This window comes from Orcinus orca, chromosome 9 (assembly GCF_937001465.1).
Source record: "Orcinus orca chromosome 9, mOrcOrc1.1, whole genome shotgun sequence".
In the NCBI taxonomy this organism is placed as follows: Eukaryota; Metazoa; Chordata; class Mammalia; order Artiodactyla; family Delphinidae; genus Orcinus; species Orcinus orca.
This window is the reverse complement of record NC_064567.1, coordinates 14,536,999-14,752,222: the sequence shown is the minus strand read 5'-3', so window position 1 is coordinate 14,752,222 and position 215,224 is coordinate 14,536,999. Positions and strand designations below refer to the sequence as shown.

Here is a 215,224-nt window from a genome sequence, read left to right as displayed (position 1 = left end):
AGAGATCAGATTTGTGGTTACCAGAGGTGGGGGGTGAGGGAATGGAGAAATTGGATGAAGATAGCCAAAAGGTACAAACTTCCAACTATAAGATAAACAAGTACTAGGGATGTAATGTACAACATGGTAAATTATAACTAACACTGCTGTATGTTATGTATGAAAGTTAAGAGAGCAAATCCTGAGTTCTCATCACAAGGGAAAAAAATTTTTTTCTATTTAATTTCGTATCTACAGGAGATAATGGATGTTCACTAAACTTACTGTGGTCGTCATTTCATGACGTATGAAAGTCAAATCATTATGCCGTACACCTTAAACTTACACAGTGTTATAGGTCAATTATATCTCAATAAAACTGGAAGAAAAAAAAAAAAAGAAACAGTCTAGCCCAAGAATGTCACTGCAGAGACTGTGGACTCCAGGATACTTTTTCCTCAGACTAACTAGTCAGGAAGAATTGGTTTCTGCCCTGAGAAAAAGGTTGGTAATCCATGTGCCCATTGGATATATCAAATGTTCTGAAGATGGTACATCAGAAAATAAAATACAGTGCCATCTTTGTGATTAGAGTTTCAAAACATTCCTAGAGAGGAGACACATAGGGAGGAAGGGAGAACATGTTTGCAAGTCACTTGCCCAGTGTTATCGCAAATCCTAGCCAGAAGAACTAGAAACACCGAATTCCATCTATTCCAGCCCAGGGCTCTTCTCCCTGAACTTTGTTCACTACCAAGAAGTGGAAACTCCACCTTCTTCTGGTCTCCAAAGAATGCAGTACTTACATCTTTGAACTGAACCAATCCAAGCTCTCCAAGCTCAGCTACACAGCAATATGCAGCCTCAACCTGGAGGAAGAGCTGTGACAAACACATCTCCTCACTTCGGAATATGGACGCCATCTTGACCCAGCCTTGGTCTGCAGGAGACAAAGGTATTTGAGGTAACAAATGGGTGAAAACCTTAGGACGAAAACTGGTTTTAGTTGCATCAAATTAAAATCCAACAGAACTAAAAAATGCAACAGGAATCACTCCTGATTTTAAAAGTATTAACAAAAACAAGGTAGCAATTTTCACCACCTATCAGATTGGCAAAAGATTAAAAGATATGATTAAAAACTCACGTTTGTGGAGAGTATGGGGAAGCAGGCATTTTCATACACTTAATACTTGAAGTGTTACATTTGTACAGCTTTTTAGAGAGCAATTTGTCAATATCTACCAAACTTTATATTACTCATATCCTTGACCCAAGATTTCCACTGCTCTTCACCCAGCTAAACTTGGAGATGTATGGGGAAATAGACTCACAAGGATGTTTCTGATAACACTGTGTATACTAATTATAATAAATAGACCTAACCTAGATATCCATCAACAGGGGGAATGATTCAGTGGATACAACAGAACCCTGTGCAGTCAGCAGGAATTTTAAAAATATCTGTATGTCCTCTATAAGGAAAAAGGATATTCACCTAGAATCCATTCTCATCCAAGACCCAAGAGACTGCCCTATTGCTGCCAAACCAAATTGTCTTCCTCAAAGTCCAACCTTTTGGAAGAACTGTCACACCTCCCAGAGGGAGTCCCTTTTCCTTATCATTTTATAATATATAATCTACTATTTGCCAGACACTGGGTTTATCCTTCCTGTTTTAATCCTTCCATTGTCCCATTTTCCCACAGGATAAAGTCTAAAACCCTTGACGTAGCCAGCAAAGGGCTGCGTGCGTCGTCCGGCCTCGGCCTTCCCCTCCAGCTTCACAGAATTTCTCCTTCTTACCCTAGATTTAGAACCCCAACTGCTTCCTCCCCACCCTGCTTTCCCCACACCGCACATACTCCTGTCATTCCTCCCTCTGGGTGTCAGGATCCTCTTCCTCCATAAGCTTTCCAATCCCCAGCACTCCCAGTGAACTTAGCCCCCTCCTATATATTCCTCCCAGAATATAATCATATGCAATTACTTGCTTAGTGTCTGTTTTGCCCACTAACCAGAAAAATCCATGAGGTCAGAACTCTGTGTTTTTCACTCCATCACCAGTCTAGCTCAATGCCAAAGAAGGTGCTCAAAAAACGCTTCCCGATTTATGGACTAGAGGCTAACCCTCATCCCTCCCTCCAGAATGCAGAGTCTGCTTTTCCATTTTTGCCTTTTGACACCGAGATGAAGGAATTTTTCATCCTGCCAATTCTGGTAACTACGGCGATGTTTTCATAGCAACGAGACGGAAGACATTAGCTTCTTGCAGACCAAAGAGCACAAGGTAGAGACCCTTCCTTCCTACCCAGCCTTCTCCGAGCAGGTCCTGGGCGCGGGTCTCCCGCGACTTCCTTCGCCGGACCCCGAGCAGGCAGCACGGGCCGCAGCGGCAGGGCCGGGTGTGTCGGGCTGGCGAGCGGCGGGCCGGATGGGACCAGCCCGGCCGGGGACTCCGCAGGCGACCTCCCTGCGGCGACGGCCGAGCCCCTCCTGCGGCTTCTCCTCCCCGGGCGCCCGCAGAGGCCGGGAGGCGGCTCTGTTGTACCAACACCGACCTGTCCGGAGCGAGGACAAACCTGCTCCGCCGGCCGGCCCTGCTCAAACCCCCTCCCTCTCCCCGCCCCACCTGTGCCCTCGGCCATGACCTTGGGGCCCCACCAGGAAGCAGTGACTTTCTTCCCTGAGGAAGAAACCTACCCCCCAGTGAGCGGAGGGTTTGGGAAGTGGTTGCTCGAGGCCTCAGAAGGGCCCCAGAGACAACTTCCTGCGTATCTACTGCGCACATTAAAACACTCCTTTTCGGTGGAGAAATGAAATAACATTTAAAAATGGTTTTGGAAAAACAAACAAACACACACTCACTACCCTACCAACAATTTCAAAAACACTTAACTTTCAAAGGAAAATAGACAAACAAATCCATCTATATAGCCTATGGCTAAAATTCAGCTTCCAGGTGGCCCAGGTAAAGAGACGGAGCCAGTTGAGAGATTTATTCTCTTCTTACTGAGGTTTGCTGTCTTTCCCATTTATCTGGTGGAGGGGTGAGGGGCAGAAGAGTGAGCCAATTAGATGTGTTTCTCTGCAGGGGCCACCTGAGTTCACTTTGTGAGGTGAGCAGATCCCTCACCGAGGCCCTGGGTGCCTGTAAAAGGTACCCTAGAATGAGGAGCGTGCTTTTTGGTTTTTTACACTTTGTTATGGAAAAATTCAAGCATCTGCACAAGTACAGAGGATAGTATAAGAACCCCCCACGTACACACCAGTCAGCAGCAACAGTTGTTGAATTTTGTATCATCTAATTCCCACCCACTTCTCCTACCCACTCTGGGCTATTTTGAAGCAAATCTCATACATCACATTTTTCTTTCAAAATATTTGAATATCAAAATATTCAAAAGATAAGGATTCTTCCGTGTATATGTTACACACACACAATACTATGGTCACACCTAAAATTCAACAATAATTCCTTAATATCAAGTATCCCATCAGTGTTCACATTTCCCAGGTTGTCTGGGATTTGCCTTTTTAGTCAGCCCCTCAGGTGATTTTTGTGTATGATCAAATTAGAACCATTGCTTTTGAGAACACAGGGTGAAAAATCTAACTTCAGCCTTGGAGGAAGCAGAGAGAAGCAGGGTGTAGGCAGTTTGGAAACAATCAGCTAAGAAGCAGCAGCAATTTTGCCCCTGGGGCAGTGGAGGACCTGTATTGAGCCAAACTTGACCACACCCACCCATCTCAACAGGGCAGATCCACTCAACATTCCAGACTCACCTGGGCAAAGTTTCAAAGACTGAACTCAGCATTCGCAAAGCAGAGCAGGAAGATTAGGACTGAAAACTTCACAAGGCATCATCAGTGTTGACTCTTCCTCTCCCATCAGATAAGCTCCGGAGGCAAGACGAGCCCCTGCCCCAATTAGTGCCTCCCTCTTCTTGCCCCTCCCCCTGCCCACCTCCCTTCTGCTCTTCACCCCAGCTGGGAGTGCTGTGTCTTCCGGTCAGTGGGTGGAACAGTAGCTCCCAAAGGTCCTGGTGCCCAGGAGTCACTGAGAAGCATATAGAGAAAAAAGTACATCCTGGGCTTCCCTGTGGCGCAGTGGTTGAGAGTCCGCCTGCCGATGCAGGGGACACTGGTTCGTGCCCCGGTCCGGGAGGATCCCACATGCCGCGGAGCGGCTGGGCCCGTGAGTCATGGCTGCTGAGCCTGCGCGTCCGGAGCCTGTGCTACACAACGGGAGAGGCCACAACAGTGACAGGCCCGCGTACCGCAAAAAAAAAAAAAAGTACATCTTGATGGTTAAGAGCAGAGTCAACCTCCAAACTGCCTGGGTCAGGAGCCCATCTCTGCCTTTTAACATGTGTGACCTTGGGGAAGCTATTTAGCCCCAGGCCCTCAGTGTCCTTATCTGTAAAATACAATTGGATCTTAGATATTTATTTAGCATGTGGAAATATAGGAGGGAGAGGTTATTTTCAGGTTTGCTATTTTTTCTCCTAGAGCCCCAAATCAAAGGTGCAGAAGGCCAACATGCTCATATGACACTGGCAGGACTTTAAATTAGTACAACCTGGGGAACTCCCTGGCTGTCCAGTGGTTAGGACTCCGAGCTTCCACTGCTAGGGACGTGGGTTCGATCCCTGGTCGGGGAACTAAGATCCCATGTGCCACGCAGCAAGACTAAAAAATATAAATAAATAAGTACAATCTGTCTGAAAGTCAATTTGCTTGTCCTTTGACCCAATAATCCCACTTTTGGAAGTTCATCCTAAAAAAAAAAAAGTAAGGATGTAAACCAAAATTTAACTACAATCATATTGTCTGTAATAAGCATGTAATTGTAAAAGACCTGAATTCTTTCATCCATTCAATAAATATTTATTGAGAGTCTATTATGTGCCACTCTGTTCTGGGCTCTGAGGATAGGGTGGTAGATAAGAGACAAGGTCTTCCCCTCATGAAGCTTACGTCCAGATGGAGGGAGACAAACAGTAAACAAGTAATAAGTTAGCAAGATATTGAGGATTATGAAAAGTGTAATCAAAGGAAGATAGGCTTTAGAGAAATGAAGAGAGATCATTTTAGACAAATGGTCAGGGAAGAGCTCTCTCATTTGAGAGGAGGTGGCATTTGAGCTGAGGTGTGGAAAATTTTTAAATGAGCCAGTTTTGCAAAAAGAAGCTGCTAGAAGGGTATTCTAGGCAGCAGGAACCCCAAGGCAAGAGCAGGGGTGTGACATCATCGCAATAGCTAATATATCTATTGAGTGCTTGCCATGTGCTGGGCATTGTTCTCATGGCTGTAGAACACAATTAAATACTTTACATGTGGACTTTCCTGGTGGCAGTGGTTAAGAATCCGCCTGCCAATGCAGGGGACACAGGTTCGAGCCCTGGTCCGGGAAGATCCCACATGCCACGAAGCAACTAAGCCTGTGCACCACAACTACTGAGCCTGCGCTCTAGAGCCCACGAGCCACAACTACTGAAGCCGACAGACCTAGAGCGCGTGCTCAGCAACAAGAGAAGCCACCGCAACGAGAAGCCCGCGCACCACAACAAAGAGTAGCCCCTGCTCGCCGCAACTGGAGAAAGCCTGCATGCAGCAACGAAGACCCAACACAGTCAAAAATCAATCAATTAAAAAAAAAAAACTTTACGTGTATTAGCCCATTTAACTTTCTTAATAACTCTATGAGGTTGGCAGTGTTCTTATTCTCATGCTACACATGAGGAAATAGAGGCACAAAGAAGCTAAGTCATTTGCCCAAGGTCACACAGTCACTTATGACAGGTCATCTGACACCAGAGTCCTTGTTTACAACCACTGCATGGTATTGTCTCACACCTTCTAAAAAAATTAACTCAAAATGGTCTAGAGATAAGTTGAAAACATAAAACTCTACAACTTTTAGAAGAAACACGGTAGAACACTTCTAGAACTGAGGGTTTGGTGAAGAGTTATTAGATGGGACACCTAAGTACAAGCCATAAAAAGGATAAAATGGATTTAAATTTTTTTCTTTTTGCTGAACAAAAAGACCCTGTTAAAAGGATGAAAAGACCAGAGAAAGGCTGGAAGAAAATATCTGCAACCCAGATATCTGATAAAGAACCCATATCTAGCATTTATAGAGTTTTCATTCTTCAACAGGAAAAAAATTGAACAATCCAACTAGAAAATGGGCCAAAGACATGAAAAGACATTTCACCAAAGAGGATATACAGGTTGCAAATAAGCGCTTGAAAAGATGTTCAACATCACTAGCCATTAGGGAAATTCAAATTTAAACCATAATGAAATATCAGTATATATCTATTGAAAGAGCCAAAATAATAAATACTGACAATTCCAAATGATGGCAAAAAGGAACAGAAGTTGGATCTCTCATGCATTGCTGGTGGGAATGTAAAAAGGTACAATCGCTCTGGAAAATAGTTTGACAGTTTTTTTGAAGACTAAACATGCATTTTCTTTATAACCCAGCAATCACACTCATGGACGTTTATCCAAAGAAATGAAAACTTATGTTCCCAAAAAAATCTGTACATCAATCATAGCGGCTTTGTTTATAATATGCCAAAACCTGGAAACAAACAAAATTTCCTACTTATGATACATCCACACAATAGGCTACTACTCAGCACTAAAAGCAATAAACTATTGATAAACACAACTCCGGTAGATCTCAAGGTCATTATGTTAGTGAAAAAAGGTCACATACTGGACGATTCCCTTTTTTTTTTTTTTTTGTACTCACCGTGTGTCATGTGAGATCTTAATTCCCCGACCAGGGATCGAACCCGTGCCCCATGTAATGGAAGCACAGAGTCTTAATGACTAGACCACCAGGGCAGTCCCCGGATGATTCCATTTATATAACATTCTTTAAATGACACAAATTACAGACATGAAGGATAGATTAATAGTTGCAAGGGATTAGGGATGGTGACATGTATGTATGAGGATGAAGGGGTAAAACATGAAGGAGAACTGTGTGGTGATGGGATAGTTTAATATCTTGATTGTGGCGCTGGTTACATGAATCTATACATGTGATAAAATGACATAGAACCACATACACTCTTTATATTATTGTCAATTTCCTGGTTTTGACATTGTTCTATAGTTATGTAAGATGTAACCAATGGGGAAATTGTGTGATGGAAACAGGAGACCTCCCTGTACTATGTTTGCAACTTTCAGTGAAATCTACAGTTATTTCAAAATAGAAGTGTTTTTTTTTTTTAAGATTTCAATAAGAGCCAAGATGACTTGTACTTAGGTGGCATCCTAAGAGAGAGAGCAGAGAAAAATTCTGGAGATGTGTGTTCTAGATCAAGCTAGCCCAAGAGATTTGAGCAACCTTCAAACGATAAGTCCCCACAATGAGACTCAGTTCCCCCATTGCAAAATGAAGATGTTGAGCCAGGTGAGTGGTTTTTAAACTGGGGCACAGAACCCTAGGGATTTTGCACAGCCCTCTTCAGGCCCCATTTTGGGGAAGTGGAAAGGAAGAGTCAAGATGCCCTGCTTCATCCTGAGCAACAACTTTATCTATGGTGTTGCTGTATAATTTTTTTTGTTTGAACAGAGAATTTCCTCATTAATAAGAAGTATGAAAACTAGAGGCGGGGGAAGAAATAAAATAAAAAACAAATTACTCTGAAAGCTGCATGAAGAAAGGATTAGTAATGGACAAGAGAGGAAGCTAGTTTGTCAGGAAGAACTGTAAAATGATTTCAGTGAGAACAAGTGGTTTGTCCTCACACTGTAATTGGTAAAAAAGAATGATGCAGGGACTTCCCTGGTGGCACAGTGGTTGGGAATCCGCCTGCCAATGCAGGGGACACGGGTTCAAGCCCTGGTCCGGGAAGATCCCACATGCTGTGGAGCAGCTAAGCCCAGGCGCCACAGCTATGGAGCCTGTGCTCTGCAGCCCACAAGCTCACAGCTACTGAGCCCACATGCCACAACTAAAGCCCGCGTGCGCCTAGAGCCTGTGCTCTGCAACAAGAGGAGCCCCCACTCTCTGCAACTAGAGAAAGCCTGCACGCAGCAACGAAGACCCAACGCAGCCAAAGTTAAAAATAAATAAATAAATAAAGTTATTAAAAAAAAAAAAAAAGAATGATGCAGCCTTTATAGCTGTCATGTTATGAATTTTTGATTATTTAATCTTTTTGTGATAGGCATACATAATTTTATAAAAACAAATTGCAAAACTTTGGGAAAAAGATCTTAAGAAGTTAGAAACAATATAAATGTTCAACATTACAGAACTGGTTAAATAAATCATGATGCAGCTGTGTGACAGAACACAGTGCAGCTATGCAAATAGCACCAAAAGCATTCTACTGACAAGGAAATCTCTTCTTGGTACACTGTTGATGAAAAAGTATTTTATGAGAGTGTATATATAGTACTGATGACAAACTGAAATTATAATGGAGTGATCACAGCTCAGGCAGACAAAAATGGAGCCAGGTAGCCATCGAGGATCTGGTCTCAGACATGTCTCTGTACCACTGAGAACCTGAACTTGCTTTGAACTATACCAGATCCAAGGACACTACCAGCTATATTCCAAACAACACCTGCCGGCTGCAGCCTTATGGTCTCAAGGTCTCCCCTTGTAACTATGCGACCATTTTGGACTCCAACCAATCTTCAGTCAACAAGCACCTTTACTTCTTGCCAGCTCCGATTGTAATTCTTGATAAACCACTGTAACCTTGCCATTTTTGCCTAAGTCTCCCCCATTTTGTAGTCCAGCAGAACACAATTCACGTGCTTCTTGAATTTGTGTCTCCCAAGCTGCAGTCCTAACAAACCCCAAATCAACACCTTTTGATTTCAATCAGGTCTCTGTTTCCAAAATTTTCTGTTTCTAAAATGAATATACTTGGTGTAGCCGGCAAGATTCAGTGGCAATCGGCACTTCCTCAGGTTTGGTGTAAGGACCTACACAGACCCATTGTGTCCAGCCGTCTCTTCAGCTGCATCAGGTCTCCTGGCCAGGGTCCTTCCAGTTGAGCTTCAGGCCTTTATTTGGGGGTTTTATTGGTGTAGACACTAGCCCCCCTCCCTTTCTGAGAGTGGGGTTTTCTTGTTTATTTTTCTGTCTTGAGATGTGGGTTTCATGCTTCCACGAGTATTCGGAATAATGGGACGCTCTTACAGAGAGAAATTCAAAGAAAGATGACACACCCACCCCCAGAAACCCCTGCTGGCCTTATGTTTAACATCTATGGACCCTCATCCTGTAACTACTTATCAAAATGGGTCCATTTAAGCTGGGATGATTTACATTGCATTGGCCGAAATGGCGAACTTTCAAAATTCCCAAATTAGTCTATCTTCATGCGTGACTAAACATGTTTCAGAAACAGACAAATAATAGGAAGCATATTTTAATTAGTGTCTGGAGGCCTGTAAATGTAATATCAAGAAAACTGCTTCCCTCCAAGCTGTAAATGCAAAGTTGACTCAGACGGTCTCTAAACTTGAAAAATCAGTTGAATGAACTCTCTTGCCCCCCTCCTACCCCCTCACAAAGTCTGCATCTTCTCTATCCTTTTATGCACCTTTTTCCAAACTCCTTTTTTTTTAATCTGCAAGACCCCCCCCTCCCTTCTCCTTCTCCACCGGATCTCCTTCCTCCTCCTTTCCTCCCCTCTAACCTCCCTCCTGGCAGGCCCTTTTAAAACTAAGCCCTCTGGACAAGAGAAAAGACCTGCCCTGGCGCCTCAGCAATTCCCCAGGCCTTCCTACAAGTAATCAGAAAATAAATCAGCTGCAAGCCAATATTCAAGGGCTACTAGAAGCAACTGTTTTTGTTTTGCAAATCTCTGCAACTCCTACAAACTACTACTACCCACCTACCTTCACCAGCCCCAAGGCCTCACCTATTCCTCTCAAAATGATTATAGATATTATAAAAGATCAGGATATCAGAAAAGAAAATGTCCTGTACTTTAAAAATTTTTTAAATAATCATCATCCTAAGACTTATAATAATAGATACATTTTCTTTCTCTGTCCAATAAAGTTATAAATCTTATCATTTCAATGAAATATAAACACAGCCACATCACCTGAGACTGCAGCTTTGGCTCAATCAGTAGAACCCAAAACTAAAAAGAAAAAAAGAGGGAGAGAGGGCTTCCCTGGTGGCGCAGTGGTTGAGAGTCTGACTGCTGAGGCAGGGGACACGGGTTCGTGCACCAGTCCGGGAAGATCCCACATGCCGCAGAGCGGCTGGGCCCGTGAGCCATGGCCGCTGAGCCTGCGTGTCCGGAGCCTGTGCTCCACAACGGGAGAGGCCACAACAGTGAGAGGTCTGCGTACCGCAAAAAAAAAAAAAAAAAAAAAAAAAAAGAGGGAGAGAGACCGTTTTAAACACAAACTTCTAAAAGGACCCTCTTGCCCAAAGAGCCCCCTTAAAATTGCTTGTCAAAGGCAAAGACAGATCTTAAAAGTCTTCTCCATAAACTATAAAAGACTTTAGCCAACTGAGCAAGTAATCTAATTATCCAATTTATTCCAACTTTTATAACTAGTGAGTTTTGTAGTGCACCAATTCATGACTAAAGTTTTATTTATTTTTTAAAATTTATTTATTTATTTTTGGCTGCATTGGGTCTTTGTTGCTGTGCGCAGGCTTTCTCTAGTTGCAGCAAGCTGGGTACTCCTCATTGTGATGCGTGGGCTTCTCATTGCGGTGGCTTCTCTTGTTATGGAGCATGGGCTCTAGGCACATGGGCTTCAGTAGTTGTGGCTCGTGGGCTCAGTAGTTGTGGTTTGTGGGCTCTAGAGCACAGGCTCAGTAGTTGTGGCACATGGGCTTAGTTGCTCCACAGCATGTGGGATCTTCCTGGACCAGGGATCAAACCCATGTCCCCCTGCATTGGCAGGAGGGTTCTAAATCACTGCGCCACCAGGGAAATCCCAAATGACTAAAGTTTTTTTTGTTTTTGTTTTTGTTTTGGCTGCATTGGGTCTTCGTTGCTGCACGCGGGCTTTCTCTAGGTGCAGCGAACAGGGGCTACTCTTCGTTGCGGTGTGCGGGCTTCTCATTGCAGTGGCTTCTCTTGTTGCGGAGCACCAGCTCTAGGTGCACAGGCTTCAGTAGTTGTGGCACACGGGCTCAGTAGTTATGGCTCACGGGCTCTAGAGCGCAGGCTCCGTAATTGTGGCACATGGGCTTAGTTGCTCCACAGCACGTGGGATCTTCCTGGACCAGGGATCAAACCCATGTCCCCTGCATTGGCAGGTGGATTCTTAACCACTGCACCACTAGGGAAGTCCACCAATGACTACAGTTTTAAAATGAAAACTATGAGATCTCTAGTTGTGTCTGTCTATATCCAGATGGTATGGCCAAAATTAATTTGTAAAAGAGCTCTATTTAATTGGCTTAAACAAATAAGTGCTTACAGAAACTCTCAGAAATATAATAGAAACTAACCCAAATGAATTTCAGGTTCTCACGACCTGGGGAAATATTCGGTATTAAAGCTAATTTAAGGGACTTCCTTGGTGGTGTAGTGGTTAAGACTCCGTGCTCCCAACGCAGGGGGCCTGGGTTCGATCCCTGGCCAGGGAACTAGATCCACATGCATGCCACAACTAAGGAACCCACATGCCACAACTAAGGAGCCCACGAGCCACAACTAAGGAGCTCTCGAGCTGCAACTAAAGGAGCCTGCCTGCTGCAACTAAGGCCCGGCACAACCAAATAAATAAATAGATAAATAAATTTTTAAAAAATCAATTTATTTATTTTTGGCTGCATTGGGTCTTCGTTGCTGCATGCGGGCTTTCTCTAGTTGTGGTGAGCGGGGGATACTCTTCATTGCAGTGCGCAGGCTCCTCATTGCGGTGGCTTCTCTTGTTGAGGAGCATGGGCTCTAGGTGCTCGGGCTTCAGTAGTTGTGGCTCGCGGGCTCTAGAGCGCAGGCTCAGTAGTTGTGGCACACAGGCTTAGTTGCTCCGCAGCATGTGGGATCTTCCCGGCCCAGGGGCCCATGTCCCCTGCATTGGCAGGTGGATTCTTAACCACTGTGCCATCAGGGAAGCCCAATAAATAAATATTGTTTAAAAAGAAAATAAAAATAAAAATTACTACTTGTTAAGTTTTGGTGTAGTATTAAAGAAAAATATTCACAACTATCTGAAAAAGCTGGTAAAACATTTTCCCCCTTTTTGAAACTACATATCTATGTGAGGCCAGACTTTCTGTATATACTCAAACAAAAATAACAAATAGCAACAGATTGAATGCAAAAATAGATACAAAAGACAAAAGCTGTCTTCTATTGTCAGACATTAAAGAGATTTGCAAAATAAAACAATTGTCACTCTTCTCACTAAATTGTTGTTTGTTTTGGAAAATCGAGTTATTTTCATTAACCTATATATGATATCAACATACAACAGGTTTCATATTATTTTAGATGAGCTAATATCTAAGTATTTTTAGAATTTCTCCGTTTTAATCTCTAGTGTGATAAATATCAGTGGATAGAATCCACATAAGCCACAGCTCTTTGGGGTTCTCAATAATTTTTAAGGGTATAAAGGGCCACCTAGACCAAAACATTGGAACTGGCCTGGGGAGAGAACAGAGGGGTATATTAGCTTGCTAGGGCTGCCTGAACAAAGTACCACAAATTGCGTAGCATAAACAACAGAATTTATCATTTAGGAGTTCTGGAAGCTAGAGTCCAAGGTGTCAGCAAGGTTAAATCAGCCCTTCTAATGGCTGTGAGAGATAATCTGGTCCATGCCTCTCCCCTAGCTTCTGGTGGTTTCCTGGCAATCTTTAGGGTTCCTAGGCTTGTAGAAGCATCATCTGATCTCTGTCTTCATTTTCACATGCATGTGTCTGTGTCCAAATCTCCCCTTTTTACATGGACACCACACATACTGGAGTAGGGGCCCAGCCTACCTGAGTATGAGTGTGACCTCATCTTAACAAATGACCTCTGCAAAGACCCTATTTCCAAATAAGGTCACATTCTGAGGGACTGGAGTTAGGACCGCAACATATGATTTTGGGGGTGCACACAACTCAGCCCATAAGAAGGCGGAAGCAATAAAGTCAGGCCTGAGCATGGGAGAACTCAAGGTTTCAAGATAGGACAGAGTAGATGGACAAGAAACAGAGAGGGAGAAGGATAATCCGAAGAAGGAGAATTCGAAAGAAGAAAGTGTCTCAGGAACCATGGATTGGGCATGCCAGAGGAGGCCTGAGAAGCACCTGGAGGTTACTGCTGACCCCGATGGACTTACTTCAGTGGAATGAAAGGTGCAGAATTCAAAGTAGACTATGGACTTGGGAAGTCAGCGGCTGGTGAAGAGAAGGTAGATAACAACAATTCTTTCAAAATATCAGACTAATGAAAGGGAATGAGGAACCAGGGCAGTAGCTGATGAGAAAATAAAGCATCATGGGAGGTTTCATTTATTTTTTTAAGGGCAGAGACAGTTGACAATCCAAGAGAACTCTGTGAGCTCTAGTTGCACTCTAGAAAATAGCAGCTTCTACTTTTTCTCACCCGCTAAGCACCTTTGAGACAATCACTTTGAACCATACAAGGATACCACTTAAATTTCTCTGGAAGTTTCCTGATTGAGCTCAATATTTTATAGGCAACGTTTCATAGCACTGCTGACTCATGGGAGGTTGAGAGAGAAGGGGTTAGCAACCACAGCCCAGTTAGTCTAAAACCAGAGTAAACTTCCTGAATTCTCTAGCCATACTGTAAATCTCCACGGTGAAGGGAGGAGAGAGAGAGTGAGAGAAGAACCAAGCCCAGCTCCGGCCCTAAAAGGGTTTTGCAGTGACTGGTAGAAAAGAGACTGAGATTTACTCCAATCCACTCACTGGAGTGGAGGCCTGTGAGGCTAAAAGATTTACCAAAGCCACATAGGACACTCGCATTTCTTTAATTATTTGTGTCACTGACTTTTTTAAAAATGCAAGTCATTCTCCTATTAATCATTAAATACTATATATTTTTAATATACTCTCAGAATCCCCAATAACACTTAAATTTGGCATTAGGTCTTGAGAGAAACTACGTTCTTAGAGCAGAATCAATCCCCTCTATTATCCAAATGAACATTGTTTTTGATATCGAGTGTTTAATACCACAGTCCCCATTCTCTAGACAAGTTTGGGGCACAATGCCAGCTGCGGCCACTATACACTTGTCTGTGCAGGTTTCTGGCAAGACACTTCCGTGCCCTGAGGACTGTCTATAAAATGTCTCTTGAGGAGCTGAAGAGGGAACACTTGATTTACAGCACTTCAAAGTGGACATTCCTTTTAACAAAGGGCCTCCTTTGTTCTCATAGCCCTGGACCCGGGATTAGGACGATACTGGGAACAACCACATGTTCAGCTGTACAAGATCAATTTACAGGAGATCGTCACATAATTTAAAAAATGAAAAGGGGTAAGTGGAAAGCAAGGCAAAATCCTTGCAAGAAATTTACGTCAGCGATTCCAAAAAAGGTAAGCTGCAACACTAACAACCTGATTTTTCTAAAACAGCGTCTAATTTTTCTAAACTGAATCCCAGCCAGATGACCTTCATTCAAAGAACTGATTTTCCCATCCACTTACCTAGCACTTGTCCACCACAGGCCAGGCACTGAGCTCACCATCCACGAGCCTTCACAACAGGCTCTAACAGAGAAAGTGCTGGAGACAGAAAGAGAATGATTTGAGGTTGCTCAAAAGAGAGAGAATGACATCCAGCTTCACACACACACACACACACACACACACACACACACACGATTAGGTGCCGTTTGTTGACAGTAACATTCATGAGTTCACGAGTCTATGCTGTCAGCACACTGAGGATGGTATGCTGGAGCCAGGACCGTCCCCTGCCGTGAGCATCCCCACTCCCTCCTAGCCTCGGACCTTCTCCAGTGATGGGTCTCAGGGTGCGCTGGTACCATCCAATGTCCATTTGGCCCTCACTGTGGTTCTACAGCTTTCCATACTCTAGATCACACCCGGAGAGAAAGAGCCCTCCCAGGGACAGCCACGTTCTCCTCCACCCTCCATCCCATCCCACCTCCCTGCCTCAGCACACGGCCACCTCGTTCCCGAGGAAAAGACCCTCCATCATGGCACCCTCGGCTCCCTTTTCTCCACCTCAACACGCCTTGGTCTTGTCTCTGTTTCCTTTCTCTCCAGAGCAGAACTACTTTACATCCCTTTCACTCCTGTCTTCACTTCAAGTCACAGGCTGACTGGGAGTGAGATTTAGGGAAATAAAATTTCATCATGAAGAGAACAGAACGCCTCTAAGTTTGCCACTGGCCAACTTTACCCATCACCTCTTCAAGTTTTTCACTGGGGAGCATTTCCCCAGTTATTCACCTTTTCTGTAATAATATTTACACTAAATTCTATTAGGGAGTTTCTTTTCAGCATGATTCTACCTCTACTTTCTTAAAAAAAAAAAAAGACTTTACTAGCTCATTTCTCTTCTTTCTCCATTTAATATATAATACTGAGCACAGAGTCATAGAATCATGCCACTGGAAGAAAACTTAGAGGTCTAATCCAGTCCCTTTACTTCAGAGGTAAGGAAACAAGCCCAGGGAGGTGAAGGAATTTGCCTAAGGTCACACAGCTCATCAGTGACCAAGCTGGATGCAGAGCCCAGGGCTCCGGACAAAGGGTTTGCGCTTCATCCCTGTAGCTTCCCAGTTTGTTTCTCACAGGAGTTAACATCCCTTTGTGTAGGCACCATATGGAGCAAAACCCCTTCTGGGGATAATTTATCCCCTCTGGGGAGTCCGGAGGACCCCAGACAAAGGTCTTCCCACACAGGATTGAAGGCAGCATTTCCCTAGATTTTCCCCCCTGTATCCCCCTCCCAGACAGACGAGCACCATCTTTCTTGGGTAACATCATCAGCAAGGTGATGTGACTCCCCCAGGGTCTCACGGGAAGTGACTACATGAAAAGTGGAATCCAGGACTCCTGACTCAGGGTTGGTTTTGCTGATCCCAAGGGGCTCTGGGCAGCCTGGACAGGAGAGATGAGAAAATGAGAGAGAGAGTGAAGGAAAGTCACAGAAGAGACTGGAAGGCCAGGGAGGAGAGAAGTTAGATGTTGGGAAGAGAGGACCAACAATCTCTCACTTGGCTACCTGGTCCTTTTGAGTTTCACGTGGACAGAACTGGAGAAGAAAAATTGGCCGAGTGTTTATTGCAAACATGCAGCTTATTTCCCAAAAACCTTAGCTTAAAATTACTTTTGGGGAACACACATCTCTGTTTATTAAACAAAAGATGAATCTGACCACAAACACTGTTGTACCAACAGAAACATTTTGCACAAATGGTCAGACGGGGAACTGAAGGGAGCCAGAAACTGCCAATCACAGAGGCCAGGAGCTGAACAGGATCTCCCCTCCGTTGCTGATTAACTTCACCTGAAAATGCCCCTCCCTGCTTCATGCTAGTAACTCACTAACATTCCCACAGCTGGAGCTATCCCACAGTGGACATGGCTGCCTTAAAAGTTAGTAATAAACCTGTCACTTAAGGCATTTTAGCAAAGTCCAAGGAACAACCTTGAGAAGTCAAATGCAGCAATACCAAACTCTAACCTACTACGTTGTTTGTAGGAGAGAATTCTTACGGCTTAAGGATTGGGCCAGGCGGTCTCTAGGTGCCTTGCCAACACTGAGATTCCATGTTGTCATTGTTGTTGTTTTTCCTGTGTCTTATTTCTAGTCTTCTTCTTGTCCTGACATTCTTGGGTTTGTCTGCACTTTCTGTTATACACCTTGGGCACCTCAAGAGCAGAGGCTGTCAATAAGCAGTTCTCTGTACCATATGCAACTTGAAACTTCATTAAGATTTTTTTTAATGGAGATTTCCTGACATTGAAATTTTCCCCAAGCAGTCAGACATTGTAAACTGTAGTCTATCTGCTCCATTGTGACTACATTGCTTTCCTGTGAACTACTCTTTTAAAAAATGTATTAACTTGATTTTATTTCCTGACTATAAGAGTAATACACATTCCTTGTAGAGGATTTGAAAGACATAAAAAAGTATAAAAAAGAAAATAAAAATCATCAAAGTGTAATTTTAGATATGACCACTGCTAACATCTTGGTAAGATGCTTTCCAAACTTTTTTCTTTATATATGTGTGTGCTTACAAAACTGCAGTGATACTGAATATATAGTTTTATATCCAGCTTTTTCTGCTTTGTATTACATAGCAAGTGTTTTCCCAAATAATAAATGTTATTCCAAACATAATATTAATTTAAAAAATTGTTTAACATTTTATTCCATTATAATTTGCTTCTAAGCTTTTATTTTTACAAATATTGTAATGTTGAAATAGAGAACCTTGGATATACATTTTGGGCTTGTGGGTGCTCATCTCTGACTATTTCCTTGGGGAAAAATATTCCCAAGAGCTGCTCTATAGAAGGAAAGGTGACCAAACTAAGCTGACCCTAACAAAGTCTACAACTATAAATCATCTCAACTACTGAGCCTGGACTGACATGATGGCACATTGTTATTGCCCCAAGCACCTGATTAAAGCAACCAACAAAAAAAAATCATGTCTCATCCTAGGTCATCCTAGGTCACAAGTTATTTCTACAAACAATTGTATGTAATTACAATTTTTCACACAATAAAAAATAACCAGGTACACAGGGAAACACAACAACATGAATGGAAACCAACAGAAGTAATAGACAATAGAAACAGACCAATGGGGGTGGGCAAATATTGAAGTTGTCACACAAAGATTTTTTTTTTTAATCATGTTCACTCTGTTCATGAAGATGAAAAACACGACTGAATAACAGAAAGCTATTTTTTAAAGTACAAAATGAAAATTTAAGAACTAAAACTGAAATAATTGAAATTAAGAACCCAATGGGTAGTTATAAAAGTGGATTAGACATAGATGACAAGAGATTTAATAAAAGATAGGGCAGAAGAAAATATCTAGAATAAAGCACATGAAAACAATAGGATGGAGAATAGAAAAGAGGGTAGAGAATTAGAAGATTCTATGGGAAAGCCTAACTTATGTGTAATTGGAGTCCTGGAAGGAGAGAAAAGAATGGGAGAGAAGTAGTGTTTGATGACTGAGAACTTTTCAAAACTGATGAAAGACATCAAACTCCATATTCAATTGCCTACAAACCTCAAGCAAGACAAATAAAAGGAAATCAATACCTGAGCGCATCAGAATAAAACTGCTGAAAACCAAAGACAGAGCAAAATGCCTAGAAACAATCAAAGAAAAAGGAGACAAATTACCTACAAGGACACACCAATTAGATGGACAGCTCTCAACAAAAACAACAAAAGTCAAAAGAAATAGAATATCTTCAAAGCACTGAAAGCAAATATCTGTCAACCTAGAATTCTACACGCAATGAAAATATCTTTCAAGGATACCTTCAAGAATAAAAACATATTCAGATAAACAAACACTGAGAGCATTAACCACTACATTGAGGGAATACTAAAAGCTGTTCTTCAAGGAGAAGGGAAATGATCGCAGACAGAAGAACAGACATGCAGAAAGGAGTCAAGAGCAATAAACTGGCTAATATGGGGATAGCTTTAATTTATTTTATAAAATAGTAGTAATGACTTAGAGTTAAAATGTATGTATAGAGTTAAAAATACATGACCATAATGGTATAAAAATCAGGAGTTGATAAGTAAAGCTCCAAAGTCTTTGCATTATCTATGAAGAAGTTTAAAGTATCAATTAATAGTGACTCTGATAAGATCAGAATGCATGCTGTAACCTCTAAAAAACTGAATAATAAAAAACTCAATCCAGGGCTTCCCTGGTGGCGCAGTGGTTGGGAGTCCGCCTGCCGATGCAGGGGACGCGGGTTCGTGCCCCGGTCCGGGAAGATCCCACATGCCGCGGAGCGGCTGGGCCCGTGAGCCATGGCTGCTGAGCCTGCGCATCCAGAGCCTGTGCTCCGCAACGGGAGAGGCCACAACAGTGAGAGGCCCGCGTACCGTAAAATAAAAATAAAAAAAAAAAAAAAAAAAAAAAAAAAAAACTCAATCCAAACTTAGTAAAAAAAAAGAAAAAAAGGAACATAAGACAGATGGGAAAACCAGACAGCACTTGGTAAGATGGTAGATTAAAACCTAAACCAATCAGTAAATACAGTCCATGGGAATAGAGCCAGTGGCCAAATTAAAGACAAAGATGGTTAGAAATGGTTTTTTAAAATCCTACACTATGTTTTTATAAGGTACCTATCTAAAAACATAATAAAAATTTAGGAAAGTTGAAAGAAATGATGGAAAAAGATATAGTATGCAAAACTAAGCAAAAGCAGAGGGTAAAATGAATTGGGAGACTGGGATTGATATATACAAATTAATATGTATAAAACAGGTAACCTGCTATATAGCTCAGGGAAGTCTACTTCATTTTGCTGTACAGTAGAAACTAACACAACATTGTAAAACAACTATATCCCAATTAAAAAAAAAAACTAAGCAAAAGAAAAGTGGGATAGCTATAGTAATAGCAGACAAAGTAAACTTTATGGCAAAAAGCATTACTAGAGATGAAAAGGGATGTTACAAAATTATTTTTTAAAGGAGGTTCAATTCACTGGGAAGGTGTCATAATTCTGTGTTTGTACAAAGCCTAATTACAACCTCAAATGTTTCATGCAAAAATAGACAAGACTACAAGGAAAAACAGAAATCCACAATCATCTGTCTCAGTAGTCAATAGAATTAAAAAAAACAGGAAAAATATAGAAGATATGAACCACACAATTAGTACTCTAATAGACCTACGTAGAATACTGAACCCCACAACTACGATACAGTCTTTACAAGCACCATTAACCATTTACAAAATTGGACCATATGATGGTTCTTAAAGAATACACAAAATAAGTCATTCAAGTGTGTTTGCAGATCACGATGCAATTAAGCTAGAAATCAATAACAAAACGATAACTAGAAAACCTCCATATGTTTGAAAATTCAGAAATATACTCTTGAGAAGATGTGAAATAATGAGATCCAGGGCGGAGGCAGAATACGGCCTTAGCCAAGCGGAAGTTCCATTCTTTTTTATTAAACCCACCTCTGTCCCGGCCACCGTATCACCGCCCTCTAGTGCAACTGTGGATTAAGGGCAAGCTGAGTCGCCCTGGAACCGCTCAGAAATGTTCCAAATGGTGGGCTCCAGGCCTTGGTCACTTTGTTCCTTCTATCAGCTCTATGGTATGATCTCAAATTGGGCGCTACGTAGTTCTCCATTTTTCTTACAAGGGTACTCCTCATTCTCTCCAAATCCTACGCCTATAACTGAGTGGCAGTGGGTGAGGTTAAGCTCCTCCACAAACTAAGTGCTGCTCAGGGGAAGGTCTAGATGTTCCAGTCGCATGAGCAACTAGAGACTGACATTATTTTGTGAAAACGGATCCTGACAAAGCTGCATGCAGGAAGAGCCGCAGACCCCATCTCTGCTCAGGAATTAGGGAATAGCAGGCACAGGCGTGGTCAGGGCCGTGATTCTCAGAGCGGATGAACCGGAAATGAAAGCCCCAAGTTCAAAGCCAGTGGTCTCTTCCCAGAGATGGAGGGGCGGTTAGAGGAGGCGATCAGAATCACAAGGGGGGTTAGGGAGGGATTCATTGGGAGTATGGGATTAGCAGATGCGAACTATTATATACAGGATGGATAAACAAGGTCCTACTGTACAGCACAGGGAACTATATTCAATATCCTGTGATAAACCATAATGGAAAAGAATATAAAAAAGATTGTGTGTGTGTGTATATATATATATATATATATATATATATATATATATATATATATCTGAATCACTTTGCTGTAGAACAGAAATTAATTATACTTTAATAAAATAAATATAAAAAAATAAATAAAAAGAATCACAGAGGAAGTTCCCTCAACATAAAATATCCTTCCGGAAGGCAAAGGCCATTCCAGGCCACAGAATGCTGGTTTTCAATCATTTAGCACAGGAAACCCTCTGCCCCCCTCCTTCTCTTTTTCACATGAAATTATATCAGGGAAAACAGATAAAATTGGAGGCAGTGAGGGCCCTGGAACCCCGTGCTCTAGGCCACCCCAATCTCAACATGGAGCCTGGTCACAGACATTTTAACTTGGACTTTAAAGTATGTGTAACCAAACACCTGTCTCAACCATTAAAAAAAAAAAAAAAAAAATCTTCAGAAAGTTCCTGCAGAACATCTAGCTTTGAGCAATGCAACTTCCTGGTATACTTTCCAAAGGAAATCTGATGTAAAATGAAAGACTTACCAGGTGAGGTAACGACCTGCATGGAGTTGCTAGTTATAGACGTGTTAAAATGAAAGAGAGCTAATAATGGTGACACCTGTAAAACAGTTGCCACGCGGCCCTTCCTTTGGGAATTAATGAGTGATCAGACCCCAGTCAAGTCCATCCTATTTTAGAATAATAAAATCCTTTCATCTGTCAATAAGAGAATATGTGTCTTTTAAACTGACTTGCAAACACCTAATCTAAAACAGTCCCCAATCAACTAACAATGTGTTGAGAGAGAGAGAGAGAGAGAGAGAGAGAGAGAGAGAGAGAGAGAGAACAGATCATTGCTTCCCAGAATTACTTTCCATTGTATGACTTGATAGGATGCTGTCAGTTTAGACAGGTGCATGCTCTTTAAACCCCCCTTACAACAACCCCACACAGGGCTGTTTCGAATCTATGTCCCAGGCTCTCACTATTTTGGAGGGACATGCTCTGCTCACATCAAACCTATTAAACTACACCCAACATCCTACATTAAATTGTTTCTGTTTAAATGTTTGAATTGTATAACTTTGCTTTTGAAATACATTTTTTTCTTTTTTTTTTTCCGGCTATGCCACAGCTTATGTTATCTTAGTTCCCGACCAGGGATCGAACCCACGCCCCCTGCAGTGGAAGCGCCAAGTCCTAACCACTGGACTGCCAGGGAAGTCCCGAAATAAATTTTTTGGACTGCACAGGTTTTGTTGCTGTTGTTGTTCATATTTTGGACCTGAGAACATTTTTCAGGTCTCAAACATTTGGGGGGCCCTTGAAAATCCCGTGGACCACACACACTGCTGTTATCTCCACTGCCCTTTGGATAAATCAGCCCTAATCTGTGAAGCTCACTGAGGGGTATACTGTGAGGAGAATGTCGAAAACAGAGATCAAAAGATCGGAGAGGGACTTCCCTGGTGGTGCAGTGGTTAAGAATCCGCCTGCCAATGCAGGGGACACGGGTTCAATCTCTGGTCTGGGAAGATCCCACATGCCACGGAGCAACTAAGCCCGTGTGCCACAACTACTGAGCTGGTGCTCTAGAGCCCACAAGCCACAACTACTGAGCCCGCATGTCACAACTACTGAAGCCCGTGTGCCTAGAGCCCATGCTCCACAACAAGACACCGCAATGAGAAGCCTGCACACTGTAACAAAGTGTAGCCCCTGCTCGCCACAAATAGAGAAAGCCCGCACGCAGCAACAAAGACCTAATGCAGCCAAAAATAAATTAATTAATTAATCTTTTTTTAAAAAGATAGGAGAAAAAAAATCAAAGAAAGTGTTCATCGTATTAAGTAATGTCATCTCTGTGGGCACCCAAGGGGAAATGGTATCAAGAGCATTTATCTGGTTTTGGTATCAAGAGCAGTTGTGCTTTTAACAGATACACACTACTGTATATAAAATAGATAAACAACAAGGACCTACTATATCACAAGGAACTATATTCAATATCTTGTAATAACCTGTAATGGAAAAGAATCTGAAAAAATATATATATATATATATGTGTGTAACTGAATCACTGTGCTGTACACCTGAAACACTGAACATCAACTACACTTCAATAATGAATTAATGAATAGCAGTTGTACTTCCCCTGTTGTTTCCGTCTTGTGAGGTCATGAATCATATGTGATCATGTGACCCTCTTGGCACTGGCTACCAGAAAGCTTAGAAAACATGCATGCCATGTTTGTGCTCTCAACTCACTCATGGACCATCTTATATTTACTATCCTGACTTTCTCTTTGCCTCACTTCTTCTTGTTTCTTTTATTTTACCTAGCTCAATTAATGTATGTAAGCTTCCTTAAATCCTTTTTGGACCAAGGCAGGATATAAATAAATGAATACATAAATAGCATTATTTTTCCTTAAAACTGCCTTTCTCCCATACTTGCTACTTACGACGACCCTTCTATTATAATGATGTTTACCACGGGCTGAGTACTTGCTGTCAGCCGGCACTGGGCAATGCGCTTCACGTAGAGTACTTCATTAAGTCATGACTACAACTCCTGAGATAGGAGCGCCTCCTATTATTCTTCAGATGAGGAACCTGAGGCTTGGATGTATAAAGTAATCTGCCCAGGGCCCCTCAGCCAATAAAACGCAAGGCTGTGATTCTAGCCCAGACTGGCCTCACGGCCACCCCAGCCGGAAACCTTGCCTCCATCCTGGACGCTTTCTTCCTGGATTCCTTTCTGTTGATTCGGCCTGCTAAATACCTCTTGATTCTGTCCCCCCTTCCTCTATCCTCAGTCCAGCTGCTTAGTTCAGGGCTCTTTTGATGTCTGTCTGGGATTTCTGCAACAGCTTCTTCGATAATCTCTCTGAATACAGACCTGCCCTCTCTCCTCCATTTTTCTGAAATACAAAGGTGGCCACATCTACAATTTCCTTATAGGGTGCCCCAATCATAAGATGAGAGTCCAGTTTCCTTAGTCTGGCATGTAGGTCCATTTGCAACCTCTTAGTCTAACCAGACACACCACGACCCAGCCCATGCCCCGAGGACAGTAATTCCTCCCCAAGCAAGGGGCACACGGTCATGCCTCAGAGACCAGGCACACACTGGTCCCTTCTCCCGTGCCTGGCGAACTACACATCTCTCAAGTTTCAGGTCAAGATGCCACTTCCATTGTGAAATGTTCTCAGGATCCACTAGTCCTCAACCCTCCTCGCCACACTTATTTCACTGTGTTGTCATTACTCATTTGTCCATCTTCCTCACTGGACCCTGAGCTCCTTGAGGACAGGGGCTTTGCGGCCTTACCCATGTCAAAGCCCCTCCCTCATACCAAGGGCCTGGATACACCAGCTACTTGGTAATCATTGAATATTCAACCAAGTGGTAGGCCTAAACTGGACTTTTGTACACTGCCTGAAGATCAGCCTTCTTAAAGCTCTTCTGCCCCCAATCCCCAAATCCAAGAGTATAGGGCCACCATTAATTAGTACGTTTGGGCGGATTAGAAAAAAGTGCCCCTCCAGGCTGATGTATAACAATGAGACATCCTTATTCTGGGCTTACACATGGCTTATACGTCCTTCTGTTAGGGAACTGTGGACCGAAACCATCCCTGAAACTAACCCTGAAGAATTCAGGAGGGGCCAGGAGGAGGGAGGAGAAAATCTGTCCTGCCACCCTCCCAGAAGCCCTCACGCTGGAATCCGTCTTGCCTGAGAGATGCACGCCACCAGGAAGGACCCTGAGTCAGACCAACTATGGGCAAAGCAAGATGATTGGCCAGAAACAACCCGGAAACTAACCCCCTTAACATCAAAGCTGAGACTGTGAGTCACGTGGCAGAGCAGTCCTCCTGGGTTCCCTTGCCCTCCTGCTTTCCCCCCAGGCGCCCTTCCCAATAAAGTCTCTTGCTTTGTCAACACGTGTGTCTCCTCGGACAATTCATTTCTGAGTGTTAGACAAGAGCCCACTCTCGGGCCCTGGAAGGGGTCCCCCTTCCTGCAACACTTCCACTGAGCTTTGAATGAGTTTCAAAGCTCATCCCTCACTCTCTTAGCCAGACCCAAGCTTATTTAGGAACATAATACACGTATCCACACGTGGTAGCCGGCCAGCATGCACACATGCTGCTATTCCTTGTACTCAAAAGGCCCATCACCTCCCACCTGCATACGCAAACTTCAATACCCAGCCCAAAGGTCACTTCCTCTGTGAATCTCTCCTCCACTGCTCTCGGGCAGACTTCCCCCTCCCTCTTTTATATCCCCATCACCGGGGAAGATACCCATACTGAGTCCTACCATACTGCCTCCCAGTTCTTTCTTCACTGCCTGGTCTCACTGCTGTACTGAGTAGGAATCAAGAGGAGGCGTCACATCTTAATCATCTCTGAGTCTCGAATGCCTGGGACGGTGCCTTTACAATACATGGTTGGCATTCAGCAAGTGTCTTAGACTGGAGGCAGAGCTTCAATCAAGTTACTACTCAATTCAAAATCTTCACAAAGCCTCCCTCTGGCCTCCTGACTGTTTCAAACCCTCCACGCCCAGCCCGGCACATCGGATGCTCAGGCTCTTGGTCACAGTGCATTTCTGAGCACCTCTTACCTCCGGGCCTTTGCTCACCTGTCCCTCCCGCATACGATGCCTTTTTCTCCTCTTTGCCTGTCAAAGCCCTATCCATCCTTCAAGGCCCAACCCAAATGCCATGTTCCTCATGAAGCAGCCATCAGGAGGTGAGGCCTCTTACTGCTGAGAAGCAAAGTGCTTTGTCCTTCACTCCTGAAACACTGCTCTGTGCTTTAATGATGTGTGTTTGTAATAAAGCACTTGGAGGGCAGGTATTTCCAGACTTGAGCAGAGGGTAGTGCACGCAGTAGGTGCTCGGTAAATACTGGATAGGATGACTATGCCTGAAGGTGGAAGAGGCAGTAAACTCATCTTCAAGGAACCAGCACGACACAGATCTCCCGCCCTGTCCTCTTTTTTCTCAGCAGGGACAAAACGTGAGCTAAGGAAGAACCAACTGAGTCACCGTCCATTCCTCCCCCAGCCAACGTAGCTCGGCTTCCCTCCTGGAGAGGTGAGAGCCAGGTGTGACAGCCCGAGTTCCCTTTGCTCCACCCCCTCTCTTTCCCCCAAACACAGAGCAGAAATTCACCTCTGCCAGCGTTGTTTTCAAGTTCCTGCCAGACGGGCCACACACAGGACGCATGGCAGGCGGCCCTCAGCTCGCCTCTGCGGGGACCGTGATCACAGAAGCCTCCCTCCTCAGCATGAAGCACCTCAACTCTGCGCCCTGGGCCGCCCTGGTCCTCAGCCTGGCCTTTGCCTCTTTCCACCCGGCTTGCTTGGCAGGTAGAACTGTGAGCTTTATTCTCGCCACGCTGGGAAGAGGAAGGGAGGGGAGGGGGGGAAGAAGGAGGTGGGAGAAGGATTCCTTGGCTAGGGTTGGTCCCGCACAAAGGAAAGAGGAAACAGGACTTTCTCATCTGAAGGATTAGGCAAGAGAGGGTAGGGTGGGATGGGAGTTACCTTAAGACCAGCGTCAGCCAGTATGGGAGCAGCCAGCTCTGCTGGCCTTTGCCACAAAGAGTCTCTCCCATCAGGGGACCAAACTGGCCTAAAATGATATCTTTGGGTTGCTGTTTCTCAACGGCTCCTTGTCAGCATAATTGTGTTGCAAACCCATATTTTGTGGCTGTCATCCTGCTTTTGCGTGCCCTCCTCTCACCTAAGGACCTCTGTCCCTCCCTTGACCCTGTGCGCCCTTTGCAACTTTCACAAAACCTCAACACACAAAGCTGTCGTACGCTGTTTAACCTTCTCCCACCTTGCCCGGCTCAGGAGATGTTGGGTCACGTCCCGATTTTCTTGTGGAGGCTGAAGGGGGATGTTAGGTGGCCTCCCCTGGCTTGCTCTCCCAGGCTGGGCTCTGCACGTCAGGGACCTCGGTCACATTCTCATGCTCCTGGTTTCTGCCTCTGGCTTTGATCTTGCTCCTCAGAACAGTCTGCCCTCCTCTCTGACAGACAGATTCTCCCTCTCTTGAAACCAATCCTCGCCGTCCCCCCTCCAGGCTGTATCTATCTCTCCCATCCTCATGGTCTCTCCTATGGAGGTTCAGAGCATGGGCTCTCAAGCCACTGAGCCTCAACTCAACTCTGGCTTCCACAACTTACCAGCTGTGTGACCTTGAGCAAATTACTTACCCTCTCTGTGCTCCAGTTTCCTCATTTCTAACATGGAGATAATCATAGTGCTTATATATAGGTTTGTTGTAAAGATGAAATAAGTTACTGAATGTAAACAACTTCTAATAAAATAGCACATGGTAAACCCTCAACGAATGTTAACACATTCCTTTTATTTTCCAAATCACCCCTCCCCAGATAAGAGTGGTTTCTGTTTACCTGGCCATGCTTAAGAGAGGGCCTCAAACACTTGACAAATTTAACTGCACTGAATGGTTGGGTCTTGCCAGCAGCCTTTACTTTGGAAGTGACTCCAAGTGGGACCAGTCCCTGGCTGGCTTTGCTTATGAGGGAGGTGGGTGATATTTAAATTCTTAAGAATTTGTAACAGGGTATTTAGTTTGAACCATATAAAATTTCTGATACTGAATAATTTTTGACCTACAGAAATGCCAATTTCATACGGTTGAACCTAATATTAGTATTCCATTAACTAGGTTTTTTTCCATTCACTAGCTCTAGACTGGGACCACTTCCATTCTAGGGTAGAGGGGAGATGAAAGTCAGGGTCAAGGAAGTTATTTGGGTAACAAGGGAAATTAAAACATTGAGGAATCAATTTTTCCAAAGCAAATAAAGACCAAGCTCTAAGGCATTTAGCTGTAAATTATTTACAGTAACCATCAGATTGCATCAAGGTAATTACTATACTTAAGCAGGACATTGGAGTGGCCGGGGGTGTGTGGCATAAAATTAGTCTGAGCAGCAATTTCATGGCTTTGGCTAAATCAGAAGTTTCCTCCTGACTCGTCCTGCTATGTGACAACAAGCAATTTTGAAGGACATGTTAACCTAGAGTCAGTGGGGCCTGGAGATTTCCAAACTTTTTTTATTTCATTCCCAAAGAAGTAGATTGAACAACAACATAATTTCCAGAAAGATTCTTCTAAATGGCCTCTTGGTTTTGCTCTACCTAGATCAGCATTGTCTAACAGAACTTTTTTTTTTTTTTTTGCGGTACGCGGGCCTCTCACTGTTGTGGCCTCTCCCGTTGCGGACCACAGGCTCCGGACGCGCAGGCTCAGCGGCCATGGCTCACGGGCCCAGCCGCTCCGCGGCATGTGGGATCCTCCCGGACCGGGGCACGAATCCGTGTCCCCTGCATCGGCAGGCGGACTCCCAACCACTGCGCCACCAGGGAAGCCCATAACAGAACTCTTTTGATGATGGAAATGTTCCGTTATCTATGCTGTGCTTCCAATATGGTGGCCACTAGTCACATGCGGTGATTGAGCACTTGGCATGTGGCTGATATGACCAAGTAGCTGCATTTTTCATTTAATTTTAATAAACTTAAACAGCCACAATGGTTAGTGGTCACCATGTTGAACAGAGACCGAGACCATCTACCTTCTGTTTTTTGCTTTTGTTTTTAATTTTTGGCCACACCCCATGGCATGTGGGATCTTAGTTCCCTGACCAGGGATCAAACCCGCACCCCCTGCATTGGAAGGCAGAGTCTTAACCACTGGACCACCAGGGAAGTCCAATCATCTACCTTCTTATCCTCAGGGATGAGAGGGAACGTGGGCCATGGTTTTTCTCCCTTGGGGATCCTTATGTTCCTCTCCATAACCCCTCCCCACCCCCCAAACTCTGATATTTCTGCTAAAGTGCTTTTGATCATTGTGCTCCTTGCTTATTAATCAAGGGACAATTCTAAGTGCTGCATGTTCTAGAAACTCTCAACTTGCTTGTAGCGTGTTTAATTAATTTTTTATTAAACCCTCTCTCTGAGTAATAACATCATACTCATCATAAATAAAGAATCAAGGTCAGACTTCAATGTTTACTAGTTTAAGTTTTTGAAGGAAACTGAAGCTAGTTACTAAAAGACATTCCAGATTTTTAAGTGATTGTGTTTATACTAGAAAAAAAGTTTATAGATGCACCTATCTGCATGGAAAGCAGCTAAAAGAAAGTGTTTAGAGGCCTTGGTAATGGAAGGGACATGAGATATGAAGATACAGCATCTCTGAATGGGACTCGGGAGTGATAGGAAAAGGGGAGTGTGTGAGTTTGCTAGCCAACAAAATACCACAGCCTGGGTGGCTGAAACAACAGAAGCTTCTTTTCGCACCGTTCTGGCGGCTCCGGGTATCACCGGGTTTGTTTTCTCCTGAGGCCCCTCTCCTTGGCTTATAGATGGTCCCCTCTGTGCTGGGTCTTCATGTGGTCTTTGCTCTATGAGTTCACATACCTGGTGTCTCTTCCCCTTCTTACAAGGACACCAGTCATATTGGATTCATTTAGCCATTTAACCTTAATTGCCTTTTTAAAGCCCTATTTCCATAAAATGGGTTAGGACTCCAACCTACGAACCTGGGGGACATAGTGCAGGCTATGACAGAGGGTTAGCTTTGTTGCATGAAATTTCAATGTACCTCTACTGGAACTTCTATAACACTTTCATAATACTCACTACTGATTCAAAAAAAGATTGCAAACTCTATGCCTGAGAATGGCTTCTCCTAGTGCCTGAGACGATCTTCTGTCTTTTCTTCCAGAAGCCAGCGGCAGCAGCAACTCAACCTTGACTGTCCACCATCCAGGCCTTGAGACCCTGGAGCAGTGCCCCAGTAAGCCTCTCCTGGCAACCTCCCTAACCCCAGGGCTCACCCTGGAGCGGGGAGGGACACTTAAGCCTCCTTGCTTTCTGCCCATTGGCATCGGGTGGCTGAGCGCCTGCCTGGCCCTCCTGTGCACCGGTGTGGTTTGCTCACAGCCCCAGAACTGTCTGCAGAGCACGTCTAAAAAGCTCTCCTGGGCTTGGTCCCCATCTAAGCTCACACTCTCTGGTGCAGGTGGCTTTAATGGCCCATCCCCAGGACAGCAGTCAAAACCCCGCTGACTGCAAATGCTTATAGAAATTTGGAAGTGGAAAGACCCTAGACATCAGCCAGTCCAACTTATGCCCAAGGCAGGAGCTTCACTTTGGTACCGTTTGCATATTTGTGTTCATCCTCTATTTGAAGACTTCCAGTGGCAAGGAGCCTACTGCTTCATAAAGCAACCACTGCTATGCGTGTCTAATTAACAGGAAGTTTGCCTTATTCGAAGTTTGCCTCCTTGATTCTGCCTTCATTGGATGACCAGATGTGTTTACTTCTGGGCACTTACAAAGGAGGGTAATAGGCAATAACATGTAGAGGTTATGAACATGACTTTGGACTCCTACAGGCTTGGGTTTGAATTCTAGTTCTGCCATCTCGTGACCTTGCGCAGGTGACAGCCTCAGTTTCTTCATGTCAAACAGCAGGAATAACTGTGCCTATCACTCTGTGAGGAATAAATAAGGTAATGTGTGTGGAGCACTTAGCCTAGTACATGGCGTGCTTTAGTAAATGGTGGCTATTCTATTATTACTGGTCTCAATGTTATGAATATTAGAGAAGAGCTCGGGGGAGGGGAGGCTGGTGTGACGCTGTCATTCCCGCTCTCTCTTCCCACCAGATGTCGACTTCTGCCCACAAGCAGCCCGGTGTTGCCACACCGGAGTGGATGAATACGGCTGGATCGCGGCTGCTGTTGGTTGGAGTCTCTTGTTTCTCACCCTCATCCTGCTCTGTGTGGACAAACTGATGAAGCTGACTCCAGATGAGCCCAAGGACTTGCAAGCATGAGACTTAGAATCTCTGTCCCAAGAATGTCAATCACCACCAAGTTGTAGGTCATAGCAGGCAGGGATAGCGCTAATGTGATTTCCATTACTTTAAAGTCTTTTAATCCTTTTTTGTTTGTTTTTGCTTTTGTTTCTGTTTTTGTTTTGGCCGTGCAGTGCGGCTTATGGGATCTTAGTTCCCCAACGAAGGATCAAACTCAGGCCCTTGGCAGTGAAATTCGGAGGCCTAACCACTGGACCTCCAAAGGTCCAGCAAATTCCTCCAAAGGAATTCCCAAAGTCTTTTCACCCTTAAACTTCAGTTAATTTTAAAAGGGAAAGAAGAAGGAAATGGGGGCCCAAGGAAGACAAGATCAGTGTTGCTGCCGTCACACCTAATTTCAAAAAGCACTTGGGCCCTTTATAATCTGATATCTCCCTGATCACCTCCTTTCTCAAGATGGCCCCCATGAAAATTGCTTGCGGTTTAACCATCGCCTTCTTCTGGCTTCCAAGGGTGTGGTACACGAGAAACATAAGCTTCAGTCTTTTAGTCAACACATTCAAAACAGAACTCAGAACCTTCTCACCAAAAACAAGGTGTTGTCCTTTGTCCCATACTTCAGTCAAGGGCGTCACTGTCGTTTCAAAATGTGAAATTCACCTTGGACACCCCGGCTTCCTCACGCCCACGTCCGATGCTTCTCCAGCTCTTGTTCTTTCTGTGACGCATCTCCCATGGCTGTCCTAGCCATTCTCCCTGCCGGCACCCTAGTCCTGGCCTTCACTACACCATCTGACCATCGTGTCAGGAATATTTCATTTCATTCTCACTGCTTCAGGATCTGCACCCCCAGCTTGTCACTCCCCTCATCCCAATGTCTTCCACTTCTCTGCTGTCATTCCCTCTTCCACCTCCACCTCCAGAAGGAAGGCCGTTCCTCCAAGTCCAGCTCTAATGCTTGCTCTGCCTGCAGCCTTCTCTGCTCGTCTCTGGGAGACCAGAAGCTGGTGGTCTTAGGGCATTTCCGTGCTGCCCTGAGCACAGCCATTGTGAATGGGCCTCTTCACACTCTGGGGCATAATGTTTTCCAGTGAACGGATGAATGAGCCAATGAATAAGTTCTTGCCCTAGATGAATTTAAGATCATCGCTCTGCATTCAGAACCACTGTTTTTCTATAGATGGTTAACACAACTGACCTCTACTTAGTTCCTGCTGGCTCAGGGAATCCCTCAGGACCAGGGTGTCCCCCATCACTGTGCACTCTTCCAGTGGGAGTCAGGAGGAAAGGAGGGTGGGTTCATGAGAAGGAAGAAAGGACAGTGACTCTTTCTTTATGAAAACATGTCTGCCCTTTGAGAGCAAATATGTGTTTCGAATGGATAAACTCTAAATAATCATAATACAGGAAAAAAAGAAAAGTCAGAGGCCTCTGAAATAGGAAGAAACATTTTCTAGAGGTGGCAAATGACCCAAAGCCGACCGACTGCTCTTTCAGAAAGTCTGAATAAATTTCCCTGCCAATGGGAACTAAAGGATCGCCTGGCACATTTTGCTATCTTCTGAAGAGCCAGGTGGTTTCAGAATCTCAGTTGTTTAATCAGTGAAACGGGATGGATTTATTGTTCCTAAGGGTTAATCATGTGGACACAAGTGCCTATGTAAGCCCCGAGCGATGTCATGGACATACACGTGGATGTGTGTTCCACTTTTTTAGAAATTGAAGGAAAGAGTTTCCAAAATACATGAATGGTTTAATTCCTTCGAGATGAAAAGATTCAGTGTGGAGCTCACTTGGATTTAATATCTGTGAACATTTTTGAAATAAATCAGTGGGCAATAGTGATAAGAGCACAGGCTCACAAAAGCAAAAAAAAAAAAAAAAAAGAAAGGAAATTAAGATTTATTTCTAACGAATGTGAATAGAATTGACTCATGTTGCCTTGGTGAGCTTCAATTTTCTAAGTGGAAAATGTAAGAACTGGACCGAATACACGGTTGCAAACTAGGTTCCAAAAGCTCAGGGAGCTATTCAAGGTGCTTCATGAAAGTGGGTGTGCATGAGGCCCTTCCTTGCAACCAGAGCAGCAGGGCTCTCATCTGTTTTACACGTTTGTGGACCTCTGTGGCAAGACTGCATTTGCTGCCTTAAGGAACGCACAGTCAGAGCACCAGTTGGCACCTGGGACAACGTGTAGATTCTCTGACTACACTGAAATGAATTGTGTGTAGTTGCTGCCACTGTCACAATAAAATTTAGGCATTTTGTGAATTGCTTTTCTTTCACAATAGGAAGGATAGATCAAATCCAAACAATCACTTTTTTCTTTGAGACTGGAAAGAAAGATGGTTATATAATTTGATGGTTATGTTACCCAGATGCTGTCTCTCAGATCCACCCTCAACATGGAATCTCTTTATTCTAGCAAAGCAAAGATGTGTCAGTAAATTAAAAAGGAAAACCTGAGGGGGAAAACTGAGGATCAACATCCATCTAAGAGCTTCCTGGGATAAGGCAGCAGGACCTGCCTAACAGTAGATGCACTTTTCATTTAAAAACTTTGCCCTCAGTAACCAAGGCTGTCCTCGGCACCATTACAGACTGTGTGACACAGGGCACATCCAGTTTGGGACATTTCTAAATATCTCAAAATGCCCTACACAGAAATAGAATATTTAAACATTAAGGTGTGACACAACTATCTAGCTTTTAAAATCATCATCTTTAAATCTATTCATTTTTAGATGCATGATACCCAAGGACAAATAAACCAAATATATAATTTTCTTTTATGTATAGAAACGTTATGCCATGCAAAATTAATTAAAAACAAGTCTTAGGGTAACTTGGGCCTCTTTTCCACAAAAATACATGTAGGCATATTTTTAAACTTAGAGAAAGAACAATCTAGAATTTTTTTTTTTTTTTGCGGTATGCGGGCCTCTCACTGTTGTGGCCTCTCCCGTTGCGGAGCACAGGCTCCGGATGCGCAGGCTCAGCGGCCATGGCTCACGGGCCTAGCCGCTCCGTGGCATGTGGGATCTTCCCGGACCGGGGCATGAACTCGTGTCCCCTGCATCGGCAGGTGGACCCTCAACCACTGCACCACCAGGGAAGCCCTAGAAATTTTTTTGATGAAGAACATTTCTTTCTGTTGGAGGCCTGGCTTCTGTTTTGAAGTCACATACACATACAGTGACATTCCATGGGTCTTCATCGCTGTGTGGGAGGAGTGCCTTGTAGACAACCTCTACCCGATGTCTACAACCAGCCTTACCTGGCTCAGCCCATCCTCCACACTTCCTTCCAGAGTGATCTTTCTAATCCATAAATAAGGGATCGAGTCACTCTTCCCTGCCTGAAATCCTCCAGTGACTCCTCACATTTGACAGAGGAAACTCCATACTCTTACCTGACCCATAAGCCCCTCACTAGCTTTATCTGTTCTATATTCTTCACACACACCCAGTTCTGAATTATTTCAGCTCTCTCACTATCCTCCAAACCTTCGTTCTTGCTGTTCACACAGCCTGGAACATATGCTTCCCAAGAGGCAGATTTGCCATGAACCAAGAGAAGCTAAAAATTCTGGTCCCCTTTCTTGCATGCCCCCCACCCCAAGGTCCTCTACCTAATTTTGTATTCCGAATTTTGTATGTTTTTGGTTTTGTTTTTTTTAAAGCAGGAACTCTAATTGCATATGTTTTAGGTCGTAAAACTGGACCTGCCCTTGCTCTTCCCTCCCATCTCCCTCTGCTGATTGAATTCATTTGGTTTACTGGGATTGGTCCTCCAAGTCAAATTATCCCTCCTCCCTGGATGGACACACACACACACACACGTGCAAGCACGCACGCATGCACACCCTACCTCAATGGCCTGTGCTCACCTCCAGGGCAGCACTGTGAAAAAGACTCTCTCCTTAAGGGAGTGGAGAAAAAAGAAACCCTCCTACACTGTTGGTGGGAATGTAAATTGGTGCAGCCACTATGGAGAACAGTATGCAGGTTCCTTAAAAAACTAAAAATAGAGCTGCCATATGACCCAGCAATGCCACTCCTGGGCCTATATCTGCAGAAAAACATACTGTGAAAAGATACTTGCACCCCAATGTTCATAGCACCACTATTTACAATAGCCAAGACATGGATTCAACCTAAATGTCCATCGACAGATGACTGGATAAAGAAGATGCGGTACATATATACAATGGAATACTACTCAGTCATAAAAAAGAATGAAATAATGCCACTGCAGCAACATAGATGGACCTAGAGATTATCATACTAAGTGAAGTAAGTCAGAAAGAGAAAGACAAATACCATATAATATTACTTATATGTAGACTCTAAAAAATAATACAAATGAACTTATTTACAAAACAGAAACAGACTCACATAGAAAACAAACTTATGATTACTAAAACGGGAAGGGGGAGGAGGGATAAATTAGGAGTTTGGGATGAACAGATACACACTACTATATATAAAATAGATAAACAACAAAGACCTACTGTATAGCACAGGGAATTATATTCAGTATCTTATAAGAGCATATAATGGAAAAGAATTTTTAAAAAGGATATATATATATATATATCAGAATCACTTCGCTGTATGTCTTTAACACAATATTGTAAATCAACTACACTTCAATTTTTTTAAAAAAACACACAAAGACTCTCTCCTTGACCAAACTCCTTTGTGCCTTCTTGTCAACTAGACCTCAACCTAGCCTATAAAAACCACAGACTCTCAACACAAATGATTTCATCCCCCCCGTTAAAGGCTTGAATCAACACTAACATATTTTCTAACAGCTCAAGTCTGCATCCCTAGGATGACCCTAGCCTCTCTTTTCTCAAGGCTGCCAAAAGAATTTGCTGTGTGTTCTAATCAATGCCTGACAATAGGCCCCTGAGCATATTTTCTTAGAACATTTACTAAAAAGGGCTTAGTTGTGAGTCCTTCCACTGTCCCTTCGAGATACCGCTCTCTCCATCTATCTACCTATCCATCCATCCATCCATATCTCCTACAACTCAGGACCTGAAACCTGTTCCTTTAAAATTTATTCATCCAGCAGGATAGGCCCTCTGTCCCCCGGTCTCTGTGGGAGGACAGAATCCTAGCTTCAGGGTCTTCAGGTAGCAGGTAGAGCTGGCCTGATCCGCATTTACACTGACCAACTCTGTAATTTCTCAATTCCCTGACTCTCCTGAGCCCCCCTCACCTCTCCCTTCTCCCTCATCCTCCCTGTAAAATGCCCAGCCACCTCTGTACAGTTGACTTCAGGTCATAGTGGACTCTCTTATCTATGGCAATAGTTATAGTTCTTATTCAGATCTGTCCTCACCACCTTAGTGTCCAGCTTTGTTTATCTTTGACAACTGAGCACTTTGGACTATAGTACCTACATGCTTGCCTTTCCCACTGGTCTCTCTGAAGGCAGAGACTGTGTCTTTCACCTCTGATCCCTTCTGCCTAACCAGTGTGAAGCAAAAACTCAATAAACATCTGATGAGTTAGTGAATCAGAGGAGACCCACGAATGTGGCCTGTGAAAACAACCACAGTGAAGCAGAAGAGTTGTGAGGACAAAGAAAGAGGCTCTTGGGAAAATCTGAGGTTTCAAGGTTGGGAAACATTTAAATTATTGTTTTCATAAGTTCATAAGTATACATAATTAAGTTACTTGTGGAAACAAGTATCTGGCAGACCTACCCCGAAAGTTGATTCCGTGATAAGAGACTAAATATACAAATGGACAAGGGCCAGACCACATATAAAAATAGAACTTTAACCGAGAGTCTGCAGCAACCAGTCCAAGAAGCCAACCCACTACCCTCAGCAACTAGTCCAGGAAGTCAAACGACCTCCATAGCAATCGGCCCAGACAGCCAGGATTTGGTTAATAATGGACAGCTTCAGACAGTTTAATTAATTAATCAATTCTTTTTTTTTTTTGTGGCCGCTCCCGTCGTGGAGCACAGGCTCAGCGGCCATGGCTCACGGACACAGCCGCTCCACGGCATGTGGGATCTTCCCGGACCGGGGCACGAACCCGAGTTCCCTGCATCGGCAGGCGGACTCTCAACCACTGTGCCACCAGGGAAGCCCTAATTAATCAATTCTTGCCCCAACTTCCAACTTGGGACCAACCACAGAAAGCCAAATAAGTACCCCTGACCAATCACATAGGATGCCCTGCTCCTACTTAGCCCATCTACAGCCATCCCATGCCAACAGCCTCCGACGGGGCACACCTGAAGACCTGAAGTCTTCCTCCTTTCACCATCAAGCTCTCCCACCCCACTGCCTACCTTCGAGTCTCTGCCAAATGTAAATGATGGTGGCCGACTCCCCGAATAAATAGCGTTTGCTTGTTTTCAGTTGGGTGGTCTTGTTTATTTCCACAGTGACTATTTGTTGAACTCTTTGTTGAAACATTTGTCCTGTGCTTTGTACCCTGCAGGAGATCTTTTTACCTCGGAGATTCCTGTTACCAGGTCAAAATGAGAGAAGCTATTGAGAGGGAGTGTTAGGCTGAGTTGCGTGACCCCCAAAATTCATATGTTGGAATTCTAACCCCCAGTACCTCAGAATGTGACCTTAGTTGGAAATAGAGTCATTGCAATTATAATTAATTAAGATGAGGTTACCCTGGAACAGACCTCTATTGGGCCTTTAATCTGATCTGTCCTTATATAAAAAAGATTTTTTGGCACACACACACACACACACACACACACACACACACACACGGAGGACAACGTGTGATGAAGGTAGAGATCGGGATGATGCCCACAGGCCAAGGCCCAAAGGTCGTCAGCAACCACCAGAAGTTGGGGGGATGGCGAGAGGCCTGGAACAGATGCTCCCCATGGCCCTCAGAGGGAACCAACCCTGCCGACACCTTGATCTCAGGCTTCCAGCCTCCAGAACAGTGAGACAGTACATTTCTATTGGTCTTAGCCACCCAGTTTGTGGTATTTTATCAGAGCAACCATAGCAAATTAATACAAGGAGTATGGTTTTTTGAAAAAAGAGCAGTTTCAACTTGAAACCAAGGGGAGTCTTGTGCCCAGGGTTTGCAATGCCTGGACCACAGACATGAAGTGATTGAACATGAACAGATAGGCAGGATGGTTTCCCATGGAGCTTCAAGCTGTGGTCATGTGGAGTGAGTGAGGGAGTCACACTTGGGGACCAGAGACGCAGGCCGTCTTCCTGCACCTCCCCATGGCCTGGGATGGCTCTCCTCTCCCACACCACACACTACCTATTCAAGAACAGGTCAGGAGGGTGGAGATGCTGCCTTGGATGACGGGATGACTAGAGGTGCCAGATGCCAGCCCCAGGGTCACACACATCCTGTGCACGGCACAAAAACACCATTCCATCCAGACTTACCTGCGTGAGGGCTGGGAGTGGCCAGGTGTGGAGAATGCAGGACTTCAGGGCTCTCATGTAAGTCCTGGGGTAGCAGGAAGCCCCCTTCTAGAAAACCCTATAATAAACCCACACTGCACCCATGGCTGTGCACACTGTCGCCTTGTTCTGGCCACACCTGGGGCCCCTGAGCTCGCTTCCCTCACTGGCGCACTCCCTACTTACTGCCTCACACTGCCACGCTTCGTCCCCTCCTGCCCCACTGCCCCCGTCTGACTCTGAATGGTCCTGGGCAGAGGAACACGGAGTGTTTGAGAAGCCAACGCAGGGCGCCTTGGGAGCACATGAGCGGGAGAGCCGAGGCTGCTGCCAGCTGGGATCTGGAAAGCTCTTCTAGAGCAGCTCAGGTTGTTCATACGCACTTACTCAGGTTTTCTTGAGGAATGGGCACCTTTTAAAAGTTGCAAAGAGGTGGCCTAAGGGCTGCCAAAACCTAAGAAAAAAGAAATGACACATAAGATGTAACATGTGGCTTCGACTACAGGCTTGTCTGGTACAAAACACACTTGCTATATAGCATATTTGTAAATGCATTGTTTAAACTGTACTGAAATGGGAATTTCCTGGCAGTCTAGTGGTTAGGACTCTGCACTTCCACTGCAGGGGGCAAGGGTTCAATCCCTGGTGGGGGAACTAAGATCCCAGGTGCCGCATGGCGCGGCCAAAAACAACAACAAGAACAAAAACAAAACCAAACTGTACTGAAAAGAAAAGGCTAAAGTTAAAAAAAAAACAAAAACTTGATTACAAACAATACTCCATAATGGCCAGACTGGTAAAGCGCCGTTGATAAAAAAGGCCACAGCACAGATGCGACACTGTCGGTAGACTACAAACATGCAGTTATGCAATTTGCACGGGCAAAGAAGCCATTCCTATTCCCCACTAAAGCAGCCAGGCCCACAAATGCAATTATCATATTTCTTCTGTGACATGTTCGTTTCTCTCAAGAAGGAATAAGAGTTAACTGGCTCTATAAAGGTAAGCAACTATTTCTCTGTTTTCACTGGTTGAGCAAGTAGCTTATTTCTCAAATTTTGTATTGTTATAAGCAGTATATGAAATACAGAGAAAAATCATACTTTGAAGATGCTGAGATCAAATATTCTTTTTAAAAACTGAATTATAAGTTATCAAGCCATGCAAAGACATAGAGGAACCTTAAACGTATATTACCAAGTGAAGGAATCCAATCTGAAATGGCTACTTATTAAATGATTCCAGCTATATGACATTCTGGAAAAGGCAAAACTATGGAGACAGTAAAAAAGATCAGTGATTGGGGGTGAGAAGGGATGAATAGGCTGGCTGGTCACAGAGGATTTTTAGAGCAGAAAAGTATTCTGTATGGTGCAATAATGTAGGATACATGTCATTACACATTTGTCCAAAACCATAGAATGTACGCCAAGAGTGAACACTTATGTAAACCATGGACTTCGGGTAATAATGATGTGTCAGTGTAGGTTCATCAATCGTAACAAATGTACTGCTCTGGTGGGAGATGCTGAGAGCCGGGGAGGCTATGCATGTGTGGGCAGGGCGTATGTGGGAAATCTCTGCATCTTCTGCTCAATTTTGCTGTGAACCTAAAGACCTAACCTAAAAAATAAAGTCTCTTTTTAAAAGTGGATTTACAAGTATCTGGGAGAATCTTAGTACTCACTCCAGAGAAGGGTGATTTTTTTATGCATCAAATTAAATAACCTTGAGTTTAAAATCTTGAATAGGGCTTCCCTGGTGGCGCAGTGGTTGAGAGTCCGCCTGCCGATGCAGGGGACACGGGTTCGTGCCCCGGTCCGGGAAGATCCCACATGCCGCAGAGCGGCTGGGCCCATGAGCCATGGCCGCTGAGCCTGCACGTCCAGAGCCTGTGCTCCGCAACGGGAGAGGCCACAACAGTGTGAGGCCTGCGTACAGAAAAAAAAAAAATAATAAATCTTGAATAAAAGACTACTTATACAAGGATAACTTCCGTATCGTATGCACTAGCACCAAACTTTAATGCCTAAATTAGTTTATCAAGTCCATTCTTAGGATCACTGAATAAATCAAAAGTGTAAGTACTTGTTTACTCTTAAGATAGCTGTACTCATTTATTTACTTATTTATTTGGGGGAAAATGTCTGATATACAGCCAATGGTCAACCCAGCCTTTCTTCATTTTACTCTTTATTCACTTTTACCCCCATTTCTCTCTCTCTCATTCTCCTGCACCCACCCTCTAAGGCAACCATATTGGTCCTTATATGGACTCCTATAAAATATGAAGTATTATTATAAGTTTAGGTACTTTGAATTCACGTAAGCTAGATTTCATCCTGCCTCTTACTTTGTTCACTTGCTAGTAATGTTTAGAAGATCTGTTTACACTTCTATGTCCATAAGTCCAGAGTTTCGCTAGTAATGTTTTGAAGATCTGTTTATACTTCTATGTCCATAAGTCCAGAGCTTCTAGCTGCTACACAGGATTCTACCATATGAGCAACCACAGCTCACTTCACCATTTCCAGGGAGATGGACACCCAGGTTGGCTCCAAGCCCACCTCCACATCACACTGCCACGAAAATCCTCAGAGGCTCCCATTATGGGCTTGGGAATGTATTCCCCAGGGCAATACTGCCAGCTGCAGTAACACACGGTCACAGGAGAAACACATTCTTAATTAAACTAAGTGTTACAGGATAACTTTCTTTTTAAATCAACACACAGATATTTCATTTTGTCCCAGAAACTGAAACTGACTTTTCATTGTTTCTTTCTATCTCCCTGTTCCAGGATAGACATTAATCATATCCACGCCTCATCCAAGAATAATACACATAACATTCCCACTGTTAGATATTGAACTCGATTTATTGAATTCAATTTTATCTTGAATATGAAGACAGCACTGCTAATCAATTTGTATCAGAGTTATCATTTTTCTTTTAAATGTGATTTTTTTAAAGCTTAGCTATAACAGAAATTCTATGCAAGTGTGCATTTTAGCTGAATTGAAAAATAAAATTTACTGCCCTGTAACTCTATTCCTGGCTCCGGGGCAGATTCCTCACCTTCAGATATACCAGGTTTGTGCCAGGATTGGGGAAATGTGGAGAAGCGGTTTTGTTCAAGAGAGCAATTCTGAAGGACCATTTTAGAACTATGATGAGACCTCAGTGAGTTCTTCCCAGAAATGAACCAAAACGTAGCTTCAACTGGTCAGTTCTGAAAGTCTGTCCCAGAAGTGAGAACAAACAGCAGAGTGGGCTATGAAGCTGGATGACACCTGTGTTCCATGCTAAGATGGTGAAGAAACCTCAGACATCGTGACTTACAAGGCTTATACTGAGGGTATTTCAGATTCTATAAAACACTAGAATGTAAATGCCAGAGAGGCAGGGGTTTTAATAATTTTAAATCATTTTTAAAAACATCTTTATTGGAGTATAATTGCTTTACAATGTTGTGTTAGTTTCTGCTGTATAACAAGTGAATCAGGTATATGCATACGCATATCCTCTTGCGTCTCCTTCCCAGCATCTTTATCCCACCCCTCTAGGTGGTCGCAAAGCACCGAACTGATCTCCCTGTGCTATGTGGTGGCTTCCCACTAGCTATCTATTTTACATTTAGTAGTGTATATATGTCAATGTTACTCCCTCACTTTGTACCAGCTTACCCTTCCCCCTCCCTGCGTCCTAAAGTCCATTCTCTACGTCTGTGTCTTTATTCCTATCCTGCCCCTAGGTTAATCAGAACCATGGGGTTTTTTTTAGATTCCATATATATGTGTTAGCATACATTATTTTTCACTTTCTGACTTACTTCACCCTGTATGACAGATTCTAGGTCCATCCACCTCACAACAAATAGTTCAATTTCATTTCTTTTTATGGCTGAGTAATACTCCATTGTATATATGTGTCACATTTTTATCCAATCATCTGTCGATGGACATTTAGGTTGCTTCCATGTCCTGGCTACTGTAAATAGTGCTGCAATGAACACTGTGGTACATGACTCTTTTTGAATTATGGTTTTCTCAGGGTATATGCCCAGTAGTGGGATTGCTGGGTCATATGGTAGTCCTATTTTTAATTTTTTAGGGAAACTCCATACTGTTCTCCATAGTGGCTGTATCACTTTATATTCCCACCAACAGTGCAAGAGGGTTCCCTTTTCTCCACACCCTCTCCAGCATTTATTGTTTGTAGATTTTTTAAATGATGACCATTCTGACTGGTGTGAGGTGATACCTCACTGTAGCTTTTATTTGCATTTCTCTAATGATTACGGATGTTGAGCATCCTTTCATGTGTTTGTTGGCAATCTGTATATCTTCTCTGGAGAAATGCTGGTTTAGGTCTTCTGCCCATCTTTGGATTGGGTTGTTTGTTTTTCTGATATTGAACTTCATGAGCTGCCTGTATATTTTGGAGATTAATCCTTTGTCTGTTGTTTCATTTGCAAATATTTTCTCCCATTCTGAGAGTTGTCTTTTCATCTTGTTTATGGTTTCCTTTGCTGTGCAAAAGCTTTTAAGTTTCATTAGCTCCCATTTGTTTATTTTTGTTTTTATTTCCATTTCTCTAAGAGGTGGGTCAAAAAGAATCTTGCTGTGATTTATGTCATAGAGTGTTCTGCCTATGTTTTCCTCTAAGAGTTTTACAGTGTCTGGCCTTACATTTAGGTCTTTAACCCATTTTGCGTTTATTTTTGTGTATGGTGTTAGGGAGTATTCTAGTTTCATTCTTTTACATGTAGCTATCCAGTTCTCCCAGCACGACTTATTGAAGAGGCTGTCTTTTCTCCATTGTATATTCTTGCCTCCTTTATCAAAGATAAGGTGACCACGTATGTGTGGGTTTATCTCTGGGCCTTCTATCCTGTTCCATTGATGTATATTTCTGTTTTTGTGCCAGTACCATACTGTCTTGATTACTGTAGCTCTGTAGTATAGTCTGAAGTCAGGGAGCCTGATTCCTCCAGTTCTGTTATGCTTTCTCAAGATTGCTTTGGCTATTTGGGGTCTTTTGTGTTTCCATACAAACTGTGCAACTTTTTGTTCTAGTTTTGGGAAAAATGCCATTGGTAGTTTGATAGGAATTGCACTGAATCTGTAGATTACTTTGGGTAGTATGGTCATTTTCACAATGTTGATTCTTCCAATCCAACAACACGGTATATCTCTCCATCTGTTTGTATCATCTTTCATCAGTGTCTGACAGTTTTCTGCATACAGGTCTTTGTCTCCTTAGGTAGGTTTATTCCTAGGTATTTTATTCTTTTTGTTGCAATGGTAAATGGGAGTGTTTCCTTAATTTCTCTTTCAGATTTTTCATCATCTGTGTGTATAGGAATGCAAAAGATTTCTGTGCATTAATTTTGTATCCTGCTACTTTACCAAATTCATTGATTAGCTCTAGTAGTTTTCTGGTAGCATCTTTAGGATTCTCTATGTATAGTATCATGTCATCTGCAAACAGTGACAGTTTTACTTCTTCTTTTCCGATTTGGATGTCTTTTATTTCTTTTTCTTCTCTGATTGCTGTAGCTAAAACTTCCAAAACTATGCTGAATAATAGTGGTGAGAGTAGGCAACCTAGTTTTATTCCTGAACTTAGAGGAAATGGTTTCAGTTTTTCACCATTGAGAATGATGTTGGCTGTGGGTTTGTCATATATGGCCTTTATTATGTTGAGGTAAGTTCCCTCTGTGCCTACTTTCTGGAGAGTTGTTATCATAAATGGGTGTTGAATTTTGTCAAAAGCTTTTTCTGCATCTATTGAGATTATCATATGGTTTTTCTACTTCAATTTGTTAATATGGTGTATCACATTGATTTATTTGCATATATTGAAGAATCTTTGCATTCCTGGCATAAACCCCACTTGATCATGGCGTATGATCCTTTTAACGTGCTGTTGGATTCTGTTTGCTAGTATTTTGTTGAGGATTTTTGCATCTACATTCATCGGAGATATTGGCCTGTAGTTTTCTTTTTTTGTGACATCTTTCTCTGGTTTTGGTATCAGGGTGATGGTGGCCTTGTAGAATGAGTTTGGGAGCGTTCCTCCCTCTGCTATATTTTGGAAGAGTTTGAGAAGGATAGGTGTTAGCTCTTCTCTAAATGTTTGATAGAATTTGCCTGTGAAGCCATCTGGTCCTGGGCTTTGGTTTGCTGGAAGATTTTTAATCACAGTCTCAATTTCAGTGCCTGTGATTGGTCTGTTTATATTTTCTATTTCTTCCTGGTTCAGTCTTGGAAGGTTGTGCTTTTCTAAGAATTTGTTCATTTCTTCCAGGTTGTCCATTTTATTGGCATATAGTTGCTTGTAGTAATCTCTAATGATCCTTTGTTTTTCTGCAGTGTCAGTTGTTACTTCTTCTTTTTCATTTTTAATTCTGTTGATTTGAGTCTTCTCCCTTTTTTTCTTGATGAGTCTGGCTAATGGTTTATCAATTTTGTTTATCTTCTCAAAGAACCAGCTTTTAGTTTTATTGATCTTTGCTACTGTTTCCTTCGTTTCTTTTTCATTTTCTTCTGATCTGATCTTTATGATTTCTGTCCTTTTGCTAACTTTGGGTTTTTTTTTGTTCTTCTTTCTCTAATTGCTTTAGGTGTAAGGTAAGGTTGTTTATTTGAGATTTTTCTTGTTTCTTGAGGTAGAATTGTATTGCTATAAACTTCCCTCTTAGAACTGCTTTTGCTACATTCCATAGGTTTTGGGTTATTGCGTTTTCATTGTCCTTGTTTCTAGGTATTTTTTCATTTTCTCTTTGATTTCTTCAGTGATCTCTTGGTTATTTAGTAGCGTAATGTTTAGTGTTTGTATTTTTTAGTTTTTTTTCTGTAATTGATATCTAGTCTCATAGTGTTATAGTCAGAAAAGATATTTGATATGATTTCAATTTTCTAAAATTTACCAAGGTTTGATATGTGAACCCAAGATATGGTCTATCCTGGAGAATGTTCCATGAGCACTTGAGAAGAACGTGTATACTGTTGTTTCCGGATGGAATGTCCTATAAATATCAATTAAGTCCATCTTATCTAATGTATCATTTAAAGCTTGTGTTTCCTTATTTATTTTCATTTTGGATGATCTGTCCATTGGTGAAAGTGGGGTGTTGAAGTTCCCTACTATTACTGTGTTACTGTTGATTTCCCCTTTTACGGCTGTTAGCATTTGCCTTATGTATTGAGGTGCTCCTATGTTGCGTGCATAAATATTTACAATTATTATATCTTCTTCTTGGATTGATCCCTTGATCATTATGTAGTGTCCTTGTCTCTTGTAATAGTCTTTATTTTAAAGTCTATTTTGTTTGATATGAGAACTGCTACTCCTGCTTTCTTCTGATTTCCATTTGCATGGAATATCTTTTTCCATCCCCTCACTTTCAGTCTGTATGTGTCCCTAGGTCTGAAGTGGGTCTCTTGTAGACAGCATGTATACAGGTCTTGTTATTGTATCCATTCAGCCAGTCTGTGTCTTTTGGTTGGAGCGTTTAATCCATTTACATTTAAGGTAATTATAGATATGTATGTTCTATTACCATTTTCTTAGTTGCTTGGGGTTTGTTTTTGTAGGTCTTTTCCTTCTCTTGTGTTTCCTGCCTAGAGAAGTTCCTTTAGCATTTGTTGTAAAGCTGGTTTGGTGGTGCTGAATTCTCTTAACTTTTGCTTGTCTGTAAAGGTTTTAATTTCTCCATTGAATCTGAGTGAGAACCTTGCTGGGTAGAATAATCTTGGTTGTAGGTTTTTCCCTTTCATCACTTTAAATATGTCCTGCCACTCCCTTCTGGCTTGCAGAGCTTCTGCTGAAAGATCAGCTGTTAACCTTATGGGGATTCCCTTGTGTGTTATTTGTTGCTTTTCCCTTGCTGCTTTTAATAGTTTTTCTTTGTATTTAATTTTTGATAGTTTGGTTACTATGTGTCTTGGTGTATTTCTCTTTGGGTTTATCCTGTATGGGACTCTCTGTGCTTCCTGGACTTGATTGACTATTTCCTTTCCCATATTAGGGCAGTTTTCTATTATAATCTCTTCAGATATTTTCTCAGACCCTTTCTTTTTCTCTTCTTCTTCTGGGACCTCTAGAATTTAAATGTTGGTGCACTTAATGTTATCCCAGAGGTCTCTGAGACTGTCCTCAATTCTTTTCATTCTTTTTTCTTTATTCTGCTCCCTGGCCGTTATTTCCACCATTTTATTTTCCAGCTCACTTATCTGTTCTTCTGCTATTGATTTCTTCTAGAGTACTGTTAATTTCAGTAATTGTGTTGGTCATCACTGTTTGTTTGCTCTTTAGTTCTTCTAGATCCTTGTTAAAGGTTTCTTGTATTTTCTCCATGCTGTTTCCGAGATTTTGGATCATCTTTACTATCATTACTCTGAATTCTTTTTCAGGAAGGTTGCCTATTTTGCCTTCATTTATTTGCTCTTTTTACCTTGCTACTTCATCTGCAACATATTTTTTTGTCGTTTCTTTCTTTCTTTCTTTCTTTTTTTTTTTTTTTGATGTGTGGTGCTGTATTCCTATCCTACTGGTTGTCTGGCCAGAGAAGTCCAGCACTGGAGTTTGCAGGCAGCTGGATAGAGCTGGGTCTTGGTGCTGAGATGAGGACCTCTGGGAGGCCTCACTCTAATTAATATCCCCTGGAGTCTGAGGTTCTCTCTTAGTCCAGCAGTTTGGACTCGGAGCTCCCACCACAGGAGCTCAGGCCCGACTTCCAGCCAGGGGACAAAGATCCCGCAAGCTTTGTGGCACGGTAAAAAAAAAAAAAAAAAAAAAAAGAAAGAAAGAAAGAAAAAAGGAGCAGTGAAATATCCAAGAAAAAAAACAAAATAACATTAGAAAGATAAAAAATATATTAGGAAAATAAAACTATAATTGAAACAACTGCAACAAGGTAAAATAAAACCACAACAGAAAAAAGAAAAAAAAATGGTGGGGGGGAGCAAGCCAAAAGGAGAGATAACTAACAAAGTATAAAGAATAAAGTAAAATTAGAAAAATAAAAGATTAGGAAAACTAAAAATATAAAAGAATCAACAACAGTGAATCAACAAGGTAAAACAGAACCCCAATGTAAAAGAGGAAAAAAGAAAAGGAAAAAAAAGCGCCTTGGCTATGGGGGCGGAGTTTAGGCAGGGGTGGAACTTAGGCAGGGGCAGGGTTTAGGGTGGGGTGGGACCTAGGCAGGTGCAGGGAGTGACATTTCAGCAGCATGGGGCAGGGCCTAGGCTCAGGATCTGTGCAGGAGAGAGGCAGCAGGTGGAAAGGAGGGCCTCTGGAGTGTGGAGTTCTGGAGTTTGGAGGTAGGGCCCTGAGTGAGGGTGTGTGGGTGGGCTTTAGGCCCAGCAGGTTGGAGGGGGTCTCCGAGTATAGAGGTAGGGCCCTAGGTGGGGTGTAGGGGCAGGGCTTGGGCTCTATGTGGCAGGAGGGAGCTCCGAGGGCAGAGGATTAGGCCCCAGAGCCCAATAGGCTTCCCCGGTGCCGAAGTGGACAGGGAAAGGCTGGTCCCGTTCCCTTCTGTTCCTTTGCACCCCTCCCCCACCATCTCCCCCAGGGTCTCCCTGGTCGCTACTGGACCCCTAACCTTGGGTGGGTCCTGCTGGGTGTAGGAACTCCTCCCCTACCCCAGTCGCCCCTCAGGGGTGCTGTCCCAGAGGTCCGGCCTTTACTTTTGCTCCCCTCTTCCCTCTCTCCCACTCCCTCAGGACCTGCACGGCTGGAGAGGGCCTCAGTGGGCAGAGGATCAGGCCCGGGATCTCAGTAGGTTCCTGGGGGCCCCAGTGGGCAAGGGAAACCTGGCCATGCTCCTGTTTGATCCCCTGCCCTCCCAATGGTTCCCCAATTTCCTCCTTCGGGTGTGGGATCCCTTCCCTTCCCCCAGCCACCCCTCAGGGGCGCCAGTCTCAGCCCACCTCCACTGCTCCTCCCCCTTCACTCCCCCCATGCCCCACGTCCTACCTGGTCGCTGGGGGTTCCTCCCATCCCCTTAGGTGTCCGTGGTCCCCCACTGGTGCCTGCTAGGTGCCCTAATTGTGAGGAGACGTGAATTCTGGGTCCTCCTAGTACACCATCTTGACTCTGCCCCTTAAGAATCATTTTTAATATATTAAAATAATTTCCACAGACTTGATATACCACTGCAAGAGTTAAATTTTCCAGGGGACAGACAGAACCTCCCAGGGTACCCCAACATCTCCAATTTGCATTCAGAGTTGTCAGCCTTCCAGCCCATCTCTGGATAAAGCCACGTGGAAGGCAGCCAGCTCAATAGGCACAAACAAACCTCTCACTTCCAGCTTCCCAAGGGCAATTCCCTTTGAAGAACTCTGGGGGTGAGAGGTTAGGGTGGGGTTGGCAGGGAGCCAGGTGGATAAGATCTGCGCATGTAAGGCAAATCAGACTTCCATGATGGTCTGAGGATGGTAACATTTTTTTCAGCTTCCTTGAGGTATAATTGACAAAAATTGTATATATTTAAGGTGTACAATGTGACAATATTTAAAACATTTTTGCCCAGAGATGTTTAGCTTACCATTTAATGTTATCTACATAAATTATTTTTACGGGCATCTGTGGGTTTCAGTGAAACTCAAGGAGACAATGTAAGCGGACCAAAGTCACATCACTCTAAGTAGCTCAGCTTGGATTAAAAATATTAATAATAATAAATCTGATCTTCTCCAGGCTTGGAATTCTCTGCTTTAAGTCCTCATCAGCAAGACTGCCTGGGATACTGGGACAATGTAATGAGTCGCAGAATCGGAGTTGGAAGGGACCTTAGAGGCCAACAGATTTTATCTCCTCTCTCTCTCTCACACACACATGCATTTAACCATACCTCAAGAAAGATGACCTGTCTGCTTGGTGACCTCCAGGAAATGATGTTCATTGCACTACGAAAGAGCCCCTTAGGACTCCCCTGGTGGCACAGTGGTTAAGAATCGCCTGCCAATGCAGGGGACACGTGTTCAATCCCTGGCCTGGGAAGATCCCACATGTCACGAAGCAACTAAGCCCATGCGCCACAACTACGGAGCCTGTGCTCTAGAGCCCACGAGCCACAACAACTGAGCCCTGTGCTGCAACTACTGAAGCCCACGCACCTAAAGCCCGTGCTCCCCAACAAGAGAAGCCACCACAATGAGAAGCCCACGCACCGAAACGAAGAGTAGCCCCCGCTCACCACAACTAGAGAAAGCCTGCACACAGCAACAAAGACCCAACGCAGTCAAACATAAATAAAATTTTTTTAAAAAAGAAAGAAAGAGCCCCTTAAAATCCACGTATATTGAAAACATAATAATTCAAAGGAAAAGAAAGCTTAGGAAATAATCTGGGAAAGTAGTAGTTGTTTCCAGTAATTTGCTATTTTAGATAATGGAACCTACTGAGAAAAGAATACTAAATATCAAAGAACAAGGTCAAGGAAAGATAATACGACTATGGAATATTATATAGATGTAACATGATAACTATGAAAAGTATGCAGAAATTTTTTATTGGTCAAATTATAAAATATTAAGTATATATAAAAATACTCTATGACTCAATGCTGGTGAGGATACAATGAAATGTATTCTCAAAGTGGACCTTGGGGATATAAATTGGTCCAGGATTTCTGAAAAATAATTGATAATATGGAATAAGACCCTTTAAATCTATTCAGACCATTCACCTCAGTGATTTCACCTCTAGGAATTTATTCTAAGGAAAGGATCTGAAAATTAGACAGTTTATACACAAAGATATTTAGCACACCATTATGTACAAGAGCAAAACATTAGAAAAAACCAAGTGTTAAACACTGGGGGAATGGTTAAATTATGGTAGATGCACAGAGAGGAATATTATGCAAAAAAAATAAATAAATATAAATATATATATAGCCCCTTTCGCCATGTGAGGATACAATGAGAAGTCTGCAACCCAGAAGGGGTGCCTCACCCCAGTAGGCTGACACACTGATCTCTATGAGTTCCACCTCCATAACTAATTACACTTTTCATATTTAAGTGAGAATGGTGAAGGAACCAGGAATTCTTCTGTTGAAGAGTTAAAGGGAATGCAAGTGCCGACCACAAAACTTTACAAAGGAACAAATACAATCAAGTTGCTAAAGGAAAAAATGTTTTTAGTAAAGAAATTAACTCAGATACATGGAAGCTATAAGACAATGAATTATACAAGAATTGGGGGGAAAATGTCGATTTAGACATAAAAGGATGGGTAAAAATAGGTCTTCAGTGACATGGGAAAATGTTTATGACAATGCTTAAGAAAGAAAACAGAATAAAAAATTGTATATAGAGTATATCCCTCAACTAGGTAAAATAGGAGGCATATGGAAAAGTCTGGAAGGAATTTCACCCAAATGTTGAGAGCTGCTTGAATAAGCTGCATAGTAACCTCAGGCAACAAAATACAGGGGACTATGTATGTCTGGGTAGCACGTGCATATGTGTTTAATTGTGAATTAAATACCACCATGTCTTCCAGCTTCAGTAAAACTTGTAAAGAGCTGAAACTCTGTTATAAGGTACTTGTATCACCTGTGAAGCAGTATAGTGTTATTTGCAAGTGGACTTAGATGAGTCATAAATATGTATTGCAAACTCTAGGGCAACTGCTTAAAAGAATTAAAAGAGAAGAAAACTTGAAATGTTAAGAGAGGAGAGAAATGGAATGATATAAAATGTTCATAAAACTAGAGAAGGCAGAAAAAGACAAAGAATACAGAAACAACACAATCAATGAATGAAAACAGTAACAAATATGGCAAACATGTCCACAATCACTTTAAATGTGAATGGCCTTGACATGTATACACTGATGCGTATAAAATTGATGACTAATAAGAACCTGCTGTATAAAAAAATAAATAAAATAAAATTCAAAAATTCAAAAAAAAATGTGAATGGCCTAAATAAACCAATTAAAAGAATATCAAAATAGATAGGAAAAAAAACAAGACCCAACTATACATTGTCTACAAGAAACCCACTTTAAATATAAAGACATAGATAGATTAAATGTAAAGGGATGGAGAAAGATATACCATGCTAGCACTAATCAAAAGAAAGTTGGCATAGTTATGTTCATTTTAGAGCAGAATTCAGAGAAGGAAATTTATCAGGGATAAAGAGAAGCATTATAAAATGATAAAGGGGCCAATTTTCCAAGAAGATATAACAACCCTTAATGTGTATACTCCTAACAACAGAGCAACAAAATATGTGAGGCAAAAACTGATAGAACAGCAGGGAGAAACAGATGAATCTACTATTATAGCTGGAGACTTCAACACCCCTCTATCAGTAACTGACAAACCCATCAGGCAGAAAATCAGTAAGGACATAGTTAAACAGAACAGCCCCATCAATCAACTGAATTTAATTGACATTTATAGACTACTCCATCCAACCACAGCAGATTACACATTCTTCTCAAACTCACATGGAATATTCACCAAGATAGACTATATTCTGGGCCATGACAAATTAAAGAGAAGAAATAGCTCCGTGTCACTCAGTCATTATGTTACCCCAAATAACAGACACTATTAATTTGAATGTATCTTTCTAGCCATGGAAAATGAAGCAGAGTTCGTCTTTTAAAAAGCACAAAATTAGACAATCTACCGTGAAATAATATTTTTGCTGCCTATTAAAAAAAACCCTAAGCTAATAAGTCTAAAGAAATGATAACATATTCACTTGAAATCAATTTTTCTCAGAAGCAGAAAGGTTGTCAGTTTTCGCATCTCTACAGACTGACACAAATCTGGGCTGTGTTCTGTTTTCCCTCCTTGCACAATGGGAAATATCCCTGCTCCTCCGAACACCAATTCCCCCATTATCCTCTGAATCCCAGCCCTTCTCACTCTCCTCTCTGTCTTCACTCCATGGGCCACCCCCATCAGTGCACAACATGTCTGGTATCCATAATTTTAAGGTTGCCATATTTAGCAAATAAAAATAGACATGTAGGTAAATTTAGTAGGAATAAATGAAACTTTGTTGATGTTCTTTGCCTGTGTTTTAGCTTATCAATATCATTTGTAATTCTGACTGCCACCCATCACAATACCATTCTTCTACATTTTGAGGCATTATCAAATTCAGTAAGTCACTCTGAACTCATTGCTGTGAAGAGCATACAAACCCTAACTTCTGAGGTCCAGGGGACAGTAACCTCAGAAGACAGAAACCTTAATTATCCAGAAAGGGGTTGAGACACGGAGGACTTTGTCATAGGCCAAAGCAGACTTTTGACCCTGCAGAAATACTTGAGATGTTACTCCTGGTGCGGGAGAAAGAGGTAGGCAGCCTGGGCAGGAAATGCGTTATGGAAAGTTGATGTGTGTGCCAGTAAAGGGAAAGACATCGAGGCAAACACTTTTCACAATGGTCCCCCCCAAGGCAGTGTGCAGAAGCTTTTAAGTTACCTGTGTTAAAGCCGAGGCTAGAAATGGAATATGGCTTTCTGGACCCAGCCTCCCTGTCCATGAAGTCCTCTATCTCAGCTACAAGCACTGGGAAGTCCCTGCAAAATGCCATGAAATATGTCAGGAGGTCAATCGGCCAGTGCCCCCCAGTGGAGCACAGAATTAGCCACAAAGGGGTGGGGTTCTCAAGGTCATGGTGCCATTTCCCTCCAGCAGCTGAAGAATCCCAGACACATTCCCCCATCCTTCTTCCCAGATTACATCCTGCACCAGTTCTAGTCCTTTTGCCCTCTTCCTGACCTAATCTATTTAATTAGAAGATCAATTAGAAAGCAAATCATCGTGATCAGTCCCAATCAACAAACAAGATTAAATTGGCTGTCTGGATGGGAGGGCAGTTTGGGGGAGAAAGGATACCTGTATACGTATGGCTGAGTCACTTTGCGGTGCACATGAAACTATCACAACATTGTTAATTGGCTATACGTCTATATAAAATAAAAAGTTTTTTAAAAAAGATTAAATTGGCTGAGATTTAAATTTTTTAATTAAAATTTGGATTGCAATATCTCTGATGGTGGAGTTATAGTGGTTTTTATTTCCTTTTTTGCTAATCTGAATTTTTCCAGAAAAGGTAAAATTAAATAGATTAGGTTTAATGGGCTACCTATAGTATTGGGTTGACCAAAAGGTTCGTTCGCTTTTTTCCATAAGATGGCTCTAGTAGCACTTAGTTGTCTTTTTCATTCAAAACAATTTTGTTAGAGTGTGACAGCTGTCATATGAACATGCATTTAAAAAAAGACTTATTAAAATTGGTGAATATTTGTGTAGCCATTTTAATATTGAAGATGAAAGAAAAAAAGCAACATTTTCGACATATTATGCTTTATTATTTCAAGAAAGGTAAAAATGCAACTGAAACACACAAAAAGATTTGTGCAGTGTATGGGAAGGTGCTGTGACTGATCGAACATGTCAAAAGTGGTTTGCAAAGTTTCGTGCTGGAGATTTCTCGCTGGATGATGTTCCAAGGTCGGGCAGACCAGTTGAAGTTGAGAGCCATCAAATCAAGACTTAACTGAGAACAATCAACGTTATACCACGCGGGAGACAGCCGACAGACTCAGAATATCCAAATCAAGCATTGAAAATCTTTTGCACCAGCTTGGTTATGTTCATCGCTTTGATGTTTGGGTTCCACATAAGTTAAGCGAAAAATACCTTCTTGACTCTATTTCCACATGTGATTCTCCTTAAATGTGATGAAAACGTTCCATTTTTAAAATAAATTGTGACGGACGATGAAAAGTGGATACTGTACAACAACGTGGAATGGAAGTGATTGTGGGGCAAGTGAAATGAACTACCACCAACCACACCAAAGGCCGGTCTTCATCCAAAGAAAGTGATATTGTGTATACGGTGGGATTGGAACGGAGTCCTCTATTACGAGCTTCTTCCAGAAAACCAAATGATTAATTCCAATAAGCACTACTCCCAGACCAACTGAAAGCGGCACTCGACGAAAAGCGTCCAGAATTAGTCAACAGAAAACACATAATCTTCCATCAGAATAACACAAGACTGCACGTTTCTTTGATGACCAGGCAAAAACTGTTACACCTTGGCTGGGAAGTTCTGATTCATCTGCCGTATTCACCAGACATTTCACCTTCGGATTTCCATTTATTTAGGTCTTTACAAAATTCTCTTAATGGAAAAAATTTCAATTCCCTGGAAGACTGTAAAGGCACCTGGAACAGTTCTCTGCTCAAAAAGATAAAAAGTTTTGGGAAGATGGAATTATGAAGTTGCTTGGAAAATGGCAGAAGGTAGTGGAACAAAAGGGTGAATACGTTGTTCAATAAAGTTCTTGGTGAAAATGAAAAATGTGTTTTATTTTTACTTAAAAACCGAAGGCACTTTTTGGCCAACCCAAAAATATGATGTTCTTATTTAAATTTGGTTAATTACATCTTTTTTCAAGAACTTTACTCCTAAACTTGTCTTGGAAGGAATCCAGAAAGAACAGTAGCAGGGAAATGTAAAACAGCATTCTAAACACATACCGGCTCCTTTGTACTGTTTTCTTTAGAACAATCTCAGAATTGTAAAATGCTGAATGAAAGACACCACTGATTTGAGGCGTATCATCACATCACAGAATCAAAGTCTAAATACTTACACTAATGCGTAGTTTCAGGGTACTGATGTAACCACCTAGGAACCAGTCACTCTAAAACAACTTTACAATAGCTTTCCAGATACGTTGTTTCATGCTTCTGTAATGCTATCCTTTGGCACAAATATGACACACAGTAGTTTAACTACATGAATATGGGTTACCTAGAATTGTGACTACAATTTTTGCAGTCTCCCAACACCAGAGAGATCAAACACACACCACCTCTAATTATTCCCCCAGGTGGGTGTAGCAAGGAAGGTGTCGGAGATCTTCAGAGGAAGAAAGTTACTGCATAAATAGTGCACGGTCCAACAACAATAAAAACATTTCATTAATTATCTAACCCAGGCACTGGACCAAAGGATCTCTCTTGTTATTGTTCCTTGTTTGCTTTTTCCTTAAACCGTGCTTGGCAGGTGCAATGTGGAAGAGAAAGAGGGACAAGAAATGCCAACTGTGATTTAAGTTAACATTCACGTCAACCTAGTGGTCAGGCTCTGGGTGTGGGACCAGCCTGACCTTCCTCCTAAGCCTTAGCTGCTCCTCCTAACTCCTTGTTCTTCCACCATTTTGAACCTTTTTACATTTCGAGCATATAAAATCTCTTAGGGGAACGAGGTGTACCAAGTAGTCCACAGTGTTTTTGGTTTTAATCTGAAGTATACTTATTAAAACATAATATAAAGATATATTAAAACTATTATATTTCTTAAGCTATGTCTAAAATATCGGAGTATCTGACACCACTGTGTGAATATATGTATGTTTTTAAATCCCTTTATTTTTCTTTCAAGGATTAAATTTTGGTTTTCTCAAATGTGCTTAAACTTTCCTGTTATCCTGTCCTTCTGTGTTTTTTTTTGTTTTTTTTTTTTAACCTCTGTAAGCAGCCGAAACACACATTCGTTTCTTCATAGTGGTCTTTCTCTAATTTTTAGATTCAAATTCTCCTTTGGGTTGATCCTGTGAACTTTCCTTCATGAAGGCTTATTTTCTGCCAAGACTTGCAACTGTTAACTGTGGTTTCCACTTCAGCAGGAGCCGACTGCCTTGAGAAGCAAGGCAAGTTCTGGGTCATGGATGCCCACAGCAGGCTCTTATTAGCCTCTGCAGGGGCCTATGGGCTTTATCTGTACCAGACTAGTTTTTAAATTTTCAATTAATTTTAGATTTAGAGAAAAATTGCAAAAATAGAGTGTTTTTGTATACCTTTTACATAGCTTCCCCTAATATTAAAGTTAGCAGAATCAGTAAATGAACCTCTGTACGATACTGCTAACTACACTATAGACTGTATGTTGGATGTCACCATTTTTTCCACTGATAACTTTTGTTGTTCTAGAATCCTATCCAGGTTTCCACATTTCATTCCTTTGTTGTGTTCCACTGTGTTTTGTAGTTCCTCTTGTTTTTCTCAGTTTCAAGGGGTTTTTATTTTCTTGAGTTTCATAAACAACTCCAGGTTTACCCTATTACCTTTCAAGATTATACAAACGTCGATCTTCTCAGTTATCTTTCTAGACTGTAGTCCTAATCTTTTAATTCCAAAATGAATCTGCTCTTAATGGAAGCATCAATTTGATTAGTGGGGAGCCGTAAAGCAAAACAGTTGAGTAGTAAGGAGTGGCACCAACCAACGTGAGTGACAATTCTGCAAATTCCACACACTGAATAGACTGCTTTCAACTTAATTCTTCAGAAGATGAAAGTACTAGGTGTTCTCATGAGGGACACGAAAATTAGAGAAAAACATCTCACACAACTTTCACATTTTGCAAATGAGAGAATTATCATGTTGCAAAGGAAATAAACAGAAAATCGCACTTGACACCAATTCATAGCATTTATTGACATTTCCATTTAAAATGCTAGGAAAGCTGTATAAATTGTAAACATGGAAACCAAACACTTGCATAAATTATCTCAAAAACTCTACAGCACATTAGAAAACAGTGCAGCTAACTGAAGGGTAGAAACATAACCAGCAAGGAGAAGGGAGGGTTCGATTACTAAATCATATACCCATACTGAAATTTAAGGGCCCGTTTGAGACCAGCAAACCATGATTGTCAAGTTCAAACTGCAGTATTGAGCCCACGAGTGCCCTCAATTTACTCTGCATATTTTCGTACATTAATACTCATAATCTAGGAATGAGGGTGCAGGAAGAGTCATAAGGACATGGGCATTGACAACGTCGGAGGAGACAAGTGGGCACCTCAGAACGGCTCGGCTAAGCAGCCTTTCCCGTAAGGGCGAGCCTCGCCCAATCCCCATGCTCCCTAGACTGTGGTCCGGAGGAGGGCAAAGTGGAGAGTTTCTACTCCCCTTTTCTGAAATTAACCCTCTGTTGCTTAGAGCAACCGAGCCCATTGGTGGAGCCTCTGTTCCCCCTAGTGCCCCCTCCTCCTTCCCCACATCTGCAGGAGGAACAGTACAGGGAGCCTAGCTAGACGCTGGCCCTGTACTCTTCCGACCTTGCACACTTAGGGGGTCAAGTTATGAATGCTGGGAATCTGCTGGACATGAGAAGGGGCTATTCATGACGTTCCAAATTGTCCAGAAAGATTCCGTGGAATCAGGGACCTCGAGACCCAAATCCCTTCTACTTATCCACTCTTTCTTTAAATGTGAAGTGGCCCCAGAGCAGAAAAACCTAGAGGAAGAAGGAAAAGCAAAGAGCCTGCATGAGTATCTACCCTGTGGGAAAGGAATCTGGGCCGAGTGCCTCAGAGGGAGGCATTCCTCCCTTCTTTCACTTGCTCGCTGGTTCCCAACTTGGTTTCATGTTTCCAAGGCATCTGATATTCTTTTCCTAAATGTCAATGCTGCTGCGTGGTAAGATAAATTGTCAAGTGTTCTGTTACACACACAGCATGGAATGAGGATCGTACCGTGAGGTTTCGGTTTTCAAGTCCTTTTCATAAAATTAGAGAAAGGAGTCCTAGTTTAAACAATGAACATCACCAAGGATATCAAAAGAAACCTGAAATGCACACACTCCTTGTACGCTAGGTAACAAGTGTAAGCCTAATACAGTTTATAAGTGTGTTACAGCAGTTGCTCAGAGAAACGCCTCTCACCTGTTACGAGAATATCCATGACGGTGCTGGATTAAACGTAAAAATGAAGTTCAAGTTACCATCCCATAAAAACGTGCTTTGAAAAAAAAAACCCCAAAAAACGTGGTTTGTGTTCAAATGGTCTACGTGCAGGTGCAGAAGTAGACTTCTTCACGCTCCTGCCTGGAACAAAGGTGGGCTCTGGAGACTGGCTTTGGGGACTTGCTCTGGAGGTAGAAATGAAATGGCTAAAACATCTACAGTGAAAGCGGGCGTGGTACTTAACACTGGAGCCCCCTGCCCACCCACCCAGAACCTTAACCAGCTCTCCTTCCAACCAACAGATTCATTCATGTCTAGGAATCTCGTATGAAAGGGATAGAGAAGTGTATTTAATGATTAACTCCTGAAGTGCTGCAAATGCAAATCAGTGTCCAAGCGACTGGTTTGGTCACTGGAGCACTAAGTTGTGCAAACGCAGTAAACGCTGACCCTGTACACAGTTCAACAGGAGGCCCATGAAGCACAGAATTACCTGTTTCAGCCCGAAGCCTCCAGGTGTCCCTTCACCTGTGCCCTGCGTCACAGGCCTCATGCCCTGAAAAATCTGGTTGGCAAAAAACAGCTCAAGTCTGCTGCTCAAAAGCCACGTACCACCAAAAAGAAAACACGCTCTGAAATTAAGTATAATCTGGAGGAAAATGTGTAGGCAGCTGTAAAGAAGTCAAATATATTTATTTATAACCCACCTATGCTCCACAAAGGATTAAATGTGGCCGAATGGCTGACCCTTGAGATCTGCTCTAAGCAGTAGACCTCGGTGGAAGTCTCACTATTTTCACACTTGACACTGGTCATCCAGCAGTTCCTGGGACTCTCCCCTCCCCTTCAGAACGGGCCTCTTCCTCCGCCGACCTTCTTCCCAAGCCCGGTCATCTTCTCGCTGTGTTCCTGCAAATGTATCCTCATAGCATCACTTCCTCCTCTTATAAAACTCCCTCGACCGTGCAGTTAGGGATTTCGTCCCCATATCGGAGCAGATCAGGATCAAGGTTATTTTCAACGGCAGCTTCACCCACTTTCTCCATCTGGCTCTTCCCACACCATCTCACCATGCGCCTGGGAAGCTCCTGTCTTCCTTAAAGTAGCTTCTGACATTGAGTTCTCCCCAAGGTCCCACTGTTTCCCCATGTGCAACTTCCATTCCTCCTTCTGAGTGCATAATGCACTTGTGTCCTTTCGGTGAATCTTACTGATGTTTAAACCACGTTATTTTTCCTTTTCTTCCATCTTCTATAGCCATGGGTATTGTCTGATTCAGATTCTAAGATCTCAGAAGGCAGGGCTCCTATTGACTTATTTGGTGCCAGGAGCAGGAAGATGCATGATAATTGAGAGTTTAACGGTGAAGGAAGTGAATTTAAAGCAAAGCAGGAGAGAGGAAGCGGAGTCACACGGGGCCTCTAGTTTTCCTCTGGTTCCCTCCACGGGAACTCGCTCACTGGGAGGCCACAGCAGATCAGATCACCCCTCCCACCGCAATCACACAGATAGTCTACATGCTCACAGTGCTTTGTGCTCCCTCCTCAAGGGACGTGTGCACGTGTGACCACATCTGATTCTCTCAATGAGAATTTTCCTGGGAGGCGGGCAGGGGAGGCCTGTTCTCGTTTGGCTGATGGGGAAAATGAGGCTTAGAGAAGGGACCTGACACAGCTAGTTAGTGATTGTGTAGATTCTGAAAATGATCATTTCTCCAAACAATCGTCTCTAAAACTCTGACTCAAATTTATAGCTCTTGTTATATAGCACTAGAACTTTGCAAAGAGGAAAAAAGAACAGACGTAAAATTTAACTTTTCATTTTGTGGTGTTTCAATAAATGGAACTCCAGAGCCACGCGTGACTGCCACGAGGACCTTTCGTTACGTAGATCCCGTTCACTGAGTGGTGCTCCCCATGACAGCTAGTCTGTTCTGAGTCTCGTGATGGTCAAACTGAGTGCAAACTGAGTATGCTTTATGGCCAACACAAGAGTGCCGGGGATCCCACCGGCCTGCTCACACCCACCACACATCAGCGGTTGTTTATTCCACGTCATCTTTGGTCTTGACGTCGGTTTAAAAGTGTATCGGTTCTAAGAAGAAAAATACAGGTAGAATCTCCTTATGCTAGTTTGAAAGGCATCAAAACTGCTACTGCAGCCCCATTTAAAACAGAGGCCCGTTCCTGCCATGTACTAAGGAGGTAATCATGTTCGTACAATCTGCGTGTGAACACTGAGGACAAAGAGCAGAATGGGAGGAGAGGGGCCAGCATTTACCCCATCAGCTGGCACTCAATCTGAATTCACCGTAAGGTGTCCATGATAAAATGCTGCTTGGATCTCTGAAATTCTTAATTACACATTCAAGAAACCTGGTATTTTTCAATGACATGCAAGGAGAATCTCCACTCTGGGCAAGTCTGGTATTTAACCAAGACCAAGAGGTAAGAATCAAGCCCAGATCAGGGTCTTCTCTCCCCCGTTCTTTGGAGCCTGTGAGGGTCGCCTAAAAAGGAGTTCGCATTCCTTTATTTAGCATCCTCAAGAGACTTGTCCTCCTGCACTCCCCCTTTTTCAGAGGTGCAAAGATGAACAATGGCTACATTTTAACTTCCCAGAACCAACTTCCCCTGGATCGTGAGACTCTGGGTCTATACAACAGGCTTAATTAAGGAAGGGCTGAAACATGACTCTGAAAACCCAATGATTACACTTTAGGAACCCGTTTTAGCTGCTTCAGGGTTCTTAAAATTTGACACAGATACACAGATTTTGACCAGTCACAACCCCGTGTTCTGCCTGTGTATCTGTTATTTAGTTAAAGATATTAGTTGATCTACTAAAAAAGGGTTCATGGAAATTCTAAGTCTGTTTTTCTTCTTCATTTCACTCAGGTCCCAGAAAACAGAACAGCCCTTATTACTCTATTCCTTACTCCACTTTGGGAAGGGGAGACATGTTTCCTTCAGGGGTCAATCTCAAGTGGGAGGACCCCTCTGTTGGGCCCAAAGACGGTTTTAACAGTCACTAGACGGAGTCAGGGACAACAGAATCAGAAATTAGAAGGAACATTTTTTCTCCCTCGTGGTCTCAAAGCTCTTCTTTCCTTTCTTGACTCATTACGAAGAGGCTGAACGGAACTCAGTTTCATTTCCAGGTCTCGAACACAGGGAATGTGATTACCATGAAGGCATCCATAGATAACCAACCATTCAGTGGTCCTAGGAATTCTGACAGATCATTTTCGCTTATGTAAGATTTCTCATTCAAACATAATTTGGGAGCAACTCATCAGCAAAGTGCAAGGATCCATTAGGACCTCCTGAAAGCCTCTTTCTTTAGGCCTGGCCTGGATGAAGACATGTACTCAAATGAGATGCAATGAGCAGTTGCATGTGTCCGATTCACAAACCACAAATACAATTAAGAATGTAAATCTAAACTTTGATATGTATTTTGAAAAACCAAATAAATATTAAGCTTTTTCCATTTTGGGAGGCTTTTTTTTCCCCCTTTCTAGAACAAAATGAAACCTTCCACATATCCTTCCACTGAGAAAGCCAAAGTTGCATTTCACAGACGACGTGAAGGGCTCTTGGAGCTGTAGCACCAGAAGTAGAAGGAAAATGCAGTCGATGGCTTCATTTGGAATCATCAGGCTCTACAATCTAGCATTTGGTTTCTCGCTAGTAGCTCTTTAAATTCCCAGTCTTACTATTCATGTTGTTAATATTACTATTAAAATAAGTTCCTATGGAGGAAAAGAGGGAAATTAAGTTGTGAATGTCTTCAACTCTCTTTTCTCAGAAAACAAAGCAGCAGGTTCATTGTACAAACCAGTCTGAATCACATCTTCCCACGGAAATACTAGATTCCTTTAATCCCTACACCATCTACACATTTTCATCTTTCACCTTTAAAAAAGAGACTAACTTAGTCACTTCATTAGCTTAGAATCGTGGTTCGTCTTTCGTGAAGTGCTGCTGGCTTTTAGCCAAAAGTACATACATTTCAACTGAACCCAGGTGGTCACAAAATTGCCAACGTATTAAAAGCATCATGAGCTGTCACGTGACTTATGGCATCTTTTACAATTGCAACTCGTTCCCTTACTTGGGCCCTCAGCCCAGGAGATGCTTGTCCTCTTCCAGACACCTGCTCAGTTGATTTCCTTTTAGTCTTGCTTCCACGGGAAGCGGATACTTGGCAAATCTGCAAGGTGGGGCCGATCAGCTGTGGAAGTTCTGCACGGTGGTCTGCTTCTGGGAGAGCCGGAGCAGCTCCTCGCGGATAGCTTTGATGAGAGAGGCTGAGGAGTGGCTGGGCTGGAGGTCTTCCGTGGAGCTGGCAGGGTAGGCCAGCCCGGCGCCCAGCAGCCCCCTGTGCGCGAGGTTCCCAGGAGGAGCCGAGGGCTCCCGACCTGAAGTCCTTGGCACCTGGAACAGCGGTGACGAATACTCCTGATGTCCGAGCACATGTGTCTGAAAAACATGGCAAACGTTACTGTACTTCCCACGTGAAACCAGAAGGGAAGATCAGATGCAAACTGGCATTGGACGTGCTCTGCCCATCTCCCACCCAACAACTCAGCCTCCCAGGACAGGGATGGAGAGAAGTAACTGCAGACAAATTGCTCGAGGGAGAGCAGTACAATAAAGAAGCCCATGAAACAAGGGCCTAGGGACTTCCCTGGTGGTCCAGTGGGTAAGACTCCGTGCTCCCAATGCAGGGGGCCCTGGTTCGATCCCTGGCTGGGGAACAAGATCCTGCATGCATGTCGCAAATAAGAGTTCACATGGCGCAACTAAGAAGTCCACATGCCACAACTAAGAGTCCACATGCCACAACTAAGAGTCCACATGCCACAACTAAGACCCAGCCCAGCCTAAATAAATATTTTTTTAAAAAACAGAAAACAAGGGCCTATAAGCACTTGCTTAAAGACAGACAGAAAGAATGAATGTGCAGTCGGCCCCACTGGCTAATCCCTGTGCTGCCGTGTGTGGAAGTGAGTGGGCTGCTGGGGAACCAGGAAGGGCCCTAAAGAGCTGGACAGAGAGGGAGGCCAGAGCAGCCCACGGATGGGAAGGTCGGATGAAGATGTCTGCTCAAAGGGATAAGCACATATTGGCAGACCGACCGACGGGAACAGCAACTGCCTTTGCTCAGAGTCCAGAGCCCAAGGAAGGTGTGATGAGAACACAGACTGGGCCCACGGGACAGCGACGAGATCACAAAGTCATCTTCCGTCCTGTCTGTCCGTGTGTCTGTGTATCAGTGCTCTGTAGAGCCTTTTCTTTAAAAAGCTATCTGCGCTAAAACATACAATAGTTTTGCTGACGTTGGCAAAATACAGATCAAGCATTCCTTTGAAAGAATTATACTTTTCAGTGATTTTTTTCCATATTTTTTCAATGAAAAATCTCTTTACATACACACACACACACTACGTCTGTGGTTTCACTTGTGCGAAGAGCAACCTGATAGCCTGGTAAACATGACAGTCAAGCCCTAGAAAAACTTCTACATTTCACTTCTCCACATCATGACCGAGAGGCCCTCTAAAAGTGCATGTCGGATTTGACGGGAAAACCCAGAACACCTCAGGAAACTAAGCTGGGCACAGAAAAAGCAAACTGTCAGCAAATGGAAAGCAGAGACCTGAGACTATAAGGATAGCCATGTGTCTTTCAGGGGAACATTATATCCTAAAGTGAATTTCTTTCCACTGAGTAAAAGCAACCAGTCACAAAGGGAATGTACTGTATCTGCTGGAAAAGCATGTAAGCGCAACGAAAGCTGAGGCAGAGTGATGAGGATAAAACAAAAAATATTATTTTGGTTTGTGTTTTCAAATTCATTAATTTAATCCCCTTCGGTATAAAATTCTTGAGAAAAATGAAAGCATTTGTAGAAATTACCGGTGCCCGTATTGATTCCATTCCTTTCAAGGAGTGACCACAGTGATAAGAAGCCTCCGAAAGATGACTTATGTATTGCGATGTCCCAAACAGTTTGCTTACGGCAAAGGCACCTACTCACAGTGGTTATAATGGAAATGACATTAACAAACCAACAATAAAGCTCAAATGGAGAGCAAGGAGGTATGTGAGATCAAGAATATTTATATAGTGATCACACCAAAGATCAAGTCCAGATTTTAGAGGTTCAAACACACTCCTTAAAGGTCAAAATTATAGAGGCAGAAAGTAGGATGGTGCTTGCCTGGAGTTGGGGGGAGCGGCGAATGGGGAGTTTGGGTTTAATGGGTATAGAATTTCAGTTTTTCAGACGAAATGAGCTATGGAGATGGATGGTGGGATCGTTGCATAATATTACAAACGCATTTAAAACCACTGAGGTGTACACTTAAAAATGGTTCAAACGGTAAATTTTATGTTGACCATAATTGAAAAAAATGGTAGGAAAAAGTAACTGTTTCTTAGGCCTCTTGCAGATTTTTCATAATGAATATTGCTTTTATTATTTTTAAGTTTTTTTAATGGATCTTTATTGGAGTATAATTGCTTCACAATACTGTTAGTTTCTGTTGTACAACAAAGTGAATCAGCCATACACATACATATGTCCCCATATCCCCTCTCTCTTGAGCCTCCCTTCCATCCTCCCTATCTCATCCCTCTAGGTCATCGCAAAGCACCGAGCTGATCTCCCTGTGCTATGCTGCTGCTTCCCACTAGCTAACTATTTTACATTCGGTAGTGTATATATGTCAATGCCACTCTCACTTTGCCCCAGCTTTGCCCTCCCACCCTGTGTCCTCAAGTCCATTCTCTATGACTACATCTTTATTCCTGTCCTGCAACTAGGTTCATCAGCATCATTTTTTTTCATTCTATATATATGTGTTAGCATACAGTATTTGTTTTTCTCTTTTTGACATACTTCACTCTGTATGACAGACTCTAGGTCCATCCACCTCACTACAAATAACCCAATTTCGTTTCTTTTTATGGCCGAGTAATATTCCATTGTATATATGCACCACATCTTCTTTATCCATTCATCTGTTGATGGACACTTAGGTTGCTTCCATGTCCTGGCTACTGTAAATAGAGCTGCAATGGACACTGTGGTACATGTCTCTTTTTGAATTATGGTTTTCTCAGGGTATATGCCCAGTAGTGGGGTTGCTGGGTCATATGGTAGCTTTATTTTTAGTTTTTTAAGGAACCTCCATACTGTTCTCCATAGTGGTTGTATCAATTTACATTCCCAACAGTGCAGGAGGGTTCCCTTTTCACCACACCCTTTCCAGCATTTATTGTTTGTAGATTTTTTGATGATGGCCATTCTGACTGCTGTGAGGTGATACCTCATTGTAGTTTTGATTTGCATTTCTCTAATGATTAGTGATGTTGAGCATCTTTTCACACGCCTGTTGGCCATCTGTATGTCTTCCTTGGTGAAATGTCTATTTAGGTCTTCCACCCATTTTTTTAATTGGATTGTTTGTATTTTGATATTGAGCTCCATGAACTGTTTGTATATTTTGGAGATTAATCCTTGGTCTATTGTTTCATTTGCAAATATTTTCTCCCATTCTGAGGGTTGTCTTTTTGTCTTGTTTATGGTTTCCTTTGCTGTGCAAAAGCTTTTACATTTAATTAAGTCCCATTTGTTTATTTCTGTTTTTATTTCCATTTCTCTAAGAGGTGGGTCAAAAAAGATCTTGCTGTGGTTTATGTCAAAGAGTGTTTTTCCTATGTTTTCCTCTAAGAGTTTTATAGTGTCTGGTCTTACATTTAGGTCTTTAATCCATTTGGAGTTTATTTTTGTGTATGGTGTCAGGTGATGTTCTAATTTCATTCTTTTACATGTAGCTGTCCAGTTTTCCCAACACCACTTATTGAAGAGGCTGTACTTTCTCCACTGTTATGTTCTTGCCTCCCTTGTCGTAAATTAGGTGCCCATATGTGCGTGGGTTTAACTCTGGGCATTCTATCCTGTACTGTTGATCTATATTTCTGTTTTTGTGCGAGTACCACACTGTCTTGATTACTGTAGCTTTGTGGTATTGTTTGAAGTCAAGGAGCCTGATTTCTCCAACTCCATTTTTCTTTCTCAAGATTGCTTTGGCTATTCGGGGTCTTTTATGTTTCCATACGAATTGCAAAATTTTTTGTTCTAATTCTGTGAAGAATGCCATTGGTAGTTTGATAGGGATTAAACTGAATCTGTAGATTGGTTTGGGTAGTATAGTCATTTTCACAATATTGATTCTTCCAATGCAAGCACATGGTATATTTCTCCATCTGTTTATGTCATCTTTGATTTCTTTCATCAGTGTTTTATAGTTTTATGAGTACAAGTCTTTTGCCTCCTTAGGGAGGTTTATTCCTAAGTATTTTGTTGTTGTTGTTGCGATGGTAAATGGGATTGTTTCCTTAATATCTCTTTCTGATTTTTCATTGTTGATGTACAGGAATGCCAGAGATTTATATGCATTAATTTTGTATCCTGCAACCTTACCAAATTCATTGATTAGTTCTAGTAGTCTTCTGCTGGCATCTTTAGGATTCTCTATGTATAGTATCATGTCATCGGCAAACAGTGACAGTTTTACTTCTTCTTTTCCAATTTGTATTCCTTTTATTTCTTTTTCTTCTCTGATGGCCGTGGCTAGGACTTCCAAAACTATGTTGAATAAGAGTGGCAAGAGTGGTCATCCTTGTCTTGTTCCTGATCTTAGTGGAAATGCTTTCAGTTTTTCACCACTGAGTATGATGCTTGTTGTGGGTTTGTCATATATGACCTTTATTATGTTGAGGTAGGTTCCCTCTATGCCCATTTTCTGGAGAGTTTTTTATCATAAATGAATTTTGAACTGAATTTTGTCAAAAGCTTTTTCTGCATCTATTGAGAGGATCATGTGGTTTTAATTCCTTAATTTGTTAATGTGGTGTATCACATTGATTGATCTACGTATATACTGAAGAATCCTTGCATCCCTGGGATAAATCCTACTTGATCATGGTGCATGAATCTTTTAATGTGTTGTTGCATTCTGTTTGCTAGTATTTTGTTCAGGATTTTTGCATCTATCTTCATCAGTGATATTGGTCTATAATTTTTTTGTGTGACATCTTTTGCTGGTTTTGGTATCCGGGTGATTGTGGATTCATAGAATGAATTTGGGAGTGTTTCTCCCTCTGCAATTTTTTGGAAGAGTTTGAGAAGGATCAGTGTTAGCTCTTCTCTAAATGTTTGATAGAATTTGCCTGTGAAGCCATCTGGTCCTGGACTTTTGTTTGTTGGAAGATTTTTAATTACGGTTTCAATTTCATTATTTGTGATAGGTTTGTTTATATTTTCTAATTCTTCCTGGTTCAGTCTTGGAAAATTGTATCTTTCCAAGAATTTGTCCATTTCTTCGTGGTTGTCCATTTTACTGGCATATAGTTGTTTGTAGTAGTCTCTTATAATCCTTTGTATTTCTACAGTGTCAGTTGTGATTTCTCCTTTTTCATTTCTAAGTTTATTGATTTGCATCCTCTCCCTTTTTTTCTTGATAAGTATCTTCTCAAAGAACCAGCTTTTAGTTTTATTGATCTTAGCTGCTGTTTTCTTTGTTTCTATTTCATTTATTTCTGCTCTGATTTTTATGATTTCTTTCTTCTACTGACTTTGGGTTTTCTTTGTTCTTCCTCTAGTTGTTTTAAGTGTAGGGGTGGATTGTTTGAGATTTTTATTTTCCTTGAGGTGAGACTGAATTGCTATAAACTTCCCTCTTAGAACTGCTTTTGCTACATCCCATAGGTTTTGGGTCATTGTGTTTTCGTTATCATTTGTTTCTATGTATTTTTTTATTTCTTCTTTGATTTCTTCAGTGATCTCTTGGTAACTTAGTAGAGCACTGTTTAGCCTCCATGTATTTGTGTTTTTTACAGATTTTTCCCTGTAACTGATTTCCAATCTCATAGCATTGTGGTCAGAAAAGATGCTTGATATGATTTCAATTTTCTTAAATTTTCTGAGGCTTGATTTGTGACCCAAGATGTGATCTATCCTGAGAATGTTCCATGTGCACTTGAGAAGAAAGTGTATTCTGCCACTTTGGGGTGGAATGTTCTATAAATATCAATTAAATCTATCTGGTCTATTGTGTCATTTAAAGCTTGTGTTTCCTTATTTTCTGTTTGGATGATCTGTCCATTGGTGTTAAGTGGAATGTTAAAGTCCCCTACTATTATTGTGCTACGGTTGGTTTCTCCTTTCATGGTTGTTAGCATTTGCCTTATGTATTGAGGTGCTCCTATATTGGGTGCATAAACATTTATAATTGTCATATCTTCTTCTTGGATTGATCCTTTGATCATTATGTAGTGTCCTTCTCTGTATTGTAATAGTCTTTATTTTAAACTCTATTTTATCAGATACGAGTATTGCTACTCTAGCTTTCTTTTGATTTCCATTTGCATGGAATATCTTTTTCCATCCCTTCACCTTCAGTCTGTACGTGTCCCTAGGTCTGAAGTGGATCTCTTGTAGACAGCATATATATAGGTCTTGTTTTTGTATCCATTCAGACCCATTTTATATGGGTATTGTTTTTGTATCTGTGTCTTTTGGTTGGGGCATTTAATCCAATTACTTTCAAGGTTATTATTATGTATATTCTTATTACCATTTTCTTAATTGTTTTGGGTTTGGTTTTGTAGGTCCTTTTCTCCTCTTGTGTTTCCCGCCTAGAGAAGTTTCTTTAGCATCTGTTGTAAAGCTGGTTTGGTGGTGCTGAAGTCTCTTAGCTTTTGCTTGTCTGAAAAGCTTTTGATTTCTCCATCGAATCTGAATGAGATCCTTGCTGGGTAGAGTCATCTTGATTGTAGGTTTTTCTCTTTCATCACTTTAAGTATACCCAGCCACTCCCTTCTGGCCTGCAGAGTTTCTGCTGAAAAATCAGCTGATAACCTTATGGGGGTTCCTTTGTATGTTATTTTTTGTTTTCCCTTGCTGCTTTTAATATTTTTTCTTTGAATTTAATTTTTGTTACTTTGATTAATATGTGTCTTGGTGCGTTTTTCCTAGGGTTTATCCTATATGGGACTCTGTGCTTCCTGGACTTGGGTGACTATTTCCTTCCCCATGTTAGGGAAGTTTCGACTATAATCTCTTCAAATATTTTCTCAGACCCTTTCTTTTTCTCTTCTTCTTCTGGGACCCCTATAATTCGAATGTTGGTGCGTTTACTGTTGTCCCAGAGGTCTCTGAGAATGTCTTCTTTCCATTCTTTTTTCCTTATTCTGTTCCTCAGCAATTATTTCCACCATTTTGTCTTCCAGCTCACTTATCCGTTCTTCTGCCTCAGTTATTGTTATTGATTCCTTCTAATGTATTTTTCGTTTCAGTTATTGTGTTGTTCATCTGTTTGTTCTTTAGTTCTTCTAGATCTTTGTTAAACATTTCTTCTATTTTCTCAATCCGTGCCTCCATTCTATTTCTGAGATTCTGGATCATCTTTACTATCATTACTGTGAATTCTTTTTCAGGTAGATTGCCTATTTCCTCTTCATTTATTTGGTCTCGTAGGTTTTTACCTTGTTCCTTCATCTGTGACATATTTTTTGGCTGTCTCATTTTTTTTTTTTTTAATGAATGGGATTGTGATCCTGTTTTACTGGTTGTTTGGCCTGAGGCTTCCAACGCTGGAGTTTGTAGGCTATCGGGTAGCGCTGGGTCTTGGTGCTGAGATGAGAGACCCCGTGAGACCTCACTCCAATGGTTCTTCCCTGGGGTCTGAGGTTATTTGCTATCCAGTGGTTCTGACATGGAGCTCCCACCGCAGGAGCTTCGGCCTGGTTCCCAGCTCATGAACCAAGATCCCGCAAGCCACGTGGGGTGGCAAAAAAAAAAGAGAGAGAGAGAACAATAACAAAGTAAAAAATAAAATTAGACTAGGAAACTAACATATGTTAGAAAGAATATAAAAATAAAAATATAGATGAATCAACAACCGGAAGGTACAATGGAACCACAACAGTAAAAAAAGAGGAGGAGGGAGAAGAGAGAAAAAAAAAGAAAGAAAGAAAGAAAAAAAAAGAAAAAACAGGGAAAAGGCCTTGGCTGTGGAGGGTGGGGCCTAAGCAAGGGCTAGGTTTGGGCAAGTGGGCAGGGCCTATGTTGAGGACCCACAGGGCTGGAAAAGGCCCTGGGGGCTGTGGGGGGCAGGGCTTAGGCTCAAGGAACAGAAGGGGCCCAGGCATGCCCCCCAACCCTGTTCTCAGAGGGCAGGGAACCTCATCTGGTAGTCCAGCAGGCTCCCCATGCCCGAGTGGGCGGGGCAATCGCCCTCCGCTCCTCTCCCGCACCTCCTGGAGGGCCCCTCCCGCCTGCCCCTCCTGATCTCCCCAGCCTCAGGGACACCAATCCTGCCTGGCCTCCATTTCTCCTTCCCCCTCTGTCCCCCCACATCCTACCGGTTCACTTGGGGGTTCCTCCCATCTCCTTGGACATCAGGGTCCCCACCAGCAGCCAGCAGGTGCCCTAGTTGTGAGGAGACGCTAACTTGGTGTCTTCCCACACCACCATGTTGACTCCGCCCTCTTAAGTTATTTTTTAAAACTCACTACTTCAAGCCTGAAAGCTACCTGAAGAAAAATTATATACTTTCCCAAATTTCATTGCCAATACTCTCCCACTCTGGTCAGAGGGAATTTCCCATCTACAAACTGCAAGAAAAAAACACACTCAAGGGGGAAAAAAGTGAGGGGAGTTAAAACTTTATGTAGGTTTTAAAAAGAGATCCCCCGAGCAGAAGCAGCAGCAGCTACACTAAGTTATGATGTCTGAATTCTCAATGACGATCCCAACACAAGGTACTCACAGCCTCTCTCCGGCCAGCTTCATCCTCCCCGTACGAAGGCCAGCCTGGTCCCCCATACTGGCTGCCTCTGCCTGGTTGGATTTCCACTGGCTGAGCTCCAATTCTGCTGGCAATTCCCACCTGTGTCAGGTGCTGGATCTGGGAGCCTGGAGGAACACAATGAGTGGCCCAGTGAACACTGGTAGGGGGGTGAGGCTGCCCAGTAAGACACTTCGGTTCTGACCACAGCACGCCCTGGGGATACGAGCATTGCTCAAACGTGGCACCAATTCTACCTCCAGAGAAGACATTTCCTAAGAAAAACAGACCATGAGTTTCTGGGTTTGCAGGCTTTTACTTTCTTTCAATACAGTGGCTAATAGTGATGTTCATATTTTCCCAGCCAGACATCAAAGGACTGGGAATAAAGGGCATAACAGAGGGCCCTTCCATTCATTTCTGTAGAGGCTACAAATAAGGATGACCTTATCGATTCAGAAAAAAGGAGTGAAAGCTGTTGGAGCCACGAAGAAGCTGAAACCTGGTTCTTGCTTATGGCTTTCAGACTAACAAGGGGCTGAAAATACAATATGCTTTTGTTTCCTTAACGGGCAGAGTGTGAATTCAGAATGTTAAAGTACATTTTTGTTACACTCACATTGTTTTCATAACTTAGTCATATCATAATTAAAAATTTAACGCCACCCACCCAGCCTTCTCATTGAGGTATACTTGATAGCAAAGACAGATGATCTCTAGCACTCATTCTACACTCAGACTCACTATGGCCTTGTGTGGCTGTGAAAGCCAGGCTTTAAACAACATATTTTTCTCCCCCATCAACTTCGGCATACGGAAATATCTCTTTTCAACAGATGGAGGGAGGAAAAACAGATCTTTAAACACTGTGAAATAAAATACCAATTTACAAATGCTCCTAGGATCATCTAATTCATCTGTGATGCTCAGACTGGTCCCACAAAGGTTCAGGGTTTTCACAGAGATAAGGGAGGTGGCCCCCTCCATCTTCAAGTCTACTCCTACTCTAGTTGCCTAATTAACAGCCTCTGTTAATCAAATACATTTTTAAAAACGTACTCTGCAGGAGTGCTTGTCAGTTACTGAAGATTCATAACAGTATTAAAACTATTAGAACTATCAGTACTGTTTGCCCAACAGACATTGTTTGAGCAAATGTTGCAAAGAACAGAAATGCAGCACAGTGTTCCCCATCACTTATAAATGTTCAGACAGCTGCATAGGGAGAAAAGCATACCTTTGTGTTAAAATTGTAACAGTAGTTGAGGTCACAGTTCAGGCAGGATTCTGTATCTTGCTTTGTTCACTTAACGAGACAGCACAAGCTCCCCCATGATTCAAGTGGCCCATCACCCCGAGCAAGCCTGGGTTTGCATTGCAGCTCAGCCACTGACAAGTCCTGTGACCTCGGACACCCAGTAATCACTCCAGCTGAGCCTCAACGCCTCACTTTTCAAATGAAGTTAAAAAGTCTACCTCACAGTGTTATTTCAAGGATTAAAAGAGATAAAATAGGTCAAGTACCAAATGCACAGGAGGCAACCAGGAAATCGTAAATTCCCTTTTTCTGGCTCTATCTGAGCTCTTCATTTTCAATAGCTGTACAGTTTACTACTGATGCCCTTATAACTGGGCATTGAGGGAGCTCACAGTTGTTTGCTATTCTGAATAAGGCTCCAATAAACATCTTTGTACATGTAGTTTTTCTCCAGTATTTTGCATTTCTTCAGTGAGGGGAGCCTATATTCCCAAACTTATCAAATCAAAGGCTCATGAAGTTATACTGCCAAGCTGCTTTCCGAAAGTTTAACGATTTACACCATCACCGGAAATAATACAATAGTAATAATAATGGCCGCTAATATTTATTAAAATTTGTTGTATGCCACGCACTATTTTAAGCACTTTACATTTGTTATCTTCTTCAATCATCAAATAACCATAAGAGGTAAGTACTAAAGTTATCCCCATTGTACAGATAAAGAAACCGAACGCTAATTTCGCCACATCACATTATCATAAAAACAATTTCATGATTGAAATGGTGGCTCATCATGGTTTTAATTTGCATTTCTTTAATCATTTTCAAAACTGGACATTTTTCATGTTTACTTTCATATGATACACACGCATTTCTTTTGTGCATTCCTTCTTTCTGTCCTTTGCCTGTTTATCTTTTGCAGTATGCCCATTTATCAATTTATGAGCCATTCTCTATAATAAGCTTACCTCTTGGTCATATCTGCTATAAATCTTCCTAGGTACTACTTTCCTTTTGCTTTTGGTAAGTTTTAGACATATACATATTTGATAATTTTACATAGTCAGAAAAGTAACTTTTCTAGTATATCTTAGTATTTTTTCCATTTCAAATTTTTATACAATTTAATCTCTTATGGCAAATTTTTAGAAAATAACTTCCTCTTCAAATATTTCATACATATAATTTCTATATTCCTTCAGATTAAAATTGAATATGCCTGAATATTGTTTGGTATAAGTGCTATGCAACAAGGTTCAAATACAAAACAATTAATAAGGGAAACAAGACCCACTGCAAAGCACAGCACCTGCAAGGTATGGGAAATCATGTAGGCTATCAGGATACATTCTTTGTTTTGTTGACTGACTGACAGACAATGCAAAATACAAGAACTGCCAAAAAGACCATACTGGATAATTATCCATCAATTATCGCAAATTTGGAATTGGCCTAAACTAGTTATTTGATGACATTATAAAACTGTATATTCTCCAGAAAATGAGAAAATAGCAAAAGAAATTATTTAACATGTAATGGCTCCTCTTATTAAAGCATCAGACTCCCAAAGGAAGGAAATGAACTAGGAAAATAAAAGATGGGCTCTGAGCCCTGGTAATAAAATGCAGTAAGACAGAGTAATAATGAACTCTGAGGACTTTTTAGAGTAGCTGTACAAGAAACAGAAAGAAAAAAAAAAAAGAAAGAAATGGAAAGAGCTCGGGGAACACTGAGTGATATGCACAAATCAGCGTTCATAGTATCAACTATTCATGAGATGAAGTTTCATGACATGCAACAGTGATTTGTAATCTGGGGCACAAGATTGGGTCTCATGCAACCTGGTGGAGGCTGACCGGCCAACTGCTTTGTCAGAATATCAGCTCAGCCATGCTGGGTGCTGTGTGTCAACAACCAGCAGTGTCTCTCATTATGGGTCTGGAAAGGGTCTCTTAGCTGGTCCACTTACACTTCTGTTGGACTGATGAGGGAAATCAACTATGAGGTCTAGCAGTGTTTGAAAATTTGGGGATTTACAAAGATCTCAGAATGAATCCCTCATAAACGTCAAGCATCTACTGAACTTGATGAGGATTTGTTGTGGGTTCAACTAGTATCACAAAATTCCCAGGAGACTCTGAGACAAATGTATTTTTTTTCTTTTCTTCTCATTTTCTGAAAATAAATTTATTCCTAATCTGGATATAATTATTGAGGATACTCAATTCAGAAACCATTATACCTTTTTTGCTTTACCAAAATTCTAAGGGCTCTTCCTTTCCTCAAATTTCTACATGTATCTCAAAAACTGACAAAAAAGATTGTTAAAATATTAGTATTTATAGCTCTTTTTCTAAAAAAGCAAAACTGAATATATGAAAAATTTTAATTTTGGTCTGAAAAAAAATTCCCTGTATCTTTACACTGAATATACTAAATATTGTAGTTTTACAAGTAAACCACATTATGTGTAACGTTTCCCAAACAACTAGTTAAAATATATTTTAGAATCCTTTAAAAATAAAACATATTTTCTCTCCGGCTTCAAGAGCTCCAGGAATTGGGCACTTCATGTTCTTTCAAGAACATAAACTGAGAACTTTTATTTCCTCTGTGGAGATAATCTGGTATAGATTTTATTTGACTTCCCACAGGTAATTAAAGCAAACCTAAATACTAAAAGTAAAGAAAAGCAGTGTGCCAAGACTTAAAAGTTTAGTAATGAATCAGAAGACAACTTCAGAAAATGTGACCTTTCACTGTTGAACTGCCAAGTAAAGGACTGCACTGGTTACTCACAAATGGCACTAAGATTGTTCTTTTAATGATGACATGAAAGAGGAGGTGGAAAAAAACCTAGAACAGTTCCATGTGGCCACCAGCTTCCCCAGGCCCTCCACTGCCGACTCTGCCCATGCGTGACAGCAGGGAAGGGACAGGCATAGAGGCATGGGATAATGACAAGGACACTTTAGAACGAGAAAAAGATGATTATTAATAAAGGTAGAAGGGAAAAAATGAGGGAGGTAAGGCTCAAGGAGAAAACAGTGGTTATACCCTCCCAGAAATGACCAAATAAAACACAAATCTCCCTCTGGTCACTTTCCATCAACTTTCAGGTTGCTTATTACAAACTGGACAAGTGCCTCTTTAAAATAAACGCCTGTTTTCGTGCCACTGCAAGCACTCAGAAAGAGGTCTTTCAGTTCACTGTAAGACTTCAGAAACGTTTTCCCTGGAAGAGGTGTGGGTGTGAATTCCATGTGAAGGGACTGTTTTCGAGACACTTACTCAGGAACAAACCAGAGGCCATCAGTCTTGGGATCTCAGCCACTCTCTCCTTTCCTACCTCCCTAGCCCTACATCTTTACCGGGATCCGAGGGGACGCGGCTCTTACCGGCGGAAGAGGCCAGTAACGGGATGCTGATGCTCTGGGAAGTCGAAAATGATCTCTGCAGAAGTTAGCTAAAAAGAAACGCAAGGTAAATAGCCACGTGTACCTGTGGTGCCCCCGACAGGCCGAGGCCGGGCCACCGATGACACCTCGTCAGGGTAGATCCCTCGGGCAGCACACGAGGTGGCTTCAGACGAGGCCTGGGGCTGCTGGGGCTCAGCAGGCAGCAGCTCCGCAGACTGCAGCAAACCGGGGCCGAAACCTGGTCTGAAAGCGAAGCGCACCCAAGCGTCAGGACCACACTTGCCCGACTCCGGCACTTTATTAGGTCCACCCTCAGCCCTTAAGGAAAAATAAGACCTATTTGTCTGTTGGCTCATTATCCATCTCCTCTCCCAGAACGCAGGCTCCAGATTAAAAATGAATATGTCTGAATATTGTTTGGTATAAGTGCTATGCAACAAGGTTCAAATACAAAACAATTAATAAGGGAGACAAGACCCACTGCAAAGCACAGCACCTGCAAGGTATGGGAAATCATGTAGGCTATCAGGATACATTCTTTGTTTTGTTGATTGACTGACAGACAATGCAAAATACAAGAACTGCCAAAAAGACCATACTGGATAATTATCCACCAATTATCGCAAATTTGGAATTGGCCTAAACTAGTTATTTGATGACATTATAAAACTGTATATTCTCCAGAAAATGAGAAAATAGCAAAAGAAATTATCTAACATGTAATGGCTCCTCTTATTAAAGCATCAGACTCCCAAAGGAAGGAAATGAACTAGGAAAATAAAAGATGGGCTCTGAGCCCTCTGAGGGCAGGGACTCTATTTGCTCACTGACAAATCTCCAGTGCTATGAAAAGTACATATGCCATCCAGTATACATGCTGGAACACAGCTGACGCTTGTCCAATCTGCTGGATGACTGAAGAAGTAATGCTCTAGTTTACAGACCCAAAGAGGGTGTGGCTCAAGCCCCAGGGCCCGTTCACCTCCAGCGCCCAACTAAAGGGGTGGTTCTCAACCTTGGCCGCATGGTAGCGTTACCTGGGGAGCCCATGCTGCACCCGAGACCAATGAAAACAGACTCTTTAGACGTGAGACCCAGACACTGGTAGTTTTTAAAGCTCCACTGATGATCCTGAGCTTCATCAAGGCTAAAAACCAGTGCTCTAAAGCAGGGGTTCTCAAACTATTTAGTTCATAAAAATGAGGACTCCCGAGAGCTTTTGTTTATGCGTACCGTACCTATAGATAGTTTTCATGTTCAAAATTAAAACTGAAAAAATTAAAAATTCATTTAAAAATAACATTATTAAACCTATTACATGTCAACATTTTTTATAAAATTAACTATATTTTCCACCCCCCTCAAAAAAAATTAAATGAGAAGAATTCTACATTTAAAAAAAATGTCCTTAAGAGAAGACATCTAGATTCTCATAAACTTTGTATTCAATCAGTTGCCATCAGTTATTTTAAGAAGAAAAGCTCACCTCACATAAATATGTAGTTGGGAAAAGGAGGAAGATTTTAATAGCCTTTCCAGATAATATTCAAATAGTATTTCCGTTAAATATTCTTCTTTGAAACCACATCAGAACTCAACAATATTTCCTTAAGGTGAGTGGCAATACAGACTCTGAAACAGTATCAATGAACTTTTCATCTCTGTTACATTAAAACCACTGGTCTTTCTTGCACTTTGAATAGACCTATGCACGGTTTTACGACATTGGTCATTTGGAAAATATTGGTTCAATGAGTTATGCAGACTTTTATTTTATTGACACATTTTATTTTACAGTAACCCCAAATCACATTCATTAATAATCACTGTTGAGCTCATCAGAGAAGGCTTTAAGTATTAGGAAGCTGTCAATTGCACGGTGGCAGACAAGTTTCCAAAATTCTAATTTTCACCTGAAAGCTCAATTTTATTATTGGCAACAAATGTTGTCAGTTGTTTTCCTTGAAGTGACAGGTTCATTTTCGAGGCCAAACACCCAAGCCCGCTGGCTGTTTGTTCAAGCAAAAACACGGCACCAGTTAGTTCAATTCTCAACTCAAACAAGTGAACAAGTGCCTTTCTTCAAAAGGCCATATTCAGCAGAAGTGCTTTATATGCATCTCCTCTTTTGTCACCCAGACTGTTAGAGACTCAAGGGTCTAGGTTTAATAAAATTAATTTTTACTACTTCATCAATAACATACTAACATAAAACTGGCATTTAAAAAAAAGCTGTGGGGCTTCCCTGGTGGCGCAGTGGTTGAGAGTCCGCCTGCCGATGCAGGGGACACGGGTTCGTGCCCCGGTCCGGGAAGATCCCACATGCTGCGGAGCGGCTAGGCCCGTGAGCCACGGCCGCTGAGCCTGCGCGTCCAGAGCCTGTGCTCCACAACGGGAGAGGTCACAGCAGTGAGAGGCCCGCGTACCGCAAAAAAAAAAAAAAAAAAAAAAAAAAGCTGTGATTGCCCAGCAGTGAAGAACACTGGAGCGAGTCCGTCAACAGCTGGGTGCCACCGTCTGGATTCATGCTAAGGCACCAGTTTCACCCACCATTGCTTTCGCACCTTGGTGCAAGGGTCAACTGAATGAGAGAAGTCAGATAACAATATTATTATAAAAAATAGTTTTGACCTGACAGACCTCCCTGAACGGTTCTCAAGGACCTTCTAGGGATCTAAGAATCTCACCCTGAGAACCACTCTTCTAAAGAAATTTAAGAATAAAAAAAGATGATAATTTAATTACAGTTTCTTGCAAATGACAGTTAACTAGTAATTAACAGATTATACCTGTTCGATGAGAAAGTACACCAACTTGCCCTTATTCTATACTGTGATTTCTGGAGTACAGCTCATAAACTGAAATTCAGGCTACCTATATTAATCTCTTTAAATAAATGCTGCTGTTTTAGATTGACCTCGGAAACAGATGTCTGACCTCTCTGGCCTTACATATCTAAGAGCTTAGCCAATGCACACTCCTTCTTCCAGATCTGTAAACTGAGCTCACCTAACCTAATCATAATCTCTGGACCATCCACCCAGGAACTATCTCTTGTCCTTTACTTATTTCTGCTTTACCCAGTCAATAAGCACCCTCCTGCCTACATTTGCATCCTTTTAATCCTAAATTGTGTGCTCAGATAGTTCAGTGCACTCCAAATACTCTAGAATCTTTTTTCTTGGGTGACCGTAAAATTTACTATCCAAACCAGAACACTTTTGAGAGTGAAATTTATTAATAATTACGCTGAACAACAGCTGTAAATTAGGACAGAACTGGGCAAATCAGGTCACCTGGTCCCCCTATCATTAGCTTCTGCCCGGGATCACCTAATCTCCACCTGTTCCCTTTGTTGCTTTTGGACCACAAAGCACTGCCTTGGTGGGGGAGGAGGGTTGGGGAAAAATAAAAGAAACCCTGCTGAAAATGAGGGCAAATAAAAGAAAAATAAAGAAAAAGTGGGTTTCCCTGGTGGCGCAGTGGTTAAGAACCCGCCTGCCAATGCAGGGGATACGGCTTTGAGCCCAGGTCCGAGAAGATCCCACATGCCGTGGAGCAGCTAATCCCGTGCGCCACAACTACTGAGCCTGGGCTCTAGAGTCCGCGAGCCACAACTACTGAGCCCACGTGCCACAACTACTGAAGCCTGGGCACCTAGAGCTCGTGCTCCCCAACGAGAGAAGCCACCGCAGTGAGAAGCCACACACCGCAACAAAGAGTAGCCCCCGCTTGCCACAACTAGAGAAAGCCCGCACGCGGCAACAAAGATCCAATGCAACCAAAAATAAATAAATAATAAAAAAATTTTTTAAAAAAGAAAAAGTAAGGAGGAAGCAGATAACATTCCTACTTCTGTGTGACTTCCGATCATTAAAGGGATAGTTGAATATGATTTCTGAGACTAAATCTGTTTATCTACAATTCCTTCACTGAAATAAATCAACTGTCTATTCACATGTGGGTCTGAATTACCAACCCTCTCTTCTGTTCTAATGGTCTATTTGTCTTGCTTTATACCACACTCTTAATTCCCTGACAGTAATTTATAACATTTAGAACAATCCTAACATCTTATTCTTCTTTCTCAAAGTGTCTTGGCTGTTCTTGGCCCTTTGCATTTCCACATACATTTCAGAGTGAGTTTGTCAACTTCCATGTATTAAAAAACCCAACAAACTACTGGGATTGTGAATGGGACTGCAATAAATCTATAGATCACTGGGGGAGAACTGACATTTAAAAAATACTGAGTTGCACAATCCATGAATATCTTTCTTTAGAAGGCTTGAATATCTTCAGTTAGATTTATCCTGAGGTATTTTATATTTTTGAACGCTATTTTACATAGTATCTTTAAAATTGTTTATTTTCTGTAACTGCTCATAAACAGAACAGATTTTTGTATACTGGTCTTATAATGCTGTATACTGATCTCTGTAATCTTCGTATCCAGCTACCTTGTAATTTAACTATCTTGCTATTTAGCCATCTTGCTAAAGTCACTTACTTCTAACAATTCATGAGTTGACATTTTAGTTTTTTCTGCTACAAAATTATATCATCTGTGAATAATAACAGTATTATTTCTCTCTTTGAATTCCTTACTCCTTTTGTTTCTTTTTCTTGCCTTATTACACTGGCCAGGACCCCACAGGGCAATGCCGAATGGAAGTGATGCAAGCCGGCCTCTTTGTCTCGCTCTTGCTCTCAAGAGGAAAGCTTTTAACATTTCACCATTAAGCAATATTTGCCAAGATACCTTATTATCAGATTACTATCAGTCTGCTCCTATCCTGTGTTTGCTAAGATTTTTACCATGTATGGATGTTGAACTTTATCAAATGTTGTATCTATTGAAATGAGAACATTTTTCTCCTTTATTCACCGCAAAGTGGAGAATTACAATGATTTTTAAAAATTTTAAACTACTCTTGCAATGCTGGAAAAAAATCCAATTTGATTATGATATGATAGATATCCTATTGATTATATTGCTGGATATACTTGCTAATGTATAGTTTCAAATTTTTGGCATCTATGGTCAGGAGTGAAACTGGCCCTTAATGTTTCCTTTCTTACAATGTCCTTGTCCTTCTTGTCTTTGGTATCAAAGTTATGCTGGTCTCATAAAATGAGTTGAGGAGTGTTTTCTCTTTTTTCTGTTCTTTAGAAGAGTTTGTATGACATTGGTATCTTTTACTCCTTCAGTGTTTGGTAGAATTCACTGTTGAAGCCACCTGGCCCTGAAGTTTCCTTTGTGGGAAGAATTTTAATAATGACTTTAATCTCAATAGTTATAGGACTATTCAGGTTTTCTCTTTCTAGGAATTTTTCAAAGAACTAACTTTCAGCTTTGTTGGTCCTCTCTAGTATGGTATTTGTTTTCTACTTCATTAATTTCTATTCTTATTTTTATTATTTCCTTCCTTCTACTTCCCTAGGTTTATTAGGTCTTTTTTTTAACATTGAGACAGACACTTAGATTATTGATTTTCAGCCATTTTTCTTTTCAAATATATTTTGATTCTTTCAAGGCATCAAAGTGCCCCACTAACATGGCTTTACATGTACCACACAACTTTCAATATGGTGCATTTTTAAGCAAGCCTCATGAGTCCGTCAAAAGTTTTGCTCAGCTTCTCAGTCACCTCCTCTGGAATCAGCAGGTATCCGCGGGAGAAAGGCAGGGCTCATCTCTCTGGATTTGCTAGATCTTGGCCCCATACTGCTTCACTGCCCTGTCAGCCACCTGGTTTTTTGTTTTTATTTTTAAATCTTGTCTAGCTTTTCCAGTTATCATCAGCAAATTATCTAGTCTGTCACTACTGGAAGCAGGACTTAAATTCCAACTTTTTTCCCCCTCTTCTGGTTAGATCAAGATAACACACAACTCAAGAGTTTTTCATCTGCTCACATTAGCTAAAAGAAACAAATCTGCAAAATTTAAGAAACAGCATATGTGAGAAAGTCCTGATACATTTTCTCCTAAAAACCTTACCTTGGTAATGGGCCTGATGGGGGAGCCATTCCATAGTCTTCATATCTCTGGAAGAAATTCAAAAGAAGATGAAGATTAACATTCAATACTTATTATAAAGTGACAACAGCAAACTTACAAATTTAGATTTGCAGGATCAACTTCCAAGAGAATTATTTTCTCATAAAAAGTTAGCATGCTATCAGGGCATTCTGCCATCAAGTAATGCTAGAAGTTTCAGTTTGGGGAACTGGGCTAATAAACACACAACTAGTTTCTAGACCTTTCTTTCTTTTGTGAAAATATTAATAACAGACAGGGTTTCTGCACCTGCTCTTCTCTGTAGGCTTATCCTCTACAAACCTGTATCTTCTGCTAAAAAGGTGGTCCTTAAATGGCCACATTTAGTACAAATGACTCTATCAACATGGGCCACACTGGTCACCAGATCTAGTGGGTGCCCAACAGCAATTCAAATACTCTCAAGAAACTAAACAATGCAAATGCTGTACCATGTTGTAGAATGCTATAAAAAGAGAAAGAATATAAAGAGAACCATAAGTTAGACCCTAAAGGGTGAAGTGAACACCTTCAGTTTCTGACAGTTTTCTAGTACCAAGGAGGCCCAGCCAATACTCCCTGCCCTTAAATTCCATAAGGTGTCCATGTATCCTTCAATCAACTCTTTTTACTTGAACTAACTTGCACTAACCAAGTGCTCTTTCACTGAAGCAAGAGGGCACCAGAATTTATTTATTTTTTTTGGCTGCGTTGGGTCTTCGTTGTTGTGCGCAGGCTTTCTCTAGTTGCGGCGAGCAGGGGCTACTCTTCGTTGCGGTGCTCGGACTTCTCACTGCGGTGGCTTCTCTTGCTGCAGAGCATAGGCTCTAGGCATGCAGGCTTCAGTAGTTGTAGCACACGGGCTCAGTAGTCGTGGCATGTGGGCCCTAGGGCACACGGGCTTCAGCAGTTGTGGCATGTGGGCTCAGTAGCTGTGGCTCTTGGGCTCTAGAGCATAGGCTCAGTATGTGGCACCTGGGCTTCGTTGTTCCGTGGCATGTGGGATCTTCCCCGACCAGGGATCGAACCCGTGTCCCCTGCATCGGCAGGCAGATTCTTAACCACTGTGCCACCAAGGAAGTCTCCCAGATTTAAAGAAACCTAGACCTATGTTGCATTCCTCATGAAATCAACATATCTTAACCCTAGCATACGTGGGACTCGGATTTTAACACTTCTTTTCAACAACTATGAATCATTATTTTGGAATCAGGTATTTTAGCAGGACAGTAACTCTGGACAGCATCCATCCAACTCCAGTCAGTTTAAACCAATAGGTTGTCCGGGATCAGGAGCTCCAAGTTAAGTTAGTAAGTCAGCCTTGCTTCTGGACCTGCTCTAATATTAGATCTTTATTTTTCTAAGCTGCCATTTACTGAATTATTATTTTGTTATGCACTGTATGAACACTAACTCAGGCCCACAGCAACACAAAGAAGTGCTCACTATCTCTGTTTACAGATGAAACCAACATACAAGGAAGTTAAACAATTTCCTCCTAATTTATCTTTCTGAAATGCTTTTAACCACTGGGCTGCACCACCCATAATTCCTAAAACCAGACTTTCCCTCCTGAATAAATCGCTACTTTGCGGGGTTTGGTGCGGGGGGGTGGGGAGTAGGAGCTTTGGAGTCAGACACACTGACCAAACTACTCCACTTCTCTTGGTATATTTCCTTAGGCCAAGAAGTACAGAACAATCTCTGTACCTCACAGAGTTCTGAAGGGATTATTAGACATGAAACTGTGCTCAAATTACTTCACCTCTGACCCTCACTGCTTCCCCTCCCTTGGCAAAGGGACAAAGGTTAGAACCCTGTAGAGTTCCTCAACTGAGGTAAAAAAGCCAAAGGGGATTATCGAAGAAGAGAGAAATAGGACGAAAAGAAGTGTCAATTCCTTTTCCAAATTATTAAACAGAAATCTGAGACTGGATAAAGATTATTTACAGTGGCCCTTGTGCTTTCAGCACAGTTGGACTTTTTAAACATAGTCACATGCAAAATAAAACCAAAAACAAGGATCAAGGCTTAACAGTTTACCTATCCGGATTTCAAAAGATCTAATAAGTGATAAACTAAAAGAAAATCAATGCAAAGTAGCTATCTACTCTTTAACTGTTTTATTACTGTAGTGCTAGGCATTTCCAATCTATTGTAGTCAGAAAAAGGATACTAGGGCTTCCCTGGTGGCGCAGTGATTGAGAGTCCGCCTGCCAATGCAGGGGACACGGGTTCGTGCCCCGGTCCGGGAGGATCCCACATGCCGCAGAGCGGCTGGGCCCGTGAGCCATGGCCGCTGAGCCTGCGTGTCCGGAGCCTGTGCTTCGCAACGGGAGAGGCCACAACAGTGAGAGGCCCGTGTACCGCAAAAAAAAGGATACTATTTTTCTAGAGACTACATGCCCCCAGTGAAAAGGTTGTAAAAAAAATTGCAGACAGACGGCAGGCATTTCCTTTAAGTGGGTCACACGTGTAAAAAAGTTTGGAGGACAAAAGAGAACTTTAAGGTTTCAATCAGCTAGGCGAATAAAAATCCCTTTTTAATGCATCCTTTCTTTCTATACAGTATAAAACAAGTCAAGAGAGCAAGAAAGGCAAGTGGTGAGTGGAGTCTGGAGGGGCCTGAGGTAAAGCAACCAGACGGTAAGGTCTGCTAGTAAAATATCTTAGCTCAGGTATTCACACCTGCTACTTAGAGGACAACTCCACGGAGGTTAACTTTACTCAGGAAAGCAGAAATACCACCTATTAAGTGGCCTGACTCACCAACGTATAACTAACATCTTTATGCTGGCAAGAAAAGAATTAAAAATGTCATCAGATGGTAAATAAAGGTTCATGGGGTAACTGAAGGCACCCTGAAATCCACATTCCTGTGGTTTTTCACCACAGTCAGCAGGAGCAAATAAACGGTGATCAGGTTCCTCCTGCCAACGAACAGTAACTTTACAACCAATTTATAAACACAGTGAAGTTACATTAGAGATGCCCAAATACAACCAATGATTCTGATTTTCCACTAGATTAAGTTGCTACCACTCCCATCAAAATATGAAGGGTAACATCAAAAGTTCACATCCAAACCACTCGATAAGAGTATTTATAAAAATCTTGCCATGGGTCTGCGTTGTTGGTTAAGATGGAGGCGTAAGGCATTATCACGGAATCGTTAATCTGCAACACGCATGAACAATGAGGAAAGAATAAAAATAGTAATACAGATCTGTCAAAAATTACTGCTGCACTTGATCAGCAGAAACCAAGCAAGTAAATAAGTGGGTAAAATATGCCCTAAACCGAGAAAAGCAGTGGCCAAGGGGGGAAAGAAAGATCCTGGCAGCACAGTGTGGCCCCTAACTTAATAAGAATAGCCATTCCTCTTTCTAACTTCTAAGATGTGGTAATAAAACAACACAACGGGAGACCACAGAACTATGGAAATAATGTGAGGACCAAAATAATGCCAGTATGACTTTAAGAAATCAACTAATGGGGAAAAGAACAGATACGGTTTAAAAGCAAATCAATGCCACAGAGAAAAGGCCCACGATAACCATAACTGAAGGCAGAGAAAAAAGAACAAAGTAGCTAAAGCAACTAGAGATAAATGATAGATACAGAAAAGAGACCAAGATGAGCCAACATAAAAATAATTGGTACCTTCAACTCCGATAAATAGAACAGAGTAAGACAATTATTTCAGAAATAAAAGAAAAGAAAGTTTCCCTGAAGTGAATGAAAGAACTGAATCCAAAGATAAAATGGACGTTGGTTATTAAGGGCGGAAAATGATTCAGAAAAAGTGGTTGAATGCCAAGAACTATTTACGCTTCCTAGAGGCTATGACATATACATCTTCTATCAGAAAGGGAGAGATTAAGATGGCCACAAATTTCTGCGCTGAACAATTCAAGGAGCAAAGAGAAGCAACACGGAGATGCCAGCAGCAAACAAGTTCAGGTCGGGAAGTGAGATGAGAGCTCTCCTTTTGGAAAAACGCGACTAAGCAGAAAGGCTCCTGGAAGGTCTCCCTCTTCACTCCAAGTCCTCCTGTCACCCACAGGATGCATCTACTGTGTTAGCCTCTCAGCTTCTCAGTCTGCTCAACACCAATAAACAGCATTTCACTTGTCAGCCACCACCCTGACATCCTACTTTCAAGACCACAGGCAGGGAGATGACTAGGAAACCTTCCAATAATCTTGGTGAGAGATGATGATGGCTCCGACCAGTGTAATGCAGTGGGTAGATTTGAGAGGAAGAATCTACAAAGCTCCAGCATGTTTACTTGCCCACTACTTTCCCTTTCAGTGTATCGTCTATCATCACTTCAAATGCACCTTCTGATCTGCACATCTCTTCCCAGTTGTCCTTTCATCACATATGCCTGATAAAACCCCAGCTCCAGATCACTCCAACTGCCTGTTTCTCCTTGTCTACACCTGGGTATCTGAATGCTGATAAACAAAACTACAGAACTTTAATTTGTGCCACTATAACTTCACGATCGTCAGTCTGAACAGCGGCCTCAATGCTAAGTAATTACCCCATCCCTAATCTGTTTTCTCTCATTCTCCACAATAAGTATTTCAAGTTTCTACTCTCCCTCAGCCCTCTTGCCTTGCCTTGCCACACTTGTCTCATTCTCAACATATGACTCTGCTTTCTCTACTATGAGAACAGAAACCATGAGATGGGTGGTCCTGCAATGTACTGCCACCCAACTACAAACCGGATTGTACTTGCACCCAATTCTTTCTCCCTCCCATTAAACTGGAAGAAATATATCCCTTCATTTCTGAAGATAATTCCTCCACCAGTACTCTGGATCCCCTTTCCTGTATCAGCAAGCTCTCCTCCTCCACTGGCTCAGTGCCATCAGCAATTAAACATGCTGAAGCCATGTTGATTCTTCCTCTCTTGCACTGTGACAAACCACTCTCCAGTGTAAAATGAGAGCCATCTTTCCAAAAGGCACACCTAATGATGTCTCTAGCCTGCTCAAAACCCTTCAGGATCCAGGCACTGCCCTCAGGATGAGGTCTAGGCTCCTAACCTCTCCGCTTCTTCCTTTCCCTCTCCTCCTTCACATCTCACCACTTTTACTTCCCACTCCCATTAGTTCCCCAGAACTAATTTCAAGGGTTGACTGCATCCCTGCTATCAATTACTGAAAGAGGAGTGTTGAAATCTCTGACCAGAATTGTAGATTTGTTTATACATGCATGCAGTTCTGTCAGTTTTTGCTTCACGTATTTTGAAGCTCTATTACTAGGCACATAAATATTTAAGATTTTTATGACTTTTTTGTTTTGTGTAAAAAGATCCATTTATTCTAAAATTCTTTTTATTTACACTTTTTTAAAAAAATCTTTATTGGAGTATAATTACTTTACAATGTTGTGTTAGTTTCTGCTGTATAACAAAGTGAATCAGCTGTATGTACACATATATCCCCATATCCCCTCCCTCTTGCGTCTCCCTCCCACCCTCCCTATCCCACCCCCTAGGTGGTCACAAAGCACCGAGCTGATCTCTGTATGCTATGCGGCTGCTTCCCACTAGCTATCACTTTTACATTTAGTAGTGTATATATGTCAAAGTTACTCTCTTACTTCGTCCCAGCTTACGCTTCCCCCTCCCCATGTCCTCAAGTCCGTTCTCTATGTCTGCATCTTTATTCCTGTCCTGCCCCTAGGTTCATCATAACCTTTTTTTTTAGATTATATATATATATGTGTGTGTGTGTGTGTGTGTGTTAGCATACAGTATTTGGTTTTCTCTTTCTGACTTCACTCTGTATGACAGACTCTAGGTCCATCCACCTCACTACAAATAACTCAATTTTGTTTCTTTTTATGGCTGAGTAATATTCCATTGTATATATGTGCCACATCTTCTTTATCCATTCATCTGTTGATGGACACTTAGGTTGCTTCCATGTCCTGGCTATTGTAAACAGTGCTGCAATGAACATTGTGGTACATGACTCTTCAGTTATGGTTTTCTCAGCGTATATGCCCAGTAGTGGGATTGCTAGGTCATATGGTAGTTCTCTTTTTAGTTTTTAAGGAACTTCCATACTGTTCTCCATAGTGACTGTATCAATTTACATTCCCACCAACAGTGCAAAAAGGTTCCCTTTTCTCCACACCCTCTCCAGCATTTACTGTTTGTAGATTTTTTGATGATGGCCATTCTGACTGCTGTGAGGTGATACCTCATTGTAGTTTTGATTTGCATTTCTCTAATGATTAGTGATGTTGAGCATTCTTTCATGTGTTTGTTGGCAATCTGTATATCTTCTTTGGAGAAATGTCTATTTAGGTCTTCCACCCATTTTTGGATTGGGTTGTTTGTTTTTTTGATATTGAGCTGCATGAGCTGCTTGTATATTTTGGAGATTAATCCTTTGTCAGTTGCAAATATTTTCTCCCATTCTGAGGGTTGTCTCTTCGAAGATTTTTATGACTTCTTGATGAACTGGCCACTTTATTATTATGAAATAATCCTCTTTATCCTTGTTAATATTCTTTACTATGAGAACTATTTTGGCTAATATCAGTATAGCCACTCCAGGTTTTGTGATGAGCGTTAGCAATGGTATATCCTTCCTCATACTTTTAACCTACTTATGCCTTTATATTTAACGTGGGTGTCTTGTAAGCAGCGGATAAGTGGATCTTGCTTTTTATCCAATCTGACAATCTCTGCCCTTTAATGGGGATATTAAACTGTTCATATTTAATATGATTACCAACAGGTCTGGATTTAAATCTACCATCTTGGTATCTGCTTTCTATTTGTCCCATCTGTTCCTTGTTCCCCTTTTCCTCTTTTTCCACCTTCTTTTGGACTACCTTTTTATTATTTCATTTTTACTCCTTTGTTGGCTTATTAGCTACAATTATTTTTTTTTAGTGGTTGCTTTAGGGTATATGTTATATATTTTTCACCTATCACAGTCTACCTTCAAGTGCTATTATTCCACTTTGCACATGGTGGAAGAACATTAAAACAGTCCCCTTCTACTTCTCCCCATCTGGTCTGGGTGCTATAGTTTTCAGACATTTTACTTCTACCCCACAATACTTTGTTACTACTTTGCTTTAAACAGTCAATTACCTTTTTAAAAGATTTAAATAATGAAGAAAAAAGTTTCCTATAATTACCCACATATTTACATTTCTAGTGCTTTTCATTCATTTATGAAGGTCCAGATCTTTATCTGGTATCATTTTACTTCTGCCTAAAGGACTTTCTGTAACATTGCTTGTAAAGCAGGTCTGCCAGTGATGCATTCTTTCAGCTTTTGTGTGTCTGAAAAAGGTTTTATTTCACCTTAGTTTTTAAAAGAGGTCTTCACTGGATATAGAATTCTAGGTTGACAGTTTTTTCTTTCAGTTCTTTAAATATTTGTTCCACTGTTTTCTGGACAATGAGAATTCTGCTGTCATCCTTATTTTTGTTCCACTGTATGTTATCTGCCCTTTTTCTCTGGATAATTTAAAGATCTTTATCACTTATTTTAAGCAACTTCATTGTATTTTTGGTATAGTTTTCCTCATATTTCTTGTGCATATGGTTCATCAAATTTGTGGATCTGCAGATTTACAGTTTCAATCAAATTCAGAAAAAATTATTCCTTTATTTTTTTCTGACACCCTCTCTGCTCCTTCAAGAACTCCAATTACATGTATATTAGTCTACTTAAAGTTGTCCCACAGCTCACTAATGAGCTGTTCATCTTTTAGTCTAATATTTACTCTCTTTGTTTCATGTTGTATAGTCTTTATTACTATGCATTCAGGCTTACTACTCTTTTCTTCTGCAAATCTAATCTGCCATTTATCCCATCCAGTACATATTTTTCATCTCAGACATTATAGTTTTCATTTCAAAATTTGATTTGTATCCTTTAATATTTTCAATGCTTCTAATTGATATGTTCACTCTTTCCTCTAGTTTCTTGAACATACAGAACTCCATTATAATTCTTTTAATATCTCTGTCTACTAATGCTACCATCTATGCCATTTTCTTGCTTCTCTGCTGGTCTGGTTAGTTTGATTGGATGCCAGATTTTGAGTATTAAGTTGACCTTGCTGGATACTGTATAGTTTTGGTTTTCTTTATAAATATTCTTGAGTTTTGTTCAGGTTCAGGTCTTACTTTTTTCTGTGTTAGGTAGAATGAGAGCAGCTCTGAGTACTCTAATCGAGGCTCCATGAATTATGAGGTCTTTCACACTGGTACAAAAGAAACTGTATTAGTCATCTCAGGCTGCCATAACAAAATATCACAGATTGGGTGGCTTAAACAACAGAAATTTACTTTTTCACAGTTCTGGAGGCTGGAAAATCCACAATCAAGTTTCCAGCAGGGTTCAGTTGTTGGTGAGAGTTCTCTTCCTGGTTTGTGGACAGCTGCCTTCTTGTGTTCTCATATGGTGGAGAGAGAGCTCTGGCGTCTCTTTCTCTTCTTCTAAGGGCATCAGTTCTATCAGATCAAGCTTCCAACCTTATGACCTCATTTAACCTTAATTTCCTCCTTCAGGATTCTATCTCCAATATATTCGCATGGGGGTTTAGGCTTCAACATACAAACTTGGGGGGAATACAATTCAGTCCACAGCAGGAACATATTCCCACGCTTATGTGAGCTCTGAGGATTGTTCCCGCTAATCTTTTGGGAGTAGTTCTGTACTTAAAACTGGTCAGTACTCAAGTGAAGATTCCATGCAGCTCTCTGGAATTCTCTCTCTGTGCATCTCTCTGCTTTCCTGCACTGTCTATTGTGAACTCTAGCTGCCTTTTCCTCCCCAGACTCTCAACTCTGTTTTCTCAACTCAGGGAGACCACTGAGCTCTGCCTGGGGTCTTCCGCCCTGCACCGTAGCTAGAAACTCTCTCAAGACTAGAAACTCTCTCAAGACAGTTGGGGTGACTGTAGGGTTCTACTCATCTCTAACGACCAATGTTGTGAAAACCCATAGATTTTGTTCAGTTACTTTAGTTGTTTCTGGAGAGAAGGTAAATCTAGATCCTTTCCTCCATCTTGTCCAGAAGAGGGAGTCTGTACCAGACACTTTCACTTCTGTGTCTCTGATAGCTTCCCCACTACCTGAAATATTCTTCTTTAATTGATAACCACTAATGACCCTCAGACTTCCACTTAGATTTCGTTTTGTCTATAAAATCCTTCCCAAGCACTTTCAGTCAAGTGCTCCCCCCACATACTTTCCTCTTGCCATGACACCTGCCACACTGTGCTGTACGAAGTTATTGCTTCAACTGTCCACATACCCGCACTGGGACGTAAGAGCTGGAGTAGTGCATCACGCACCTCTGTTTCCCGAGCACCCAGAACATGGCAGGTGCTCCATAAATATATTTGAATGAATAAACAAATGAGAGAAGCTTAAACAGACAGCAGCTATAGTCAAATTCATTTCATCACCGAGTTTTGTTCAGTATCATCCATTTCCTTGAAGATTATAAACTACCAGTTACAATTATATACCAACTGTAATTATGAAGTAGTTTAATAGTTATTGTTGAAACTATCTATATTTTTATATTTAAAACAACAATGACCAGATTGAATATTTTTCCCCTGCATGGTAGCCGTTATCTATACCTCAGGCCCACCATGTCTTGAAGGAAACAATCTATTGAGAAGAGCATACTTTCAAAATTCATACCAATTTCAGAGATGAAAATTCTTTTAACATATGTTTATTACCACCCAATTTAACCTTAATATGATTAACAAAATTAGAGGAACCCTGTATAAACACTCCTTGAAGAAGAAATTTAAATTGTAACCTATTAACATCTTTCCAGAGTCAAATGTTTCAGTCTGATCGTTTAATCTGAAATTAGCAAAAAATAATATTTAATGCTACATCCTTGAGTTCTACGTCTTCTCCGTGACTTGAGAAGGTACATTTGAAAGGTCTGACTGAATATGAAAAAAATAAAGGATCACAAAGACAGATGAAACACTGAAATGTCAACTCCCACGATGGAAATCTGGTATTTGAAAAGAACTGCTTGGCTACTTGTGGACTAGCTGCCTACACCCAGACCCTCACCTCACCTCTTCAGTCCCAGGTGGCCTACACAAAGAAACTTAATGATTCTAGTACATTCTTAACTGTACCTCTTATGGAGACATCAATGAGAATATATTTTGACACATACTCCACCTATTATTTCATGATAACAAAGGGAGCTCAGGAAGATACCTCCACAAAACACCTGAGTTGCACAAAAGAATGCTTTCAACACTGAGTATTAACCTAGAAGATAATAAAAACTAAGACTCATCATCCAAGCTTTAATTCCAATCAAATCCAACAAGAGTATTGCAGGGATCCTGAAAACGAGGCAGTCAGGCAACAAAGCTCCGACATCTTGCCCATAAGAGAATTCTAGAAGGTCCACACTTACACTGCATGGGTTGTTGGCCGTCTGAGCTGGGCTGTAGAAGGACCCCCACTGGGTGGCTCGTCTCTCTTCCCGGGAAGGGGTGCTGTTCACAGGCAGGCCGGCTGGGACACCAGGGCCTGCAGCTGCAGTGTTAGGGGGCTGGCTGCTGGGGGCCACGAGGGCAAAAGCGTCATCCAGGAGGGAGTGCATGGTCTGCCGCGCCTCCTCGATGGATGGCTGGGGCGGGATGTACTGGGAGGCTGGGAAGGGCAGGCCTGGATACCTCCCCAGCTCAGCTGAAGACGGCGTCTGCACATCTGCTGGGAGGTCGGGATCAGACTACAGTGGGGGAAACAGCAAAGTGAAGAATCAGACACGAGCTTCTGTGGAGACCCAAAAACAAAACTCTAGGACTAAAAAAGAATTTAACAATTTTCACTGACATTGAGGAATGGGTTTACCATAAGAATTTTTCAAATCACAGCTGAGGAATGTGCATTACCTTTCATGGAGGCAAAAAGTTTGAATCAGAAGAAATAAAAAAGTAAAATTATTCCACAGTCATTTGTCCAGCAAAACTCAATCAACTCCCTGAAATGTATCTCAGTACCTGGAAGTGCACATGTTTTCCTGAAAGCCCCTAGCAAACAAAAATGATGTGTCAGAGTCTATATATTAAAATACCTAGTTGACTTTCCCTAGATACAGAAACCCAAAACTAAAGCAGTCTATTGACTATTAAAAATAGGAAGAATACACCTATTGTTGTATAGGTGTATTCGCCCTAAACACCCGCAGAAGAGTTCAAAGGCACCACGATATTACAACTACGTGTGTATAAACCATTTTAATACCTATTACGACAACTCTTTACAAACAGTAAATAGTGTCAATTATTTGTTCAGAAACTAACTTCTTTTAAATGGTGGTATCCCTGGATAACATGAGTCAACAAGAAAAGTTTAAATTATATTCTATACCCACTGTCAAAGAGGCAGGGACATAAGTAACAATTAAGATTTTTAAAAAATCTTATTTCCTGATACTACCTTCTGAGCCAAGTGTTGTCATAATATATACTCGGTAAACTGTAAGAAACAAAACAAGGAACCAATGGAAGAAGAGGCCTTCCTGGTCTCAGTGGCCCCAGAAGCCCAAACATCACAATGACTACAACTGACACACTGAAAAGAGAAGAGGTTCTGCTCGAGGGGCTGGTGACCCCTCGTTGGATCACTCTACATGACGGCCAAAGGAAGGCATTCCCATATCGCTTTGGATCAGTGAGTCTCTTACAAAGAAAATCTCTCTTGCAGAGACACGTCCTTCCTCTTAGCCAACTGCCTAAAATGCTTCGTAATGACTATGGTCTGTCCAGCAATGATCCGTTATTATTCACACCAGCGTCAAACACTTAACAGCAGCAGCTGCTTAACTCCAAACAGAAAGAAAACCAGATAACGTACTGGCAAACCCACCAACAGCTCACAGACCTGTTTTGCTTAGCCCACACCAGTCTTTAAAAAATAGATGGGCAATATTTTAAAAATCTGAAAATTTCCTACTAAAACTCAAAGAGTTCTGGATTCTCTTGGCAGACCTGGAAGCCCTGGCATCACTGGGCCCTCACCCTCGACAGAAACAAGTGCCATTAGGTAGAGACTGCCCCCCTGAGATGGGCAGGTGCTCTGCCCTTCACAACAGCGAGTGGATGGTCTCACTCCAAGGTACAATACACACTTAGTCCTGCGAGACTGTTTCTCCGAAACACAATATCCCAGTAAAGTTCTACTAAATGACTTAGTCATCAAGGTAAGGATTCGGGGCCCCAAAGGTCTCTGGTTTATGACGTAGCATTGGCAAGACTCTGTGTTCCTCTCCTTACAAGGTGCAAAAAACGGCCCACACTCATCCCCTTCTTCCGTTCTCGGTTTTCTCGAGGAGCAGATGGGGAAGAATGTAGTCAGTAGAAAGCCCCCAACCTAACACTTCATGGAGAAGAGGATAAGCATGTCTGTAAAAACATCCTGCTGGTAAGTAAGAGGGTCTCTCCGAAGCCAGAAGCGATGTTCCTGACGGTGGTTCCAGGAGCTGACTGGGTAACCGCACTGCAGGGAAGACAGCGGTGTGGCCACAGCCTAAACCGAGATTCCAAGGTGGGGGACAAACCCTACATACACTTGAAGAGAGTCCTTAAGAGCTATAGCCACTGCCAGTCTCACCCTCGGTAGTCATAACTTTAAAGAAGGTTTAACTTTTACAGCAAGAGAGACATGTTGTGAAGGTGTGAAGTGAGGTCCCCTTGGAGTCTCACTGATCCCACGAATCCTGCCAAGAAGGCAAAGAACTACAGAGCCGTGATGTCAGAGCTTCCTGTTCTCTGGTCTTCTTGCTGCCTCCACACTTCGCAAGCTAGACTATTAGCAACCTGCAGGCCAAGAAGAGGTCTTGTTCATTTTCCTATGGCCCAACATCCAACAGTGTTTCACATGTAGATGGTACTTAATAAGAAATGAATAACTGTGATCTTCAGAAGCTGAGATTTACCCAGGATCCCTGAGTTGGAATTCGAATTCCATTCTCTTGAATCCAAGTTTGATGACTTTGTTTTAATTTATTTTACTTATTTTTGGCTGCGTCAGGTCTTCATTGCTGCGCACGGGCTTTCTCTAGTTGCGGCGAGCAGGGGCTACTCTTCCTTGTGGTGCGCAGGCTTCTCATCGTGGTGGCTTCTCTTATTGCGGAGCACGGGCTCTAGGCGCACGGGCTTCAGTAGCTGTGGCTCGCGGGCTCTAGAGCGCAGGTTCAGAAGTTGTGGCGCGCGGGCTTAGCTGCTCCATGGCACGTGGCATCTTCCCAGACCAGGGCTCGAACCCGTGTCCCCTGCGTTGGCAGGCAGATTCTTAACCACTGTGCCACCAGGGAAGCCCCCAAGTTTGATGACTTTGATATTCAACTTGTTTCCTTTGCACAGATACATGTTCACCTATCACTCCTGAGAAATACACGAGAACTTTTTTACTTTTAGTCATCAGAGACGATGTATTCTGGTGCCTCTTTGCAATCCTTCGTATTATAAGAGAGTGATCACGCACCATGGTTGGCCCAGGACAAGCTCAGTTCATGCTTGTCGTCCCAGGATAATTAACAGCATCTCCTTTCACCCTCACAAGTGTCTGGCTTGGATAATAAATTATATCAGCATTGACAAACTTCCATAAGGGGCCAGAGAGTAAATAGTTTAGGCTTTGTGAGCCATACAGCTACTCAACTCTGCCACTGTGGCAAGAGCAGCCATAGATAACACAAAAATGATGGGTGTGGCTGTGTTCCAATAAAACTTTATTTACAAAAGCAGACAGCAGGCCGGATTTGCCTGAGGGTCAATGTTTGCTGAGGCTTGAGTTATAATGGTAGCCCTAGTTACAAGAAGTCCAGAAATATTTCTTTCACCTCAGGAGAAGAGAGCTCTCAAGAAGAAGATATTTTGAGGCGAAAGCATATAATTCAAGACAGTTCAAAAACATGTAGGTCTAGGGCTTCCCTGGTGGCGCAGCGGTTGAGAGTCCGCCTGCCGATGCGGGGGACACGGGTTCGTGCCCCGGTCCGGGAAGATCCCACATGCTGCAGAGTGGCTGGGCCCGTGAGCCATGGCCGCTGAGCCTGCGCATCCGGAGCCTGTGCTCCGCAACGGGAGAGGCCACAACGGTGAGAGGCCCGCATACCGCAAAAAAAAAAAAAAAATGTATGTCTAGTATAATCTTCAAGATGAAATACTACCTAAGAAAAGGTGAGTTCCCAAAAAGGCATTATCTGTGAAGGTATATGTTTCATCGGACTCACAGACTTAGAAAACAAATTTATGGTTACCAAAGGGGAAAGGTGGGGGGAGGTATAAATTAGGAGGTTGGGATTAACATATACAACAAAGACCTACTGTAGAGCACAGGGAACTCTACTCCATCTTCTGTAATAACCTATATGGGAAAAAAATCTGAAAAAGAATAGATATATGGGGCTTCCCTGGTGGCGCAGTGGTTGAGAGTCCGCCTGCCGATGCAGGGGACACGGGTTCATGCCCCAGTCCGGGAAGATCCCACATGCCGCGGTGTGGCTGGGCCCATGAGCCATGGCCGCTGAGCCTGCACGTCTGGAGCCTGTGCTCCGCAGCGGGAGAGGCCACAGCGGTGAGGGGCCCGAGTACCGCAAAAAAAAAAAAAAAAAAAAAAAAAAGAACAGATATACGTATATGTATAACTGAATCACTTTGCTGTACACCTGAAACTAACACAATATTGTAAATCAACTATACTCCAATATAAAATTAAAAAATAAACAAAAATCATACAATATAAGTATTAAAAAAATATATATATGTTTCAGAATTTTTAGGGAGAGAAAGTAAAAAGTCCATCTGAGGAAGAATTTCTTATTAGGGAACCTTTGAAAAATGGAGCCATGTGGGATGAAGCAGCTGACTGAGTTAGTGTTCTCCAGGGAAGGGCTTCTTCCCACCAGCTGAGGGAGGAACCTCTGTGCTTTCTGCTAAGAAAAAAAGCAAGGAGAAGAAGGATAGTCTGGGCCACCATGAAAGAGGCCTGATTTATGGTCATTGAGAGGGCAAGGGGAGGACAGGTTATTTCCTCACAAAACTCAATGGCACTGGATGATGGAACTCAGGGCTACTGAAAAAAGAACGTGCGGGACTGCAAAGGCTCTCCTACAGATTTGTCTCAGAGAAGGAGCCCTGGGGCTCTGGAAGCTAAGAGGGAAGAAGAAATGCTCCCCCTTCTTCTGCTCATCGGTTTCACACAACAGGATCTCTGAGATCCCGGATGAAACAAAAACGAAAGCTCCAGGGGACCATCCTGGGGAGTCAAGGGAACGGCCCCCCCCCCAGATCAAGCCACACACCACAGACGCCCAAACACCGGTCCAAAAACACGGCAGCGGCTCAGGAGCGCCATCTACTGTGAGAACTGCCTGAGGTTCCCCCACCTGAGGAATTCATTCACAGCCTTCAGAAAGGATTCATTCATTCTGTTGGGGAGCAAAGCAGCCTAATTCGTAGACATTCCAACCCACGGGAATCACACCAATCCTCATGAGCCAGTTACGAAGGGATGGTCAGTCTCAGGACACCAGAAACACAGCAAGTTCCAAAGGGAAACCCTGGTTCTTTCAGATGGTCACGACAATTATATTTAGCCCCAATGTCAGTATGGTACTTGGCACGTATGTGTAATTCTGTTTAGTGCCTCTCAGTGTTAGTTATCTGTGTAATTTGAGAGATAAAATATAAAACTCAAATAAGAAATCACTGGTTACCTAAGCTCTAACTGAGTGATCATGTACATCACAAACTCCTTCTCCAAGAATGTGTTTGGCTAATTTCTCTCTAAAAAGGATGGGTCTGTAACTTTGTCTCCAGAAGGAGAAAGGTGGTCTTGTGCAACGAGAAAGGGCATCACCCTGGCACAGGGCTACAGACGTGCACTTTGTGTCCCGGTGCTGCCAGACACACTGGGAACGTGGGGCTCCGGCTCTGTCTTGGGGTGTCTTTGTGTCTGTATTTCTCACGGCCCCTTGGGGAGGCTGGCCCTTTCTTCCCTGCTCAGTGGGGTCTGTATGTGTCTTAATGCTGTCAACGTCTGCTTTAACACTACAAGCAACTCTGTGCCCCTTTCCTTTGGAAAAAAATGTTTAACTCCCTGTTTCTTAATTTCCATTAAGCTCTTTCTTCCTTTAAAACTAGATATATATATATATTAGCAAATGTAATATCCTCTTAGCACTCCAAGAACAGACGATGGGACAAAACCCTAAATGTCCCTCCTACCACCATGAAACCCAAACAACTCTCTGATGAAGGGAAGAAAAAAGAAACTTTCTGGACGCTTCTCTCTGTTTTCCAATTAACCTCGAGAAGTTGCCATTCTGAAGCCTGAGAGGACAGGGTTTGCTTAATAGGAAGTAAAAACACTGAGTGTGTTTCCAGAGGGCTCCCCCAGCAGCCCCTTGGTCTGTATGACTCGAGTCCTTCTTCAAAGGAAGTGCCCACCCCTTCCCCACCCTACGCGCCTCACAACCTAGCTGGTCCTGGAGCATCCCCTACTGGGCATCAGCATCACCCAGGGCAGCAGCCGTCACTGCTCATTCTCCTCTCCCTAAGAGCGACCAGAAGCAAGGCTCAACATTACACACCGGGCAACCAATATAGGCAGAGTTGTGGACACCAGGGGGCCGTTTGTAAGTGCCGTCGCTGTCTGTGGTGATAAGTCTGTCCTTCTCAGCATCTCCGGGGCAGCCATTGACCTGATGTTTCCGGCGTGGTTTAGGAGAACGTTTTATCCTGGAGCTGCCAGGAGAAAAGAGAGGTTATCTTCATAGGAAATAACCTTCCGGCCATGGGCTCATCAACTAAACGCCAAGTATTTTCTGCGTACCTAGGACCTGCTAGCCCCTGTGGTAAACACCCCACAGGATGCAAACAATGTGTAAGACACAGTCTCTGCTCTAAGAAAGCTCACAGTCCACCGGGGCAGACTATACTAAACACACGGAACAACAGAGAATAGTATCACCGCTGGCTACCTGTGGCCTGATCTAGGTCTTAAAAAATGAGTAGGATCTGCGGACGGGCAGGGAAGTGGGGCAAGTGTGAGGTGCAGGCAGGACCGTGTGGAGGGCCAGAAACAGGAATGCAGATGAATGTTTGGGGGGCAATGAGGCCACCGCCTAGGGGGCGGCAGTTCCTCTGTGCTGCTGGGCGGAGGGGGGAGCAGCTGGGTGAAAGGCAGTGCCCCGCTAGGTACAGGAGTCCAGGGTCCACCCGGCAGGCAGCCCAAGCCAGCACAGGTGTGAGCAGAGCAAGACACAAACGAGAGCTGATCTTACACAAAATGCCTCTGCATTAGGGGGCAAGGGCCTGGGAGACCAAGAGACCGAGACTCTGAGAGCGGCTGTGCGCCCGGCCGAACTGGTGACCAAGCACGGGAGGTGGAGATGCTGGGGGTGAGAGCTGAAGAAGAGAGGCAGGGAGAGGGAGCCCTGGAGCCCTCTGAGAAGGACGGCGCCACCTTTTCAGAAGTCTGAATTCCAGGAGACACGAAACCCAGGGAGGTGCTCCGGGGCCACTGGGGTGGAATGAATGCAGCCTTCACCACAGGTGACCTCCAGGTGGGATGGCGGCCTCCCAGCCTACCCAGCCTGGAGTCGCTTGCAGAGACTTCTCCCCGCCCCCTCCACAGCCGAGCCATTGTAGCCCTGCAGCAGGGGCCTCCGGCCCGGCTCGGGGCCCACCTCTTCCTGGGCTCTATGAACACAGAGGGCACGCTGGCCGTGGGGTCCAGGATCTTGTCGATCTGCATCTGCGCCCTGCGGTACACGCGGTGCCGCTCCCGCGTGTCTCCCGACGACAGCTCGTCCAGCACCGGGAACTCGTAGTGCCCGCGGCGCTTGGCGCGGAGCCGGATCTTGTTCCGATGGTGCTCGATCTCCGACTTGTGCCGCAGTGCTGTCTGGATCTGGGAAACGAGACAGACGGAACGTTCTGACGGTCTCTGGGGCCACGCAGAGAAAGCAGCTGGGAGGCCTTCCTGCGACTCTCCTCCACCCGCCCCCGGCTGTCCTAGGCTCCCACGAGGCCCCGAAGGGGTGACAGGGATAGGCACACCCACACGGGGCGTGGGGAACCTCCATCATCCGGAGCTGTATCCCCACACTCCACGTGGTGGGTGGGACGCGGGAAGCCGTGGTATCGGCCCCCAAACAGGGCAAAAGAACTCAAACCCGGGAAACAGGCCAGTGGCAACTTTGAAGATACTGAGAGACAGTGACAACTATACGTCATACGACCCGAGAAAAGAGTAAATATTTTCCATACCCAATAATATCACTACTTTAGAGATTTTTAAATTAAGACAGAGTGAAAGAAGATATTTGCGTTATACAATAAAATACCCATTTACTAATGATGTTTAGTGTTATCAAAACAAGCCCCCAGCCATGAGACACCCCTCCTCAAAGTGGAAAATCGACACGTATGGAAACACATCCTCGCTGGCTACAAGGGGCCTGAACTAGGTCTCCAAGAGCCGGCTGGTTCTGAAGCAGGGGAGGGAGGGAAGTGGGCAGAGGGTGTGCAGGGAAGGCACCAAGGTGCTGAGGGCCAGAAGCAGGAATGCAGACGCAGGTCTGGGGGAACGAGGCCACAGCTCCGGGAGCGGCAGGTCGGCTGAGCTATCAGGGAGAGCAGACGGGGAATGCTTTCCTTCATGGAGGTGCCTCCCCTTGTTTTCTAAGCCCTTAGCCCAGCTTCAGAGGACTTAACAGCAAGCGAGATGGAGACAGAGGGAAAAAGGGAAACCAAACTAGGCATCCGACTGGGAGAAGAGAGCAGGAGCAACGTCTAAGACAAGGTGGGACGCTCCTGGCCACGCCACAGTGGACGAGGAGCCACATGCTCCTTGCGACTGCTTGAGGGAGGGTCAGGTGGATGAGATTCTTGACAACTTCCCAGCAGGATGATTCAGGAAGCCCCTCTTACTCTATCAGGATCTAACTGTTCTTTAAAATATATGAGGTCCCCACAGGAGGACCAAGACATGCTAGGAATCTGCACCAGAACCTCCTAAAAAGAAAACATTTCCACTGAGATGTATGGAGCCTACCGGTAGGTGCACCAGTACTGATAATGCTCTTGTTCTTAAGTTGGGTTTTCACTTTATGCTTTATAATCAATATATATGTTTCCTATACCATATGCATGCATCAAATACATTTTAAAGATAGTAAAAGAAAAAAGTGGCGATGAGTCCTATCCAGTTGTAAGGCCTGGTGAGCTTATTCTCTTCTTTTTTTGGCCACACGGAGAACCCACTCCAGGGTGCTTACTCATGGCCATGTGAGGCACATGCAACACAGGACTGATGGGGTCACAGGTCTAGGCTAGGACCGGGGTCATGCAGGGTCAGGGCTCCTGAGCATCAGTGAGAAGGGACAGCATGTGTCACCTTGAACCCATGACACACGTTCTTCTGGTCATGTCCTTGGCAAGGAGCCAATGAGGTGTGGCGAGGAGAATGTGTAAGAACTCTTGCTAAGACTTCTGTAAGATGATCCACTTTAAGGATTGAATTGCATCGATTATTAGTTCACCTGGCAGAACTCACAACAGCAGCAGGTATTTCTTAGAGGCAGGAAACTGACAGTCATGATGCTACCATGTGTGCGACCCTAAACAGCATTCATTCCACTCATGGTCCAGACCAGGTCAAACTCATCAAGTTCAAGTTAACAGTGACGTGACCCGGCCTTCTGGTTCCCCAAATCTTAGGAGGAAAGCAGATCTATCTCACTGTTCCAGGAGTCACTGGAAATACAGTTTCTTCCCAAGACTTACCTAGATGTTTGGGGCCAGAGCAGATCTATCAGGCATCACAGAGTCTACTGTGGTCCCAAGATAACCCCACATTCAACAATTCACTAGGAGAACTCTCAGGACTCAGAATGTAAGTCCAATTTATTACAGCAAAAGGACACAAAGCAAAACCAGCATAGAGGAATGGCACATAGGGTGAGGTCTGGAGGAAACCAGGCACAGCTTCCAAGAGTCCTTTCCCAGAAAAGTCACGCAGGATGTGAACTCCTCCAGCAATGAGTTGTGACAACACATGCGACACGTCTACCAGGGAAGCTCATTAGAGACTCAATGCCCAGGATGTTTACTGGAGGCCGGTCACATAGGCACCCTCTGCCTAGCATGTACCAAAATTCCGGACTCCCAGAAGAAAGAGCTGCTCAGCAAAAATCATGTTGCTTGTACAAACAGTTTAGGCACAGCGAGCCACTCCATTCTGGGAATGGTGGGAATCTTTCCAAGATCCAAATCCCCAAACCCCAGCCACGGGCTAAGGCGGACTTTCTCAGGATAGCCACCCCTGGTCTTTAATCTGCACATCCACCAGTGTGCCTACTAGTGTCCTTGAATGGTATGTGATCTAAAAACACTGAGTACCAGATTTTAAATTAAGAACATCTGTGAGCAGCTCCTAACTTTAGCTCATATTTTTGACACTAACTTCATTTTTAAGCAGTGACCAAATGAGAATGTAAGGTTTTTCTTTTTTTATTAATGTACTTTTTCATAAAACCAAATACCTCTTTGTTAATTTTGTTGGTTTCGGCCACTCGGTCGGCCAGGATGGGGTGTGGAACTGGGGGTGCCGGGATGGGCTGCATGGCGATCAGCTGAATCTTATTGGGGACCCGCCGACTGGCCTCCGAGGAGCGGGAGATCCTGTCCACATGCTCAAAGATAGAGGCTGACGAATGCTGCTCATTCCCCGAGCTGGGTGCTGCCCCTGGAACAGAAGGAAAAGAAAAATTAAGAAATAAAGTCATTGTAAAGAAAGAGCAAATCATCACAATTAGGGATTTCTTAAAGAATCGTCAGATGGGCCCCTGACCAAAAACACATCCCCAACTCCAAGGCAGAGTACTTGAAATGTCACTATTCGAACTTAAATTGTCTGGGATAAGTAGTGTCTCCTTCAGTCTCATTAAAAATTACAAATATCCATAGGCAAGATATGAAAATCACTACGACATTATGTGCCCCAAGTGGCCCTGTTTTGTCTAAAGGTGTTTCAAAGTCTTCAGTAAGACAGGGTAAAGGACAGGAGAAGCCTGACGTGGGTAGGCCAGTAGCAATTTACAGAACTTGGAGGACAACACTTATGGCAGCTCTGAATGTCCATGCTCATTTGAAGTGATATAAATTTAGTTGCAAGGCAATTACACTGTTGAGATAACAAAAGACCAGGGGATTGTGGACCTGCTGGCAAGTACCAGTGAATGATTAAGGCTTCTGCCTTCTCAGTTCTGATGAAGAAAGAAAATGAAGAGTCAGGAGAAGAAAAAGCTACTGCCTGCATGGAATTAGTTCCCACTTTAAAAACAGATGAAGAGGGGCTTCCCTGGTGGCGCAGTGGTTGAGAGTCTGCCTGCTGATGCAGGGGACACGGGTTCATGCCCCGGTCCGAGACCGCGGAGCGGCTAGGCCCACGAGCCATGGCCGCTGAGCCTGCGCGCCCGGAGCCTGTGCTCCGCAACGGAAGACGCCACAACAGTGAGAGGCCCACGTACCGCAAAAAAAAAACAGATGAAGAGAACACTGAAAAATGGTTAAAAGGGTAATTATTTTAAGTAACCGGAACTGCAAAAAAGAAAAATATTTAAATGTATAGAAAAAAAGATAGAAAAACACTTTAACAGAGACTGGATCTTGGTATGAGTAATGTTCTCCAATTTCTTGTATTTTCTGTAACGTGGATTTTCTCTAGTCAGTATTACTTTTATAATAGAAATAATCCAAATAAACTTTAATTTTAAAAAGGCAAAGAGGGTCTTCCCTGGTGGTGCAGTGGTTGGGATTCTGCCTGCCAGTGCAGGGGACACGGGTTCGAGTCCTAGTTGGGGAAGATCCCACATGCCGCGGAGCAACTAGGCCCGTGCACCACAACTACTGAGCCCACGTGCCCCAATTACTGAGCCCGCGTGCCCCAATTACTGAAGCCAACACGCCTAGAGCCCATGCTCCGCAACGAGAAGCCACTGCAATGTGAAGCCCACGCACCACAACGAAGAGTAGCCCCCACTCACTGCAACTAAAGAAAGCCCGCATGCAGCAATGAAGACCTAATGAAGCCAAAAATAAAATTAAAAAAAAAAATTTTTTTTAAAGGCAAAGAAAGAGATGAAGAGGGGCTGAATGGATGGAAAGAACTCTCCAGTTAGACACACTAAGATCCCACATGCCCTCCCTCTAAGCCACAGGTCACCTCTAGACGCTCTGGACACTGCTTGAAAATAAATGGCCAACAGGCCAAGAGAAGAAGTGAACGCATGCCAAAACTATTTTTAAACAAAAGCCTAAGTTTTGAAACCTCGAGCATAAGTGAAAAATATACAGGTTTCCCCTCAGTGTAAAAAAAGTGTTGAGCAAGAGGGCAGACAACAGAAGCAAAAACTACAATTCTGCAGCCTGTGGAACAAAAACCACATTCACAGAAAGACAGACAAGATGAAAAGGCAGAGGGCTATGTACCAGATGAAGGAAAAAGATAAAACCCCAGAAAAACAACTAAATGATGTGGATATAGGCAACTTTCCAGAAAAAGAATTCAGAATAATGATAGTGAAGATGATCCAGGACCTTGGAAAAAGAATGGAGGCAAAGATCGAAAAGATGCAAGAAATGTTTAACCAAGACCCAGAAGAATTAAAGAACAAACAAACAGAGATGAACAATACAATAACTGAAATGAAAACTACACTAGAAGGAATCAATAGCAGAATAATTGAGGCAGAAGAACGGATAAGTGACTGGGAAGACAGAATGGTGGAATTCACTGCTGCAGAACAAAGAAAAAAGAATGAAAAGAAATGAAGACAGCCTAAGAGACCTCTGGGACAACATTAAACGCAACAACATTCGCATTATAGGGGTCCCAGAAGGAGAAGACAGAGAGAAAGGATCAGAGAAAATATGTGAAGAGATTGTAGTCGAAAACTTCCCTAACACGGGAAAGGAAATAGCCACCCAAGTCCAGGAAGCGCAGAGTCCCATATAGGATAAACCCAAGGAGAAACACGCCAAGACACATAGTAATCAAATTGGTAAAAATTAAAGACAAAGAAAAATTATTAAAAGCAGCAAGGGAAGAACGACAAATAATATACAAGGGAACTGCCATAAGGTTAACAGCTGATTTCTCAGCAGAAACTCTACAAGCCAGAAGGAAGTAGCATGATATACTTAAAGTGATGAAAGGGAAGAACTTACAACCAAGATTACTCGACCTGGCAAGGATCTCAATCAGATTCGATGAAGAAATCAAAAGCTTTACAGACAAGCGAAAGCTAAGAGAATTCAGCACCACCAAACCAGCTCTACAACAAATGCTAAAGGAACTTTTCTAAGTGGGAAACACAAGAGAAGAAAAGGACCTACAAAAACAAACCCAAAACAATTAAGAAAATGGTAATAGGAACATACATATCGATAATTACCTTAAACTTGAATAGATTAAATGCTCCAACCAAAAGACACAGGCTTGCTGAATGAATATAAAAACAACACCCATATATATGCTGTCTACAAGAGACCCACTTCAGACCTAGGGACACATACAGACTGAAAGTGAGGGGATGGAAAAAGATATTCCATGCAAATGGAAATCAAAAGGAAGCTACAGTAGCAATACTCATATTAGATAAAATAGACTTTAAAATAAAGCATGTTACAAGAGACAGGGAAGGATACTACATAATGATCAAGGGATCAATCCAAGAAGAAGATATAACAATTATAAATATATATGTACCCAACATAGGAGCACCTCAACACATAAGGCAAATGCTAACAGCTATAAAATAGGAAATCGACAGTAACACAATAATAGTGGTGGACTTTAACACCTCCCTTACACCAAGGGACAGATCATCCAAAATGAAAATAAATAAGGAAACAGAAGTTTTAAATGACACAACAGACCAGATAGATTTAATTGATATTTATAGGACATTCCATCCAAAAACAGCAGATTACACTTTCTTCTCAAGTGCACACGGAACATTCTCCAGGATAGATCACATCTTGGGTCACAAATCAAGCCTCAGTAAATTTAAGAAAACTGAAATCATATCAAGAATCTTTTCTGACCACAACGCTATGAGATTAGAAATGAATTACAGGGACAAAAACGTAGAAAACACAAATACATGGAGGCTGAACAATACGTTACTAAATAACCAAGAGATCACTGAAGAAACCAAAGAGGAAATCAAAAAATACCTAGAGACAATAGACAATGAAAACACGACAATCCAAAACCTATGGGATGCAGCAAAAGCAGTTCTAAGAGGGAAGTTTATAGCTATACAAGCCCACCGCAAGGAATAAGAAAAATCTCAAATAAACAATCTAACCTTACACCTAAAGGAACCAGAGAGAGAAGAACAAACAAAACTCAAAGTTAGCAGAAGGAAAGAAATCATAAAGATCAGAGCAGAAATAGATGAAATAGAAACAAAGAAAACAATAGCAAAGATCAATAAAACTAAAAGCTGGTTCTTTGAGAAGATAAACAAAATTGATAAATCATTAACCAGACTCATCAAGAAAAAGAGGGAGATGACTAAAATCAATAAAATTAGAAATGAAAAAGGAGAACTTACAACAGACACCGCAGAAATACAAAGCATCCTAAGAGACTACTACAAGCAACTCTATGCCAATAAAATGGACAACCTGGAAGAAATTGACAAATTCGTAGAAAGGTATAACCTTCCAAGGCTGAACCAGGAAGAAACAGAAAATACAGACCAATCACAAGTAATGAAATTGAAACTGTCATTGAAAAGCTTCCAACAAACAAAAGTCCAGGACCAGATGGCTTCACAGGTGAATTTTATCAAACATTTAGAGAAGACCTAACACCCATCCTTCTCAAACTCTTCCAAAACATTGCAGAGGAAGGAACATTCCCAAACTCATTCTATGAGGCCACCGTCACCCTGATACCAAAACCAGATAAAGATACTACAAAAAAAGAAAATTACAGACCAATATCACTGATGAATATAGATGCAAAAATCCTCAACAAAATACTAGCAAACAGAATCCAACAACACATTAAAAGCATCATACACCATGATCAAGTGGGATTTATCCCAGGGGTGCAAGGATTCTTCAATATATGCAAATCAATCAATGTGATACACCATATTAACAAACTGAAGAATAAAAACCATATGATCATCTCAACAGATGCAGAAAAAGCTTTTGACAAAATTCAACACCATTTACGATAAAAACTCTCCAGAAAGTGGGCATAGAGGGAACCTACCACAACATAATAAAGGCCATATACGACAAACCCACAGCAAACATCATTCTCAATGGTGAAAAATTGAAAGCATTTCCTCTAATGTCAGGAACAAGACAAGGATGTCCACTCTCACCACTATTATTCAACATAGTTTTGGAAGTCCTAGCCATGGCAATCAGAGAAGAAAAAGAAATAAAAGGAATACAAATTGGAAAAGAAGAAGTAAAACTGTCACTGTTTGCAGATGACATGATACCATACACAGAGAATCCTAAAGATGCCACCGGAAAACTACTGGAGCTAATCAATGAATTTGGTAAAGTTGCAGGATACAAGATTAATGCACAGAAATCTCTTGCATTCCTATACTCTAATGATGAAAAATCTGAAAGAGAAATTAAGGAAACAATCCCATTTACCATTACCATTTAACATTACCATGTTACCATTGCAACAAAAAAAATAAAATACCTAGGAACAAAGCTACCTAGGGAGACAAAAGACCTGTATGCACAACACTGTCAGACACTGATGAAAGGAATTAAAGATGATACCAACAGATGGAGATATATACCATGTTGTTGGATTGGAAGAATCAATATTGTGAAAATGACTATACTACGCAAAGCAATCTACAGATTCAGTGCAATCCCTATCAAACTACCAATGGCATTTTTTATGGAACTAGAACAAAAAATCTTAAAATTTGTATGGAGACACAAAAGACCCCCAACAGCCAAAGCAGTCTTGAGGGAAAGAAACGGAGCTGGAGGAATCAGACTCCCTGACTTTAGACTATACTATAAAGCTACAGTAATCAAGACAATATGGTACTGGCACAAAAACAGAAACATAGATCAATGGAACAAGATAGAAAGCCCAGAGATAAACTCATGCACCTACGGTCAACTATCTATGACAAAGGAGGCAAGGATATACAATGGAGAAAAGACAGTCTCTTCAATAAGTGATGCTGGGAAAACTAGACGGCTACATGTAAAAGAATGAAATTAGAACTCTCCCTAACACCATACACCTAAATAAACTCAAAATGGATTTGAGACCTAAATGTAAGACCGGACACTATAAAACTCTTAGAGGAAAACTTTGAAAGAACACTCTTTGACATAAATCACAGCAAGATCTTTTTTGATCCACCTCCTAGAGTAATGGAAATAAAAACAAAAATAAACAAATGGGACCTAATGAAACTTCAAAGCTTTTGCACAGCAAAGGAAACCATAAACAAGATGAAAAGACAACCCTCAGAATGGGAGAAAATATCTGCAAATGAATCAATGGACAAAGGATTAATCTCCAAAATACATAAACAGCTCATGCAGCTCAATATTAAAAAAACAAACAACCCAATCCAAAAATGGGCAGAAGACCTAAATAGACATTTCTCCAAAGAAGTCATACAGATGGCCAAGAAGCACATGAAAAGCTGCTCAACATCACTAATTATTAGAGAAATGCAAATCAAAACTACAATGAAGTATCACCTCACACCAGTTTGAATGGGCATCATCAGAAAATCTACAAACAACAAATGCTGGAGAAGGTGTGGAGAAAAGGGAAGAACCCTCTTGCACTGTTGGTGGGAATGTAAATTGATACAGTCACTATGGAGAACAGTATGGAGGTTCCTTAAAAAAACTAAAAATAGAATTACCATATGATCCAGCAACCCCACTACTGGGCATATACCCAGAGAAAACCATAATTCAAAAAGACACATGCACCCCAGTGTTCATGGCAGCACTATTTACAATAGCCAGGTCATGGAAGCAACCTAAATGCCCATCAACAGACAAACGGATAATGAAGATGTGGTACATATATACAGTGGAATATTACTCAGGCATAAAAAGGAACAAAATTGGGTCATTTGTTGAGACGTGGATGGATCTAGAGACTGTCACACACAGTGCATAAAGTCAGAAAGAGAGAAACAAACATCGTATATTAACACATGTATGTGGAACCTAGAAAAATGGTACAGATGAACCGGTTTGCAGGGCAGAAATTGAGACACAGATGTAGAGAACAAACGTATGGACACCAAGGGGAGAAAGTGGTGTTGGGGGGGTGGTGGTGGGATGAATTGGGAGATTCGGATTGACATGTATACACTGATGTGTATAAAACTGATGACTAATAAGAACCTGCTGTATAAAAAAATTTTTTAAATTAAATTAAAAAAAAGAAGTGTTGAGCAAAGCAGTAAGGAGTAAGTAGTTGATACTGTATAGAAGGAACGCACATCAGTGGTACGTACATCTTTGTACTTCCTCTTAATTTGAATTATATTCACTTGCTATCCCAAGTGATGAGAAATTATGTGCATAGCTCTGTGAACGAAGACATCTCTCTTGTCCAGGAGGCAGACTTGTCTGGATTCAGGCTATTCTCCAGCTTTCTTTCCCTGCCTGGAGGGAGCCTGACCATTTGCACAATACAAGCACAGCCAGACACCACCATTCATCCCTTCAGCTACTCAAATTACAGGCAAGAAGCCTAGAAGGAGATAATTAGCTTCATCAGATAAGGCTAGCCTTGCTAACCCAAACTTTTAAAGTGACAGCAGATGTCACAAGGGTGTCCCATTAAGCTACTGATACCTAAGGCTGAGACTGCTTTCCTCCAGGATGGTAACAAGATCAGGGTGCAAAGGTGACCAGGAAGAAAGGCCCCTCCCCCCTGCGCTGTCTGCCTGCCCGGGTCCAGGGAGCTGCAGGCCTGTGTCTCACTCCTGTCCATGCCCCATCCCACTCCCCACCTGGATCCTCGCTCTATAATTCACCAACTGCAACAGGAGAAGCAGGGGACATGCAGAAAACCCTCAACCTCTATACTGCCTGGAACCCAGCTCTTCCAAAAGGCTGAAAAGAGCAGTTTGTTATATGTCATATTCACATATTATATATACACACATACATATATCTCCATACATATAGATAAACAAACTGGGTTATTATACATAGAAATATATTTATAATACATATTATAAACACAGTTATTTTTATTGTTTGCTACGCATTGCACAATTTTTTTTTAAAAAAATTACCTGGATAGTAACGACCAATGGAAAGTACAAGGCCTACGTAGAGATCAATACTGTGTGAATCCTGCCTTAAGGCAAGTAGGGACTTTGGATTAAAGTCCTTTCTCTTCAAATATTATCAAACAAACAAACAAAATATATATATATATGACAGAAATTACAGTATAGGATAATGTCCACAAAGCAAAATGACACAGGAAAAGGCAATCTGAATTACTGAAATACCAAAGTAACAGAACATTTTTAAAGAAATATTAATTTCATTATCTATTGGTAAATACATCACACTGCATTAATACTAAGGCCTGTGACCCACATTAGTATCCTGTGAGGCAGGGATCACATCTGTCTCTTCGTCTTCATCCTATCCCAGCACCTAACCCATCACAGGCCCTTAGTAAACATTTGCTAACTGCATGAGTAAATGACTAGCCATCTCAACTAAGTTTATAAAATTCTACTCTGGGAATTCACTATAATGAAAAGAGGAGAGTTATAATTTATGGTCTCAATCATTTATAAATGTGTCCTCCACAATTACTTGAAAAACTCTGATGTTAGATGTAGTCAAAATAGTCACCCTACATTGTTGTTAAAAATTTAATTTGCTTTGCAAACTCTTTAGCATGTGCAAAAGTAAATGTCAGCTTAGTTCCTATGTGAGATTCCAGAATCTGGACTTGCTGAATTCAAATTAATGAAGTTCTAAATTCTTAAAAATCACAGCCTTGCATACATGCAACCTACGGAGAGCATAAAGAAAATACTCAGCATTTAGCCACCTTTACCTACGTGGTTTATTCCTGATGATAAAGAAGAGACAGAGAAGACTAGAATTATGCCTGGACACAGCACTGGTAGCCTGAACGTAGCTGCCTTCACGTAAGGAACATGTGTTACTCCAAACCTCAGCCGTCTTCACAACTTTGCTAAGGGGAAGCAGTGGTAATGATGTGACTTATTCTAAACCTGCAATAACTGTGAACGCAGGGACACTGAACACAGCGTGAATAATCTCATAAGGGTCTCGAAGGTTGTAAAGGTATGCATCACGGTCTAGCCACCTTCCAAAAATGGTTAGCTGGGAAAGAATAAAGTACAACCTTGAATTGACCCAAAACCAAAACAACGGTCTTTTCTCAGCTTCCATTGCAAGGTGGGCCCTGAAAATGCTGGATGACTTGTGACAGCCATCGAAAGCCTTGCCAAGGAGTCTAAAGAGACCCAGCAGCTATGCCACCCGCTGTAGTGAGCAGCAACACCGGTCCCAGGGCCGCTTGGAGGAGTAACCCAGAATGGTTCTCAAGCAACCTTCCGCCTCCATTAATTTGTATTTCATTAGGATTTGCAACACAAGATGGATTTTTATGTGAATTACAAAATAATTTAAAAGCTATGAATAAAAATTCAGAATAGTTTTATAGGGTATTTAACTAAGTTCTAGGCAAGGAATAAAACACCTTTATGGCAGCATTAAAATTTTTAAGAAGTAAATAAAGTTTTACAGGTGAATTGATATTTGTAGTGAGAAAACCATCTTTCTAAAGCATGAAAATAACATACAAATTCTGGTGCATTTTCAAATCAAAATAGCGGCATCTGAGCTTCTAGGACCCAGGAGAACATCTAGCCCTCTTGTCTCCTTCCACGGTCAACTCTGAGTCGAGTCCCAACACTGACATGCTTACTACTTGGATTTTAAATATATGTTGAGTGATATTTGATTTTTGTTAGCCATGTCGAATATACTGGTTCTAATACTAACAGTAAGGACTTAAAAACAGGAACTGAAAGCAAGATTTTCTCAGATATGCAATTAACAGAAATTAAGAAACTCCAGAGCTGATTTTTTTTCCCCAATATTTCTTTACCAGAATCAAAATTAGATTTTAATCCTGTCTATCCGAAACAGTACACCTGTTACCATAACGCTAAATAATTTTTAAGATTCTATGAAATTAGAGCTAAAGAAAAAATTCTTTATTCTTCCCTTATTCTAAGGGGTATTTTTTTTTTTTTTTTTTTTTTTTTTTTTTTTTGCAGTACACGGGCCTCTCACTGCTGTGGCCTCTCCCGTTGCAGAGCGCAGGTTCCAGACGCGCAGGCTCAGCGGCCATGGCTCACGGGTCCAGCCGCTCCGCGGCATGTGGGATCTTCCCGGACTGGGGCACGAACCCGTGTCCCCTGCATCGGCAGGCGGACTCTCAACCACTGCGCCACCAGGGAAGCCCTAAGGGGTATTTTTGTAACATTAAAAAAGAAACAACTGGAAGGAATCTCAAAAACCAGCTAGTTTAATCCCACAGGAGCCCCAAAGACTCAGGGACATACAAAGTCACAAACATGACAGTGATAGAACAGGCCCTCCAGCTTCCAACCAGAATCTATTCATTTATAGAATATGGTTCACTCTGTACTGCATCTTTATACAAAGAAATTTGTGATGAAAATGTAAGTATAAAAATTACTATTAAAAATGATATCCTGGGAACTCCCTGGTGGTCCAGTGGTTAGGACTCCACGCTTTCACTGCCAAGGGCCTGGGTTCAATCCCTGGTAGGGGAGCTGAGATCCTGCAAGTGGTGCAGCCAAATAAATAAATTAATTAAAATAAAAATGATATCCTGAGGCACCCCAATTTTCTTTGCATTGCTAAAACACAACCCTGAAGCATAAATAAAGCTCCAGCAGAGCTTCCCTGGTGGCGCAGTGGTTGAGAGTCCGCCTGCCGATGCAGGGGACACGGGTTTGTGCCCCAGCCCGGGAAGATCCCACATGCCGCGGAGCGGCTGGGCCCGTGAGCCATGGCCGCTGAGCCTGCGTGTCTGGAGCCTGCGCTCCGCAACGGGAGAGGCCACAACAGTGAGAGGCCCGTGTACTGCAAAAAAAAAAAAAAAAAAAACTCCAGCAAGTATAAGAGCTGTACTAGCACATTTAACAGAATCAATTCAACTAAAACCAACCTACCTTGTCATCAGGCCAAAAAATGCTCCAAGTCTACTAAGACCTATGGGCTTAGTTCTACTGCAGGGCATAAGTTTTATGACAATACTCTTTAGAAGGGGAGTGAAGTACATTTCATACCTGGCCTAAGGAGTTACAGCGTCTGACAACACATGTAAATATATGCTAAACCATCTAATCACACTCAACTATTTCTGGAAGACAGATCTAGGACCAGGACAAAATATAATGCACTTGGACCTATGAGAAATAATCAACTTTCTAACAGTGACAACTGTGAAATACTTGAACAGGCTCCCAAAAAGGTCACTGAATCCTGGATGCAGTTTTTGAGACTCTTTAGTTTGGTTCCTCCTTGTCCTTCGGAGAGGAAAATCCTTAGAAGCCGCCACTAGAGTAGAAGGTGACTGTTAACCTCAAAATTTATCAGTGAGTCTCTGACTTCTAGCATGGCCCCATCCCAATGCAGACACAAAAACAGTGTTAGATGGTGACAGTCAATCTGAGAAATTCACTAAACGAAAGATGAATATTCTACTGCACAGGTTTTGGGGTTTTTTTTAATGTTCTGCATTTGACGTAGTATAAAACCCTAGTCTATTGGAACCTCATAATTACTTTTTTTTTTTTTTTGGCCACACTGCACAGCTTGTGGGATCTTAGTTCCCTGACCAGGGATCAAACCTGCAGCCCTCAGCAGCGAAAGCACGGAGTCCTAACCACTGGACCACCAGGGAATTCCCTCATAATTACTACTTTTAAAGTGGAGAACAAGAAGGGTCACAGACCACTCTGTAGGGCTCTGTGGGACTTGCCATCGGTCACCGCTCCTGGAGTCTTGTCCCCTGCTTCCCTCTCACTGGACTCTTCACTTACTGTAGAGTCAGCATCTGAGGGAGAAACTCTGCAGACACAAAACAAATACAAACATTAGGAACAAGAAAGAAAGGTGGGGGAAAGGTCACATTCATTTGGATGTGGAAGTCAGGCTTCCAGGCAAAACTGGGAGAAATCAAACAGTCCAAAACATTGTTTCGTGGCATGGCGTCTTCAAGGAACACATTAATAGCACACAGTCACCTTGTGAAGACAGCTTGACACAGCTGACTAAATGGCTCAGTGGGCTCATTTCAACAAATGGTAGGAAACCAGGTACCCAGTGGAGGATGGTCTCCAAGCTCCCTGGGCTTGGACTGGCAGTCTGGGGCTGGCGTGGGTTGGATTAGAGGATCTGGAGTTCAAGCTTGGTTAGGCGCTAGCTGGGTCTGCAGAATTCCTAAGAAGCCAGGGTAGTTCTGCAGTCACCCCATATAACTCCAAATCTTTGGAAGAAGCCTACACTTGCAACACAAAGGCAATGATTATCGCTGAGATTTGATTCTATATATAAAGAGCAAGGGTGTCACAGAACCCAGGTTGCACCAGGCTAGTGAAAATCCTTAATCAGTTAACACCCCTTCTCTTTGGGCTTCCTGAAATGCCGAGACATTCTGGTGCCCCTGAGACATGCTAAAATATGCTATTAACCACGCAGAACATTAAGATGTTGTGACTAAATGTTTAGGATGAAGCTACCAGAGGAGAAAAAAGACTTTGCTATACTGTGCTAGCATATTCAATAATCTTTAATGATTTGATTTACTCTCACTCTGCAAAGTAATTAAGCAAATGATATCTCTCTACATTATTCATCTTCTTTTGTAAAGAGTGTGTTCTAACATTCGTTAAATTCTTAAAACTAGGCCAGAAACACTGGAGTAGGTTTTCTGTTAAGTCAGAAATAATAAGATCATTTTGAACGTTGGTATGATCACACACTTTCCCCTTCTCAGCAGAAAATCAGGATTTAGAGTTCCAAAGCTCAAAGGAAAGCTGATAATCTGAGGCTTCAGTACCAAAGCCTGAACATTCTTTGATCTAAAGTCAAGTTAATAAAACCTGATTCTGAACCGTGTCTTCACACAGCTGTAGCCCGTCTCACAGGGTCACCAGGTGATGGTAGGTAGTCTGTTAGCAAGCAGTTCTCTCTGCACTTAATTTTGATAAGTGGAATGGGAATTAACTGGGAATGGGGAGCTGGGCAGGGGGAGGCGATGAAGAATCCATGCACACATGCTAACATGGGGGACAAGAGGAGCACATGGAGAAAAGCCAAACAAGGAAAGAAGGATATGATGAAGGTCACCTGCAGACCAAGCAAGGAAGCCACAGCTCCAGTGGCTGGCATCAACGGGCAAGGGCAAAGCTGATACTGGCTGACTGTGTATCACAGGCCATGCATTTTTTTATACGTTATTCCTAATATCACCTCCAGAGGGCCTGGCATGGTCACCCCACAATATGGACCCTAGAGCTGGTCGATCCCTAATGAAGTTCCAGGCGGACCACCAAACCATGATGGACAGTGATTTATAATCTTAAACACTTTGGGGAAGGAAAGCACACAGGCCTCCTCTGAGAGTCCATTAGAGTGGATCAAGAGCCATCAGGTTCGTTGACTTTGGGCAAATGTTGTCAGCCTTCCAAGCTGCAGACCCAGACAACACTCACCATCAGCCTTTCTGCTACTGGAAACTGACAAATGGAAAACAGAAACGCATGCCACGCTAGAGAAAAATACAGAAAGCCCAGTAAGAACCTTCCTCTGTGACGGACGTTCTTGGAAGGGATCTTTGCCTTGGGGCTCGGCACATCTCCATTCTCAGAGGGCGTGGTATGGTCCTTCACAGGTCCTGGCAGCGGGGCTGGCTCATGAATGATCAGTATATCATCTTTATTGTGCTGACCCAGATGCTGCTTAGCAAAGTCGAAGCCCTTCACACTAGGGATCTGCAACTGAAACAGACATACACAAACACAAACACACACACACACACACAGGAAATTAATCTGAATCTGAGGAATATAAGATGAGATTGTGAGGGCTGGCAAGATTGTGAGTGTCAGCTTCTGATCCAGGAGTGTGCTTGCCATTCTACCCATCCAGCTCAACATGCATCTCTAAAGCACTGACCCGTGCGGGGTTTATACCTAGAGTTTGCAGAAAAGACAGATACTTGCTACAGATTCAAGTACAGGGATTAGATATTTAGACCATAACACAAAAGACATCACAAGACAATCCCTGACTGCTGTCAGAGCAGCTACACAATTCCAGAGGGTGACGTGGCTGAGATATTCTTCCTAGAGACTGGGGACTTGTGCCAGGCCTCAGAGGACAGGCCAAACTTGGAAATAAAAGGAGGTGGCTACACAGAGATTGTTCTAAGTTGTGTCAAGGACCAGAGAAGACTTGAGGCTTGGGAAAAGATTACATTAACTGCACTAGAACGGTCAGGATGTAGGGGAATGAGAGAAGGCCAGCCTGTATGCAGACGACTCCACACGCCAGCTTCTAGAGCAGAAAACCACTAAATGTTTCTAAAGAGGCAGATTTCTAAAATGCAAGCATTTAGGACAAAAGGAGACTAGTCAGAGGGCCCAACAGTACTACGTGCACGAAATGACGAAAGCCTGGGCCCAAACCTCAGCAGTGAAAATGGGAAGAAATAAAAAGCTCTGGAAAATGGGAAGGAATGAACAGCTCTAGAGACCAGGCAGAAGCACACGGAAGCTGAACACAGACTCGAGAGGCAAAGGGGAGAAAGACTCCAGTGCTGACCTGAAGCTACATTCAGGGTATCCCAAACAGTAGACGTGACATTAAAAGAAAAAGGTGAGTTGCAAAGGAATGATGACAAAGAGGTAGAAAGACAGGTTTCGCTCCACACATGCTTAGTTTGAGATGGCAGGAAAAGCTCCAAAGAAAAGTAGCTCAGGGCTTCCCTGGTGGCTCAGTGGTTGAGAATCCGCCTGCCAATGCAGGGGACACGGGTTCGATCCCTGGTCCGGGAAGATCCCACATGCCGCAGAGCAACTAAGCCCGTGCGCCACAACTACTGAGCTTGTGCTCTAGAGCCCGTGAGCCACAACTACTGAGTCTGTGTGCCATAACTACTGAAGCCCGTGCGCCTAGAGCCTGTGCTCTGCAACAAGAGAAGCCTCCACGATGAGAAGCCCGCACACCGCAACGAAGAGTAGCCCCCTCTCGCCACAACTAGAGAAAGCCCGCACGCAGCAACGAAGACCCAATGCAGCCAAAAACAAACAAATAAATAAATAAATCTATAAAAAACAAACAAACAAAAAAATTTGACCTTTAAAAAAAATAGAAAAGGAAAAGTAGCTCAGCATAGCTGGAAACAGAGGACAAGCTTGGGGGAACTCTCAGGCTGGAGGTGTGACCTTGAGAGCATCTGTATAGAAGGTGACGCGTAGGGGAGTTGAGATTTTCCAAGATGAAAACAGAGCCTATGGATAAAATGTTGGAGAACATCAAACAGTTTGCGGCTAAGAGGAGGAAAAGGAAGCCAGGAACAAAATAGGTGACTTCAAAGAAAAAAGAATTTGGAAACTTCAATGTAACAGAAGCCAAGGGAATAAAGAATTTCTAGAAAGGAGTGGCCAACGGAAGTAATGGGGGCACAAAGATGAAGGAGAGAGGAGTCTTCTCACGTGTACCCCTCACACTGGTGGATGCAGAAGCCCTACCAGGGGATACCCGGTACCAACAGCAAACCCACAGCAAAACCCTCTGAGCCCTGCGGCCACAGAGTTCAGGGTCAGCTCCTAGGCCTGTGCTAAGACAGAAAGAGGTCTGAAGAGGCACAGAAACGTGGGCAATAAAGGTGAGGCACTGTTTTGGTGACACTGAAAGTGCCAGGGGTGGGTGTTAACCGTTTCCTTTATTCAAGCTTACAGAGTAGAGGAAAATAAACCACATCTTAGTAGTTGTCCCAAGGGTCTCCTTGGGAGGAGCCCCACCTGCAATCCCATCGGGCTGAATTCCACACCCACAGAGTCCCGTCACTCAGAAGACAAAGGCTAACCCATCTAAGGAGCTGTGCCAGACAATATGCTGCACGCAGGACTGAAAGGTTTCGGCGTACTTGTGCCAACTTTATGCACAGGTGAGTGACAACGTCAATGGCTTCGATTGTGATCTCTTAAGGTCTTTTCGCACTAAAAATCCAGGCTGGATGGGTAGACGGAAAGCAGCCTGCAATAATGGCTTACACCAGCAGAGGGGGACAGAACTTACTAGAAATGGAGTTCACAAAGACATTGCTCAGAAACAAAAGGCAAAGACTGGCGTGCCCGTATTTTCTAAGTTAACGATATCGTGTTACCAGCAGTCTACTTCACCACACAGATTGTGAGTGGCACGCAGTCCTCGGCTCACAAACGCTGCTGCCCAAACAATGAGCCCAGACCTGCAGCTCCGTGACTCCCCCCGACCTACCAGCCGCCTTCAGCTGGGCTCCCCAAATCTCTGCGGGTGTATACCTCCCTAGGGGCATGTGGCCCTTTCAAAGGAATCAAATTCCAAACTGACAACTTCTGTATATGAACTTTTGGTTTCTCCTTTCTGAAGAATCCTGCTCCCACTTCATAGAAGAAGCACACCCGTCATCCGTGTGTCTGCTTTTACCCCAGCTGCACCTCATTTTAGCTCCATAAGGTGCCTCTAAATGAAACAATAGGGACGTCCTTGGCGGTCCAGTAGTTAAGACTCCGCCTTCCAATGCAGGGGGGTGCAGGTTCGATCCCTGGTCGGGGAACTAAGATAACACATGCCACGGGGCAAGTAAGCCCAAGCGCTGCAACTAAGACCGGACGCAGCCAAAAATACATAAATAAAGATTTAAATAAATAAATGAAAGAATAACAGATATAATCAACAGTCATCTAATCATCATCACCACCTTTGCAACTTAGATGATTTGCTTTATCAAAATTGAAGGAGGAGCCCCAGATTGCCTCCTCTAAGCAAAGGTCTCCAAAGTTGATACGGGAAAAATATGGACAACACTGCTTCCTTGGTGCAGTCTGTACCCAAATCCAGGAACTAAATGCCTTCCCTGACACGATCTCAGGTTCATGTAAGAAACATATTGTACATATGTATATGTCATAGGGAAACAGAATGTGCTACCCCCAAATGTCTCTACGGCATGTGGATTATTTCAAGCTGAAAACAATCAAGGCCCAAAAGACTCAGGAAGAAAGTTTGATATTCCCTTCCCCCACCAACTGCCTAACAGAATACAGACAGAGGACCTACCTACTCCAGAAAGAGAGCTATCACCACTCCTCTCTGCGTCCCATCTCTGACTGGCCCAGCAGGCATTTGTCTAGCAAACATTTGCTTTTCCATCTCCATGTGAACTGCCTTCCTCCCCTCTGAAGTCCCAAACCACCACCAACATCCTCTTTCGTCTTTAGCTGAAGGTGCTATTTAAGGTGAGGGTTTTGGTCATTTTGGTGAGTTACTCAGTTCTATACATGCGTCTCTCCCATGTATACATGTTATTAAACCTTTCTGTGATTTCCTCCTGTTAACCTGTCTCAGGTCAATTTAATTTGTAGACCAGCCAGGAAAACCCAGAACATTTCTTCCTCCCTGACAATGTCAAAATGCTTCATAAATGCCAAGGCACCATGCAAATGAGATTGACAGCAATGTTACTGCTGCTGGTCAGTGAAACATCAAGCACTTAATATAGTCAGCTGAGAGTTCTCAGAGACCAGATAAAGCTATAGATATAAATTTAGATACAAAATTTTGTAATTCAGCAACAGGACATGACACGTGGTAGACCCTCAATAAATATCTGATGACTGAATGAATTTCAAAAAGGTCAGCTGAAGCACCAAACTTACTGGATTTTGTGGGGAACCAAGAAAAGGGTAGATGTCATATGAAATATACATCTGTTATAGCCTTAAAGTCCTGCTGGCTTTTGTTAATTCTGACTAATATCTTTTTTTTTTGGTAAGTTTTGGTGTTTTTGTTTTTGCTTGTCTTTATGGAAATGCAGTTAGTTTTCTTTTATGTTTTTTATTTATTTATTATATTTTATTTATTTATTTTTGGCTGCATTGCTGTGCACAGGCTTTCTTCTAGTTGCGGCGAGCGAGGGGCTACTATTCGTTGCGGTGCGCGGGCTTCTCATTGCGGTGGCTTCTCTTGTTGCAGAGCACGGGCTCTAGGCGCACGGGCTTCAGTAGTTGTGGCACGTGGGCTCAGTTGTTGTGGCTCGCAGGCTCTACAGCATAGGCTCAGTAGTTGTGGCACCCGGGCTCAGTAGTTGTGGTGTGCTGGCTTCAGTAGTTGTGGCTCGTGGGCTTGAGAGCGCAGGCTCAGTAGTTATGGCACACGGGCTTAGTTGCTCCACAGCATGTGGGATCCTCCTAGACCAGGGCTCGAACCTGTGTCCCGTGCCTTGGCAGGCGGATTCTTAACCACTGCACCACCAGGGAAGCCCCCTGACTGATACCTTTAAATACGTTCATTAGATCCCTGACTTCTCTCAGGATGGGTGAGTCACCTCCTTCTATAAACAATAGAAATTTTTTTGCTTACACACAAAACAAAAGCCGTCTACACAGAAGGAAAAAATAAGAGAAAACACTGTCCTCCTCACTTATGGAATTGGCTCCTTTTGTTTCATCCTTAATTTCTGGAACACTTTTTCTAGTTTTTCCAAGTCTTAAAAAAAAATCTAGAGTTAAGTTTGGCTGTATTGTGCCTCCAGCCTCCACATGCAGAGTAAGTGTCAATCAGCATTTTATAAAAGAGTCACAATTCATTAGTGCCTTCAATACTCCCATTAGGACCCAGGTTTTCTGAGGAAAGACGGCTCTTTTGTTCCTTCTTTCTTTAATATATCACAGAAGAGACAGACCCTGTTGTCTGTATCTCATCGGAATATGTCGCTGACAAGTCAGGGTGGGCTGGAAGAGCAGGTCAGCCAAGTAACAGGAGAGACGCCTGATGAATTTTAAAACATGTAAGCCATAAATATAATGCGACCCAGATGGAACACGACACAGTGAAGTCCCCAGTACTCGGGTTAGCCTGAACCCCTGGGAAGGAGCAGTTAAGATGACAAGAGAAACCACAGAGCAAATCCCCAAAGCGGCTGAATAAAAATGTGCAGCCTTGAAGAGAGAGCCATTGTTTAAGCATTTGCTATTTGATGGGTGTGGTGTGTGAAAAGTCACTACAGCCACCATGCTGCTTCCATTCAGGAGGTGAAGACAAGGCGCACCTATTGCCATCTGCGGGTCTCCACTGCAGCCCAGCATGGGGCCGCTGGTCACCCTGAGGTCTAGGAGGTGGCGAGCAGTCCTCCAAGATTCTCCCGCCCCCAGGCCGCAGCAAATCACGCGGGTACACTGAAACCACCAACACTTTAGGTGTTACCAGGATCCTTGCAGAGGGAGAGGAGATGAACTCGGCTCAGATGGAAGAAACCCTCTTGGAACTTCGCTTCAACCCGTTGAGCCCCTTCAGTGGAGGTTCCAAACATAGATGTGTCCAAGCCCCCCCACCCCGAGACCCCCTCAGTGGCTCCCAGGGCCTACAGCATCACCTATGCCCCCTGACGTGTCCCATAAACCCCTCCAAGAATGGCTCTTGCCTACTTCTGTGGCCTCGGTTTTGGCTGTGCCCTTCCTTCCACTCACCTCTGCTCCATCCTTCCTGCCTGGGCCCACTTCACCTCCGCAACCTCCAGACGCAGGCGTGGCTGCCCCTTGCCTGTACTCCCTCAGTGCCCTGGACAGACTTACGCTGCTGCGTGTCAGCTTTTAGCTGCTTGTCCTTCTTTCTCCCTTGTGAAAGCCCTCGAAGGCAGGGATCGCATGTTATCTGTGCTTGTCCCCCAGCCCAGCCCTGCTTGTCTGAGAGCAAGTGCTCAGTGTTTGGTGAATGAACAGGCAGTGGCTGAGGCAGCTCCATCTGGCTGCCCACAGTGCCAGCCGGCTAAGAACCAGGGTCCTAGGCCAACCAGCGGGTGTGGACTGTCCCCAGCAGAAGGAACAAGTTTCCACAGGGCCGGCAGCATCTAGCCAATGCCATTCATGTCTTTAAATAGAACCTCAGCAGGGCGAGGCGGGTCCAAGCTGCAATTTTACTGGGAGCAGTAAAAAAGTGATGCCTTTGGGCTACAGATTAAAGGGAATACAGATAAAAGGAAGACATGGGTTAGGGGTTTTTTTCTTTCTCATTAGAAATTTTAAAAGACCCTGCTTCAGAATAAGACAGAATGGCCTCTCTCATCATATTTCAAAACTAACCTACTCCCAGACAATATGAAGAGGTTTCCTTCTGGTTACAAGAAGAAGGGGGTGTGGATTTTGGGTCAGCACGTTTATCGTTTCCAGATGTTTGCAGCTCTGGGATTTGCTAAAAGATTTCAGAGAGTCGTGGTGAAGCGCCGTCAGGGGGCGGGGTGAGCAGAGCATAGAGAGAAAACACAGAGCCGCACAAGAAGGAAAAAGAGCTCTTGCAGTCACAGGGAAGACAGCATCTTTGCAAAGTGCTCCAAGGAATAGGCTGGAGGCCCTTCACTATTGCCAGATAATCTTAGAAGAAACGCTTATGAAGTAGAGATATTTATTTTTAAACTAAATAGAAATGATCATTTTCTCACTATAAAAACATGACAAGATCTATACGGTGAGTGCCTTTGCCAGCAAAACAAAGACCCTGCTACGCTCCTACCAGGGTCAGAAAACACCTCTTCTGTCAGGGAGTCCTCCATGCAGAAGGTCCTTCGTGCAAAGACGCTGTGAAAGGGAATGCACAAATCCAGGCAGCACTTGCAGAAGAGGGACTCCAAAGGCTTGAAGTTCTATTGGAAACTGTCCATTTTGATGCACAACAACATCTGGGACGTGAGACTCCTTCAGAAGTAAAAGTGGGAGAAGGCGAAAGCTTGCGGAATAGTCTGCTGTGAACTCAAGGGATGCTGTCCTCTGATAGTTTACTGAAGTAACAGACAATGGATGGGCTTCCACAGGAGTGTTTATGTGAGGAAGCACGGCACATTACTGACCTAAATATGTAACCATCTACACTGGTTAAATCTCTCTGTGACAACACTCTTTGACCAGAACAAAAGCATTTCCAAACCTACTGTTGATCTCATTACAATGAAATTCACACTGTGAATCATGTAGTATAGTAAGGACTTTTTTCCAGGTTTCTTCCGTGCTATTCACCAATCTACCAACAAAACGACTTTAGCAGACTATGTAAATAATAAATGAAGATAGGTAATAAATATAACCTTAGTAGAAACTGCTTCCAAAATATTGGGTAACCATAAGCTTGCAATGTAATCAAGAGTTTGCATTTCTTACTTAATTCGTAAGAAAAAGAATGCTCTTCATTTACTTTTACAAACAAAATGAATTTTTAAATAATACTTATTTGTTTCCTCCATCAGGTCTAGGTTGATAATGTGCAGAATTTTTGTATACCCAGAAAATGAGAGTGAAATTAAAAGGTTAACAGGGCGATCCTTTATTTCTTGTTTTTCTGCCTCGGGTTTGCTTTTTCTTAGCAAACTTTTAGAGTCGAGTGAGTCCTCTAAATGCGTGAGACCCGTAGTGGGTACACGTTAATAAACAGAGTCCGCAAGCACCACTTCCCACGTCCTGGGTGTGGCTGACCTGCGCGCTGAGCTCAGTGTTTGCACCTAATGAGCTCTTCTCTTACTTGGCATGTTCTTGCTCACCAGGGGAGCTGGATACTGACCAAGAGGCTATGTCTTCCTCTGAAACTGGTACGTGACATATACTGCAGAAACTGTCAAAACCTAAGTGTGACAAGGGAACTGCTATTACCATAAAAACTGAACTGAATGCCTTGGAAACACATGGAAAAGGAGCTGCTGAAAAAAAAAAAGAAAGAAAGAAAAAAGAAACTGCTGACAAATTAGGCGCAGGAGAATTAACTCTAAAAGACTGCAGAGCAGGGTGGGGGGGGATATTGAAAAACATCTAGAAAATTCTGTACTCAGGTTGCTTTGCTCTTCCCTAGAGAAACCCAAACTGGAAACTGCAGCTGATGCCTTACGTGCGTTGTTTCTTCACAGGAAAGACCACACAGAATTCCTTTTGATAGACTAATACTCCAAATTGTTTTTAAAGATTGTCAAGTAAAGACTAATTTTATATATATATATGTGTGTATGTCTGTGTGTGTGTGTGTGTGTGTGTATATATATGTATGTGTGTGTGTATATATATGTATGTGTGTGTATATATGTATGTGTGTGTATATATGTGTGTGTGTATATGCATGTGTGTATATGTGTGTGTATATATGTATGTGTGTATATATATATGTATGTGTGTATATGTGTGTATATATATGTATGTGTATATATGTGTGTGTAATGTGTGTGTGTATATGTATGCGTGTATATATGTGTGTATATGTATGTGTGTGTATATATGTATGTGTATATATATGTATGTGTGTGTATGTGTGTATATGTATGTGTGTATATATGTATGTGTGTATATATATGTATGTGTGCGTGTATATATATATGTATGTGTGTGTGTGTGTATATATATATATATAAAGTTAAAATGTTTAAGGTATGTATTACCATTTTTTAATGATTATGTGGTCTTGATCAAGGTGGACAAGTAGGCTTGCAATATGGTGGACGGAAAATAAAGGAGCCGGCCAGCAGAGTTGTGTATGAAAGAAATCGATACACAGATCAAAGAAAATCTTCCTTGGCTCCTGTTCTCTGAAAATATCCAGGGTTAAAATAGATCAGAATTCATACACAGAATGGATGTGATCTTCTAACTGAACATCTCAAAAATAAAATCACAGTGGAACTCAGAGCCCACAGCATTGCTAAGCCTTCACATGGCTTCATTTTCTGGGCATGTATTTAATACTACAGAAGACCTGGGTTTCTAAGCAAACATGGAGGCAAAGGGACACCAACACTAAAGCCAAAAGATTTCCTGACCAGCTCTCCCCCATGTCCTTCAGTATCAGGAACCTGACCTGCCCTACCCCAGTCCACAGGACGCTCACAGGAACGCGGGGCAGGAGTCTGTCCCTTACCTTCTGACGCTGCTGAATGTTGGCCACGGTGTCAGGCTGAAAGTCCAATTTGTCCGTGCGGCAGAGTTTCCAGTAGAGGATGACAACGATCACCATCACCACCAGCACTGGCACGACCACGCCCACAATGACCCAGAGGCTGCTGCTCTGGGACTCAGGGGATGACGGCCTCTTCACCCTGTCCACAGCTGCAGACGAGGAAGAAAGGTCTCTCAGTGAGTCCTCTGCACTCCTTTACTGGACAGCCCTTCTGGGCAGTAAATGTGCCCTCTTCCATGAGAAACCACGAAAGTCCCTGTCATTTCAGCTCAAGACAACTGGGGAGAGACTATGGTCTCCTGATGACAGGGAACGGGACACAGTAAACAAACACGACACATTCCATCTATAATACAGTAGGGATCACAGCAACATATATGACGTGTCTAAAGGAAAATGGCTAATTCAATGGCAAAGTGAGGTTTATTCCACGTCTCCTGATGTCCAGTTTATTCTACCAGGTCCCTCCCTAAATTCTCACTGCAGGAATATTGCCTTACCAAAAACTAGAAAGTCACAGTAAGCAATCTATGAGCACTGCCTTCATTTCCTTATCCAGATCTCTCCCTCAACCCTTCAATTAAAATATGACTTTTGGGCTTCCCTGGTGGCGCAGCAGTTGAGACTCTGCCTGCCGATGCAGGGGACGCGGGTTCGTGCCCCGGTCCGGGAAGATCCCACATGCCGCGGAGCGGCTGGGCCCGTGAGCCATGGCCGCTGAGCCTGTGCGTCCGGAGCCTGTGCTCCGCAACGGGAGAGGCCACAACAGTGAGAGGCCTGCGTACCGCAAAAAAAAAAAACATGACTTTTAACTGAAACTGCTATACCAGTTGTCAATTTTAAAATTACATTAAATCAACTTACTTATTTTGAATCCTCCACTCCCCAACCTCCCCACCCCCTCCCCTGCCTCAGCCCCCCATCTTTCATGGCCTTGGACGATCATGCTTCAATTACTCTGTCCTCCTTAATTTCCTTCACCAGCTCCTCTCCCTAACCCGGCCTCCCAGTTCTGGGCCCTCATCCTCTTCATTCCGTACTCATCCTCTCGCAAGATTCAGCTCTTCTTAAAACTGCTTCCCTGGTCCTCTTAAAGCCCAGGTTCCAATCACCAGGCTCTGAAAACCAAAATGCCGCCCTTCCGTGCCCAACCCTCTCACCCGCTGGGGCCACTGCACAACGACCTCTCCGTGACCGCACTAGATTCCCCTTGTCCAAGTTCTTTTGTCCTTGGTTATCTTGGTCTTGTAAATGGCACCTCGTTATTCTTTTACAATGCATTTTATTACATAAATGTATCATCCTGGTATACTATACCACTTTGCTCATTAATACGGCCATGACTCTAAGCCTTGTCTCTTCAAATATATATCAGTCTTCCTGGGCAGGGACTAACTTTTATGCTCTTTTCATATCCTATAATGGTTAACACGTGCTATGGGATCACAATGTTTTTACTCAAAGATGTAACAATAAAAAGATGCTTAGTGCTGGTTTAAGTTCGGGTTTCGGCCTCTTAGAGAGTGACCAGGGAGGGGCGCAAGCCCTCTCAGGCACAAGCGCTATGAAAGCAGCACAAATCACAAAGCAACGACTGTGCGGGAAATGGAGAAAGTGGCAAAGTGTTAAAATTTTGCATTTTTTAATTTGACCTGAATATAGTTTGTATATGTAGTTCATTTAGCATGAAAACAGCTGACAATAGAGGAGTGACACAACCAAACTGAGGAGCTGAGACAACTGGGTCCTCTTCTTAGCTCTAACCTAGTAAAACCTTGTGACTCGTCAAAACGAGGGCCTGACATCAAGTCCGCAGCTGTTTTGGGGCTGGCCCTGGTGTTGGCTTAGGCTCCCAATCCCAGGACTGTTGGTTTTCAGCATGAAACTGAGGCAAGAGGAGTGCAAGAGCAGATGAAAGTAGTCTTGAAAGGTGCCCAGAGCCTACTGCAAGCAATCTTTTCTAAAAAGTGAAGTGCTTAGCTGGAGTGGGGCACTCGTCCGACAATCAGAAATGTCACATATGAAGAAATACAAGTAAACGCTTCATTATTTTTTTTCTCACTGCTTTGAAATAGAACACACTAATATACAGTCATATCTCAAACACGCAAACACAAAGCACCAATGGTTATTTGCTTCAACTCTCCCATCGTCACCTATAAAATGGAGAAAGTGTGCCCATGGCCCTCATCCTGGTTAGTTTCCAGGGTCAAGTATAGCTCTTACAAAGGACATTCCATCATGGAGGATAATTTCAAAGCTGTCATTTGTTAAAAACTGCCTTCATCGCCGAAGTTTCTCGGGAGTTTTTCAACACTCTCTGATGCTAAATTCCTTCTGAACATTTAGTTATCCCTTTACTGTTGGGAGCAAGTTTCTCTGAGCTCTTACAAGGATTGCTCCCAGGATTATAAAGGAAAAACACCCACATCAAAATAGTAGTCTGATTTATAAAGGTATATTTAGAGAAATATACTCTTCCATGCCTCTCCTTTTCAATTTTAAATACCCCAAATCTATGAGTTGGGGAACAACGGCACTGAGAGTAGCCATTGCCAGGGGAGCAGGAGCCTAGACTCTTCCAACAATAATAAAGAAATACCAAAATACCTCTTTCTAAATTATGAGTGATATGAGGACAGGGTGGGAGAGAAACAGGATTGAAAAGGGTAAGAATCAAGGACTTCTTTGTGTTAAAAGACCCAGAAGGAAGCCAATAAATGCAGAGGGTACCTCCCAGCTTCCTGCGTGACTCACTGTCCCCATCAACATTCAAAATATGACATGTAAGAGTTTGGAATATATACAGAGAAAACACATTATTTTACCTAAGACAAAAATTTTTTTAAATAGTACAGGAGGAGGGGAAAATTATTAAAGTTAACTCAAGCTACTAAAACTCACTATAACACTATGAATATAAAATGCTGGGTAGGAAAAAGAACAGCGAATGCTACAACTGCATGCAATCAAAATAAAGAAGGTCTTGGCAAATTAATTTTAATGACTGACCTCTTATATCTACTATGCGAACGTAAGAATGCTTTAAATTCAGAGTTTATTGTCAGAAAAAGACTGGCTTTTGACTCCAGCACAGCACAGATGACTGTGAGGGGCCACACCTCACGCACTTACGTTGGGCAACAGCTCCTTGAATTCGGTAACCCAAGATGATGGCTGCTCTCTGGATATCTATCTTGTTAATCAGATCTGAAGACTTGACTGCACTGAGTCTTTCTCCATCTTGATCCTCCACAAAGTAGATGAGCTGCACAGGATTATCATCTCCCTCGAGCCTTGACACATTTACCACCTGAAAGATAACAGAAACTATTAGCATTTTAGAAGCTCATGTTTCCAGACGCCCTTTCTTGGGGCACTCAATCTTGACTGTGTTACTCAGGATTTATTCCTATCCCTAATAAGGTCATTACACCATTCCAGATCCCAGAATGCCCAAGACGCTCTCTTGATGGGAATAACAGTCAAAATGAAAGTTCCTCTGTGCAGAAAAACAAATGTGCTTTGTCTTGCTCGAAGTCTTCTCTGAGACGAAGGGGCAAGCAGGGTACAGAGAACATACCAAGTCCAGCCTACAATAGCCACCAACCAGCTCCAACAGGTCATGGGAGGGCACTGTTGTCCTCCCAACATCAACCATAACAGTTAGGTACATCCCTGGTTCTCTGAAACTATTGATGGTTCTAGCCAATCCTTTCTCAAATCTATTAGCATTTTCTCCCTGTTCTTCTAGGGCAGGGTTTCTCAACCTTAGTACTATTGCCATTTTTGATCCAGATAATTCTTTGATGTGGGGCACTATCCCAAGTATAGTAGAATGTTTAGCAGCATCTCTGCCCTCTACTCCCTCAATGCCAGTAGCAACAGCCATGCCCCTCCTCACCAGTTGTGACAACCAAAAATGTCTCCAGACACTGCCAAATGTACCCTGGGGGGGCAAAGTGATCCCCAGTTGAGAACCACTGCTCTTGAAATAATAAATATCATAAATTCTTTAATATCCCACTCCCAAAAAGGGATAGATCATCTAGACAGGAATCAATAAGCAAACAGCAGATGTGAACAATGCTATAGACCAAATGAACCTAACAAACATATAGAACATTCTATCCAGTAGCAACACAATACACATTCTTCTCACATGCACATGGAACATTTTCTAGGGCAGATCATATGTTAGGCCACAAAACAAGTCTCAACAATTCCAAAAAGACAGAAATTATATCAAGTATCTTTTCTGACCACAACGGTATGAAACTAGAATCAATAATGGGAGGAAAGCTGGAAAATTCACCAATACTTGGAAATGAAACAACACACTCCTGAACAACCAGTGAACAACAACAAAAAAATCAAAAGGGAAATTTAAAAAATATCTTGAGACAAATTAAAATGGAAACACAACATATCAAAACTTACAGGATGCAGCAAAAGCACTTACAAGAGGAAAGTTTACAGCTATAAATGAAATCAAGAAAAAAGAAAGATCTCAAATAAATAACCTAACATTACACCTCAAGAAACTAGAAAAAGAAGAACAAACTTAGCCCAAAGTTAGCAGAAGGGAGGAAATAATAAAGACTAGCATGGAAATAAGTGAAATAGAGAACAGGAAAACAATAGAAGAGATTAACAAAACTAAGAGTCAGTTCTTTGAAAAGATAAACAAAATTGACAATTTAGCTAGACTAACCAATAAAAAGAGATAGGACTCAAAAACTATAAATGAAAGAGAAGACATTACATCAGATACCACAGAAATACAAAGGATCAAAAGAGACTACTATGAACATTACATGCCAACAAATTTGACAACCTAGAAGAAATGGATAAATTCCTGGCCATATACACCCTACCAAGACTGGATCATGATGAAATAGGAAATCTGAACAGACCAATAATGAGTAAGGAAATTAAATCAGTAATCACAAACTTCCCAGCAAAGAAAATCCCAGGACCAGATGGTTTCACTGATGAATTCTACCAAACATTTAAAGAAGAATTAATGCCAATCCTCAAAATTTTCCTAAAAATTGAAGAAGCGGAAACACTCTCAAATTCATTTTACGACACTAACATTACCTTAATACCAAAGCCAGGTAAAGACACTATAAAAAAAGAAAACTACAGGCCAATATCTCGAAGGAATACAGATGCAAAAATTCTCAACAAAACATTAGCAAATCAAATTCAACAGCATATTATAAGTATCACGTACCATGATCAAGTGAGATTCACAACATATGCAAATCAATAAATATGATACATCACATTAATAAATGAAAGATAAAAACCACATGATCATATCAATAGATGCAAAAAAAGCATTTGACAAAATTCAACATCCATTCATGATAAAAACTCTCAACAAATTGAGTATAGAAGGAACATACCTCTACATAGAAAAGGCCATATATGACAAACCCACAGCTAACATTGTACTCAATGGTGAAAGGTTGAAAGCTTTTCCTTTATGATCAGGAATAAGATGAGATCATCCACTCTCACTATTCCTATTCAACACATTACTAGAAATCCTAGCCAGAGCAATCAGGCAAGAAAAAGAAATAAAAGGCATCCAAATTGAAAAGGAAGAAGTAAAACCATCTCTGTTTGCAGATGACATGATCTTATATCTAGAAAACCCTAAAGAATCCACTAAAACACTATCAGAATGAGTAAGTAAATTCAGTAAAGTTGCAGGATATAAAATAAACATACAGAAATCAGTTGTATTTCTATACACTAATAACAAAGTATCTGAAAAAGAAACAAACAGTCCCACTCACAATAGCCTCAAAAAAAATAAACTATTTAGGAATAAATTTAACCAAGGAGATAAAGATCTGTATACTGAAATATATAAGACATGATGAAAGAAACTGAAGAACACACAAATAAATGAAAATACATCCCATGCTCATGGATCAAAAGAATTAATAATGTTAAAATGTCCATACTATCCAAAGCTATCTATAGATTCAATGCAATCCCTATCAAAATTCCAATGGCATTTTTTTACAGAAATAAACAATCCTAAAATTCATATGGAACCACAAAAGACCCTGGTGACTAAGGAGCCAAGAATAATCAATGGGGAAAAGACAGTCTCTTCAATAAATGTTGTTGGGAAAACTAGATATTCACATCCAAAAGAATGAAATTGGATACCATCTTACTCACAAAAATTAACTCCAAATGGAAACACCTAAAACCATAAAACTCCTACAAGAAAATATATGGCAAAAGCTCCTTGACATTCATCTTGGCAATGATTTTTTGGATAAGACACCCAAAGCACAAGCAACAAAGCAAAAATAAACAAATGGGACTACATCAAACTAAAAAGCTTTTGTACAGCAAAAGAAACAATCAACAAAATGACGAGGCAACCTATGAAATGGGAGAAAACATTTATAAATCATTATTTGATGAGGGGTTACTATCCAAAATATATTAAGGAACTCATATAACTCAATAGCAAAAAAAAAAAATAATCTGGGTAACATATGGGCATAGGATCTGAACAGACATTTTTCCAAAGATACAGAAATGGCCAACAGGTACATGAAAAGGTACTCAACATCACTAATCATCAGGGAAATGCAAATCAAAACCACGGTGAGATATCACCTCACACCTGTCAGAATGGCTATTATCAAAAGGACAGGAGATAAGTGGTGGTGAGGATGTAGAGAAAAGGGAATCCTCATGCACTGTTGGTGGAAATGTAAACTGGTACAGCCTCTATGGAAAACAGTATGGAGGTTCCTCAAAAATTTAAAACTAGAACTAGCATATGGACCAACAATTCCACTTTTGGGATTTCCAAAGGAAATGAAATCACTATCTTGAAAACATATCTGCACCCCATGTTCACTGTAACATTATTTACAACAGGCAGGACATGGAAAAAAACCTAACTGTCCATCTATGGACGCATGGATAAAGAAAATGTGGTATGGTACATAATACATACCCACACGTACACACACAATGGAGTATTATTCATCCATAAAAAAGAAGAAAATCCTGTCATTTGCAACTACATAGGATGAACCTTGGAGGCATTATGCTAAGTGAAATAAGTCCAGCAGAAAAAGACAAATACTGTATGATCTCACACATATGTGGAATCTAAAAAAGCCAAACTCACAGAAAGAGTGTACTGGTGGTTGCCAGGGGTGGAGAGTAAGGGAAATGGATGATGGTGGTCAAAAGGGGTACACTTCCAGCCATAAAGTTCTGGGTATCTAAAGTACAGCATGGTGACTATAGTTAACAATACTGTATTGCATACTTGAAATCTGCTAAGACAGTAGATCTTAAAAGTTCTCACCACACACACACACAAAAGATAACTATGTGAGCGATGGATATGTTATCTTATTGTGATAATCATTTCACAATATATACATATACCAAATCATCACACTGTACACTTTATTATTTTTTTTTTAAGATGTTGGGGGTAGGAGTTTATTAATTAATTAATTTATTTTTGGTTGTGTTGGTCTTCGTTTCTGTGCGAGGGCGGGGGCCACTCTTCATCGCGATGCGTGGGCCTCTCACTGTCGCGGCCTCTCTTGTTGCGGAGCACAGGCTCCAGACGCGCAGGCTCAGTAGTTGTGGCTCACGGGCTTAGCTGCTCCACGGTATGTGGGATCCTCCCAGACCAGGGCTCGAACCCGTGTCCCCTGCATTAGCAGGCAGACTCTCAACCACTGCGCCACCAGGGAAGCCCCACACACTGTGCACTTTAAACTTACACAACGTTATGTGTCAATTACATCACAATCAAGCTGGAAAAAATTTCATAAATTCATAATCTGCTGGGTCAAACAGTACTCTGATTTGTCCCAAAATTTATATCCCTCTGGTGTTAACAGTGAAGTACTCTTACATTAGTACTTTAGAATCTAGTACACTCGATATATCACTGTTTTGCATAAATATAGCTTTCTATTTTGTTGCTATTTCTCTTAGTAATATGCAACAACTTTATGGCCCCTTTTAGACTGCAGCAAAATGGTGGACTGACGTTCTGAGAGAAAGATCAACGATAACTCCAAGCCCTCTATTTTGTACACGTAATTTGAATGTTTGGTCTCTACATTTGCCATTGGCAAAATGCAGCTGCTACTTTTCTAGCCACATGTACAGAACTGTAATAGTGCCCTGTGCTCTGGACACAGCTGCTGGCCTCCTTCTTTACCACTGGAAACTTTTGGCAAATCAACTATTTCATGATTTCATTGTGAACGCCTACTTCCAGATCATGTATAAAGATCCTTAACACAGGTCCAAACTCTCATCCCTGGAGAATCTGTTCTTTTTTTTTTTTTTTTTTTTTTGCGGTACGCGGGTCTCTCACTGTTGTGGCCTCTCCTGCTACAGAGCACAGGCTCCGGACGCGCAGGCTCAGCGGCCATGGCTCACGGGCCTAGCCGCTCCGCAGCATGTGGGATCTTCCTGGACCGGGGCATGAACCTGTGTCCCCTGCATTGGCAGGTGGACTCTCAACCACTGTGCCACCAGGGAAGCCCTGTTCTTTACAACTCTATATCTTGATAACGGCTCGCCTGTCTAGCCCTCTGTTTGCTGTTTCTAGGCTAGTTCCTTGACCACTTCTGCTCCCTAACCACCTACTTCTTTCCCTGGAACTGTGCTGCAGTGGTTAATTTTTATTAGCCTTCAGAATGGAATACTATAAAGGGCTACTGAAAAGCAATAGATTATATCCACCTGTTCCTCTACCTACATGCCTATTTATTCCATTTTAAAGTTCTGATAAGTTTTAGAAATGCTTCTTCTTGCAGAAACCATATACCCAAATATCCAATGATAGCCACCTTGAGTAAAGATTCTAGGGACTTCCCTGGTGGTTCAGTGGCTAAGACTCCATGCTCCCAAAGCAGGGGACCCGGGCTAGATCCCTGGTCAGGGAACTAGATCTCACATGCCGCAACTAAGACTCAACACAGCCAAATAAATAAATATTTTTTTAAAAAAATTCTATAAGCTTCTCCAATCTGAAAGTAACAGTCAGTAAAATCTAATCCCAGCATCCTTTCTAGATGACTTTTCATCAGATTCATATATAGAATCCATAAAACCATGGTATAATGGAGTCATCATTTGGGGCAACATTTTCAATTTCTTTTTTTTTTTTTTGCGCTAAGCGGGCCTCTCACTGCTGCAGCCTCTCCTGTTGCGGAGCACAGGCTCCGGACACGCAGGCCCAGCGGCCATGGCTCACGGGCCCAGCCGCTCTGCGGCATGTGGGATCTTCCCGGACCGGGGCACGAACCCGCGTCCCCTGCGTTGGCAGGTGGACTCTCAGCCACTGAGCCACCAGGGAAGCCCTCAATTTCATTTTTTTAAATATTTTCTGATTAAAATCACGTGTTCACTATACAAACTATATGTTCATTGGAGAAATTTTGAAAAACATGAAAAATAACTATAAAGAATAAAACAAAAATCACCTGAAATTCAATCAAAGAAAATCATTGTAAGCATTTTAGCATATTTCCTCCTGTTATTTTTTTCATGATTTGTATATTAATATTTGGATATACTGCACACTTTTTTTTTTTTTTTGCGGTACGCGGGCCTCTCACTGTTGTGGCCTCTCACGCCGCAGAGCACGGGCTCCGGATGTGCAGGCTCAGCGGCCATGGCTCACGGGCCCAGCCGCTCCACGGCATGTGGGATCCTCCCAGACCGGGGCACGAACCCGTGTCCCCTGCATCGGCAGGCGGACTCTCAACCGCTGCGCCACCAGGGAAGCCCCTGCACACATTCTTTTGTAGCCTCTCTTTACTTGAGCTTTTTTCTATATTCCCTCACTAACTAAAAAAAAAAACTGATAATGGGATTTTCCAACATATAAAGATTTCACTACAATTTTTTTGCCTATTCTCCAATTGCTGGACATTTAGGTTGTTCCAATACTTTCACTTTTACACATCATGTTTTGATGAAGAGTCCTGTACTGTTGTACATAAATTATCTACATCTTCGTGCTTGGTCACTCTAAAGGGGAAGAGACGTAGGGAACGGTTTCTAAGCAATCCATCAGATGGCACCGTTAGTCTGGGATGGCTTAGTTAGCTTCCATGAATCCCGCATTTCTATCTCAGGGAACTTGCAGAACTAATCAAGTTTTATGGTACTCTATAACTGTTTTATGTGCAGAAATTAACCTCCACCCAGACCTTGAGCTCTGTGAAGCCAGAGCTCCTAAATAAAGCAAGGCTTTTGTAATTCATTTTCATTTTTATTCTTAGTTTTATAGTTATTTTGTTTCATATCGCTCTCAATTTTTTAATGAGTTTTTAAATTTCCCTATATTCTACTGCATCCGGCAAAGGAACTATTATAGAAACCTAACAACCACCTTTCTGGGAGGGAAAATAAAGAGCAACACTTACAGGGGAAAACTTGGTAAAAGGGTTGAGGGATGATGATGATGGCAGCTCTCCACAAACTGCCCAGCTCCCCTACCCAGTGTCAGCTTCACATCTCTCTCTCTAAAGCCTCTAAACCACCGACCTCCCCACCCCTGCACGCCAGGGTTTCACCCTGGCTTCCTGTCTCCGAAACGCCATAGCTCTAAATATCCCCTTTTCCTAGCTCTACAAGTCAGCATTTGGTAAAGAAAAAAATCCAAAATAATGTAATTCACATGGAGATGGGAAGAAATTACAGCCCAACCCCCAGCTCTCTCTGAGTGTGTGCATTTTTAAAGGGGTCACTTTGGGATTCAAATGAATCTGTCACTTGTAACTTTCTGCCAGTTTAAGTAGTGAAGGCAATTTGGGTAACATGAGACAAGCAGGGCTGGCAGGAGGCAGAGAGGACAGAGTGCCAGAATAGAGGGCAGAACGTTTTCCTCTTTCCGGCCTCTCAAGGTCTCTTCCAGCTGAACCATTTGTCTCTGTGACGCTATCAATAATGCTTACCATTCCATAAAACTGACTACATTTTTGGTAATTAAAAAACTACTCTTTGAAAAATCAGGTCATCCAATGGTACGGCAACCCACTTATATATTCTTTTGCTGTGGTCCCCACAAGGCCATTTGCTGTACGGACCCTTACTAAGGACTTGGGAAACATCTGTCTAGACTCCAGTGGAACTGAAATGCTGACACGTTCAGTGGCTGCCTACGATAGCAATCAGTCTATTTAGCAGCATTTTTCCATTTGCATGAAGATACAGCCCATTTTTAGACGGCTCTCTCTCCTTCCCCTCCCCACTCTTTTGGCCTTCTTCTTCTTACCTGTACCATGCTGTTCCCGGCAGCGATGGTAGCCCTTCTCCACATCCGCCTTCTGGTGGAAACTTCGCTGAGCAGCTGGGCCAGTTTGCGCTCCATCTCAGCTTGAAACACTTCATTCTGGAGCTGCTTCTCAACAACACCCAGGAGGACTACATTTAAGGTGAAACACACACAGGCCCCAAAACGAGTTGGCAGTGGAGAGAAAAGGATGTGTGCACAAGAGAAATTAATGCAGGATTACTGTAAAATGCCAGTTCCCAGAAAGGAGACATTAAAAGGGGAAAGAGGCAAGCTGAACAGGGTGCGGGAGAGTCCAGGGAGGGTAGCCCACAGGCCTTATCTCTAAAGTTTACAAAGACCGGTGGCCAGAAGCCCCAGGAGCTCGGCCGTGCGGGAGCTTTGCAGCTCAGAGCTCCTACACAAGATCAAACGTTCCGTCTGCACGTATTGCAAAATTTCTGGAAATGGTTTGAGTTCATATCTTATCTTGACTCAAAATTTAGACTCATTAACTGACTCGAGATAAGGAGGCCTGTCTTCAGACATCTAGGTTATCTAAACAGACAACATCTTGTCAGCCTTTACAGGAGAAAAAAGCTTGTGCTTTCCAGCCAGAACTGGCTCAAATCCCCTGTGAGATAGGACCACGGGCAAGTCACTTAACCACTATGACAATTATCTGGAAAATAAGGCCACTGTACCATGCAAAGAGGTGGACCCTGTATATGCGATGTTGTATGTGAAGCAACGAGAGCTGGCAGGGTCCAGGAACCTGTCAGTGGTGACTATCCCCACTCTACAAGTTTCCTCCCCACGACCAGTTGCTTACTCACTGTGCTGCTTACATGCTGGGTACCCGCTGAGCATCCAACTATCTTTTACACTTCTGCATACCAAGTTAGAAAGCCTTTATTTGCAATGCCATAGCTATAAGTATCTGACCCAGGCCCACAAGACTTTAAAACATGCTTCTTATTGGCTCACCAAGTTACCTTATTTGTCCTTATAAAACCAGACATATGAGGCTTTTAGGGAAAAAAAGAGATCCTTGCTTCAGAAGCTTGTCCTATTCTGGTCAGAAGATGGTCAGTTCCTGTTAGACTTTGCCCTGAACTTGATGTATGAATTTTAAAGAAAGCCAGTCCTTTTTGTGCCGTAACTCAGTGGGACACGTTCCCACAGCCAAATTTGAATCCCTTTCTCATTCATTCTTTGCCAAGAATCTAAGGTACATTTTGCCCTGAATTTAGGACTCAGAAACAGGAAAGGCAGTATCCTTCTCAATACCCCCCCGCCACAGACTTCTCACGCTTACAGTTCCCAAAAACATTACGTAAGTTAAACATACCTGTTCTTACCCAAGAGGACTTCAACAACTGCGATAAGTTAAGCTGTGGGTACTGGAAGGCTACAAAAAGGAAAGGGTGAGAAAGGAAGAAAGATACGTAAAAAACCTGTCTGCAACAGTCAGAAGGGTGAGTGTTCTAGGGAGCGCTGGGTAAGTCACGGCACACTGCTTCTCCTATACCAATTAGCTCTGCCTATGGAAGAACAAAGTTCCAGGCTGGGGGGAAGGCAGGGTCAGTGGGAGGGTCCTGAGCACCTTAGTCTCCGGGAGAAAGAGGGAGAAATAGAAAGAAAGGGCTTACTCAAGTAACACGATGGGACACTACTTCACACACAGCTCACCCGTAAGCTTTTTTCAAGGGAAATGTCATTGTTCCAGAGCAATGAATTTTTCACGCCGTGCACCTCAGAGCCCTGGAATTTCCCAGCAATGACTCAGGCAGGGTAAAGTGACAATCTTCTATCACTGAAAGTTGCTATTTGTAAATAACCATTTTACCCCTGTCTACTTTTGCATTTTACAAGTTATTCCTTTCCATTTAATTAACAGTACACGAAAATACGACAAGAACCATTAAAACTTCTGGCCACTCCATTCTGAAAAAGAATTTGATATCTTTTTTGCCTGACTTCAACTCTGGAATCTACTGTATTTTAAACGTTTTGAAGTAAACGTTTCCCCTACCTCCACTCCATTTGCACTGTGAATTAAATCGCTTCCACCAGGAAGGAAGGTTTTGTTTGTTTTCATTTCTGTTTCTTTTTTCTTTTTAAGTGTACACACAGTGAACCCCACTCCTTCTGGTGTACAGTTTTATGGGTTTTGACAAATGCATGGACGTGTGGAACCACCACCACAATAAAAATACAAGACATTCTCATCACCCACCCCCCCCCGAAAATTGCTTTCCTCGCATCCTTCACCCCTGGAAACCACAAATCTGTTCTCAGTCTCTCTGGTTTCACCTTTTTCAGAACCAGTATAATCTTTGATAGTGCCCTTGGCTCTCTAAAGAGAATAATAAAGCAAGCCCAGTGGGAGAGGAGGGTTCTGGAGGCCCACCCTGGCATGATCTGAGAAGCTCCAATTTATATTCCAGATTTCTGTTAGCTATTTTACTTGAAAAGAAGAGGTCCACCAACACAAGCACTCGCAGCCGCGTCCCCAGGAGAGCAGCACTCACGTTCGGCAACCTGCAGCACTGGGTATCCCAGGTAGAAACTGAACTCCACCACGCTCAAGTTCCTTAGCATTTCGCTCACTTCAGACCCATTCAGAAATCCCTGCGAGCCTCTGACAGCAAAGACAATGTTCACTGGGCCCCGGCGAGGAGCCAGCCTTGAAGACCCCACAGTAATATTCAAGATCTGAAAGAAAGAAATCAGAATAATCTTCTAAAATAAATTAAAATGTCTAGCCAAAAGCCTGACTATGATTTTGCTCTCACAATTTCCCTCACCAAGGTCTTTTTAAAGACCTTTTTTTTTTGCGGTACGCGGGCCTCTCACTGTTGTGGCCTCTCCCGTTGCGGAGCACAGGCTCTGGACGCGCAGGCTCAGCGGCCACAGCTCACGGGCCGAGCCACTCCGCGTCATGTGGGATCTTCCCGGACCGGGGCACGAACCCGTGTCCCCCGCATCGGCAGGCGGACTCTCAACCACTGCGCCACCAGGGAAGCCCTAAAGGTGCATTTTTAAAGGAAGAGTAATTGGCTTCACAACCTGGTTCCCTTTTGTAATACTCTTAAACCCTTAGTTTATTGAAAATGTTTTTTACATTAAGTGGGGAACTGAGCACATGTATTTATAGTCCCTCCCCTTTTCTTTCCCACCCTAAATCCCACTGAAATAACAACAAGATGAACAAAGGGGAATAAATCCACAACAGCACTGAGAATGGAAGAAAACCAGAGATTCTGTCAAATTACTGAAAGATGGAGACAGGGTGGGATCATGTTGATACAAACCAGAACAGAGGGAACCGAGACTCCAAACACTCACAGGCACAGACCACAGTAGACTGAGAGTGGTCTCCCTCAGGGGCCCCAGGAGGCCTCCAGGGCAGAGATCTGCAGGAGCTGAGACCCTGATCCGGGTCACTAATTAAACACTGAGTGCCAACAGCTGAGTCGGTTGTCTCCCTCCCTTCTCCCTTCCAACTTCACACCCAGGCCAACTCAGAAGTGCCAGCAGCTCCACCTTCACCCCAGAAGCCCGAAGAACTGCTGCCTGAGGAAGATGAGCTCCCTGCCTAAGAGGACAGAAGACCCAGGGTGGCACGGCCCCCTAGGCAGGAAGGTGGGTGGAGTTAACTGCAGTGCACACAAGAGACAAAGAAAGAAAGAGAGTGAAAGAAAGAGCAGCTCTGCCATGAAAAACACACTAACTCACTCCATCCCCAGGGTACAGCCTCCTCATCTCACACGGCGGGCAGGGGTGCCCACGCTGGCTGTCCATGACCACACATTGCCTGGTACCCAGGGCTCCAATGAATCCTCCCATCAGGAGACAAGGCTTATGTAGACACAGAATCTACAGCTGAAGTGGAAAGATGAACAAGGTGCCAAAACTAACCACCTGCTTCCTCATTCCTAGAGACAGCCACCAACGGTCCACAGGTGATTACAGAAACCTAACAGCACCAAAGTCAAGGACCAAGATCGACACAGAACAATGGCAAACAAGGACCAAGATCAACACAGAACAATGGCAAATGCAGAGCAAACAGAGACAACTTAGTACACGGAAGACAACATATTAAAAATACTAATTAATGTCTCCAGAAACTTTCAAGGAAATATTGTATCATCATTCAAGATAAGCCTGCATCGTAACACGAAAGGCTGCAATGAAAAAAGAGCAAATAAAAATGAAAAAACAATGATGGCTAAAAGAAAATTCAATAGAGGGATTGAATAACAAAATGAACACATCTGAAGACTAAATTAATAACTTAGAGGACAAGGTTTAGAAATCTGGTAAAATAGGGAATTTTAAAAAGAAATGGAAAAAATAAGAAATAGGAAGGGTGAATCCAGGATCACCAAAATCTACTTAAAATGAATTTGAGAAAGAGAGAACGAAGAATATGGAGGGATAAATATCAAAGAAATGTAAAAACATCAGCAGTTTCCACGTAATACATACAAAACCTATCCTTTGATTCGTAGCTGTATTCTGTTTTTAGAGCGAAGAACTGCATTTCATGGTATTCCATGAAACGAAATTCCATAATATGAAACGCTAGTGTATTTAGGCATTTCCCCCATTGGATAGTTAAGTTGATACTTAAAGTTGATATTTAAGTTCTTTTCCGGAACATTCTTGCATTTCCTACATGGGCTCATCTCTCTTCAGCTCACCATATCTGAACTCCCTGGTTATTGGGCTCCTCTACAATGTTCAAATATACTTAGCCTATTCATGCTCTGTGGACTCGATGCCATGGAAAGAGATGACTTCTAATCCATGTGAACTAAATCTCCTCTGCTGGAGGGAATTAGTAAGAGTTAAGTGTGTCTTAAACAAAACATTATGAAACTAGCTCCTCTTTAAAAGATAAAGCATCTTGTCCTGCATTCAGTGCTATTCTCACCTGCACTGTGAGGTTATACGTCCCCTGGTGGTGTTTTCTCACTTCAGAGAGAGCTATCATCAGGCCTTTCTCGATGCGCTGGGTGAAGTTGCAGAAGCCCGTATCCACACTCTGAGGCACAAACTGCAGTACTGAAAAGGACAGTATCACAGTCCCATGAACAAGGTGTTTCTTTAGTATTAAGTAATGAGGAGAGGGACAAAATAGTGTGTAAATCAATGACCTCTGATCCACAGTACAGGATTAAGTACTATGGTGTGTTATTATTTTTTAATTGAGATATAGTTGATGTACATTATTATATAAGTTTCAGGTGTATAACACAGTGATTCACAATTTTTAAAGGTAATACTCCATCCATAGTTATTATAAAATATTGGCTATATTCCCTGTATTGTACAATATGTCCTTGAAGCTTATTTATTTTATACATAGTAGTTTGTACCTCTTAATCCCCTACCCCTATATTGCCCCTCCCACCTTGCCTCTCTCAACTGGTAACCACTAGTTTGCTCTCTGTATCTATGAGTCTGTTTCTTGTTATATTCACTAGCTTGTTTTATTTTTTAGATTCCACATATAAGTGGTATCATACAGTATTTGTCTTTGTCTGACGTATTTCACTTAGTATAATACACTCTAAGTCCATCCATGTTGCTACAAATGGCAAAATTTTCATTCTTTTTTATGGCTGAGTAGTATCCCATTGTGTGTGTGTGTGTGTGTGTGTGTGTGTGTGTGTGTGTGTGTGTGTACCACATCTTCTTTATCCATTCATCTGTTGAGGGGCACTTGGGTTGTTTCCATATCTTGCCAACTATAAATAATGCTGCTATGAACACTGGGGTGCATGTATCTTTTCAAATTAGTGTTTTCTTTTTTTTTGAATACATACCCAAGAGTGGAACTGCTGGGTCATATGGTAGTTCTATTTTTAGTTTCTTGAGAAACCTTCATTCTGTTTTCCATAGTGGCTGCACCAATTTACATTCCTACCAACAGTGTACGAGGGTCTATGATATGTTATTTGTATGTATCATATCATGGAAATGTAGCAAGCCAACTGTACCAAATGACTACACGCAAGGTGAAGGTGACTTGTATCATTTTAAAATGGAAAAATATCTAAGATAATAATTGGAGCATCAAAAGATGCAACACTGAAACATTTCAAATAGAAATAAATTCATTAGAGATGAATTCTTAAGTATTTATGGGTGAAACGACATGATACCTGGTATTGTTTTAAAACACTCTAGCTTCCTCAAAAAAAGTTTGTGTGACATACATGAAACAAAATTGGGAAAATGCTGATAATTTTTAAAGTTTGTACGGGCATGGGTGGGCTAAATATGGTATTCTCTCTACTTTTGTATATGTTTAAAAACGTCCATGATAGAAAGTTAAATGAGGGGACTTCCCTGGCTGTCCAGTAGTTAAGACTCCACGCTTCCACTGCAGGGGACATGGGTTCGATCCCTGGTCGGGGAACTAAGATGCGACATGCAGTTCAGCACAGCCAAAAGAAAAAGTTAAATGACATTGAGGAATCACTGTTAATTTTAGGGGGTGTGATAATGATATTGTGGACATATGTATGTGTATGTGTGCACGTATATGTATGTATGTGCATATGTTACGTGTGTGTGTATATATGTTTAATAGTCTTATCTTTTAGAGGCATAGGCTGAAATATTTATGAATGAGATGACATGATGCCGTATCAAAATAACATGAGAGGAGGGAGTGTCAATGGAGGTGTAGATGTAACAGAAGTGGCTAGGAGTTGAAAATTGTTGAAGCCATACAATGAGTACCTGGGATGCATTAAACTATTCTGTGTACTTTTGTACATGCTGGAAATTCTCCATAATTATGAAGTTTTTTGAAATTTAACAAATTTTAACATAATCCTCCCCAAATTATTTTGAAACACAAAAAATAAAGTGAAATTCTATTTACAAATCAAAACAACTATGCTCAATTTTCTTACCCGTTTGAACTTGGAACCTGGACTCTGGCATAAGGAAGGAGGGTTTCACAGCCAAGATTAAAGGAGTCTGGTCACGAACAAGTTTACTATTTATAAGTACATTTATGACTGATATTGCTGTGTAAACGAACGGACCAGATGTTACCAGAAAAGTGAAGTCAGCGAACAGTTCATAAACCTATGAAAATAAAAAATGCAAAAGATGATAATTATTAAATTTGAGGGTACCATAATTCAAACTTAAAGGAAATCATACTGAGTAGAAAAATAATAAAGTTAAAAAAATAAATAGTTTTAAATGAAGGGGTATTGCTTCAGAGATAATTAAAATTTTATTTTAGTTATGCCTCTTACATATCTGTCAACTTTCTCAAAAACAGCACAAAATTACAAGAGCAAGGACAGTGCAAAAGAAGAGTCAATAATATGAACTGAATAAGGAACTAAGGAGAATTAGAGGTGTTTTACTGTACTTACCCCCCATAAAAAGGAGCACTTACTCTACTAAGTAGAGCTGTCCAAAAGAAACATGTGAGGCACATATGCAATTTTTAAATTTCTAGTGGCCACATTAAAAAAAATAAAAAGAAACAGGTGGGGGCTTCCCTGGTGGCACAGTGGTTGGGAGTCCGCCTGCCGATGCAGGGGACGCGGGTTCATGCCCCGGTCCGGGAGGATCCCGCATGCCGCGGAGCAGCTGGGCCCGTGAGCCATGGCCGCTGGGCCTGCATGTCCAGAGCCTGTGCTCCGCGGCGGGAGAGGCCACAGCAGTGAGGGGCCCGTGTACCGCCAAAAAAAAAAAAAAAAAAGAAAGAAACAGGTGAAATTAATTTTAAAAACATTTTTACTTAAGCCAATATATCTGACATGTCATTTCAACTGTAGGCAATGCAAAAAATTATTGAGCTATTTTACATTCCTTTTTGCACTAAGTCTTTGAAATCTGGTGTGTATTTTGCACTGACAGCACATCTCACTTGGAACAAGCCCCATTTCACATGCTCAACAGCCACACGTGGCTCACGGCTCTGCTCGGGATGGTGCAGGCCTAGAGCGGGGCTTTCTGAGCTTATCAGGAGAGAGAAGGCACCAGCAGACGTCCGGCAAAAAACATCTAGAAATCTATCTCTATCTCACTCAATGTACAGAAACATACATACGCACTCACTCTAAACTCTAATCCAAGCCCTTCCATGTACATAAAGGGAAGCGAGATCATTAGGTCATCACCCCAAACTCTGGTCTTAGAGCCCTTTGTTCCAGCTCTGCCAGCACATCCCCGTGATGGACTAAACCTGGCCTCATCTGGGGACAGAAGGGGCTTCCCTGGAGAAGCAATCTTTGAGCAGAGATCCAAAGGACGAGTAGGTGTCCACCAGGAGAAGGGAGGGGAGAGAGGAAAGCAAATGTCCCACTCCCGTTATGATGTGCATTCGACTCGGACTCCCCCACCAGACTTCCATGCCGCAGGCACCCACCTTGAGCTCCACCACACGGTTGAAGTGGTTCCTCAACACCTCTTTGATGGACATAATGATGTACTCCTGCACAGCTCTGCGGGCCAGCACTGCAAATCAGCTCAGCGTCATTATGAACAGGCAGAGGATCGACGGCCCTCCCTGGTCTCAGCATGGAGAAAAAAGACCCAGCGCATTCTCCTCCCTCCTCCCCTCCACCTTCCCTGTCCGTCCGCTGCATTCCTGCTCCACCTCTCCTGCCACCTTCTCCCCCTTCTTCCTTTCTGTCCCCCATCCCCATCGACACCAATACACAGAGCCAGGTTACTGATAGCCACATGCCGTACTTCAGTACATATGAACAGGGCACCAATGCGCAACTTGCCACTTCTCAGGAGGAACAAGGGGGAGAGTCTGATCAAGGGGCCACAGTCACCAGACTTGTTCAGACATGACATCAAAGGTATTCCAGCTTCATGGGACTAAAGCAGCCGGCAGCTGCAAGGGAAGCTGCTGCCTGTCGGCTGGTGCCTCGGACTGCAGGCTGGGGAGAAGGTTGGAGGCTGTGACCCAATTCAGAGGATACTGAGCCACTCCACGTTCCTCTGCTCCAAGTGACATTTACAGGACTATATAAGAACAAAGCGGCCCCTCCTTTCCAGGAAAAGTCAGAACAGTAAATGAGTAAGAAATTGCAATGGTGGCCCTTACACATTTGCCTAACTGACTGCTTGAACGAAACGTGAAGGTGTTTTGCTTTACCCGTGTCATCTACGCATCCAATGGGTTATGAGCTCCAAAGACAAACATCCCAGCAAACATTTCTAAGGCTCTTTTAAATCTTTCCTTTGTTTTCATTGCTACTAATCTGTAATATTTTGTGGACGCTTCTTATATGCTGGGCACTGGGTTAAATATTTTATATGCATTAATGCATTTAAATCTTTATAATAACCCAAAGAAGGAGGTGCTACCATCATCCCTGCTTAACCGTTGAGGAAACTGAGGCTTAGAGAAGCCTCACTGCCTAACTGTCCGCAGAACTCATGGGAGCTGGCAAAGCAGTGAGGAAGGACTACAACCCAGGAGTCGTCTGGGTCCAAAACCTACACTCTTTGCCACGATGCCATACATCACATAAGCATTTCGTATAAACACCTTTGGAAGATCGCCCCAACCCAGAGAAGTGATGTGAAGCAGGGCCTTACCAGTTGTGATCAAATAGGCATCAGGAACCGTAATATCACACACATACGGCGACTTGGTGGTGACCAGCGCAGGAGTATGAACCGTCGCTTCGGGAGCGGGGGTGGTCGCGGGATGAAGGGATGGCGGGGGGAGAACCATGCTGCCCTCCTGACGGTTCTGACCCACAGTTCTGCTGTTCAGGGTGGTGTGAAGAGAATTCTCAGGGCCAGCACTGGTATCAGATGTGCTCAGTTCAGTGGAGGTGTTCCTCGGTAAGTCTGTGGGTGTGAATGATGGGCCACGCGTACCACCTGGCTCTGTAGGCAGAGGCGAGCGGATCACCTCAGGAAGAAACGAGGATGCTGATGGCAGGTACCCAGTGCTGACCAGCACTGTGGTGACAGGGATGACTTCAGAGAAAGAGGGTAAGACGGACGTGGGATCGTTCACAGCACTGATACCATCATCAGAAGGTGTCAGGGTTGAAAAGACAGAAGATTCAGTTAAAACGGGTGTGGTAGGAACAGCAGTCAGAAGTGATGTTAAGTGAGTTTCAGCCGTCAAAATGGGCTCCGAACTGGAGGGCACCAGTGTGGTGACTGCAGATTCATGGGACGTGAGTGAAAACTCAAAATAGGAGGTAGTTGCAGTGAAAGCTGAGGTAAAATGAGCTTCGCCATCTGTGGGTGACACTGTGGGTGCTTCAGAAAACTTTGGAGAACTGGAGGGAAAGCTGGAGGGTAGTGACATTTCAGAGTAACTAGGGAGAAAAGTGAAGCTGCTTAAAGGAAGATCTGAGCTTGGCCAGAGCTGAGAAAAGTCAAGGTTTGTGGAATTGGGAACAGAAAGCTGAGGTGACCGAGAACTGACAGAGTTGGTCAACGAAAGTGTCGCAACCAAGGTAGAAAATGCCTGAGAAATGACGGTGGACAGATCACTTGACCTCGGAGACGGAGAAGCAAGTACTTCTGAAGATGGAGAGACCCAGCTGCTGAATTCCAGTGGCGGAGTGGAGAGAAAGCTGGATGTAAAATCCCAAATACTTGCACTTTCACGTTGGGAAAAACCGGCAGGTTCTCCGTCAGGAAAAAGCGAAGGCTGTGCCGACAGGTCCAAACTGTAAGACGTAAGAAGACCTGGGCCTCTGACGGCAAGCGATGGGGTGTTTTTATTTGCTGTGATGGGGAAGGAAGAGTCAAGGAGAGCACCTGGGGTGACCGAGGAAAGCACGGCTGTCACACTGGATGGCATTACTTGAGTTTCGGCGACAGAGGAGGAGGCAGAAGCAGCAGCGTCAGGTGACACAGGCACAGAGAGGTGGCCCTGGGGAGGGTACACCTGTGCGGTCATCACACTACTCATTTCCCCCTCAGCTGAAATACCGACGCTCGTTGCTGAGATTTCCAGAGATGGAGAAGAGAGGGGAACCATCGGTCTTGAGGGGAAAAGTGTATGAAATTCTCGCGGGCCCTCGTCAAATTCAGAGAAGTCCACCATGACGCTGCTCGGTGGAGAGATGCTGCTCACCTCTGAGAGGGTCAGGGACAGGGTCTCGGCACCATCCCCGGACCCCACGTCCTTCTCCGTGAGGCTCGCTGACAGCACGGGCCGAGGCGACACTGCAGTGCACGACACGCACCACGTGTACGGTCTGAAAGAAGACACTGGGCTCCAGACGTGAGTGTCACCTGCACCACTTGGGACCACTGAATGGCCAGGCAGTTCTGATGCCTCACTGGAGCTGGCGGGAAGACAGGGGTTATATGAAACACCGGCTGATTGAGTAGAGAACAATCCAGACACGAGAGGAGTTGAAAACAAAGCCAAACGCGCACTGCTGCTGCCAAAGGCAAGGGCCGTCTGGGACAGAGCCGCAGAGCCGCGAGCGCCTGGAGAGACGGCTTCATCCAGACTTCGACCCAAAGCGGTAGTCACATCAGAGTATCTGTCTGTACCTGCGGCCAGAGCATCCTCTGGAGGCGGTGAGACCTGCCCTGACGGGGGAGGAGGCTGCCGAGTGACACCATCATGTGGCGGTCGAGGCTCGGAATACCGCGAGCTGAGGAGGGTTTCTGCGCCCTCTGCTCCTGAAGCCATGATCTCCGGCAAAGTCCTACTTGAAACGTGCCCGTAAGCGTCAGTAGGATGAAACACCAAGTTCCTGCTAGGAGTTGGAATTATGCCCTTGGAAGTGGGAAAAGCTGACCGAAAAGCACTGAAATGATCGGGGGACTCAGCAGACACCGTTGGCTGTTGCACTGTGTTTTGCCAGGCTGATGTCACTTCTTCATCTTGTAAAGAAATGATGGGTAACGACGGAGTCGGCATGGAGTCTAACGTTTCTCTGAGCAGCCCTGGCAGACCGAGTGTGACGTATCGTACGGGAGAAACCACGCGGGAAGTGGTCCAGGAAGTCTCTGGCAAAAAGTTATCCATTTCATCATCATCTATGACCTCGTTGCTCGTCACTGACACATAATTTGCCACAAAGATGCTGTGATCTGCTGTACTTTGGGTCCATTTTCCTTGGTTAAAAAAGTTTGTATCAAAAGTACTGGCAGATGGAGATGATCTCACATGGAGAGAACTGCTTTGCTGGGACCCTGGAGCGGTTTCTGTTAAGGCCACGTGTGCAGTGCTGTGCTCGGTGCTTTCCCTTGGCATGAACTCCAAGGAGGATAAAGAAAGGTTGTGCTGTTCCAGAGGGAGCTCATCTACAAAGAAAATAACAGCTGAGTTTAGCTGCAAGGCAATGAAAGTCATACTGCTAACATTTTGTTTCAGATATAAAGATATCCTCAATCAACAGATATCCACTCACTGTGAACAGCCACGATTCACGGTTAGAAGTTAACCAACTGGAAGTCAGAAATTGCCACCGTTACTGTCAGCATAATACCTGTGAACAGTCGTACATCTGAGCACTTTTACTTAAGCGTGTGTGTGTGTGTGTGTGTGTGTGTGTGTGTGTGCGCGTGTACACACTGACATGTTTCTCTTACTTTCTAGCAACACCACAGAATACTATAAATGGAAGAGACCTTAAGGGCCTGTCTTGTCTGTTCTCTCTCATTTATAACATGAGAAAGAGAGGTTCAGAGAAGGTAACTAAATCAATTACGTGATCACCCGGACAGAGGTGGAGCTGGAATCTGCGCATAAGCCTGCCTTGACTCCCAAGCCCATGTCCTTTTTCTTCCATAAGAGTTGGCTCTTACGAGAAATGATCGTGACCACTCTGACAGCATCACTTACTACCCAGGGAAGAGGGTTCAGCAGTTTCCTAGTCATAGGACCTTCCACATCCAGACCTCAGACTACCTCCAGGCTCACCTCTCATCATTCCCTGCTCCACTCTCATGCCTTCCCAACCATACTCTGGCCGAATGAGCTACCCAGATTCTCTGTGGCTTGGTGTTTTGCACATTCTTCTCTCTCTGCCTGGGATGCCCTTCCCTGGCTCTCCACCTGGATTACTCCTACCGGCCCTGCAGATGCAGCACAGATACTACCTCCCTCCTCATTACTCCAAAGCTGGGTTAGTGCCTCTCCCTAGGTTCTACCTGTCACATCCCTGATCGTGCCCCACTGAAATGAACTGTCTGCTCATTATACTCTTGAGATTCTTGAGGACAGAAACTGTTGATCTGTTTCCCCAGTGCCTAGCACAGTGAGTGACATATACTAAGAGCTCGATAAACATCTGTTAAGTGAATGAACACATCAATGAACGAATGAATGGTGTCTGAGGACCAAGTTCTGATATGTGCCAAAAGCATCCCATCATCCTCTCAAACTTTCATATTCTTCATCCTTGTGACAGCTGTCACTACCCTTTAAGTGGCTTAGGTATCTCCACCTGTAATTCAGATACACTGTATAGAGAGGCAGGAAATGTGATGGCCCAGACCCCTGATGAAGGCCCAGGGCACAGGTCCTAGAGGAACACTGAAACAGAGAGCTTAGAGGGACACTGGGCCAGACAGCCTGATGCTCAAGCATGACTGCAAAGTTAAAACTTACAAAACACCTAAGAAATAAGGTTTTATGAAAAAGAGTCAAGAGAAACCTCCCCAAAAAGTAAACAAAAAGAAACCCACACAAACAGTATCAGATCTGGAAAGACTTCAGATATTGGAATTATAGGATACATTTTTTTTTTTTTTTTTGGTGGTACGCGGGCCTCTCACTGCTGTGGCCTCTCCCGTTGCGGAGCACAGCTTCCAGACGTGCAGGCTCAGCGGCCATGGCTCACAGGACCAGCCGCTCCACGACACATGGGATCTTCCCGGACCGGAGCACGAACCCGTGTCCCCTGCATCGGCAGGCGGACTCTCAACTACTGCGCCACCAGGGAAGCCCTAGGATACATTTTTGAAAGTGTGTTTAATTCATTTAAAATAATAAAGAAGGGACTGAAAACATGAGTAAGGAGCAAGAGGCTATGAAGAATGGTCAGAAAGATTTGAAAAACCAAAAGAATATTTGGAAATGAACAATATAATAATTAAAATTTTTAAACTCAATATACAATATGTAATAAACAATAAACAAATTTAGACACAGCTGAAGAGAGATTTAGTGGACTGGGGGACAGACCTGGAAATTACTCAGAATGTAGCACAGAGAAACAAAAAGAGGAGAAATGTAAAAAAGAGAAGAGATATGAACACAGAATGAGTCCAACACATATTTGAACAAAGTTTTAAAAAACAGTAATGGAAGGAATTGGGCAGAGACAATATTCAAAGAGACAGTGCTAAGAACTGTCCAAAACAGTAGGAGACATGAATCCTTGAATTCAGGAAGACAAAGAATCCCAAACCAGGTGAATTTTTTTTAAAAACCCATACCTACACACATGATGATACCACAGAACACCAAAGACAAAGAGAAACTGTACAGGCAGTCAGAGAAAAGGAATGGCAATTACACGATGAGATAACTACTTCACAGAACTAGGGGCCAACTGACAATGAAATAACATCTTCAAAGTGCTGAGAGAAGACACTGACATCTAGATGTGAATAAACAGCAATACTCTCCATTTGCTAAAATAAGGACATTTTCAGGGCTTCCCTGGTGGCGCAGTGGTTGAGAGTCCGCCTGCCGATGCAGGGGACACGGGTTCGTGCCCCGGTCTGGGAAGATCCCACGTGCCGCGGAGCGGCTAGGCCCATGAGCCATGGCCACTGAGCCTGCGCGTCCGGAGCCTGTGCTCCACAACGGGAGAGGCCACAATGAGAGGCCCGCATACCACAAAAAAAAAAAAAAAAAAAAAGGACATTTTCAGATGTAAAAAAAGTGGTTATACCAACAGAAGAAGTCTTTCTAAACAAGGATACATTGATACTTCAAAAGAAAAGGTAATTATCCCAGAGGGAAGATCTGAGAAGAGAGAATAAACAAATGATAAAAATATGGTTAAATCTAAACAAACATTGATGGTATAAACGAACAATAATACTACGTAATTTGTAAGGTTACAAAAGATGTAACATAGAGTTAAAATAGCTTGTTACATTGCACAGAAGCTGAAATGGGGGCGTCCAAAGGAATTTGTGACTCACTAGCAGAGATGAAAATCAAGAGTTAAGACAAAATTCTATGAACAGATTTTGTGTGTATACACCAAACTCTGTAACTGATATTTAGTCATATATTTATATAGATGAAATATTTCTAGCTGGTTCCATTAGCATCTGAAAGTTACAAACTTGCAGCAGATAGAAGCTGCTTACTTTTTTATTGGCGTATAGTTGATTTACAATGTTGTGTTAGTTTCAGGTGTACAGCAAAGTGAATCATTCATATATATATGTATATATCCTCTTTCTTTTAGATTCTTTTCCCATATAGGTCTTTACAGAGTATTGAGTAGAGTGCCCTGTGCTATACAGTAGGTCCTTATTATCTATTTTATATATAGTACTGTGTATGTGTCAATCCCAATCTCCCAATTTATCCCTCTCCCCCCTGGTAACCATAAGTTTGTTTTTTACATCTGTAACTCTATTTCCGTTCCGTAGATAAGTTCATTTGTATGCTTTTTTTAGATTCCACATATAAGTGATATCATATGATATTTGTCCTTCTCTGTCTGACTTACTTCACTCAGTATGACAATCTCTAGGTCCATCCATGTTGGTGCAAATGGCATCTTTCATTCTTTTATGGCTGGGTAATATTCCACTGCATATATGTACCACATCTTCTTTATCCATTCCTCTGTTGACAGACATTTAGGTTGCTTCCGTGTCCTGGCTATTGTAAATAGTGCTGCAGTGAACGCTGGGGTGCATGTATCTTTTCAAATTATGGTTTTCTCTGGATATATGCCCAGGAGTGAGATTGCTGGGTCATATGGCGCCCTGTTTTTTTTTAAGGAAACTCCATACTGTTCTCCATAGTGGCTGTACCAATTTACATCCCCACCAACAGTGTAGGAGGGTTCCCTCTTCTCCATATTCTTTTCAGCATTTATTGTTTGCAAATTTTTTTGATGATGGCCATTCCAACTGGTGTGAGGTAATACCTCATTGTAGTTTTGATTTGCATTTCTCTAATAATTAGTGATGTTGAGCATCTTTTCATGTGCTTTTGAGCTGCCAGTATGTCTTCTTTGGAGAAATGTCTATTTAGATCTTCTGCCCATTTTTTTGATTGGGTTGTTTGTTTTTTTGATATGGAGCTGCAGGAGCGGTTTGTATATTTTGGAGATTAATCCCTTGTTGGTTGCTTCATTTGCAAATGTTTTCTCCCATTTGAGGGTTGTTTATTCATTTTGTTTATGGTTTTCTTTGCTGTGCAAAAGCTTTTAAGTTTCGTTAGGTCCCATTTGTTTATTTTTGTTTTTATTTCATTATCCCAGGAGGTGGATCTAAAAAGATCTTGCTGCAATTTATGTCAGAGTGTTCTGCCTATGTTTTCCCCTAAGAGTTTTATAGCATCCGGCCTTACATTTAGGTCTTTAATCCATTTTGAGTTTATTTTTGAGTATGGTTTTAGGGAATGTTCTAATTTCATTCATTTACATGTAGCTGTCCAGTTCTCCCAGCACCACTTATTGAAGAGGCTGTCTTTTCTCCATTGTATGTTCTTGCCTCATTTCTCAAAAATTAGGTGCCCATATGTGTGTGGGTTTATCTCTGGGCATTCTATCCTGTACCATTGATCTATATTTCTGTTTTTGTGCCAGTACCATACTGTCTTGATTAATGTAACTTTGTAGTATAGTCTGAAGTCAGGGAGCCTGATTCCTCCAGCTCCATTTTTATTTCTCAAGACTGCTTTGGCTATGCGGGGTGTTTTGTGTCTCCATACAAATTTTAAGATTCGTTTGTTCTAGTTCTGTGAAAAATGCCATTGGTAATTTGAGAGGGATTGCACTGAATCTGTAGATCGCTTTGGGTAGTATAGTCATTTTTAAAATATTGATTCTTCCAGTCCAAGAACATGGTATATCTCTGCATCTTTTTGTGTCATCTTTTGTTTCTTTCATCAGTATCTTGTACTTTTCTGAGTACGGGTCTTTTGCCTCCTTAGGTAGGTTCATTCCTTGGTATTTTACTCTTTTTGATGCAATGGTAAATGGGACTGTGTCCTTGATTTGTCTTTCTGATCTTTCATTGTTAGTGTATAGGAATGTAAGAGATTTCTGTGCATTAATTTTGTATCCTGCAACTTTACCAAATTCATTGATGAGCTTTAGTAGTTTTCTGGTAGCATCTTTAGGATTTTCTATGTATAGTATCATGTCATCTCCCAACAGTGACAGTTTTACTTCTTTTTCAATTTGGATTCCTTTTATTTCTTTTTCTTCTCTGTCATGGCTACAACTTCCAAAATTATGTTGAATAATAGTGACAAGCGTGGACATCCTTGTCTTGTTCCTGATCTTAGAAGAAATGCTTTCAGTTTTTCACCACTGAAAATGCTGTTTGCTGTGGGTTTGTCATATATGGCCTTTAGTATGTTGAGTTAGGTTCCCTCTATGCCCACTTTCTGGAGAGTTTTTTATCATAAATGGGTGTTGAATTTTGTCAAACATTTTCTGCATCTATTGAGATGATCATACTCCTTTTATTCTTCAATTTGTTGATGTGGTGTATCACACTGATTGATTTGCAGATATTGAAAAATCCTTGCATCCCTGGGATAAATCCCACTTGATCATAGTGTATGATCTTTTTAATGTGTTGTTGGATTCAGTTTGCTAGTATTTTGTTGAGGATTTTTGCATCTATGTTCATCAGTGATATTGGCCTGTAGTTTTCTTTTTTTGTGACATTTCTGTCTGGTTTTGTTATCAGGGTGATGTTGGCCTCAGAAAATGAGCTTGGGAGTGTTCCTTCCTCTGCAATTTTTTGGAAGAGTTTCAGAAGGGTAGATGTTAGAAGCTGCTTACTTTAAAGGGTCACACTCCTTCATATGGAATATGACTTTTAAAAATGAATAGATAATAAAAGAAGAAAACCATTTCTCAGAGATTTTAGGTTATTTCATGGCAATATTATTAGGCATTTGTTGTCTTCCATACAGCCTGGCTCTAGGATTTCTCGTCCATGTGTTTTTACTATTTACCTGCCACATTCCAAGCATGGGTAAAAGTAAAGATGGTACTTATTACAACTACAGCAAAGTAGCAGCTGTTCTTCTCTACAGTAAAGGTTAAAAAGTTATAAATTTGAGAATAAAATGACAATATGTACAACTATGTAGCATAAAGATTTTAAAGTTTTCCTAAGAATAAATTATTTTATGTGTCTGTTTTAAAACTCTGCTATGATAGGATTTATTTTGAAATACAAGACCTGAACAGAGAGCAAGATCCCTTTTAAAATGAATCAGAAACATATTCGTAAGTGCACTGGAAAACTGCCAGAGATAAAATAGCAAAGAAAGGAGCGTTTAGTGGCTAATTTATGAGCCCAAGTATCTGATGCAAATGAGAATTCAATCAATTCTGCCTACAAAGGACAAGGAACAGGGAAGGCAAAGTGATCAAAAGAATGAAAAATTCTCCTAGCTAGTAAAACTGAGAAAACAAAATCTTCTATTAAGAACTGTGAGGTAAGCCAAGCTGTGAAGGTTTTCTTCCCCCTCCTTTTGGCCAAGCCCCAGGAAAGAGCAATCAACTCTAAAGAGACAGCTGCTGAAATACCATGGGAATCACTTCTGTAGTTAATTCAGGAAGAGGTTAGAAAACCCAGGTGAGTCTCTCCCGGCAGAAAAGGCTTTGAAGACTCTAATTTCAAGCTCTGGAGATCAATTTTCAAGCTCTCAAGCATTAGGTCAGACAAGAGTGAAAAGTTCTCTGCGACGATAGAGAGAAAGGAATGGGGATGATACACGCGTGATGGGATATCTTGTTAAGATGTAGGCACTGTCCAGCAGGGCTGGGGTTGGGGGGGCCTCCGCTGAGCTTCTGCATGGCTCCCGGGGGGGCCAGGCCTAACCACACTCTGAGTAGCAAGCACTAAGCCACTATCTCCTGTATAGACGGAACAACACATACGTATCCAGTGCCGACCTTGTACCTCCTCCTTTGCTAGGTCCCTGCCATGCTCTATGTAACAGAGCAGGAACTGCCCTGGTGCCATGCAGATTCACAGTGATTAAAAATTCACAAGACAAAACCACAGACAGTACAACACCAAAGGTGAACCCCCAAAGTGACCTACAAACTGTGGGTGACAATGCTGTGTCAGCGCAGGTTCATTCGTTGTAACAAATGTACTGCTCTAGTGGGGATGTTAACAATGGGTGAGGCTAAGCATGGGTGGTGGCAGGGAGTATATGGGAAATCGCTGTACCTTCCTCTCACTTTTGCTGTGAACCTAAAACTGCTCTTTAAAAAAAATGAAATCTTAAAAAAAAAACAAGAAAAAACCATAAAACTTTTTTTTAAAACTCATGAGGGAGATGTCTGTCTCTAGGAATTTTTTGGTCTCACTCCCAATGCAGAATTCGGTGTTTTACTGATATTCACCCTTTTTGAAAGTCATATTTTTCCATCTGGAAATCTTCCCTAAATATAGTAGTCGATCATGGAATCATGAACTTTTCAAGCTGAATGGATCCTTTAAGACCTCGGCAATCCCCTCGCAATGCAAACAAGGCTCAGAGTGTAAGGTGACTTGCTCAAAATAGCATCAAGGCAGAGCCAGGCTAGAAAGGCAGGTTCATAAGTCCTCAGTGGCTGAATGTTCTTCACACCACACCATGTGAAGTCACATCAGCCCATTTCATTAAGACTGCTAGTGAATAAATTACATTGAAAAACATGCTAAGTTATGTTATAAATGAGTTGAAAGCATATGCTAAATTCTGTGCTACCAAAACCTATGCAAGGCACGCTTTGTGAACTGTGAGGGCCCACCGTCCACATGGGGCAGCTCACAGTTGCAGGCATGGGCGCTCAGAAAACAAAATGTCCTCTGAGGGCTGGGCTGGAAAAGCAAGGGACAGCAGCATCACAAATCTCTAAAGAGGGACTTCCCTGGTGGTCCAGTGGGTAAGACACCACGCTCCCAATACAGGGGGCCCAGGTTCGATCCCTGGTCAGGGAACTAGATCCCACATGCATGCTGCAACTAAGAGTTATTAGCATGATGCAACTAAGGCGCCCAAGTGCCAAAACTAAGGAGCTAGTGAGCCACAACTAAGACCCAGTGCAACCAAATAAATAAAATAAAAATATATATATTAAAAAAATCTCTAGAGCTTTAATCCAAATAGAAGAACCATTACTTTTGCTTCTCTGCTAAACTGTGACGTTTTCAAAACATGATGAGTCATCTCAACTCTGTGGATATTAAGTCTACTACAAAACAAGAGCCCATCTGAATTTCTAGGTGTTTAAAAACAAAAGTAGTCAGGGACTTCCCTGGTGGTCCAGTGGGTAAGACTCCACGCTCCCAATGCAGGGGTTCTGGGTTTGATCCCTGGTCGGGGAACTAGATCCTGCATGCATGCTGCAACTAAGACTCAGCATGCTGCAACTAAGAAGTCCGCATGCTGCAACTAAGAAAGTCTGCATGCCGCAACGAAAGATCCTGCACACCGCAGCAAAGATCCCGCATGAGGCAACTAAGACCCAGAGCAGCCAAAATAAGTAAATATTAAAACAAACTAACAAAAGTAATCAGATAGTTAAACCAATACCCAATTTGGCAAATCTTCAGCAACTTTCATCCTTCTAGTTCTCAGGTTGTCCAAAGTAGGATTTTAGTGCCATTATTAAAACCATCCTTCTCCTTTTCCTACTTTTCATTTTTATCTCCCTGGTTTAGAAAAGAGTGTCTCTCTTCTCATTCCTTCTCCAACCCCAACTGTATACTAAATACCTTCTACCAGTAAGGTTACTCTCTCCTCCAACTGGTACTGTTTTTATTATCAAATATCAAGTAGATAGGAACTACTATTTATAAAGATATATTTATCAGGCAGTATATATAATAATATAAAGAACACCTGAGTTCCCATCACTCAGTTTAAGAAAATCAGTATTACCCTTACTTCTGACATCCCCCATGTACCCCTTCCCATCTCTTCCCTTCCCACTGAGGGAACCACCATCTGGAACTATGCATCTCTCATATCCTTTTCTTTATAGTCTTACCATATGTATGTATCCCTAAAGAGTATATTCTTCAGCTTTGTATGTTTTCAAACTTTATCAAGATGGAATTATACTGCATATATTCTACCGCAACTTATTGTTTTCACTCCATATTGTTTTTCACCCGTGAGTGGGTTTTTTTGGCATGAAGCTATAAGTCATTCATTTTTACTTCAACATGAATTCCATTATATGAATATACCAAAATTTATTTATCTATTGTTGATGGACAGCTGGACTATTGCCAATTTTCATTATTCCAGACATTTCTTATATGACCTTTCTCACCCATCTCCTGGTACACATATGTATATATAAAGTATTATGTATGTTCATGTGTATATATGTGCATTTATGTGTGTTTGTGTTGGTATATATATGTGTGTGCATGCATGTGTGTAGTGCAGGTACATACATGTATGTGTGTATCTGTGTATATGTGTATGCATGAGGGGTGTGGGTGCATATGTAGGGGTATGTGTATGAGGAGTGTGTATTAATGTGTGTACATATATGTGCGTGTGCATGCACCCATGAGAACTGCCAGGTCAGAGGATATGGTCATCCGAAACTTTTCTAAATAATACCAAATAATCTTTCAGAGGAGTTGAACAAATTTATCCTCCCATTTGACTGCTGCAAATCCTCACCGATACTTAATACTCCTAGATGTTCACATTTTTACTAATCTGGACAGTATGAAACCTTATGGTTGTAACTTGCATATCCCTAATTACAATAGACTGATCACCTTGTCCTATCTGCTGGCCACTCACGTTGTCTCTTCTAGTGTCTTTTCAGTTCTACGGCCCACTTTGTTATGGGGTTGTCTATCTTTTTCTTTCTGATCCAAAGGCATTCTTGATAGGTTTTAGGTACTAATCCTATGTCAGTTATAGCTTCTCCCAGTTTGTGGCTTATTTGATTCTCTTTATGTGGTCTTTTGATGAACAGAAGTTCTCAGTTTTAATATGGTCAAAGTTATCAATCTTTTCTATTATTGTTTGAGATTTGTGTGTGTATTAAGATGGAAAGTTTAAGTAATTCTTCCCTACACTAAAAGCCAGAATGATAGTCCTATATATTGTCTCCTAAACGTTTTAAGGTTTTGCCTCTCTCATTTAAAGTCAAATATGCCTGGAGGTATAAGGTGCATGCATGCACGTGCACACGTGTGTCTGTGTGTGTGCACGCGCGCGTGTGCACTGCTCCTTCAGAGAGTAGGTCGTGCTACAAAAATATGCCAGCTGAACCAGGCAGCATGTTCCATGAGGGGCTGATTCATGCTCTGGTCTAAGCTCCTTATCTTAACTTGGATGGAAACAAGGGTTTGCAGGCCAGCTCACTGCGCAGTCCTTTCTGGGCAGAGGATGCGGGATCTGCATGAGGCCCAGGTGGGGTGGGCTGCGTGGGGGCAGTACTGGCCACTGAAGAACACAGAGAAGAGCAGGAATTTAGGAGGGAAGGGAAGGAAAGATAAAGAGCTCCAAGATGGGGTCAGAGGGAGGTAGGGAATCAGAACATGTAAGGCTTGGTAGCCACGATGCTGAAGACAATGAACAATAAAATAAATGTAACAGGAAGCCATCAAAGCCATTTAAAAGCATGAGAATGGCCGAGACCTTCAAGATGGCGTGAGAGTAAGACGCGGAGATCTCCTTCCTCCCCACAAATACATGAGAAATACATCTACATGTGGAACAACTCCTACAGAACACATACTGAATGCTGGCAGAAGACCTCAGACTTCCCAAAAGGCAAGAAACTCCCCACATACCTGAGTAGGGCAAAAGAAAAAAAAAAAAAACAGAGACAAAAGAATAGGATGGGACCTGCACCTCTAGAACGTAATATGAAGGAGGAAAAGCTTCCACACACTAGGAAGCCCCTTCACTGGCAGAGACGGGTGGGGAGGAAGCTTCGGAGCCACGGAGGAGAGCGCAGAAACTGGGGTGCGGAGGGCAAAGCAGAGAGATTCCCGCACAGAGGACCGGTGCCGACCTGCACTCACCAGCCCGAGAGGCTTGTCTGCTCACCCGACGGGACGGGCGGGGCTGCGAGGTGAGGCTCGGGCTTCGGTTGGAGCGCAGGGAGAGGACAGGCTGCGTGAACACAGCCTGAAGGAGCTAGTGCTAGCCGGGAGGGAGTCCGGGAAAAAGTCTGGAGCTGCCGAAGAGGCAAGAGATCGTTTCTTGCCTCTTTGTTTCCTGGTGCGCGAGGGGAGGGGATTCAGAGCGCCGCTTAAGGTAGCTCCAGAGACTGGCGCGAGCCGCAGCTACCAGCGCGGACACCAGAGACGGGCATGAGACGCTAAGGCTGCTGCTGCCGCCACCAAGAAGCCTGTGTGCGAGCACAGGTCACTATCCACACCGCTCCTCCCGGGAGCCTGTGCAGCCCGCCACTGCCAGGGCCCCGTGATGCAGGGACAACTTACCCGGGAGAACGCATGGCGCGCCTCAGGCTGGTACAACGTCACGCCGGCCTATGCCACAGCAGGCTCGCCCCGCATACGGATGCCTCCCTCCCCCAGGCATGAGTGAGCCAGAGTCCCCGAATCAGCGGCTCCTTTAACCCCGTCCTGTCTGAGCGAAAAACAGACGCTTTCATGCGACCTACAAGCAGAGGCGGGGCCAAATCCAAAGCTGAACCCCTGGGAGCTGTGCGAACAAAGAAGAGAAAGGGAAATCTCCCAGCAGCCTCAGGAGCAGCGGATTACATCTCCACAATCAACGTGATGTACCCTCCGTCTGTGGAATACATGAATAGACAACCAATCATCCCAAATTGAGGAGGTGGACTTTGGGAGCAACGATATATTTTTTCTCCCTTTTTCTCTTTTTGTGAGTGTGTATGTGTGTGCTTCTTTGTGTGATTTTGTCTGTATGGCTTTCCTTTTACCATTTGTCCTAGGGTTCTGTCTGTCCGTTTTTGTTTTGTTTGGGTTTTTTTAGTATATTTTTAGCACTTATTACCATTGGAGGATTTGTTCTTTGGTTTGGTTATTCTTTCTTTCTTTCATTACACTTTAACTTTTTTATTTTTAATAATTACTTTTTCTTTTTTACTTTAATTACTTTACTTTTTTGTTTCTTTTTTTCTCCCTTTTCTTCTGAGCCGCGTAGCTGACAGGGTCTTGGTGCTCAAGCCAGGTGTCAGGCCTGTGCCTCTGAGGTGGGAGAGCCAAGTTTAGGACATTGGTCCACAAGAGACCTCCCAGCTCCATGTAATATCAAACAGCGAAAGCACTCACAGAGATCTCCATCTCAACGCTAAGACCCAGCTCAACTCAATGACCAGCAAGCTACAGTGCTGGACACCCTATGACAAACAACTAGCAAGACAGGAACACAACCCCACCCATTAGCAGAGAGAATGCCTAAAATCATAATAAGGCCACAGACATCCCAAAACACATCACCAGACGTGGACCTGCCCACCAGAAAGAGAAGATCCAGCCTCATCCACCAGAATACAGGCACTAGTCCCCTCCACCAGGAAGCCTACACAACCCACTGAACCAAGCTTAGCCACTGGGGGCAGACACCAAAAACAATGGGAACTACGAACCTGCAGCCTGCAAAAAGGAGACCCCAAACACAGTAAGTTAAGCAAAATGAGAAGACTGAGAAACACACAGCAGATAAAGGAGCAAGGTAAAAACCCACCACACCAAACAAATGAAGAGGAAACAGGCAGTCTACCTGAAAAAGAATTCAGAGTAATGATACTAAAGATGATCCAAAATCTTGGAAATAGAATGGAGAAAATACAAGAAACATTTAACAAGGACCTAGAAGAACTAAAGATGAAACAGACAACGATGAACAACACAATAAATGAAATTAAAAATACTCTAGATGGGATCAATAGCAGAATAACTGAGACAGAAGAACGGATAAGTGACCTGGAAGATAAAATAGTGTAAATAACTACTGCAGAGCAGGAAAAAAAAAAAAGAATGAAAAGAACTAAGAACAGTCTCAGAGACCTCTGGGACAACATTAAATGCACCAACATTCGAATTATAGGGGTCCCAGAAGAAGAAGAGAAAAAGAAAGGGACTGAGAAAATATTTGAAGAGATTAGAGTTGAAAACTTCCCTAATATGGGAAAGGAAATAGTTAATCAAGTCCAGGAAGCACAGAGAGTCCCATACAGGATAAATCCAAGGAGAAACACGCCAAGACACATATTAATCAAACTATCAAAGATTAAATACAAAGAAAAAATATTAAAAGTAGCAAGGGAAAAACAACAAATAACACACAAGGGAATCCCCATAAGGTTAACAGCTGATCTTTCAGCAGAAACTCTGCAAGCCAGAAGGGAGTGGCAGGACATATTTAAAGTGATGAAAGGGAAAAACCTACAACCAAGATTACTCTACCCAGCAAGGATCTCACTCAGATTCGATGGAGAAATTAAAACCTTTACAGACAAGCAAAAGCTAAGAGAATTCAGCACCACCAAACCAGCTTTGCAACAAATGCTAAAGGAACTTCTCTAGGCAGGAAACACAAGATAAGGAAAAGACCTACAAAAACAAACCCAAAACAATTAAGAAAATGGTAATAGGAATATATATATATCAATAATTACCTTAAAAGTAAATGGATTAAATGCTCCAATCAAAAGACACAGGGCTTCCCTGGTGGCACAGTGGTTGAGAGTCCGCCTGCTGATGCAGGGGACACGGGTTCGTGCCCCGGTCCAGGAAGATTCCACATGCCGTGGAGTGGCTGGGCCCGAGAGCCATGGCCGCTGAGCCTGCGCGTCCGGAGTCTGTGCTCCGCAACGGGAGAGGCCACAGCAGTGAGAGGCCCACGTACCACCAAAAAAAAAAAAAAAAAAAAAAAAGACATAGACTGGCTGAAAGGAAACAAAAACAAGACCCGTATATATGCTGTGTACAAGAGACCCACTTCAGACCTAGGGACACATTCAGACTGAAAGTGAGGGGATGGAAAAAGATATTCCATGCAAACAGAAATCAAAAGAAATCTGGAGTAGCAATTCTCATATCAGACAAAACAGACTTTAAAATAAAGACTATTACAAGAGACAAAGAAGGACACTACATAATGATCAAGGGATCGATCGAAGAATATATAACAATTGTAATTATTTATGCACCCAACATAGGAGCACCTCAATACATAAGGCAAATGCTAACAGCCATAAAAGGGGAAATCGACAGTAACACAATCATAGTAGGGGACTTTAACACCCCACTTTCACCAATGGACAGATCATCCAAAATGAAAATAAATAAGGAAACACAAGCTTTAAATGACATACTAAACAAGATGGACTTAACTGATATTTATAGGACATTCCATCCAAAAAAAACCAGAATACACATTTTTCTCAAGTGCTCATGGAACATTCTCCAGGATAGATCATATCTTGGGTCACAAATCAAGCTTTGGTAAATTTAAGAAAATTGAAATCGTATCAAGTATCTTTTCTGACCACAACACTATGAGACTAGGTATCAATTACAGGAAAAATCTGTAAAAAATACAAACACATGGAGGCTAAACAATACACTACTTAATAACCAAGAGATCACTGAAGAAATCAAAGAGGAAATCAAAAAATACCTAGAAACAAATGACAATGAAAACATGATGACCCCAAACCTATGGGATGCAGCAAAAGCAGTTCTAAGAGGGACATTTATAGCAATACAATCCTACCTCAAGCATCAAGAAACATCTCAAATAAACAACCTAACCTTACACCTAAAGCAATTAGAGAAAGAAGAACAACAAAAACAAAAAAAAACCAAAGTTAGCAGAAGGAAAAAAATCATAAAGATCAGATCAGAAATAAATGAAAAAGAAATGAAGGAAACAACAGCAAAGATCAATAAAACTAAAAGCTGGTTCTTTGAGAAGATAAACAAAATTGATAAACCATTAGCCAGACTCATCAAGGAAAAAAAAGAAGACTTAAATCAATAGAATTAGAAATGAAAAACGAGAAATAACAACTGACACTGCATAAATATAAAGGATCATGACAGACTACTACAAGCAACTCCATGCCAATAAAATGGACAACCTGGAAGAAATGGACAAATTCTTAGAAAAGCACAACCTTCTGAGACTGAACCAGGAAGAAAGAGAAAATATAAACAGACCAATCACAAGCACTGAAATTGAGACTGTGATTAAAAATCTTCCAACAAACAAAAGCCCAGGACCAGATGGCTTCACAGGCGAATTCTATCAAACATTTAGAGAAGAACTAACACCTATCCTTCTCAAACTCTTCCAAAATATAGCAGAGGGAGGAACACTCCCAAACTCATTCTACGAGGCCACAATCACCCTGACAACAAAACAAGGCAAAGATGTCACAAAGAAAGAAAACTACAGGCCAATATCACTGATGAACAAAGATGCAGAAATCCTCAACAAAATACTAGCAAACAGAATCCAACAGCACATTAAAGAGATCATACACCATGATCAACTGGGGTTTATCCCAGGAATGCAAAGATTCTTCAATATATGTAAATCAATCAATGTAATACACCATATTAACAAATTGAAGGAGAAAAACCATATGATCATCTTAATAGATGCAGAAAAAGCTTTCGACAAAATTCAACACGCATTTATGATAAAAACCCTCCAGAAAGTAGGCATAGAGGGAACTTACCTCAACATAATAAAGGCCATATATGACAAACACACAGCCAACATCGTTCTCAATGGTGAAAAACTGAAACTATTTCCACTAAGATCAGGAACAAGAAAAGGTTGCCCACTCTCACCACTATTATTGAACATAGTTTTGGAAGTCCTAGCCATGGCAATCAGAGAAGAAAAAGAAATAAAAGGAATACAAATCGGAAAAGAAGAAGTAAAGTTGTCACTGTTTGCAGATGACATGATATTATACATAGAGAATCCTAAAGAAAACTACTAGAGCTAATCAATGAATTTGGTAAAGTAGCAGGATACAAAATTTATGCACAGAAATCTCTTGCATTCCCATACACACAGATGATGAAAAATCCAAAAGAGAAATTAAGGAAACACTCCCACTTACCATTACAACAAAAAGAATAAAGTACCTAGGAATAAACCTACCTAAGGAGACAAAAGACCTGTATGCAGAAAACTATCAGACACTGATGAAAGAAATTAAAGATGATACAAACAGATGGAGAGCTACACCATCTTCTTGGATTGGAAGAATCAACATTGTGAAAATGACTATACTACCCAAAGCAATCCACAGATTCAATGCAATCCCTATCAAATTACCAATGGCATTTTTCACAGAACTAGAACAAAAAATTTCACAATTTGTATGGAAACACAAAAGACTCCGAATAGCCAAAGCAATCTTGAGAAAGAAAAACGGAGCTAGAGGAATCAGGCTCCCTGACTTCAGACTATCCTACAAAGCTACAGTAATCAAGACAGTAAGGTACTGGCACAAAAACAGAAATATACACCAGTGGAACAGGATATAAAGCCCAGAGATAAAGCCACGCACGTATGGTCACCTTATTTTTGATAAAGGATGCAAGAATATACAATGGAGAAAAGACAGCCTCTTCAATAAGTGTTGCTGGGAGAACTAGACAGCTACATGTAAAAGAATGAAACTAGAATACTCCCTAACACCAAACACAAAATTAAACGCAAAATGGATTAAAGACCTAAATGTAAGGCCAGACACTATAAAACTCTTAGAGGAAAACATAGGCAGAACACTCTATGACATAAATCACAGCAAGATCCTTTTTGACCCACCTCCTAGAGAAATGGAAATAAAAACAAAAATAAACAAATGGGTCCTAACGAAACTTAAAAGCTTTTGCACAGCAAAGGAAACCATAAACAAGACGAAAAGACAACCCTCAGAATGGGAGAAAATATTTGCAAATGAAGCAACTGACAGAGGATTAATCTCCAAAATATACAAGCAGCTCATGCAGCTCAATATCAAAAAAACAAACAACCCAATCCAAAAATGGGCAGAAGGGCTTCCCTGGTGGCGCAGTGGTTGAGAATCTGTCTGCCAATGCAGGGGACACAGGGTTCGAGCCCTGGTCTGGGAGGATCCCACATGCCGCAGAGCAGCTAGGCCCGTGAGCCACAACTACTGAGTCTGCGCGTCTGGAGCCTGTGCTCCGCAACAAGAGAAGCCACGATAGTGAGAGGCCCACGCACCACGATGAAGAGTGGCTCCCGCTTGCCACAACTGGAGAAAGCCCTCGCACAGAAACGAAGACCCAACACAGCCAAAAATAAATAAATAAAAATAAAGAATTATTCCAAAAAAAAAGCTGCAAAAATGGGCAGAAGATCTAAATAGACATTTTTCCAAAGAAGATACACAGATTGCCAACAAATCCATGAAAGGATGCTCAACATCACTAATCATTAGAGAATGCAAATCAAAGCTACAATGAGGTATCACCTCACACCGGTCAGAATGGCCATCATCAAGAAATCTACAGGGCTTCCCTGGTGGCGCAGTGGTGGAGAGTCCGCCTGCCGATGCAGGGGACACGGGTTCGTGCCCCGGTCCGGGAAGATCCCACATGCCGCGGAGCGGCTGGGCCCATGAGCCATGGCCGCTGAGCCTATGCGTCTGGAGCCTGTGCTCCGCAACGGGAGGGGCCACAACAGTGAGAGGCCCGCGTACGGCAAAAAAAAAAAAAAAAAAAAAAAGAAATCTACAAACAATAAAAGCTGGAGAGGCTGTGGAGAAAAAGGAACCCTCTTGCACTGTTGGTGGGAATGTAAACTGATACAGCCAATATGGGGAACAGTATGGAGGGTCCTTAAAAAACTAAAAATAGAATTACCATATGATCCAGCAATCCCACTACTGGGCATATACCCAGAGAAAACCATAAGAAAAACCATAAATAAATAAGAAAGAAAACCATAAATAAATAAATAAATAAATAAAAGCATGAGAATGACACAATCAGAATAATGGTCTAAAAGTCCCTCCTGCTGCAGCGTGAAGAACAGGTTAACCAGGGCCAAAAGGAGATGCGGAGAGATCAGTTATGCGATCACAGCAGTTGAAGCTTGAGATGATGGTGCCTTAGGGTATGGTGGGGTTTTTTTTAGAGTTTTATTACTCAGACTGTGGCCTGAAGACCGTCAGCATCACCTGCAGTGTTGAGACATGCAGCATCTTAGGCCCATCGAGACCCCACTGAGTCAAAAATGCTTTTAACAAGAGCTCCAGGTGATTTGTGTGCCCATTACAGTGGGAGGCACTAGCCTGAGATTTATTTTAGAGAAATCCATGTGGAAATATCAAGTTTGCAAGCGAGTATCTGCATGTAGAGATAAACCTGCAAAAAAGTAAGAAAGGGAAGTCCGAAAGGTGGGGGAACCAGGAACGTGCGAGGACGAGAAAAGAGAAAAGGTGTTCAGGAGCCAGGCAGGGTCACCTGTGTGGAATGGCCCTGAGAGGTCAAGAAAAGGAAGCACCCCCTACATATGACAGCAGGGTTCTTTGGCCTTGTGGTGGCAGAAGCCAGGTTGCTACAGGTTGAAGAGTGAATGACAGGTGAGGAAATGGGATTATGTGCAAACAACTTTTTGAGTGGTTTAGCTGTGTAGGACAGGGGAGGGAAGAGATGGCAAGTGGAGAGTCCAGGGAAGGTTGTTTGGTTCTCAGACAATAGATAAGAATCACCAAAGAGCTCACGAAAGGTGCTTCTAAAAATGCAAAACGTCAACCTCAACAAGTGAAAACATCAGACAAACCCAGAGACGTTGTATAAAAGACCTGACTCTTGGACTCCCCTGGTTAAGAATCTGCTTGCCAATGTAGGGGACACGGGTTCAAGCCGTGGTCCAGGAAGATCCCACATGCCGTGGAACAACTGAGCCCATGCGCCACAACTACTGAGCCCGTGCTCTAGAGCCCATGAGCCACAAGTACTGAGCCCGCACACCACAACTACTGAAGTCCGCACACCTAGAGCCCATGGTCCACAACAAGAGAAGCCACGGCAAGGAAGAGTAGCCCCCACTGGCCGCAACTAGAGAAAGCCCGCACACAGCAATGAAGACCCAACGCACCCAAAATTAAATTAATTTAAAAAAAAAAAAAAGATGTGACTCTTCAAAGAGATCTCAAGCTCATAAAAGACAAGGAAAGACTGAGAAACTGTCACAGTCTAGAGAAGACTAATGAGATGGGACACCCAAATGCAATGGGGCTCTGGACTGGATTCCAGCACAGAAAAAGTGGAGAAAAAAGGGGTGAAATCCTGTAAAGTCTGTAATCTAGTTAACAATATTGTACCAATGTTAATTTCTTAGTTTTAATAACTCTAGTATGATTTTATAAGATGTTAATATCAGGGGAAGCTGAGTAACCAGCTTATGAGAACTCTGTTAATTTTGCAACTTTGCTAGATGTCTAAAACGCTTTCCAAATAAAAACTAAAATAACTCAAGTTCTCATTCAGCAGCTTGGGCCTGGGGCTCAGGACTCGGTGTGGGTATTTGTGTTTGCTGCTGTTCCTACTGTCATGGAATCTGTGTTTTAAACCACGCCATGCGTAATTCTAACCTGAGTACAAGGACCTTTCTTTGTAAAGGGTCGGATTAGGAGCAATGCTGATGGAACAATCCAGAAGAGAGGAAGAAGTGGAAGAGACAAAGGATGAGTGATGAGCCCAGGCGGCAGGGAAGGAAGATGGAAACGGCATCCAGAGGGGAAGTGGCCTTTGATCCTCACCTGGAGGAGAGGGTGAGGGCAGAGAGGACACACCGCACAGAGTTGCTGAGGAGAACTTAAGGGAATTCTGGTCCAGGGTGGGGACGGCAGAGTGACCAGGACAGTGGAGAATGTGTGACACAAACAGGGGAGGGGCTGCCTCCAGACATGAAATGAGATGGCCAGGCTCTACAGTGGGAGCTACAGCCTGAAACCAGAGAGCAGGCTTCCCAGGTCCCATGCGAGGAAAACTGTTGTTCCCAAATCAGTGTTTTAAGCTGCAGTTGGATACAGGGACTCAGCCAAAGAACCATCACTAAAGAGCTCTCTGCACAGAAAAGAATCAACCCCACGGCGAAAGAAGAGTAACTGACGGCCTATCCCCAGTATTTTAAGACCGCAGGACTAAGTAAAAACTTCTTATAGAAATCTTCCTTTGGGGACTTCCCTGGCAGTTTAGTGGTTAAAACTCCACACTTCAACTGCAGAGAGCACAGGTTCAATCCCTGGTCAGGGAACTAAGATCCCACATGCCGCGCAGCCAAAAAAAAAAAGAAATCTTCCTTTGATGTCCTTTGTTTCTCAACTTTTATCAAGTCACAGACAACATTAAACTGTCTGATCACTACAGTTCACATCTGTCATGAACTGAATTGTGTCTCCCAGAATTCTACGTTGAAGCTCTAACCCGCACTGTGGCTGTGTTTGGAGATGGGGCCTTTACGGAGATAATGAAGGTTAAATGTGGTCGTGAGGGTGGGGCCCTGACCCAACAGGACCTGCCCCCTCATAAGAAGAGGGACACCAGAGCTCGCTGGCCCTGGGTGCACTTGCACGGAGAAAAGGCCACGTAAGAACACAGCGAGAAGACACCATCCCTAAGCACAGGAGGGGAGCCTCACCAGAAACCAACCCTGCTGGCACCTTTATCGTAGACCTCCAGCCTCCAGAACGAAGAAAATTAATTTCTGCTTAAGTCACACAGTCTGGCGTTTTGCTACGGCAGCTCAAATGACCAAGACAACATCTTTCACTCCTGGTTCAAGCAAGAAGCTCTGTGACGGCTTAGAGATTACAGGAAACAAGAGCCTGCGGGCCTCGGGTCCAGCCCTGCTCTCCCACAAGTTCATTAACTGCCAACCCTGAGTAACTCACTGCCCATTCATGGGTCTCAGGTCCCTCTTCTGCTCATAAGATACAGGGTTACTGAAAATCACTACCTGAAAAATGGGTGTTAAAGTGTGGACTTTCCATGCACAGGCCTGACATGCGACCCTACGCTTACTTATTCTGTAAGGGCTTCTCAGGCAGGATTCTCTGCTGCAGTATAAACAACTCTGGCTACATAAGCAGGAGGGGATTCAATGGGAGGACACCAGAGGGGCCACAGAACGGACAAGGTAGTTCAGGTTCAGAACAGAGTCGAGAACCAAGGGAGGCTGGGCAGCAAAGGGGCTCACCAGGGTCTCTGCGGGGAGCATCTGCCGATCACACTGAGCTGGGACTGCCACGGGCACAGCTGCCAACAGACCTTCCAGGCCTCTGCTTCACAGCATCACTCCCACAAAGTTCAAAGGCCAGCTGGGAGTGTCCCACTAGCCACGCCTAGGTCACATGCTACACTGCCTGTCAATCTTGCAGCCTTATGACCCTCACACAATAGGGATTCCCCAGAAAGGGAAGGAGTGATCCCCAAAATGACAAATAGCCACTACATCAGTAGCGGGGGGGGGGGGGGGGGCTTCAGTTTTAGCTGGAAAAATCCAAGCTAATAAAAAGCTAATAGCTAATAAAAAGCTAATAGCTAATAAAAAGCATAGCATACAATCCCAGTCAGAGAGAGAGAGACAACAGCTCCAGAACCTTCCACAGATAACAGAACTGCATCCTGTTCTATATCAAACTTGCTCGGTTCCCCTGAAGAAATCTCTTGCAGTTAGTCACACCTTCCATTTCCTCCTCTAGAGATGGCAATACAGATAACGATTAGTGACTTCACTGAACCATGAAGAGAACTAAGGAGCAACTTCAGAAAACAACAACTGCAAGGAAACAATACTGAAATAATGGTACCATGAAGCTTTTTAACAACTCATACTATTATAGTTAAAAACACCAGGATAGCTTCCCGCTGGGATTTGGGACACTATCTCTGCATAATTTTCTCATCTGAGGAGGTAAGGATATTAAAATGTTGGTTTCATTCAAAGCATGTTCCAGAGTATTTATTGGAAGATGTTCTGTTGCGCTTTGCTTTGTTTTATGCTCTTCTAAATAAAATGCAATCCTCTTTTACCAACCTGGAAAGCAAGGCTGTCAGCCCTTTAAGTAACCAAAACAAACTAAACTAAATACTCAATTCACTAAGAACAAAGGCGAAAAAACTCTCAGTCAGCCATCTGTTTCTAAAATAATTTAATTCAAAACACAGTCCCATAACAACAGGGAAAAGGATACCACCAGCTTCAAGATAACCTTCCGTCTCCAATTACACTCGGAGCTGGAATGGCACACAACGTCCAGTGACTAAGCATGAGAAGGCACTTTGCCCCCAGACACAGGAGCCCGAGGCCAGTAGCTTCCACACAAACACACAAGCCCAAGACCAAGTGACCAGGAGACATCAATGCCTCCTGGGTGGTTCTCCTCCCAACAAACAGTCAGGAGCTTATGCTACAGGCTCAATTCCTTAATTCAGCTCTAAATTAAGCTTTTATTTTATATCAAAGGGAGCAGGAGGCTTAAAGGAGAGAGGGGGCCATGCCGGCTGGAAGCAGCAGCGTGGACAAAGGCTCCGCGTCTGCACAATGTGGAGTGTGTTTGCATAACAAACAGTAGTGGGTCCACTTGGTTGGAGAGAATATTAGAAAAGTTGGCTGAGGAGCGTGAGAATGTTGGTGGACAATGGGGAGCCACTGGATATTTGGGGCAAAGCTTCTTATCAAAGTTACACTGCAGAGAAATCAACCTGGCAGAGCAAAGCACAAAACATCGATCTACCGCACACACAGGTACACGGGCGACGGGGCAAGGAATGAGGAGGGTATGACCAGATGGGCATGGGAAAGATGTTACAAGAGAGTCTGCACAGCAGACCGGTGATAAAATTAGCTACTGATGAGATGGATGGGGAAAGAAAAGAAGAAAAAAGTCCAAGGAGATTCTGAGTCACAGATTCAACTGCCCGCTACAGACAATTCCGTTTGAGTATCTAACAGGCCCCTAAAAAACCCTGATCCTCCCTCTCTGTGCCAGTTAATAAGTCCTTCTCACAGTCAGCTTCTTGTAGTTAACTCTCAAATCCTTTCATCCCCACCACTACCGAAGTCTGGGCCCCTACCACTGCTTGCTCATAGCCTCTGTGAGGAGATGGGCTTTCCAAGGTACTGCAGAGCACAGGACGTAGAGACGTTCTGACACCCTGGACACCAACCCTGCTTCCTTGCTCACCCTGGGTCTGGTTCAAGAACCAGGAAAACCCAGAGCATCCATGAACAGTCCTCCCAATGACACGGAAGAGCCTGCTTTGATAAGTGCTTCTTGAGTGGTGTGGTACACCCCAGTGCAAAGGGCGGTGGCCCAGTAAGGGCTGGGCACCTCCAACATGACAATTTTCTATTCGTGCACAGCGTCCCTAGAGCTGTGTGACTACCTCCTCCCATGCGCCCCAGCCCCTAGGGCTCTAGGGCCAAGGGAAGTTGTGCTAGGAAATGCTGTAACTGTAGGAAATTCTCCCTGATCAGAAGTGTGCTCCTGGCCACGGAAATCAGTCGAGGCTGTGGTCTCTCCCTACCAGCCATAACCTACCCTAAACCCCTAAGCCTCTTCTAGCGCCTCCAACCCATCCAGAGTTTGCTGGCATGCAGAAACGATCAATCCATTTCTGTATATCTGAGGTTTATCTAAAGGAAGAAAAGAAATAATCCTTCCATGACATTCCAGTCTTAAGATCCTCCACGGGTTCCTAAGAGCCTTCAGAAATCCAAAGTCCTCAGCTGTGACACAAGAGCCCTCATCTTCCGGTCACTGCCTGTCCTGCTGGTGTCACCTGCCCAAAATCAGCCCACACTCCCACCATTCAGCATTTTCTCTGACCACCACGCTTTTGGAAAGGCTGTTCCCTCTCCTGGAAACACCCATCCCTCCTTTCCCTAACTCCTATCACGCTCCCAGACTTCCTTCTTCCATCATCCCCAGAACCCTGTGTGTGCTTTTCTCATAGAACTTAAATGGCAACACTTGGCTTGTTCATCTCCCTCCCCTAGCAGACCATAAGCTGCTTGGAGGAAAAAACTGTATCTTTCACCAGTCTGCCTCCCAGGTCTAGCCCAAGGCCTGACGTGTCCATTCATTCATCAATCATTCATTCATAAATCCAACAAATGTCTACTGGTCATGGAAGCTAAGTGCTGGGTGTGAAGTGTCAACCAAGACAAAAAGGTGTCCTGCTCACGGACCTCACAGTGGAGAAAGGAGACAATAATTATAAACTGAGAAGATGGCTAAGGAAACAAGCTATGGCTGAGGATGACAGGCAAAGAAGGTTAAGAAAGATGACTTTGAGGAGGGCATGTCTGAGCCAAGACCTAAAGAACGAGCAGGCAGGAGAAGAAGAGTGGGAGACTGCTCCAGGCGGAGGGGATGGCATGTACAAAAGGCCTGGCGCAGGAAAGATCTGGAGAGATGTGAAAAGAGCTGCTGGAAACGGTGCACAGCCAGCAAGGGGGGCCTGGCTCAGGCGGGGCTGGTGTGGAAGGCAGGGAACCAAGTCCAGGTGGGTGGAAATGCGATGCTGGTGCCCAGCAGAGTCATGGGGGCCAAGGATACAGATTTGGTGATTACCTGCAGAAAGATGGTAAGTGAAATCAAACGACTCCGTCAAGGCAGAGAGAGAGAACAAAGTTTGACCGCCGCACTCTACAGTGCTACGTTCATCTAAGGGGCGGCAGGAGAGCCCCGTATTCTACAGCAGTCTGAAGGGGCCACCTTTAGCAATCATACCAAATAGAGCGCTGTTTACATACACTTCTACAAGCTAGCTCAGTTGAGCACACAAATTATTCTCATCTTTACTTCATTTATTTCCATTCACTGACAGTCTGCCCCAAACCCCCTTTTCTGCCTGTTTATTGGTATGAAGAGCCTACTGATTAGCAATTATCCACAGTGTTAACTCTCTAAGTTTCTGTAATTATGACCTGTCTCGGTTTATCTGAGGGCTCCTTGGGACTTCAGGATGAGGAATAACATGAAGTTAATGTAAATACTAATTTGCCAAGAAACTAACCAAACCAAATATGCAGATAAGCGAAAAGGCCATTTTCCAAAACTGAGGTTTCTACCAGCCTGGAGAGTTCTTATATTTGTTTTTGCTATTTAAAGTGAAGTGTTTAAATGCCACCAATAAACCAATTTTGGCATTTTTAACTTTTTATTATGAAATTTTCAGACATACACAAAAGCTCAAAGACTGGAACCCATTACCCAGCATGAGTGAACACCAGTTTTCTGCTATGCTCACTTCATCTACACCACCCCCCCCAGCTTTTTTTTTTTAATGAAAGTAAAGCACATCCCAGACACCATTTATTTCACTAGTAAATACTTCAGTATCACTTATAGGACTTTTAAAAATCATAACTACAGTGCGGGCTTCCCTGGTGGCGCAGCGGTTGGGAGTCCGCCTGCCGATGCAGGGGACGCGAGTTCGAGCCCCGGTCCAGGAGGATCCCACGTGCCCCGGAGCAGGTAGGCCCGTGAGCCACGGCCGCTGGGCCTGCGCGTCCGGAGCCTGTGCTCCACGGCGGAAGAGGCCACGGCAGTGGGAAGCCCGCGTATCGCAAAAAAAAAAAAAAATCATAACTACAATCATTATCACAGCCAACAAAATTAAAAGTAATTCCTAAGATCATCTAATTATCCATTCCACACTTAGTTGTCCTTGATGGCCTCATAATATTTTTGTACAACTGCTTTTTGCAAATCAGGATCCAAAACAGGCCACACATTTCTTTGGTAGATGTATCTCCCAGGTCTCTTTTATTCGGTAACAGTTTTCCCCTCCTTTTTTTCTTTTTTTAAGCTCTCACTGTTTACTTGTGAGAGAAAAAGGCCGTTTGTCCCTGTAGATAGCCCACATTCTATATTTGGCTGACTGTATTCTCATGGTGTCATTTAACATGTTCTTCCAAACCTCGGATTTTCTATAAACTGGGTGTTACATCAAGAGGCTTCATTAGATTCAGGATCAATGTTTTTATCAAGGATACTTTCCAGGTGGTCCTCTGTACTTGTCACTGCATCACCACAGGAGGTGCCTAATACCTGGCTATCCCACTCTGAGTGATGCTAACGTTTATTGGGGGCTTTAGGTGGTGACAGCCTGCTCCAGTCATTATAAAGCTCCCATCATCTTCTCACCTAATAATGAAGCAGTCAAGATGATCACTGCTTAAATCCGTTATTTCATGAGGGAGGTTGGGATTTTTAACCCTGCCTTAATTGAAGATATTCGTAATGCTCAGACGTATGATTACAGAAAGAATAATTATTATTTGGTATCTGAAACAATAACGTATTTGTGTGTGTTTCAGAACATTTCTTAAGTCACCTAATTAGGAATTCAATACAAAGATGCTGACTTCTAGACTGTTCTTTAGAAGGATTACTTATAAATCACTGACTTTGCACAGACTAAAGCTCTATGTCTGTCTGTCTCTCTAGAGTTCAAAGTTCCAAAAAGATAGTGAATAAGGAATAAAGGAAATCTTGGCAATTACGCCAATTATGAAGGAGCAGGGAGGAGGAAATAGAAATGGCAGAATATTTCCCAAAGCAGTACATTTATTTCAGTCCCTTTCCAAAGGAGAGATTAATGAAGTACTAAAATAACCTTAAGACATGATGGCTGGGCTTCCCCAGTGGCGCGGTGGTTAAGAATCCGCCTGCCACTGTAGGGGACACGGGTTCGAGCCCTGGGCCGGGAAGATCCCACATGCCGCGGAGCAGCTAAGCCTGTGTGCCACAACTACTGAACCTGCGCTCTAGAGCCCGCGTGTCACAACTAGTGAGCCCACATGCCACAGCTACTGAAGCCCGCGCACCTAGAGCCCGTGCTCTGCAACAAGAGAAGCCGCTGCAATGAGAAGCCTGTGCAACGCAGTGAAGAGTAGCCCCCGCTCGCCAAGACTAGAGAAAGCCCGCGTGCAGCAACGAAGACCCAACACAGCCAAAAATAATTTTAAAAAAAAAAGACATGATGGTTAAACAGTTTCAATTTCTACTTCTTCCCAAAGCTCTAAACTAGAGTTTCTAGAAAACAGCCAAAAAGAATCTGAATCTTTTTCTTCCCTATTCCATACTCATAGAGGTGTTAATAAACAGTATAATACCTGTGTGGACAGAAGCAGGAACCCTCCCCACCTCCAAAACTGGCAATGAGAGTTAATACCATCTGAAGAATCATTTAATGCCCCTGAGAAAGCCTCTATTAACAGCCAAGCCTCCCAGGGTGCCTGCATTTCCCTCCGCTATGGAACGTGCAGTTCACTGAACACCAGCCTGGGGCGATCGGGAGGGGTGAGGACACGGCACCCTGTCCCCAGGTGTGACCTCCAGGGAGGATGATGAGAGAGCCTTATCTCCGCAAAGCAACGTTAAAAAAAGTGGCAATGACTGCCACTGAGCTGGATACTTTAAAACTATTAAAATGGTAACTGTTATGTTACGTATACTTTACCACAATAAAACAAAATGTTGCAATGGTCAACTGAGAGGTTTACAGGCTCTTGTCAACAATAACCACCACTGTGTTACAGCTGCTAGGATCTTATCCTTCTCACTTTATTGGTGAAGAAACCGAGGCTCCAGAAGATGAACTAACTTGTTCAAGGCCCACAATTACTACGTGGTTTGGATCTGAACCTGGATCCGAAAGCCGCCTATGCCCCTTGCTGTCTCACAACACCACGCTGCCTCTCTGGGGAGGTCTGTTGAATTGCACCCAAGAGTTTTCAGGGGGCATTTCTAATCATCATTCTTGAACAGCTATACACAAAAATCTTCATAATTACACAGCAAACCAGAATTCTATATATTAAAAATGGCTTCCCAATGTGAAAAGAAAACTATGCTCACTGCACCCCAATACAGCCCTATCAACTTGGAGGGCGTTCCACCATATTTAAAAGAACCACACAGGAAAAATAACATCTCGACACAAAATCCACAGGGGCATGAAGCTAGCTCCTGGGTCAGCTCTGCATCAGGACTGCATGAAGGTGCTGCCACAGAAGGACCTGTAACTGATTACGGTTGCTCAGGTCCACGGCAACTTTCCCGCTGACAGGCTTTCGGCTTTGGGCTGGTAACACATTCACGCCCCTACCTGTCAGGGTAAGTTGGAGGTTGGGCTGGAAGCAGGAAAACTCAAGCAATGAATACAGAGGACCGCTATCCCCAGCAATCTAGAAACGGCTCCCCGGGGCCTCACAGAGCAGATGGGCAACTACAGTGTGTCCCTCCGGGTTGCCTATCCTCAATGTTGAGGAAGCTAAGGCAGCTTGCTAGACCCACAAGAAGCAGGGATATAATGACAGATCTTCCCACTTGTGACAACGATGAGGACAATAGCTCCAGAGTGCTCACTGTGTGCCCGGATGCTTTAATGGGTCCTTCCTGATGGTCACAAAGCCCTAGGCGGGGAAGGTACTGTCAGCATTGCCGTTTCACCAAAGGCAGGCATGGAGAGCTCTAGTTGGCCCAAAGCCTGGCAAGAGTCGGGACTAGGACCCTCCAGCACCAGCGACACACAAAACTGTGACCCTGAATTAAGAAAACAACACCCATCTGAACACATTTTAACTTAAAAGCAAAAGAGCTGCCAAAAAGCACAAGAAAAGATGCTCAATGTCATTAGTCATTAGGAAAATGCAAATCAAAAGCACAGTGAGACACCGATTCATACCCACTAGGATGGCCAGGATTTAAAAAAGAAAGAAAGAAAGAAAAGTCAAAACAAGTGCTGGGGAGGATGTGGAATAACTGGACTCCTCATACACTGCCGGTGCATCCACTGTGGTAAAGAGTTTCACACTTACACACAGAATTACCATAGGATCCAGTAATTCCACTCCGAGGTATATACTTAAAAGCACTGGAAACAGGTGTTCAAACACGAACTTGTACAGGCATGTTCGCAGCAGTACTACTGACAATAGCCAACAGGTGGAAACGACCCAAATATCCATCAACAGATAAAGTGTGGTATATCCATATGATGCAGTATTATCCAGCCACAAAAAGAGAATGAAGTACTCATACACGCTTCAACGCAGATGAGCCTTGAAAACGTTATGCTAAGTGAAAGGCAGCCAGACACACGCACAAAAACACATATTATTACGATTCCATTTACATGAACTATCCAGAATCGGCAAACCGACAGACACAAAAGCAGATCAGCGGTTGCCGGGGCTGGAGAGAGAGCAACAGAACTAGACAGTGATGGTAGTCGCACACAATACTGCAAACGTACTTAATGACACTGAACTGCAGACTTTAAAATGGTTAAAATGGTAATTTTAGGTAATGTGCATTTTACTACAATTTTTTAAAAAGGCAACCAATTCCAGGGCTCAAATACAAAAACATTTGTATTTGGTGCAAAGTAAACATCCTTATCCCAATTTACCTTTGGTAAGTTCTCATTATCCTCAAGCTGTCTTTCCTTTCTACCAGCGCAGTGTTTCTCAGAGTGGTCCTGCTCTCAGAATCACCTGAAGATCCTTTAAAAATATGGATTTCCAGGCCTCTCCAAGGGGGCGGGACTCAGAAATGCACAGTTTAACACGTGCCCCAGTGCCTTAGCACCACCTCTAAGACTCCCATCCCTGTCCCTCCAGCCAGTAAGCCAGTTGCTGAAGCTTCTCAAAAGGAAAGCGTTAATCACCCCCTTCCCACCTGCTGGCAGCTGCTGTCTGGGTACCACCTCTGAGCCATTAGCATCTGCTGTGTTTAGCGCTCAGCTGCACTTTCCAAGTCGAGACCCCCCGTCCCCCGGCAGAAGCTGACCTTGGCCCCCACTATTTGAAGTTCTTTTTCTGTTCCACTTCTGGTTCACAGAGGTGGCTATCCTGTTTTTGAGGCTGATGAGACTTTCGGGTTTTCTGTGTTTGTACTTCATCTACCAATGTTATGCATTTAAAGTACTGTCCATATTTAAAGCATGAACTCACACATGCCATCTTACCCAAAGACTGTGTTTGATTTCTGACTATCCCCACTTTAAAACCAGATTGCTAACATGTTTTCTTCTAGGCAGGCATATTAAAATCCTTCAAAACACACCAATCTTAACATAAAATTATAAAGGGTTTCTTTTAATATATGTAAGTGGCAGTTTTAAAATATATCCACAGTCTAGTTCAACAGCAAACGTGGCGAAGAACACATTTAAGCTGGTTCCCCCATCTCTGAGCTCACTAACCCACCACACTCTGCCCCTCCCCCAGCCTCTCTCCATCCTTTGCCAGCCTCTCCCCAGTCCTGTGTTCTTATCTGCCTCTCATCTTCTCCCTTTCCTCAACTGGTTTCACATAAGAATTTGAAACCAAATAATAAAGTATGTTCATTGTTACATTTACAGAGGGAGGTTTCTATTCTCTGCTTTTAAACACTAGTTACAATTTTTTCTTTAAAAAAAAAAAAAACTTTATTTTTCTTGTATGTAAGCCTTGGATGACTTCTCTAGAGGAATCAGTGGCCTCTAAAAAGAAAAAGCCTCTTGATTACTGATGCTATTTAAATAAGGAACACAGGGCATCCTCAGTGAGAATTTTAAACCACTCTACTGTCATGATACAATCACTCCTTCTTTTGCTTGGCTACAGGGACAAAAAGTCTCTCATAGACCAAAGATACCCTAAGACAGAATTTTAACTTTAAAAAAATGAAAATAAAGGCTTTATAGCAGTCCTGTTAGAGGCACCTGGAGGTCCCCAGTTCTTTGGAATCCCTGACCCCACCCATTGTCTGTAATCTTCACCCCACTCCGACAATGACAACAAATGTCCCTGCAGTGATCCTGGCCCAGCTAAGGACTACTGTCATGTGCTGCATCTTCACTGGGGAGGCCTGGGGAGGGTGGTAAACCCCCAAGTCACCCACAGCGGTACCCCCATTGCCAACCAGTGTAAGAAAACCACAGCACTGCATTCACTTGGAGAATCAATGAGAGCTAATATCTGTTGACTGCCTGCTATGTGCCAAGCTCTGTGCCTTGCAGGTATCATATCACTTAATCTCCCCAACACCAGGTTTTATAAACGAGGAAACTGAGCTAGAGAGGTCAGGGAACCTGCAAAGGCCAGCTGTTCCATAAGCTGCGGAACTGGGATTTGCATGCGGGCCTCCAGCCCTGTGCCTCTGATCCCTCTGGTCAGACAGTCCAGGCGGTGGTCTCCAAACTGATGGGGTGACACACTCCATTAGTAAATGTTGAACCATGTGAAAGTATGACATAATAAAAGCTAGATTAATTTTTTAAATTTTTAAACAAAACACAATAGTATGCCTGCTGTTTCTGGCTGGAAGCCTGGGATCCATGCTTTAGATAATATACCTACTGGAAAATAGTTAAGTCACTGGTACTAAGAAAACCCACAGTCAAAGATACAAAAACTTTCCTGGTGGTGCAGTGGTTAAGAATCCGCCTGCCAATGCAGGGGACATGGGTGCGAGCCCAGGGCCAGGAAGATCCCACATGCCGTGGAGCAACGAAGTTCGTGCGCCACAACTACTGAGCCTGCACTCTAGAGCCCGTGAGCCACAACTACTGAGCCCGTGTGCCACAACTACTGAAGCCCGTGTGCCTATAACCCATGCTCCCCAACAAGAGAAGCCACCGCAATGAGATGCCCGCGCACCGCAATGAAAAGCAGCCCCCCGCTCGCTGCAACTAGAAAAAGCCCGCGCGCAGCAACACCCAACACAGCCAAAAATAAAGAAATTTATTTTTTAAAAGTTGCAGAGATTCTGAAAGTTCTCCATTTGCAATCTTAGGAGACTCTTAAACACAAATGCCTAGAGAAGCAAGGGACAGAAGAGGTCCAGGAGTGAGCCTCACAAAATAAAGGGCACAGGGTCAAGGAAAGGGGGCCACAGAGATTCATCCTGGGCCTAGCGCCGCAATTCAGGAAAGCAGGCTTGGTGAGGCCAGGTATTCAGTCATTCCAAGAGAAGACAAATCTACATTTTGATGTGAAATCTCCCGATTTTTAAATGTTGACAATTCTTTCAACATTTAGAAAAAATAAATAAATCTTCAAGCCAATGAAACCACTTTGCCAGGCTCCAGCTCGAAGGCAGAGTACCAGGAGATGTCTGCATCAAGTTAAGAGTTCCTAAAGTTACCTAAGAATCACCTGTGTTCCCTGCGATGAATGCAGAGGCCCAGGGGCGCCCAGGATATGGGACAGATCCCAGAACCGCCTGTAACACACCAGGCTCCTAGAGACCCATCGGTATGTCGCACACATCAAGCTAACACAGCTAAGCCAGCCCCCAGAGGGGCGTGGGGACAACCTGTACAAGTTCACAAGTGCAAGGAACAGATCTGAAGTCGACGGCCTGTGCCTAGCCATAAGCCTCCTGACTGACGCCACATTTGCAAGAAGACAGCTGAGGCCATCTTATTTCAAGATCTGCACAAAACTAGTTACCCTGGCAAAACAGGCTGTAACCAAATTTGTGTATGACGTGAGTGCACATGCTAATTTACTGTTTCAGCTCTTAGACCAGGATAGGGATTACCCTGGGGAAAGGGGACACACGGGGAGCTTCTGAAGGGCAGGTGATGCTCTGGTGCTTGAGCTCAGTGTTGCATATGCCTGTATTGTTTGTGCCGTCGGGCTCTACACTTAAGAGCACTTTTCTGTGTAAACATTATACTTTTAGTTACAAGTAAAGGTGTAGATAGATAAGTAGAGATAGAAATACAAACAATTTCAAAAGCTAAGTTTCTATCCAATTTGTAAAATCCTTAAAACACTTCTAACAGATCCAAACACTCACACTAAGCTGCTCACTTAAAGCCACTCAACTAAACTGTTAGAAAAAGGAAAGGCTGCCTACAGTCTTCCCTCTGTCTAGCTTTACTAGTCTTCAAGAGAAGAGAATACACTTTGTGAGCTTAAATTTGGGTTATGAGATGAATTCTCAAAAAGCTGTATGAAAATTACCTCTGGGATCGGAATTATATTTGAACACCGTAGGGGACTCATCATTTAAAGACTATGGAAGAATAATCGCTTCCAGTTTATCTTCCTGTGCAGCATCCCCCATCCCTGGTTGCACTGAGAAGGCCTCGGCCTCCCAGCTCAGGCCCAATACTGTGCTGATGTCACTGCTGGGCGATCCGGTCCCCAACACAGCTGCTGTGCTCCTGCCCTCCCCTGGGGCTGAAACCTCACACCCCCATCAGATAACCTCTCCTACTCTGCTGAAACTATCAGCAGCATATCACACGAGGTCCCTGCCACCTTCAACCTCACCTCAGCCCACTCCGTCGCCACAGTTACCTCCCTATCACTCCTTCATCCCCAAGGTCAGGTGTGCCTCTCCCCTCCCCCACCTACACATCTTCTCCTCCAAATAACCTGAACCCCAAACATGGCATCACAGAATGCAGGCTCCGAAGGACATTCCCTCCACCGGCTTCTTCATCTCTCCCTTTTCCTCAGATCTCCCGTCTCGCCTTCTAACATCACAGGCCTTCTCTCTCTGGAACATTGTCCCCTTAACCCGGTTGCTGCTCCGGGCACTATTTCTCTCTTGCCCTTCCCCTCCCTGGGCATTTCCTGGAATGCACAGTTGACCTCCTCTCCCCGCACTTCCTCTTTGTTAGCTCTGCACTCGCGAGGCTGGCCCAGGGGACAGTTTACGTACATCTCCGCAGTTTCTCAAGCAGCTCCCAAGTGAGCAACTGCACGGGCTTAAGTTATAAACCCACTCGTTAGATGATAACACCTGCTCTCTCCACAGAACAACTGACTCCAAATAAGTACACCTTTTAACAAAGTACCAAAAACTGAACAAATCATCCCTCTGGGATCATTCAGGGACTGAGTTAATCAAATGCTAATTGGAAAACACTCCTGAAATGACAGAAATTCTATACGTCCTGATGAACAAACTACAGGAAAAAGGAACACAATATAGATGCCTGAACAATAGCCAGGAATTTAAAAGTACTGATGAACTGATGTTACAGAGTTACCTCTGTAAATATTGCAGGATGCCATGGCTTTTATCTTATTTTTTTTTAATTTTCATTTATTTTATTAATTTATTTTTGGCTGTGTTGGGTCTTTGTTGCTGCGCGCGGGCTTTCTCTAGCTGCCTCGAGCAGGGGCTACTCTTCGTTAAGGTGCGCAGCCTTCTCATTGCGGTGGCTTCTCTTGTTGGGGAGTATGGGTTATAGGCACACGGGCTTCAGTAGTTGTGGCACCCAGGCTCAGCAGTTGTGGCTCGCAGGCTCTAGAGCGCAGGCTCAGTAGTTGTGGCACGCAGGCTTAGCCGCTCCACAGCATGTGGGATCTTCCCAGACAAGGGCTCAAACCCGTGTCCCCTGCACTGGCAGGCGGATTCTTAACCACTGCGCCACCAGGGAAGCCCCACTGCTTTGTTTTAACCAAACAGTCTGGCTCCAAAGCATAACTAATATGTACTGAAAGAACAGTTTCTGGAATCAGACAAACTGGGTTTGAATCTCCACTAACGCTGGGTTGATCAATCCTGTCCTCAGTGTTTCCATCCATAAAATGCGGAAAAGAACACACGCTCCAGAGTGTCATTAGATAGACTACGACAACGCAAGGGACCCTTAGCTGCATATCAGAATCGTCTGCGGCTCTGAACAGAATACTGATGCCTGTGTCCCAATCCCAGAGGTTCTGACTGAACTTTCTGGGTACACACTGGAATTTTGAAACTTTGCAGATGATTCTAATGTGCACAAGGTCAAGAACCAATGTACAAACACGTGGCAAGCCATCCCGCCAAAATGCCAGGTCTCAGTATGATCATTCATAATATGGCTTGGGAAAAGAAGAATTCGGGGCTCTAGGTCTAAACAAGATAAGGCACACAGGGACTTCCCTGGTGGCGCAGTGGTTAAAAATCCACCTGCCAATGCAGGTGACACGGGTTCGATCTCTGGTCTGGAAACATCGCACATGCCATGGAGCAACTAACCCTGTGCACCACAACTACCAAGCCTGTGCTCTAGAAGCCTACGAGCCACAACTACTGAAGCCCACATGCCTAGAGCCCGTGCTCTGCAACAAGAGAAGCCACCACAATGAGAAGCCCGCGCACTGCGATGAGGAGTAGCCCCCACTCGCCGCAACTAGAGAAAGCCCCTGTGCAGCAACGAAGAGCCAATGCAGCCCAAAATTAATTGATTATTTTTTTTAAAAAAAGATGAAGCACATAAAAGAATCAGGCTAAGGCAAGTGAGCATTTTCATCATCAGGAACCTGAAAGGGAAGATAGGCTTGTTCTGCTCTTCTCAGCTAGTAAAATCAGAAAATTGTCGTTCTTAGGAATAAGTTAAGGACTCTATATATCAAGTGATGTTCGTGAAGCTCACTCAGGGTAAAGGAGTAAGAACCGTAAGCTGTTGGTGTGAACTCCCAGGGCCTGAAGCTCTAACCAGCCACTAATATAATAATCACCTAATGGGCCACTTTAGCAAAATATGTATACTCTGGTCTAGAAATGTATGCTTCACCCACTGAAATTTGCACTTGGCATTAGAGACACTTTTTGTGTGTGTGTGGTAATTTATTTTTTTATTTTTTATTTTCTTAACATTTTCATTGGAGTATAATTGCTTTACAGTGGTGTGTTAGTTTCTGATTTATAACAAAGTGAATCAGTTATACATATACATATATCCCCATATCCCCTCCCTCTTGCATCTCCCTCCCTACCCCACCCTTCTAGCTGGTCACAAAGCACCGAGCTGATCTCCCTGTGCTATGCGGCTGCTTCCCACTAGCTAGCTATTTTACATTTGGTAGTGTATATATGTCCATATATACACTACCACTCTCTCACTTTGAGAGACACTAACTCTTATCACTTCTGTCACTTTGTGATAATCTTGAGAAGATTCTTGGTTCCTTGAAGAAGAGTTCTTAAAAGGTCCTATAAGGCTTTAAAAAAAAAAGTCACCCTTCCTACATGAAGCACTGCACACCCTCACCCCGGAAAAAAAAAAACCTCACAACAAACAAGCTGAAAAATCCATAGTGAAAAACAAAAAAAATGAAAGAAAATGTGAGTGAAATAAAATGAGGAAAGCCACCTTAGGAAAGGATGTAGTGCTACATTCAAAAGGGGGAGGTTACGGGCTTCCCTGGTGGTGCAGTGGTTGAGAGTCCGCCTGCCGATGCAGAGGACATGGGTTCGTGCCCCGGTCCGGGAAGATCCCATGTGCCGCGGAGTGGCTGGGCCCGTGAGCCATGGCCGCTGAGCCTGCGCGTCCGGAGCCTGTGCTCCGCAACGGGAGAGGCCACAGCAGTGAGAGGCCCGCGTACCGCAAAAAAAAAAAAAAGGGGGGGGGAGGTTACGTGATTCACATTCCCAAAAAGAGAATCCATGGGACTTTAATTTAAAATTTTCAAGAAATAAAATTTCAAGACCTTTTCCTGTAATTTCATCTATCTTCCACACAACACAAACACACACACATGAAACAAAATAAACTAAACACTTATTTCACATCTATTATGACTCATCCATTCAAAGGAGCGTTTTTTTCCACATTCTAAGATATCTGAAATTAGGATGCATTTGCAACCAAGGGTGTGCCGTCATTTAAGTGGCAATGTTTTTTCTTCATGATTTCTCTTCCTCAGAGGCACAGAAAATAACTGGCCCATCGCACTCTTGATGGCATCCTTCAATGAAATATTATACTAGTAATCAGAAATAATATTACTCTGTGCAAGGCAAGGGACCAATAATCTAATCACAGAGATAGGATGTATGCAGAGGAAGTTAGATTAATAATTTAAATTAGCTCTTAACAAGGGGCTGTGTGTAATATGGATGTAATAAACAGAAACTGCTAAAAGAATATGAAGCAGAAGACATGTGTGCAATTGAACTCTGTCAGTAAAAAATAAGCACTGAACTTTGCTCTGAAGATAGAATTTAGCAAACTGGGGAAGCCTGGGCAGGTGTTGCCTCTGGGGGAAACAGCATGAGTAAGATGTTAAACGCAGAACACAGAGGGCCCATCTGGGGCATAATTAACCTGGGTCAGGTGGGCAGTTCAGGCGTTCATGTAATGGGAGACAGGGTTGAAGAGGGGGTGAGACTCTTGAGGACCTGAACTGCTAGACAAAGCAGTTTGGAACTGATCGAACAAGCTGGCCTGGCATCCTTAACACCCGCTCCCTGCCAAGACGCAGGCAACGGCCGAAAGAACTTCCCCGGGCGCCTGCCCTCTGGCCAAAAATGGTCTGCTTCCTCCCTACGTCTTTCAGGGAATTTCTCTGCCTCTGGGCCCCTCTATTCCCAAAGGATGCCAGAGTGGGTCTTCCACTTCCGCTTCCCCTCCAGATGTGGTCTTGCACCACCCTTCCTGGCTCACTGAAGCTTCTGCCTCTCCAGGAAGGGATTTGGACCATGCAGAGCTCCTCAATTTTGGGGAAAAGATGGCCTTAAGCAAGAACCACGGACTTCCCTGGTAGCCCAGTGGGTAAGACTCGGCACTCCCAATGCAGGGGGCCTGGGTTCGATTCCTGGTCAGAGAACTAGATCCCGCGTGCCACAACTGAGACCTGGCACAACCAAAATAAATAAACAATAATAAATAAATAAATCATAAACAAACTTTCAAGGTCCAGCAGAGGAACTTTGGCGGAAAAGAAAAGCAAGAACCGCAGGAAGATGTGTGTAGCGCAGAAGAAAGTGAGCAGCGTCAGGATCAGGAGACGGGGGACTAAGGTGGGGAAAAGGAGGAGCCGCAGATGGAAGGCAGATCCAGCAACGGCGCGAGAACAGGGAGACAACAGAGCCTTGGAGCATTCGAGCTGTGATGCCCAAGAGGCTGATGACGCCACAGAAAAGACCCCCAAACAGATCAGCCGGGACTCAGTAAGTCACCACCCACGCCGCGCTCCTCTGAAGCGCCCTCGGGTGGCTCCTCCATCCCTTCATACAGACACTGACAGGCCCCCACCCTGTGCCAGAGACAGCACCGGACTCCTGGGATCTGGAGACGCTGTCCCTGTCCCCAAATTGCTCCTAGTCTGAGAGTAAAAACAAAATTAAAAATAAGTCGCTGTCAGAGTTTCAGTGTGAGAGCATGAGAAGTTCTGGAGCTAGACAGTGGCGATGGCTGCACCACAATGGGAGCACTTAATACCCTGAAAAACTGTACCCTGAACCACGGTTAAAGAGTAAATCTTATGTATTCTTACGACGATAACCAATCAATCACTGTAATACACGGTGGGAACAGTCAAACCGAGACAATGAACACAGCTGTGGCACAAAGAAGGCTCAGGAAAGAGGTGCTTAACAAAGGAAAGACAGCTGGGGCTGCACCCTGAAGGCTGAGCAGAGGGGATGGTCCAGAAAAGAGCCTGTGTTCCTCCAGCGCCCATCCTCCCACCCCCAGATCATACCCTCAGTCCCCCAGGATCACATCCCCGGTGTGGCCAAGATTCCCACTGCCAAACACCCTCTGACTCCTGGGCTCTGGATCTCGAAAGGTATGCACAGGGTAGTGACCCCTTTATGGGTGAGCACCTGTTCATGATGAGATGAAATAGAAGATAACCAGAAAACACGGCTGGGAAGAAACAATAGTCCTGGCCAGGTATTCTCCTTCTGGAAAATTGCTGAACTACACAAACTATAAATCTGTTTCTAAAAATCCCCAAACAGAGGGCATATTTTGGAATAGTTATTCTGGAAAGCATTCTGGTTTACACACACACACACACACACACACACACAGACACACACACACACACACGGCTTTTCCTTTTTGACCCAGTTATTCTCCTTCTATAAACCCATCCTAAAGGAAATAACCAGAAGCTCAAAGATCTATGCACAAAGAGGTCCATCAGAGCATTGTATAAAATGGCAAAGGATGAGTTACCAATGTAGACGCCAAACCAAGAATGGCTTGAAAAATTCTGCTCTGCAAAGGACCACTATGCATCCATCAAGAAATATTTTAAGGAATATGTAATAGCATAGAAAATGTTTATAAGAAAATGAAAATTGCAATATGGAAAATTATACAGATAATATGATCCCATTTTATGAAAAAGTCTATTATATATACCTGTATGTACTTTTTTTTTTTTTTTTTTTTTTTGGTTACGCGGCCTCTCACTGTTGTGGCCTCTCCCGTTGCGGAGCACAGGCTCCGGATGTGCAGGCTCAGCAGCCATGGCTCACGGGCCCAGCCGCTCCGCGGCATGTGGGATCCTCCAGGACCGGGGCACGAATCCACGTCCCCTGCATCGGCAGCGGACTCTCAACCACTGCGCCACCAGGGAAGCCCCCTGTATGTACATTTTTTTAAAAGATGAGAAAGACGCATATCAAACTGTTCATGAAATACTACAGTTATTGTTAGATGACAGAAATAAAGGTGTTTATTTTCTTCTAAATATATTTTCCATATTTTCCAAAGAATATATAAATGGGTATTATTTATAATCGGAGATAAATAAACTTTTCTTACCCCAAGACAGAAGGAGTCAACGATATGCAGGAAACTTGGACATTGACAGTATTAAATTTAAAATGACATTTGGGCTTCCCTGGTGGCACAGTGGTTGAGAGTCCGCCTGCCGATGCGGGGGACACGGGTTCGTGCCCTGGTCTGGGAAGATCCCACATGCCGCGGAGTGGCTGGGCCCGTGAGCCATGGCCACTGAGCCTTCACGTCCGGAGCCTGTGCTCCGCAACGGGAGAGGCCACAACAGTGAGAGGCCCGTGTACCGCAAAAAAAAATTTTAAATAATAATAATAATAATAAATGACATTTAACATCCACAGGGGTTTCAAGTTCAAGGACTAGGTCTGGGACAAAGACGCAGTTTTGAGGCTCAAATGTATAGAGGTGACTCCTAGGGCCAAGATACTGACTAAAATCTTTAAGAAAGAAAAGAGGGTGTGAAAAGAGTTTTGATTTAGGATTCAGGAGGAGGGAGCGGCAGTGAAAGATAAAAGAAAGTCTAGCTTTAAGAAGCGGCTGATGAATCCAGGGTACTGCATTCACTGAGTCATTACTCTGGTTCACTCAGTCGCTCATACAATCACGTATCCATTCAATCATTCATTGACAGGATCATTCTTTTCTTCAATCACGCATTTAAATAGTCAACAAACTTTCACTGAGGGCCAGGCATGGTGCTAGGCAGTGAGGATACAAAGACAAAAACTGCACCATTTTTCTACCCTCAAGAAGCTTCCAATCTAATTAGAAACAAATACTGCTCAGAGTGGTCAGTGCCATCATAGGGGTGCATGTGGACTGACGGCGTCTAAACCATTCTGGGATTTCTGGAAGGCTTCCTGAAGGAGGTGATATCTGGGCTGAGATTTTTGAGGAGGGAGAAAAATCAGGCAAATGAGGAAGAGAAAAAGCATTCTAGCAGAAGGAACAGCATAGGAACAGCATGTGCAAAGGCACTGAGACATAAAGAACTCAGGGTAGTTCCGCTTAGGGGAATGACCATATGGCCAGAGCAGTCTGGTGGAGAGGCAGGAAAGGGGGGAAAGGCTGCTCCACTATTATAGGCAGATCGAGAAAAATGAAGATTGAACAAACCAAGGACACTGCCATCTGTGGCATCACACTGCCCTTCTGATCAAATGAACTTAGTGAACACACTGACTAGGAACAGAGCCAAGAGGCCCATGAACGAAAACACAAGCAGAAACCCAGAGTCAACTGATAGATCTCAGCCAACTACGTTGTTAACGCATGTAACTCTGGACCCCATTCACATCCCATATCACTCACTGCCCTGACCTTATCTCTGCTGTCCCTCTATTTTCTCTCCCTCTTCCACCCTCTACCATTCAGCCTTCCTTCCCCAGTGCATTTTATCTCCAAGCACCCAGGCACTCTGCTAAAGGCATGGACTCCTGAGTTTGTCTGTAAAATTAAACATTTATTTCCATGTATCTATCTATAGGTGTATCGGTGTATGTACTGCTATTAACCTGTATACTTGTACACATGAGGCTTCTTTATGTACTCGCGTGTCTTTGTGTATGTTGTATTTGTGAAAATGTCTGTTAATACATATTTCTGTCTTTCCTCATCTTTGCCTGAATGTCTTCCTCTGGGTGTACGTACACGCATGTTTCCCTGTGAGTACGTGTGTGTATACAGGTGAAAAGACGTGCCGAGCATGAGTGGGCGTGTGACGCACACGCAGGCCACAGGAGTGGGCATCTGCAGCTTCAGCCTGCATGGTACCCACTCCCCCAGTCTTGCTTTGGGGAACACACCCTCCACCATGATCGAGGTACCATTGTCACCCAAGATGCCCATTCCCTCATGGTCAAGGGATGGGCACCTAACCCAAGCCCCAGGCTCTCCCCCCAGAACTGGAATCTTGAACAGAATAATAATAAAGGCTGAAATCCATCCTGTTGGCTGTGCCCTAAAGGAACAGTCTCCAACTTCTACAGCCTGGATCCTGAAGGTGTGGGTCCTGGGGCATCTTGTCAGGGCCACAGAAGTAGAAATTCACACACATATGAACATTTACATAACTTCCCAGCTGTAAAGTTCTGTGATTCAGGAACTATTTTACAACCTGTCACACACTTCTCATGACAACGGCTTTGCCTGGGATTATTTTTAAAACTGTGTTTCTCCCTCCCCCGTTCAGTTTCTTGCTGCCTTACTCTCCCACCAGCTCTTCTTCCTCTCCCAGCTCCAGAGAGGACCGGCTTCTGCCTAGTCACCCTTAACTAATGTGGACGGCAGACACTTCTGGATCACTCAGCAACAATCCAATATGACCCAAACAATGGGGCAGAGCTCAGAAACTGTTCCTGTTCAGGTAGGCACATAAGTTACACTATTAGAGAAGTACACATTTGTTTTTGCACTGTGGCCAAAAGTTCTAACCCATAATTTTTTAATCAAACAACCGTAGTAGTATTATAAAAACCTGGTGTATATTAAGGTATTCCCTCTTGGCAATTAGCCAACAATCAAAACTAAAAGACTACCAGAAATCATGACCATTAACAACTAGAAAAAGTACCACTGATCCATCCATTCACTCACTCATTTACTAGTGCTGGGCACTGTGGAATACAGGTGACCCTAACAGGGACCCCACCATAGGAAAAGGGAATGAAGGTGTGTGGCCGAGAGGCCCAAACTGCACAGGGCAAAGAGTCTTTGTATTTATTTCCCATAAAAAGCCTGCAATTATAACCCAGATTTTATAAATGCAGAAAATGTAATCATTGTTATGGTCATTTTTAACGTTGACACTGGTTATCAATTATTTCAGCATGAACTATGTCTTGAATGTTTGGTTACAAAATAAGATTTAAATTTATGTTAAATTAGAAACATTTTTTTCTTGATTAGATGATCCATTAACAAATCTCTTTATAAAATTATGTAAATGTTACTGTCAGAGTTATAAGTCAGTAAATTCCAAAGAGCTAAACTGCAGGGTCAAAGTGATGATCACAGAGCAACTGTGTAGGGAACTGTGTCTCTGAGCTAGACATGATCTGTCTTCAAACACTCAAGGACTAATAATTTTCAGCTCCAAATGTCATGGCTGTGTTGTATCAGGTCAGTGCTCAGGACTAGAGGACAAAGATAGAGAAGACTGCCAGTTTCCTGACATGGATAAAATCTGGTCTGGTCAGAAGCTTCAAAAGTTAATCCAAGATAGGGTGAATCAAAGCAGGAATTAGAGTGATGTCCCAGGCTCAATTGCTCAAAGGCTGACCAATTGAGGGGGGCTACCAGGGTCCAGGAGAAACAGAATTAACCCCTGGAACTCTGTGGCATGGGAAATAGTACAGATGATGTGTCAGAAAATACACACTAAAATGTTTCCAATCCCAGCAGAAGGCTGAACCTCCCAGACACCCAGGCTGGAGCCCAGGCAGCAGCGGCAGGCACCTCACGGGAGTTTATCTAGAGCCCTCCTGGAGGTAGAGCTGTTTCTCCCGTATGGAATGTGCTTTTCTCAAGAAATGCTTTCTAAGGCACGTAGAACTCAGAAGACAGGTGGAGGTGCCTTCCAGACCTTCCAAAGCGATCAAACTATTAGGAAGATATACTCCTCTGAATCAAAGTCTCCAGGAACGTAATTGGTCGGAGTGCTGGGAAACTGCAAGAACACTACAGACCCCACACAACAAGGGCAATTAGAAGGAATGGATGGACACAAAATGCAGCCTCTCCCTCAGTGCCTTCATAACCAGACGGGCCCCATGCAGGCCATCAGCACGACCTGAAGAGCGGAAGCCATCTCCCCCTCCCTGTGACCTGGGTGACAGCCAATGCCCACACCCCCCAGCCCACCAAAAAGAGCAGAGTCTCTTCTGGGGGCACAGCAGGTGGCTGAAATCCACTTCTAAGTTGTCCTAAAAGCTGTCTCAAGACTTGAAGTTTGGCACTTGAAGGGTACTTTAAATAGGCACCCAGCTAAAGGGCAAGAAACATCTCTAGGGTCAATGCAGGGGGATTTTTTTCAAATCACTGATGGAAATGCTGCTTTTTGAGAGCCACCAGGGAAATCTTGTAAGACTGAAGCAATCATAGCAGCAGCTGGATAGAAAATAGATCTATTAAATCAATTATACAGCAAGATAAAATTAAAATTAAAAAAAATAGATCTATTATACTCTTATGGGCTGAAAGAGCCACTATGGAACCAGTCCCAAGATGTAGCTTCTCTACCTGACAACCCTGCTGCAGAAATCCCCACAGGACTCAGGGAGGATGCTGCTGTACACAAATGACCCTCGCCTCCGTGGGCCCTCGACCATTCACCATCACTTTACAGCTTCCGGCTCTACTCCTTCTGCTATGGTCCACTGACCCTACAGTTATAAACCACTCCTTGCACAAAGCTCAACCTGCCCCTGCCCCATCGCACTGAAGTGATGACCACCCTACTGTCCAAAAGAAATGAGGCAACCAGACATGAAGTTCCTCAGTGGCATCATCCCCCCACCCCTCACCTGCACCCACCCACACCTGCACCCATCACTCCCTCTGTCCCATCTGTCTCAGTGGAAGAGGCACCATTCTTCCTGTCCAAGAATGCTCCGGAGTTTGAATCCCTCCTGTCCCAGTTACTAGCTGTGTGACCTAAGGCGAGCTACTTCACCTCCTTGTATATGTTTCCTCATCTGTAAAATGGAATTAATAATTGTAGCTGACAGGGTTGTTGCCAGAATGAAATAAGTTAATACAATTAATACATGTCGAGTGGCTAGAAGAATGCCTGGCATGTGGTAAGTGCACATTAAAAGTTGGTTAGCTATTATAATTCCTATTGCTTTTATCATTTATTTCTGTCTCTTCTGAGAACTTGCCCTAGTAATTGTATCTTTTTCCCCATTATCTTCAACCAATTTGTGCTTGTGGTCGATAATCTCCAAAGATGACCAACCATCAATTCATAACCACATGCTATTCCATCCACCAATGGGTAGATCCTAGTCCCTCCCGCCTCTTGAATCTGGGCTGGCCAGTGACTTCCTCTGACCAAGAGAATGCAGCAGGGGAACTTTCAAGCCCCAGATCTTAAATGAACTGGCAGCTTCTGCTTCGTCCCTCTTGGAAGCCAAATATGACAACCTACTACCCTGAGACCACCTCTCTTTGAGAAAGCCCAAGACAGTCACATGGGGAGAGAGAGGGAGGGTATGTGGAAGAGCACGAAGACACTAGACATGTGAGGGAAACCCTCGTGGACCTTCCAGCCCAGTCCCAGTACCAACCACACTCAGCCAAGTCAGGGACCTCAGGCCAGGCTACATGGAGCAGAAGAATCACCCATCTGAGCCCTGTCCAAATTCCTGACCCACAGAACCACTAGAAATAAAATATCATTATTGTTTTAAGCCATTCAATCTTTTTTTTTAACATCTTTATTGGGGTTTAATTGCTCTACAATGGTGTGTTAGTTTCTGCTTTATAACAAAGTGAATCAGCTATACAGATACATATGTTCCCATATCTCTTCCCTCTTGCATCTCCCTCCCTCCCACCTAAGCCATTCAATCTTGATGCAATTTGTTATGCAGTAACAGATAACTGAAACAATGTTCCCCTTCAGCACTAAAAGAATGCTCCATCGTACATCCCACCTTAAAACAAAATATCCCACACAGTTCTTCCATCCTACATTTACTACTTTATATCACCACTGCAGTCCTCTATTATAACACTTAGCATACTGCTGGACAGTTATTTATGTATAGGACTATCTCTCCTACTGGACTGAGTTCCTTCAGGGCCATGACTGACTGCCATGTTTATCTTAGTATCCCCACATCCAGCACCGCACTCAGCAAGTGGTGGTAAGTGCTCAAAAAGTGTTAGCTGAATGATGCATGCATGTGTGAATGAATGGGACCTCCATACATCTGGTCTACCTGCAGACATGCATTCTGGCACTGGAAACCCAAGACAAATATGGAAGAAACCATAGGATCCAAGAAAGCAAAATTTCAAGAACCGGATTCAAAAGGTGCAGGAAAGAGATAAAGGGAAAGATCAGCATGGTGAAGCCAGAAGCCACAACCTGAAAGCCACTGAGATTTGAGGGTTGTTTCTGCAGCACAACTAGTTTATCGTAAGTGATCGAATACATATTCTACAATTACATGTTGTTTTGTTCTCATGAGGAGCTGAACCCTGAATTGGAAGAGGGAGAAGAGGAACTTGAAGGATGCCAATGGTCAAAGTCTATATACACTGTGATTAAAAAAAAAAAAAAAAAGAACAGTTTCAGGCCTAAGATTTCTGGAAATTATTTAGGTTACACTTTAACACCAGATCCAGGCAAGAATTCAAGGTGTTAAGACGCTGTGTTTTATGAAGAACTAAAAAGGCTCAAGGGACATATAAAACAATGGAAGTAGGACAGCTTGGTGCACCGGTTGGGATTCAAACAATGTATGTATTTTAAGGTATCGACTTCCTCCCACCAAAATTTCAAAGTTAATGAGAAATTGATTTTTAAACCGGTGGTATACGCCAGTTTATTAATAAAGAGGATGTATCACAACCACACACTCTGCTGTCAGGAACAAGCTACAGAAAAATAGTACAGTTGAAACAAAGTAGAAATATTATCAAAACCACAAGGATATGATCCAGGACATGATAAGAGAGGAAATGCAGTAAGATAATGTCACTTGGTATTAGGAAAATGATTACCCTCTGTCCTGCAGGATATGGAATATGGGCTCATAATATGAATTTTAACTTTCTGAAATTTTCTATTTTTGAAATTTTTAATTTTTTTTTATTTTAATTTTTTTTTTTTTTGCGGTACGCGGGCCTCTCACTGTTGTGGCCTCTCCCGTTGCGGAGCACAGGCTCCGGACGCGCAGGCTCAGCGGCCATGGCTCACAGGCCCAGCCGCTCCGCGGCATGTGGGATCTTCCCAGACCAGGGCACGAACCCGTGTCCCCTGCATCGGCAGGCGGACTCTCAACCACTGCGCCACCAGGGAAGCCCTGAAATTTTTAATTTTTAATCTGAAGTAAAACAAAATGGCACCTTCACATAATACCCTAACTTTCAAAAGCCTGCTTCCTTCATTTCTCTTAATCAATATTTGTTGAGCACCTTCTTCTACGTGCCCGGCCTTGGGTGTGCCTTCACAGCCAAGACTTCTGACACACGCAAGGGGCTGGCGAGGGGCCACAGGTGGCTCTGACTGAAGCTCTGGATCCACAGAGCTCACTCTACCAAGCGAGCAAAGCCTGTGAGTGGGCATTTCAATGGCAGAGTTCATGGAGTCATTCTCTAACATGGACCCAGAGCGAAGGAAACTCCCAGGGTGAGGACTCCTCCCACTAATTGTGTGACCTTAAGCAAGTTTGTGAACCTCTCTAACCTCTATTTTCCTCATCTGTAAAATGGGGATAACAATAGTGCCTACCTCATCGAGTTGCTATATGGATTAAACATGATACATTGCGTCTAGCACAATGTTTGGCACACGGCTAGTGCTCTGTAATTGTTGGGTATTATTATTCCCAGGTCAGCCCTGAGATTTCTGCAAGGGAAACCAGAGAAAGGAACGCAAAGGGGACCTCAATCAAAGGCCTGAGTGCCTACTAACAAGCAAGGAAATGCAAAAGAAATTTTTGGGGTTTTTTTGGTTTTTTGTTTGTTTGTTTTTTGGTACACGGGCCTCTCACTGTTGTGGCCTCTCCCGTTGCGGAGCACAGGCTCCGGACGCGCAGGCTCAGCAGCCATGGCTCACGAGCCCAGCCACTCCACGGCATGTGGGATCTTCCCGGACCGGGGCACAAACCCGCATCCCCTGCATCGGCAGGTGGACTCTCAACCACTGCGCCACCAGGGAAGCCCCAAAAGAGATTTTTTAAAGTAGATATTTTTTACCTGTGAGTTTGGCAAAGATAATACAGATTGGTAACAGCCTATATTATGGAAAGGTAGAAGCAAAACTGGCACTCAGATTCATTGCTAGAGAGAATGTTGATTGCTTCAGTCTTTCTAGAGAGCAACTTGGCAACATATACCAAAATTTAATACATGAATGCTGCTTAGTCCAACAGTTCTATTTGCAGGAATTTATGTTAAGGAAATAATTGGAAAAGCGTGCCAAGATAGATGTACAGGGCTTCCCTGGTGGCGCAGTGGTTGAGAGTCCGCCTGCTGATGCAGGGGACACAGGTTCGTGCCCCGGTCCGGGACCATGGAGCGGCTAGGCCCATGAGCCATGGCCGCTGAGCCTGCGCGTCCGGAGCCTGTGCTCCGCAACGGGAGAGGCCACAACAGTGAGAGGCCCGCGTACAGCCAAAAAAAAAAAAAAAAAAAGTTAGATGTACAAAGATGCCCATAGCAGTGGGGTTTTTTTGGTTTGTTTTTTTAATTTAATTAATTAATTTATTTATCTATTTTTGGCTGCGCTGGGTCTTCGTTGTTGCGCGCGGACTTCTCACTGCGGTGGCTTCTCTTATTGCGGAGCACGGGCTCTAGGTGCGCGGGCTTCAGTAGTGGTGGCTCGCGGGCTCCACAGCGCAGGCTCAGTAGTTGTGGCGCACGGGCTTTGTTGCTCCGCAGCACGTGGGATCTTCCCGGACCAGGGCTCGAACCTGTGTCCCCTGCATTGGCAGGCGGATTCTTAACCACCACGCCACCAGGGAAGCCCAGCAGTGTTTTTTTATCACAGCACAAGTTGAAAGCATTATAATTATCCATCAACAGAGAACCGGGTAAATAAAGTGCAGAACATCCACAGCACTGAGTAAAGTCATGATGTGGATCTATATTTGCTGACAAGGGAAAGGCTCTAGGATAAAGTGTGAAGTGACAAAAAGCGAGTCAGCAAACAGCACGTAGAAGACGGCACTGTTCCTTCACGTGTATGTGTGTGTGCTTATACGTGTGAAAAAAAAGTCTGAAAGGAGAAACACCAAAATGTCATAGTGGTTATATCTGAGTGGAGGGATCTGGGGTGATTTTCACTTTCTAACTCACATCTTTTTGTACCATCGGAATTCACTAAATGTGCAACAAATCCGACGTGTTAAGCCTCGTCACGTCACTCCTCTCATTCTAATTCCCACCTTACCTGGGGTGACGACCAGTCCCGTGACACCTATGATACTCCCACCCAGCACCCACTTCCTCCCACTCCCCTCCCCGACCGTCTCTGCTTTGGGCACACTGGCCTCCTTCCCATCCCCCGACACGGGCACACTCCCACCTTTGCGCTGGCTGCTTCATCTGCAGCGAACACCGCCCCCCAAAGACCTGCCTGGCTCACCCTCTGGCCTCCTTCAAATCTTAAGAGTAAGTGTTACCGTTATGGCTTGAACCATGTCCACACACACACACACCAAATTCATAGGTTGACGTCCTAACCTCGAATACCCCAGAATGTGACCTTATTTGGAAATAAGGTCACTGCAGATGTAGGTAGCTAAGATGAGGTCACACCGGTGTAGAGTGGGCCTCTAATCCAATGACTGTCCTTATAAAAAGGGGAAATTTGAACACCGACATGCACACAGGGAGAACCCCACGTGAAGACTGGAGTTTCGCTGCCACAAGCCAAGGCCTGCCAGAATCCAGGAGAGAGGCCTGGACAGACCCTCCCCACCACTGCCCTTCAGAGGGAGCTCGACCCTGCAGACCTTGACCTGGGACGTCTAGCGACCAGAACGCTGCCGCAATAAACTTCTGGTGTTTAAGTCGCGGGTTTGTGGCCCTTCATTATGGAGGCCCCAGCAGCTAATACAGGCACCCTCTTCACGTGGCCTCCCGCACCACCCAGATTCACACTTCAGCCCCTCACTCCCAAGCCCTTTACTCCTCCACTTCTTCACGGCATTTATCACCTAAAGGTAATTACATCATCATGTAATTACCTTTGTTCACTGCTGCATCCCCAGGGCCCAGCACAGTCTCGGCCCAGAGTAGGCTGCTCCAGAAAGATTTGCTGCACAGGTAAACAAACAACTCAGAACCAAACAGATCAAGTCTGGCCTGGCGGAGCTGACTGTCTAGTGGAGGGAGACGGAGAATAAACAGACCCGTGTAAGATGGTGATAAGTGCCATGGAGACAAATCAGGGTCAGGTGCAAGGAATTACGGAGGGGCTGCTGTTTCTTGAAAATAGAGTTAGAGAAGGCCTCTCTGATGACGTGAGACTTGAGCAGAGACCTGAAAGAAGGGGTGCAGTAAACCATGGAGATCGCATCTGAGATAAGAATGTTCTAGGCAGAGGGAACAGTAAGTACACATTAGTGGAAGGAACACATACCATTTTTACAATCAGAAAAAAAAATAAAACTATTGTAAGTCTGAAAATGCATCCAAATATGTAAAAGCCCGATTCCAAGGGCAAGGAAGAAGAATCTGGTTTTATAAATTCTTAAGACTCTATTCAGGCCCAGGATGAAAACTCCAGCCCCTTCCTAGAGTCCCCTTCCCCAGCCCCAGCCCCATCTCATCCTCCATCAAATGGCTTTCTCAACACTACAGGTGAGGTGAGGTGAGGTAAGAAGTGATGTATGAGGGGCAGGTAAGGTGAGGTGAGAGATAAAGCATAAGGTGAAAGGTGAGGTGAGAGATAAAGCATAAGGTGAAAGGTGAGGTTAGAAGTGAGGGATGAGGGATGAGGTGACGTGAGGTGAAGTGGTCCTGAGGCTGAGAGGCCTGGAGATCCCTGATGGTGCCACAGAGCCAAGTGCAGGAAATGTGACTGCTGTCCTAGCCACCAGCTGCCGACTTGCCCCCATCAGATCTGGCCTCTGATGGCCTGCAGAGGCCTTTCCATCCCAGCCTGTCAGCTGCCTCAGCCGGCATGTTCCCACAGCGAGCACCTGTCCTGTGTTCCTGCCCTGCCCCCAGGCCACAGTGGCTCCCAGCTCTGATGAATGTTCATTCCTGCTACCCAACCAGCTAGTTCCTACTCTGCCTCACTTTGGTTTTTTAATAACCGTAGTTTTAAAAAACCCACATAAGGGACTTCCCTGGTGGCACAGTGGTTGGGAGTCCGCCTGCCTATGCAGAGGACACGGGTTCGAACCCTGGTCCAGGAAGATCCCACATGCCGCGGAGCAACTAAGCCCGTGCGCCACAACTCCTGAGCCTGTGCTCTAGGGCCCTTGAGCCACAACTACTGAAGCCTGCGCACCTAGAGCCCGTGCTCCACAACAAGCCACCGCAATGAGAAGCCCGCGCACCGCAACGAAGAGTAGCCCCCGCTCGCCGCAACTAGAGAAAGCCCGCGCGCAGCAACGAAGACCCAACGCAGCCAAAATATAAATAAATGTTTTTAAAAAATAAAATTAAAACCCCCATAAAATTTACTGTCTTAACCATTTTTAAGTGTTCAGTGGCGTTAAGTCCATTTACATTGTCATGCCACCAATCTCCAGAACTTTCTTCATCTTGCAAAACTGAAACTCCGCTCCCATTGAACACTAACTCCCCTTCCCTCCTCCCCTCAGCCCCTGGCGGGCACCACTCTACTTTCCGTCTCTGTGATTCTGACAACTCTAGATACCACATAACTGGAGTCATACAGTTTTTGTCTTTTTGTGACTGTCTTACTTCACCTAGCATTAATGTCAAGGCTCATCCATGTTGCAGCCTATATGAGAACTTCCTTCTTTTGTAAGAAGTAATAACAACTCCCTTGTATGGATGGACCACATTGTGTTCATATCTGTTGACGGGCACTTGAATTGCTTCCACGTTCACCTCACTTTTGACACCTGTTTGCTTCAGCTGCCTCCAGGTGCTTTTGTAATCCTCAGCTGTCACCACCAAGATCGCTGCAGGGCAATGCACGGCTGGCCGAAAGGCCTCCCAACACGCCCAGGCCGAGGGCAAACAGCAGCAGGAGCAGTTCTCTAAGCGACGTGTCCCACCAGACGCCAGCCCAGTTCTGAACCCGCGGCTGCCCCGTTCTGAACCCGCGGCTGCCCCTTCGCTCAGTTTTCCCAACCAATTTGAAACCTGAATGTTTACGAGCTGAAGACTCCCCACTAACAGGCAACAACCAAAAGTCTTGGAAACGCACCCAACCTCAAGGAAACACTGCCTAGGCCAGAGCTTTTCAAACCTTAGTGTGCAGACAACTCACCAAGGCAGGCCCTTAAAATGTAGATTCAGCAGATCCAGGCGGGACCTGGGTGCGTGCCTTCCTAATGCGCTCCTGAGGCTGCTCCACGCAGCACGCAGCACGCAGCACGCAGCACGCGCAAAGGCCTTGCCGCCTCCCCTCCCCTCCCCCACCCCGTCCACACCTATCTCCTGGGTTCAGTGCAAGTTCTCCTACAAGATGGCTGTGGAAGGCTGTGTGTGTCTGTGTGTCTGTGTGTCTGTGTGTGTGTCTTCCCCCTTTGAAGGCTCCCAGCAGGATTTCCCCAGCGTTTACAGCAGCCCTTCAGGCTGTCTGGCTCCAAAGTTAATCCCAGCACCCAAAACCACGGTAATGAAGGGTTCCTTCCACAGGCCCCAACACGAGAACAAAGAAAGGAGCGGGGAGAGTCTCCCATTGGCTCCACAGGGCCGCAAACACCTGCCCATCACCACGAGCAGGAGGCCCCCAAGCCCCGACCTCCCGCTGAGACGTGCCACCCACCGCCCAGGACGGCTGTCACCCCCTCACGTTCTGCCCAGGCTCTGGGCCACCAGGGCCGCAGGAAAGGCAAGCAGAGCGCGCCTGCCGGGCCTGCTGCCGAGACAGGCCTCCCAGTTGCAGCCGGGCCGGGCACCGCCCGGCGATTCGTCCACTCACCTCCTCTTCATCTCCTCCGGAGACCAGTGGTGGTCTCCTTCCTCACGCTCCCGAGCCCCTCTCACAGCTGCCTTCTTCTCAGAAGAGGGCCTCGTCCACCATCCCCACGAACGGGGGGGTCAGTCACCAGCCCCTCAGCCCATCTCTGCCCCCAGGTCTAGCCTCCTCCTGCTCTCCTCCAGCCTAAAGTGAATCCCTCCAGGGCTTCCCTGGTGGCGCAGTGGTTAAGAATCCACCTGCCAATGCAGGGGACACAGGTTCGAGCCCTGGTCCAGGAAGATCCCACGTGCCGCGGAGCAACTAAGCTCGTGCGCCACAGCTACCGAGCCTGCGCTCTAGAGCCTGCGAGCCACAACTACTGCGCATGCGCTCTAGAGCCCGTGAGCCACAACTACTGAGCCCGCGCTCCGCAGCGAGAAGCCACCGCAATGAGAAGCCCGCGCACCACAACGAAGAGTAGCCCCCTCTCGCCACAACTAGAGAAAGCCCGCGCGCAGCAACGAAGACCCAATGCAGCCAAAAATAAATAAAATAAATGAATTTATTTTAAAAATAAATAAATAAAGTAAATTCCTCCACTCTTCCCTGGGTCTCATACCCTCCAAACCCCCGGGAGCCTTCGCTCCGGCGCTCACTGCCGCCCCTTCCAGCCACATCTGTCTCCTCCTCCAGCCCACCCCGTACTGGCCGATTCCTCCCCTTCCTCACCGGCCCCAGGGACTCCTACTTGCCGCTCCCCCTTCACCCTCCCTTAACGTCCTGCCTTATTTCACCCCCGTGAACAGACACAGCACCCCCCAAAGCAGGACTCGGCCCTCCGGCAGTTGCCGGCCGGTTACCACGAAGCACAAACTGGAGTTGAAAAGCAGCCTCTCTGCGGCTGAGCCTCGATCTGAGGAGGGCAAGTCTCAGGCTTCAAATCCTTTCACTTCCCCCTCTTGTTGGCCCTTTTCAGCACCAACGTTTTGAATACTCTGCACCCGCCACGTCCTAGTCCCCGCTCCCGCCCGCATGTCCTACATCCCCGCTCTTCTCCCACTGCTCCATCCACTGCTTCCCCCTCCTTCCTCATCCAGCCCAGACTCCACACGGCGGCATCCCCACCACAGATCCCTCCACTGCCCTCGGCCCTTCACCGCGTCTGCCCAAGATTCCCAAACCTGACTCAAGCCAACCGCCCACGTTCCCTGGCCACACACGGCCAGTCAGATGCTACAGGACAAACGGCATCACATATGCACTGGCGACACTACAGATTTCTCTCATCACCTTAGGCTTCACTCCCAACCTTCCAGCAGTCCCCCCCGATTCCTTCCCCCATTATTTCTCCCCCACTCGCTGTGGTGCGCCAGCCTGCCCACGGGAGCTTCTTCACTTTGCAGGAATTACCCTTCAGTTACTTCTACTCTTGCTTAAATTTTCAACCACTGTATCTTTACTGATTGTTCCTTGAAGCCTATAAACATGACCAAGTCTATACATGTTTTCAAAATTTCCATCAACCCCACGCCACCATGAAGTGACAGGTGGCAAATCTGGTCACGTCACTTCCTTCTTGCCTAACCACCTGCAGGGTCTCCCGTGGTTCTCGTGACTTCCGAGTCTGACTCCACAGCCTGTGCTCTTGGGACTAGGTTTATGAGGTGGGGTGGGAGTGGGGATCTAGGATGCAAGGGATCAGGAGAAAATGGACACGGTGGGTGTCCTGGGGGTGGGGATGCAGGAGGGAAGAGTGGAGGAGGATTTTTTTTAAAAAAGAAGTATTGAATACAATGGCCTTCAGTAAGTCACTGGGCTAGAACATCTACAGGACAGTGAGACAGTGACACTCACAAACATTCAGTAGAAGTAGGACAGTTGCTATAACAAGTGCATTCCAAGGTATCCAACCTGTGGACCTGAAATATAAGAGCTAAAGGGAACTTAGAGATCATCTCAGCGACCCCTTATTACACTGATGAAATAACCCAGGACACGGTGACCTATCCACAGTCACACAGCAAGTCACTGGCTGAGAAGAGCACGTTCAGGTATGTTAACTCACAATTCAATGTGCTTTCCAACAAATCATGCTGCCTAAGCACATGAGAGAGAAATCATGTCACAGTGAGCTGCAGATGAAAGGTGGGTGGTCACAACTTGGAAACAAATTAGATCAGTGAGAACAGCATCTTCCTATCTGGGAAAATCAACCTAGTGTAATTATAATTACAGTAATTAGCTGCCTCTAGCACCCAAGGCACTGAGAAAAAACCTGTGGCTCCCAGGTCCCCCGTGACTTTTCACAACCCTGCTGGGTTTTGTTTTCAGGATTAAATGAGGCATTTCCTGACAAAGACCGCAGCAGCTGTTCCCTAGGGGCCAGGAGGTGAGGATTTAAAATGACATCCTCTATGCCCTTTGATTCTCAACCCAAAGACAACCAAGCAAACAAGATATAACCAAAAACAGTTTCAATGTCACGATTTTAAATCAACTGTTCTAACAGTTAAAAGACAATTGCAAGATATTAAGTGGTATATCCCCAAAATGCCATTAACTTTCAATTAGGGGTTTATGGTAACTGGATCATTGGTTCCAAGGTGAAGGTGCCTTAAAAATCAGCGGTGAACTTGTTAAAAAGGAAGATTCCCAGTTACTACCGCCGAAGATTCTAATGTAGGCCAAGGGTGAGCCACAGAAATCTACATTCTTTTTTTTTTTTTTTTTTTTTTTTTGCACTATGCGGGCCTCTCACTGCTGTGGCCTCTCCCGTTGCGGAGCACAGGCTCCGGACGCGCAGGCTCAGCGGCCATGGCTCACGGGCCCAGCCGCTCCGCGGCATGTGGGATCTTCCCGAACCGGGGCACGAACCCGTATCCCCTGCATCGGCAGGCGGACTCTCAACCACTGCGCCACCAGGGAAGCCCAGAAATCTACATTCTTAACAAGCACCCACACGTCCCCAAGAGGCTCGAGGAATCACACCTTCGAAACATTTATCTAAGTCGTTGTTTATAGGTACTAAACCACTCAAAAAGTGTAACAATATTCACCTCAAAAAGCTAATAATAAAATAGTGCATTAAGATAAAAATTTAACATGTCATGAAGCGCAATGAAGAAAAACAAAATGGCAGATTTTGCTAATCAAAATAATCAAATTTCAAGATTATATAAAATTTAAAAGAAAATCCATTTGGAGGGGGAGAACACAACAAAAAGGAGAAAAAAAGGTTGTTATCTTTAATACATAAAGAAAAATTTTAAATATATACGTGTGTGTGTGTATATGTATATATATCACAGGTAAATAAGCAAAAACAGAAAATTCGCAGAATACAAATACAAAATAAACAGAAAATATTCAACTCAAGGGACTTCCCCCGTGGAGCAGTGGTTAAAAATCTGTCTGGCAATGCAGGGGACACGGTTTCGAGCCCTGATCCAGGAAGATCCCACATGCCGCAGAGCAGTTAAGCCCCTGCACCACAACTACTGAGCCTGCACTCTAGAGTCTGCGTGCCACAACTAGTGAGCCCACGTGCCACAGCTACTGAAGCCCATGCACTGAAAGCCCAGAAAGCCCATGCTCCACAAGAGAAGCCACCACAATGAAAAGCCCGCACACAGCAACAAAGGGAAGCCCCTGCTCGCCACAACTAGGGAAAGCCCGCGTGCAGCAACAAAGACCCAACACAGCCAAAAATGATAAATAAATAAATAAATTTATATTAAAAAATTCAACTCAAAAGTAATAAAAAATTAAAGCAACAAGAGTTTTAAAAATAATATTCCATGCTGGTTATGATGAAGTGAAACAGTGAACTGCATAAACTGCTTGGGTTAATTTCAGCATTACAGCTTTACATAAAAAGTTGATTCATTCAACAACCACCTACTGAGACACGTATTAGGCACCCAGCGGAGCCCACGCACAAAGAAATATAGACAAAGCCTAACCTACATAGCTATTCATCATAGCATTATTTATAACAGCAGAAAAAGCTGGAAATAATAAAAGAATAATTAAGTAAATTATTAGGATGGAAACTGTTTTTGAACAATATTTAATGAATAGGGAAATGCTTAAGTTAAATATTGAGTGAAAAAAGTAAATACATATAATTCAGTTTTCTTTTTATTAACGTTAACAAAGGAAAGACAAAATTATTTACAGTGTTAGCTATAGGTTATGAGATTATGGATACCTGTTTTCTGTACCTTCCAATAATTTCCGAAGTTATCAATTTCATAACTATTATTTTAAGAAAGACTTTTATCCCTGAATAAGATGAAGAAATGGGCACAACCCTTTCTTTTAATATTGTGGATGTAGGATCTCCTAAAAGGACTCCATTCAAAAATAAGTCCAAAATATTACAATTTGTTTCCACCAGACCAAACTTATAAATGTTTAAACAAGCAAACAAAAAAGGGCACAATCAAAATGCTGAATGAAATAGAAATAGACAAGAAATCAATAAAACATAGAAATTTAAACAAAGACTGAAATAAGGGGAGCAACTGGAGGGTGGACTCCATTTAACAAAAGTTAACAAGGAAAGACAAACCTGCGGAAGGAGACGCGAGTTTGCAGGCAGCCACAGAAGGGACTACAGCCTCATCTAGGAGACCCAAGGCAGGAGTAAGACATGCCACTTTCTGACTAATACCACTTACTCTTCAGAAAGAGAACTACCACGGCATGTTCGGCAAAGCCTCCCCAGCCCCACTCCAATGGTGAAAATACAACACTCAGGAAGAGGAGCCAGAGGGTCCTGGTGGCACAGAGACAAGACGTGGACTGAAATGCAGCATCTCTTCAGGATCACCTGCCACTCACCATGCCCAGCTATCCTACATCAGGAAGCCACCCTCCACCACTATCACTCCTCTCAGCCTTCAAGTGGATCGGGGCCACCTTTAAGAGGTCTTCCTTAAGGAGCCCTTTCACTCACTGCCTCTCCTATCCGGGGACAGTCCGTGCAGGGGTCGGCACCTGCTTAGGCGCTGCTCTGGGTCTCCACCTGGATCCTTGAGGACCGGCGCTGTGTCCCTCCCCTTCTCAGTTCCTATCCTATGACCCAGCCTAGAAGCAGCTTTATGATTATTATTTTTTGCGTGCCTCAACCAGGGGAGCCCAATACACCAACCCATGAAGAAGTCTCTGCTTCCGTGCTGTCAGCTCTAGAGCAGAAATATAATTTCAAGTCACCAGGTTGAATATTTGTATTTGGGGTTTAAGGGGGAACAGGAACAGACTTGCACCGACGAGAAAGTTATGGAGGAACAGTACAAACAGCTCCATTTATTCTAAATTTATCAAGAGAATTACTTATATTATCCACAACATCTGCAGCAAATCCAGATGGCCATGTTCACATGGGGAAGCTGAAGAGAGGTTACATGCGTAGAGTCTGGAGTCAAACTAACCTAAACTCCTGAAGCCTTAGTTTTCTCATCTGTAAAATGAGTGTCATCGGATCATGTAAGTAAAATGCAGCACCTGGCGTACAGCAAGCACTCAGTAAATGGGAACAATTAGCTTGCCACGTCCCCCAGCAGATGAATCCATGAGTATCAGATGGGCTTGCTTTGTTGACTAACGCCAAGAGCCCTCTTCATGATTACCTCTTCCCGTGGAAAGCTCTGGGTCTCCGCTCCTCTGGACACACAGGCTAGAACGCTCAGAGGCAGGACTGGGAGCTGAGGAGCTAGGTCAGACAAAGCTGTTTACACTCTCTGTGTACTGCATGAAAGAGACCCATTTTGTCCCCCCAGCTCTGGTGTGACTCCCTGAGCAGGGCTCTACCCAGTTATGGGAAATCTATGAGGAGGTCTCAGGTGTGCATAAGTCCACGGGTTAAGAGCCGTAAGGAGAATGGAAAAGAGATGAGTCTGCACCAACTAGCCTGTGACCTTGAGCAAGTCACTTCTCTGTCAGTTTCCTCTTCAGTCAGAGGAGCAGTTCCATTCTATGATCCCTTAAGTCCCTTCCTATGCTTTTTTGTCCCATCCTCTATCTGGCACTGGTTATAATTCTGACAGTGAGGTCCAGGGACACCTTCAAATGTGTTCCATTTCCTTCCAAAGCCACTTGCCAGTCCTCTGGCACTGCTCCCATGAGAAGGGAGGATTTGGAGTGGCTTCCATGGCTTTCTGGTTTTGTTCAGTGTGCAGCAGCTCTGCGCACTGCTCACTCCACCTTTCCTGCCCCCAAAGTGGTCAAGTGTGTGTGTGCTGGGGCAATCACTGGCTTGCAGCATGTCATCTCAGAGATGGTTTCCAGACCATCCTCTGTGTAGGCTCGGGGTGGACAAATAAACATTTCAGAGAAGCAATATGAATTAAATCATTTCCTCAACAACAAAACCCGCCCACATGCTTCTTCATAAATCATGCCTCCTAATTCCACGCTAACAGTCAGTAAACTGCATCTATTATAAAAACAACCCTTACTCCTTTCATGCCCTGACACTTAAGAATCACAATATTTTCACATTCTGTTGTATTAATGCCTTTGCAGAAGTAACAGCAATAGCTATTTCCCTGGAAAGATCCATGGCCAGGGCGCTTTCCAAGAGATACTCTTTGAATGTTCTTTGTGTCCTGGTGCACTGGGGGACACCGCCAGCTGCCTGCATCGGGGGGAAGCAGGGCCACCCAGAGTAATGCAATACTGTCTTCAAGCAAACACACCGAATGTACCCCTTCGCCCCGACAATAAAGTATTTCCAAAAATTTGATGTAACCATATTCATATAGCCATGCACAAATACAATTCCAGTGCCTGCGTTTTGCAGGGAAAATAAAGGCACATTCTGAGATGAAGCCACCAGACCCGCCACAGGCTCCCTGGATAACAGAATAGCTTTGCAGACCTTCAGCAAGATTGGCCAGAACCCGCTTGCTTTTTCGTATTATTTTCTGCGTGTCTTTATTTGCTGGGCCCAACAAGAATGGAAAAGCATCTCAAGAAAGGAGGGCGAGGGAGCGGTGGAGAATAAAAGAGGATGGGCGGGGAAAGCCGGATTTTGAAAATAGCAGCAATGAAGGAAGGCAGGGTCGCGCCGGAGGGTCTCCGCGGTGCTTACCTGGGGCGCACGAGGCCGGCCGGGCCAGCAGCAGCAGCCAGAGGCCGGGGAGCAGCAGCCCCGAGCGGCGGCGGCGGCGGCGGCGGCGGCGGCGGGCGCGGCGGGCGGAAGGCCCGCGGTCGCTCGGCCCCGGGACCAGCGCGACCCCGGCGCGGGTCTTCCCCTCCATGGCCGCGCCTCGGCGTCGGCGCCGCGCCTCTGGCTGTCCCGGTCGGCGCCCCGGCCCGGCCTCGCGGCTCAGCGCTCACAGGCCCGGGAGGGGCGGCCGCTGCGGCGGCGACTGCTGGGACGGGGTGCCGCGCACCGGCGCGGAGGGAGGCCGGCGAGGCGGGGGCTGGCCGGGGGCCGGAACCGCGGACGGACGGGGGCAGCCAGCCGCACGCCGGCCTCCCCGCTCCGCCCCCTTCGGAGCCTCCAAGCCGCTGCCCGGCAACGCGCGGGCCCGGGCGCGGGCAGGCGAGCACCACCTCCCGGCCGGCCGGGCTCCTGCCTGCGGGGCTGCAGGCGGCAGGCGCGGGGCGCGGGCGCACGGGGGCTGCGCGGCGCGGGGTCGAAGCCCGGCCCGCCCCCGGGATCCGCCTCCTGGGTGGGGACGCGCGGGACGCTGGAGGCCTGGGCCCGGCCGGCGGCCGGCGCCGCCCCGACCCGCACGGAACACCCGGTCCGCCGCCCTGATGGCCCGGCGCGTCCCGCCCCCGGCGGCGCCCGCCGGGAGGGAGGCCCACGAGGAGGGGTCAGAGCCGGAAAACCTGGCCGGCGCGAACGTGACGGGCTTCTCGCTCCTCCTCTGGCTTGAGTCTGTGCGGGGCAGCAGGTGTGAGTGGGGCGCCTGCGTTGGTAGGACAGCCTTCGGGGACAAAGCGAGGGAAAGGTCGGGCTCCCTTCCCAGGAGCTCGACGTGCAGTAGAGGAGGCGAGAAAAGGCGCACACAGCTCTACCCATCCTGCCTCCCGTCTAGAGGTCTTGCCTCCTGTCCAGGTCATTGGGAAGGGAACATGCAGGATGCTCTGAGTTTGGGAAACCCGCAAACCGCACACGTAGTAGGCCTGCAGAAGGCGCCTGCAGAATCGAATTGAAGCAGAGCTGGAGAGACCCACACACGTTTAGGCCCTTTTAGGGAAAGCAACGCGCTTGGGAGGTGAAGAGAGTGTCAAAGGATCAGCATTTGGCGGGGTAGAGTTCAGGGTGGGTGGCTGGGATCAGGAAAGCAACGGAGGGAGTTAACATTTGTCGAGTACCTGCTATGCGCCGGGCATCGAGCTCCGAGGACGCCCGGGGGGGGTTAAAGGCCTTGGAACGTGGAATTGGCAGTTTTGGATATCGCCATCCCATTGGAATGCTTGCACCAATCAGGTTATGAAAGGTGTGAATTGGGGACACTATGGTATTGCCAGGAAGCTACAGTGGACAGTGGAAACTGTGAATCATCCACATTAACAAAAGGATGCACGTTGCTCTCCAGTCCGCTTGCCCTGCCGGGCCCAGCCTTGCAGCGTCAGCCCAACTAGGCTTCTTGCCTGGTGGTAAGATTGTTGGAGAATCAGAAATAGCCCTCCCTCAGAATATGGCTGAGGGGCTTCCCTGGTTGGCTCAGTGGTTAAGAATCTGCCTGCCAATGCAGGGGACACGTGTTCGAGCCCTGGTCCGGGAAGATCCCATATGCCGCGGAGCAACTAACTCCGTGCGCCACAACTCTTTGGTGAATATCCAAAGAAAATCACTATTGTGAAGAGATATCTGTACTCCCATGCTCAGTGTAGCATTCCTCACAATAGCCAAGACCGGGAAACTACCTAAGCACTCATCAACAGGTGAATGGATAAATGTAGTACATAAACACACACACACACACACACACACACACACACACACACACACACAGAGGAATATTATTCAGCTATGAAAAAGAAGGGAATCCTGTCATTTGCAACAACGTGGATGGACCTTAGGGGCATTATGTTAAGTGAAATATGTCAGAGAAAGACAAATACCGTATGATCTCACTTATTTATGAAATCTAAAAACATGGAGCTCAGGGGACTTCCCCAGTAGTCCAGTGGTAAAGACTCTGCCTTCCAATGCAGGGGTCGCAGGTACAATCCCTGGTCAGGGAACTAAGATCCTGATCTAGAAAAATAAGACAGACACTTAGGTGAAGTAGAGAAGAGAGAAAAGGGAAGCTGCGATAGAATAAGGACTCAAACATCTGGCTAAAGGGTCTAGATTTAACTTTGTAGGCAATGGGGTATCATTAATGATTTTTGGAGATATTAGAACTAAGCACAAGAAGGATTACTCTATTAACAATATATAAGATGATTTGGAGAGAGAAAAGACTACAAGTGGAGAGACCCAATTAGGATAAGATCTTAGCAGTGCATGACTGAAGTATCAAGAATCATAAGGTTTTTCACCATCAAATAGACATTTTAAAAAATTGATTATATCCATTTGTGCCAGAGTATGGGGAAATAGGCACTCTCAGATTCTAGTGGTGGAGGTGTAAATTGGTATAGCCATTTGGGAGGATGATTTAGCCTTATCTATCAGAATTTAAAATCAGCTCACCATCTGGTGCAGAAAATTCCACTTCAATATGTATATATATATATATATACATATTTTTTTTTTTGCTTTTGCTTTTGCTTTTCTTTCCCTTCCTTCCTTCCTTCTTTCTTTTCTTTTCTTTTTAGCCAGGCTTAATTCAGACAGGTAAATTCAGCCAAATAATTCAATCAGATAAAATTTACCTTTTTTTAAAGTGCACGTACAGCTCAATGGGTTTTGACATGAGTCACTGTCACCACATTCAAGATATGGAACTTTCCTATTGCCCTAAAAAGTTCCCTTGTGCCAGCCTACAGTCTATCCCCTGCCCCTACCCCAATCCCTGGCAACCACCAATCTGATTTCTGTTTCTATAGCTTTGCCTTTCCCAGAATTTCATATAAATGGGATAACACAGTACGTAGCCTTTTGTGTCTAGTTTCCTTTACTTAGCATAATGTCTTGTGATTCATCCAAGTTGTTGCATACATCAGTAATTTGTCCCTTTCTATTGCTAACTAGTATCCCACTGAGTGGCTATACCACCATTTGTTTATCCACTCACCAACTGATGGACATTTGGGTTGTCTTCAATTCTGTTTTGTTTTGGCTGTTATGAATACAGCTGCTATAAACATTTGCTTCCAGGTCTTTGTGTGAGCCCATTTTCATTTCTCTTAAGTAAAAACCTAGGATTCGAATTGCTACGTCATGTGGCAAATGTATGTTTAACTTTATATAAAACTGCCAAACTGTCTTCCGAAGTGGATATAATAGTTTACATTCTCACCAGCAACGTATGAGAGTTCTGGTTGTTCCACGTCTTTGTTAGCTCTTGGTTTTATCAGTCATTTTAATTTGAATCATTCTAGTAGCCATGCAGTGATACCTTGTTGTGGTCTATAATTTGCATTTTCCTGATGACTAATGATGTTGAGCAACATTTTATGTGCTTACTTTCCATTAATATTTCTTTCTTGAAGTGCCTGTTTGAATCTTTTACTAATTTTATAATTGCATTGTTTTCTTATTATCAAGTTGTAAGTATCTTTACATATCCTGGATATAAACTCTTTTTCAGATAAGTATTTTTGCAAATATTTTCTCTTAGTCCATAGCTTGTCTTTTTTTTTTTTTTTTTTTTTGGCCACACCGTGCAGCAGGCAGTATCTTATTTCCCCAACCAGGGATCGAACCTGTGTCCCCTGCAGTGGAAGCACACAGTCTTAACCACTGGATTGCCAGGGAAGTCCCCATAGCTTGTCTTTTTATTCTCTTTTTTTTTAAGATTTTTAAAAAATTATTATTTTATTTATTTATTTTTGGCTGTGTTGGGTCTTCGCTGCTGCGTGTGGGCTTTCTCTAGTTGTGGCGAGCGGGGGTACTTTTCGTTGTGAAGCGTGGGCTTCTCACTGCGATGGCTTCTCTTTTTTTTTTTTTTTGCGGTACGCGGGCCTCTCACTGCTGTGGCCTCTACCGTTGCGGAGCACAGGCTCCGGACGCGCAGGCTCAACGGCCATGGCTCACGGGCCCAGCCGCTCCGCGGCATGTGGGATCTTCTCGGACCGGGGCACGAACCCGTGTCCCCTGCATCGGCAGGCGGACTCTCAACCACTGCGCCACCAGGGAAGCCCCTACGATGGCTTCTCTTGTTGCAGAGCACGGGTTCTAGGCGCGTGGGCTTCAGTAGTTGCAGCATGCAGGCTCAGTAGTTGTGGTGCACGGGCTTACTTGCTTCGCGGCATGTGGGATCCTCCCGGACCAGGGCTCCAACCCATGTCCCCTGCATTGGCAGGCAGATTCTCAACCACTGCGCCACCAGGGAAGCCCATCTTTTTATTCTCTTAATACTATCTTTTGAAAAGCATAAGTTTTTAACTTTGATGGAGTCCAATTTGTAATTTTTTTTGGCTTATGCTTTTTATGTCCTGTCTAAGAAAATTTTTATCTAACCCAAGGTCACAAATATTTTCTCCTATGTTTCCTTCTAGAAATGTAATGTTTTAGCTCTACAACTCATCTGAGTCAACTTTTATATATTTTGCTAGATAAAGTTTGAAGTTAACTTTTTGCATAAGGTGTCCAGTTATTATAGCACTATTTGTTGAAAAGACTATCATTTCTCCATTGAATCAATTTTATACTTTTTCAAAATTTATTACAATGTACATGTGGGTCTATTTTTGGACTTTCTATTCTGTTCCCTGTAAGATCTATCTATCACATGAGGGAGGGGAGAAAGCAAGATTACAGTATAGTGTAATTCCATTCATGAAAAAAAAAGTATTGATTGGAAATCCACTTTCCCAGTGGGAAAAGAAATAGAATTGGGAGAGGGGTTGAGGAGTAAATATTTGAAGAGAAATGTTCACTTTCATGGAGAGGAACATTCATTTGTTACTCTATATCTGAATGCATCTGACTATAATAATATTACATCATTTGCATTTTTAACACAAGCATACTGCTTTTGTATTTAAACTTTTTTTAACTAAAAACTTTGTGAGTTTGAGGGGAAATCAGAAAATGGATGAGACACATTCTGGATGTTAAATCAGCTCATGAAATATGAGGAGAGAAAAGAATAAAAGATGATTCAGAGGTTTTGAGGCCATATGTTCAAGGGTAGATCAAAGGAAGCCAGTGGAGAGGCTGGGGTGGAGGACGAAAAAGGTTGGGTGTTGAATGCGCTGCGGGGAGCTGGGCCAACACCCAGGGAGTGATGTTAGCACGAGTGGTGGGTGGTGGAGGTGAGCCTCAGGCTTGGGAGATAAGGCAGGTAGGGCTAAAAGTACAGATATGGAAATCATTTGCACAGAATTATTAGCTAAAGATGTGACAGTGAATGAGTATGCCTGGGAAGAGAGGAAAGCAGAGAAGAGGGCTGAAGACAGGCCCTTGAGAAAGACCTTCATGTTGAAAAAACGGAAGAGGAGGCAATGAAAAAGGCAGGGAAAGACTCTGAGAGAAAGCTGAGGAGAACGACTGAAATGTGATGTCACCAAGGGCCTAGAGGGCCGTTTCAGAAGGCCATGGTCAATGTCAGGGACAATAGGACTGAGAAGATCTCTTTGGACTCGATGACATGGTCATTAAAAAGAAATTTTCTGTTGAAATGGGGGATGGAGAAGGGTAATAACAAGAGTAAAAGAATGAGCTGGTTGGGAAATAATGGAGGCTACAGAGAAAGGTTATCTGGCAGGGTTGAGATATGTTTTAGGATAGATAAGCCTGAACATCCCCGTAGGTACAACAGAAGGTGTCTGAAGACAGCGAGAGAATAAAATGCAAGGGAGGGGCTTCCCTGGTGGCGCGGTGGTTAAAAATCCGCCTGCCAATGCAGGGGACACGGGTTCGAGCCCCGGTCAGGGAAGATCCCACATGCCGCGGAGCAACCAAGCACATGCACCACAACTCCTGAGCCTGAGCTCTAGAGCCCGTGAAATACAACTACTGAAGCCCATGCGCCTAGAGCCTGTGCTCCGCAACAAGAGAAGCCACCGCAGTGAGAAGCCTGCGCACCACAACGAAGAGTAGCCCCGGCTCGCCGCACCTAGAGAAAGCCTGAGCGCAGCAACGAAGACCCAACACAGCCAAAAATAAATAAGTAAATAAATAAATAAATAAAATCTATTTTTAAAAATGCAAGGGAAAGATAATTGACAGAGTAAATTCTCAGAGGTCAGAGGAGATGGAATTAAGAGAAACATGTAATTCTTTTGAAAAGGTAGAGCCAGTAACCCGCGGCCCAGTATCAGGAGAGTGGCTTGATGCAATTAATTACATTACAGTAACAAGAGGCAACGTTATGCTTCTGTTACAATAACTGTGAGGAAACATAAGATGTGTTTGGGTTAAATGGAGAAAAACTAAATATAAAATGGTTTATGAATTGACCAAGCAATGAGTATGACTTGAAAGGAATTCTATAAAACTTAAAATTGCTGTATTAAGATGATGAGATTATGAGCATTCTGTCCTTTGATGTTGTTATATTTGTGCTTTCAATAAAAAAGTCTTCCTCGGGCTTCCCTGGTGGCGCAGTGGTTGAGAGTCCGCCTGCCGATGCAGGGGACACGGGTTCGTGCCCCGATCCGGGAAGATCCCACATGCCGCGGAGCGGCTGGGTCCGTGAGCCATGGCCGCTGAGCCTGCGCGTCCGGAGCCTGTGCTTCGTAACGGGAGAGGCCACAACGGTGAGAGGCCCGCGTACCGCAAAAAATAAAAATAAAAAAGTCTTCCTCCAAGAGAAGAGAGGAAAGGACAGATGATGATGGGGCAAGATGAAGGGCTTAGGTGGTCTTTAAAGTGATTTCTCCCTCTTCAACACCCTAAGTCTCAGTGTTACCTGGCAGGATTTGGACTATAAATTTGGGATTTTTTTTTTTTGGAAAATTGAAAAAAAAAAAAAGGAAAAGATCAGCGTGGCCTAGAGTAGGTAGGGAAGTTTTCATGGACTACATGGGGCTTAAGCTGGGTCTTGAACAATCAGAACAATGGTAAAGTTTGCGAAAGGAAAGAGGAAGAAAAGGAGAGAGGGTATTGCAGAGAAAAGAAAGGTAGGGAGACAAGGCAAAGAAAGGCAAGGTAGAAATTGCAAAGGCAAGAAGGTAGAAATGAACAGAATGTGGGCACAGGATGGGGCCACTTGCTTAACTGGAGAAAGAGCTATTTAGAGAAATTTGGGAAAAGAGCAAGTATGGTCAGATTGTAGCAAGCAAAGAGTTTAGACCTGCCATGATACAAACCAAATAACTACCTCGATTTACCTCAATCCCTAAGAACGACCTCCTGCCTATCAAAAGGGAAGCCATGGGGCTTCCCTGGTGGCGCAGTGGTTGAGAGTCCGCCTGCCGATGCAGGGGACACGGGTTCGTGCCCCGGTCCGGGAAGATCCCACATGCCGCGGAGCGGCTGGGTCCGTGAGCCATGGCGGCTGAGCCTGCGCGTCTGGA

The 215,224-nt window shown here is 43.5% G+C and overlaps 2 protein-coding genes and 1 long non-coding RNA gene across 6 annotated transcripts; 1 reads left to right on the top strand and 2 right to left on the bottom strand.

Moving 5' to 3' along the window:
- Positions 1 to 26,049: 26,049 nt before the first annotated feature.
- On the top strand, positions 26,050 to 30,713 carry TMEM213 (transmembrane protein 213). The gene is made up of 3 exons (XM_004272154.1): positions 26,050 to 26,194; positions 29,598 to 29,669; positions 30,544 to 30,713. The coding sequence occupies exons 1-3, from the start codon at positions 26,050 to 26,052 to the stop codon at positions 30,711 to 30,713; spliced, it is 387 nt and encodes a 128-aa protein (XP_004272202.1).
- Positions 30,714 to 37,145: 6,432 nt separating this feature from the next.
- Positions 37,146 to 38,951, bottom strand: LOC125965480 (uncharacterized). The gene is made up of 3 exons (XR_007479386.1): positions 38,512 to 38,951; positions 37,976 to 38,067; positions 37,146 to 37,192 (listed from the first exon to the last, which is right to left on the bottom strand). It is a non-coding gene; the product is annotated as an uncharacterized LOC125965480 (long non-coding RNA).
- Positions 38,952 to 56,609: 17,658 nt separating this feature from the next.
- Positions 56,610 to 208,029, bottom strand: KIAA1549 (KIAA1549 ortholog). 4 transcript variants are annotated; one of them, XR_007479353.1, is made up of 21 exons: positions 207,723 to 208,029; positions 145,768 to 148,461; positions 144,581 to 144,669; positions 143,103 to 143,280; positions 141,110 to 141,240; positions 138,699 to 138,882; positions 137,516 to 137,575; positions 136,168 to 136,316; positions 127,995 to 128,172; positions 124,821 to 125,008; positions 115,473 to 115,669; positions 113,623 to 113,738; positions 102,071 to 102,273; positions 99,212 to 99,435; positions 98,114 to 98,267; positions 91,931 to 92,248; positions 81,436 to 81,482; positions 75,517 to 75,677; positions 70,737 to 70,882; positions 57,869 to 62,373; positions 56,610 to 57,441 (listed from the first exon to the last, which is right to left on the bottom strand). XR_007479353.1 is itself a non-coding variant. In XM_033432375.2 (20 exons), exons 1-20 carry the CDS (start codon positions 207,889 to 207,891, stop codon positions 62,122 to 62,124), a joined length of 5,838 nt encoding a protein of 1,945 aa, XP_033288266.1. In that variant the 5' UTR covers positions 207,892 to 208,029; the 3' UTR covers positions 56,610 to 62,121. The 4 variants fall into 4 exon arrangements, 2 of the variants coding, with proteins under 2 accessions (XP_033288266.1, XP_049571018.1); XR_007479352.1 differs by having other exon boundaries at positions 56,610 to 58,074; positions 58,597 to 62,373; XM_033432375.2 differs by having other exon boundaries at positions 56,610 to 62,373.
- Positions 208,030 to 215,224: the final 7,195 nt, after the last annotated feature.

What these genes read in the sequence shown, in the direction of transcription:
- TMEM213 (XM_004272154.1), top strand. Translation starts at nt 26,050, where the DNA reads ATGGCAGGCGGCCCTCAGCTCGCCTCTGCGGGGACCGTGATCACAGAA. An exon ending in CCACCCGGCTTGCTTGGCAG is followed by an intron (nt 26,195 to 29,597) that starts GTAGAACTGTGA and finishes CTTTTCTTCCAG; the next exon opens with AAGCCAGCGGCAGCAGCAAC. An exon ending in GACCCTGGAGCAGTGCCCCA is followed by an intron (nt 29,670 to 30,543) that starts GTAAGCCTCTCC and finishes TCTTCCCACCAG; the next exon opens with ATGTCGACTTCTGCCCACAA.
- KIAA1549 (XM_033432375.2), bottom strand. Translation starts at nt 207,891, where the DNA reads ATGGAGGGGAAGACCCGCGCCGGGGTCGCGCTGGTCCCGGGGCCGAGC. An exon ending in GCCGGCCTCGTGCGCCCCAG is followed by an intron (nt 148,462 to 207,722) that starts GTAAGCACCGCG and finishes TTTTCTTTGTAG; the next exon opens with ATGAGCTCCCTCTGGAACAG. An exon ending in CCGGGAACAGCATGGTACAG is followed by an intron (nt 128,173 to 136,167) that starts GTAAGAAGAAGA and finishes GTTATCTTTCAG; the next exon opens with GTGGTAAATGTGTCAAGGCT.